Source organism: Bombina bombina, chromosome 8 (genome assembly GCF_027579735.1).
Source record: "Bombina bombina isolate aBomBom1 chromosome 8, aBomBom1.pri, whole genome shotgun sequence".
NCBI lineage: Eukaryota > Metazoa > Chordata > Amphibia > Anura > Bombinatoridae > Bombina > Bombina bombina.
In genome coordinates this window covers 322,723,267-323,011,624 of record NC_069506.1, presented here as the reverse complement: position 1 = coordinate 323,011,624, position 288,358 = coordinate 322,723,267, and the positions used below count along the sequence as shown (strand labels likewise).

The following is a 288,358-nucleotide window of genomic DNA, read 5'->3' as shown; positions in this document are numbered from 1 at the left end:
TCTCTCCCTAACAGTGTATTCCTCAGCTTGGGTATTGTTTTACCATAGGTTATGAATGTTTTCATGGACCTTCACTGCCATTAGAAGCAAAATAACATGTTATGCTTACCTGATAAATGAATTTCCTTCTTGGCAGTGAGGGTTCACGAACCCGCTCGGGTTTTGTGTAGTGGCGGCAGTATGGGCACCACTGTAGCTCTTGTGTCTCTCTACTGGGAGGGTATGGGAAGTGAGAGGGATATTTCAATCTTCAGTTTAGGTTATCTTTACCTCCTTCTGGTGGCCAGGTGAAGTATTTTCCCATAGGTTATGAATGGTTTTTGTAGTCCCTCACTGCGATTAGAAGTAAAGCACATTTGAAAATAGAAGTTTATTTAAAAGTGCCATTTATCAGGTAAGCATACATTTTATTTTGTTCTTTTAGTATCCCTTGTTGAAAAAGAATACACATATATCCTACACTAGTGGGAGCTAGCTGCTAATTGGTGCCTGCACACATTTGTCTCTTTTCATTGACTAACTAGATGTGTTCAGCTAGCTGACAATGTTCCTTCAGCAAAGGCTAACTAGAAGATGAAGCAAATGTGATAATATAAGTTGATTAAAACTGAATGTTCTATCTGAATCACAAAATAAAATTTGGGGTGTCCTGTCCCTTAAAAAAAAAAAGCCAGTCGACCACTGCTGCTAATGTTATCGTCTTATTAAATCTGTGGTATTTAATGTTGTATGAGGGGTCCATATTAAAAGGGGTTGTAATAAAAAATAAACTAGAGGGGCCCCTTGTGACATAATACAAATAAAAGCAATTTGTTGTCAGGTGATTGCTGTCATCACAGTGATCACCTGGCTATACTTTTTAATGGCAGTGAGAGTCCACGATATCCATTCATAACCTATGGTAAATACTTCACCTGGCCACCAGGAGGAGGCAAAGACACCCCAAACAGAGCATTAAATATCCCTGCCATTTCCCCTGCCTTCTTAGTAGTTATTTGCCTCGTTTCATAGAGGTAGGCAGAGAGAGGTGCTCTGCTAAATATACTAAAATGTAATTGTCCTCAATAGATTGTTTCCTGCAAGAGAGGACAGGGGAGTTGTAGAAAGCCATGTAATTCTCTTAGTAGAGTTTTGGTGTATTTTAGCTACTGGTGATCGCAGGGAAGTTCCTATGCCTTCCTCTCCTTCCAGGCAAACCGTGTTAGTTATGCTGATTTTCCTCTTTCTATTACAGAACTCATGCTGGATGACAATAGAAGCTGGGTAAGTCCTGATCATTAGTCCCTTTTCCTCAAATGGCTTGTTGCCTAATTTGGCACCATCTCCGCCTTTCAGGCGCTTGGCTTACAGTCTGGGCCACCCAGTCCTCACAAAGGAGTAGCAGAGTGAAAGAGTCGGCTGTACTAGGAGGGGTAAGATACCTCAAACTGAGCATTCTAAGGGGCCGTACGAGTGATATTGTCTGTGGGGATTTACAGGTCTCTTTTAATCTAGTACATAACTTTTTTTTTTTTTTCTCTCCACATAGCTCAATATGGATGAGTCCATGATAGTAACTAGTCAGGAGGAAATTTGGCCTTTCCCTTAATTTGATTCAAATAAATGCATGCTTTGGAGGTTGCATACTGTATGCAGGGCCTATGAATACCCAAAAACTCCCCTCGCCCACCGGGCGAGTAAATGACAAAACTTACCAGCCCGCAAGAAACTTTAGTCGCCCGTGCGTATCTGCATGTAGTGTGTATATATCTTATGTAAAAAGGCAATATAAATAGTGTTATTGTAATCCCACAAAGCATTGCAGACAGAGGTCCCAATTTTAATGCCCTGCAAGCTGCTTAATATTTGGGACTTAATAAAAAGGCTTTAACTTTAGAAAATATTTTTCTATCACTAGGTAGAAAAAAACAGGGATATTATCTTTGTAATACTGTATGTATGTCTTGATTTTTTTTCAGCATATGTGGGGGGTTATGATTGACTAAGTATATTTAATGCTGCCACCCTTCACCCTATAGTGCTGTGAGCGGTACTTCATTTATCTGGACAATAAACAGTGACATAACGAGCATTTTAAAAATACTTTCCCCCCCCCTTTCTGCCCAGCTGCCTGGAGATGGTATGTTCTCTACTAATTGAATTGGTAATGTCAGGAGCATTAATAGCATCCAGAAAAATTGTGCACTGCTCTATATTGTTATGGTAGGCAGCTTGATCGTGTACATTGTGCTGAAGTACTGCAGAGGACCCTGGAGTACGTCAGCATAATGTACGTGAGCAAGCTGCCTACCATAACTATATAGTCACTTAAACCCATACTTCATTCATACACAGAGAAGAAACACTCACCACTCCCACAAATTTAGGGGTGGGAAGTAGCAACTGACAAGGAAGAGACCAAGAGCCATGGAGATAAGGGGAGGTCTTTGAATGCATTTAACAGAAAGAACCTCCCCTTTCTACCCTCCTTTCCCGTGTGTGTGCATATGTGAAAGGCAATTTGACATTTTTTATTATTGCTTCTTATATCCAACTTAAAATGTTAGGTCGCCGCTCGGGCTGGTAACTTAAAAAATTTACTTGCCCGCAAGAAATTTAGGTCGCCATTGGCGACCGGACCGGTCTATTCATATGCCCTGTGTATGTCGTCCTGCTCAATTATGCAGTTCTTGCTTAACATCTGTTCTGTAGTCTCATTCTGGAGGTCCTGGTAATCAGACGTCCGGGGTTTCCCCAACATCTCAATCTACCCCTGGACGTTCTATGTATTTGCAGACCTCAGTATTACAGCAACATCGTGCGGTACCTATTCCTACACAGGCTGTGCTCTGCAACCCCATTTCTCAACAACAACCCGGGGTTGGGACGTTTCCCCATGATTTTGCAGCCCAGTTACGATCTGTGGTTTCTGCTGCCCAGAGCACTATGCCAGTTGCAGGGAAGAGGAAGGTTAAACACTGCTCATCTGAATCTAGGACCAGCAGTTCTGTTAGAGCTGCCACTGTCAGTCATATGCAACTTTCTGAAGTTGACGATTCCTCGACTAGTTCCGAAGAACTTTCATCCTCTGGAGAAAGTGAAAGGGATTCTGAGGATATTAATTTTAGATTTAAAATTGAACACCTAAGATATTTACTTAATTTTTTTTTTAAAACACACTACCTAAGTCTAAACCCTCAAAAGAAAAACAGGTACCCAAATTAGATATGTTATTTAAACCTAAAGTAAAGACCCCTGAAGAGTTGCCAGTATCTTCATTGGTGGCAGACATTGTATCCAAGGAGTGGGGAAAACCTGGTGTTACTTTCTCTCCTTCTCCAACATTTAAGAGGATGTTTCCTGATCCGGATAGCCACTTTGAAGTGTGTAATAATGTCCCTAAGGTAGATGGTGCCATTTCCATCTTGACTAAGCGCACTATTATCCCTCTGGAAGACAGTACATCCTATAAGGACCCTATGGATAGGAAGTTAGAAGGAGATCTGAGAGGTTTTCCTGCAAGATGGCTTGCTTTTCTAACCTGCTTTAAGTTTTTGCTGCTGTGGCTAGTACTGCCACATTTTAGTGTGACTCCTTATCTGAACTGATTTTGGTAGAATCTCCATTGGAGAATATTCATGACCACATTCAAGCCCTAAAGACGGCTAATTCCTTTATTTGCGAGGCCATTATCCAAATCATTTGTCTCAATGCCAAGAACTCTGGCTTCGCTGTGATAGCTAGGAGGGCTCTCTGGCTAAAATCTTGGTCAGCTGACATGGTTTTAAAGTCTAGGTTACTAATTTTGGCCTTTGAAGGAAGACCCTTATTTTGGCCCGGGCCCGGATTCCATCATTTTTATGGTCACTGGCAGAAAGGGTGCCTTTCTACCCCAGGGTAAGAAAGGAAGAACTAAGTGACGTCCTATGGGACGTTTTCGCTCCTTTTGTTCGAACAAGACACAGAGGCGTGCTTCTTCTATCAAGTTGGAAACAACCGCCGTATCTGAAAGTCAAACCCAGTGTGGAACAAGAACAAGCAGCCCAAGAAATTGACCAAGTCAACATGAAGGGGGGTTCCCGACCTGGGCTCAGGTCAAAAAGGGTGGCATATTTTCTCTGTTTCAGGAAGTTTGGGCTTACTCCATTCACAATCATTGGCTCCTGGAAATAATCTCTCAGGGATACAAAATAGGTTTCCGATCTCGCCCTCCAAGGGGCAGGTTCCTCCTATCAAGGACCTCAGGGAAACCAGAAAAAAACAGCCTTCTTACGCTGCATGGAAGATCTGGTATCTATGGGAGTTGTTGTCCCAGTGTCTCAGGCAGAGAGAGGAAGAGGGTTCTATTCAAACCTTTTCATCGTTCCCAAAAACGAGGGAACCTTTCGTCCCATCTTAGATCTGAAGTGCCTAAACAAGTTTGTAAGGATACCTTCATTCAAAATGGAAACTATTAGATCCATTCTTCCTCTTAGGAGGGTCAATTCATGACCACCATAGATATGAAGGATGCATATCTTCACATTTTGATTAACCAAGATCATCACCAGTATTCTCCGTTTTGCCTTCCTAGACAAGCATTACCAATTTATATCTCTCCCATATGCTTTAGCTACAGCTCCCAGGATCTTTACTGGGAGTCAGTTTACAGGGGATTGCAGTGGCGCCATACTTGGACGACATCTTGGTTCAGGCACAATCTTTAGCAACATTTTACACAGAGAAGTTACTATGGTATCTTCGGACACATAGAAAAAAATTTTCTCACCCCCAATACGAGAGTGAGCTTTCTAGGGATCATCATAGATTCTATCAGCATGTGTGTTTATCTCGCAGACCAATGCAGGAAGAAGCTTCAGACTGCCTGCCGTCTACTTCACTCCACTCTTTGGTCTTCGGTGGCTCAATGCATAAAAGTGGTAGGTCTTATGGTTGCAGGTTCGAACGCTATTCCTTTTGCTTGCTTTTATCTGAGACCTTTACAGCTATAGAAAAATGAGTTATAAAGTCTGTAACAAAAAAAAGAGTGCTTTACCCCTACAATTATATAGGAAAAATTCTCACTGAATAATACAGGAACGATTTTTTAACCATTCATACTTTATCTTTATTGGTTTAACTATTCAATCATAGACGTTTAAAAAGACAAACTCTCTAGATATTAATATTTAGCATAGGTGTGTGAATAATACATCTGAGAATCATGTATCTAGATGTGAACATTGTAATTGGTTTGTACATCAAGCAGTCAGATACAAACAATCGGCTAGATTATGAGTTTTTGTTGGTAATGGTGTGCAGGGCTAACAAGCATTTTTTTTCTCACCGCTCACTTAAGACAATGCTGGTATTAAAGGTTTTTTTAAACCCGGCGTTAGCCTCAGAAAAGTGAGCGGAGAGCAAAATTTAGCTCCACATATCACTGTAATACCAGCGCTGCTTACGGTAGCGGTGAGCTGGCTAAACGTGCTCGTGCACGATTTCCCCATAGGAATCAATGGGGGAGAGCCAGCTGAAAAAAAAAACTAACACCTGCAAAAAAGCATAGTTCAGCTTCTAACGCAGCTCCATTGATTCCTATTTCTTATACTTTTTATGTCTACAGCTAACACCCTAACATGAACCCCGAGTCTAAACACCCCTAATCTTATGCTTATTAACCCCTAATCCGCCGCCCCCGACATCGCCGACACCTGCATTATATTATTAACCCCTAATCTGCCGCTCCGGACACCGCCGCCACCTACATTATCCCTATGAACCCCTAAATCTGCTGCCCCCAACATCGCCGACACCTACTTTTTATTTATTAATCCCTACTCTGCCGCCCCCAATGTCACCGCCAGCTACCTACACTTATTAACCCCTAATCTGCTGCCACCAACGTCGCTGCCACTATAATAAAGTTATTAACCCCTAAATCTAAGTCTAACCCTATAGCCCCCCTAATTTAAATATAATTTAAATACATCTAAATAAAATTACTATTATTAACTAAATTATTCCTATTTAAAACGAAATACTTACCCTAAGCTAGCTACAATATAACTAATAGTTACATTGTAGTTAGCTTAGGGTTTATTTTTATTTTACAGGCAACTTTGTATTTATTTTAACTAGGTACAATAGTTATTAACAGTTTGTTACAATAAGTACAAATTTACCTGTAAAATAAACCCTAACCTAAGTTACAATTACACCTAACACTACACTATAATTAACTTAATTACCTAAACTAACTACAATTAATTACAATTAAATTAAACTAAAGTACGAAAAAAACCTCACTAAATTACAGAAAATAATAAAATAATTACAAGAATTTTAAAATAATTACACCTAATCTAATCCCCCTAATAAAATAAAAAAGCCCCCCAAAATAATAAAATTCCCTACCCTATACTAAATTACAAATAGCCCTTAAAAGGGCATTGCCCCAAAGTAATCAGCTCTTTTACCTGTAAAAAATAATACAATACCCCCCAAACATTAAAACCCATACACACACACCCAATCCCCCCTTGATAAAACCTAACACTAACCCCTTGAAGATCACCCTACCTTGAGACGTCTTAACCCAACCGGGCAGAAGTGGTCCTCCAGATGGCCAGAAGTCTTCATCCGATCCGGGCAGAAGAGGACCTCCAGACGGGCAGAAGTCTTCATCCAGGCGGCATCTTCTATCTTCATCCATCCGGAGCGGAGCGGGTCCATTTTCAAGCCATCCGATGTGGAGCATCCTCTTCCATCCGATGACTAACACTAAATGATGGTACCTTTAAGTGACGTCATCCAAGATGGTGTCCCTTAAATTCCGATTGGCCAATCGGAATTAAGGTAGAAAAAATCCTATTGGCTGATCCAATCAGCCAATAGGATTGAGCTTGCATTCTATTGGCTGATTGAAGATGGACCCGCTCCGGATGGATGAAGATAGAAGATGCCACCTGGCCCGGATCGGATGAAAACTCCTGGCCGCCTGGAGGACCACTTCTACCCAGTTGGGTGAAGATGTCTCAAGGTAGGGTGATCTTCAAGGGGTTAGTGTTAGGTTTTATTAAGGGGGGATTGGGTGGGTTTTAGAGTAGGGTTGGGTGTGTGGGTGGTGGGTTTTAATGTTGGGGGGTATTGTATTTTTTTTCCACAGGTAAAAGAGCTGATTACTTTGGGGCAATGCCCCGCAAAAAGCCCTTTTAAGGGCTATTTGTAATTTAGTGTAGGGTAGGAATTTTTTTATATTTTGGGGGGCTTTTTTATTTTATTAGGGGGATTAGATTAGGTGTAATTAGTTTAAAATTCTTGTAATTATTTTATTTTCTGTAATTTAGTTTTTTTTTGTACTTTAGTTTATTTAATTGTAATTAATTGTAGTTAGTTTAGGTAATTAAGTTAATTATAGTGTAGTGTTAGGTGTAATTGTAACTTAGGTTAGGGTTTATTTTACAGGTAAATTTGTACTTATTTTAACTAGGAAGTTATTAAATAGTTAATAACTATTTAATAACTATTGTACCTAGATAAAATAAATACAAAGTTGACTGTAAAATAAAAATAAACCCTGAGATAGCTACAATGTAACTATTAGTTATATTGTAGCTAGCTTAGGGTTTATTTTATAGGTAAGTATTTAGTTTTAAATAGGAATAATTTAGTTAATTGTAGTAATTTTATTTAGATTATTTTAAATTATATTTAAGTTAGGGGGGGTTAGGGTTAGACTTAGGTTTAAGGGTTAATACATTTAATATAGTGGCGGTGACGTTGGGGGGCGGCAGATTAGGGGTTAATAAATGTAGGTAGGTGTTGGCGATGTTAGGGACAGCAGATTAGGGGTTAATAAAATTTAACTAGTGTTTGTGATGCGGGAGTGCGGCGGTTTAGGGGTTAATATATTTATTACAGTGGCAGTGATGTCCGGTCGGCAGATTAGGGATTAAAAAATGTATTTGTGTCTGCGATGTGGGGGTGGGGGGGCTCGGTTTAGGGGTTAATAGGTAGTTTATGGGTGTTAGTGTACTTTTTATCATTTTAGTTAAGAGTTTTATGTTACGCAATTAACCCATTAAACTTTTAACTACTGACTTTAAAATGCGGTAGGAGTCTGGACAGGAGAGGGTGTACCGCTCACTTTTTCCAAGACTCGTAATACCGGCGTTAGGAAAATCCCATGGAAAAGATAGGATACGCAATTGACGTAAAGGGATTTGCGGTATGCTCGAGTCGCGGGAAAAAGTGAGCGGTATACCTGTACCTGCCAGACTCGTAATACCAGCGGGCATTAAAAAGCAGCATTGGTACCTCTCAACGCCGCTTTTTAACCCTAACGCAAGACTCGGAATCTAGCCGAATATCTTTTGTAGCTGGCTATTAATAAATTCAGAAATATCGTAGCAAGAGGACCTTTTAATATGTGGGATGTCAGATTGCGAGATGAAATCTTTCTAGCTAATACTCTATCTGTAATTATAAAGTCCTTGCATGCACAGTTAACTTTAGCACAGCTGTTCAGTGTAATAGATTCTGTCTGCTTAAGACCCTTCTATAGCGGGGGGCTAGATTAACGTTTAACTGACTTGTTTCACTATCATAGCATGTCTGATCTCAGAATATAACACACATTTACAAGCTATTGGCACAAATTATTGCAATCAACAATTATCATAGGGAGTAAGCGGTTAAAAAAACTAGAGTATGAATTCTGAAGTCAGACCCCTGACACGTGTTTCGCTCACGCTTCCTCAGAGGGGTTACACGCCGGCTGTTTGGTAAATATTTTTACTAGTTCATAGGTCCCACCTTGTGTGTGGGATTGGATGATCATGAGGAATTATATTGATTCTGATTGGTAGGATTGCATGTCAATCATGTTTAGGCATCCAATGGGAATACATTTTTCATTTAAAGGGACAGACTACAATAGAACTGTTATTGTATTAAATATAGATAATCCCTTTATTACCCATTCCCCAGTTTTGTAAAATCAACACTGTTATATTAATATACTTTTTACCTCTGTGATTACCTTGTATCTAGGAACCTTCTTCCAGCCCCCTGATCACATGACTGTGACTGTTTATTATCTATTGTCTTAAATTTAGCATTATTTTGTGCTAGATCTTAAATAACCCTCTGTGCCTGAACACAGTGTTATCTATATGGCCCACATGTACTTTCTGTCTCTTTGTGTTGAAAAGAGATTTAAAAAGCATGTGATAAGAGGCAGCCCTCAAAGGCTTAAAAATTAGCATATGAGTCTACCTATGTTTAGTTTAAACTAAGAATAACAAGACAAAAAAGCAAATTTGCTGATAAAAGTAAATTGGAAAGTTGATTAAAATTCCTATCTGAATAATGAAAGTTTAATTTATACTAGACTGTCCCTTTAAAGCCTTATGCTATACTCTGTTACATGTTGCAAACTTAAGCATGTTGGTTACGATAATATGTTACTTTATCAGGGAGTTCATTATTTTGCTTTGGTTCTGAACCTAAAATGGGCTAGCTCCTAAGCTTTAAATTCCTACTTTTTTAAATAAAGATAGGAAGAGAACAAAGAAAAATTGATAGTAGGAGTAAATTAGAAAGCTGTTCAAAATTGCCTGCTCTATCTGAATCATTAAATTTTAAAAAAATGGGTTTTGTATCCCTTTTATTATTATCAGGTATTTGTAGAGCGCCAACAGGTTCCGCAGCACTATGAACATGAGAGGTATATAAAAAATGATTACAGGGATCAAATGGGGAGAGAGGGTCCTGCCGAGAGTTGCACTGTTGTAGTCGGCTCTTAAGAAGGTGAACTACAAACAGCTGGGCTCATAGGCTTACATGCTATGGGGTTTTAGGGGATAGCAGTGGAGATAGGAAGGTTAGTGTAGGTTGTAAGCGTCCCTGAATAGTAGAGTCTTCAGAGAGCACTTGAAGCTTTTAAAACTAGGGGAGATTCTTGTGGAGTGAGGCAGAGAGTTCCATAAGATGGGAGCCAGTCTTGAGAAATCTTGTAGACGGGAATGTGAGGAGGTAACAAGAGAGGAGGAGAGTAGGAAATCATGAGCGAAGCGAAGGGCACGGGAGGGAGAGTATCTGGAGAGAAGGTCTGAGATGTAGGGGGAGCAGTGCAATTGAGGGCTTTGTGTGTCAGAGTGAGAATTTTGTGTTTAATCCTGGAGGCAAGAGGAAGCCAGTGAAGGGATTGGCAGAGAGGTGTGGCAGATGAAGAGCGACATGCAAGAAAGATGAGCCTGGCAGAGGCATTCATTGTGGATTGTAAAGAAGCTAGGCGGCAGCTAGGGAGACCAGAGAGGATAGAGTTGCAGTAGTTGAGGCGGGAAAGGATGAGAGAGTAAATTAAAATCTTTGTTGTGTCTTGTGTAAGGAAATGTCTAATTTTAGCAATGTTTTTAAGGTGGAAGTGGCAGGCTTTAGCCAAGGACTGAACGTGAGGAGTGAAAGAAAGATCTAAGTCAAGTGTGACCCCAAGACATCGGGCATGTGAGGTTGGGGTAATGATGGAGTTGTCAGTTATAAGAGACATGGGGGGTGGAGATTTTGGAAGAAGGGGGGAAAATAAGGAGCTCGGTTTTGGAGAGATTTTAGGTAGTGAGAGGATATCCAAGATGAGATATGAGAGAGACAGTTAGTGACACGGGTTAGCAAGGAAGGAGATAGTTCTAGTGCAGAGAGGTAGATTTGGGTATCGGCATACAAATGATAAAGAAACACGTGGGACTTTATTAAGGAGCCTAGTGAGGACGTGTAGATTGAGAAGAGAAGGGGACCAAGGACAGAGCCTTGCGGTACCCCAACAGAAAGAGGTAACAGGGCAGAGGATACCCCAGAGAAGGCTACACTAAAGGTACAGTTAGAAAGATAGGAAGAATATCAAGAGAGAGCTGTGTCACAGATGCCGAAGGATTGTAGGGTATGAAGCAAAAGAGGGTGGTTGACAGTATCAAAGGCTGCAGACAGATCAAAGAGGATAAGTAGAGAGAAGTGGCCTTTTGATTTTGCTGTAAGTAGGTTGTTGGTAACCTTAATAATTGCTGTCTCTGAGTGAAGGGGGCGAAATCCAAATTGCAATGGGTCAAGGAGGGAGTTTAATGTAAGGAAATGGGATAGACGAGCATATACTAGCTTTTCAAGAAGTTTTGAGGAAAGAGGTAGTGGGGAAATAGTGCGGTAGTTGGATGGGGAGGTTGGATCGAGAGGTTTTTTTGAGGATAGGTGTGACTAATGCATATTTAAGAGATGTGGGAACTATACCAGTGCTTAGGGAGAGGTTGAAGATGTGTGTGAGTACAGGTAGCCCTCAGTTTACGCCAGGGTTAGGTTCCAGGAGGAATGGTTGTAAATCAAAACCATTGTAAATTGAAACCCAGTTTATAATGTAAGTCAATGGGAAGTGAGGGAGTTAGGTTACAGGCCCCTCTCAAAATTGTCATAAGTAACACCTAATACATTATTTTTAAAGCTTTGAAATGAAGACTTTAAATGGTAAACAGCATTATAAACCAAATAAAATAAATTGTATCATCATCAAACTAAGTTTAATGAACAAAAACATTTGCTAAACCGCACCTAATAAAATTATCACACAGACTGTATCATCATCATCAATCTAAGTTTAATGAACAAAAACAAAATAATTACACAACAGACTGTACCATCATCAAACTAAGTTTAATGAACAAAAACGTTTTTTTACTTGCATTTTTCTGCAAACAGTTCTCTGCATTGAGTCTGCAGCTAAGGGACGTGGCTGCTAGATCTTGTTCCTTTAAAAATGTCTCCATTGCTCAGGACTGGTTATGCACTGATTAATTTCAGCCTGCCTGTGTTTAATCACACAACAGACTGTATCATCATCAAACTAAGTTTAATGAACAAAAACTTTTTTACTTGCCTTTTTCTGCAAACGGTTCTCTGCATTGAGTCTGCAGCTAAGGGAAGTGGCTGCTAGATCTTGTTCCTTTGAAAGCTGATCCATTGATCACATCTGGCTTGCTTGGCTTTGCATGTCTTTGCTGCAATACAAGCTGACAGCTCCCCCTACTGGCTATTTTAATGTATGCCATGCTTCTCAATGCTTTTCAATAGCAGTCACATGACTGGAAAAAAAAGGTTGTTATTCTGAAACGTCGCAAATTGAACCGGCGTAAACCATGGGGCCACCTGTATAGGGTTAAGGGTATAAGAGAGGGAGGGGAGTAGTTGTGAGGACAGGTAGTGAGGTGAGAGGATAGTATAAGGGCAGAAACTTCATCCTCTCTAACAGGGGCAAAAGAGCTAAATTTATGGCTATGTGGGTTTTGGATGATTGTGAGCTTTTGAGGGGGTGGGAGACCGGTAGTATGTTGAGAGCCGATTTCAATTCTGATGGAGTCGATTTTGTTGTTGAAGTAGCTGGCAAAATCTTGGGCTGAGAGAAAAGTTGTGGTGGGGGTGGGTGGAGAAGAGTATTGAATGTGGGGAACAGAGGTTTTGGGTTTGAAGAAAGAGTAGAGAAGTAATGTTGCTTATATAGATTAAGGGCAGAATAGTAGGAGTTCAAGATGAACTTATAGTGAAGAAAGTCAGCAGAACTCCAAGATTTCCTCCAGTGTCGCTCAGCAATACGGGAACATCTGCGTAGGTACTGTGTCAGAGGAGTATGCCAGGGCTGAGGATGAGTGTATGTTTTCCGAGCTATGGTTTGTGGGGCCAGGTTATCAAGGACTGATGTAATGGTGGAGTTATAGTGGCAGATTCATCAGGACAGGAAAAGGAGGGGATGGAAGAGAGGAGAGGTTCGAGAGAGCTAGCGAGCTGTTGCTGATCTAATGATTTGATTCTTCTGTGAAGTTTAGTGTGATGGGTAAAAGGAGGAAGAGTTGTAGGGAGGGTGGTCAGAAAGAGGAAAAGGTGACTTTGTGAAGTTTGAGATAGTGCATCGGTAATTGAAAATCAGATCAAGGGAGTGACCATCTTTGTGAGTGGGAGAGTCAGTCCATTATGACAGGCCGAGAGAGGAAGTGAGTTGCAGAATTTGTTTTGCAGAGGAGGCAGAGGGATTATCAACAGGGAGGTTGAAGTCACTGAGAATGAGGGGAGGGGTATCAGAGGAAAGGAAGTAAGGTAGCCAAGCGGCAAAGTGATCTAGAAAAAGAGTTGCAGAGCCAGGGGGTGCGGTATACAACTGCAACGCATATAGAGAGGGGAGAAAATAAGCGAATCCTGTGCGTTTCGAATGAAGAAAATGTGAGGGAAGAGAAGGGCTGTATTTGTTGAAAGGTGCAACGAGAGGAAAGTAAAATACCAACACCACCTCCTTGTCTATTGTCAGACCTAGGAGCATGGCTGAAGTGGAGATCCCCGTGTGACAGTGCAGCAGAGGAAGCAGTGTCTGAAGGAGAGAGCCAGATTTCTGTGAGAGCCAGAAGATTGAGAGAGTGGGAGATAAAGAGGTCATGGATAGAAGTGAGTTTGTTGCAAACAGAGCGAGAGTTCCATAGTGCACAAGTGAAGGGGGTGGTGGCTTTTGATGCAAGAGGAATAAGATTAAGGTTACCAGAGTTTTGTTTTTGAAGTCTATTGAAGGGCACACATGGGTGTGCAGGGCAGGGAAGTTGTGGGGGACCAGGATTAGGGGAGATGTCGCCAGCAGCTAGTATGAGCAAGAGCGAGAGTGACATGAGATGCGGATTTGCAGAAGTGAGACTGTTTTGGTGATGAGTTGCAAGGGGGAGAGAGAGTCTTTAGGAATGTGTGAAGTTCATGAATACAAAAGTAAGGTGAGGTTAAGAGAGATGGGCTAATGAGCAATGCAGGTGGTGAGGGGTAAGGAGTAATTGAGTAAAGTAGTTTATTGAACAGACAAAAGGTGGTAAAATGGGATATTAAGATATTGTGCATTTTTTACAAAATAGACCGTGTATAAAACTCAGTATAAAAACAGAACTTGCCGTATCCCTTGTCCAATCCTTGTTCACTCCTTGTATAATTCGTTGTGCCTCACTTATAAATGTTCACTTAAGAGATGGGAACAGATGATCTTACACTATTTCTATTTAACCTGCATTGCTAACCCCTGCATTGCTTTCCCCATAGCAGTGTTAAATTTATAGGCCAGAGCATTCAGCTGAATGCAATAAATTAGGTAATGACCTGATCAGAGACAGTCAAAGGCCAACTGGGAAAATTTGATTCAGGGCGAGATAAGTTAAAAATAACAAACAATAGAATTTGGGGGAGACTGTGGTTAAACCATTTGTGAAATGATAAATTTAGGAATTAAAACAAGTATTTGCAAGGTTTGAACATCACATAGATAAAGGCAGGATATCAGCAGGGTAAATACATAATTATACAGACAAATGGAAAAAGAGAGACTTGTAGTACATATGACACAAAAAACAAGGACATTGGCAGGATTTGAATGCAGGGATCAATTCACATACCTGAAAGCAGAAGAGAGTCGGTTAACTCAGCATTCCTTAGCAGATGTCAATAGGTAGTTAGTTAGTAAACAGCAGTGTGGTAAGTATTGAGCATTAGTCTTGTATAATTCGTTGTGCCTCACTTATAAAACATAATTTATGTAAGAACTTACCTGATAAATTCATTTCTTTCATATTAGCAAGAGTCCATGAGCTAGTGACGTATGGGATATACATTCCTACCAGGAGGGGCAAAGTTTCCCAAACCTTAAAATGCCTATAAATACACCCCTCACCACACCCACAATTCAGTTTAACGAATAGCCAAGAAGTGGGGTGATAAGAAAAAAGTGCGAAAGCATATAAAATAAGGAATTGGAATAATTGTGCTTTATACAAAAAAATCAAAACCACCACAAAAAAGGGCGGGCCTCATGGACTCTTGCTAATATGAAAGAAATGAATTTATCAGGTAAGTTCTTACATAAATTATGTTTTCTTTCATGTAATTAGCAAGAGTCCATGAGCTAGTGACGTATGGGATAATGATTACCCAAGATGTGGATCTTTCCACACAAGAGTCACTAGAGAGGGAGGGATAAAATAAAGACAGCCAATTCCTGCTGAAAATAATCCACACCCAGAATAAAATTTTCAATGAAAAAACATAAACAGAAGATTCAAACTGAAACCACTGCCTGAAGTTCGTTTCTACCAAAAACTGCTTCAGAAGAAGAAAACACATCAAAATGGTAGAATTTAGTAAAAGTATGCAAAGAGGACCAAGTTGCTGTTTTGCAAATCTGATCAACCGAAGCTTCATTCTTAAACGCCCAGGAAGTAGAAACTAACCTAGTAGAATGAGCTGTAATCCTTTGAGGCGGAGTGTTACCCGACTCAACATAGGCATGATGAAATAAAGATTTCAACCAAGATGCCAAAGAAATGGCAGAAGCTTTCTGGTCTTTTCTAGAACCGGAAAAGATGACAAATAGACTAGAAGTCTTTCGGAAAGACTTAATAGCTTCAACATAATATTACAAAGCTCTAACAGCATCCAAAGAATGCAATGATTTCTCCTTAGAATTCATAGGATTAGGACATAATGAAGGAACCACAATTTCTCTACTAATGTTGTTAGAATTCACAACCTTAGGTAAAAAATTCAAAAGAAGTTCGCAGCACCGCCTTATCCTGATGCAAAATCAGAAAAGGAGACTCACAAAAAAGAGTAGATAATTCAGAGACTCTTCTGGCAGAAGAGATGGCCAAAAGAAACAAAACTTTCCAAGAAAGTAATATAATGACCAAAGAATGCATGGGTTCAAAAGGAGGAGCTTGAAGAGCCCCCAGAACAAAATTCAAACTCCAAGGAGGAGAAATTGACTTAATGACAGGTTTTATACGAACCAAAGCTTGTACAAAACAATGAATATCAGGAAGAATAGCAATCTTTCTGTGAAAAAGAACAGAAAGAGCATAGATTTGTCTTTCAAGAAACTTGCGGACAAACCTTTATCTAAACCATCCTGAAGAAATATAAGTCTTCCAGACTCTATAATATATCTCTCTAGATACAGATTTACGAGCCTGTCACATAGTATCAATCACAGAGTCAGAGAAACCTCTTTGACCAAGAATCAAGCGTTCAAACTCCACACCTTAAAATTAAGGTTTTGAGATCCGGATGGAAAAAAGAACCTTGAGACAGAAAGACTGGTCTTAACGGAAGAGTCCACAGCTGGCAAGAGGCCATCCGGACAAGATCCGCATACCAAAACCTGTGAGGCCATGCTGGAGCTACCAGCAGGACAAACGAGCATTCCTTAGAATATTGGAGAATACCCTTGGAAGAAGAACTAGAGGCGGAAAGATATAGGCAGGATGACACTTGTAAGGAAGAGATAATGCATCCACTGCCTCCGCCCGAGGATCCCTGGATCCGGACAGATACCAGAAGTTTCTTGTTTAGATGAGAAGCCATCAGATCTATTTCTGGGAGTTCCCACATTTGAACAATCTGAGGAAATACCTCTGGGTGAAGACCATTCGCCCAGGTGCAACGTTTGGCGACTGAGATAATCCGCTTTCCAATTGTCCATACCTGGGATATGAACCGCAGAGATTAGACAGGAGCTGGATTCCGCCCAAACCAAAATTCGAGATACTTCTTTCATAGCCAGAGAAGGAATTGACCTTCTTTGGTACAATGAAGAGATAAAATAAAACCCCAGCCCCTGTTCCAGAACTGGAACTGGCATAATTACTCCAGCCAACTCTAGATCTGAAACACATTTCAGAAATGCTGAGCCTTGCTGTGTTAACTGGGACACGGGAAAGAAAAAATCTCTTAGCAGGAGGCCTTAACTGAAGCCAATGCTGTACCTTTCTGAAACAATGTTCTAAAACCAGAAATTGAGAACGGAATTGATCAAAATTTCTTTGAAGAAAACGTAATCTGCCCCATACCAGCTGAGCTGGAAGAAGGTCCGCACCTTCATGGGTACTGAGGAGCTGGCTATAGGTTTTCTATAAGGCTTGGATATATTCCAAACTGGAAATAGTTTCCAAACTGATACCACTCCTGAGGATGAAGGATCAGGCTTTTGTTCCTTATTGTGAGGAAAGGAAAAAATGATTATTAGACCCAAATTTACCTTAGATTTTTTATCCTTTGGTAAAAAAGTTCCCTTCCTTCCAGAAACAGTTGAAATAATAATTTATTACCCTGGAAAGAAAAAGAAAACAAAGTTGACTTAGAAGACATATCAGCATTCCAAGTTTAATCCATAAAGCTTTTCTAGCTAAAATAGCTAGAGACATATACCTGACAGCAACTCTAATGATATCAAAAGATGGTATCACCAATAAAATTATTAGCATGTTATAGAATAATAATAATGCTATAAAATTATGATCTGTTACTTGTTGCGCTAAAGCTTCTAACCAAAAAGTTGAAGCTGCAGCAACATCCGCTAAAAATATAGCAGGTCTAAGAAGATTACCTGAACATAAGTAAGCTTTTCTTAGAAAGGATTCAATTTTCCTATCTAAAGGATCCTTAAAATGAATTACTATCTACCGTAGGAATAGTAGCACATTTAGCAGGAGTAGAGACAGCCCCATAACCTTAGGGATTTTGTCCCAAAAAAACAGATGGCACAGGATATAATTGCTTAAATGTTTAGAAGGAGTAAAAGAATTACCCAAATTATTCCATTCCCTGGAAATTACTTCAGAAATAGCATCAGGGAGATTAAACACTTCTGGAATAACTACAGGAGATTTAAAAACCTTATTTAAACGTTTAGATTTAGTATCAAGAGGACCAGAATCCTCTATTTCTAATGCAATTAATACTTCTTTAAATAAAGAACGAATAAATTCCATCTTGAACAAATACAAAGATTTATCAGCATCAACCTCTGAGACAGAAACCTCTGAACCAGAAGAACCATTATCAGTATCAGAATGATGATGTTCATTTAAAAATTCATCTGAAAAAAGAGAAGTTTTAAAAGACTTTTATGTAAACTAGAAGGAGAAATAACAGACATAGCCTTCTTAATGGATTTAAAAAATAAAATCTCTTATGTTTATCAGGAACACTCTGAAAATTAGATGTTGACGGAACAGCAACAGGTAATGTAACAGTACTAAAGGAAATTTTATCTGCATTAATAAGTTTGACATGACATGCAATACAAACAACAGCTGGAGAAACAGATACCAAAAATTATAGCAGATACACTTAGCTTGGTAGCTCCAGCACTAGACAGCGATTTTCCTGTAGTATCTTCTGACTCAGATGCAACGTGAGACATCTTGCAATATGTAAGAGAAAAAACAACATATAAAGCAAAATTGATCAAATTCCTTAAATGACAGTTTCAGGAATGGGAAAAAATGCCAAAAAACAAGCTTCTAGCAACCAGAAGCAATGAAAAAATAAGACTTAAATAATGTGGAGACAAAAGCGACGCCCTTATTTTTTAGCGCCAAATAAGACGCCCACATTATTTGGCGCCTAAATGCTTTTGGCGCCAAAAATGACGCCACATCCGGAACGCCGACATTTTTGGCGCAAAATAACGTCAAAAAATGACGCAACTTCCGGCGACACGTATGACGCCGGAAACGGAAAAGAATTTTTGCGCCAAAAAAGTCCGCGCCAAGAATGACGCAATAAAATGAAGCATTTTCAGCCCCCGCGAGCCTAACAGCCCACAGGAAATAAAGAGTCAAATTTTTAAAGGTAAGAAAAAATGATTAATTCAAATGCATTATCCCAAATATGAAACTGACTGTCTGAAAAATAAGGAAAGTTGAACATTCTGAGTCAAGGCAAATAAATGTTTGAATACATATATTTAGAACTTTATAAACAAAGTGCCCAACCATAGCTTAGAGTGTCACAGAAAATAAGATTTACTTACCCCAGGACACTCATCTACATGTTTGTAGAAAGCCAAACCAGTACTGAAACGAGAATCAGCAGAGGTAATGGTATATATAAGAGTATATCGTCGATCTGAAAAGGGAGGTAAGAGATGAATCTCTACGACCGATAACAGAGAACCTATGAAATAGACCCCGTAGAAGGAGATCACTGCATTCAAATAGGCAATACTCTCCTCACATCCCTCTGACATTCACTGCACGCTGAGAGGAAAACCGGGCTCCAACTTGCTGCGGAGCGCATATCAACGTAGAATCTAGCACAAACTTACTTCACCACCTCCATCGGAGGCAAAGTTTGTAAAACTGAATTGTGGGTGTGGTGAGGGGTGTATTTATAGGCATTTTAAGGTTTGGGAAACTTTGCCCCTCCTGGTAGGAATGTATATCCCATACGTCACTAGCTCATGGACTCTTGCTAATTACATGAAAGAAATGTTCACTTAAGAGATGTGAACAGATGATCTTACAATATTGCTATCTAACCTACATAAGTACTACATTTTCTTATTGTACATACTTTCACTTGTGTGAACTTTGTATTATACCACAGAGATATTATTTGGTAATAGGACCACATGCAGGGTTTTCAATCCATTTATTACAGCTTGGTATTTATAACGAAAGTATTGAATACATCAGTAGCATGACAATAATGACAGATGTTTTAATGACAGGAGCAAGATTACGCAGATCACTGTGTATACCATTTCTTTTATTAGAGTGTCATAGGGGTATGGTGTCTAATAAAGTTAGTATTTCTCTAGAGTTAAGTGGGTTGTTTATACATTGTAAGGGTGCAGGAATAGATGGTTTCCTCTTCAAAACATCACTGGTATCTATTGCCCTAGAAATGTATAAACAACCCACTTAACTCTAGAGAAATACTAACTTTATTAGACACCATTCCCCTATGACACTCTAATTAAGAAATGGTATACACAGTGATCTGCGTAATCTTGCTCCTGTCATTAAAGCATCTGTCATTATTGTCATGCTACTGATGTATTCGATACTTTCATTATAAATACTAACATGTAGTAAACAGATAGAAAACCCTGCCTATGGTCCTATTACCAAATAAGATCTCTGTGGAATAATACAAAGTACACACAACAAGTGAATGTATGTACAATAAGAAAATGTAGAACTTATTCTTAAGCAGCAAAATAAAGAACTCCCTGACAAAGTAACATATATTATCGTAACCAACATGCATAAGTTTGCAAAGTAACATATATTATCGTAACCAACATGCATAAGTTTGCAACATGTAACAGAGTATAGCATAAGGCTTTGAATGAAAAATGTATTCTCATTGGATGACTAAACCTGATTGACATGCAGTCCTACCAATCAGAATCAAGATAATTCCTCATGATCATCCAATCACACACACACAAGGTGGGACTTATGAACCAGTAAATAGATTTACCAAATAGCCGGCGTGTAACCCCTCTGAGGAAGCGTGAGCGAAACACGTGTCAGGGGTCTGGCTTCAGAGTTCATACTCTTGTTTTTTTAACCGCTTACTCCCTATGATAATTGTTGATTGCAATAATTTGTGCCAATAACTTGTAAATGTGTGTTATATTCTGAGATCAGACTTTATGCTATGATAGTGAGTTAGTCTCTTTCATAGTCTCTATGAAAGTCCGTTAAACGTTAATCTAACCCCCGCTATAGAAGGGTCTTAAGCAGACAGAATCTCATACACTGAACAGCTGTGCTAAAGTTAACTCTGCAAGCAAGGACTTCATAATTACCGATAGAGTATTAGCTAGATAGCTTTAATCTCATAATTTGTCATCCCACATATTAACAGGTCCTCTTGTTACAGTGTTATTTCTAAATTTATTAATAGCCGGCTACAAAAGATATTGTTTGTATGTGACTGCTTGATATTATACAAACCAATTACAATGTTTCACATCTAGATACATGATTCTCAGAGGTATTATTAATATTTAGTTAAACCAATAAAGATAAAGTATTAATGATTAAAAAATTGTTTCTGTATTATTCAGTGAGAATCTTTCCTATATAATTGTAGGGGTAAAGCACTTTATTTTGTTACAGACTTTGTAACTCATTTTTCTGAGTCTCCTTAGTGTAATATTGCCCCCCTAACAGGTGCTTGTGAATTACAAAAATATTTGGCACCTATAGGTACTTACCATTAGTACTACTTTACCTACTATGTTGTTACATCTACAGTTATGTATGCTAAGACAATGGAATAGAAATAATGCGGACCTGTCTCAGGTAATATTTCTGGATCCAGAGACGAGAGTTTCTCGGCTGGTAGCGGTCTCTAGAACCCATTCGCCAGGACATGTGCTTCCAGCCTAGTTTGACAAGCTAGGTTGCCGTTAGGGGTTCTTTGAAAGCTTAGAGAGCCTGCCTCCCAGAGGAGGCAATGCTCCCAATCAACGTCTTCTGTCGTGGCCCCAACTGCATTCCGTCAGTGATATTTGATTTTAAATCGGACATCACTACAGTGGCATATGTCAACCATCAAGGCAGAATTTGCAGCTCTCTGGCTATGATGGAGGTTTCTTGTATTATTTAATGGGCAGAAACACTCCGGTGCCAAATATCAGCCATCCACATTCCAAGTGTGGAGAACTGGGAAACAGAGTTTCTGAGCAGGCAGACTCTTTATTCCGGGGGGAATGGTTTGTAAACCAGGAGGATTTTTGCGAGATCACCTGCAGGTGGGGATGCCTGTAGATAGATCTGATGGCTTCCTGTCTCAATACCAAACTACCAAGATACAGGTCGAGATTGAGAGACCCTCAGAGTTGGTGGACGCTTTAGCAGTTCCTTGGCATTTCAATCTTGCATATCTTTTTCCTCCAATTGTTCTACTCCCTTAAGTAATAGTTTGAATCAAACAGGAGAGAATTTCAGCGATCCTATTAGCACCTGCATAGCCACGCAGGACTTGGTATGCAGACCTTGGGAGAATGTCTGCTCCTCCATGGCAGCTACCTCAGAGGCTGGACCTTCTGGCTCAGGGTCCGTTCTATCAAAATCTAGATTCTCTGAGGCTGACTGCATGGAGATTGAACGTTTAGTTTTGTCTCAGAGAGGATTATCTGAGTCTGTGATTGATACTCCGGTTCTGACTCGTAAATCAGTTACCAGATGTATTTACCATAAGGTGTGGTGTGCTTATCTGTCTTGGTGTGCAGTTTTCCTTGGCACAAGGTGAAGACTCAGTGTATCCTTCAGTTTCTGCAGGATGGTTTGGAGAAGGGCTAGTTCTCTTAAAGTCAGATTTCTGCTCTGTTTTGATACAAAAAAAGGTTGGCGCTTTTTCCAGATGTTCAGTTGTTTGTTCAAGCTATTGCTAGCATTAGACCTGTTTTCAAACCTATTTCTCCTTCAAGGAGTCAATCTTGTTCTTAGAGTTCTTCAACAGGCACTGTTTAAGCTTATGCATTCTATTGATTTTAAAAGGGACATGAAACCCAATTTTATTTTTCATGATTTAGGTAGAACATACTATTTTAAGCAACTTTCCAGTTTACTTCTATTATCAAATTTGTTTCATTCTCTTGGTATCATTTGTTGAAGGAGCAACAATGCACTACTGATTTCTAACTGGGTGAGCCAATGAAAGTAGGTTTATACTGTATATGCAGCCACCAATCAGCATATAGAACTTAAGTTCTTTGCAACTCCTGAGCTTACCTAGATAAACCTTTTAGCACAGGATAACAAGAGAAGGAAGCAAATTAAATAATAGCTATAAATTGGAAAGTTGTTTAAAATTGTATTACCTGTCTAAATCATGAATGTCTAATTTTGACTTTACTGTCCCTTTTAAGTTACTAATTTGAAAAGTGTTGTTTCTGTTAGCTATTTCCTCTGCTCGTAGAGTATCAGAATTGTCTGCCCTCCAGTGTGGACCCGCCTTATCTAGTGTTCCATTCGGATAAGGCTGTTCTTCGGACAAAAATTGGGTTTTTACTGAAGGATGTCTCAACTCACAATATCAATCAGGAAATTATGTCTTTTTGTCCCATTGCTTCTTCCTCCAAGGAGAGTGTTTACATAAACTAGATGTTGTGAGAGCTTTAAAGTTTTATCTTCATGCAACCATGGAATTTAGTCAATCATCTTCCTTGTTTATCCTGTATTCTGGTAAGTGAAAGGGTCAGAAAGCCACAGCTGTTACACTAACCTTCTGGCTAAGAAGTTTGATTCGTACAGCTTTTTCTAGAAGTGGGCCAGCAGCCTTCATCCCGGATTACGGCACATACTACTTGTGCAGTGTCTTCTTCCTGGACCTTCAAGAATGAGGCTTCAGTTCAACAGATATGTTTTGGTCTTCATTTCATACTTTCACAAATTTTTACAGATTTTATGTTTTTGCCTAAGCTGAGGCATCCTTAAGGAGAAAGGTTCTTCAAGCGGTGGTGCCTAGTACTTAGCACTGCCTTCCCTAACTTTTTGTGGACTCCTTAGCTTGGGCATTAGTTTTCCATAGGTTATAAATAAATTTTGTGGACTTTTACTGACATAAGAAGGAAAATATAGTTTATGCTTACCTAATAAATTATTTTCCTTTTTGGCAGTGAGAGTCCAAGAAACCGGCCAGCAATTGTGTAGTGGCGGCAGTCTTGTGGCACTGCTTTATCCCCATCTCTCTACTTTTCCTTATCCTCGGCTTGAACTACTTAGAGGGTAGGGGAAGTCGGAGCAATATTTAATGCTCTGATTGGGGTGTCTTAGTCTCCTCCTGGTGGCCAGGTCAAGTATTTCCCTTAGGTTATGAATGGATTTCATGGTCTCCCATTGCCAAGAAGGAAAATAATTTATCAGGTAAGCATAAATTATATAATATATATTTAATGGAACCTGTCCACTATAAAATAAACCTTATGGTGACTCCTAATATTTTTGTTTTATTATATCTCCCTAAAGTTACAGTAAACCTTATGTTTTTACTTTTTTAAGCTTTTGTTTTTATTTATATGAGGATTGTTACTTTTTACCATGTGAAAGAGTAGGTGATTCTCTTTCAAATGAGGGGTCTTGGTAATATGTAGCTTGTAAAGGAGATGAGATTCAGGGGTTTGAATCACCTCCTTATCCAGTTCCCTTATCAGCTACAGTGGTACCAGCCCTTTGTGACATAATCATGCTTGCAACAGCACTGGGACTCCCATTCATTGCTTGAAAGTATCGCCCACTAGGCCCCCAATTATTTCCAGCCTGTAGGTGGGAGGATCACCAAATACAGCTTCTGATTGGCCATCCCCATTGCATGATGAGAAGCAGTTAAAGATTGTTGCTTAATTATCATTATGTACATTTGAAAATGAAACTGCAATTATATACAACACAAATAACAATGCATATGTACCAAAAATTAGAGAGACACAACTAAATATAAATTAAGAGATTTATGTATAGCCAAAAGTAGAACATAGCAAGGTAAAAATTAAGCAATCAAAAGTAAATCACACGTTAGATAAAATGTCTCCAACATTCCCAAGTTCAATATAATCTCATAAATACTTCCTAAGTAGTTTAGGAACAATGCAAGATTTTATCAAAACTGTAAAAAGGTTATTAGAGGGGTCCATGGTAATTTGCTCTACTTGAGTAATATGGTGAAAGTGGATTCTTACTTTGAATTTTCGTGTTTTTTTTGGGGTTAGTTGTTCCTTTATCCTCTGTTAGTGACAGTGTATGTGTATTAGGCCTGTAGCATCCTTGATCCCATGCATACTTGGGGAGATGCAAGTTAGTATGTTGCTGGCTTCATGCCTTGTATCTTATGTATTTGACTTACCAGCTAAGCAGATGTATTTGTCCCCTGCACATCAGTCATGGGGCAGCAAGATTAAGTGGCTTGCTGGGTGGGTGTTGATGACCTATGAATGAATTTAGTCCCAGGTATAGTTATGGAAGGGCAAAGTCATCACCTTTCTTTATACGCGGATGACATGCTAATATTTATACAGGATCCAGATAGACATTCACATAAAAATTTAAATTGATTATTGAGTTTGGCCAATTTTTTGGCTTCAAGATTAATGGTAGTAAATCGGAAGTGTTATGGTTTAATAAGAGTGAGGACTGTGACATTAGTGACTTTCCGTTCATAGAAACCTCTAATTATTTAACTTAACTATCATCTAAACATGATGATCCTCCCCAAACTGACATATATCATGAGATGCATCCCTATTACAGTCCCGGCGAGGACATTGAGAAATTTTCAAGCCTTATTCAATTCATATATCTGGAACAACAAGAAGCCCAGGGTGGCCCCTCCTGTTTGATACGGGCTATGACCCTGGGAAGAAGGGCAAACGGAGGAAACATATCAGACTGAATTCCCACAGGACCACTAACGCATCCACCAGCACCGCCTAAGGGTCCCCTGATCTGAACCCATATCTAGGCAGCTTGGAATTGAGGAGAGAAGCCATGAGGTCTATCTCTGGAACACCCCACCTGAAGGTTATCTTAGAGAATACCTCCGGATGAAGAGCCCACTCCCCTAGATGGAACGTCTGTCTGCGGAGATAATCCGCTTCCCAGTTGTCTACTCTCGGGATATAAATGGCCGAAATGTGGCAATTGTGGGACTCTGCCCACTTAAGGATGCGCAAGACCTCCTTGATAGCTAGAGAACTCCTTGTTCCTCCCTGATTGTTGATATAAGCCACAGATGTTATGTTGTCTGATTGAAATCTGATAAACCTGTCAGAACTCAGTTGAGGCCACGCTATCAGAGCATTGTAAATTGCTTTCAACTCTAGAATATTTATTTGGAGGACGTATTCCTGCGGTAACCAAGATCCCTGAGCTCTTAAGGGACAAACTGCACACCAGCCTAAGAGGCTGGAATTCGTAGTCACAATCTCCCAAGATAGTCTCAAGAAGCACATGCCTTGAACCAGATGATCCTGACAGAGCCACGCAGAGAGAGTCTCTCTTGTGTGGATTTCCAGGGTTATCCGTTGAGATAGATCTGAATGATCGCCATTCCATTGTCTGAGCATACATAGTTGGAGAGGTCTCAGATGGAAGCGAGAAAAAGGAATAAATGTCCATGGAGGCCACCATGAGACCAATTACTTCCATGCACTGCGCCACTGAGGGGTGTGCAGAAGATTGAAGGGAAAGACATGCAAAGAGAAGTTTGGATTGTCTGACATCTGTCAGGAAAATCGTCATGGAAATCGAATCTATGATTGTCCCCCCCAAAAAAAAACATACCCTTGTATTTGGAACCAGGGAACTATTTTCCAGAGTTATCTTCCACCTGTGAGAGTGAAGAAGGGACAACAGAGAGTCTGTGTAAGATCTTGCCAAATGAAAAGATGGAGCCTGAACCAAGATATCGTCTAGGTACGGAGCCAAAGCAATTATCTGAGATCTGGCTACTGCTAAAAGAGCCCCCAGCACCTTAGTAAAGATTCTGGTAGCTGTAGCTAGGCCAAAAGGAAGGGCTACAAATTGAAAGTGTTTGTCTAGAAAGGCAAACCGTAGAAACTGAAAATTTTCTCTGTGAATAGGAACATGGAGGTACGCATCCAGGTCTTAAGTGGTCATGAACTTACCCTCCTGGACCAAAGAAAGAATCGGATAGTCTCCATCTTGAAGGACGGAACCTTGAGAGATCTGTGGAGGTTCTTTAGATCCAGAATAGGGGGAAGGTTCCCTCTTTCTTGGGAACGATGAAAAGGTTGGAATAAAACCCTAGGCCCTGTTCTGTGGGAAGATCCTTTGCACAATTTCAGAATGCCTCTCTTTTTAGCGGGTTTGAAGATAGGATACAAGGAGAAATCTGCCTCATGGAGGACAAGACTAAATCCACCACCCAAGGATCTGGAACGTTGTGAATCCAGGCATCCTGAAAAAAAAGTAAAGTCTGCCCCTAGACGATCTGGTCCCGGATCGTGGGCCACACCTTCATGCTGACTTATTTGCAGACAGGCTTTTGGACTGTTTGTTCTTGTTCCAAGGCTGGTTAGGCTTCCAGGAACTCTTGGACTTGTCGAACTTGGAGAATTTCTGTCCCTTGAAATTGTGAAAGGAACGAAAATTAGTAGGATTGACGACCCTATGACCTAGCCTTCTTATTCTGAGGAAGAAAGGCCCCCTTACCTCCAAGTCACAGTGGAGATAATGGAATCAAGTCCAGGACCAAATAAAGACTTCCCCTTGAAAGGTAAAGAAAGAAGTCTATATTTTGAAACCATGTCCGCAGACCAAGACTTTAGCCACAAGGCTCTGCGAGACAGGACAGCCAGACCAGAGGATTTGCATATTAGCATTACAAATAAAGGAATTGGCTAACTTCAAGGCCTTAATCCTATCCTGAATCTTCTCCATATTCATCTCAGATAAGGAGTCACACCAATACGTGGCCGCTCCAGTGACCGCCACTATGCCCATGGCCAGCTGCCATAACAGAATAAGATAAAGGAAAATGTTTCTAAAGTTCCCTTCTAATTTTCTATCCATGGAGTCCCTTAAAGGAGGTACTATCCTCCAGAGGGATAGTAGTTCTCTTGGCCAGAAGCAGAGTCAAAGACTGGGAACATCTTTTTAAAATTAAGAGATGGGAAAAAAACGAATTCCCGGCTTCTCCCATTCTCTATAAATGATGTCAGAAAATCGAGCCAGAACTGGAAAAACTTCCACAGACTTAGGCTTGACATCATAAACTCTGTTCAGCTTAGTAATTGTAGGAGCCTCAGATGCTTTGAGCTCCAGGACATCCAAGGTAGCTAACACCTCCTTAAGTAATAAGCGTAGTTGTTCAAGCTTAAATCTAAAATTAACCTCCTATGATTCTACTGGACTGTCCGAAGCAGAGTCAGAATCAGAGAACTCACCTTCAGAGGCCTCTGAGGTATGTTCATCCACAGAGATTTGAGACAAACTGACTAAAGCAGCCTTGGTATTAGACGAGATTCCTGAATAAGAGGGAACATGTTTAGTCTTTCTCTTACTGACAATAGGTAAGGAGCTCAGTGCAGCAGAAAGAGATTATTGAAGCTGTGCTGCAAAGTCTCCTGGTAAAAAAATTGCCCCAGAAAGAGACTGAGTCGCAGGGCACCGCTGGTGCAACTACTAGGGATGGGGACTGAGGAGGAAAGTTGAGGCATGTCAAGGGCAACAGAGTCCTGAGAGGTAGAGGGCTTTGAGGGGTTAACTTTTTTGGAAACAGCAGATGTTTTATTTTTAGTCTGCAACATGGAAGCTAAGCATGTGGAACACATGGGCCTTTTCACAAAATAAAAACTTGTCTAAGTGTAAAGCAAAGCTTGAACCCTTGTCCAAAGTGTCCTCCATATTGGAGTAAAAATAGATTCCTCCAGAAAATATATATATATATATATTTTGTTAGCTTTCTGAGAAAAGGACTAATAAAAGACTGTGTTCATATTTTTAGATCCGGAGCTAGTATATGACCAACCGGATCATAAGCAGATGGACATAATAAAATTTGTCAGTTAAAACTGCAAGTTAACAGCACTTCTAAGACCGCAGCAGAGGCTGGGGCAACTTACCACCTCCAGAACACAGGTGATCACAAAGACATGCCGCTCGCTGCACTCCTACTTTCACAAAGTCAGTAGAAGTAAGCCGCGTGACCGCAATAGAGGAAAAACACACGGAAGGCAGAGAATCGGGCGAAAACCGGCAGTGCCTTCTCTCGGAGAAAAAATACACAACACCTCTAAGTAGTGTGCTGCTAACAGAACATATTGCGCCATTAAAATAAAGTTTCCATGAACATAACCCTTCCATGACAGCCTCAGTCCCTAAGTGTTGTAACAACTTAATAAAAAAAGAAGTATGTCAGCTTTTAAAGGGACACTGAACCAAAAAATTTTCTTTCGAGATTCAGATAGAGCATGTAATTTTAAGCAACTTTCTAATTTACTCCTATTATCACATTTTCTACATTGTCTTGGTATGTTTATTTCAAAAGGAAGAATGTAAGTTTAGATGCCGGCCCATTTTTGGTGAACAACCTGGGTTGTCCTTGCTGATTGGACAGCACCAATAAACAAGTGCTGTCCATGGGTCTGAACAAAAAAATGTCTGGCTCCTTAGCCGAGATTACTTTTTTTCAAATAAAGATAGCAAGAGAACGAAGAAAAATTGATAATAGAAGTAAAATAGAAAGTTGCTTAAAATTGCATGCTCTATCAGAATCATGAAAGAAAAATTTTGGGTTCAGTGTCCCTTTAAAGGTGCAGCAGTGCCCTGATTACAAACTGCCCTGAAAAGATAATTCCCAGCTAGGAATAAAAGTCTTTTAAGTCCCCAGGCTCTAGGGGAAAATAAGATATAGATCCTTAGCTCTCAAGGTATCGTAACCCTTCCAACCTGTAAAGGAAATAAACACTACCCTTAGAACTTCTGCTGTTGGGCAGACACAGCCTTCAGCTTCATCCAGACTTCTGACAGGGACCTGAAGTACAAGGAAAATAGTGTAAAAAAACACTGGTTGCCAGGTGGAGGGTTAGCATAAATTGCTAGAGAAAGTGTACAGGGAGTGCAGAATTATTAGGCAAGTTGTATTTTTGAGGATTAATTTTATTATTGAACAACAACCATGTTCTCAATGAACCCAAAAAAACTCATTAATATCAAAGCTGAATAGTTTTGGAAGTAGTTTTTAGTTTGTTTTTAGTTATAGCTATTTTAGGGGGATATCTGTGTGTGCAGGTGACAATTACTGTGCATAATTATTAGGCAACTTAACAAAAAACAAATATATACCCATTTCAATTATTTATTTTTACCAGTGAAACCAATATAACATCTCAACATTCACAAATATACATTTCTGACATTCAAAAACAAAACAAAAACAAATCAGTGACCAATATAGCCACCTTTCTTTGCAAGGACACTCAAAAGCCTGCCATCCATGGATTCGGTCAGTGTTTTGATCTGTTCACCATCAACATTGCGTGCAGCAGCAACCACAGCCTCCCAGACACTGTTCAGAGAGGTGTACTGTTTTCCCTCCTTGTAAATCTCACATTTGATGATGGACCACAGGTTCTCAATGGGGTTCAGATCAGGTGAACAAGGAGGCCATGTCATTAGATTTTCTTCTTTTATACCCTTTATTGCCAGCCACGCTGTGGAGTACTTGGACGCGTGTGATGGAGCATTGTCCTGCATGAAAATCATGTTTTTCTTGAAGGATGCAGACTTCTTCCTGTACCACTGCTTGAAGAAGGTGTCTTCCAGAAACTGGCAGTAGGACTGGGAGTTGAGCTTGACTCCATCCTCAACCCGAAAAGGCCCCACAAGCTCATCTTTGATGATACCAGCCCAAACCAGTACTCCACCTCCACCTTGCTGGCGTCTGAGTCGGACTGGAGCTCTCTGCCCTTTACCAATCCAGCCACGGGCCCATCAAGACTCACTCTCATTTCATCAGTCCATAAAACCTTAGAAAAATCAGTCTTGAGATATTTCTTGGCCCAGTCTTGACGTTTCAGCTTGTGTGTCTTGTTCAGTGGTGGTCGTCTTTCAGCCTTTCTTACCTTGGCCATGTCTCTGAGTATTGCACACCTTGTGGTTTTGGGCACTCCAGTGATGTTGCAGCTCTGAAATATGGCCAAACTGGTGGCAAGTGACATCTTGGCAGCTGCACGCTTGACTTTTCTCAGTTCATGGGCAGTTATTTTGCGCCTTGGTTTTTCCACACGCTTCTTGCGACCCTGTTGACTATTTTGAATGAAACACTTGATTGTTCGATGATCACGCTTCAGAAGCTTTGCAATTTTAAGAGTGCTGCATCCCTCTGCAAGATATCTCACTATTTTTGACTTTTCTGAGCCTGTCAAGTCCTTCTTTTGACCCATTTTGCCAAAGGAAAGGAAGTTGCCTAATAATTATGCACACCTGATATAGGGTGTTGATGTCATTAGACCACACCCCTTCTCATTACAGAGATGCACATCACCTAATATGCTTAATTGGTAGTAGGCTTTCGAGCCTATACAGCTTGGAGTAAGACAACATGCATAAAGAGGATGATGTGGTCAAAATACTCATTTGCCTAATAATTCTGCACTCCCTGTATAGAGAAGTTCCCTGCAATCTCCAGCAGCTGACAGCTACAAATACTCTTACTAAAGAGGATTACATGGACACAGCATAAACCAGAGTCCTACTTGAAGAGAAGCTGCCCATTAAAGGACTTAAATTATCTCTTCAGAGCACTATCTTCGCTTCCTCCTTGTTACAGAGGCAAAGAATAACTGGGGAGTATGGGAAGTGGGAGGGATACTTAAGCTTTGCAGGGGTGTCTTTGCCCCCTCTTGGAGGCCAGGAGTTGAATTTCCCAACAGTAATTTAATGGAATCATGGACTCTCCATGCCATTGGAAAGAAAATAAATATGGATGGTCATTAAAACTTTGCTAAAACACCAAATCTAATGGTGGCCTAAGACTTTTGCACAATACTGTATATACACACACACCACTTATAATAACAATTCTCATTCACTCTCTCTGAATTTCAGATTTTTTAGGAATTCTTTAAGAATAAGAAACTAACGGCTAGAGTATGAGTTTTGCGTTAGAGGCTATGCGGTGCTAACGAGCAGTTTTCTCTCACCGCTCACTTACCTGCAGCACTGGTATTACGTGTTTTAACAAACTTGTCTTTAAAATACAAGAAGTCAGCATTGAGCAAAATTTTGCTCATTACCGCACTCCAATACCAGCGCTGCTTAAGTCAGCAGTGAGCTGGTCGTACGTGCTCATGCACGATTTCCCCATAGGAATCAACGGGGAGAGCCAGCTGAGAAAAAGTCTAACACCTGCAAAAAAGCAGCGTAAAACTCAGTAACGCAGCCCCATTGATTCCTATGGGGAAACACATTTTATGTCTACACCTAACACCCTTACATGAACCCCGAGTCTAAACACCCCTAATCTTACACTTATTAACCCCTAATCTGCCGCCCCCGACATCGCCGCCACCTACATTATATTTATTAACCCTAATCTGCCGCCCCAATGTTGCCGCCACTATAATAAACGTATTAACCACTAAACCACTGCACTCCCGCCTCGCAAACATTAGTTAAATATTATTAACCCCTAATCTGCCGTCCCTAACATCTCCGCCACTATACTAAATGTATTAACCCCTAAACCTAAGTCTAACCCTAACACCCCTTAACAAATATAATTTAAATAAGTCTAAATAAAATTCCTATCAGTAACTACATTATTCCTATTTAAAACTAAATACTTACCTATAAAATAAACCCTAAGCTAGCTACAATATAACTAATAGTTACATTGTAGCTATCTCAGGGTTTATTTTTATTTTACAGGCAAGTTTGTATTTATTTTAACTAGGTAGAATAGTTTCTAAATAGTTATTAACTATTTAATAACTACCTAGATAAAATAAATACAAAAGTACCTGTAAAATAAAACCTAACCTAAGTTACATTACCTAAATTAAATTAGCTAAAGTACAAAAAAAAAATTACATCCAAGCCGGGCGAAGTGGTCCTCCAGACGGGCAGAAGTCTTCATCCAGACGGCATCTTCTATCTTCATCCATTCGACGCAGAGCGGGTCCATCTTCAAGACATCCGACGCGGAGCATCCTCTTCATCCGACGAATGATGGTTCCTTTAAGTGACGTCATCCAAGATGGCATCCCTTAGATTCCGATTGGCTGATTGAATTCTATCAGCCAATCGGAATCTAAGGGACTCCATCTTGGATGACGTCACTTAAAGGTACCTTCATTCATCTTTAGGCGTCGGATGAAGAGGATGCTCCGGGTCAGATGTCTTGAAGATGGATCCAGATAGAAGATGCCGCCTGGATGAAGACTTCTGCCCGGCTTGGATGAAGACTTCTCCCGGCTTCGTTGAGGACTTCGGCCCGGTTGGATGAAGACTTCTGACGCTTCCTTGAGGATGGATGTCGGATCTTCAGAGCTGTAAGTCGATCTTCAGCTGGTTAGTGTTAGGTTTTTTTTAAGGGTGTATTGGGTGGGTTTTATTTTTAGGTTAGGGACTTTGGTCCGCAAAATAGATAACTGCCCTTTTAAGGGCAATGCCCATCCAAATGCCCTTTTCAGAGCAATGGGGAGCTTAGGTTTTTTTAGTTAGTATTTTATTTGGGGGGTTTGTTGTGTGGGTGGTGGGTTTTACTGTTGGGGGGGTTGTTTGTATTTTTTTACAGGTAAAAGAGCCGATTACTTTGGGGCAATGCCCCGCAAAAAGGCCCTTTTAAGGGCTATTGGTAGTTTAGTTTAGGCTTTTTTATTTTTGGGGGGCTTTTTTTATTTTGATAGGGCTATCAGATTAGATGTAATTAGTTTAAATATCTTGTAATTTGTTTATTAATTTTCTGTAATTTAGTGGGGGGGGGGGGTTTGTACTTTAGCTAATATAATTTAATTTATTTAATTGTATTTAATTTAGTTAATTTATTTAAATTATAATGTAGTGTTAGGTGTTATTGTAACTTAGGTTAGGTTTTATTTTACAGGTACTTTTGTATTTATTTTATCTAGGTAGTTATTAAATAGTTAATAACTATTCTACCTAGTTAAAATAAATACAAACTTGCCTGTAAAATAAAAATAAACCCTAAGCTAGCTACAATGTAACTATTAGTTATATTGTAGCTAGCTTGGGGTTTATTTTATAGGTAAGTATTTAGTTTTAAATAGGAATAATTTAGCTAATTATAGTAATTTTATTAAGATTTATTTTAATTATATTTAAGTTAGGGGGTGTTAGGGTTAGACTTAGGTTTAGGGGTTAATACATTTAATATAGTGGCGGCGACGTTGGGGGAGGCAGATTAGAAGTTAATAAGTGTAGGTAGGTTGCGGCGACATTGGGGGCGGCAGATTAGGGGTTAATAAATATAATGTAGGTGTTGGCGATGTTGGGGGCAGCAGATTAGGGGTTCATAAATATAATGTAGGTGGCGGCAGATTAGGGGTTAAAAAATTATTTTAGTGTTTGTGATGCGGGAGGGCCTCGGTTTAGGGGTTAATAGGTAGTTTATGGGTATTAGTGTACTTTTTAGCACTTTAGTTATGAGTTTTATGTTACGGCGTTGTACCATAAAACTCTTAACTACTGACTTTAAAATGCATTACGGATCTTGACAGGGTAGGATGTACCGCTCACTTTTTGGCCTCCCAGGACAGACTCGTAATATCAGCGCTATGGAAGTCCTATAGAAAAAAGACTTTACGAAGTTTACGTAAGGCGTTTTGCGGTAAGGCCAAAGAAGTGTGCGGTGACCCTAAACCTTCAAGACTCTTAATACCAGCGGGCGTAAAAAAGCAGTGTTAGGATCTCTTAATGCTGCTTTTTTACCCTAACGCACAACTCGTAATCTAGCCGTAAGCAAGCCCAGATCACATTTTAACATCAGTCTAAAATGTAACTGATAATTAAGAACAAGTTTCCCAATAAAAATGTTTTTGTTGTTTAAAACTGGAATGTAATCTAGTTCTAATTATTTGTTAAAAAAGGGTGTAGATAATACATTGGACTTTAATGGAAGTATAATTGAGGTTGGGAAAAAACAAACAAAAAAAAAACAGATCAAAGATTAAATGATTTGAACACATTTTTAAACATTCAAAATCATTATCCAACAATTGTAATTATCCCAGAATGGCATCTTGACTGTAGCCCTCTGGGTAAATTCTATTCCAGTAAAAATGCTGATCAGTGAATTTATGTATAAAATTACCAATCAAATTTTATGGAAACATCTGTAGAAAAGGAAAATGGTGATACTTTCTTTAGCTGGAACAGAAGGTATCTTAATGAGTCATAAGTAAAAAATCTATTAATGCAAATTGGCTTTCTGTAGTGCTAAAAGGGATATGAAACGCAAAGAAATGATTTTATTATTCAGATAGAGCATTACATTTAAAAAAATAAATTCAAATTTAATTCTATTCTTAAATTTGCTTTGTTCCCATGATATTATTTACTGAAGAGATACCTAGGTAGGCACCTGCATCACTACATGGTAGGAGATAGTGCTGCCGTCTAGCACTTTTGTAAATGAAAAACATTCTTGCAAAACTTCAGCCATATAGTGCTTCAGAAATGGGGCGGCTCCGAAGCTTATGTCTCTGCTTTTCAACAAAACAACAAATAAAATTGAAAATAAAAATAAATTGGAGAGTTGTTTAAAATCACATGCTCTGTCTGAATCAGGAAAGAAAAAGGTTGCGTTTCGAATCCCTTTAAACTTGTGCTTTAGAATCAAATTCTCAGCAGACCTTTACAATGTACGATTTAACTGAGAAACACAATATTAAGTCCCAAAATAAAAAAACTGCGTAAGTGTAAAAACTATATGCGTCTCTGAAATAAGAGCTCCCCACTCGCCGAAATGTAGTGGCTGAGTCTTAGATTCATGTGTGATGGAAGAAACCAAAAAGTGCTAAATAAATTTACTGAGAGACAAGTATATTAGGTTTAACCACTAAAGGCCTACTTTAAATTTGTAAAAAAAAAATTACGTTTGAATCCTTTAGTTTATGTAATTTTAAGACTATCAACCCTAGACTATTTTGTGTTTAACCCCCGCAGAGAATTGCTGGTCCCGAGTAGAAAACGCAGCCGATCTAATCAGTAGCGCTAGTCACATGACTCAGATGTGGAACTAGCGCTGCTGATCAGGGTCACTTTCTGCTCGAGACCAACTGTGCTCTGCGAGTGCTGAGCGGTATTTCTACTGTTTTTAACATAGTAGTCGAGGGTCAGCTTAAAGCATGTACTTTTTAACTATAATGGTCCTATAAGTACCATAGGGACGTTTAGGCTCCTTTAACTGTATTCCCCTCATCTTTGCAAGGCTGAAAAGTGAAACAGAATTATTGTACTCTTAATGTTGAGTTTCCTGACATTGGGTTACAAGCCACCCAAAACACTTGTCTAATAGAGGTAGTTATATTGTGCAAAAAATAGACAACATATATTCCAAGCGCAGAAGAAGTAATATTTTTTATTTTTCCTTAGATAATTAAAAAACACAGTATTTATCCCTCAAAGAATGAAAAAATAAAATATTGATACAAAAATCTGATTCACATTATTCTATACGTATAGCTGTACAATTTATCTATGGAAATCTGAATTTGAAAGCATGTTTAATGTATGGTATGGATTCTAAACCATTCTGTAGAGTAGAAAAACATAATTTATGTAAGAACTTACCTGATAAATTCATTTCTTTCATATTAGCAAGAGTCCATGAGCTAGGGACGTATGGGATATACATTCCTACCAGGAGGGGCAAAGTTTCCCAAACCTCAAAATGCCTATAAATACACCCCTCGCCACACCCACAAATCAGTTTAACGTATAGCCAAGAAGTGGGGTGATAAGAAAAAAGTGCGAAGCATAAAAAATAAGGAATTGGAATAATTGTGCTTTATACAAAAAAATCATAACCACCACAAAAAAAGGGGTGGGCCTCATGGACTCTTGCTAATATGAAAGAAATGAATTTATCAGGTAAGTTCTTACATAAATTATGTTTTCTTTCATGTAATTAGCAAGAGTCCATGAGCTAGTGACGTATGGGATAATGACTACCCAAGATGTGGATCTTCCACGCAAGAGTCACTAGAGAGGGAGGGATAAAATAAAGACAGCCAATTCCGCTGAAAAAAATCCACACCCAAAACAAAGTTTAAATCTTATAATGAAAAAAACTGAAATTATAAGCAGAAGAATCAACTGAAACAGCTGCCTGAAGTACTTTTCTACCAAAATCTGCTTCAGAAGAAGAAAACACATCAAAATGGTAGCATTTAGTAAAAGTATGCAAAGAAGACCAAGTTGCTGTTTTGCAAATCTGATCAACTGAAGCTTCATTCCTAAACGCCCAGGAAGTAGAAACTGATCCAGTAGAATGAGCTGTAATCCTTTGAGGCGGAGTTTTACCTGACTCGACATAAGCATGATGAATCAAAGATTTTAACCAAGATGCCAAAGAAATGGCAGAAGCCTTCTGACCTTTCCTAGAACCGGAAAAGATAACAAATAGACTAGAAGTCTTTCGGAAATCCTTAGTAGCTTCAACATAATATTTCAAAGCTCTAACTACATCCAAAGAATGCAACGACTTTTCCTTAGAATTCTTAGGATTAGGACACAATGAAGGAACCACAATTTCTCTACTAATGTTGTTAGAATTCACAACCTTAGGTAAAAATTTAAAAGAAGTTCGCAACACCGCCTTATCCTGATGAAAAATCAGAAAAGGAGACTCACAAGAAAGAGCAGATAATTCAGAAACTCTTCTAGCAGAAGAGATGGCCAAAAGAAACAAAACTTTCCAAGAAAGTATTTTAATGTCCAGCGAATGCATAGGTTCAAACGGAGGAGCTTGAAGAGCCCCCAGAACCAAATTCAAACTCCACAGAGGAGAGATTGACTTAATGACAGGTTTTATACGAACCAAAGCTTGTACAAAACAATGAATATCAAGAAGACTAGCAATCTTTCTGTGAAAAAGAACAGAAAGAGCAGAGATTTGTCCTTTCAAGGAACTTGCAGACAAACCTTTATCCAAACCATCCTGAAGAAACTGTAAAATTATAGGAATTCTAAAAGAATGCCAAGAAAAATGATGAGAAAAACACCAAGAAATATATCTTCCTAGATACAGATTTACGAGCCTGTAACATAGTATTAATCACAGAGTCAGAGAAACCTCTATGACTGAGAATCAAGCGTTCAATCTCCATACCTTCAAATTTAAGGATTTGAGATCCTGATGGAAAAAAGGACCTTGCGATAGAAGGTCTGGTCTTAACGGAAGAGTCCGCGGTTGACAAGTGGCCATCCGGACCAGATCCGCATACCAAAACCTGTGAGGCCATGCTGGAGCCACCAGCAGAACAAATGAGCACTCCTTTAGAATCTTGGAAATCACTCTTGGAAGAAGAACTAGAGGCGGAAAGATATAGGCAGGATGATACTTCCAAGGAAGTGACAATGCATCCACTGCCTCCGCTTGAGGATCCCTGGATCTGGACAGATACCTGGGAAGCTTCTTGTTTAGATGAGAAGCCATCAGATCTATTTCTGGAAGTCCCCACATTTGAACAATCTGAAGAAATACCTCTGGGTGAAGAGACCATTCACCCGGATGTAACGTTTGGCGACTGAGATAATCCGCTTCCCAATTGTCTATACCTGGGATATGAACCGCAGAAATTAGACAGGAGCTGGATTCCGCCCATACCAGAATTCGAGATACTTCTTTCATAGCCAGAGGACTGTGAGTCCCTCCTTGATTATTGACATATGCCATGGTTGTGACATTGTCCGTCTGAAAACAAATAAACGACTCTCTCTTTAGAAGAGGCCATGACTGAAGAGCTCTGAAAATTGCACGGAGTTCCAAAATGTTGATTGGTAATCTCACCTCCTGAGATTCCCAAACCCCTTGTGCTGTCAGAGACCCCCAAACGGCTCCCCAACCTGTCAGACTTGCATCTGTTGAAATCACAGTCCAGGTCGGAAGAACAAAAGAAGCCCCCTGAACTAAACGATGGCGGTCTGTCTACCACGTCAGAGATTGTCGTACAGTCGGTTTTAAAGATATTAATTGAGATATCTTTGTATAATCCCTGCACCACTGGTTCAGCATACAGAGCTGAAGAGGTCGCATGTGAAAACGAGCAAAGGGGATCGCGTCCGATGCAGCAGTCATAAGACCTAGAATTTCCATGCATAAGGCTACCGAAGGGAATGATTGAGACTGAAGGTTTTGACAAGCTGAAACCAATTTTAGACGTCTCTTGTCTGTCAGAGACAGAGTCATGGACACTGAATCTATCTGGAAACCTAAAAAGGTTACCCTTGTCTGAGGAATCAATGAACTTTTTGGTAAATTGATCCTCCAACCATGTTCTCGAAGAAACAATACAAGTTGATTCGTATGAGATTCTGCTAAATGTGAAGACTGAGCAAGTACCAAGATATCGTCCAAATAAGGAAATACCACAATACCCTGTTCTCTGATTACAGAGAGAAGGGCACCGAGAACCTTTGTAAAAATCCTTGGAGCTGTTGCTAGGCCAAACGGCAGAGCCACAAACTGGTAATGCTTGTCTAGGAAAGAGAATCTCAGAAACTGATAGTGATCTGGATGAATCGGAATATGCAGATATGCATCCTGTAAATCTATTGTGGACATATAATGCCCTTGCTGAACAAAAGGCAGAATAGTCCTTATAGTTACCATCTTGAATGTTGGTATCCTTACATAATAATTCAATATTTTTAAATCCAGAACTGGTCTGAAGGAATTCTCCTTCTTTGGTACAATGAAAAGATTTGAGTAAAAACCCCAGCCCCTGTTCCAGAACTGGAACTGGCATAATTACTCCAGCCAACTCTAGATCTGAAACACATTTCAGAAATGCTTGAGCCTTCACTGGATTTACTGGGACACGGGAAAGAAAAAATCTTCTTGCAGGAGGCCTTATCTTGAAGCCTATTCTGTACCCTTGTGAAACAATGTTCTGAATCCAAAGATTGTGAATCGAATTGATCCAAATTTCTTTGAAAAATCGTAATCTGCCCCCTACCAGCTGAGCTGGAATGAGGACCGCACCTTCATGTTGACTTGGGAGCTGGCTTTGGCTTTCTAAAAGGCTTGGATTTATTCCAGACTGGAGATGGTTTCCAAACGTATACTGCTCCTGTAGGGGAAGGATCAGGCTTTTGTTCCTTATTGTAACGAAAGGAACGAAAACGATTAGTAGACCTAAATTTACCTTTAGATTTTTTATCCTGTGGTAAAAAAGTACCTTTCCCTCCAGTAACAGTTGAAATAATAGAATCCAACTGTGAACCAAATAATTTATTACCCTGGAAAGAAAGGGAAAGCAAAGTCGACTTAGAAGACATATCAGCATTCCAAGTTTTAAGCCATAAAGCTCTTCTAGCTAAAAATAGCTAGAGACATATACCTGACATCAACCCTGATGATATCAAAGATGGCATCACAAATAAAATTATTAGCATGTTGAAGAAGATTAACAATGCTATGAGAATTATGATCTGATACTTGTTGCGCTAAAGCTTCCAACCAAAAAGTTGAAGCTGCAGCAACATCCGCTAAAGATATAGCAGGTCTAAGAAGATTACCTGAACATAAGTAAGCTTTTCTTAGAAAGGATTAAAAAAAAAGGCAGTTAACGACTGAGGACGTACCCTGCACGTCCTCGGTGTGGAAAGCAGCTGGAAGCAATCCTGCTCACTTCCAGCTGCTTTCCGGTTATTGCAGTGATGCCTCGATATGGAGGCATCCTGCAATAACCGTTTTAAGCCATCCGGTGCAGAGAGAGCCACTCTGTGGCCCTCTCTGCACCGGAGATCAGTGGCTTACAGCGTTGGTGGGTGGGAGCCAGACCGGGAGGCGGGTGGCGGCCATCGATGGCCCTAGTGGTGTGGAGGGGGCGGGATCGTGGGCGGGGATGCCAGGGGGCGTGCACTGACGCACGCACGTGCACGGAGGGTGGGGGCGGGCGCGTGCACGAGGATGGAGCGGGTGGGAACCGCTACACACAGAAAAAATAGTGTAGGAAAATGGAAAAAAATAGTATAAAAAAATAAACAAATCTGATAAAAAAAGCAATCAGTTAGGTGGTGGGGGTTGGTCTGTGGGGAGGGGGAAGCTACACTACAGAAAAACCGGGCAAAAAATAAAAAAAACATAATTTATGCTTACCTGATAAATTCCTTTCTCCTGTAGTGTAGTCAGTCCACGGGTCATCATTACTTATGGGATATTAACTCCTCCCCAACAGGAAGTGCAAGAGGATCACCCAAGCAGAGCTGCTATATAGCTCCTCCCCTCTACGTCACACCCAGTCATTCGACCGAGAACCAAACGAGAAAGGAGAAACTATAGGGTGCAGTGGTGACTGGAGTATAATTTAAAAATTTAGACCTGCCTTAAAAAACAGGGCGGGCCGTGGACTGACTACACTACAGGAGAAAGGAATTTATCAGGTAAGCATAAATTATGTTTTCTCCTGTTAAGTGTAGTCAGTCCACGGGTCATCATTACTTATGGGATACCAATACCAAAGCTAAGTACACGGATGACGGGAGGGACAGGCAGGATCTCTATACGGAAGGAACCACTGCCTGAAGAACCTTTCTCCCAAAAACAGCCTCCGAAGAAGCAAAAGTGTCAAATTTGTAAAATTTGGAAAAAGTATGAAGAGAAGACCAAGTTGCAGCCTTGCAAATCTGTTCAACAGAGGCCTCGTTCTTAAAGGCCCAAGTGGAAGCCACAGCTCTAGTAGAATGAGCTGTAATCCTTTCAGGAGGTTGCTGTCCAGCAGTCTCATAGGCCAAGCGTATTATGCTACGAAGCCAAAAGGATAGAGAGGTAGCAGATGCTTTTTGACCTCTCCTCTGTCCAGAATAAACGACAAACAGGGAAGAAGTTTGGCGAAAATCTTTAGTTGCCTGTAAATAAAATTTCAGGGCACGGACTACATCTAGATTGTGCAGAAGTCGTTCCTTCTTTGAAGAAGGGTTAGGACACAATGATGGAACAACAATCTCTTGATTGATATTCTTGTTAGTGACTACCTTAGGTAAGAACCCAGGTTTAGTACGCAGAACTACCTTATCTGAATGAAAAATCAGATACGGAGAATCACAATGTAAGGCTGATAACTCAGAGACTCTACGAGCCGAGGAAATAGCCATTAAAAACAGAACTTTCCAAGATAACAGCTTGATATCAATGGAACGAAGGGGTTCAAACGGAACACCCTGTAAAACGTTAAGAACTAAGTTTAAGCTCCACGGTGGAGCTACAGTCTTAAACACAGGCTTAATTCTAGCCAAAGCCTGACAAAAAGCCTGAACGTCTGGAACTTCTGACAGACGTTTGTGTAGAAGGATGGACAGAGCTGAGATCTGTCCCTTTAAAGAACTTGCAGATAAACCCTTTTCTAAATCTTCTTGTTGAAAAGACAATATCCTAGGAATCCTAACCTTACTCCATGAGTAACCCTTGGATTCGCACCAGTGTAAGTATTTACGCCATATCTTATGGTAAATCTTCCTGGTAACAGGTTTCCTAGCCTGTATTAAGGTATCAATTACTGGCTCCGAAAATCCACGCTATGATAAAATTAAGCGTTCAATTTCCATGCAGTCAGCTTCAGAGAAATTAGATTTTGATGTTTGAAAGGACCCTGAATTAGAAGGTCCTGTCTCAGAGGCAGAGACCAAGGTGGACAGGATGACATGTCCACTAGATCTGCATACCAGGTCCTGCGTGGCCACGCAGGCGCTATTAGAATCACTGATGCTTTCTCCTGTTTGATCCTGGCAATCAAACGAGGAAGCATCGGGAAGGGTGGAAACACATAAGCCATCCTGAAGGTCCAAGGTGCTGTCAAGGCATCTATCAGGACCGCTCCCGGGTCCCTGGACCTGGACCCGTAACGAGGAAGCTTGGCGTTCCGGCGAGACGCCATGAGATCCATATCTGGTTTGCCCCAACGTCGAAGTATTTGGGCAAAGACCTCCGGATGAAGTTCCCACTCCCCCGGATGAAAAGTCTGGCGACTTAGGAAATCCGCCTCCCAGTTCTCCACTCCTGGGATGTGGATCGCTGACAGGTGGCAAGAGTGAGACTCTGCCCAGCGAATTATCTTTGATACTTCCATCATCGCTAAGGAACTTCTTGTCCCCCCCTGATGGTTGATGTAAGCCACAGTCGTGATATTGTCCGACTGAAACCTGATGAACCTCAGGGTTGCTAACTGAGGCCAAGCCAGAAGGGCATTGAGAACTGCTCTCAATTCCAGAATGTTTATTGGAAGGAGACTCTCCTCTCGAGTCCATGATCCCTGAGCTTTCAGGGAATTCCAGACAGCGCCCCAACCTAGTAGGCTGGCGTCTGTAGTTACAATTGTCCAGTCTGGCCTGCTGAAGGGCATCCCCCTGGACAGATGTGGCCGAGAAAGCCACCATAGAAGAGAATCTCTGGTCTCTTGATCCAGGGGACAAATCTGAGTAATCCCCATTCCACTGACTTAGCATGCACAATTGCAGCGGTCTGAGGTGCAGGCGTGCAAAAGGAACTATGTCCATTGCCGCTACCATTAAGCCGATTACCTCCATGCATTGAGCCACTGACGGGTGTTGAATGGAATGAAGGGCACGGCAAGCATTTAGAAGCTTTGTTAACCTGTCCTCTGTCAGGTAAATTTTCATTTCTACAGAATCTATAAGAGTCCCCAAGAAGGGAACTCTTGTGAGTGGTAAGAGAGAACTCTTCTCCTCGTTTACTTTCCACCCATGCGACCTTAGAAATGCCAGTACTAACTCTGTATGAGACTTGGCAGTTTGAAAGCTTGACGCTTGTATCAGAATGTCGTCTAGGTACGGAGCTACCGAAATTCCTTGCGGTCTTAGTACCGCCAGAAGAGAGCCCAGAACCTTTGTAAAGATTCTTGGAGCCGTAGCCAACCTGAAGGGAAGAGCTACAAACTGGTAATGCCTGTTTAGGAAGGCAAACCTTAGATACCGGTAATGCTCTCTGTGAATCGGTATGTGAAGGTAAGCATCCTTTAAATCCACTGTGGTCATGTACTGACCTCTCTGGATCATGGGTAAGATTGTCCGAATAGTTTCCATCTTGAATGACGGAACTCTTAGGAATTTTTTTAGGATCTTTAAATCCAATATTGGTCTGAAGGTTCCCTCTTTTTTGGGAACCACAAACAGATTTGAGTAAAACCCTTGTCCGTGTTCCGACCGCGGAACTGGGTGGATCACTCCCATTAGTAAAAGGTCTTGAACACAGCGTAGAAACGCCTCTTTCTTTATCTGGTTTGTTGACAACCTTGAAAGGTGAAATCTCCCTTGTGGAGGAGAAGCTTTGAAGTCCAGAAGATATCCCTGAGATATGATCTCCAACGCCCAGGGATCCTGGACATCTCTTGCCCAAGCCTGGGCGAAGAGAGAGAGTCTGCCCCCCACTAGATCCGTTTCCGGATCGGGGGCCCTCACTTCATGCTGTCTTAGGGGCAGCAGCAGGTTTTCTGGCCTGCTTGCCCTTGTTCCAGGTCTGGTTAGGTTTCCAGCCCTGTCTGTAGCGAGCAACAGCTCCTTCCTGTTTTGGAGCAGAGGAAGTTGAAGCTGCTCCTGCCTTGAAGTTACGAAAGGCACGAAAATTAGACTGTCTAGCCCTGGGTTTGGCTCTGTCTTGAGGCAGGGCATGGCCTTTACCTCCCGTAATATCAGCGATAATTTCTTTCAAACCGGGCCCGAATAAAGTCTGCCCCTTGAAAGGTATGTTAAGTAATTTCGATTTAGAAGTTACATCAGCTAACCAGGATTTTAGCCACAGCGCTCTGCGCGCCTGAATGGCGAATCCGGAATTCTTAGCCGTAAGTTTAGTTAAGTGTACTACGGCATCAGAAATAAATGAATTAGCTAGCTTAAGGGTTTTAAGCTTGTGTGTAATCTCATCTAATGGAGCTGAGTTAAGGGTCTCTTCCAGAGACTCAAACCAAAATGCTGCCGCAGCCGTGACAGGCGCAATGCATGCAAGGGGTTGTAATATAAAACCTTGTTGAACAAACATTTTCTTAAGGTAACCCTCTAACATTTTATCCATTGGATCTGAAAAGGCACAGCTATCCTCCACCGGGATAGTGGTACGCTTAGCTAAAGTAGAAACTGCTCCCTCCACCTTAGGGACCGTTTGCCATAAGTCCCGTGTGGTGGCGTCTATTGGAAACATTTTTCTGAATATAGGAGGGGGTGAGAAAGGCACACCGGGTCTATCCCACTCCTTAGTAATAATTTCAGTAAGTCTCTTAGGTATAGGAAAAACGTCAGTACTCGTCGGTACCGCAAAATATTTATCCAACCTACACATTTTCTCTGGGATTGCAACTGTGTTACAATCATTCAGAGCCGCTAACACCTCCCCTAGCAATACACGGAGGTTTTCCAGCTTAAACTTAAAATTTAAAATGTCTGAATCCAGTTTATTTGGATCAGATCCGTCACCCGCAGAATGAAGCTCTCCGTCCTCATGCTCTGCCAATTGTGACGCAGTATCAGACATGGCCCTAGCATTATCAGTATACTCTGTTCTCATCCCAGAGTGATCTCGTTTACCTCTAAGTTCTGGTAATTTAGACAAAACTTCAGTCATAACATTAGCCATGTCTTATAGAGTGATTTGTAATGGCCGCCCTGATGTACTTGGCGTTACAATATCACGCACCTCCTGAGCGGGAGATGCAGGTACTGACACGTGAGGCAAGTTAGTCGGCATAACTTCCCCCTCGTTGTCTGGTGAATGTTGCTTAACATGTACAGATTGACTTTTATTTAAAGTAGCATCAATGCAATTAGTACATAAATTTCTATTGGGCTCCACCTTGGCTTTTGAACATATTGCACAAAGAGATTCCTCTGTGTCAGACATGTTTAAACAAACTAGCAATTAGACTAGCAAGCTTGGAAATACTTTTCAACTAAATTTACAAGCAATATGTAAAAACGTTACTGTGCCTTTAAGAAGCACACAAAAACTGTCACAGTTGAATAACAATGAACCGGATTAGTTATAGAAACCAAATTTAGCAAAGGATTGCACTCATTAGCAATGGATGATTAACCCTTAATATCAGAAAAAACGTATAACAATTGAAAATATAAGCGTTTTTATCACAGTCAAGCACAGTCTCAAAGGTCTGCTGTGAGTGATTACCTCCCTCAAAACTAGTTTTGAAGACCCCTGAGCTCTGTGGAGACGTCCTAGATCATGCAGGGAGAAAAAGACAGACTGTGACTGAATTTCTGATGCGTAGTAAAAGCGCCAAAATAGGCCCCTCCCACTCACACTACAACAGTGAGGGAAGCTCAGTAAACTGTTTTAATTTAAAACAAACGACAGCCATGTGGAAAATAAAGCCCAAAACAATTTTCACCAAGTACCTCAGATAATTAAACGATTTAACATGCCAGTAAACGTTTAAAATCTAATATATGAAATGTCATTAAAAAGCCTGCTGCTAGTCGCTCACACTGCAAGTTAGGCTAAAAATTATATGCATACAGTATTTTCCCAGTGAAGTGCCATTCCCCAGAAATACTTAAGTGTAAACATATATACATATCAGCCTGATACCAGTTGCTACTACTGCATTTAAGGCTGTACTTACATTATATCGGTATTAGCAGTATTTTCTCAGTCAATTCCATTCCTTAGAAAATAATATACTGCAACATACCTCTTTGCAGGTGAACCTGCCCGCTGTCCCCTGATCTGAAGTTACCTTACTCCTCAGAATGTCCGAGAACAGCAAACGGATCTTAGTTACGTCCGCTAAGATCATATACAAAAACTCAGGTAGATTCTTCTTCAAATTCTGCCTGAGAAGGAAACAACACACTCCGGTGCCGTTTAAAATAACAAACTTTTGATTGAAGATATAAAAAACTAAGTTTAATCACCACAGTCCTCTCACACATCCTATCTATTAGTTGGGTGCAAGAGAATGACTGGGTGTGACGTAGAGGGGAGGAGCTATATAGCAGCTCTGCTTGGGTGATCCTCTTGCACTTCCTGTTGGGGAGGAGTTAATATCCCATAAGTAATGATGACCCGTGGACTGACTACACTTAACAGGAGAAATACATATTTTTTTGCAAACTGGGTACTGGCAGACAGCTGCCAGTACCCATGATGGCCCCAAATAAGGCAGAGGGGAGGGTTAGAGAACGGTTTTGGGGGAGATCAGGGAAGTTGGGGGCTAAGGGGGGGATCCTACACAGTAGCATATGTAAATATGCTAAAAAAATGTTTATTATTTTTAAAAACCCTTTTATTTTAGTACTGGCAGACTTTCTGCCAGTACTTAAGATGGCGGGGACAATTGTGGGGTGGGGGAGGGAAGGGAGCTGTTTGGGAGGGATCAGGGGGTCTGATGTGTCAGGTGGGAGGCTGATCTCTACACTAAAGCTAAAATTAACCCTGCAAGCTCCCTACAAACTACCTAATTAACCCCTTCACTGCTAGCCATAATACACGTGTGATGCGCAGCAGCACTTAGCGGCCTTCTAATTACCAAAAAGCAATGCCAAAGTCATACGTGTCTGCTATTTCTGAACAAAGGGGATCCCAGAGAAGCATTTACAACCATTTGTGCCATAATTGCACATGCTGTTTGTAAATAATTTCAGTGAGAAACCTAAAATTGTGAAAAATTTAGCGTTTTTTTTAATTTGATTGCATTTGGCGGTGAAATGGTGGCATGAAATATACCAAAATGGGCCTAGATCAATACTTGGGGTTGTCTACTACACTACACTGAAGCTAAAATTAAACCTAGAAGCTCCCTAATTAACCCCTTCACTGCTGGGCATATTACACGTGTGGTACGCAGTCGCATTTAGCAGCCTTCTAATTAGTGAAAAGCAAAACCAAAGCCATATCTGTCTGCTATTTATGAACAAAGGGGATCCCAGAGAAGCATTTACAACCATTTATGCTATAATTGCATAAGTTTTTTGTAAATAATTTCAGTGAGAAACCTAAAGTTTGTGAAAAAAATTGTGAAAAAGTGAACAATTTTTTTTATTTGATCGCATTTGGTGGTGAAATGGTGGCATGAAATATACCAAAATGGGCCTAGATCAATACTTTGGGATGTCTTCTAAAAAAAAATATATACATGTCAATGGATATTCAGGGATTCGTGAAAGATATCAGTGTCCCAATATAACTATCGCTAATTTTGAAAAAAAATGGTTTTGAAATAGGAAAGTGCTACTTGTATTTATGGCCCTATAATTTGCAAAAAAAGCAAAGAACGTGTAAACATTGGGTGTTTCTAAACTCAGGACAAAATTTAGAAACTATTTAGCATATTTTTTTTTTTGGTGGTTGTAGATGTATAACAGATTTTGGGGGTCAAAGTTAGAAAAAGTGTGTTTTTTTCCATTTTTTCCTCATATTTTATAATTTTTTTTATAGTAAATTATAAGATATGATGAAAATAATGGTATATTTTGAAAGTCCATTTAATGGCGAGAAAAACGGTATATAATATGTGTGGGTACAGTAAATGAGTAAGGGGAAAATTACAGCTAAACACAAACACCGCAGAAATGTAAAAATAGCCTTGGTCCCAAACGGACAGAAAATGGAAAAGTGCTGTGGTCATTAAGGGGTTAAAGGAAGTACTATCTGCCGTAGGAATAGTAGTACGTTTAGCAAGAGTAGAGACAGCCCCATCATCCTTAGGGATTTTGTCCCAAAACTCTAATCTGTCAGCTGGCACAGGATATAATTGCTTAAAACGTTTAGAAGGAGTGAATGAATTACCCAAATTATTCCATTCCCTGGAAATTACTTCAGAAATAGCATCAGGGACAGGAAAAACTTCTGTAATAACTACAGGAGATTTAAAAACCTTATTTAAACGTTTAGATTTAGTATCATGAGGACCAGATTCCTCTATCTCTAATGCAATTAAGACTTCTTTAAGTAAAGAACGAATAAATTCCATTTTGAATAAATATGAAGATTTATCAGCATCAACCTCTGAAACTGAATCCTCTGAACCAGAGGAATCATTATCGGAATCAGAATGATGATGTTCATTTAAAAATTCATCTGAAAAATGAGAAGTTTTAAAAGACCTTTTCCGTTTACTAGAAGGAGGAATAACAGACATAGCCTTCTTAATGGATTTAGAAACAAAATCTCTTATGTTAACAGGAACACTCTGAGTATTAGATGTTGATGGAACAACAACAGGTAATGTAACATTACTAAAGGAAATATTATCTGCATTAACAAGTTTGTCATGACATTCATTACAAACAACAGCTGGAGGAACAGATACCACAAGTTTACAGCAAATACACTTAACTTTGGTAGATGCAACATCAGGCAGCGATTTTCCAGAAGTATCTTCTGATTCAGGGTCCATCTGAGACATCTTGCAATATGTAATAGAAAAAACAACATATAAAGCAAAATTGATCAAATTCCTTAAATGACAGTTTCAGGAATGGGAAAAAATGCCAGTGAGCAACCTTCTAGCAACCAGAAGCAAATAAACAATAAGACTTAAATAACGTGGAGACAATAATGACGCCCATATTTTTTAGCGCCAAAAAAGACGCCCACATTATTTGGCGCCTAAATGCTTTTAGCGCCAAAAATGACGCCACATCCGGTAACGCCGACACTTTTGGCGCAAAAACGTCAAAAATTACGCAACTTCCGGTGACAAGAACGACGCCGGAAATAAATAATTTTTTGCGCCAAAAAAGTCTGCGCAAAAAATGACGCAATAAAATGAAGCATTTTCAGCCCCCGCGAGCCTAACAGCCCACAGGAAAAAAAGTCAAATTTTAAGGTAAGAAAAAAATTGATTATTCAAATGCATTATCCCATATAATGAAACTGACTGTCTGAAATAAGGAACGTTGAACATCCTGAATCAAGGCAAATAAATGTTTAAACACAAATATTTAGAACTTTATATAAAAGTGCCCAACCATAGCTTTAGAGTGTCACAGAAAATAAGACTTACTTACCCCAGGACACTCATCTACATGTAGTAGAAAGCCAAACCAGTACTGAAACGAGAATCAGTAGAGGTAATGGTAAATATAAGAGTATATCGTCGATCTGAAAAGGGAGGTAAGAGATGAATCTCTACGACCGATAACAGAGAACCTATGAAATAGACCCCGTAGAAGGAGATCATTGAATTCAAATAGGCAATACTCTCCTCACATCCCTCTGACATTCACTGCACGCTGAGAGGAAAACCGGGCTCCAACCTGCTGCGGAGCGCATATCAACGTAGAATCTAGCACAAACTTACTTCACCACCTCCATCGGAGGCAAAGTTTGTAAAACTGAATTGTGGGTGTGGTGAGGGGTGTATTTATAGGCATTTTGAGGTTTGGGAAACTTTGCCCCTCCTGGTAGGAATGTATATCCCATACGTCACTAGCTCATGGACTCTTGCTAATTACATGAAAGAAATGAAATATCAGTAGAACCACATTCTCCAACAGTGTGAAACCATTATAACGATATACTGGCACATATCCAAACACATTAGAATTCTAATCCATTTGAAAACCCTACAATGACCTACTTTTAAATGCATTTGTGGCAAACTACCACCACCTACACTTGCATGAGCACAATTTGACAGTGGTTTTCCTAAGCCATCTGAAGAAATCTTTTTCAGCAGTTATTTTACAAATTCAACAGCTTTGACCATTTGAAAACCCATTTGGCCAGTGCACAACAGAGCACTGTCACAATGTGGGCATTGGGAATAAGCTTCATCAAGAGTTCAAAAAAAAAAAAAAAACCTGATCAAATTTGCTTCATTCTCTTGGAATCTTTTTTTTTTTTTATCTAGGTACACACGGGAGCAACATTTTACTACTAGGAGCTAGCTGGTGATTGGTAGCTACGTACATATGCTTCATGTCATTGGCTTATCAGATATGTTCATTTAGGTCCCAGTAATGCATTGCTGTTCTGGAGTTGACTTTAACTATATTTCCCTTTAAACAGAAAGTTTAAAACATTGCACACATTTAAATTGTAAAGCATATAATAATCATGAAAATGTTTATTTATGAATGCAAAAAAAAAAAAAAAGTTAAATTTAAAATGACTCAACATGATATAAAAGTTGTTCATGATATTTGCTAGGGGATTTTTTTTTAAAAAAAACATTCAATTATACTAAATCAATAAGCCATCTTGTTTTAATCTGTCTGCCTATATTTTCCTTCCCTAAAGGTCTGTAAAAATCCATGCAAATGCTTGCGATAGCTCTATTTGTTTTTTGTGTTCGCACTCATTCAAATATCAACTTTTTTTAATGCACTGGAAAATGAGAATGATGAAAGGATAAAAAAAAAAAAAATCTTAAAAACAGGGGCATTTTAATTTATTAAAATTTACATAGACGCTTATTTTTTAAAATACGTACCATTGCATTACAGTTAACATAATGCTGATCCTCCACCTGCATCTGCTGCTTCATTAGCATATAAATGAGGATCCGGCTTCCTCCAATCATTGCGTGCCTCACGAGCTGGATGCCAAAGGGGGCACACAATGACTGGAGGAAGCCGAATTTGTTTTCGATCTGCTAAAGAAAGCAGCAGCTGCCGGCGAAGGATCAGCGTTATGTTTATCATAACACAAAGGTATGTTAAAAAATGAACGTGTTTGTAAACTATTTAGAATTAAAGTGCCTCTGTTTTTAAGACTACGTTTTGATCCTGGGCTTTAATTCATTAAAAAAATCATGAGCTGCCATATGGGAATTCTGTTGGATTAGAATAAAACCGTGTTTTTAGCTCATTGCTGGGCTATGCTCTCAATTAAATTTTCTTTGTAATATAGATCATATTTTTTTAGGTTTTTTTTTGACAGAGGAGGTCTTAGTACAGAGAAAATATTCATTAATATTTGTGTTACTTAATGTAAAAGTGTTTGAATCTGCACAGACCACTGTGATGACTTTAGTAACGCCTGTGATGCTCTTCTGACATTGCATATTGGTGCTAGGATAGCAGATACACATTTTTAAGATGATTCCCATAACAGCAAGTCTTTGACGGGAAAATCTGTAGTCCTGACCCAGACACATAGAATGCTTTAGCATCTGTGAGAAAAGAGAGGTAGCTATATTAAATTAATTATACTTCTCAGCTTGATTAAACAAACAATACCCCAATCAGAAGAGTAAAAGGGCTCAGTTATGACAGTGAACCCATCCATTGCAATTATGATTGGCTGTTCTAATCAAACAACTTTATTTATACATACACACACACAACAAGATTAAGTCAGCACTTTTCTGTGGTAATTATGGACAATGTTAGATCTTGGGAGGGTTTGGTGTAGGTGTGTGCCATGGCAGATTGCAAATAGCAGAGCATAATGTGTTGCAAATTAGCTTTTAAAGTGATTATATAGTAGAATATTCACAAATAAGCAGGATACCCATGTAAGGTAAATTTGGTGTTAAATCATGTAGGGGACCAGGCCATTATAGGTGGCCAATCACAATCTGAGGGCTGATCACAGTTCAATTAGAATCAGAATGAAACCAGGTCAATATTAGTGTTATTTCTAGTTTACCAGAGACCAAGTGATTTACAGTAAAAAGAACATGAAACACCTTGTAGACTTTTCTGTATCCTTGTAACAAATTACTTAGCATACCAGTCTAACATCTGAACACGTTGCTACAATTCTTTTTTAATGGTCAAACCAACACACACACCAGCAACACCACCAAACACAAACACAGCACCACCACCAAAACACAACCACCACCAAACACACAGCACCACCACCACCAAAACACACACAGCACCACCACCACCAAAACACACACAGCACCACCACCACCAAAACACACACAGCACCACCACCACCAAAACACACACAGCACCACCACCACCAAACACAAACACAGCACCACCACCACCAAACACAAACACAGCACCACCACCAAACACACACAACCACCACCAAACACACACAACCACCACCAAACACACACAACCACCACCAAACACAAACACAGCACCTCCACCAAACACACACAACCACCACCAAACACACACAACCACCACCAAACACACAGCACCACCACCAAACACAGCACCACCACCAAACACAGCACCACCACCAAACACAGCACCACCACCAAACACAGCACCACCACCAAACACAGCACCACCACCAAACACACACACAGCACCGCCACCACCAAACACACACACAGCACCGCCACCACCAAACACACACACAGCACCGCCACCACCAAACACACACACAGCACCGCCACCACCAAACACACACACAGCACCGCCACCACCAAACACACACACAGCACCGCCACCACCAAACAAACACACAGCACCGCCACCACCAAACACACACACAGCACCGCCACCACCAAACACACACACAGCACCGCCACCACCAAACACACACACAGCACCGCCACCACCAAACACACACACAGCACCGCCACCACCAAACACACACACAGCACCGCCACCACCAAACACACACACAGCGCCACCACCAAACACTGAGAGGAGGTGTGCCGCTGCAGAAAACTTCCGCCGGGTCAGAGTAAGAGGGGTAGAACAGACCAACTCTGTGAGATAGGGGTGTGTGGAGCCAACCAAAAGAGCGGTGGACTACCGCAAAGCCAAATGTAAGAAAAACGGATGGCTACTGAGCAACATGAAAGAAGGTATTTATTCCAATAAAAAATTGTAGAAAGACACAACAAAACAATGGAGGGGATCAGAAATCTTACATGTTTCGTGCACACACGCGCTTAATCATAGATGCTAAATACAAGTAAGGACAGCTGTTACATTTAAAGGGGCAACACACCAATGAAATGCTTAGTCTGTTAGGTGACGTAACTGATAGGTATCACACAGACAACAAATTAGATTCTAAAGTGTGCAACCTCAATAAGTATAACAGATCAGAATAAAAACATACTCAGTATACTTGAGGGAATGGCAATAATTGGCACATAATAAAGATAACACCATAATATAAACATACTTGTAAATATATGATGATGATAAAATATATATATATATATATATATATATATATATATATATATATATATATATATATATATATATATATATACACATATATACATAATTCAAAAACAAGATACAAAAGCGAAATACAATGAGATTTAGCAGCACTTCTTATGAAAATGAAGTGTCATAGAATACATTCCATAATTTATGCAGACATCAGTATAAATAAAATCATGTAGAATTATGTATGCATATCTGACAAATTAACAAAATGACACTTACAATTTAAAGAAAAAATTAAAAAATTGATTAGAAGAAAGAGTTATAATTAATAAGGAACAATATTTCATGAAATAGCAACAAAATAGAATAAATGGCATGATCACAAATTCAATGAGTAAATAGGCACGATCACAGATTTTCAAGGCATAATAATAAATACATGATAGAAATAGAACACACTAAATTCACAATTCATTCTTATGGTAACAGTATGACATAAGTGGATACATGTTGATACATGAATAGGTATTAAGAATCCAAAAATTGGTCCTACCTATAAAAATACAAAATATGTAAATATGTATAGGAAGATTTATATACACATATGTACCCATAATTGTAAACATAGGTGTGTGAAAATACACATTGAAAAAAAAACACATTCAAAAATACAAAAATAAAAAATACAGAAATATGTTATCATGATAGGATTGTCACATGAGAGGGAGTTTAAAAAAATGTGACTAGGAATATGTGTTGAAGTATATACCAATATGAAAATACATGTATAACTATACATACATTCAGTGGTATCTACCTAGTCAACATAATATCTCATATCCCATTCCAGATTCATACCCAAAGGTGGTCTAATTTTTAGATCCAAAATAATTCTTTCCTGTCTAGCACTTTGGATATGTCCCCTCCTCGATACAGGGTTCTTGCTAATTTTGATTTTAAGCCTAGGTACACTTGTAAAGTGAAAGAGATTGAAATGTTTTGCCACAGCTGAATCTTTATTGAAGTTTTTTATATCTCTAAGATGCTCTCTGGCACGATCCCTAAGGGTTCTGGTCGACTGTCCCACATATTGGGCTCCACAAAGTTGACAGTCCAATAAATACACTATATAATTGGTAAGACATGTGGCATAAAAATCCATCTCAAAAGATTCACCTGTGACTTTACTACAAACCCTTTTCATAAAATCCATAGTCTCACAAGTATTTAGCATCTATGATTAAGCGCGTGTGTAAGATTGCTGATCTCCTCCATTGTTTTGTTGTGTCTTTCTACAATTTTTTATTGGAATAAATACCTTTTTTTCATGTTGCTCAGTAGCCATCCGTTTTTCTTACACCACCACCAAACACACACACACAGCACCACCAAACACACACACAGCACCACCACCAAACACACACACACACAGCACCACCACCAAAAAAACACAGCACCACCACCAAAAAAAACATAATTTATGCTTACCTGATAAATTTATTTCTCTTGTAGTGTATTCAGTCCACGGGTCATCCATTACTTATGGGATATATATTCCCTTCCCAACAGGAAGTTGCAAGAGGATCACCAAAGCAGAGCTGCTATATAGCTCCTCCCCTCACATGTCATATCCAGTCATTCGACCGAAACAAGACAAGAAAGGAGACACCATAGGGTGCAGTGGTGACTGGAGTTTTAATTAAAATTTAGATCTGCCTTAAAAAGACAGGGCGGGCCGTGGACTGAATACACTACAAGAGAAATAAATTTATCAGGTAAGCATAAATTATGTTTTCTCTTGTTAAGTGTATTCAGTCCACGGGTCATCCATTACTTATGGGATACCAATACCAAAGCCAAAGTACACGGATGATGGGAGGGACAAGGCAGGAACTTAAACGCTTAAACGGAAGGAACCACTGCCTGTAGAACCTTTCTCCCAAAAACAGCCCCCGAAGAAGCAAAAGTGTCAAATTTGTAAAATTTTGAAAAAGTGTGAAGCGAAGACCAAGTTGCAGCCTTGCAAATCTGTTCAACAGAGGCCTCATTCTTAAAGGCCCAGGTGGAAGCCACAGCTCTAGTGGAATGAGCTGTAATTCTTTCAGGGGGCTGCTGTCCAGCAGTCTCATAGGCTAAACGTATTATGCTACGAAGCCAGAAGGAGAGAGAGGTTGCCGAAGCTTTTTGACCTCTCCTCTGACCAGAGTACACGACAAACAGGGAAGAAGTTTGACGAAAATATTTAGTTGCCTGTAAACAGAACTTCAGGGCACGGACTACGTCCAGATTATGCAAAAGTCGTTCCTTCTTTGAAGAAGGATTAGGACATAATGATGGAACAACAATCTCCTGATTGATATTCCTGTTAGAAACTACCTTAGGTAAAAACCCAGGTTTAGTACGCAGAACTACCTTGTCTGAATGGAAAATCAGATAAGGAGAATCACAATGTAAGGCCGATAACTCAGAGACTCTTCGAGCCGAGGAAATAGCCATCAAAAACAGAACTTTCCAAGATAAAAGCTTAATATCAATGGAATGAAGGGGTTCAAACGGAACCCCTTGAAGAACTTTAAGAACTAAGTTTAAACTCCACGGCGGAGCAACAGTCTTAAACACAGGCTTAATCCTAGCCAAAGCCTGACAAAAAGCCTGGACGTCTGGAACTTCTGCCAGACGTTTGTGTAAGAGAATAGACAGAGCAGAAATCTGTCCCTTTAACGAACTAGCAGATAAGCCCTTTTCTAAACCCTCTTGTAGAAAGGACAATATCCTAGGAATCCTAACCTTACTCCATGAGTAACCCTTGGATTCGCACCAATATAAATATTTACGCCATATCTTATGGTAAATTTTTCTGGTAACAGGCTTCCGTGCCTGTATTAAGGTATCAATAACTGACTCAGAGAAGCCACGCTTTGATAGGATCAAGCGTTCAATCTCCATGCAGTCAGCCTCAGAGAAATTAGATGTGGATGTTTGAAAGGACCTTGTATTAGAAGGTCCTTCCTCAGAGGTAGAGACCATGGTGGACAGGACGACATGTCCACTAGGTCTGCATACCAGGTCCTGCGTGGCCACGCAGGCGCTATCAGAATCACTGATGCTCTCTCCTGTTTGATCTTGGCAATCAGTCGAGGTAGCATCGGAAATGGTGGAAACACATAAGCCATGTTGAAGACCCAAGGGGTTGTCAGAGCATCTATCAGCGCCGCTCCCGGGTCCCTGGACCTGGATCCGTAACAAGGAAGCTTGGGGTTCTGGCGAGACGCCATGAGATCCAGATCTGGTTTGCCCCAACGATGAATCAGTTGAGCGAAGACCTCCGGATGAAGTTCCCACTCCCCTGGATGAAAAGTCTGGCGACTTAGAAAATCCGCCTCCCAGTTCTCCACGCCTGGGATGTAGATCGCTGACAGGTGGCAAGAGTGAGACTCTGCCCAGCGAATTATCTTTGAGACTTCCAACATCGCTAGGGAACTCCTGGTTCCCCCTTGATGGTTGATGTAAGCCACAGTCGTGATGTTGTCCGACTGAAATCTGATGAACCTCAGTGTTGCTAACTGAGGCCAAGCTAGAAGAGCATTGAATATTGCTCTCAACTCCAGAATATTTATTGGGAGGAGTTTCTCCTCTTGAGTCCATAATCCCTGAGCCTTCAGGGAGATCCAGACTGCGCCCCAACCTAGAAGGCTGGCATCTGTTGTTACAATTGTCCAATCTGGCCTGCGAAAGGTCATCCCCTTGGACAGATGGACCCGAGAAAGCCACCAGAGAAGAGAATCTCTGGTCTCTTGATCCAGATTTAGTAGAGGGGACAAATCTGAGTAATCCCCATTCCACTGACTTAGCATGCATAATTGCAGGGGTCTGAGATGCAGGCGCGCAAATGGTACTATGTCCATTGCCGCTACCATTAAGCCGATTACTTCCATGCACTGAGCTACTGACGGGCGTGGAATGGAATGAAGGACACGTCAAGTATTTAAGAGTTTTGATAACCTGGCCTCCGTCAGGTAAATTTTCATTTCTACAGAATCTATCAGAGTCCCTAGGAAGGAGACTCTTGTGAGTGGTGATAGAGAACTCTTTTCCACGTTCACCTTCGACCCATGCGACCTCAGAAATGCCAGAACTATCTCTGTATGAGACTTGGCAATTTGAAAACTTGACGCTTGTATCAGAATGTTGTCTAAGTACGGCGCCACCGCTATGCCTCGCGGTCTTAAAACCGCTAGGAGTGAGCCCAGAACCTTTGTAAAAATTCTCGGGGCCGTAGCTAACCCGAAGGGAAGAGCTACAAACTGGTAATGCCTGTTTAGAAAGGCAAATCTTAGGTACCGATAATGATCTTTGTGAATCGGTATATGAAGGTAGGCATCCTTTAAGTCTACTGTGGTCATGTATTGACCCTCTTGGATCATGGGTAGGATGGTTCGAATAGTTTCCATTTTGAATGATGGAACTCTTAGGAATCTGTTTAAGATTTTTAGGTCCAAGATTGGTCTGAAGGTTCCCTCTTTCTTGGGAACCACAAACAGATTTGAGTAAAACCCTTGCCCTTGTTCCGTCCGCGGAACTGGGTGGATAACCCCCATTACTAAGAGGTCTTGCACACAGCATAGAAATGCCTCTTTCTTTATTTGGTTTGCTGATAACCTTGAAAGATGAAATCTCCCTTGTGGAGGAGAAGCTTTGAAGTCCAGAAGATATCCCTGAGATATGATCTCCAACGCCCAGGGATCCTGGACATCTCTTGCCCAAGCCTGGGCGAAGAGAGATAGTCTGCCCCCCACTAGATCCGTTTCCGGATCGGGGGCCCTCTCTTCATGCTGTCTTAGGGGCAGAAGTAGGCTTTCTGGCCTGCTTGCCCTTGTTCCAGGGCTGGTTAGCTTTCCAGCCCTGTCTGTAACGAGCAACAGGTCCTTCCTGTTTTTGAGCGGAGGAAGTGGATGCTGCTCCTGCCTTGAAGTTACGAAAGGCACGAAAATTAGACTGTTTGGCCTTTGATTTGGCTCTGTCCTGAGGAAGAGTATGACCCTTACCTCCAGTAATGTCAGCAATAATTTCTTTCAAGCCGGGCCCGAATAAGGTCTGCCCTTTGAAAGGAATATTAAGCAATTTAGATTTAGAAGTCAGGTCAGCTGACCAGGATTTAAGCCATAGCGCTCTGCACGCCTGGATGGCGAATCCGGAGTTTTTAGCCGTTAGTTTGGTTAAATGTACAACGGCATCAGAAACAAATGCATTAGCTAGCTTAAGTGCTTTAAGCTTGGCCATAATCTCATCCAATGGAGCTGTGCGAATGGCCTCTTCCAGAGACTCAAACCAGAATGCCGCAGCAGCAGTGACAGGCACAATGCATGCAAGGGGCTGTAAGATAAAACCTTGTTGAACAAACATTTTCTTAAGGTAACCTTCTAATTTTTTATCCATTGGATCCGAAAAAGCACAACTATCCTCCACCGGGATAGTGGTACGTTTAGCTAAAGTAGAAACTGCTCCCTCAACCTTAGGAACCGTCTGCCATAAGTCTCGTGTGGTGGCGTCTATTGGAAACATTTTTCTAAATATCGGAGGAGGGGAAAAGGGCACACCGGGTCTATCCCACTCCTTGCTAATAATTTCTGTAAGCCTTTTAGGTATAGGAAAAACGTCAGTACACACCGGTACCGCAAAGTATCTATCCAACCTACATATTTTCTCTGGAATTGCAACCGTGTTACAATCATTCAGAGCCGCTAATACCTCCCCTAGCAATACACGGAGGTTCTCAAGCTTAAATTTTAAATTAGAAATCTCTGAATCCGGTCTCCCTGGATCAGATCCGTCACCCACAGAATGAAGCTCTCCGTCCTCATGTTCTGCAAATTGTGACGCAGTATCGGACATGGCTCTCACATCATCAGCGCGCTCTGTCCTTAACCCAGAGCTATCGCACTTGCCTCTTAATTCAGGCAATTTAGATAATACCTCTGTCATAACAGCAGCCATGTCTTGTAAAGTGATTTGTATGGGCCTCTCTGATGTACTTGGCGCCACAATATCACGCGCCTCCTGAGCGGGAGGCAAAGGTACTGACACGTGAGGAGAGTTAGTCGGCATAACTTCCCCCTCGTTGTCTGGTGATAATTTCTTTACAAATAAAATTTGACTTTTATTCAAAGTGACATCAATACATTTAGTACACATATTTCTGTGGGGCTCCACATTGGCCTTCAAACATAGTGAACAAACAGATTCATCTGTGTCAGACATGTTTAAACAGACTAACAATGAGACTAGCAAGCTTGGAAAATCCTTTCAAATAAGTTTACAAGCAATATAAAAAATGCTACTGCGCCTTTAAGAAGCACAAAAAATCATCACAGTTGAAATAAGAATGAACCAAATCAGTAATAGCAACCAAATTTTCACAGTAAATGTATTAAGTTAGCAAAGCATTGCACCCACTAGCAAATGGATGATTAACCCCTTAATACCCAAAAACGGATAATCAATTTAACAATTAACGTTTTTATCACAGTCAAACACACTGTCACAGGTCTGCTGTGACTGATTACCTCCCTCAAAATGAATTTTGAAGACCCCTGAGCCCTCTAGAGACGTCCTGGATCAAGGAAGAAGAAGCAGGAAGACTGTAACTGAATTTTTACTGCGCAAAAAAGCGCTAAAATAGGCCCCTCCCACTCATATTACAACAGTGGGAAACCTCAGTTAATCGTTTCTATGTAGAAATAAACGACAGCCATGTGGAAAATCATGCCCCAAAAGATTTATCACCAAAGTACCTCACAAAAAAACGAATAACATGCCAGTAAACGTTTTAAACACGCACTTTAAAAGTTAGGTAGTGTTATTAATAAGCCTGCTACCAGTCGCTTCTACTGCAGTTAAGGCTCATACATTACCTCAGTATTAACAGTATTTTCTTAGTCAATTCCATTCCTTAGAAAATTACTTATTGTACATACATTCATCAGCCTGATACCAGTCGCTACTGCATTTAAGGCTGTACTTACATTACATCCGTATCAGCAGTATTTTCTTAGTCAATTCCATGCCTTAGAAAAAACATAATTTATGTAAGAACTTACCTGATAAATTCATTTCTTTCATATTAACAAGAGTCCATGAGCTAGTGACGTATGGGATATACATTCCTACCAGGAGGGGCAAAGTTTCCCAAACCTTAAAATGCCTATAAATACACCCCTCACCACACCCACAAATCAGTTTAACGAATAGCCAAGAAGTGGGGTGATAAGAAAAAGTGCGAAGCATATAAAATAAGGAATTGGAATAATTGTGCTTTATACAAAAAAATCATAACCACCACAAAAAAGGGTGGGCCTCATGGACTCTTGTTAATATGAAAGAAATGAATTTATCAGGTAAGTTCTTACATAAATTATGTTTTCTTTCATGTAATTAACAAGAGTCCATGAGCTAGTGACGTATGGGATAATGACTACCCAAGATGTGGATCTTTCCACACAAGAGTCACTAGAGAGGGAGGGATAAAATAAAGACAGCCAATTCCTGCTGAAAATAATCCACACCCAAAATAAAGTTTAACAAAAAACATAAGCAGAAGATTCAAACTGAAACCGCTGCCTGAAGAACTTTTCTACCAAAAACTGCTTCAGAAGAAGAAAATACATCAAAATGGTAGAATTTAGTAAAAGTATGCAAAGAAGACCAAGTTGCTGCTTTGCAGATCTGGTCAACCGAAGCTTCATTCCTAAACGCCCAGGAAGTAGATACTGACCTAGTAGAATGAGCTGTAATTCTTTGAGGCGGAGTTTTACCCGACTCAACATAGGCAAGATGAATTAAAGATTTCAACCAGGATGCCAAAGAAATGGCAGAAGCTTTCTGGCCTTTCCTAGAACCGGAAAAGATAACAAATAGACTAGAAGTCTTACGGAAAGATTTCGTAGCTTCAACATAATATTTCAAAGCTCTAACAACATCCAAAGAATGCAATGATTTCTCCTTAGAATTCTTAGGATTAGGACATAATGAAGGAACCACAATTTCTCTACTAATGTTGTTGGAATTCACAACTTTAGGTAAAAATTGAAAAGAAGTTCGCAACACCGCCTTATCCTGATGAAAAATCAGAAAAGGAGACTCACACGAAAGAGCAGATAATTCAGAAACTCTTCTAGCAGAAGAGATGGCCAAAAGGAACAAAACTTTCCAAGAAAGTAATTTAATGTCCAATGAATGCATAGGTTCAAACGGAGGAGCTTGAAGAGCTCCCAGAACCAAATTCAAACTCCAAGGAGGAGAAATTGACTTAATGACAGGTTTTATACGAACCAAAGCTTGTACAAAACAATGAATATCAGGAAGAATAGCAATCTTTCTGTGAAAAAGAACAGAAAGAGCAGAGATTTGTCCTTTCAAAGAACTTGCGGACAAACCCTTATCCAAACCATCCTGAAGAAATTGTAAAATTCTCGGTATTCTAAAAGAATGCCAAGAAAAATTATGAGAAAGACACCAAGAAATATAAGTCTTCCAGACTCTATAATATATCTCTCGAGATACAGATTTACGAGCCTGTAACATAGTATTAATCACGGAGTCAGAGAAACCTCTATGACCAAGAATCAAGCGTTCAATCTCCATACCTTTAAATTTAAGGATTTCAGATCCGGATGGAAAAAAGGACCTTGTGACAGAAGGTCTGGTCTTAACGGAAGAGTCCATGGCTGGCAAGATGCCATCCGGACAAGATCCGCATACCAAAACCTGTGAGGCCATGCCGGAGCTATTAGCAGAACAAACGAGCATTCCCTCAGAATCTTGGAGATTACTCTTGGAAGAAGAACTAGAGGCGGAAAGATATAGGCAGGATGATACTTCCAAGGAAGTGATAATGCATCCACTGCCTCCGCCTGAGGATCCCGGGATCTGGACAGATACCTGGGAAGTTTCTTGTTTAGATGAGAGGCCATCAGATCTATCTCTGGGAGCCCCCACAATTGAACAATCTGAAGAAATACCTCTGGGTGAAGAGACCATTCGCCCGGATGCAACGTTTGGCGACTGAGATAATCCGCTTCCCAATTGTCTACACCTGGGATATGAACCGCAGAGATTAGACAGGAGCTGGATTCCGCCCAAACCAAAATTCGAGATACTTCTTTCATAGCCAGAGGACTGTGAGTCCCTCCTTGATGATTGATGTATGCCACAGTTGTGACATTGTCTGTCTGAAAACAAATGAACGATTCTCTCTTCAGAAGAGGCCAAAACTGAAGAGCTCTGAAAATTGCACGGAGTTCCAAAATATTGATCGGTAATCTCACCTCCTGAGATTCCCAAACTCCTTGTGCCGTCAGAGATCCCCACACAGCTCCCCAACCTGTGAGACTTGCATCTGTCGAAATTACAGTCCAGGTCGGAAGAACAAAAGAAGCCCCCTGAATTAAACGATGGTGATCTGTCCACCACGTTAGAGAGTGTCGAACAATCGGTTTTAAAGATATTAATTGAGATATCTTCGTGTAATCCCTGCACCATTGGTTCAGCATACAGAGCTGAAGAGGTCGCATGTGAAAACGAGCAAAGGGGATCGCGTCCGATGCAGCAGTCATAAGACCTAGAATTTCCATGCATAAGGCTACCGAAGGGAATGATTGTGACTGAAGGTTTCGACAAGCTGTAATCAATTTTAGACGTCTCTTGTCTGTTAAAGACAGAGTCATGGACACTGAATCTATCTGGAAACCCAGAAAGGTTACCCTTGTTTGAGGAATCAAAGAACTTTTTGGTAAATTGATCCTCCAACCATGATCTTGAAGAAACAACACAAGTCGATTCGTATGAGACTCTGCTAAATGTAAAGACGGAGCAAGTACCAAGATATCGTCCAAATAAGGAAATACCACAATACCCTGTTCTCTGATTACAGACAGAAGGGCACCGAGAATCTTTGTGAAAATTCTTGGAGCTGTAGCAAGGCCAAACGGTAGAGCCACAAATTGGTAATGCTTGTCTAGAAAAGAGAATCTCAGGAACTGATAATGATCTGGATGAATCGGAATATGCAGATATGCATCCTGTAAATCTATTGTGGACATATAATTCCCTTGCTGAACAAAAGGCAATATAGTCCTTACAGTTACCATCTTGAACGTTGGTATCCTTACATAACGATTCAATAATTTTAGATCCAGAACTGGTCTGAAGGAATTCTCCTTCTTTGGTACAATGAAGAGATTTGAATAAAACCCCATCCCCTGTCCCGGAACTGGAACTGACATAATTACTCCAGCCAACTCTAGATCTGAAACACAATTCAGAAATGCTTGAGCTTTCACTGGATTTACTGGGACATGGGAAAGAAAAAATCTCTTTGCAGGAGGTCTCATCTTGAAACCAATTCTGTACCCTTCTGAAACAATGTTCTGAATCCAAAGATTGTGAACAGATTTGATCCAAATTTCCTTGAAAAAACGTAACCTGCCCCCTACCAGCTGAACTGGAATGAGGGCCGTACCTTCATGTGAACTTAGAAGCAGGCTTTGCCTTTCTAGCAGGCTTGGATTTATTCCAGACTGGAGATGGTTTCCAAACTGAAACTGCTCCTGAGGACGAAGGATCAGGCTTTTGTTCTTTGTTGAAACGAAAGGAACGAAAACGATTGTTAGCCCTGTTTTTACCTTTAGACTTTTTATCCTGTGGTAAAAAAGTTCCTTTCCCACCAGTAACAGTTGAAATAATAGAATCCAACTGAGAACCAAATAATTTGTTTCCCTGGAAAGAAATGGAAAGTAGAGTTGATTTAGAAGCCATATCAGCATTCCAAGTCTTAAGCCATAAAGCTCTTCTGGCTAAGATAGCCAGAGACATAAATCTAACATCAACTCTAATAATATCAAAAATGGCATCACAGATGAAATTATTAGCATGCTGGAGAAGAATAATAATATCATGAGAATCACGATTTGTTACTTGTTGCGCTAGAGTTTCCAACCAAAAAGTTGAAGCTGCAGCAACATCAGCCAATGATATAGCAGGTCTAAGAAGATTACCTGAACATAGATAAGCTTTTCTTAGAAAAGATTCAATTTTTCTATCTAAAGGATCCTTAAACGAGGTACCATCTGACGTAGGAATGGTAGTACGTTTAGCAAGGGTAGAAATAGCCCCATCAACTTTAGGGATTTTGTCCCAAAATTCTAACCTGTCAGGCGGAACAGGATATAATTGCTTAAAACGTTTAGAAGGAGTAAATGAATTACCCAATTTATCCCATTCCTTAGCAATTACTGCAGAAATAGCATTAGGAACAGGAAAGACTTCTGGAATAACCGCAGGAGCTTTAAAAACCTTATCCAAACGTATAGAATTAGTATCAAGAGGACTAGAATCCTCTATTTCTAAAGCAATTAGTACTTCTTTAAGTAAAGAGCGAATAAATTCCATCTTAAATAAATATGAAGATTTATCAGCATCAATCTCTGAGACAGAATCCTCTGAACCAGAAGAGTCCAAAGAATCAGAATGATGGTGTTCATTTAAAAATTCATCTGTAGAGAGAGAAGATTTAAAAGACTTTTTACGTTTACTAGAAGGAGAAATAACAGACAAAGCCTTCTTTATGGATTCAGAAACAAAATCTCTTATGTTATCAGGAACATTCTGCACCTTAGATGTTGAGGGAACTGCAACAGGCAATGGTACATCACTAAAGGAAATATTATCTGCTTTAACAAGTTTGTCATGACAATTATTACAAACAACAGCTGGAGAAATAGCTACCAAAAGTTTACAGCAGATACACTTAGCTTTGGTAGATCCAGCAGGCAGTGGTTTTCCTGTAGTATCTTCTGGCTCAGATGCAACGTGAGACATCTTGCAATATGTAAGAGAAAAAACAACATATAAAGCAAAATAAATCAAATTCCTTATAAGACAGTTTCAGGAATGGGAAAAAAATGCCAAACATCAAGCTTCTAGCAACCAGAAGCAAATGAAAATGAGACTGAAATAATGTGGAGACAAAAGCGACGCCCATATTTTTTGGCGCCAAATAAGACGCCCACATTATTTGGCGCCTAAATGCTTTTGGCGCCAAAAATGACGCCACATCCGGAACGCCGACATTTTTGGCGCAAAATAACGTCAAAAAATGACGCAACTTCCGGCGACACGTATGACGCCGGAAACGGAAATGAATTTTTGCGCCAAAAAAATCCGCGCCAAAAATGACGCAATAAAATGAAGCATTTTCAGCCCCCGCGAGCCTAACAGCCCACAGGGAAAAAAGTCAAATTTTTGAGGTAAGACAAAATATGATAATTTAAAGCATAATCCCAAATATGAAACTGACTGTCTGGAAATAAGGAAAGTTGAACATTCTGAGTCAAGGCAAATAAATGTTTGAATACATATATTTAGAACTTTATGAATAAAGTGCCCAACCATAGCTTAGAGTGTCACAGAAAATAAGACTTACTTACCCCAGGACACTCATCTACATGATTGTAGAAAGCCAAACCAGTACTGAAACGAGAATCAGTAGAGGAAATGGTAAATATAAGAGTATATCGTCGATCTGAAAAGGGAGGTAAGAGATGAATCTCTACGACCGATAACAGAGAACCTTATGAAATAGACCCCGTAGAAGGAGATCACTGCATTCAATAGGCAATACTCTCCTCACATCCCTCTGACATTCACTGCACGCTGAGAGGAAAACCGGGCTCCAACTTGCTGCGGAGCGCATATCAACGTAGAATCTAGCACAAACTTACTTCACCACCTCCCTTGGAGGCAAAGTTTGTAAAACTGATTTGTGGGTGTGGTGAGGGGTGTATTTATAGGCATTTTAAGGTTTGGGAAACTTTGCCCCTCCTGGTAGGAATGTATATCCCATACGTCACTAGCTCATGGACTCTTGTTAATTACATGAAAGAAATAATTTACTGCACATACCTTGTTTGCAGGATTCCCCACACGCTATTCCCTTTCTGAAAGTTACCCCACTGCTCAGAATGTGCGAGAACAGCCAGTGGATCTTAGTTACTTCTGCTAAGATCATAGAAAACGCAGGCAGATTCTTCTTCCAAATACTGCCTGAGAACAAACAGCACGCTCCGGTGCCATTTAAAATAACACCCGTGGACTGAATACACTTAACAAGAGAAAACACAGCACCACCACCAAATTTGAAGGATCCAATCCAGACTACACACAAAATAGCTGAACTATAAAAATAAGATAATTAGAACATACAAATCTGTTAATTAAAAGGTACCATATGAGAGATTACCTCTGTCAGTCGTTAAGTTTGCACCTCACACAATGTTTTTCTCGAGAAGTGGTTCCCCAGTGCAGAATCGCTGGAAGGATAATGAGCTGAGGTCCAAAGTTGTGAAACGGGTATCAACAATAAGCTCGGCTATTGCACGCCCCACAGCCGGTGAATGTTGTAAACCATGTCCGCTGAACCCGCATGCAAAGAACATATTGTTGACAAGTGGGTGCATTCCCAACACGCCATTCTGGTCAAATGTGTTGTAGTCATAATAGCCAGCCCAACCTGTCTTTACCTAATTGTAGAAAAAATATATTCAATTTGGTGAGCACCACAAATATTTTGTAAGAATTAGTTTGCATATTGCATACAACAAAAGACACCAATAAATATATATATATATTCTATACTGTAGTATACAATTTTATTGTCTAATAAGGGAAACTCCTACAAACATAGCAGTGGACAGGGAAGAATTTTTTTTTCAAAAACTGCAATACATTTAAAAAAAAATGTCCTCTTTTAGATGGAACAATGAAAAACATGCAATGTTGATTTAATTAGCATTTCGGTGTTTGTTCAATATTTCTACACACACACACATATATATATATTGGTGGGGTTCTAGGGCATAGCCAAGAGTAGATTTTTGGGGGGAGGCTCCATTAAATTCTAGCAACACCCCTAAAGCTACACCACTAGGTCATGGGAATACATTGGGACCATTTACAACAATCCTACTTGAGGGAATGTGTCATCTCAAAAACTGTGTGCTTTCAATTCTCACTCAAACAGAAATCTATTAGATGGCTTACTTTAAGGCACTCAAAAGTTGGCACACGATGAGCTAAAAGGGGCCAAACTTTCTGATGAAAGAAGTCATAATCCACTTCCAGGTTTTCAACATCGGGTTCTTCATCCTTCATAAGAAACAAAGTAGACACAAGATAAATAGGGGGGCAGCCTAGAGTGAACACAGCTATTTTTTGTTTTCAAGAGATTGTGTTTTTATTTATTCATGATTTGTGAGTGACCATTGTGTAGCTATTGTGCTGTCTCCATATATTAACCCTTTAAGGACACAGCTTTCAGTTTGCTCAATTGTTTTATGACGGAAAAATTCCGTCATATGTCCTTAAGAGGTTAAAGGGACACTAGTCAAGTAAGAAACTTTTGTGATTCAGATAGAGCATACAATAAACAAAGCAGAATAACTTTCCAATTTACTTCCATTAAATTCCAATTAATTAGGAACAGTCTTTTATATGCACACTTTGAGGCACCAGTTCCTATTGAGGATGTGCTCAGTGTATACATGTGATCCGCTCATGGCTGTCACATGATACATGGGGGAGGGAAATAGAAGAGAATTTTAAAATTTGTCAAAAAAAATATTGTCTTTTTATTGTGTATTTGTTGATCATACAATTCTACTCTATTTAAAGGCTCTTTTTACTTTAAGCTTTTTCTATACAATTAACAAAACATTTTTTGATTACTGGCTGTACTATTCCATATGATCTGAATGTTCCTATGTGCAAAACATGACAATACCAAGTGTTATAAAAACAAAATGTATGCTTACCTGATAAATTTATTTATTTCTTGACACGATAAGTCCACAGATTATCATTAATTACTGTTGGGAATATCACTCCTGCCCAGCAGGAGGGGGCAAGCACAACAGCAGAGCTGTTAATATCTCCTCCCTTCCCTCCCATCCCCCGTCAATCGACCAAAGTAAAGAAGAGAAAGGAAGAAAAAAAGGTGCAGAGGTGTCTGAAGTTTATAATATACTAACAATCTGTCTAAATAACAGGGCAGGCCGTGGACTCATCGTGTCAAGAAATAAATAAATTTATCAGGTAAGTATAAATTTTGTTTTCTTTATTATGACACCATGAGTCCACGGATCATCATTAATTACTGTTGGGAATCAATACCCAAGCTAGAGTACACAGATAAGGGAGCGCCAAGACAGGAAACCTAAACGGAAGGCACCACTGCTTGAAAAAACCTCTCTCCCAAAAAGACCTCAGCCGAGGCAAAAGAGTCAAATTTATAGAAGTTTGAAAAAGAGAGAAGACAGGACCAGGTTGCAAACTTACAAATCTGTTCCATAAAAGGCTTCATTGTGAATGCCCATAAGGTAAAGAAGTAGCCGTAGCCTACTGTCTTTAACATTAAACAGTAGACTGACGAAAATCCTTATTCGTCTGTACAAAGAATCATAATGCACGTACCACGTCCTGCAAAGAAGGTTTAGGACACCAGGAGGGAACCACGATCTCTTGATTAAAGTTCAGTTCCGAAACTACTTTAGGGAGAAACCCTAATTTAGTATGTAAAAACCCACCTTATCTGATGAAAAATAAGGTAAGGAGGCTCATACTGAAAAGCTGAGAGCTCTGACTCCACGAGCAGAGGAAATAGCAACAAGAAACAAAACTTTCCAAGATAACAACTTGAAATCTAAGGAATGCAACAACTCAAACTGAGCTTCTTGAAGGACCTTAAGAACTAAACTAAGACTCCAAGGAGAAGTAACTGAGTTGAACACAGGCCTGATCCTGACCAAGGCCTGACTTAACGATTGAACGTCTGGGAATCCACCAGATGTTTATTTAGACAAAGGAGCTATGTGACCCTTTAGGGTAACTTACCGATAATCCCTTCTCCAAACCTTCTTGGAGAAAGGACATAAGTCTAGGAATCTGAACTCTCCTCGAAGAGTAGCCTTTGGATTCACACCAATATAAATATTTACGCCATATCTTATGGTAAATATTCCTAGTCACAGGATTACAAGCCTGAATCATGGTCTCACTCCAGGTCTGCCTGCTGAAGAAGTCCGCCTCCCAGATGTCCACTTCTGGAATGTGGATCGCCGACAGACAGCAATTGTGGGTCTCAGCCCACTGAATGATCTTGGCTACCTCTGTCACGGACAAAGTTCCTCCCTGACGTTGACGTAAGCCAGTGAGGTTATATTGCCCGACTGGAATATGATGAACCAGGCCGAAGATAACTGAGGCCAGGCCAGAAGGGGATTGAAGATTGTTCTCAACTCCAGATTGTTTATGGTTAGAACAGACTCCAACTGAGTCCATTGCTCCCCAGCCCAAAAGGCTGGAATCTGTTGTCAAAATCACCCAGGAAGAACTGCAAAAGCAGGTGCCCTGGGTGAGAAGATCCTGAGACAACCACCAAAGTAGAAAATCCCTTGTCTCCTGCTCCAGCTGTAACCACGGAGACAAATCCGCATACTCTCCATTCCACTACCTGAGTATGCTTTAACTGCCGAGTTCTGAGGTGGACACGGCGAACGGGATGATGTCCAATGCCGCTACCATCAGCCCAATTACCTCCATGCACAGGGCCAATGATGGCCGAAGAAAAGACTGAAGTGCTTGGCAAGAATTGAAAATCTTTGATTTCCTGACTACTGTCAGACTTCATTGATGAGGAAATTACTATAGTTCTCCAAGAAAACTATTCCAAATATTCCTTCCATGCGTGAGACTGCAGGAAAGATATCCCCATTTCCGTGAGTGATCTTGCTTATTGAAAGGAATGCGCCTGAACCTGAAAATCGTCCAGATAAGGTGCACTGCAATGCCCCGCAATCTGAGCACCACCAGCAGGGATCCTAGAACCCTTGAGAAAATTCTGGGAGCTGTGGCAAGGCCGAATGGAAGAACCATGAACTGGAAGTGTTTGTCTAGAAAAGCACACCTTAGAACTTGAGATGGTCCTTGTGGATGGGAACATGCAAATAGTATGTGTCCTTTAAATCCACCGTGGTCATAAACTGACCCTCTTGGACCAAAGGAAGAATGAAACAAATAGATTCCATCTTGAAGGACGGCACTCTGAGAAATTTGTCTAGACTCTTGAGATCTAAAATTGGTCTGAAGGTTCCCTCCTTCTTGGGAACCACAAACAGATTGGAATAGAATCCCAGACTTCGTTCCTGCATTGGAACAGGAACTATCACTTCCAGGTCAGAGAGGTTCCATACACAGTGTAAGAACACCTCTCTCTTTCTGCAGATAACATTGAAAGCAGAAACCTGCCCCTGGGAGAAAAAGTCTTGAACTCTAGTTTGTATCGCTGGGATACACTGTCCTCCCGGATCGGGGGCAGGTCCTTCATGCTGTCTTTGATTCACCAGCAGGCTTCTTGGATTGCATTCCCGTATTCCAAGACTGACTGCGTCTCCAGGAAGGCTTAGATTGCTCCTGCTTGGAAAAAGGAGTGGAAGGATTTCCCTTGAAATTTCGAAAGGAACGAAAATACTCTGACGTCCTTTTTGTTTATTTCTCCTATCCTGAGGGAGGGAATGTCCCTTACCTCCCGTAATATCAGAAAATATCTCTGTTAAACCAGGTCCAAACAAGGTCTTCCCCTTGTAAGGAATCGCCAAAAGTTTAGACTTAGATGAGGTATCCGCAGACCAATATTTTACCCATAACGCTCTGCGGGCCAATGTGGCAAAGCCTGAAATCTTAGCTCCCAGCTTAATAACCTGAAGGGAAGCATCTGTAATAAAGGAGTTGGCTAACTTAAGTGCCTTTATCCTATCCTGGATTTCTTCAAGAGGAGTGTCTGTCCGAATAGAATCAGACAACGCATCAAACCAGTACGCCTCCGCACTGGTGACAGTAGCAATACAAAACCGCAGGTTGTTGAAAACCCTGACGTACATACATTCCCTGGGTACCATTGCCAAGACTCCTTGATAGAGAGTCTGCTATAGGAAACATCTTTTTTTTTTTTTTTTAAATTAAGAAATGGAGAAAAGGGGATACCCAGTCTCTCCCATTCCTTCACAATCATCTCTGTAGCCCTATCTGGTACAGGAATTACTTCTACCAAGGAGGGCACGTCAAAATCTTTGTATAGTTTACTGGACTTATTAGGATTGACTACTCTGGTAATGTCGGAGTCGTCCAGGGTAGCAAAAAGCTCCTTAAGTAACAAACAGAGGTGTTCAAGCTTAAACCTGAAAGAAACAACTTCGGTATGAGTCTGGGATTTTCCACTGAAGTATCTTCCTCTTCAGGCAAGAAACATTTGGAATAGCTACTACTGTAATAGCAACGTTATTGACTGATTAAATACATTTCCTCAAGCGCTTTCCCTGCAGCATGGGAAAGGCAGACAATGCATCAGATACCGCCGATGACATTAGAGAAGCGATGTCTTGCAAAGTAATTCCAGGTGGAGTTTGAGAGGAAGCACCGGGCACTGCATGTGTGGGCTATAAAATTTTGCACACTTGAGGAGAAATTTGCGGCAAATATTGAGCATTGTCAATAGCCTCCTGAACAGCATCCGCCTTAGCAGTTGGCTCAGAAAAAAAAATAAAAAAAAAATCCCTATAATTAAAGTTCTCTCACAACATAGGGAACAGAAAAAGGGATTGGTGGTTCCACATTTGTATCAAAAACATAAGGTGACACTTAGCAGGGCCTCTTGGTTCATTCTGACTCACATATGGATGATTAATCAAATAAAAGACTTACATTTATTAATAAAAAGTAAGTAAAAAAACACAGAAAAAACGTTACTGTCTCTTTAAATTCTAAAACGTAACTTTTTATTTATGAGTGCAGAAATGGCTAAATAGGTACACAAATAATGCAGAACCCCTCTATACCTCAGCATAACTTTGCTGAGGTGCCTGCCAACTCTTCTGACACCGGTTAAATTCTCAGTAAAAAATCCGGACTCAGCTGTAGCGCTGTCCGGTTCTATGTACAAACACTCTGATTTAAAACCCTCCATCCCTTCCGAAATTGGAAGTGCTAGGAAAGTGGTGCGCAACTCAAATTGGCGCCACACATAGCTCCGCCCATCGAGGGTGTTTCAACTGAAATCTCCAGGTCGCCATTTTACTGAAGTTAAACCACCGGGAGAATGATTAACAGACTGACCAGCTTCAGCTTTCTAGGCAGCTGCTTAGCCCGTATGCTATAAGTTATCAGTGAAACCACCTCACTCAAATGTCGCTTCTTGAAGTACCGCCCATCGTGGGCGTGCCAATAAGTAATCTCCCGGTCGGCTATTAATAGTTCTGAAACCGCCGGGAGACGTGACTCACATGTAAAATTCAGCCCCAGTGCCAGCGTCCAAGCTGCCCATAATGCCCCCTAAGTCTTTAGGAGAATCTATACCTCTTTTATAAAAGAGCCTAATTTCAATGAGGTCTGTTCCATATAAAAAAACAGAATTTATGCTTACCTGATAAATTACTTTCTCCAATGGTGTGTCCGGTCCACGGCGTCATCCTTACTTGTGGGAATATCTCTTCCCCAACAGGAAATGGCAAAGAGTCCCAGCAAAGCTGTCCATATAGTCCCTCCTAGGCTCCGCCCACCCCAGTCATTCGACCGACGGACAGGAGGAAAAAAACAGGAGAAACTATAGGGTGCCGTGGTGACTGTAGTTATAGAAAATAATTCATCAAACCTGATTAAAAAACCAGGGCGGGCCGTGGACCGGACATACCGTTGGAGAAAGTAATTTATCAGGTAAGCATAAATTCTGTTTTCTCCAACATTGGTGTGTCCGGTCCACGGCGTCATCCTTACTTGTGGGAACCAATACCAAAGCTTTAGGACACGGATGAAGGGAGGGAGCAAATCAGGTTACCTAAACAGAAGGCACCACGGCTTGCAAAACCTTTCTCCCAAAAATAGCCTCCGAAGAAGCAAAAGTATCAAATTTGTAAAATTTGGCAAATGTGTGCAGTGAAGACCAAGTCGCTGCCTTACATATCTGATCAACAGAAGCCTCGTTCTTGAAGGCCCATGTGGAAGCCACAGCCCTAGTGGAGTGAGCTGTGATTCTTTCTGGAGGTTGCCGTCCGGCAGTCTCGTAAGCCAATCGGATGATGCTTTTAAGCCAAAAAGAAAGAGAGGTAGAAGTCTCTTTTTGACCTCTCCTTTTACCAGAATAGACGACAAACAGAGAAGAAGTTTGTCTGAACTCTTTTGTAGCTTCTAAATAGAATTTTAGAGCACGGACTACGTCTAAATTGTGTAACAAACGTTCCTTCTTTGAAACTGGATTCGGACACAAAGAAGGAACAACTATCTCCTGGTTAATATTTTTGTTAGAGATAACCTTTGGAAGAAAACCAGGCTTAGTACGCAAAACAACCTTATCTGCATGGAACACCAGATAGGGCGGAGAACACTGCAGAGCAGATAACTCAGAAACTCTTCTAGCAGAAGAAATAGCAACCAAAAACAAAACTTTCCAAGATAACAACTTAATATCTATGGAATGTAGAGGTTCAAACGGAACCCCTTGAAGAACTGAAAGAACTAGATTTAGACTCCAGGGAGGAGTCAAAGGTCTGTAAACAGGCTTGATCCTAACCAGAGCCTGAACAAATGCTTGAACATCTGGCACAGCTGCCAGTCGTTTGTGTAATAAGACAGATAAAGCAGAAATCTGTCCCTTTAGAGAACTCGCTGATAATCCTTTATCCAAACCCTCTTGTAGAAAGAAAAGGATCTTAGGGATTTTGATCTTATTCCATAAGAATCCCTTGGATTCACACCAGCAGATATATCTTTTCCATATTTTATGGTAAATTTTTCTAGTTACCGGTTTTCTGGCTTGAACTAGAGTATCTATCACAGAATCTGAAAACCCACGCTTTGATAGAATCAAGCGTTCAATTTCCAAGCCTTCAGCTGGAGGGAGACCAGATTTGGATGTTCGAATGGACCCTGTACAAGAAGATCCTGTCTCAAAGGTAGCTTCCATGGTGGCACCGATGACATATTCACCAGGTCTGCATACCAAGTCCTGCGTGGCCACGCAGGAGCTATCAAGATCACCGAGGCCCTCTCCTGCTTGATCCTGGCTACCAGCCTGGGAATGAGAGGAAACGGTGGAAACACATAGGCTAGGTTGAAGGTCCAAGGCGCTACTAGTGCATCCACTAGAGTCGCCTTGGGATCCCTGGATCTGGACCCGTAGCAAGGAACCTTGAAGTTCTGACGAGACGCCATCAGATCCATATCTGGAATGCCCCATAATTGAGTCAACTGGGCAAAGATCTCCGGGTGGAGTTCCCACTCCCCCGGATGGAATGTCTGACGACTCAGATAATCTGCCTCCCAGTTTTCCACACCTGGGATGTGGATCGCAGATAGGTGGCAGGAGTGATCCTCTGCCCATTTTAATATTTTGGTCACTTCTTTCATCGCCAGGGAACTCCTTGTTCCCCCCCTGATGATTGATATAAGCAACCGTCGTCATGTTGTCTGATTGGAATCTTATGAATCTGGCCATTGCTAGTTGAGACCAAGCCCTGAGAGCATTGAATATCGCTCTCAGTTCCAGAATGTTTATCGGGAGAAGAGACTCTTCCCGAGACCATAGTCCCTGAGCTTTCAGGGATTTCCAGACCGCGCCCCAGCTCACTAGACTGGCGTCGGTCGTGACAATGACCCACTCTGGTCTGCGGAAGTTCATTCCCTGGGACAGGTGGTCCAGGGTTAGCCACCAACGGAGTGAGTCTCTGGTCTTCTGATCTACTTGAATCACTGGAGACAAGTCTGTATAGTCCCCATTCCACTGTTTCAGCATGCACAGTTGTAATGGTCTTAGATGAATTCGCGCAAAAGGAACTATGTCCATTGCTGCAACCATCAATCCTACTACTTCCATGCACTGAGCTACGGAAGGACGAGGAATAGAATGAAGAACTTGACAAGCGTTTAGAAGTTTTGACTTTCTGACTTCTGTCAGGAAAATCCTTATTTCTAAGGAATCTATTATTGTTCCCAAGAAGGGAACTCTTGTCGACGGAGACAGGGAACTTTTTTCTATGTTCACCTTCCATCCGTGAGATCTGAGAAAGGCCAGAACGATGTCTGTGTGAGCCTTTGCCTTTGAAAGAGACGACGCTTGTATTAGAATGTCGTCCAAGTACGGTACTACTGCAATGCCCCTTGGTCTTAGAACCGCTAGAAGGGATCCGAGTACCTTTGTGAAAATCCTTGGAGCAGTCGCTAACCCGAATGGGAGGGCCACAAACTGGTAATGTTTGTCCAGAAAGGCGAACCTTAGGAACTGATGATGTTCTTTGTGGATAGGAATATGTAGATACGCATCCTTTAGATCCACAGTAGTCATAAATTGACCTTCCTGGATTGTGGGTAGAATCGTTCGAATGGTTTCCATCTTGAACGATGGTACTCTGAGAAATTAGTTTAAGATCTTTAAATCCAGAATTGGTCTGAAAGTTCCCTCTTTTTTGGGAACTACAAACAGATTTGAGTAAAATCCCATTCCTTGTTCCGCCGTTGGAACTGGGTGTATCACTCCCATCTTTAACAGGTCTTCTACACAATGTAAGAATGCCTGTCTCTTTATTTGGTTTGAGGATAAGTGAGACATGTGGAACCTTCCCCTTGGGGGTAGTTCCTTGAATTCCAGAAGATAACCCTGAGAAACTATTTCTAGTGTCCATGGATCCTAAACATCTCTTGCCCAAGCCTGAGCAAAGAGAGAGAGTCTGCCCCCTACTAGATCCGGTCCCGGATCGGGGGCTACTCCTTCATGCTTTTTTTGTTAGCAGCAGCAGGCTTCTTGGCCTGCTTACCCTAGTTCCAGCCACCGGTTTCCAGGCTGGTTTGGTTTGAGAGGCATTACCCTCTTGTTTAGAGGATGCAGAGTTAGAGGCCGGTCCGTTCCTGAAATTGCGAAAGGAACGAAAATTAGACTTATTCTTGGCTTTGAAAGGCCTATCTTGTGGGAGGGCATGGCCCTTTCCCCCAGTGATGTCTGAAATAATCTCTTTCAATTCTGGCCCAAAGAGAGTCTTACCCTTGAAGGGGATATTAAGCAATTTTGTCTTGGAAGATACATCCGCTGACCAAGACTTTAGCCAAAGCGCTCTGCGCGCCACAATTGCAAACCCTGAATTTTTCGCCGCTAATCTAGCTAGTTGCAAAGTGGCATCTAAAATAAAAGAATTAGCCAACTTGAGTGCGTGAACTCTGTCCATAACCTCCTCATACGGAGTCTCTCTACTGAGCGACTTTTCTAGTTCCTCGAACCAGAACCACGCTGCTGTAGTGACAGGAACAATGCACGAAATGGGTTGCAGGAGGTAACCTTGCTGTACAAAAATCTTTTTAAGCAAACCCTCCAATTTTTTATCCATAGGATCTTTGAAAGCACAATTATCCTCGATAGGAATAGTAGTGCGCTTGTTTAAAGTAGAAACTGCCCCCTCGACCTTAGGGACTGTCTGCCATAAGTCCTTTCTGGGGTCGACCATAGGAAATAATTTCTTAAATATAGGAGGGGGGACAAAAAGGTATGCCGGGCTTCTCCCACTCCTTATTCACTATATCCGCCACCCGCTTGGGTATAGGAAAAGCGTCAGGGTGCACCGGAACCTCTAGGAACTTGTCCATCTTGCATAATTTTTCTGGAATGACCAGGTTGTCACAATCATCCAGAGTAGATAACACCTCCTTAAGCAGTGCGCGGAGATGCTCTAATTTAAATTTAAATGTCACAACATCAGGTTCTGCTTGTTGAGAAATTTTACCTGAATCTGAAATTTCCCCATCCGACAAAACCTCCCTCATGACCCCTTCAGATTGGTGTGAGGGTATGACAGAGCAATTATCATCAGCGCCCTCCTGCTCTACAGTGTTTAAAACAGAGCAATCACGCTTTCTCTGATATGCAGGCATTTTGGATAAAATATTTGCTATGGAGTTATCCATTACTGCCGTTAATTGTTGCATAGTAATAAGCATTGGCGCGCTAGAGGTACTAGGGGCCTCCTGCGTGGGCAAAACTGGCGTAGACACAGAAGGAGATGATGTAGAACTATGTCTACTTCCTTCATCTGATGAATCATCTTGGGCAACTTTACTATCTGTGGCAATACTGTCCTTACTTTGTTTGGACGCTATGGCACAATTATCACACAATTTTGAAGGGGGACACACATTGATCTTCAAACATATAGAACATAGCTTATCTGAAGGTGCAGACATGTTAAACAGGCTTAAACTTGTCAAAAAAGTACAAAAACCGTTTTAAAACAAAACCGTTACTGTCTCTTTAAATTTTAAACAGTGCACACTTTATTACTGAATATGTGAAAAAGTATGAAGGAATTGTTCAAAATTTACCAAGTTTTCACCACAGTGTCTTAAAGCATTCAAAGTATTGCACACCAAATTACAGAGCTTTAACCCTTAAAATAAAGAAACCGGAGCCGGTTACAGTTTTAACCCCTCTACAGTCCCAGCTACAGCCTTTGCTGCAACTTTACCAAACCCAGGGGGGAATACGATACCAGATGAAGCCTTCTAGGAACTTTTCCAACTACTTTCAGATCCTCACACATGCATCTGCATGTCTTGCTCTCAAAAGTAACTGCGCATTAATGGCGCGAAAATGAGGCTCAGCCTACAACTGGGAAGGCCCTTCCTGACTGGAAAGGTGTCTAACACAGTGCCTGACGTTAAAAAACATTCCCCAAGCTTATAAGTGTGAATTACAAGCATAAACATGTATAAAATGCCCAAATAAAGCAATCGATTTTGCCCATAAAAATGTCTACCAGTTTTATAGCCCATATTAAGCCCTTTATTCTGTTTGAGACTAAGAAAATGGCTTACCGGTCCCCATGAGGGGAAATTACAGCCTTCCAGCATTACACAGTCTTGTTAGAAATATGTCTAGTCATACCTTAAGCAGAAAAGTCTGCTAACTGTTTCCCCCAACTGAAGTTACTTCATCTCAACAGTCCTATGTGGAAACAGCAAACGATTTTAGTTACTGTCTGCTAAAATCATCTTCCTCTCACAAACAGAACTCTTCATCTTTTTCTGTTTCAGAGTAAATAGTACATACCAGCACTATTTTAAAATAACAAACTCTTGATAGTAGAATTAAAAAACTACAACTAAACACCACATACTCTTAACTATCTCCGTGGAGATGTTGCCTGTGCAACGGCAAAGAGAATGACTGGGGTGGGCGGAGCCTAGGAGGGACTATATAGACAGCTTTGCTGGGACTCTTTGCCATTTCCTGTTGGGGAAGAGATATTCCCACAAGTAAGGATGACGCCGTGGACCGGACACACCAATGTTGGAGAAATAAAGTGCCCAACCTTTTTCTGAGTTGTCTTTCTACCCCCAGAAATAAAGCCAGCACTTACCTCATCTTCTGCCTGACAGCAAGGCAGTTCCCAGGTTTGAGAGGTCCTCTCCCTCACATGGACCTGTGAAATAAACGAAAGTCCTGAGTAATATCCCTCAGCTTTTCAGAGTTAGGGCAACATCAGTATATGGGAGGCGCAGTGAGAATTATGTCTCACAAGTTCCGATTGCTCTAAAGCCACGACTGCTCTACTGAAGAGACTGATATGGACTACGGCTACACCCCAGAACAAAGCAGCACAATCTTGTACTACTTTAAAAATAATAAACTCTTGATTGAAGAATCTTTCTAACACCTAAATTTACCACCTCCTTGCTCTTAACGTATGCAAAGAGAATGACTGGGGTGGGAGGGAAGGGAGGACATATTTAACAGCTCTGCTGTGGTGCTCTTTGCCACCTCCTGTTGAAAAGGAGTGATATTCCCAACAGTAATTAATGATGAACTAAGTAATTAATGATGAAATAAGCTTAATTGTAAAAAAATAATAAATAAATGATGATGTAATATATATGTGGACCTGTATTGTTTCTTTTTTATTTGTTTAGAATTTTGTAAAAGCTTTTAACATTTTAGTTGAACAATGTGTTATTTGGCCGCAAAATAACTTTTTTAAAAAAAGGCATGTACCAGTCATCATCTCATTATGTTCTGGGATCCCAAAATAAAATAAAGATAGGAGTTTTTTAAATTAAAAAAACATATGCAGTGATCACAAAATTCATGAAGCAGTTAATGTACTTAAAAATGTTTTAAATCTAGTGGAATTTACTAAAAGGAATTCATGCATTTAAAGTGATTGTAAACAGATCTGGAATGTTAGTGATATTATAGATAGAGTTTAATTCATCAGTTGTAATAAGGATGCGCTGTAACTTACTTTTTAGTGTAGCGCTGAAAATCAAATTCCCCCGCTCCTGCAGTCCACTTCAAAAAGATCTTTTTTTTCGTGAGCTAACAATTTCAACTGTTCTCCAATTGACACTCTAGCCATATGGCACTCACACATTTTTTTTTTGTAGCTAGAGCACCGATTGGAGAACAGTTCAAATTGATAGTTCACCAAAAAAAAAAAAATTAGTTTTCAAGTGCACAGCTGGAGCGCAGGGTATTTAAACTTACTTTTTAGTGTAGCGCCGAAATTTAAAGCGCAACTTTATTACAACTGATGAATTAAACGCAATCTAAAACAATACTAACATTCCAAATCTGTTTATACAAAGGGGAGCGTTTACCATCACTTAAAACCAGCGTGTTATACACTACATAATACTTACAATTTCAGAAAAATGCTCTATTTATCTTGATATAACTGAAGGTTTATATCCTATAATGGTATCCTGAATAGCATACCTAGGTAGGCCCAGGAGCTGCTGATTGGTGGCTGCCCGTAAATGTCTCATATTATTGGCTCATCCAATGTGTTAACTAGCTCCCAGTAGTGCATTAAAGGGACATGAAACCCAAATGTATTATTTCATGATTCAGATAGAGCATGCAATTTTAAACAACTTTGCAATTTAATTTTATTATCCAATTTGCTTAATTCTCTCGACATCCTTTGTTGAAAGAAAAGCATATCTAGATAGGCTCAGAAGTTGCTGATTCGTGGCTGCACATAGATGCCTCGTGTGATGGCTCACCCATGTGCATTGCTATTTCTTCAACAAAGGATATCTGAATGAAAGAAAAAATGTGGGTTTCATGTCCCTTTCTTTCAGATAGAGCATGCAGTTTTAACCCCTTAATGACCACAGCACTTTTCCATTTTCTGTCCGTTTGGGACCAAGGCTATTTTTACATTTTTGCTGTGTTTGTGTTTAGCTGTAATTTTCCTCTTACTCATTTACTGTACCCACACATATTATATACAGTTTTTCTCGCCATTAAATAGACTTTCTAAAGATACCATTATTTTCATCATATCTTATAATTTACTATAAAAAAATTATAAAATATGAGGAAAAAATGAAAAAAAAAAAACACACCTTTTCTAACTTTGACCCCCAAAATCTGTTACACATCTACAACCACCAAAAAACACCCATGCTAAATAGTTTCTAAATTTTGTCCTGAGTTTATAAATACCCAATGTTAACATGTTCTTTGCTTTTTTTGCAAGTTATAGGGCCATAAATACAAGTAGCACTTTGCTATTTCCAAACCACTTTTTTTTTTCAAAATTAGCGCTAGTTACGTTGGGACACTGATATCTTTCAGGAATCCCTGAATATCCATTGACATGTGTATATTTTTTTTTAGAAGACATCCCAAAGTATTGATCTAGGCCCATTTTAGTATATTTCATGCCACCATTTCACCGCCAAATGCGATCAAATAAAAAAAATTGTTCACTTTCTCACAAATTTTTTCACAAACTTTAGGTTTCTCACTGAAATTATTTACAAACAACTTATGCAATTATGAAATAAATGGTTGTAAATGCTTCTCTTGGATCCCCTTTGTTCATAAATAGCAGAGATATATGGCTTTGGCTTTGCTTTTTGGTAATTAGAAGACTGCTAAATGCCACTGCGCATCACACGTGTATTATGCCCAGCAGTGAAGGGGTTAATTAGGGAGCATGTAGGGAGCTTTTAGGGTTAATTTTAGCTTTAGTGTAGTGTAGTAGAGAACCCCAAGTATTGATCTAGGCCCATTTTGGTATATTTCATGCCACCATTTCACCGGCAAATGCGATCAAATAAAAAAAAACTTTTTTTTCACAATTTTAGGTTTCTCACTGAAATTATTTACAAACAGCTTGTGCAATTATGGCACAAATGGTTGTAAATGCTTCTCTGGGATCCCCTTTGTTCATAAATAGCAGACATATATGACTTTGGCATTGCTTTTTGGTAATTAGAAGGCCGCTAAATGCTGCTGCGCATCACACATGTATTATGGCTAGCAGTGAAGGGGTTAATTAGGTAGTTTGCAGGGAGCTTGCAGGGTTAATTTTAGCTTTAGAGTAGAGATCAGCCTCCCACCTGACACATCACACCTCCTGATCCCTCCCAAACAGCTTCCTTCCCTCCCCCACCCCACAATTGTCCCCGCCATCTTAAGTACTGGCAGAAAGTCTGCCAGTACTAAAATAAAAGGGTTTTTTTTTTTGTTTTTTTTTGGGGGGGGGGGGGGCATATTTACATATGCTGCTTTGTAGAATCTCCCCATAGCCCCCAACCTCCCTGATCCCCCCCCCCCTCTGCCTTACTGGGGGCCATCTTGGGTACTGGCAGCTGTCTGCCAGTACCCAGTTTGGAGAAAAAAAATGGTTTTATTTTTTTTTTTTCCACCCGTTTTTTTCTGTAGTGTAGCTTCCCTCCCTCCACAGAGCACCCAACATTCACTGATGACCTTTTTTTCCCTTTTTTTTAAATTTTTACTTACATTGTTTTCTGTAGTGTAGCGGTTCCCTCCCGCTCCCTCCCCGTGCACGCGCCCGCCCCCGCCTCCCCGTGCACGCGTCTGTGCGCATGTCCGGGCATCCCCGCCCACGATCCCGCCCCCCTCCACATCATCTGGGCCATCGATGGCCGCCACCCGCCTCCCACACATAGATATCCGGTGCAGAGAGGGCCACAGAGTGGCCCTCTCTGCATTGGATGACTACTAAGGGTTATTACAGGATGCCTCGATATCGAGGCATCACTGCAATAACCGGAAAGCAGCTGGAAGCGATCAGGATCGCTTCCAGCTGCTTTCCACACCGAGGACGTGCAGGGTACGTCCTTGGTCGTTAAGGGTATTTTTTTTTAGAGGACGTACCCTGCACGTCCTCGGTCGTTAAGGGGTTAAGCAACGTTTTAATTTACTCCTATTATCAATTTTTCTTCATTCTCTTGCTATCTTTATGTGAAAAAGAAAGCATCTAAGACAATGAGCCAGCCAATTTTTGGTTCAGACCCTGGACAGCACTTGTTTATTGGTGAGTGAATTTAACCACCAATCAGCAAGAACAACCCAGGTTGTTTATAAAAAATGGGCCGGCATCTAAACTTACATTCTTGCTTTTCAAATAAAGATACCAAGAGAATAAAGAAAATTTGATAATAGGAGTAAATTAGAAAGTTGCTTAAAATTGCTAAAAAAAATTGGGTTCAGGTCCATTTAATGCTTTTTAAACAAAGAATACCAAGATAATTAAGCAAATTAGATAATAGAAGTAAATTGGAAATCTGTTTAAAATCTAAATAAAAAAAGAAACATTTTGGGTTTCATGTCCCTTTAACTCTCCCTCTCTGTGCTCTAAATCTTTGTATTTATGTCCTGGTATCTTCGCCCTGTGTCCGAACCTCAGAAGGGGACAGTCCACCAATGTAGTTGCCTCCCAGACCGTCTCTTCTAAAGTAGGCCCCTGAGCTGTCAATCAGCAGTGGGCAGTCCAGGCCAGGACCATCAGGACAGTGAAACACATAGATGTACCTAGAGTTGGAGGACATAAAAACATTACTTCAGAACAAAAACACATGTGCTTGACAAGTCTATACTGCACAACAAAACCTCAAATACGCGGTTCAGTAGTTGTTCAAGAGTAAAAAGACAGCAGCACTCCAGAATATTTCAAATCTTTAGAGGTTTATTGTGCATCAAAACACAAAGACAGCAATGCATACAACACTTAATTTCCTTTATTTAAATCTCTGTAGGACACGCCTACTTCCTTCACTTAATCCCCTCATTACCTTTAATACATTATTCCTATTCATAAATACAAAAAATACAAACTATAAGATGTTACAAAAACAGAATTTATGTTTACCTGATAAATTTCTTTCTCCAACGGTGTGTCCGGTCCACGGCGTCATCCTTACTTGTGGGATATTCTCTTCCCCAACAGGAAATGGCAAAGAGCCCAGCAAAGCTGGTCACATGATCCCTCCTAGGCTCCGCCTACCCCAGTCATTCGACCGACGTTAAGGAGGAATATTAGCATAGGAGAAACCATATGGTACCGTGGTGACTGTAGTTAAAGAAAATAAATTATCAGACCTGATTAAAAAAACCAGGGCGGGCCGTGGACCGGACACACCGTTGGAGAAAGAAATTTATCAGGTAAACATAAATTCTGTTTTCTCCAACATAGGTGTGTCCGGTCCACGGCGTCATCCTTACTTGTGGGAACCAATACCAAAGCTTTAGGACACGGATGAAGGGAGGGAGCAAATCAGGTCACCTAAATGGAAGGCACCACGGCTTGCAAAACCTTTCTCCCAAAAATAGCCTCAGAAGAAGCAAAAGTATCAAACTTGTAAAATTTGGTAAAAGTGTGCAGTGAAGACCAAGTCGCTGCCCTACATATCTGATCAACAGAAGCCTCGTTCTTGAAGGCCCATGTGGAAGCCACAGCCCTAGTGGAATGAGCTGTGATTCTTTCAGGAGGCTGCCGTCCGGCAGTCTCGTAAGCCAATCTGATGATGCTTTTAATCCAAAAAGAGAGAGAGGTAGAAGTTGCTTTTTGACCTCTCCTTTTACCTGAATAAACAACAAACAAGGAAGATGTTTGTCTAAAATCCTTTGTAGCATCTAAATAGAATTTTAGAGCGCGAACAACATCCAAATTGTGCAACAAACGTTCCTTCTTTGAAACTGGTTTCGGACACAGAGAAGGCACGATAATCTCCTGGTTAATGTTTTTGTTAGAAACAACTTTCGGAAGAAAACCAGGTTTAGTACGTAAAACCACCTTATCTGCATGGAACACCAGATAAGGAGGGGAACACTGCAGAGCAGATAATTCTGAAACTCTTCTAGCAGAAGAAATTGCAACTAAAAACAAAACTTTCCAAGATAATAACTTAATATCAACGGAATGTAAGGGTTCAAACGGAACCCCCTGAAGAACTGAAAGAACTAAATTGAGACTCCAAGGAGGAGTCAAGGGCTTGTAAACAGGCTTAATTCTAACCAAAGCCTGAACAAAGGCTTGAACATCTGGCACAGCTGCCAGCTTTTTGTGAAGTAACACCGACAAGGCAGAAATCTGTCCCTTCAGGGAACTTGCCGATAATCCTTTTTCCAATCCTTCTTGAAGGAAGGATAGAATCCTAGGAATCTTAACCTTGTCCCAAGGGAATCCTTTAGATTCACACCAACAGATATATTTTTTCCAAATTTTGTGGTAAATCTTTCTAGTTACAGGCTTTCTGGCCTGAACAAGAGTATCGATAACAGAATCTGAGAAACCTCGCTTCGATAAAATCAAGCGTTCAATCTCCAGGCAGTCAGCTGGAGTGAAACCAGATTCGGATGTTCGAACGGACCCTGAACAAGAAGGTCTCGTCTCAAAGGTAGCTTCCAAGGTGGAGCCGATGACATATTCACCAGATCTGCATACCAAGTCCTGCGTGGCCACGCAGGAGCTATCAAGATCACCGACGCCCTCTCCTGATTGATCCTGGCTACCAGCCTGGGAATGAGAGGAAACGGCGGAAACACATAAGCTAGTTTGAAGGTCCAAGGTGCTACTAGTGCATCCACTAGAGCCGCCTTGGGATCCCTGGATCTGGACCCGTAACAGGGAACTTTGAAGTTCTGACGAGAGGCCATTAGATCCATGTCTGGAATGCCCCACAGCTGAGTGACTAGGGCAAAGATTTCCGGATGGAGTTCCCACTCCCCCGGATGCAATGTCTGACGACTCAGAAAATCCGCTTCCCAATTTTCCACTCCCGGGATGTGGATAGCAGACAGGTGGCAGGAGTGAGACTCCGCCCATAGAATAATCTTGGTCACTTCCTCCATCGCTAGGGAACTCCTTGTTCCCCCCTGATGGTTGATGTACGCAACAGTCGTCATGTTGTCTGATTGAAACCGTATGAACTTGGTCCTTACTAGCTGAGGCCAAGCCTTGAGAGCATTGAATATCGCTCTCAGTTCCAGAATATTTATCGGTAGAAGAGATTCTTCCCGAGACCAAAGACCCTGAGCTTTCAGGGATCCCCAGACCGCGCCCCAGCCCGTCAGACTGGCGTCGGTCGTGACAATGACCCACTCTGGTCTGCGGAATGTCATCCCTTGTGACAGGTTGTCCAGGGACAGCCACCAACGGAGTGAGTCTCTGGTCCTCTGATTTACTTGTATCTTTGGAGACAAGTCTGTATAGTCCCCATTCCACTGACTGAGCATGCACAGTTGTAATGGTCTTAGATGGATGCGCGCAAAAGGAACTATGTCCATTGCCGCTACCATCAACCCGATCACTTCCATGCACTGAGCTACGGAAGGAAGAGGAACGGAATGAAGAATCCGACAAGAGTCCAGAAGCTTTGTTATTCTGGCCTCTGTTAGAAAAATCCTCATTTCTGAGGAATCTATAATTGTTCCCAAGAAGGGAACCCTTGTTGACGGGGATAGAGAACTCTTTTCCACGTTCACTTTCCAGCCGTGAGATCTGAGAAAGGCCAGGACGATGTCCGTGTGAGCCTTTGCTCGAGGGAGGGACGACGCTTGAATCAGAATGTCGTCCAGGTAGGGTACTACTGCAATGCCCCTTGGTCTTAGCACCGCTAGAAGGGACCCTAGTACCTTTGTGAAAATCCTTGGAGCAGTGGCTAATCCGAAAGGAAGCGCCACGAACTGGTAATGTTTGTCCAGGAATGCAAACCTTAGGAACCGATGATGTTCCTTGTGGATAGGAATATGTAGATACGCATCCTTTAAATCCACCGTGGTCATGAATTGACCTTCCTGGATGGAAGGAAGGATAGATCGAATGGTTTCCATCTTGAACGATGGGACCTTGAGAAATTTGTTTAAGATCTTGAGATCTAGGATTGGTCTGAACGTTCCCTCTTTTTTGGGAACTATGAACAGATTGGAGTAGAACCCCATCCCTTGTTCTCTCAATGGAACAGGATGAATCACTCCCATTTTTAACAGGTCTTCTACACAATGTAAGAACGCCTGTCTTTTTATGTGGTCTGAAGACAACTGAGACCTGTGGAACCTCCCCCTTGGGGGAAGTCCCTTGAATTCCAGAAGATAACCCTGGGAGACTATTTCTAGCGCCCAAGGATCCAGAACATCTCTTGCCCAAGCCTGAGCGAAGAGAGAGAGTCTGCCCCCCACCAGATCCGGTCCCGGATCGGGGGCCAATATTTCATGCTGTCTTGGTAGCAGTGGCAGGTTTCTTGGCCTGCTTTCCCTTGTTCCAGCCTTGCATTGGTCTCCAAGCTGGCTTGGCCTGAGAAGTATTACCCTCTTGCTTAGAGGACGTAGCACCTTGGGCTGGTCCGTTTTTACGAAAGGGACGAAAATTAGGTCTATTTTTTGCCTTGAAAGGCCGATCCTGAGGAAGGGCATGGCCCTTACCCCCAGTGATATCAGAGATAATCTCTTTCAAGTCAGGACCAAACAGCGTTTTCCCCTTGAAAGGAATGTTTAGTAGCTTGTTCTTGGAAGACGCATCAGCCGACCAAGATTTCAACCAAAGCGCTCTGCGCGCCACAATAGCAAACCCAGAATTCTTAGCCGCTAACTTAGCCAATTGCAAAGAGGCGTCTAGAGTGAAAGAATTAGCCAATTTGAGAGCATTGACTCTGTCCATAATCTCCTCATAAGGAGGAGAGTCACTATCGAGCACCTTAATCAGTTCATCAAACCAGAAATATGCGGCTGTAGTGACAGGGACAATGCATGAAATGGGTTGTAGAAGGTAACCCTGCTGAACAAACATCTTTTTAAGCAAACCTTCTAATTTTTTATCCATAGGATCTTTGAAAGCACAACTATCCTCTATGGGAATAGTGGTGCGTTTGTTTAAAGTAGAAACCGCTCCCTCGACCTTGGGGACTGACTGCCATAAGTCCTTTCTGGGGTCGACCATAGGAAACAATTTTTTAAATATGGGGGGAGGGACGAAAGGAATACCGGGCCTTTCCCATTCTTTATTAACAATTTCCGCCACCCGCTTGGGTATAGGAAAAGCTTCTGGGAGCCCCGGCACCTCTAGGAACTTGTCCATTTTACATAGTTTCTCTGGGATGACCAAATTTTCACAATCATCCAGAGTGGATAATACCTCCTTAAGCAAAATGCGGAGATGTTCCAATTTAAATTTAAATGTAATCACATCAGATTCAGCCTGCTGAGAAATGTTCCCTAAATCAGTAATTTCTCCCTCAGACAAAACCTCCCTGGCCCCCTCAGATTGGGTTAGGGGCCCTTCAGAGATATTAATATCAGCGTCGTCATGCTCTTCAGTAACTAAAACAGAGCATCCACGCTTACGCTGACAAGGGTTCATTTTGGCTAAAATGTTTTTGACAGAATTATCCATTACAGCCGTTAATTGTTGCATAGTAAGGAGTATTGGCGCGCTAGATGTACTAGGGGCCTCCTGAGTGGGCAAGACTCGTGTAGACGAAGGAGGGAATGATGCAGTACCATGCTTACTCCCCTCACTTGAGGAATCATCTTGGGCATCATTGTCATTATCACATAAATCACATTTATTTAAATGAATAGGAATTCTGGCTTCCCCACATTCAGAACACAGTCTATCTGGTAGTTCAGACATGTTAAACAGGCATAAACTTGATAAGAAAGTACAAAAAAACGTTTTGAAATAAAACCGTTACTGTCACTTTAAATTTTAAACTGAACACACTTTATTACTGCAATTGCGAAAAAACATGAAGGAATTGTTCAAAATTCACCAAACTTTCACCACAGTGTCTTAAAGCCTTGAAAATATTGCACACCAATTTTGGAAGCTTTAACCCTTAAAATAACGGAACCGGAGCCGTTTTAAGCTTTAACCCCTTTACAGTCCCTGGTATCTGCTTTGCTGAGACCCAACCAAACCCAAAGGGGAATACGATACCAAATGACGCCTTCAGAAGTCTTTTATAAGTATCAGAGCTCCTCTCACATGCGACTGCATGCCATGCCTCTCAAAAACAAGTGCGCAACACCGGCGCGAAAATGAGACTCTGCCTATGCTTTGGGAAAGCCCCTAAAGAATAAGGTGTCTAAAACAGTGCCTGCCGATATTATTATATCAAAATACCCAGAATAAATGATTCCTCAAGGCTAAATAAGTGTTAATATCAATCGATTTAGCCCAAAAAAGGTCTACAGTCTAAATAAGCCCTTGTGAAGCCCTTATTTACAATCGTAATAAACATGGCTTACCGGATCCCATAGGGAAAATGACAGCTTCCAGCATTACATCGTCTTGTTAGAATGTGTCATACCTCAAGCAGCAAAGGACTGCAAACTGTTCCCCCAACTGAAGTTAATTGCTCTCAACAGTCCTGTGTGGAACAGCCATGGATTTTAGTTACGGTTGCTAAAATCATTTTCCTCATACAAACAGAATTCTTCATCTCTTTTCTGTTTCTGAGTAAATAGTACGTACCAGCACTATTTGAAAATAACAAACTCTTGATTGAATAATGAAAAACTACAGTTAAACACTAAAAAACTCTAAGCCATCTCCGTGGAGATGTTGCCTGTACAACGGCAAAGAGAATGACTGGGGTAGGCGGAGCCTAGGAGGGATCATGTGACCAGCTTTGCTGGGCTCTTTGCCATTTCCTGTTGGGGAAGAGAATATCCCACAAGTAAGGATGACGCCGTGGACCGGACACACCTATGTTGGAGAAATAGAGTAATGCAAGAACTGGAGTATATACATAGATTATAGAAAAACACTGAAAAATCATAATACTTATTCATTCCTCCTGGACTTAAAGCCTCTCTTTGTTTAAGGTACGGCTCACTATCGCCCCCTGTCTGAAATGGAGCCCTATTTTCCATAATCTGAAATCTAACCTGGTTTACATTGTGGCCAGCTTCCACAAAATGATTGGCAATGGGTGATTTCAAATGTTTCCTCCTAATGTAAAATTTTTGTTCAGTCAATCTGTCTCGAACACAGAGGGTGGACTCTCCCACATATATTTGGCCACATGGACATTTAGCAGAAAAATTATACTCTCTGTGTTACAAGTAAAAACCCCTTTTATATTATATTTATTTCCTGTCTGGGGTGTACGAACACAGATCCTTTTATCATACTATTACAATGGGAGTACCCTAAATAAGTATAACAACCAAAACTTTTTTTCTGAAATATATTGCTGAGAGGATTAGGATTTGCCAGTGTTTCTATAATATATGGATATACACCATTTCTACCATTAGTCTATTTTGTAACAGTTTATAGTTTGTATTTTTGTATTGATGAATAGTAATAATGTATTAAAAGGTAATGAGGGAGTAGGGGTGTCCTATATGGATTTAAATAGAGGAATTCAAGTGTTGTATGCATTGCATGATTAAGGGAAATTAGCCCAAAAGTTGCTGTCTGTGTTTGATGGACAAAGATTTGAAATATTCTAGAGTGCTGCTGTCTTTTTATTCTTGGATTGCCTTGGAGTTTTGTGTAGGATCACAGAACAGCTTTGCACCAATTCTTGTACACTACTGGTGCTGGATACCATTACTTTGTGGCCGTTCAGTGATTGTCGCATGCATGATGCAGTTTATTACTGTTTAACGGATATCACTTTTGCTTCTCCAATAAACAAAGACATGGAACAACAAATGTTTATTTAATGATTCAGAAAGAGCATACAATTTTAAACAAATGTCCAAGAGAATGTAATTAGATAATAGCACATTCAAAAAGTTATTTAAAATTGCATGCATTATCTGAATCATAAAAAATCTGACTTAACATTAAACCTTTTTTAAAAGGATATTAAAATTTCTGGACACAAGAAGTGCTGGGTAGTAAAGCTCGGCATTTTCATAATGTGCACCACCTACTTGGACGTTATGTATTGTGCGCTTCGGGTTAGCACACACATATAAAAGAGCAGAAGAGTTACAGAGCAATGCAGCCACTGCAAAAAAAATGTAAAGCTACGGCTCTGTATCATCTCACTAAACCAATGTGTACAATACTGCTGTCTAAAAGCCAACAATGCCGCTAATCTGTGAATGCGCACACAGAGTAAAGGGATAGAAAGGTCAAAATTGAAAGGTGCATGGATATATTTCAATTTTAAATAGAAGCATTTTTGCAAAAATGCATCTAGTAAAAGTTAAAGGGACACTGAACCCAATTTTTTTCTTTCGTGATTGAGATAGCGCATGAAATTTTAAGCAACTTTCTAATTTACTCCTATTATCACATTAGATGCCTGCCCATTTTTGGTCAACCTGGGTTGTCCTTGCCGATTGGTGGATACATTCATCCACCAATAAAAAAGTGCTGTCCAGAGTCTAAACCAAAAAAAAAAAAAAAAAAAAAAGATTAGATGCCTTCTTTTTCAAATAAAGATAGCAAGAGAACAAAGAAAAATTGATAATATGAGTAAATTAGAAAGTTGCTTAAAATTACATGCTCTATCTGAATCATGAAACAAAAAAATGTGGGTTCAGTGTCCCTTTAAAACTGTTTTTCAGTGATATATATACACATATGCTGCAAGGGCCAGTGCACCAGTATTCACTCATCACACCTTCTCAGAGGCCTGATGATAAAAGATTCTCCTTCTTGGAGGATAATTGTAGTGCAGACTTCACAGGGGCTGAACTCACTGAATACTATAAGAAACAGGGTGGAACCCTCCAGCGCTGTGAGATCTCTCACAAGATTCTAGACATTTTCTGCATTTTTGTATGCGAAGGAGAGACAAGCCCAGCACTGCACGATATTAGAGTTTTGTTACATTTTGTGTTTTGTTTTTTTTATATTACTTTACACTTCAGATTGGGTATTTTTCAGTATTATTGCATTTAAGCCTTGCACTTTATATTTTAATACATTTAGATCCAGCAGTTATTTTACAAATTCGGATTATGTTTTGAAAGTCTCTGTGTTACTTTAACAAATTAGGATCATACTTTGTATATTTCTGTGTATCTTTTACAAATTGCATTCCACTTTGTATTCTCTATTGTAAAATAAAACAGTTTCAGAAAGAGGTAGGGACAGGAAATTCTCAGGGTTTGTCTGAAGCTCCCTCACAATTCTTGTGAAATGCTGTAAGCATTTTACACAAGCTGGTCTCACTGAATTATCTTGCCAGCTTTATTCAGGTGAAGTTTGCTCAACATTCACAATACACTTATTTAACTGACACTAAAGTAATATATATTAAACTATAGGAAAAAAACAAGTTCAATTGTAGTGAAAACATTTCCGTTTAATTTGTATTTGATGCAAACTTTATATAAGCCCCAGGTATTCTCCAGTTAACTTCTCTTTCCAATATGAAATTTTGTAACACAGAGAGTCTCATTACTTTCTAAGGAAGGCATCTCATCTCTCTGGGACTTCAAGGTTCCACCCCCTTTTTCATGTAGAATTCAGTGAGTTTAACACCTGTGAAGTCTACACTATAATCTTTGCGTATCAGACCCATAGAAATTAATGAAGCTTTGTGGGGAACTGAAGCTGTCAGTTTTTCAGTTTTATTTTAAATAGAAGCTATAGAAAGTGTAATGTAATTTTTAAAAGAGCCTAATTTGTTAAAGTTTTACAGAAACTGTTAAAGTATAATCAGAATTTGTAAAATCACAATCATTATTATTATTATTATGGGTTATTTGTAGAGCGCCAACAGATTCCGCAGCACTATTAACAAAATAAAATCCTAAATATACAAAATAGAAAGTGCAAAATTTAAAATTTAAATGTAATAAAATATCTGAACTGTAATAAAATATTAAAATACAAAGCACAAAGTGTAAATGCAGCAGGACTCTGCCATGCAGTTCTATATTGCACTGGCCCTGTCTCTCTTCACATACAGAAATGTAGAAGTAGAGCGAAATCTGCCATTTTAGAATTCCACTAGGGATCTTACAGTGCTGAAGGATAATTTTTTATAATCTCATCTGAGTGGAGAGCTTTAATATCATCAGGCCCAGAGAGTCAGCAGTGGCTTGTGTGACACAAATTAAAACCAAACTGCTTATTTTTGCAGTTGCCAAATATACAAACTTTGATACATCATTACTAGGCACATATAACAATATTTTTTTTAAACTGTGAATGTGGATTTATAAATTAGATTTTAGGTGTGCGACTGGAGACTGTATGAAGAGGACCTCTGTGTTGAAGCTCGCAAGATGAGGACCACTGCCGCCTGGATAAAAAAAAAGATGGAGCGACGCCCTCATCATCATCGGCGAGTACCTTTATGGAGTTTGTGTTAGGTTGTTTTTTTTTTAAATAGATTTTGGGCAGCAAAAGAGCTGAATGCCTATCCAAATGCCCTTTTAAGTGCAATTGGTAATTTTTTTTTTTTAATAGTTTGTGAAGTGGGGTGATGTCGGTTTAAGGGTTAATAATTACGTTTAGAGTTTGAAATGTGGGGGGGGGGTGGAGGTTTAGGGGTTAATAGTTCTATTTAGTATTTACGATGTGGAGGGATGGCGGTTAGGAGGATGGCATTTTAGGGGTTAATAGTTTATTTATGAGTGTAACTGTGTGCTGTGGTTTGTGCAACTTTTTTGTTTCGGAAAACCGTTAACCACTGCTCTGAGATTGCGGTAAGGATTTTCAACTTGTAATATCAGCACATTGAAAATTACTTGTGAAAAGGTGATTACACTAGCGCAAAACCATTTGCGCATCACTTGTAATCTAGCCCAAAGGCTTTTACTGTAAATAAACATGGTATGGGAATTTGATTTTCAGATTATTGTGCCTCTAAACAAGTAAATGTTATGTAAATAAAGCTGTTTTTTTCTGTACAACATCCACTTGTATATCACAGTAAAAGCAGTACCTCTTCCTGGGCTCTATGGGAAGTTTCACTCCTTCAAGAGAATCTGGATGCCCTATGCCGATTTTGGCCATCTCAGCTACTTTACCAGACCAAGCACCAGCAGCATTAATCACCAGCGCACACTCCACGTACTGCGTCTCCAGACTTTTTGGCACTTGTACCTAGAATTAGATAGGCTGGGTCAGTGATTTCGAACATGCAAAAACATTCTATTTAACTAGTGACCCTGTCGGCCTGCAATCACCACTTGAGATGTTGAACCACACGGCAAAATTTAACATTGCACAAGAGGTTTCTTGTGCAACCTCACCAAAACTGTCGGGTGATTGATCTCGCCACCTCTGAAAAAGAAGAAGCAGTTCTGCTACTAAAAAGGGACATTAAAGACTAAATAAATGCTAGATGGAATAAAGCAAAGAAAAGATAAGTCTGATAATAACATGTAGATTTTTTTTAAAGTTTCATTAGTTGTTTAAACAGTGACAAGTATAAAGTCTTAGTGTCTAGAAAACAGTGGGAGCTGCCATGTTGTAACTCAGGTTACCTTCCCTGCTGTGGCCAATTAGGGACAGTTATAAATAGGTCACTAGAGTGTGCAGACAATGGATGTTAGAAAGTGAAGTGCACAACACGGTTATATTCCCAACAGGAACTGAAATGTTCACAATTTCAGAATGGAATTACAAGAAAAGGGGATAAAATAAATCATGAAAATATATTACAGAGTTTTCTTTTAAACTTATATGATTTATCATTTTATATTACCATCTCATCGTGTTTAATGTCCCTTTAAATATGTGGCAGCAGGCTCACTTATGTGAATCTGCTCCACATAGCCCACAACTCTGTGAATGAAGCTTTATAAATCTACCCCATAGTGTCCCTCTCTAGGTACACGGTTCTCCTGCAGAACACAGCCTGCTATATCAGCCGGCATAAGCTACCACATTTGCCGACAATACAGCTAGAAAACATAATTTATGCTTACCTGATAAATTCCTTTCTCCTGTAGTGTAGTCAGTCCACGGGTCATCCATTACTTATGGGATTATATCTCCTCCCTAACAGGAAGTGCAAGAGGATCACCCAAGCAGAGCTGCTATATAGCTCCTCCCCTCTACGTCATACCCAGTCATTCGACCGAAACCAAACGAGAAAGGAGAAACTATAGGGTGCAGTGGTGACTGGAGTTTAAGATAAAAATTTTTAGACCTGCCGTAAACAACAGGGCGGGCCGTGGACTGACTACACTACAGGAGAAAGGAATTTATCAGGTAAGCATAAATTATGTTTTCTCCTGTTAAGTGTAGTCAGTCCACGGGTCATCCATTACTTATGGGATACCAATACCAAAGCTAAAAGTACACGGATGACGGGAGGGAAAGGCAGGATCTTTATACGGAAGGAACCACTGCCTGTAGAACCTGTCTCCCAAAAACAGCCTCCGAAGAAGCAAAAGTGTCAAATTTGTAAAATTTTGAAAAAGTATGAAGTGAAGACCAAGTTGCAGCCTTGCAAATCTGTTCAACAGAGGCCTCATTCTTAAAGGCCCAAGTGGAAGCCACAGCTCTAGTAGAATGAGCTGTAATCCTTTCAGGAGGCTGCTGTCCAGCAGTCTCATATGCTAAACGTATTATGCTACGAAGCCAAAAAGAGAGAGGTAGCCGAAGCTTTTTGACCTCTCCTTTGTCCAGAATAAACGACAAACAGGGAAGAAGTTTGACGAAAATCCTTAGTTGCCTGCAAATAAAATTTCAGGGCACGGACGACGTCTAGATTGTGCAGAAGTCGTTCCTTCTTTGAAGAAGGGTTAGGGCACAATGATGGAACAACAATCTCTTGATTGATATTCCTGTTAGTGACTACCTTAGGTAAGAACCCAGGTTTAGTACGCAGAACTACCTTGTCTGAATGAAAAATCAGATAAGGAGAATCACAATGTAAAGCAGATAACTCAGAGACTCTTCGAGCCGAGGAAATAGCCATTAAAAACAGAACTTTCCAAGATAACAGCTTGATATCAATGGAATGAAGGGGTTCAAACGGAACACCTTGCAGAACGTTAAGAACTAAGTTTAAGCTCCACGGCGGAGCAACAGTCTTAAACACAGGCTTAATCCTAGCCAAAGCCTGACAAAAAGCCTGAACGTCTGGAACTTCTGACAGACGTTTGTGTAAAAGGATAGACAGAGCTGAGATCTATCCCTTTAACGAACTAGCAGATAAACCCTTTTCTAAACCTTCTTGTAGAAAAGACAATATCCTAGGAATCCTAACCTTACTCCATGAGTAACTCTTGGATTCGCACCAATGTAAGTATTTACGCCATATTTTATGGTAAATTTTCCTGGTAACAGGTTTCCTAGCCTGTATTAAGGTATCAATCACTGACTCCGAGAATCCCCGCTTTGATAGAATCAAGCGTTCAATCTCCATGCAGTCAGCCTCAGAGAAATTAGATTTGGATGTTTGAAAGGACCCTGAATCAGAAGGTCCTGTCTCAGAGGCAGAGACCAAGGTGGACAGGACGACATGTCCACTAGATCTGCATACCAGGTCCTGCGTGGCCACGCAGGCGCTATTAGAATTATCGATGCTCTCTCCTGTTTGATCCTGGCAATCAATCGAGGAAGCATCGGGAAGGGTGGAAACACATAAGCCATGTTGAAAACCCAAGGTGCTGTCAGAGCATCTATCAGTACCGCTCCCGGGTCCCTGGACCTGGATCCGTAACAAGGAAGCTTGGCGTTCTGGCGAGACGCCATGAGATCCAGATCTGGTTTGCCCCAATGCTGAAGCAGTTGGGCAAACACCTCCGGATGAAGTTCCCACTCCCCCGGATGAAAAGTCTGGCGACTTAGGAAATCCGCCTCCCAGTTCTCCACGCCTGGGATGTGGATCACTGACAGGTGGCAAGAGTGAGACTCTGCCCAGCGAATTATCTTTGAGACTTCCATCATCGCTAGGGAACTCCTTGTCCCTCCCTGATGGTTGATGTAAGCCACAGTCGTGATGTTGTCCGACTGAAACCTGATGAACCTCAGAGTTGCTAACTGAGGCCAAGCCAGAAGGGCATTGAAAATTGCTCTTAATTCCAGAATGTTTATTGGAAGGAGTCTCTCCTCCTGAGTCCATGATCCCTGAGCCTTCAGGGAATTCCAGACAGCGCCCCAACCTAGCAGGCTGGCGTCTGTTGTTACAATCGTCCAATCTGGCCTGCTGAAGGGCATCCCCCTGGACAGATGTGGCCCAGAAAGCCACCATAGAAGAGAATCTCTTGTCTCTTGATCCAGATTTAGCATAGGGGACAAATCTGAGTAATCCCCATTCCACTGACTTAGCATGCACAATTGCAGTGGTCTGAGATGCAGGCGTGCAAAAGGTACTATGTCCATTGCCGCTACCATTAAGCCGATTACCTCCATGCATTGAGCCACTGACGGGTGTTGAATGGAATGAAGGACACGGCAAGCATTTAGAAGTTTTGATAACCTGTCCTCTGTCAGGTAAATTTTCATTTCTACAGAATCTATAAGAGTCCCCAAGAAGGGAACTCTTGTGAGTGGCAATAGAGAACTCTTTTCTACGTTCACCTTCCACCCATGCGACCTTAGAAATGCCAGAACTAACTCTGTATGAGACTTGGCAGTTTGGAAACTTGACGCTTGTATCAGAATGTCGTCTAGGTACGGAGCTACCGCTATTCCTCGCGGTCTTAGTACCGCCAGAAGAGAGCCCAGAACCTTTGTAAAGATTCTTGGAGCTGTAGCTAACCCGAAGGGAAGAGCTACAAACTGGTAATGCCTGTTTAGGAAGGCAAACCTTAGATACCGGTAATGATCCTTGTGAATTGGTATGTGAAGGTAGGCATCCTTTAAATCCACTGTGGTCATGTACTGACCCTTTTGGATCATAGGTAAGATGGTCCGAATAGTTTCCATTTTGAACGATGGAACTCTTAGGAATTTGTTTAGGATCTTTAAGTCCAAGATTGGTCTGAAGGTTCCCTCTTTTTTGGGAACCACAAACAGATTTGAGTAAAACCCTTGTCCGTGTTCCGACCGCGGAACTGGGTGGATCACTCCCATTAGTAAAAGGTCTTGTACACAGCGTAGAAACGCTTCTTTCTTTATCTGGTTTGCTGACAACCTTGAAAGATGAAATCTCCCTTTTGGAGGAGAAGCTTTGAAGTCCAGAAGATATCCCTGAGATATGATCTCTAACGCCCAGGGATCCTGGACATCTCTTGCCCAAGCCTGGGCGAAGAGAGAAAGTCTGCCCCCCACTAGATCCGTTTCCGGATCGGGGGCCCTCACTTCATGCTGTCTTAGGGGCAGCAGCAGGCTTTCTGGCCTGCTTGCCCTTGTTCCAGGACTGGTTAGGTTTCCAGCCCTGTCTGTAGCGAGCAACAGTTCCTTCCTGTCTTGGAGCGGAGGAAGTTGATGCTGCTCCTGCCTTGAAGTTACGAAAGGCACGAAAATTAGACTGTTTAGCCCTTGGTTTGGCCCTGTCTTGAGGCAGGGCATGGCCCTTACCTCCAGTAATGTCAGCGATAATTTCTTTCAAACCGGGCCCGAATAATGTCTGCCCTTTGAAAGGTATGTTAAGCAATTTAGATTTAGAAGTCACATCGGCTGACCAGGATTTAAGCCACAGCGCTCTACGAGCTTGAATGGCGAATCCGGAGTTCTTAGCCGTAAGCTTAGTTAAGTGTACTACGGCATCAGAAATAAATGAATTAGCTAGCTTAAGGACTTTAAGCTTGTCTATAATCTCATCCAATGGAGCTGAGCTAAGGGTCTCTTCCAGAGACTCAAACCAGAATGCTGCCGCAGCCGTGACAGGCGCAATGCATGCAAGGGGTTGTAATATAAAACCTTGTTGAACAAATATTTTCTTAAGGTAACCCTCTAACTTTTTATCCATTGGATCTGAAAAAGCACAGCTATCCTCCACCGGGATAGTGGTGCGCTTAGCCAGAGTAGAAACTGCTCCCTCCACCTTAGGGACCGTCTGCCATAAGTCTCGTGTGGTGGCGTCTATAGGAAACATTTTCCTAAATATGGGAGGAGGGGAAAAGGGCACACCGGGCCTATCCCACTCCTTGCTAATAATCTCTGTAAGCCTCTTAGGTATAGGAAAAACGTCAGTACACACCGGTACCGCATAGTATCTATCCAGCCTACATATTTTCTCTGGAATTGCAATCGTGTTACAATCATTCAGAGCCGCTAATACCTCCCCTAGTAATACACGGAGGTTCTCAAGCTTAAATTTAAAATTTGAAATGTCTGAGTCCAGTTTACTTGGATCAGATCCGTCACCCACAGAATGAAGCTCTCCGTCCTCATGTTCTGCAAATTGTGACGCAGTATCAGACATGGCTCTATTATTATCAGCGCACTCTGTTCTTACCCCAGAGTGATCGCGTTTACCCCTAAATTCTGGCAATTTAGATAGTACTTCAGTCATAACATTAGCCATGTCTTGCAAAGTGATTTGTAAGGGCCGCCCTGATGTACTTGGCGCCACAATATCACGCACCTCCTGAGCGGGAGGCGAAGGTACTGACACGTGAGGAGAGTTAGTCGGCATAACTTCCCCCTCGTTGTCTGGTGAAATTTTCTTTACATGTACAGATTGGTTTTTATTTAAAGTAGCATCAATGCAATTAGTACACAAATTTCTATTGGGCTCCACATTGGCCTTTAAACATATTGAACAAAGAGATTCATCTGTGTCAGACATGTTTAAACAAACTAGCAATGAGACTAGCAAGCTTGGAAAATACTTTTCAAATAAATTTACAAGCAATATAAAAAACGTTACTGTGCCTTTAAGAAGCACAAAAAAACTGTCACAGTTGAAATAACAATGAACCAAATTAGTTATAGCAACCAAATTTTCACAGTAAATGCATTAAGTTAGCAAAGGATTGCACCCACCAGCAAATGGATGATTAACCCCTTAGTACCCAAAAACGGATAACAATTTAATATAAACGTTTTTATCACAGTCAAAACACACTCTCACAGGTCTGCTGTGAGTGATTACCTCCCTCAAAACTAGTTTTGGAGACCCCTGGGCTCTGTAGAGACGTCCTGGATCATGGAGGAAGAAATAGGAAGACTGTGACTGAATTTTTACTGCGCAATAAAGCGCTAAAATAGGCCCCTCCCACTCATAATACAACAGTGGGGAAGCTCAGTAAACTGATTTTATTCAGAAACAAACGACAGCCATGTGGTAAAAATCATGCCCATAAAGTTTTATCACCAAGTACCTCAGAAAAAAACGATTAACATGCCAGTAAACGTTTTAAAAATAAAATTATGAAATGTTATTAATAAGCCTGCTGCTAGTCGCTTTCACTGCAGTGGAGGCTCAAATATAACTTAAATGTATACAGTATTTTCTTAGTGAAGTTCCATTCCCCAGAAATACCTCAGTGTAAACATACATACATATCAGCCTGATACCAGTCGCTACTACTGAATTTAAGGCTGCACTTACATTACATCGGTATTAGCAGTATTTTCTCAGTCAATTCCATTCCTTAGAAAATAATTTACTGCACATACCTCCTTGCAGGTGAACCCTGCCCGCTGTCCCCTGTTCTGAAGTTACCTCACTCCTCAGAATGGCCGAGAACAGCAAGTGGATCTTAGTTACGACCGCTAAGATCATACACAAACTCAGGTAGATTCTTCTTCTAATGCTGCCTGAGAAAAAACAACACAATCCGGTGCTGTTTAAAATAACAAACTTTTGATTGAAGAAATAAAAACTAAGTTTAACAACCACAGTCCTCTCACACGTCCCATCTATTAGTTAGGTGCAAGAGAATGACTGGGTATGACGTAGAGGGGAGGAGCTATATAGCAGCTCTGCTTGGGTGATCCTCTTGCACTTCCTGTTAGGGAGGAGATATAATCCCATAAGTAATGGATGACCCGTGGACTGACTACACTTAACAGGAGAAACCCCTGTCAACTAAAGCTTTCCTTGTTATTCGTTTACAGCACTCTAAGACTTACAATAACCTGCCTGATTCTCCTGAAGGTCACCGGGTCCCCATCATCTGTCACCATGTCTCGCGTCTTTTCAGTGAATCCTGACAATTACAGAGAAATATTGTGTTATTGGAAATAAAAGTAAATGTGTATGATCAAAAAATGGTTCTCAATGAATTGTCACATTATAATTAGAGATATCAGAGATTATCAGTTCTACTAATTCAAATATATAATATTCATTTTTTATATAATTACAGCTAAAATCCTAATAATAAAATCTCATTCATTTCAGGGGTAAATTCCTGCAAAATGTGTTTGAGGTTAAAAATGTAATCAAAAGTAGCTCTATATCTACTCAGCGTGGCTGCAATCCTTTTCTTGTTGATGAAAGCGTGTGCACGTGCCAGAACTAGGGCTAAACCTGCTCAGCTGTAAATAATGTGTGCTTCTTAGTGTGCAGATCTTTAAATCATTTATAATTCTCCACACCGTCCTTAAAGGGATAGTGAAGTCAAAATGAAACTTTCATGATTCAGAGAATACAATTTTAAAGCTAAAGTCTACTCCAGAATTGTTATTGTTTAAAAAGATAGATAATTCCTTATTTTAGTTCTTTGGACAGACTTGCATTTTAGCCAGTCAGTTCTGACTCATAAATAACTCCACGGGAGTGAGCCCAATGTTATCTATATGGCACACGTGAACTAGCACCGTCTAGCTGTGAAAACTGTCTAATGCACTGAGATAAGAGGCAGTCTTCAAGGGCTTAGAAATTAGCATGAGCCTACCTAGGTTTAGCTTTCCACAAAGAATACCAAGAGAACAAAGCAACTTGGCTGATAAAAGTAAATTGGAAAGTTGTTTAAAATTTCGGCCCTATCTGCATCATGAAAGTCTAATTTTGACTAGACTGTCCCTATAAATAATTTTCCAATTCACTTCTATTATCTAAATATGAACAATATTTTATATGAACACTTTCTGAGGCACCAGATCCTACTGAGCATGTATGCATTTTATGATTGGCTGATGGATGTCACGTGATGCAGGGGGAAGAAAAATGTAACTAACGGACATTTGTCAGAAAAAAAAAATCTACTTTTCATTTGAAATTCAAACTAAGTGATTTTGCATTGTCTTTTAATTATACATTTATTGATTATGCTATTCTACTGCGTTTAGTGGTCCTTTAAAGGGACAGGAAACCCCAAAACTTTATTTCAGGATTTGGATAGAACATACAATTTTAAACAACTTTCCAATTTACTTCTATTATCATATTTACTTCATTTTCTTGTTATCCTTTGCTGAAGGAACAGCACTGCACTAATTACTGGCAGCTAGCTGAACTCATCTAGTTAGCCAATCATAAGAGACATATGTGTACAGGCACCAATTAGCTAGTGTAGGATGTGTGCCTATTATTTTTCAACAAGAGATACCAAGAGAACGAAGCACATTTGAAATAAAAATCAAAATGACCTTCTCTATATATGAATCATGCAGGTTTAATTTTTACTTTCCTATCCCTTTAAGGGAACATGGAAACACAATAAAACATTCCTGATATATACAGAGTGGACAATGTTGATAAAACTTTCCAATTTACTTCTGATACCGGTTTCTTTTAGTGTCCTTTATCTAAACTTAGCTCCTTCCACACAACATACCTAGGTAGGTTTAGGAGCGTGCACGTATCTTGTGCATTATATGCTGTTATATAGGCGCTCAGATATCAAGAGAAAGAGAGGTAAATTGGAACATTTCTTTTAAATAGAACTCCCTATCTAAAACAAGAAAGTTTATTTTTTAGTTTTATAGCCTTTAAAGCCCATAACCTACACCTTACACCTACTAGGGCTGTGCAATGAATTGCATGATGCATCTAATAAGGATATAACCTACACCTTACACCTACTAGGGCTGTGCAATGAATTGCATGATGCATCTAATAAGGATATAACCTACACCTTACACCTACTAGGGCTGTGCAATGAATTGCATGATGCATCTAATAAGGATATAACCTACACCTTACACCTACTAGGGCTGTGCAATGAATTGCATGATGCATCTAATAAGGATATAACCTACACCTTACACCTACTAGGGCTGTGCAATGAATTGCATGATGCATCTAATAAGGATATAACCTACACCTTACACCTACTAGGGCTGTGCAATGAATTGCATGATGCATCTAATAAGGATATAACCTACACCTTACACCTACTAGGGCTGTGCAATGAATTGCATGATGCATCTAATAAGGATATGAGGCTATGCAATATCTGAATACCATGAGGCTGCAATTTTTTTTATCAAAAAAATAATTGTTTTTTTTCCTTAACATATAACGTCAGTCACAAAAATGTTCCAGTCGAGACCAGCTGCACCACTGATTACTTCTCCAGGGGGCGGACCACGAATCATTTTGCGGCGCTATACAAATAAATGATGATGATAATATATATTGTTTAATGAGTTTACCTTTTGTCTATGCACAGTAAACACCACAACAGACAGGGATAAGCAGTGAACATGCTTTAACTCATTGAGTTGCTGCAATGACTGACAGCTGATTTGGCACTGACAAGAAATGCTGAACAGGGAATCAGTGTTCAGACACCCAGATGTGATAGCAGCGTTAGACCCCATGCTCACCTGTCACCTCTCCGTGGCAAACATACACCCCCATAGAAAGAGCTTTGCGTCGGAAAGCATTAAGTAGAGACCAGGGGTCCAGCCAACCTTCATTTTCTAGACCTAAGAAAAACACCAGATTTAGCACCTGTCCTACATACAAATAATCATACATGAACAAGTGACAAGGAGATGCATCAATACACAGAGGATGATCTATGCAATCAGTGCACTGGTTGAGCCACATCCAATCTGTGCACGTTGTAAAAAAATAGAAAAAAAGGGCACAATGATCAAAAACTTACCAGAGAGCAATTACACAAAAATCTTTGGGGTCTTTTTTTTGAGTATTATTTTAAAGGTCTCTCCTCCAAATTCAGATCCTGCATAGTAAAGGGCGCTTAAGCTTAAATCTGCCTTTCTAAAATTCACCAAGCTTCAGCTTATCGGCCCCAAGACTGGTAACGAGCAGCATTTAAAGGGATATTAAACCCAATGTATTTATTTCATGATTCAGATAGAGCATGCCATATTTGGTTTAGAAACCCTGGGTAGCGCTTGCTGATTGGTGGCTATATTTAGCCGCCAATCAACAAGTGCTCTCCAGGTGCTAAACCAAAAATGGGCCGGCTCCTGAGATTACATTCCTGCTTTTTCACATAAAGATAACAAGAGAACGAAGAATTACCTGCTCTAACTAAAATTTGGGTTTAACCTTTTAGTGCCGTTATGACGTTCTATTCCGTCCGATGTAGACAACTTAACCCTGTCATCAAAGGGTTAATATCCCTTTAATGATAAATGATGACTTTTTTTTTTTAACTTTTTAAAGGTAGATGTAATAGTGCTCACCATAAGATGCCAGCGCCACGCCGTCTGTATTAACCCATGGGAACTTCTTCTTCAGTTGTTCTGGTGACATAAGAGATACTTGGGCACCTATTTCTCTGAAGAAAAAATAAACAAATAAACCCTGTAACCTGATGGGCAAGTAGAGAGAGCAAAATGTCTGTCACTGGCGAAAATATAATAAACCTAGGGGACATTTCCTATTTTATTATAGTTTGTGATATAGATTATTGCATCTTCCTTGGGAGAGAAAACAGCTCTATTAACTTTTTTTTCTATAGCAGCCATGTTTTGATGTGGCAGATACTTCAGGACAGTCCCCTCAGAGGCATATTACATAACATATAAGTATAATTACAACCATATAGGGTCTACGGTCAAGCAAAGAGACTAATGGCCTGATTAGCAAAACTTCACCACACCACTCGCAGGGGCTGCCGTCACAGAATTCTATTTAGAAAAAAAGGGGGGGGGGGGGGGAAGATAATGTAGTAAAAATAAAAAAAAGTCACCAATGCTAAAACAAATTGCTAAATAAACGTTTTTTTTGAAGTTCCATAAAAATGCATATATTTATAAAAAACTTAACATTTCATCACAGCCGATTATAAAAACATACTGCGGTCTTGAAGTGACCCTAGATGCAGCCAGTGTGGATGATGCACCAGGGGGACTACATAACTTGAGTCAGGGCACCAGATACCCCACCAGCCTTGGAACTAGGACATGTTATGGTACCTACCTCTGAATTTTGTAATTTTGCTCTAGTGTGGTTGCACCATCCTGGCTTGCCAAGAACAGATACCCTGAAGGGTTATACTGAATGTCTATAGGATCTTCATTAGCAACACCCAAGTGTTCCTGTAAAGAGAGTAGGAGAGTAAACTGCTTACATGATAGGGAAGTAACTAGAACCTACAGAGCACCAGAGCAGATTCCTACTGATAGCTGTATAAAGTCTCCTATGAAGTACATTTTTGTTATTCAAAAAGATAACATACAAATAAAACAGAAATGAATTGAAATACAGAGTTCAGATGAATTTATTTTACAATAATACAGTTATTAGCAAGTTTACCAGACGGTAGCCTCCAGTTATCTAAACCTCACCAGATTAGACAAAGCTTTTCATGCTAACCCTCTCAGGGGCTGCCCTGGTGGAATTATCATAAAAATTCCCCCGTGAGTGCAATTTATCTCTGTGTCATTTACATACAAAAATAAGATTATTGTTACAATGTTTGATACACCTTAACAATACGCTTGTCTTCTGTGTATTTTTGTGGTAATGATTAAATGATTCACTTTGTATGATACTTAAATTAATTGTGCACTTTGTAATGTAGGCATCTCCTTCCCATATGAAAATGCAGCATACGCCCCTTAGAGAGAACTTTGTTCTCAGGATAAAAAGCGGCTTTATAGAATACCTGTAGTGCAATAGAAGGAGTGGTGCGCATGTTTATAAAATCTCACTATTTATTTATTTATTAATAAAATATTTTACCAGGAAGGATACATTGAGATTTCTCTCGTTTTCAAGTATGTCCTGGGATCACAAAACATTGCATTGATACAATAGGGTGCAATAAAATACAAAAACAATAATAATACACAATAGATGCAAAATGTTACATAGAACAGGTAAGAAATATATAATTAACCATGACAGGTGCATTCTGTTTTGAGATATGTATAGAGGGATCTCTTAAAGAATATTAGGCATGGGGAAGGTTTGAAAGTGTGCGGGAGGTCGCTCCATAACTGTGGTGCTCTGTAGGAAAAGGAGGATCGAGCTGCTTTCTTTTTGTATTGAGGCAAGCTAAATAATGTGCTGGTACTGGATCGGAGGTTATGGGAGGTGAGAACAGCAGCATTCTGCTCCGGTAGGGTGGGAGCTTCCCAGAAAAGCTCTTAAACACAAGGCTGGAAAGATGTAGGGTGCGTCTGGATTCCAGCGACAGACAGGTTAGTTCTTTTAGCATGTCACAATGGTGGGTCTTGTAGTTACATTGTAGCACAATGCGGCAGAATGAGTTATACAGTGTATTAAGTTTATTAAGGTGAGTTTGCGGCGCAGGTGCGTATACTACGTCCCCGTAATCCATGATAGGCATCAGCATTTGCTGTACAATCTTCTCCTTTACTGTAGGGCTGAGGCAGGATTTGTTTCTGTACAGGGCACCTAATTTTGGATAAAGTTTAGATGCAAGTTTTTCTATGTGGAGGCCAAAAGATAGATTAGGGTCTAAGAACATACCCAAGTATTTGAAAGAGTGGACTGCGGTCAGCGTGCAATTGGATTTTGTTTTGATGCGTAGATGTGAATTTTGTAATTTGTGTAATTTAGGTCCAGTTCCAAAGATCATTGTGACAGTTTTGTCAGTGTTTAGGAAGAGTTTGTTTTTTGAGATCCACTTTTCTACCTCTGTGAACTGGTCTTGGAGCACTGCCTCAAGCTGCGGCAGATCAGATTTGTTTGCATAGATTACTGTGTCGTCTGCGTACATGAGTACAGTTGAGGATTTGCAGACATAAGGCAAATCATTTATAAATAATGTGAATAGTAGAGGGCCGAGAATGGAACCTTGGGGAACACCACACGTGACTGGGAGAGGGAGGGAGTCACTGTTAGAAACAGAGACATATTGTGATCGATCCGATACATATGATCTAAACCTGGTTAACGGACGATCAGCAATACCAGAGTTTTTTAGTTTGAGCAGTAGTATGTCGTGGTCCACTGTGTCAAAAGCCTTAGCAAAATCAAGGAAAATTGCTCCAGTTAGGTCTCCTTGTTCCATGCCAGTTTGGATGTCGTTGCAAACTTTTAGGAGGGCAGTTGTAGTAGAGTGATTTGATCGAAAACCTGATTGATCAGGGGTCATCCAAGAGAGCTTTATATAATCGTCCCCTTAGTATTTACCTCATATTAAAGGGCCACTAAACCCAAAATCTTTCTTTCATGATTCAGATAGAGAATAGAAAATTAAACAACATTACAATTTACTTCCATTATTTATTTTGCTTCATTTTTTAACTATCCTTAGTTGAAGAAAAAGCAATGCACATGGTGAGCCAATCACACAAGGCTTCTTTGTGCAGCAACCAATCAGCAGCTAGTGAGCATATCTAGATATGCTTTTCATCAAAGAATATCAAGAGAATAAAACAAATTAGATAATATAAGTAAATTGGAAAGATGTTTAAAATTGCATTCTCTTTCTAAATCATAAAAGAAAAAATGTGGGTGGCATGTCCCTTTAAGCATTAATTAAAAGAGATGCAGTACCCACATCCACAAGGAATCAATGTCCACATCCAAGGATAAATCAATAAAATAGGCCTAAACAAGACTATAGAAAGCCACTACCCTAGTTTTGATATATAATCCTCCAATAGAAAACACACAGAATAATCATCATTGATGTGTTGGATCTGTACGTAGTGGAATTTCTCTAATTGAAGGGTAAAATAAACTCTCTCCATAGAACACCCTAGGTAAAGAGGTTTTTCCCAGTATCTAGGGTTCAAATTTTGCATAACTTGTCATAATTGTTAACAGATTTAAGCACAGTAAACATTTTATTTTAGGAAACCTATTAAAAAGAAACAGCCATGGGTTCATAGGTAATTGTAATGATAGTATTTTCTCCATCTCTACTTTACTAGTGGACCAGTATTCATGGGTGACGGGACATGCCCGTCAGACGTGTATATATGTGCCCCTTTCTGTACATCCTCTCCAGCGGGTGGTTGGGATTCTTACCGATAGTAGCCCCAATAGAGATAGTGTAAGATACCACCTGCTCAGAAGTTTCAGATGCATTTCCATTGTGGAGATAGAAGTAGCTTAACCCATCTGTTTAAATACCTGCATCCACGTCTTCTTGGTTATTGATTGTTGTTATATCTCTTCCCCCCCTAGCCACATTTGAGGGGAGCGCATCCAAGTGGTGAATGATAAGCATTTTATAAGTAATGGAGAACATTCCCTTTAGGGGTGAAGGATTACAAATGTTCAAATACAGTGAGAGGGCGGTAAATGTCTGACTTGCGAGTATGGTTGGATAGGAAATGGGACAATTGAAGGTTTCTAGAACCAAGAGATTCAGCGATTTCAGCTTGTGCTTTCAATTTACCATTGTTTAAAACTGAATGACAAGGGATCAATCGGTGCAAAGTGTTCTCTGCTAAAACCTCTAAAGAAGATTGTAATGGAAAGGTTGGCTTGTCAAGGAGGAGAGTTAAAGGAGATATTTTGGTGGAGATGGATTTAAACTTCTTTAAACATTTATCCCATACTTGAAAGGTCTCAGCTGTAATATAAGAAGATAGCAACTGGATATGTCTCTGAGTGGGGGATAACCAACACATTTCCCCTAATTGTCTACAGCTTGCTATATCCTGCTTGATTTAAACCCATTCTTTATTGATAACATTTTTACACCAGTCAGATACTTTATTTAGGAAAGACGCTGCCCAGTAATATAATAAGTTTGGGGCTCCCATCCCCCCCCCCACCCAGTCCTTGGGACAATATATAATGTGTTGCTAGCTATTTGAGAGCGTTTATGCTGCTATATAAAAAGGCATTTACATTTTTTTGGAATTTGAATGCCATCGTATCCAGCAAAGGAATTGGCAGGGTTTAAAAAAAAATCTAACAAGCGCAGACATTTTACCATTTTCACTGCGTTTATTCTACCGATCCTAAACAAAAGGTTTATTCTCCCATGTACACATTGATGTTCCTGCCTTCCCCTTCAAAGTGTCATAGTTTAAAGTCTTCAATTCAGCACTATTAGGCATCATATAGACAATTAATAGCCTCTTGTTGAATATGAAAATGGAATCCCCTTTCTATAAAAGGGTAAACTTTGTGTTATATATCTCAAACACTAAAAGTTCCTACTTGGTAACATTAAAGGTATCGTCTAGTCAAAATAAAAACTTTCATGATTTAGAGCATGTAATTTTAAGCAACTTTGTAATTTACTCATATTATCAAATTTTCTTCATTCTCTTGGTATCTTTATTTGAAAAGCAAGAATGTAAGCTTAGGAGCCACCCCATTTTTAGTTTAGCACCTGGGTAGCGCTTGCTTATTGGTGGCTAAATGTAGACACCAATCAGCAAGAGTTACCCAGGGTTCTGACCCAAAAATGGGTCGGCTCCTTAGCTTACATTCTTGCTTTCTTAAATAAAGATACCACGAGAACCAAGAAAAATTGATAGTAGGAATAAATTAGAAAGTTGCTTTAAATTGCTGCTTTAAATCATGAAAGTTAAAATTTTGACTAGACAATACCTTTAATACAAAAATTTGAGTAAGTTCCATAGACTTGAAGCACGTGCATCAGGGAGGGTATAGATAGTTTAGGGTTAGTTAAGAGTTAAAAAAAAAACCATCAGCAGCATATAGGGCCACTTTGTATTCCCCATTGCTTATGGGGATGACTATTATCAATCTCATTAAAAAAGCGCTTGTAGTTGAGGTGTTAAAATCCTATAATATTTGGTAGAAAACCCATCTGGGCCCAGACTTTTCTCATGTTTGAGGGTTTGAATTGCTCCTAGGACTTCCTAAGGGGTGACTGGGGAGTTAAAATCATTGACTTGTTCCAGTGCCAGCTTCAGTAGAAGACACCTCTTTATGCAAGATAATAAATTAGCCTTTTGAGCAGATGATAGATTCGGGTTGTCTAGGTTACATAGGTTGGTATTAGTGTTGAACATTGCAAGGATATCGGAAGTGTTTTTAATTGATGTATGACCTGGCGATTGTAATTTGTAGATGAATGGTAAGACCTCACCTTGAGTTTGGAGTGCAGTTCTGGGGACCAATTGCTAAAAAAGATATTGCAGAACTAGAAAAAGTTCAGAGAAGGGCCACAAAGCTAATAAGGGGATTGGAGAAATTAACCTATGAGGAGAGGCTAGCCAAACTGGGTCTGTTTTCCTTAGAAAAAAGGCGCTTGAGAGGTGACATGATTACTTTATATAAATATATTCAAGGCCCAACTACAGAGATGGCAGAAGCTCTGTTTATTCCAAGAAAATTGTTTCTGACAAGAGGTCATAATTTAAGGTTGGAGGAAAGGAGATTTAATCTCCTGCAACGGAAACGTTTTTTCACTGTAAGAGCAATAAAATTGTGGAACTCATTACCAAAGGAGGTAGTGAATGCCAATACCATAGATACATTTAAAAATAGTCTGGATACATTTCTGTATATAAACAAAATTCATGGATATGATTGCTAGTATTAAATGGGTCACATTTTAATGGGGTTATTTAAGCTTAACTGGAGCTTTTTGTAAGTATTTTAGATTTGTATAGGTTGAACTCGATGGACTTCAGTCTTTTTTCAACCTTATCTACTATGTATGTTACTATGATTTACGTTTGTTCCTCTTTAAGGCTCTGGCTAATAACTTTCCTGCCCTTTTTCTCTAGTAATAAAACATGCTCTTTGTCTTACGAGACAATGGGGCCGATTTATAAAAGTGCGAGCTGACAGCATACTCTGTCCCCATTTATCATTGCACAAGCAGTTCTTGTGAACTGCTTGTGCAATACCGCCCCCCTGCAGATTCGGGTGTCAATTAGCCCATCAAGGGCTTTTCTAGTTTGTGTTAGCTCTTCCAGTACCCTACTATCTAGTGAAGCCTATTTGTGTAAGAAGTCTAAGTAGGAGAATCTGCATGTTAAGTCTTCATAAGTTTTGCGATGTTTTTTTTTTGTAAATGTGCTTTTAATGTAATAAGTTCTCCTCTCACGAAGCCCTTGTGTGCTTCTCAAATTGCAAACTGATTGTCCGTAGAGGGGGTATTTAATTGAAAATATTCTGTAACTGTATCATGTAATTATTTTACCATGGCAGCATTGTCCAATATGGATAATTTTAGCTTCCATGCATAAGGACCAGGGGTCATCAGGCCATGATGTCTGCATTTGACAGCTGGTCAGACCAAGAGGTTGGAGATATAAAGCTAAGAAGAACGTTTGAAAGCCCTTTCCTTATGAAGTACATTTCTGTCACTAGTGTAGGGAGTATCAGAAGGGATATGACGCACATAGCTGCTGTCTATACTATTTCGCTGTTCTTGTCTGCTGATGGGAAAATAAAAAAATGCTTAAAATACTTTAAGAATCTCCTCAGGTAAATTCCTTTAAAAGCTGCAACCAATCTCGAATTACAGTGCAAGACTATGACGTGCAGAAGCTGCGGATTTCTGAACGACTTCAGTTATCTAGGCTTGTAAAATCTGCCACGTCACAGAGTTTGTTGAGCAAAATTCTAAGATATCTATAACGGTATTCAGTTTTCATTTTACAGTAGCTGTCTTTCCACCAAAAATAAAAATATGTTTGCTATATTTACAATATGCTATTTTCAGTGTATGTGAATGTGGGGGATCCTACACTTCATATAAAATATATAGAAAAATAAATAAAATAAAAAAACACCTTTTAGTACTGGCAGACTTTCTGACAGTACTTAAGATGGTGGTGACAATTGTAAGGTGGGGGAGGGAAGAGACCTGTTTGAGGGGGGGTCAGGGAGAAATCAGGGGGTGGGATGTGTCAGGTGGGAGGCTGATCTCTACACTAAAGCTAAAATTAATCCTACAAGCTCCCTAATTAACCCCTGAACTGCTGGGCATAATACAAGTGTGGTTTGCAGCGGCATTAAGCTGCCTTCTAATTACCAAAAAACAATGCCAAAGCCATATAAGTCTGATATTTCTGAACAAAGGGGATCTCAGAGAAGCATTTACAACCATTTGTGCCATAATTGCACAAGCTGTTTGTAAATAATTTCAGTGAGAAACCTAAAGTTTGTGAAAAAGTTTGTAAAAAAAAAAAAAGGGGTTGTCTACTAAAAATATATATATAGTTATTCAGGAATTCCAGACAGATATCAGCGTTCCAATGTAACTAGCGCTAAGTTTGAAAAAATAAATGGTTTGGAAATAGCAAAGTGCTACTTGTACTTTCTGCCCTATAACTTGCAAAAAAAGCAAAGAAGATGTAAACATTGGTTATTTCTAAACTCAGGACAAAATTTAGAAACTATTTAGCATGGTTGTTTTTTGGTGATTGTAAATGTGTAACAGAATTTGGGGGTCAAAGTTTGAAAAAGTGTGTTTTTCCATTTTTTCCTCATATTTTATAAAAAAATTTATAGTAAATTATATTTAAAGATATTATGAAAATAATGGTATCTTTAGAAAGTCCATTTAATGGCGAGAAAAACGGTATATAATTTGTGTGGGTACAGTAAATGAGTAAGAGGAAAATTACAGCTAAACACAAACACAGCAAAAATGTAAAAATAGCCCAGGTCCCAAATGGTCAGAAAGTGCTCTGGTCACTAAGGGGTTGAAGGGACACTAAACCCCCCAAAAAATTCTTATATGATCCAGATAGAGCAGCAGTTTTAAGCAACTTTCTAATTTACTCCTATTATCATTTTGTCTTTGTTTTCTTGCTATCTTTATTTAAAAAGCAGGAATGTAATTTAAGAGTCGGACCATTTTTGGTTCAGACCTGGGTTATGCTTGCTTATTGGTTTGCTAAATATAGCAGTCAATAAGCAAGCGCTATCCAGGGTGCTAAATGGGCCGGCTACTAAGTTTTAAATTCCTGCTCTATCTGAATCATGAAAGAAAAAATGTGGGTTTAGTATCCCTTTAATATTAAAATGTATTTCCAACATGAAATTATTGAGAGCCAGCCTGAGACAGGAGGTCTGTATTTATTTTGGGGGGTTTTTTAGGTTAGGAAAGAAAGAAAAGAGAAAAAAGAATTAAAACCCAACAGACAAGAGGGCCAACAGATTCCGCAGCGCTAATAGCGTTATTTGAATACACTATTATATTATTTTGTACCACGTGTATAAAGACATTTAAGAGACCATATACAAAAATAAACATTTTGTTTAGTTGTAAAGCTAGACTTACATTTATAGTGCGCAAGAACTGAGCTGAATATAGTGACATCAGGATATTTTCTGGCAAGGAGAATTGCTGACGGATCCCTCCCGCTGATAGAACTGTTGAGGCGCGACAGTACTGAGGGGAACAGTTAGAATTAGATTGGAAGAAATACTTTTTTTTAAACTGTTTAAATCAACATTAACAAGCGACTCATCTTTTAGGAACATAAAATTAATATATTAAAAATAATATGAAAGTCAAATATAAAATGTTGTGGTTGTGAAAGAGCATGCAATTGTATGTATTCTCTTGGTATCATTTGTTAAAAAGCATACCTAGGTAGGCTCAAGATCACCAATGCACTACTGGGAGCTAGTTGGTACTGCTGGGTACACAAATATGCCTCTTGTCATTGGCTCGCCAGATGTGTTCAGCTAGGTCCCAGTACTGCACTGCTGTTCTAGAGCCGCATTTAACTATGTATTTAACCCATTTGTGGGCTTTAAGTACATAGTTATAAACAAACAATACTGCAATAATAAAATGATGTAACACAATAGAGCATTCCCTTTCTACACGTTTATGTCCCTATATATGTATGTTTCATTCTGTACAAAAGGCACTAAAAACGTGTATATAAGTTTAAAAATGACTTGTTTAGCTTTTACAGTATTTGCTTTTTACATCCCTAAAGTCCAGCCCAATTGTACGCTCTATATGAATAACAAAGTATTAACTCTGTGTCCCTTTAATCTTTGCATGAAACATTATAAGCTATAAAATGTATAAATTTGTACTAAATATTAAAAAAATATGCCATAATAGTAAAGATAATAGGGAAAACCCTGAATATCAGAATATATTACTAGTTTTTTCATTTATTTCACATACTAGAATAATTTTTACACTATTATTTATTTATACTGTTTTTTTCAATTACAATAACAAATGATTTACTGAGAAAAAAATACAAATGCAAGTTTTGCCTTAAAGGGACAGACTACTTGAAAATTGTAATTACTTAAAAAGATTGATAATCCCTTTATTATCCATTTCCCAGTTTTGCTTAACCGACACTGTTTTAATATACTTTTTACCTCTATGATTACCTGTATCTAAGCCTCAGCAGACTGCCTCTTATCTCAGTTCTTTTTTGGGGGTTTTTTCAGCTTTTTTTCAGTTTTGCATTTTAGCCAATTAGTGCTGGTTCTTCTGAACCTATTATGATTCCACAGGAGTGAGCACAATGTTATATATATGGCACACATGAACTAACACTGTCTAGCTTTAGTGCAAGATTGTAAAAAGCTAAAAACAAACATAAGATAAGGGGCGGCCTGCAGGAGCTTAGAAACAATCAATCAGAGGTTATAAAATATATATACAGGTCTATGAATACGGCACACAGCCGAAACGCGTAAGACCTGTCTGCTTATTCCTGTATGTTGGATTTTAATTATTGAAAATAAAGATTTCGTTTTATGGCATCTTGGGACTCTTACCGGATCATTTTCTTCTTGTTTTCTATAAAATATATAACAATGTTGATTATTCAAAGCTGGGAAATGGGTAGAAAAGACATTATCTATCATTTTAAAGAGTAAAAAAATAATAATTAAAGGGCCATAATACCCAAATGTTTAAACACTTGAAAGTGATGCAGCATAGCTGTAAAAAGCTGACTAGAAAATATCTCCTGAACATCTCTATGTAAAAAAGAAAGATATTTTACCTCAAAAGTTCCTCAGTAGCCACCTCCCACTGTAAAGGATTTCTAAGCAGCATTTTAGTGTGTCTGTCATGGGACATCTTAGGGGATGAGCATCGTGAACTCTCATATTATTTCACCAATCAGGTAAAGGAAGTTTACTATGAAATCTCATGAGAGATAAGTCAAATCTCATGAGATCACAGTAAGAGTTCATGACCTCAGCACTGGCTGCTGTTCATTTCTTCATTATTTTTTTTATTTTGACCTGCAGCTGGGAGCAGCTGAGTATAACTTTTTACACAGAACTTACTCTGCTGAGCTGAGGAGATTGTGAGATAAAATATCTTCCTTTTTTACATAGAGATGCTCAGGTGATATTTTCCTGTCAGTTTTTAACAGTTATACTGCATCAGTTTCAAGTGATTTAGCATATGAGTATTATGTCCCTTTAAGTAGACGTTCCCTTTAAATGGGTTTGTACGACTCTTCCTTTACTTTTTAGTTTTCAACGTGCTGCAGATCAAAAGCTGATTTTGGCAATTTGCAGTATTTGAAGAAAATAGTTTATAGAGTTAGTTTTTGGCTGCTTTAGGGAGTGTTTGACAAACCCATTTTTTTATACAAAATGTCGCTTTAATAAACGTCCCTCTCTTCCTGGTTATAATTCAGCTGTTAGCCATGAACTAGTAGATACGCACTAGTCGTGTAATTATTTGCTTGGTAGAACACGTGGAATTGTCTAAAGTTCAAAATTCTGGGGAAGAATAAAATTTAGAAAATTCTAAACTTTAACCAACTCCTTGATAATCTACAAACCTAGATTAATATTATATAGACATTTACAAGAGTGATTTTTACTGTAAAAGGAGGGAGATGAAACTCAATAAAGGAAAAGAAAGAGGTAAATTTAACAGAACAAGTTTGAAGTTTTTTTTTTTTTAAATAAAACATTTATGCTCCCAATGAACCATGAAGGTTTGAATGCTTATTCCAGCCTCTTTTATACCATCAGTTTCTCAATGTAAAGGTACATGAAAGTCAAAATGTCATGATTCAGATAGAATATGGAAATTTAAAGGGATTTGAAATAGTGCTCCTTTAGTAAAGACATTTGTTAAATTAAAAAGAAACCGTTTTCTTGCAAAATGAGCACTTAGAAATGCTCACTATAGCAACTGCCCTCGGGGAAATAAGAGAGCGGACATGTTGGCAATTTAGCTCTTCTGAGCATGGGAAAATCTGACTCCCGGTTTATCTAGTATCCACTTAAAGGGCCACTGTAAGTAAATATTTTCTATGCCTGTTACTAACTAACTACCCCAATACGCTTTTTATCAATAGTATTTCATTAACATATCTCTACCGTATATCAGAAATCTTGTCTGCAAATTGAATTGTTTTCCAAACCCACTCCGTGGGTATCCTTTGCTCTGTACCAATCCGTTTACAATACCTAGGTTTCAAAATTGCTCTTTAAACACAAAGTTATTGGTTTAAGTATTTTGAACACTCAGTGCTGAAAATAGTGGGCAGGATAACGTGACATCATTGGCGAATAAAAGATATAACTTTTAGAACGTTATGAAACTTCGTTTTGGAGAAAATATAGGTCAGTAGGTTTTAATTAATGTTTATTAACTTTAATATGTTAGTTGTTTAGCTTAAAAATTATAACAGAAAGTAATCCTTTAATAGTAGACCAGTTGATGTTACTCTAGAAGATTTATGACATCATGCTAGATAAGCTTCCTGTGGAGACCACAGCCTCCTTGTAGGGCTATGACAGGAAGTCAATGACACTGCACAAATGAAGTTTAAAAAAAGAAATTAAAGATTAAATCCATTTAAAATTAGGAATAATACATATTTAAATGCCTTATATTAAAAGGAAGACTCAAGTAAAAATGTAACTTTCATGATTCAGATAGAACATGCTATTTTAAACATCTTTCAAATTTACTTCCATTAACAAAAAGTGCACAGTCTTTTTCTATTTACACTTTTTGAGACACCAGCTCCTACTGAGCATGTGCAAGAATTCACAGAATATACGTATATGCATTTGTGATTGGCTAATGGCTGTCACATGATACAGTAGGAGGGGAAACAGACATAACTGAAATTTGTCCGAAAACAAAATCTACTATTTATTTGACGTTCAGACTAAAAACTTTTGCATTGTCTTTTAATTATGCATTTGTTGACTATCTACTGTATTTACTGCTTAGTAGTGGCGTGTCAGAGGCTGCTTTCGTTACTCAGCTCTTTTCAGAGACGTATATCCTCTTGTGCAAGCGACACAAACAAAGATCTGGATTTGCACAGAACTTAGCGTTTCACTTGAACAAGAGGATATTCGGCTCTGAAAAGAGCTGAATACGAAAAGCAACCTCTGACGCACCGCTACTGTTTAGTGCTATTTTATTACAACAATGAAACAGAATGTGTCATATCCCATTAAGAAAGGCTTCAAATTACTATCAAATTTACTTCATTCTCTTGGTACGGTTTGGTGAAAAGTATACTTAGGTAGGTTCAGTAGTTGCAATGCACTACTGGGAGCAAGCTGGTTCTTGGTGGCTTATTACCTATGCCTTTTGTCATTGGCTCACCAGATGTCTCCAGCTAGCTCCCAGTAATGCATTGCTGCTCTGGAGTTGCATAAGTTAAACACGTAGTTATATAAATGCAAAAAGGTAATAATAAAATACTCAAACACATTAGCTAATTTCCTTTTTGCAGTTTTAGGACTCTTTAAAAAGAAAAAAAAATGTAACAACCAACCGTTGGATCTCTCTCTACCACAACCACTCTCAGTGCGTCCCTCCTAGACTTCTGCTTTAGCCAGTAAGCAACAGACCAGCCCAAGACTCCTCCTCCCACTATTACAACATCAGCCCTCTCAGGAGGAAGATGTCCCGTCGGTGGTAACGGACTCCAATTACTAGTGGGCAGCGCTTCCTTGAGTTTATTATGGAAGTTTACCAACGATCTATCCAAATCTGAAAAAAAGAACATTGGGAAGAGCAAAATCAGGAACGAATTTGAGCCTAAGCGTATCAGCTCTATCACTCAGTGTTTCTTGAATATCAGAAGATTATATTTTTATAAAACTAATTTTATCAGATTAGCAATGCAACTTCCTGCTATGGAGATTATTAAAAGCACATGGAAATGAAAACTAAAGTTTTATGATTCAAGTAGAGCTTACAATTAAAAAAAAATCCAACTAAATTCTATTGTCAATTTTACTATATCTCTTGGTATCCTTTGTTGAAACCTTTTCTCCTTCCCATGAGAGCATACTGAGGTATACTTGATATTTCTTGTTAAAATTTCAAGAGCATACTGAGGCAGGTTCACGTCTTGAGCACTATATGTACAACATTGATTCAAACACTGCAAACACACACTACTAAGTCTATCTAGATATGCTTTCATGGAAAGAAGCTACGTTTCAACAAAGGACACAGAAAGAACTAAATTCAATGACAAAAATACAATTGGAAAGTAGTTTAATTTAATTGTATACACTATCGGAATAATTAAGCATTCATTTTTAACTTTCATATCCCTTTAATCCAAAAATATCCATTTGAATTTTGTTTATTTTTTTATTCAAGTAGCTCTTCATCATATTATTACACTACCAAATATAATTCGTTTTTTTATTTTAATTTTCAAGGCCAATAAGAGGCTTTACTGTCTCTGTTATACAGTATGTATGTAATGTGCACTCACACAGACACATCACACTAGCGGCATACACGCCTGGGTATTCAACAGATATTTGCGCTATTTAAAGGGACAGTAAAGTTTAGATAGAGCATAAATTAAAAGAAAAAAAAAATCCAATTTATTTCTATTACCAAATTTACACATTGTCTTTGTATCATTTGTGGAAACGTAATCCTAAATTGCTCAGAGATAGGGGTATACAATGACAAGGGTTTGTGATAAGATACAGAAACATAACAGACTATACAGATCTAGTACAAGAGGAAGAGGTCCCTGCTCCGGAGAGCTTACAGTCTATAGGTTGGGGTGTAGAGACATTAGGTTAGGGTTAATTTGTCCCGTGGATTGTAGTTGCAGCAGTGAGTCAAGGAAGTTCAAGAATTATTTTGGTTAGGATGAAAAACAGAGGAGAGATCGTAAGCCTCTCTGAATAGCTGTAGCTGGGGCGTCTGAAGCTATACAAAGGTTGGAGACAGTCTTGCGGAGCGGGGCAGGCGCAGCACGGGAGAAGTCAGAGGCGGGAGAGAGACATAGGTCAGAGGTTGATTGAAGAGGATGAGTTGGGAATATTTGAATATGAGAGAGGAAATATAGTTGAGAGTGAGTCTGCTGAGTGCCTTGTAAGTTAGGGTTAATACTTTAAATTGTATTCTGGAGTGTATGGGGAGCCAGTGTAGAGACTCACAGAGTGCAGCAGCTGATGTAGATCGGTAGATGAGTCTAGTTGAAGCAGTCATAATAGATTGGAGGGGGAGAGGAGTTATTTAGGAAGACCATATAGAAGTAGATAGCAGTAGACACTGTGTGACAGAATGAGGGAATTAATTAGTATTTTTGAAGTTAAAGGAAAATGAAACCCAATTTTTTTCTTTCATAGTGTGCAATTTTAAACAACTTTCTAATTTACTTCTATTATCTAATTTGCTTCATTCTCTTGTTATTATTTCCTGAAAAGCTGCTGATTGGTGGCTGCACATAGATGCCTCATGCGATTGGCTCACTCATGTGCATTGCTATATCTTCAACAAAGGATATCTAAAGAATGAAGCACATTAGATAATAGAAGTAATTTGAAATGTTGTTTCAAATTGTATTCACCATCTAAATCATGAAAGAAACATTTTGGGTTTAGTGTCCCTTTAAGAGTTTGTGGGCGGGGAGGAGTTACGAGCCATTTATAGATGGGTTGTGGCTTTGTCAGACCCTTAAAACTGAGATACTGAGGGGCTGCAGGTGGGAAGCAGGCCATACACTTTCCAACCTATAATAATCCTGCAGGTTACAGGATGGAAGTAAGCCCATAGGAGTGTGTATGCATCTTTATCTCTTTACAGCAGCACTGTTTACAACAATGTTTGTAGCAGTGTTATACATTCTTGCAAACATTGAGAGCTAAAAGCAAGTGCACACTCCTGAGCTCTGATGAGACTACCTAGGTTTACTCTTCAACCAAGGATACAAAAAGAACAAAGCAACCTGATTTTCGTAAATTGGCAAACCCTGCATGCTCTATCTCGGTGTTTCTCAACCTTTTTAGTAGCAAGTGCCCCTTTGGGTTTTTATTTGATTTCTATGTACCCCAACTGTTGCACAAATATTATTGATCATATATAAACAAAAATGAAAATCATGTGCATCACTTAATTTCACAAGCTTGTATCAGATATGTCAATTAAAGGGACATAATACTCATATGCTAAATCACTTGAAACTGATGCAGTATAACTGTAAAAAGCTGACAGGAAAATATCACCTGAGCATCTCTATGTAAAAAAGGAAGATATTTTATCTCACAATCTCCTCAGCTCAGCAGAGTAAGTTCTGTGTAAAAAGTTATACTCAGCTGCTCCCAGCTGCAGGTAAAAAAAAAAAAAAAAATAATGAAGAAATGAACAGCAGCCAATCAGCATCAGCAGTGCTGAGGTCATGAACTCTTACTGTGTTCTCATGAGATTTGACTTAACTCTCATGAGATTTCATAGTAAGCTTCCTTTACCTGATTGGTGAAATAATATGAGAGTTCACGAGGCTCATCCCCTAAGCTGTCCCAGGACAGACACACTAAAATGCTGCTTAGAAATCCTTTACAATGGGATGTGGCTACTGAGGAACTTTTGAGGTAAAATATCTTTCTTTTTTACATAGAGATGTTCAGGAAATATTTTCTAGTCAGCTTTTTACAGCTATGCTGCATCACTTTCAAGTGTTTAAACATTTGGGTATTATGGCCCTTTAAGTAAATAAATATGAATCAGAAATTTGTTTTATGTTTTCAGGAATGTAATATTTGCCAATATTACCACAGGGAATAATAAACACATAAAACACAGATATATAGGCCATTGATATTAATAATTATATGCAATCAATGTGCTTCTTACATATTAAGAGGTAAATAAACTTTTTCTGCTTGATGATGGAAGTAACATTTATAGCACCATCTTTCTATTTTTAATAACCATTTCATGCAAAGTTTATCGGTTTTGTTTTACTGCTGCATAATATGATGCCCTTTACCTTTTTCACAGTGGCACATTTATCTGGCACTTGGTCACAGTAATACACTTTCTTTCATATAGGTGGCGAGAGTCCACAATTTGTTACTGATGGGATATACATTCCTACCAGGAGAAGACAAAGTTTCCCAAACCTCAAAGCCTATAAATACCCCACCCACCTCACTCATATCTCAGTTTAAACGTTGCCTCCTTTGGAGGTGGTTAAAGCATGATGTGCTTCAGTGTATAGTGAAGTCCGTTTTCCCTCAGAGTACAGTGTTTGTCAGAGGGAAGTGAGGACAGTTTGCCTAAGGTTACCATGTTTTTAAAAAAGAAAGAAAGGGGGCGCCCTGAGTGTAAGAGAGAAGATGTGACCAAATAATTCTATACTTATGTATCTACATGTTATAGATTGATATTAAAAAATACTAAAGTGATAAATCAAGGTGATATGCTGTAGAAACCAGTGTCAATGTGGTTTAAAAGTGATAAATCATACAATGTGCAATGTTATACAGTGTTAATCAATAACAATGTGATACAGAGTAAAAATAATAAACAATCAAAACAAACACAGTGATAATAAAGTGAAAGTCTATTGGGATGGGAGGCAGCTATCTGTGATGATCCAGGCCAGGATCCAGGAGCGGCAATCTATGAAGAGAAAAGACAGAAGCGCCACATGGCCCAATATTGTTTGATCCAGAATAAATAGATCTTAAGGTGATGAGTAAACTCATGTTTAGTAGAGCACCTCAGTTAGTGCTAGATATACGGTCTGGGATCTATTTGGTCACCCAGAAGACCAACTTCCTGCACAGGAGCTGATGTAAAGTGTAAAGCACCTCTCGTGGTGCTATAGAGGCATGAAGGGGTCAGTTCAGTCACCCAACAGACTTGTAGCCAGACATCCAAATGGATCCAGAGGTGCAAAAGGATCCCACAATTGATCCAGAAAAGGAATTATTCCTCAGGAAAAGGATAAAAGATATATATCCCAAAGAAAGATGCAGCAAGTGTTCAAAATATTAAAAAGTGACTTTAATAAAATTGTAAAAATAACAGGCAACGCGTTTCTCAGCCAATGGCTGTTTCATCAGGCTTCATGAAGCCTGATGAAACAGCCATTGGCTGAGAAACGCGTTGCCTGTTATTTTTACAATTTTATTAAAGTCACTTTTTAATATTTTGAACACTTGCTGCATCTTTCTTTGGGATATATATCTTTTATCCTTTTCCTGAGGAATAATTCCTTTTCTGGATCAATTGTGGGATCCTTTTGCACCTCTGGATCCATTTGGATGTCTGGCTACAAGTCTGTTGGGTGACTGAACTGACCCCTTCATGCCTCTATAGCACCACGAGAGGTGCTTTACACTTTACATCAGCTCCTGTGCAGGAAGTTGGTCTTCTGGGTGACCAAATAGATCCCAGACCGTATATCTAGCACTAACTGAGGTGCTCTACTAAACGTGAGTTTACTCATCACCTTAAGATCTATTTATTCTGGATCAAACAATATTGGGCCATGTGGCGCTTCTGTCTTTTCTCTTCATAGATTACCATGTTTTTACCTCTTTTTAAACCTTATATGGGCTATCTGTAAACCGGTCGCAGGGATTCATCTCCTGCCTCCCTTTACAACCCAACATACTTTTATATTTCTACCTCTGCTAATATGTCTACCACATTTATGGTAAGTATTGTTTTTTTTAAAGACACTCCTAGCTAATTTGGGCACTTTTTGTTTAAAGTTATAAGCTATATATTTATGTTGTATATTGCAGCCCAGGGAAAGTAGTTTGTTTTTTCTCTCTCTGCTTATTTTATATTAGCGATGCAGCTTTTCAACTAAGATTTATGGGGATTGGTATTAAGCGCAAGCACAAAGCTGCTGTGCACCGTTTTTCTTTGCCTTAAGTTAAGTTATACATTGCTTACTTTTAGCCGGTTATTGTTTTTTTGCTTGAGCGCGCCGCCATGTAGCATCTTTTAAACCTGCCCCTTATGACGTTATTATGTGCAACGTTTTTTCGTGCGCTTTTTGCTGCTGATTTTCGCACACTTTTTTTGTCTTTTTTTGCTCTTTGCATCTCTTAGATACATCATTTTGATATATAGGGGCATAATGTATCTACATATATTATATACTTAAACCTCTATAAATAGTGTTTTTATTAACTTATTTATCTTGGCAAAGACTTTTTTCCATTCCTCAAAGTTCTTTTTACGCAATAAGAGTTTTTTATAATATTATAAAAAATGTTTTACTTTTTTCCACATTTCTTTCTATGCCATAACAGAACTTCCTATTTCTGTCCCTGAAATCACCATAGGAGTCTGTTGAAAACTTTTCTACCAAAGCTGAGTGTGTCTTTTGCAAAACTTCCGACGTGCCATCTTCAGCACATTTATGTGACTCATGTATATTATTTTTATCACGTCCTAATGTCTCTATAGTTTCAAATGATCCCTTTGTTTCATTTCACAGATGGATGTAGATAGCGTACCCTCAGCAATGAAGACATTTATTGCTGATTCAATTGAGAAGGCCGACTGAAAACCACCTTCAAATAAGTGTAAGAGATCAGCCCCTGTTTTACCCTAATCTAGTAAAGTTAGTACTGATCACACTAATACTGACGTATCTTCTCATAATGATGATTCCTCTGATACTGAGGCTCCCTCATCTAATACTGAACTAGATAAATCTTTTTTGTTTAAAATTGAGCATATTCGATCTCTTTTAAAAGAAGTTTTAGTCACTTTAGGAATTGAAGAAGCTAAACCTTCTGAGGATATTCCTTGTAACAGGTTAAATTCTTTTTTTAAGTCTTCAATTAATCTTCCTGAGACATTTCCAGTTCCTAATACTGTTTCTACTATTATCTCTAAAGAATGGTCTAAACCCGGTACTTCTTTTAACCCTTCAAGGTTTAAAAAATTGTATCCTTTACCTGTTGCTAATTTGGAGTTATGGGAAACTATCCCTAAAGTAGATGGGGCTATTTCTTCTCTAGCTAAACATACAATGATTCCTTTAGAAAATAGTACTTCCTTTAAAGATCCTTTAGATAGGAAACTTGAATCTTTTTTGAGAAGGGCTTATTTAAATACTGGTTATGTCCTTAGGCCAGCTATATCTATTGCTGATGTAGCCACCACCTCTACTTTCTGGCTCTCCAATCTTGCTCAGCAATTTTCATCAGACCCTGAATGTTGTAATATTACTATTACAAGAGGCAAATATTTTTATTTGTGATGCAGTATTTGACATTATTAAGATCAATGTTAAAACTATGTCTTTAGCTATTCTTTCTAGAAGAGCTTTATGGCTTAAATATTAGCATGCTAACACGGTCTCTAAAATTAGGATTATCTCTTTCTTTTCAGGGTAAGAATCTATTTGGTTCACAATTAGATTCAATTATTTCTTACATTACTGGAGGTATGTCAGTTTTTCTGCCTCAAGACTATATATCTAAAGGGAAATTCAAGGCTTCAAATAGTTTTCATTCTTTTCTAAACAAAGATCAGAAGCCTTCCCCCTCTCCAAAAGCCCCTGGCTCTAACTGGAGACCTTCTTCCAATTGGAATACATTTAAACAATTCAAGAAGATGTTGCTCCCAACCCAGTTCTTCTGGTAGGGGGCAAATTAAAACTTTTTCAGAGAAATTTGGTCAGAATCTGTCCAAAATCCCTGGATTCAGAATATAATCTCTCAGGGATATCGAATTGGTTTCAAAATCAAACCTCCAAGTGGACGGTTTAATCAAACTCATGTTCCAAAACATCAGTTAAAAGCTCAGGTTTTTCTAACGTGTCTCACATCTAAAACGTATGGGAGTGATAGCCCCAGTTCCTCTACAGGAACAAGGAAAGGGTTTTTACTCAAATCTATTCATTGTACCAAAGGAGAATTCCTTCAGACCAATATAGGATCTGGAAACACTAAACAGATTTGTGAGAATTCCAACCTTCCAGATGGAAACTATAAGGACTATTCTGCCTTTTGTTCAGCAAGGTCACTATATGTCCACAATAGACTTACAGGATGCTTATCTTTACATCCCTATTCACCCTGATCATTTTCAATTTCTGAGATTCTCTTTTCTAGAAAAGCATTTTCAGTTTGTTGCTCTTCTGTTTGGCCTAGCAACAGCACCAAGAATATTTTTAAAGGTTTCCTTATTTGGACGATATTTTGGTTCTAGCACAATCTTTTCATTTAGCAGAATCTCACACAGAGCATCTATTGTTATTTCTTCAAATTCATGGTTGGAGGATCAATTTTCTAAAGAGTTTCTCGATTCCTCAGACAAAGGTCACTTATTTGGGTTTTTAAATAGACTCAGTGTCCATGACTCTTTCCCTGACAGAAAAGAGACAAATATTAGTTTCAGCTTGTCTCTGTCATACCCTTCAGTTGGCTATGTGCATGGAGGTTTTAGGCCTAATGATTGCAGCATCAGAGGCGACCCCTTTGCTCGTTTTCATATGAGCCTCTTCAACTTTGCATGCTGCACCAATGATGCAAGGATTATACTCGAATATCACAACTGATATTCTTGGAACCACAACATTTGTTCTTCTCTGACATGGTGTCAGGGTTTTTTCCCTGCATTGTTTGCCATGTGCTGCTGGCAGCCATTTTACTCACCTCTCTTGCTGACTCTGGTGCATACTGTGTGATGCTGCTCATTTCCTGCACTTCCTTTTATGGCCAGACTGGTGTACATCATCCGTGTGAGACAAGATGCAGTCTCAGAATTGTGATGTCATCACTTATTATTTAAAGGGCCTCTGTTCAGTATGCTTTGCCCTTGCATTGTCTCAGACCTGTTTGTGAGAGCTCCTGTGTATTACCTGGCCATCTGACGTCCCTCCTGGTTCCTGATCCCTGGCTTGTTCCTGACTCTGCTGTTCTCCTTGTTCTCGATTTCGGCTCATCTGACTACTTGCTTTGGCTCCTGACTCTGCTCGTCTGACTATTCGCTTTGGCACCTGACTCGGCTCGTCTGACTACCAGCTCTGGTTTTGATTCATGGCTTGTTATTTGACTTGTGGACTTTTTATTATTTGTTTGCCGTTAATAAAGGTGTGATTATTTTTGCACTTCTTGTCTTAGTCTGACCAATTTCTTCATGGGTCTTCCTTTGTTCGTCCTACCTGGTCTGTGATCACAACCGATGCAAATCTTACAGGTTGGGGAGCAGTATGGGGGTCCATGACTGCACAGGGAGTCTGGAATGTTCAGGAAACAACGATCCCGATCAATCTTAGAACTCCGTGCTCATCTTCCAGATATTCACCGTTTTGTTCAGGCTTTGTCTAGAATAAAGCCTGTTATTTCTCCTTCATGGAGTCTTAATCTAGTGTTGCAGATTGTACAGGCTCATCCTTTTGAGCCTATGAATTATTTAGAGAATAAACTACTTTCTTGGAAAGTTTTGTTTCTTTTAGCTATCTCTTCTTCTAGAAGAGTTCCTGAATTATCCGCCCTCTCTTGTGAGTCTCCTTATCTGAATTTCCATCAAGATAAAGCAGTTTTGCGGACTACTTTCAATTTTTTGCCAAAGGTTTTTAACTATAACAACATTAACGGGGAGATTGTTGTTTCCTCTTTATGTTTTAATCCTAAGAATGATGCTGAAAAATCTTTACACTCTTTGGATGTTGTCAGAGCTTTGAAATATTATGTTGATGCCACTAAAGATTTCAGAAAGACTTCAAGTTTGTTATTTTTTTTGGTTCAAGAAAGGGTCAGAAAGCTTCTGCTATTTCCTTAGGTTCTTGGTTAAAACTTCTGATTCATAAAGCTTATTTGGAAGCGGGTCAGTCTCCACCACCAGAGAATTACAGCTCATTCTACTGAATCAATTGCAACATCTTGGGCTTTCAAGAATGAAGCTTAAGTTGATCAAATCTGCAAGATGGCCACTTGGTCTTCTTTGCATACTTTTACCAAATTTTTATCATTTTTATGTTTTTGCCTCTTCAGAAGCAGCTTTTGGTAGAAAGGTTCTTCACTCTTTAGTTCTATTGCCTATATTTTTTTTTTTTTTTTTTTTTAGTTATTAAAAGACTTCTCAGCCAAAAAAGCTGTTTATATTTGATCCCTCCCTTTATTTTGTTACTCGTGAACTTCCTTCCACATCTTAAGTATTATATCCCATCAGTAACAATTTGTGGACTCTCGCCACCTATATGAAAGAAAACAATTTATGTAAGAACTTACCTGATAAATTAATTTCTTTCATGGTGGCGAGAGTCCACGAGGTCCTCTCCCTATTGTGGATTGTTTTTTATAAGAGCACATCTTTTTTTTCCTGTTCCTTTTTTTATGGCTTTTATTACTCCTTTTTTTACACCTCACTTCTTGGCTTTTCGATAAACTGAAATATGAGTGAGGTGGGTGGGGTATTTATAGGCTTTGAGGTTTGAGAAACTTTGCCTCCTCCTGGTAGGAATGTATATCCCATCAGTAACAAATCGTGGACTCTCGCCACCATGAAACAAATTAAATTTATCAAGTAAGTTCTTACATAAATTATGTTTTCTCTGTTCATATCGGTGAAGCTCAACTTCAGCCCTCATATGTCACTAACAAGCCAGAATCGAAGGTTTTACCAATTTTATGTGAATCAGTAACTGAGCAGGCAAGGAAATACTCACACTCTGCCCCTGTTAGTAGTGCTCAGGGGTAGTTATGAGAAACATGTCATGTTTACAATAGCTACATCAGGAAAAAAATAATAATGGTCAGTCCTTGGAGTACCCCTTAGCAATGACCCACGTTCCCCCAGGGGTCACATACCACAGGATGAGAAACTAGGCTATATCCGAATCATAAAAATGCAATTATAACTTTATACTTCCATCTCCCATCAAATAGATTTATTACTTTTCTTCACCTGCGTTCATTTTTGCTAAGAGTTATGATGTATTTTGTGCCCTATTCAAATGTATTGTTGTCAATAATATAAATATTAAAACAATGTTTTACATGGTAGATTTAATTATTAACGTTTTTAGATGAACTTGTGGATGTCAGCACCAATACTGCTCTGAACTTGAATAAGCTCTAGATATGTTAATCAGTTACCTTGTTTTAGAATTGAACTATATAGAAGTTATTTGTAGATTTTTTTTCTGTACAATTTGAAAATTGGGAGTGGTGTATCAGAAATGTATATATATTGTAATTAGTGTGAGATTCAACGATTTTCAATGAATTATTTAGTTTAATTATTAGAGGCAATTAGATTGATATATTATAACAGGCAATGATAGTCATAAGAGTTTTTACAAAAGTGTGAGTGATAAATATAAGAAAGACAATATTCAACGACAAATAAAAATATCATAAAATACGTCTGATATTCTGCAATATAACGATGGTAGGTCACCAGTTTATGAAACACAGTTAAATAAACTTTTAAATGCTAAATTTCACATTTGATATTTATATACACAAAGATAGGTTATAGATGAAACAAGTGAACCACTCTGCTACTAGCAAATAAGAAAATCAGATCTTAAAGGGATACTAAACCCACCATTTTTTTTTTTAATGATTCAGATAGAGAATGCAGTTTTAAAGGGACACTGTACCCAAAATTTTTCTTTTGTGATTCAGATTGAGCATGAAATTTTAAGCAACTTTCTAATTTACTCCTATTATCAAATTTTCTTCATTCTCTTGGTATCTTTATTTGAAATGCAAGAATGTAAGTTTAGATGCCGGCCCATTTTTGGTGAACAACCTGGGTTGTCCTTGCTGATTGGTGGATAAATTCATCCACCAATAAAAAAGTGCTGTCCAGAGTACTGAAACCAAAAAAAAGCTTAGATGCCTACTTTTTCAAATAATGATAGCAAGAGAACGAAGAAAAATTGATAATAGAAGTAAATTAGAAAGTTGCTTAAAATTGCATTCTCTATCTGAATTACAAAAGAAAAAATGTGGGTACAGTGTCCCTTTAAGCAACTTCTAATTTACTCCTATTATCAATGTTTCTTCATTCTCATGCTATCTTTATTTAAAAAAGCAGGAATGTTATGCTTAGGAGCCGGCCCATTTTTGGTTCAGAACCTGGGTTACGCTTGCTTATTGGTGGCTAAATAAAGTCACCAATAAGCAAGTGCTATCCAGGGTGCTGAACCTAAAATGGGCTGGCTTCTAAGCTTTACAGTCCTACTTTTAAATAAAAAGATAGCAAGGGAAAAAATAAAAATGTATAATAGGAGTAAATTAGAAAGTTGCTTTAAATTGCATACTCTATCTGAACCAGGAAGAAAAATATGGGTTTAGTATCCCTTTAACAAATAATAATTTTTCACTGCTTCACAGAAAAGAAGGCTTTTTTAAGTTCTACTATTTCATGTGGATGCCAATTTATTTTGGGTGATATCCCTTTAATGTGAATTATCATAATTACACCTAAATTGCTAATATGTTAAATAAGTTTTTACAGAAATGTTCAATAAAACTTTAAGGAACATGAAACCCAAAATGTTTCTTTCATGATTAAAAAAAAAGCGTACAATTTAAACAAATTTTTAATTTACATATATAATCAGATTTATTTTATTATTTTGGCATCCTTTGTTGAAGGAGCACCAATGCAGTACTGGGAACTAGCTGAACACATTGGGTGAGCCAATAACAGGAGGCATATATACCAGTCTCCAGCTAGCTCCCAAGAGTGCATTGCTGCCCCTGAGACAAAGTAGGGATTTCTTTCAACAAAGGATACCAAGATTATGAAACAAAAGATAAAATAAGTTAATAGAAAAGTTGTCTAAAATTGCATGCTTCTTCTGAATCATGACATGACTGCCCCTTCAATAATTAAGAGCACATAACAGATTATCAGTGGGGAAAAAGTACTCGCTCAGCTATTTTACCGGATTGATTTGTTCTTCATGTTGATACAGATATAAATCCTCAAATCTGGAATTCTCAAATCCAGAATTATTATGAAAACCCAGAGTTTTTCATGAATATTTACAATTAAAATTATTAAAAATTGCCATTTTTAACCAGTTAAGTTATAATCTTCTCTGCGTCTTTGCTTGTTAATGCCTTCTTGTAAATGTCCAACACGAGATCATAGAATGGCAGACCATGGAAAGTCATAGACTGGAGAGGAGTATTCTCAGCTGTTGGTGTATTTTACAATTTGTTTGCAGATACTAAATCATTTTAGCATTATTTAGTGTTTCTAAAATCAGAGCACATGGTATATTTATATGAGAATGATGGTGCTTTTTAAATAAATAATAACTATATTTGTAAAGCACTGCATTTATTTTATCCTACAAGAGAAAGGTGTCAAGAATAATTAAAATATTTTCAGTGTAGTTAAAAAAAATCCTTAGATAATGCAATAATAATAATAATAATAATAATAAGATAATGCAATAATATATTAGTAGGGGAACACACAAATACACACACATATACATTATTTGTGTTTTGCACATTGCATCAGTTTCTATACTAAGGGGTCAGTTAAAGGGCTTTTGCACGTGATGTTTTCACTCACCTTTGAAGAAATCATTATCTTTGAGTGCACAAGCACTGCCGCTGAATAGTCTGTGTGCCCATCTGTGAGTCCCCTGTAAAGTCTGTGCCCTGGTGAAAAGGAACAGGGAACGGTTTAGTGTTCTGCACTGATACATGGCACTGACTGACTGCCCTCCCTACTACTGCTCCAGCATGCACCGTATAGAGGACTTTCATGTGTGACGCCATAATTATGCGACACGCCACTATTTACTCCCACAGGCTACGGAATATAAGTGAAGATAACTTCAAAGTTTCGCAACACAGGCGGCAACGCTTCATTAAAAGATATTAAAACTAGAGGACTTTCATAAATACGTCATAGCTAGGCGACTACAGCCAACTCTGCTTACATAAACCCGAACTCATGGAAAGTACTAAATGTCACATAATTCTTCTATACGTCAAAAATACGAGACAGCTTTGGTCATCAACACGAGAGCACAGAATATAAACTAGTGGTACTTTACAACAGATGCAATCATTTGAGAAGCGTTAGCGTGCACTGCTAGTAGTGCGACTGTGGGAGTGTAAATCAATCCAATATCTAGATGTCTATTTAGTCGTTACAGTGAAGGAGGGTTGTTCAGCGGGTGAAGACTAGGGTTTAGAAGGCGACCAGTAATGGGTGTAGCAACTCGGCACAGTTACAGCAGAGAGTAACAACATGTCAACACTCAGGCAGCAGGTAAAGCAACATGACAGAGCTGAGGACAGAGAATAACAACATGTCAAACACACAGGCAGCAGGTGTAACAACATGTCAAACACACAGGCAGCAGGTGTAACAACATGTCAAACACACAGGCAGCAGGTGTAACAACATGTCAAACACACAAGCAGCAGGTGTAACAACATGACAAACACACAGGCAGCAGGTGTAACAACATGACAAACACACAGGCAGCAGATGTAACATGACAAACACACAGGCAGCAGGTAAAGCAACATGTCAAACACACAGGCAGCAGGTAAAGCAACATGTCAAACACACAGGCAGCAGGTGTAACAACATGTCAAACACACAGGCAGCAGGTAAAGCAACATGTCAAACACACAGGCAGCAGGTGTAACAACATGACAAACACACAGGCAGCAGGTGTAACAACATGACAAACACACAGGCAGCAGGTGTAACAACATGACAAACACACAGGCAGCAGATGTAACAACATGTCAAACACACAGGCAGCAGGTAAAGCAACATGTCAAACACACAGGCAGCAGGTGTAACAACATGTCAAACACACAGGCAGCAGGTAAAGCAACATGTCAAACACACAGGCAGCAGGTGTAACAACATGACAAACACACAAGCAGCAGGTGTAACAACATGACAAACACACAGGCAGCAGGTGTAACAACATGACAAACACACAGGCAGCAGGTAAAGCAACATGTCAAACACACAGGCAGCAGGTGTAACAACATGTCAAACACACAGGCAGCTGGTGTAACAACATGTCAAACACACAGGCAGCAGGTGTAACAACATGACAAACACACAAGCAGCAGGTGTAACAACATGACAAACACACAGGCAGCAGGTGTAACAACATGACAAACACTCAGGCAGCAGGTGTAACAACATGACAAACACACAGGCAGCAGGTGTAACAACATGACAAACACTCAGGCAGCAGGTGTAACAACATGACAAACACACAGGCAGCAGATGTAACAACATGACAAACACACAGGCAGCAGATGTAACAACATGACAAACACACAGGCAGCAGGTGTAACAACATGACAAACACACAGGCAGCAGGTGTAACAACATGACAGACACACAGGCAGCAGGTGTAACAACATGACAGACACACAGGCAGCAGGTGTAACAACATGACAGACACACAGGCAGCAGGTGTAACAACATGACAGACACACAGGCAGCAGGTGTAACAACATGACAGACACACAGGCAGCAGGTGTAACAACATGACAGACACACAGGCAGCAGGTGTAACAACATGACAGACACACAGGCAGCTGGTGTAACAACATGACAGACACACAGGCAGCTGGTGTAACAACATGACAAACACACAGGCAGCAGATGTAACAACATGACAAACACACAGGCAGCAGGTGTAACAACATGACAAACACACAGGCAGCAGGTGTAACAACATGACAAACACACAGGCAGCAGGTGTAACAACATGACAAACACACAGGCAGCAGGTGTAACAACATGACAAACACACAGGCAGCAGGTGTAACAACATGACAGACACACAGGCAGCAGGTGTAACAACATGACAGACACACAGGCAGCAGGTGTAACAACATGACAGACACTCAGGCAGCAGGTGTAACAACATGACAGACACACAGGCAGCAGGTGTAACAACATGACAGACACACAGGCAGCAGGTGTAACAACATGACAAACACACAGGCAGCAGGTGTAACAACATGACAGACACACAGGCAGCTGGTGTAACAACATGACAGACACACAGGCAGCTGGTGTAACAACATGACAGACACACAGGCAGCAGATGTAACAACATGACAAACACACAGGCAGCAGATGTAACAACATGACAAACACACAGGCAGCAGGTGTAACAACATGACAAACACACAGGCAGCAGGTGTAACAACATGACAAACACACAGGCAGCTGGTGTAACAACATGACAAACACACAGGCAGCAGATGTAACAACATGACAAACACACAGGCAGCTGGTGTAACAACATGACAAACACACAGGCAGCAGATGTAACAACATGACAAACACACAGGCAGCAGGTGTAACAACATGACAAACACACAGGCAGCAGGTGTAACAACATGACAAACACACAGGCAGCAGATGTAACAACATGACAAACACTCAGGCAGCAGATGTAACAACATGACAAACACACAGGCAGCTGGTGTAACAACATGACAAACACACAGGCAGCAGATGTAACAACATGACAAACACACAGGCAGCAGGTGTAACAACATGACAAACACACAGGCAGCTGGTGTAACAACATGACAAACACACAGGCAGCAGGTGTAACAACATGACAAACACACAGGCAGCAGGTGTAACAACATGACAAACACACAGGCAGCAGATGTAACATGACAAACACTCAGGCAGCAGATGTAACAACATGACAAACACACAGGCAGCAGGTGTAACAACATGACAAACACACAGGCAGCTGGTGTAACAACATGACAAACACACAAGCAGCAGGTGTAACAACATGACAAACACACAGGCAGCAGGTGTAACAACATGACAGACACACAGGCAGCAGGTGTAACAACATGACAGACACACAGGCAGCAGGTGTAACAACATGACAAACACACAGGCAGCAGGTGTAACAACATGACAAACACACAGGCAGCTGGTGTAACAACATGACAAACACACAGGCAGCAGGTGTAACAACATGACAAACACTCAGGCAGCAGGTGTAACAACATGACAAACACACAGGCAGCAGGTGTAACAACATGACAAACACACAGGCAGCAGGTGTAACAACATGACAAACACACAGGCAGCAGGTGTAACAACATGACAAACACACAGGCAGCAGGTGTAACAACATGACAAACACACAGGCAGCTGGTGTAACAACATGACAAACACACAGGCAGCAGGTGTAACAACATGACAAACACACAGGCAGCAGGTGTAACAACATGACAAACACACAGGCAGCAGGTGTAACAACATGACAAACACTCAGGCAGCAGGTGTAACAACATGACAAACACACAGGCAGCAGGTGTAACAACATGACAAACACTCAGGCAGCTGGTGTAACAACATGACAAACACTCAGGCAGCTGGTGTAACAACATGACAAACACACAGGCAGCAGGTGTAACAACATGACAAACACTCAGGCAGCAGGTGTAACAACATGACAAACACACAGGCAGCAGGTGTAACAACATGACAAACACACAGGCAGCAGGTGTAACAACATGACAAACACACAGGCAGCAGGTGTAACAACATGACAAACACTCAGGCAGCAGGTGTAACAACATGACAAACACACAGGCAGCAGGTGTAACAACATGACAAACACACAGGCAGCAGGTGTAACAACATGACAAACACACAGGCAGCAGGTGTAACAACATGACAAACACACAGGCAGCAGGTGTAACAACATGACAAACACACAGGCAGCAGGTGTAACAACATGACAAACACACAGGCAGCAGGTGTAACAACATGACAAACACACAGGCAGCAGGTGTAACAACATGACAAACACACAGGCAGCAGGTGTAACAACATGACAAACACACAGGCAGCAGGTGTAACAACATGACAAACACGCAGGCAGCAGGTGTAACAACATGACAAACACACAGGCAGCAGGTGTAACAACATGACAAACACACAGGCAGCAGGTGTAACAACATGACAAACACACAGGCAGCAGGTGTAACAACATGACAAACACTCAGGCAGCAGGTGTAACAACATGACAAACACTCATGCAGCAGGTTGTAACAACATGACAAACACACAGGCAGCAGGTGTAACAACATGACAAACACACAGGCAGCAGGTGTAACAACATGACAAACACTCAGGCAGCAGGTGTAACAACATGACAAACACACAGGCAGCAGGTGTAACAACATGACAAACACACAGGCAGCAGGTGTAACAACATGACAAACACTCAGGCAGCAGGTGTAACAACATGACAAACACACAGGCAGCAGGTGTAACAACATGACAAACACACAGGCAGCAGGTGTAACAACATGACAAACACACAGGCAGCAGGTGTAACAACATGACAAACACACAGGCAGCAGGTGTAACAACATGACAAACACACAGGCAGCAGGTGTAACAACATGACAAACACTCAGGCAGCAGGTGTAACAACATGACAAACACTCAGGCAGCAGGTGTAACAACATGACAAACACACAGGCAGCAGGTGTAACAACATGACAAACACACAGGCAGCAGGTGTAACAACATGACAAACACACAGGCAGCAGGTGTAACAACATGACAAACACACAGGCAGCAGGTGTAACAACATGACAAACACACAGGCAGCAGGTGTAACAACATGACAAACACACAGGCAGCAGGTGTAACAACATGACAAACACACAGGCAGCAGGTGTAACAACATGACAAACACACAGGCAGCAGGTGTAACAACATGACAAACACACAGGCAGCAGGTGTAACAACATGACAAACACACAGGCAGCAGGTGTAACAACATGACAGACACACAGGCAGCAGGTGTAACAACATGACAAACACACAGGCAGCAGGTGTAACAACATGACAAACACACAGGCAGCAGGTGTAACAACATGACAAACACACAGGCAGCAGGTGTAACAACATGACAAACACTCAGGCAGCAGGTGTAACAACATGACAAACACTCAGGCAGCAGGTGTAACAACATGACAAACACACAGGCAGCAGGTGTAACAACATGACAAACACACAGGCAGCAGGTGTAACAACATGACAAACACACAGGCAGCAGGTGTAACAACATGACAAACACTCAGGCAGCAGGTGTAACAACATGACACAGCTGGGAACGAGATATACAACATAACACCTAGGCAGAAGGTGTAGTAACATGGCAAAATTCGCACAGTGAGAGCAGCAAGATGGTGGTTTCCGCTCTGCGACCGGAAATGAAGTCATTTGAGTTCGGTAGCTCTGACGTGTCGCTCGGGGCTACCCCCAGTAGTTAGTGCGCAGCCGGAGCGGCAACATGTTGGACTTCTTCACTATCTTTAGTAAGGGCGGTATTGTGCTCTGGTGCTTCCAGGGGGTGCGCGGCTCCTTCACCGGCCCTGTCAATGCACTTATTCGCTCCGTCATCCTGCAGGTGAGAGGGCAGGCCTTCCCGGCTTCAGAGAGAAGTGCTAGTCTGTCAGACTGTAAGCTAAAGGGTTAGCCAGGCATTAGAGTAGCCATATGCTTACCTCAGACGTGCTTCAGATCGGTTACTGTAGGGGCCACACCACTTCTGTAGGAAGTCTGTTCCATACATCTACTACCATCTGTGTAAATAAAGAAGTGCTCCCTAAAGCCATTTGTAAACGCTGACACCAAGTGACGGTCCCGGTATAAATAAATGTCTGTGATGTAATAACTTCATATAGTCTTGTCTGGCTTTGCAGAAGCTGCTTTATATTAATGAGATTGCAATTAAGGGGACAATATCAATAAAGTGTCATTGAGCTGCTGTAAACAGTTACGGGTATCATTCATATTGGTTCATTGATGCTGGCGATGGGACCTAGTGACATCAGACATCATCTTGTTACTTTTAACTCTGGTGGCATGGAAGCTACCATATTTCTTCTCAATGTGAGTGGACAAAAAAATAATAAAAACACAAAGTCAATAACGTGCTAAGAAGACATGAAAGACAAAATGAAATGTTAATGGAACAGATGGAACATGCAATTTTAAGACCATTATCTTAATATCCGTTTTTGCTCTTTTGGTATCCCTTGTGGAGAGCATACCTAGATAGGTTCAGAGCACAAGGCAATACTGGGAGCTAGCTGGTGCCTCTTGTCATTGACTCACCAGATGTGTTCAGCTAGGTCTCAGTAGTGCAGTTGTTAAACACATAGGCCTAGTTTTCGTTGTTGTTGTAATCTGGTGGTAACCTAAACCATATGGAGACACTCGTCACCACCAGTTTACAACAGCAATGGAAACTAGACCAAAGCTAGGTGTTTTTTTTTTATTATTCCAACATTATGTCCCTTTAATGCACTTATTTATTTGATCATGCAGGATAATAACTGGGGTAAACAAAATGGATGAAAGCTAGTGATGAGTTTCCACTTGTATAATAAATTATCAGGGGTTTCATGGACTTGCACATATTGGATAAGAATAATGTCCAATTCATATTTTATAATATTTATTTATTGGGCTTGAACCCCTCAGCTGTTAGAGGGCTGCAGCTGTGTATAAACTTGCAGCTCCCTCTAGAAGCCGTACTACCAGACGATAGCTGTCATATTAATGCCAGCATGCAGACTGAATTTCTTCACCGCTTACAAATCTAGAGGAGAGGATGGGGAACAGTGTAACAGATTTTAGCTATTGTTACAATTAATTATCAGGACATTCTAGTGGGAACAATAAACTGGTATATTTTGTCAGAACACATATATATATAATTACACAGAAGAAAAAAAGAATTGACAGTCTCCCGTGGAGAGGGAGAGTCACACAGAACTACCCACCCCTACACAGGGCAATCCAGTATACCCTTATCTGGCACAAACCTAGAGGAAATTAATTAGTGAAATCAGGACAAAACTAGCGATATGCAACACTGTCTAATTTTATTCCTACTAATAACACTAAGCCACAAGCAATAAAAGTCACATCAAGTCCACAGGACTACATTAGAAACTAGAAAGGTACCCTTAATTTATCAGGGAGCTTCCTGTTTGTTATGCTCCAGAGTTAAGTGATTCCTTCAATTTTCCTCTGTATCCCAATACCACTTTTTACTTATGCATACGTAAATATGGCCCTTTAAAGATCTTCAATGTGCGCCCCCACGGCTGCAACTCTGGTAGCCAGAATCTGGATGGGTTAATGATGCAAAATAAAGGTTAGTCCAGCAAGAAATGCCTCTGTCAGCGTGGTTAGTAAAGCAAAGCAGCTCAGTCCTTAAAGTGATGGTAAACTCTCCCCTTTTAAAAATCAGATCTTGAATGTAAGCGCTATTTTAGATGGGGGTTTATTCATCATGTGCAATGAAGATGCGCTATAACTTAGTTATTAATATAGATATGAAATTCAAATACCCCACGTTACACCACCCACTTCAAAAGTCAATTTTCCTGTCAGCTAAATGATTGAATTACTCTCCAATCAATGCTCTAGCTACAACAAAAGTGCCAGATGGGGAGAGCGCTGATTGGACAACAATTCAATTTGTTAGCTCACAGAAAATTTGACTTTTGAAGTGGGCGGAGGAGCATGCAGTATTTGAATTTCATATCTATATTAATAACTAAGTTATACTGCATCTTCATTACAGCTAATGAATTAAACTTCATCTAAAATAGCGCTTACATACCAGATCTGATTTTATAAAGGGGAGAGTTTACCATCACTTTAAGCATAACCCTCCAGTAAAAGTCCATAACTGCAATACATATTACCACCCTATTATTTCTCATTAGAATTTGCTTTAAATTGGAAATTTTACCTTTGTTTTTGATGAAGAGAATAATGCTAATGGTTCAGATAAAGGGAGAGGAAGTCTATCAAAACATCTAATTTAATATGTTGGAAAATCCTGTGTGGTATTTCCACTTGTTTTTTTTTATATATATATAATATATATATATTCAAGCTGGACTGGTGGTATTGCTTCAAAGTTGTTTATTATGCTTTGCTCTATTCATTGGCCCAATACAGAATGGCCTGACGCGTTTCGTACATGCGCTTCATCAGTGTATTTATACGAGTGTGTATGTAGGGAGACCTGCTGCATCATATGGCCACTTGACCCCATGTCTGCCATGTTACTGACAGTCAGCATTGCTCATGGAATCAAGTGACATTAACTCCATCATGTCATTGGGAAAGAAGCTTTGCAGAATGTATTAGATGGACGGTGTTGGCCAAAGTTGTATTTGTATTTCACTGCTGCAAGGCCTAGAATCAATTCAGCCATACTAGGCTAAGCTTTAGGTTACAGCTGGCAGGGGTAAATGACAGCCACCCATGGGTGTCTTCTAGGGCCTAATTTAACCCCTTAAGGACACGGCCATTTTTCAATTTCTTTCCCTGAAGGACCAGGGCTTTTTTTAAATTTCTGCAGTGTTTGTGTTTAGCTGTAATTTTCCTCTTACTCATTTACTGTACCCACACATATTATATACCGTTTTTCTCGCCATTAAATGGACTTTCTAAAGATACCATTATTTTTATCATATCTTATCATTTACTTTAAAAAAATGATAAAATATGAGGAAAAAATGGAAAAAAACACACTTTTTCTAACTTTGACCACCACAATCTGTTACACATCTACAACCACCAAAAAACACCCATGCTAAATAGATTCTAAATTTTGTCCTGAGTTTAGAAATACCCAATGTTTACATGTTCTTTGCTTTTTTTGCAAGTTATAGGGCCATAAATACAAGTAGCACTTTGCTATTTCCAAACCACTTTTTTTTCAAAATTAGCGCTAGTTACATTGGAACACTGATATCTTTCAGGAATACCTGAATATCCCTTTACATGTATATATTTTTTTTTAGAAGACATCCCAAAGTATTGATGTAGGTCCATTTTGGTATATTTCATGCCACCATTTCACCACCAAATGCAATCAAATAAAAAAAATTGTTCACTTTTTCCCAAATATTTTCACAAACTTTAGGTTCCTCACTGAAATTATTTACAAACAACTTGTGCAATTATGGCATAAATGGTTGTAAATGCTTCTCTGGGATCCCCTTTGTTCAGAAATAGCAGACATATATGACTTTGGCGTTGCTTTTTGGTAATTAGAAGGCCGCTAAATGCCACTGCGCATCACACGTGTATTATGCCCAGCAGTGAAGGGGTTAATTAGGGAGCATGTAGGGAGCGTCTAGGGTTAATTTTAGCTTTAGTGTAGTGTAGTAGACAACCCCAAGTATTGATCTAGGCCCATCTTGGTATATTTCATGCTACCATTTCACCGCTAAATGCGATTAAATAAAAAAAAAACGTAAAATTTTTCACAATTTTTGGTTTCTCACTGAAATTATTTACAAACAGCATGTGCAATTATGGCATAAATGATTGTAAATACTTCTCTGGGATCCCCTTTGTTCAGAAATAGCAGACATATATGGCTTTGGCGTTGCTTTTTGGTAATTATAAGACCGCTAAATGCCGCTGCGCACCACACGTGTATTATGCCCAGCAGTGCAGGGGTTAATTAGGTCATTTGTAGGGAGCGTGCAGGGTTAATTTTAGCTTTAGCGTAGAGATCAGCCTCCCACCTGACACATCCCACCCCCTGATCCCTCCCAAACAGCTCCCTTCCCTCCCCCACCCCACAATTGCCCCCGCCATCTTAAGTACTGGCAGAAAGTCTGCCAGTACTAAAATAAAAGGTGTATTTAAAAAAAAAAAAAAAAATTGTATAGCATATTTACATATGCAGCTGTGTAGGATCCCCCCTTAGCCCCCAACCTCCCTGATCCCCCCCAAACAGCTCTCTACCCTCCACCTCTAACTTACTGGGAGCCATCTTGGGTACTGGCAGCTGTCTGCCAGTACCCAGTTTGCAAATAAAAATGTATTTTTTTGTATTTTTTTTATTTATTTTCCTTTTTTCTGTAGTGTAGTGTAGCTTCCCCCCCCCACCAATCCCCCACCCGCTCCCAGATCCCTTAGATTAACTTTTATTAGGGATTTTATCCCCCCTTACTGCCACTTCTGTACAATGTCTTTTTCCGTAGTGAAGCGGTTCCCACCCGCTCCCTCCCCGTGCACGCGCCCGCCCGCCGCCCCCCGTGCACGCGCGCGCTCCGGTGCGCACTCCCGACAACCCCGCCCGCGATCCCGCCCTCCTCTCTCTTCAGCCTTTCATCGATGGCCGCCCACCCGCCTCCCACGTCAGCTCCCACCCACCAACGATTGCGGCCATCGATGCCGGTGCAGAGAGGGCCACAGAGTGGCTCTCTCTGCATCGGATGGGGGAAAAATGTTATTGCAGGATGCCTCGATATCGAGGCATCACTGCAATAACTGTAAAGCGGCTGGAAGCGATCAGGATCGCTTCCAGCCGCTTTAATCCCCAAAGTCGTACAGGGTACGTCGCTGGTCTTTAAAGACCAGGTTGTGTGCGACGTACCCTGTCGTTAAGGGGTTAAGGAATCAGTGGCTCCCTGGCACCTGGTTTTGTTGAGCTCTGCTCTATCTGAATCATAAAAGAGAAAAAAAGGGGATTTCAAGTTCCTTTTAGTAGAGTTGGCTCTGGTAGATTTCAGTTTGCATCATGTGTATACAGCCCATATAACAGCAGCCCTGCTAGATCTCAGCTTCTAAGCGATTACAGCAGATTTCTGAACTGGTTCAAAGAACTTGCAAGGAATGATTGGCTGTAGTACACAGATGAAATAGTAAAATCCGAGAGAACACTTGTATAATTCTAAATAAGAGGTCTCACATACGTCTATATGCACATTCTCATCTAGTAGTAGGCTTTACCGTTATTTGTGTTGCTTATTTAGGACATCACATTTTGATTTTTTTTTAATATAAATTTTATTACTTCTATAAAAAGTAACAATAGTCTATTATAATAAATAGCTGGTAGGGTAACCCGTACGCATTTAAATATGTAGAGAGAGAGATTTTCTTTGTTTGTTATTAAATAATACATTTCCTGTTGTTTTTAGCCATGATCATTAATACAGCAGTATCATAATGTACTTTGTGTGAGTTACAAATGTAAAATACAACTTAAACAGTCTTAACTGATAAAAAAATACATTGTGCTTAAATGCTTCTCTTTCATATACCTGCTATACACCCAAATTTCAGAAATGTGGAAAATATTAATCTTGAACAGGTGCGCATTTATCTGCAATATTTGTACTTGTATTGATTAGTTTGTTTTTAAAAAGAAAACGCACACTGCTCAAGGTATATCATTACATAGATTGATTGGATATTAAACGGTAAATAACAATTTTCAGAGCTAAATTAAAGAAAAAGGGGCATAATAAATACCAAAAGTATTTTGCACAGTTAAACATTTTTATTACAATCTCATACTGATTAATATTACTTTAAATTGTTACTTGGTACATTCCAGAAAGCAACGCCTCCTAAATGTTTACTCCTTGTTCCTATTTTTTTTTTTTTATAGACCTTCTGTATATGCCTGTATGCAAAATCCTTCACTTACTCCAAACATTGTGAGTGATTCCTTACTTCCCATTAAAAAAAAAGTTAACCCTTTACTGGTGTCATCTGTCCAAGCTGCATTTAGCTATTCTCACACACACAAAAGTGGCGCGGATTCACAGATTGGTGACGTTACCATCTTTTAACTGCTCTGTTTGCACTTTGAATTAATGTGCATGATACAGAGTACGGCCATTTTTGCAGTGGCTCCATTGCTCTATATTATTCATGTAGCCTTTTATATGTGTGATGTGACTGTCTTTAAATACTGCAGAAATAAGAAGGGCTTGCTCTGCTGTGAAAAAGCCATTCACCGCTTCTGTCACAGGATGCAAGAATAAGTGAACTCCAAGATGGGCAGCATCCAGTATAAAAATGCAGAGCTTCAGAAGCCGACACCTGTAAATGGGTAAATTAGGAGAACCACTCTGAAGAGAGCTGGGAGGCGCAGGAAGAAAAAAAAATAGCATGATTAGTAATAACAATTCTTTTCAAGTTGTCTCCATCACATTCATTTATCTACATAATCAGTTAAAATGCATTAATATCAAGAATACTGAAATGTTAAAACAAAATGTACATACTATTTAGCGTAGGATAGTTTATAGGTGGATGCTTATTGTGTTTGCAGTCAGCAGTATCAGGGTTATGTGCCATAGTCTGTGCACATTTGCATCTATACAAACTGTGCTGCGCTTCATATTCCCTTAATTTATTGATTTTTGTTAATCTGGATTCTCTCTTCCTTTTTTTTTTTTTTTTTTTTTTAGGAGAAAGGGGGGAATAATTACTTTGCACATGACTCCCTCAGCCTGAAATATAAGCTGGACAACCAGTTTGAGCTGGTTTTTGTGGTAAGCTTGCACTTTAATTAATTAAATTTTAATACCATTCCCCAATGTTTGCTTTGGGAAAATACTGAACCAAATGTTTGCTTTATTTAATTTCTGTAGGTTCTAATTGAGTAATTACAAATATATTTTTTTCCAGGATTCAGTGTTAAATTTAAATGTCCTGAATCCATTTATTTTCTTACATAGACATATGGTAAGACATTTTTACATTGACTCTGCGTCTATAAAATGAAAACAAGTTAAAAACAATGTACACAATTCTGTTATCAATAGACAAATTCTTATATTGAACAATAAAATTATATATTTTGTGAATAAGAAGCAGGATTTGTAATACTTTTGTGCATTTGTATTCTATCACAATAGTTATGTGTTTATTTGCAGTAGTGCTGCTGTTGCATGTTCCAGGCCATGCTATGTCAGTGATCTTATAGTCCATTCTTTGTTCTACAGGTTGGATACCAAAAGATTTTAACTCTGACGTATGTGGATAAACTGATAGACGATGTTCACAGAGAGTTTCGAGATAAATATCGCAATCAAATACAACAGAATGGAGTTCTGGGGCTACTCAATGGGTCCTTTGATTTCCATAATGACTTCTCGGACCTTCTTAGGTAAAAAAAAACGCTCATAAAGCACAATATTTGTAACATTAAACAGTTAGTATCAGAGTTAGAAATGGTTGAAAAATGCCTATTAAAAAGGCCCTTTTTACAAAGCAAACAAATAGTGAACGAATAGTCTCATGTACTGTACACCGTATTACAGCGCTGTACTATCAGTGCAGGGGGCAAAAACTTTTATCTGGATTTGCACAGATTCACAAGAACTCCATCTCTGAAAAGAGTGGATTGTGGCGAGCGGCCTCCTACTTCAGCACTTGGTAGCTAATAAAACTGTATGTGTGTGTGACACAGACATATTGTTGTGTTTAGGTAACCTCTTATATCATTACTAGACATTACCTCCATGCATTGCTACATATCTCTGCTTATTCATGGTCTGGAATCCAACTGAACATAAGTATCAGTGAGTAGCAAGTCAGAGGAGGAAGTTGCAGGGTAATAATCTTTTTGCAGAGATCTATTTATAGTGTGTTTTATAAAGTCAGACAGCCCATTATGTGTCATACAGGCCTGGCCAGTCTCAGCCATCTGGGGCTAGTATAATACTAGAATTTAATGGTTGGGTAATTTAGTGGTTCAGATATTTTGATATCTTTTCTCACCTTAATCACATTTTCCTTATGGGGGCTGGACAGAAACAAGCTTTTCATGTGGGTATAAGTCTCTTCCCCTTCCTGCTGCATACCATATTGTATTAATCTGTAGTCAATGGGTCCTTAAAGTGAATGGCAACTATAGCGTTTTGGAAATGCGGGGTTGACTGTTGAAACAAATAAAGGGCCCTTTCATTCATGAGGTATAAGATACTTTATGTAGAAAGCTCCTTGACTTGTTTCACTCGATCACTGTTCTTAGCTGCTACAGCAGCCCACGGAAGAAAAATATTTTGCTAAGAGGTGATGTTTTCACCCCTTAGCAAATAGGCATGCGGTAAATCCGACTCCCATGGGCGCCAAACCGGATTTACCGCATGACTATTGGCTAAGAAGTGAAAACGTCATCTCTTAGCGAAAAAATGTTTTGCCCTGTGGGCTAACGTAGTAGCTAAGAACGGCGAACGGTTGAAACTATTAAAGGCACTTTCTGTATGCAGTATCTTATACCTCATGAATGAAAGGGCCCTTTATTTGTTTGTTTCAACAGTCAACCCTAGCGTTTCAAAAACACTATGGTTGACTTTCACTTTACGCCATCAGGTTCAGAACTCTTTTTGAATTCCCACCTTAGTCACTTTGGCTAACAGTTAAAGGGACACTGTACCCAAATATTTTCTTTTGTGATTCAGATAGAGCATGCAATTTTAAGCAACTTTCTAATGTACTCCTATTATCAAATTTTCTTCATTCTCTTGGTATGTTTATTTGAAAAGCAAGAATTTAAGTTTAGATGTCGGCCCATTTTTGGTGAACAACCTGGGTTGTCCTTGCTGATTGGGCAGCACCAATAAACAAATGCTGTCCATGGTTCTGAACCACAAATTTGCTGGCTCCTCAGCTTAGATGCCTTCTTTTTCAAATAAAGATATCAAGAGAACGAAGAAAAATTGATAACAGAAGTAAATTAGAAAGTAGCTTAAAATTGCATGCTCTATCTCAATCACAAAAGAAAAAATTTGGGTACAGTGTCCCTTTAAGTATATAATGCTCATAATGAGGCAGCCTATTTGTCATGTTCTATCTTTGTGTTTTAGAATATGCAATACATTCTGTCTAGTCCAGTAAGTAGCCTGCAGCAATGTAACTTAATGTTTTAAGTGTTTTTCGTCTCTGAAGTTGAGTGCGCCCTAATTGCTCATGGCTTTGGCACCCAATGTAGCCATAAGTGTGCGTCTGTGTTTTTTTTTACCATGTATGTGCGTCTGTGTTTTTTTTTACCATGTATGTGCGTCTGTGTTTTTATTACCATGTATGTGCGTCTGTGTTTTTTTTTACCATGTATGTGCGTCTGTGTTTTTATTACCATGTATGTGCGTCTGTGTTTTTTTTACCATGTATGTGCGTCTGTGTTTTTTTTTACCATGTATGTGCGTCTGTGTTTTTATTACCATGTATGTGCGTCTGTGTTTTTTTTACCATGTATGTGCGTCTGTGTTTTTTTTTACCATGTATGTGCGTCTGTGTTTTTATTACCATGTATGTGCGTCTGTGTTTTTATTACCATGTATGTGCGTCTGTGTGTTTTTTTTACCATGTATGTGCGTCTGTGTGTTTTTTTTACCATGTATGTGCGTCTGTGCTTTTATTACCATGTATGTGCGTCTGTGGTTTTTTTACCATGTATGTGCGTCTGTGCTTTTATTACCATGTATGTGCGTCTGTGCTTTTATTACCATTTATGTGCGTCTGTGCTTTTATTACCATGTATGTGCGTCTGTGCTTTTATTACCATGTATGTGCGTCTGTGCTTTTATTACCATGTATGTGCGTCTGTGCTTTTATTACCATGTATGTGCGTCTGTTTTTTTTTTACCATGTATGTGCGTCTGTGTCTTTTTTACCATGTATGTGCGTCTGTGGTTTTTTTACCATGTATGTGCGTCTGTGGTTTTTTTACCATGTATGTGCGTCTGTGGTTTTTTTACCAGGTATGTGCGTCTGTGGTTTTTTTACCAGGTATGTGCGTCTGTGGTTTTTTTACCAGGTATGTGCGTCTGTGGTTTTTTTACCAGGTATGTGCGTCTGTGGTTTTATTACCATGTATGTGCGTCTGTGGTTTTTTTACCATGTATGTGCGTCTGTGGTTTTATTACCATGTATGTGCGTCTGTGTTTTTTTTACCATGTATGTGCGTCTGTGTTTTTTTTACCATGTATGTGCGTCTGTTTTTTTTACCATGTATGTGCGTCTGTGTGTTTTATTACCATGTATGTGCGTCTGTGTTTTTTTTACCATGTATGTGCGTCTGTGTGTTTTATTACCATGTATGTGCGTCTGTGTGTTTTTTTATTACCATGTATGTGCGTCTGTGTGTTTTTTTATTACCATGTATGTGCGTCTGTGTGTTTTTTATTACCATGTATGTGCGTCTGTTTTTTTTTACCATGTATGTGCGTCTGTGTTTTTTTTTACCATGTATGTGCGTCTGTGTTTTTTAACACTTCTGCTGTTTTGCTTGGCGATGGTTTCCCTGTAGTGTAGTCAAAAATGTTATAGTAGCCTAGGCAGCATTTGTTTGAATAAATATTTAAAATTGGCATTATATTTCCTTATATTGGGTTTATATTTGTTTTGTTATGCTCTTATTTTTGCAACAAATTCATAATTGTTTAATATGGCAAATAATTATACACCTTGGATACTGTTTATCTATATTGGGCAGATAAAAACATAGAAGCAAACTAACAGCCTTCTGGTAATTCCACTGGATTTTATGCTGTCAAAGACTATAATATTCAGATGGATTGTTCAATGCATGGCCTAAGCTTATCATGTCTTAAAGGTACTGGTATTGCTGGGGCTTAAAGGGATAGTAAACAACAAACATGGTTTAAAAAGTTTGATAATCCATTTTATTACCCATTCCCCAGTTTTGCATAACCAACACTGTTACTTTTTACCCCTGTAATTACCTTGTATCTAAGCTTCTGCTGAATGCCTCCTTATCTCAGATCTTTTGACAGACTGACATTTCAGGAAATTAGTGCTGACTCTCTTAAATAACTCCACACGCATGAGCACAATGTTATTTGTATGAAACACATGAACTAACACCCTCTAGCTGTGGAACGGTCAAATGCATTCAGATAAGAGGCAGCCTTCAAGGGCTTATAAATTAGCATATGAGCCTCCTTGGCTTAGCTTTCAACTAAGAATACCAATAGAACAAAGCAAATTTAAAGACAAAAGTAAATTAGGAAGTTGTTTAAAATGACATGTCCTGTCATGAAAGTTAAATTTGGACTTTACTATCTCTTTAAAGCCCACTCTACAAGAGCTGTTTCCACTCTTTGAGGCAACTGAAATAAGGGCCATTTTCACTTCTTGGGCAACTAAAACAGATGTTTTTGCTTTGTTTGTTTTTAGTCTCTTAAAACCTGTGTAAAGCGGCAGTTTGGAGTTCTTACACAAATTTGTAAATACTACACATTGTGTGTTTGTTCCTCTGCGGAGGCTAAATTTGTATGGACGTTTCTCCATCCTGTGTTGGCTTCTGAATAAAGCATACCTTGTTTTCAGCATGTTTACTGACTTACCTGTTATCTTGTTCTGAACACCCTTGTCTTGTACTTCTTGGTGTATCTTCATTGGTGGGGGCTACTAAGGTGAGCCAAGATAACTAGAAATTAAATCATACCAAACGTTTTTTTCCATGTCCCTCAGTAGAGCTCACCAAGATTTCCTCCATTTTGTTACTGCTTTTTAACTATTATGGCATTAGCTGTAATGTGATGAGTCTTATACTCAACTAAAAAAAGATTTGCTTTGGACTTTGCCCAGGCTCATTTTTAAGGTGTTGGTCCTTCTTGTTTAACCCTTCTTAAAGATGTGAACAAAGATAAGGAAATATTGGTAAGTATGGTTTTAATTTATCTTTTTAATTCACCTGACTTCAGAAACGCCTATATTTAAAACCTGATCTGTTTTTAGACCCTTGTAAACTTGGTTGGCTAAATTACCTTTCAGAGATGTTGTATGCTGCTATTGCAGTGTTTGTTCTGTTAATGCTCCATTGTTCTAAGCTTTTATTTGCGTGTCCCCACAGGGTGGCGGAGGAGAGCAGTAGAGCTCGCCCTCCCCCAGCCATGAAAACATTTGAACAGTCCCAGAAGTCCCAGAAGACCGTTAAGTCCATGATAGAGAAGCCAGCGGACAAGGGGAAGGAAAATAACAAGAAAAACAAGGCCTCAAAGAAAGAAGGTAAGATTAGAACAGTATGGAACAAACACAATCTTACTTACTAGGGGTGTGCATTCAGATGCTTCGGTAGTATCCAAATGCGTAAGTAGGCGGCCGTTCGCTGTATTTGGCTCTCTTCGGAGCCACATTTCTTCTTCTGGAAGTACAACACACTAAGATCTGGATTTGCACAGATTTTAGTGTTTTATAAATGCAGGTCCGAAACAAGCTGAATGTGGAGAGCTTTCCGCCTTCTACCGCATTAAGATGCTACCGAACCATCTGAATGCGCACACCTGTACATAAATAGTAGATTCTGGGAGATACATTGCTTGTGTAGGAAACACCTCGTGTTTTGTCATATTGGTTTTATCTCTTAGCTATAATCCCTTGGTTTACAGAGCAGGCCACGTCTCCATGCATAGCAATATTCTCTACTCATTTCTGGTGCCCAAGCTGGGATGAGGCCCCAATTTCAACAGCACCCCTTTCCAAAGAACAAGAAGCTCCTAATAGTATAATTCATCAGCATAACTGATTAATTCAGAAGAATTGGATTTGCTTCTCTGTCACCTTTTTCCCATGGTTTGTCCGCATTAGATGATCTTCACTTGTGCAGCCTTTCTGTACAAATATGAAGTCGGGTTTTTCTGTACCGCAGCACTGTAGTATCTTCTTGGAGACCAAGACAACATATTGGTTTTATCAAATTCCTACACTTTCCTAGAGGTGTGCGCCCAGTCTCATTTGAGACTCTAAGACCCCTTTACTTACACCCTGTATCCAAGGGAGTCATGATTTAAGAACTTTAAAAGAATATGAAACCCAAAAACTTTCTTTTGTGACTCAGACAGAACAGACCATTTAAAAAGAAGTTTCCAATTTACTTCTATTATCAAATATGTTTTGTTCCCATTATATTCTGTGTTGAAGAGATACCTAGGTAGCATCTGGAGAACTACATGGCAGGAAATAGTGCTGCCCTCTAGTGCTCTTGTAAATGGATAACATTCTTCATAAACTGCTGCCATATAGTGCTCCAAAAATGGGCCAGCTCCTAAGTATACGTCACTGCTTTTCAACAAAAGAGAACAAGGAAAAAACAGAAAAAATAAGTAAATTAGAAAGTTGTTTAAAATTGCATGTTCTATATGAATCATGGGGGGGGGGGAGGGGTTGGGTTTCATATCCTTTTAAAAAATTAATTACATTCTTCTCTGCCGCTTATATCAGGGTAGGCGAACAAGAAAACAGAAAATACATCGTTTTGAAATCTATATTGCACTTCCAGGATTGCATTATTTCTAGAATAGCAACTCCTTTTTACACCATATCATTGTCATCCATCCCAAAAATAGATTCTGTGTTATAAAGCTTTGCACTAAAGCTAAAGAGTAGGCTACGTCGTCTTCCTGTCATGTAGTGCCCCAGACGTGCCTGCTACCAAGATATCTCTTCAACAAAGAATAACATGAGAATGATGCAAATTTGATAATAGTAGCACATTGAAAACTTTTTTTAAATTGTATAACTATCTAATAAATTTTTTTTTTTTTTTAAATTGCATTCAAAACGCTATAAGGGCTCAAAGATATGAGGTCTCAGGTGTTATGAAAAAAAAGTTTAGTGTGTGCATATGTATTTACAGACATATATACACATATAAAAATACAGAGAAAACGCAATCGGGTTTGCATGTGAGTAAGGGTGTTAGTTTTTTTTTTTTACTTTTTGCACTCCGTTGAAGTTTATAGGGAATACGTTAACTCGGTTGTGATATTCGAAGTTTGGCTTTTTGCAAGCGTTGGGTTAGTGCTCGTGCGATAACTTTTTACTTTCAACTTGTAATAACACGCGTTAACAAGTTACAAAGAGAGGAGTTCAAGCGCTTAGGATGACCTACTTCTGTCGCTCAAATATTTAAGGGTGTTCTAGCTCACCCTGAAATAAATTACAATATCCAAAATATTCAAGCGTCTAAGAAGAGGTATAAAACAAACTTACTTTATTAAAACCCTGTACATACAGATAAATACCCAATATTAAAACGCTATATGGTGATAACTTGCGTTATCTAATGACTTGAAAACTTGCAAATTTAATAAAACGCTGTATAATATGGTAAATTTTCTACATATAAATCAATATGCTTATACTTGCCCAAACGGGTCAGTTTAAAAAACAAGGTGCACCTAGACTATAAAAAATTTATAGGATCTAAATTATATAAGGAATATAAAAATACACATCCAAATGAATGTCTTAACTGGTGTCCATAAGTCCAAACGATATAGTCCCAAATCCAATTTTCTAGTTGATGTCCAATAAATTCAATTATGTGTAGTTAGTCCCCGTGTATTTTTTGCAGATGAAAAAGTGAAAAATACAAAATATAAAAATACAAAAATGCCGAAAGGGCAAAAAATGTGCAAAAATAAGATCAAATGAAGTGTAAAAAATATGATCAAATGAAGTATCAAAAATAGAATATTCACAAAGGTTTAAACCAATGACCTAGTGTCCAATCAAAAATTGTAAAATATGTAAAAAAAAAACGTAAATACGTAAACTATCCACAGATGCAGAGTGTAACCAGTCTTCTAGTATGTGTCCTCTATAGTAGATCCATCAATGCCCATAGGTAATCTGAACAAATATAACAATAGTGCAATATCGCTAATACAATGTGCAAATATTAATGGCTTCTTTATTGGTGACCTTATATACCTTAACTAATTCCTCATAAATCCCGTTTGTACTGATTGTTTGGCGCCAAAATCCCATTCCATGAAGGGTGATACTGGGTGTCGATAACGTAGGCTCCTTGGGGTGGATTTCTCCCAAAGCTAGACCTGAGGCGATTCTATCCTACACTATCACAAAAGAGTTCTTTACACAATGGGATAAGACCCTGCTGGAATTCCACCACGTTTCCACGAATCCCTCACCACTGACCACATACACACAAAATCCAGACTTTCCCTTCACGATCACACAGAGACCCCAACTGAGTGGGACGCGACTGGACATGACAATATTTCACAGACTTCTCACAAACCACAAACTTAAGAGTTGGGAGGAACTAGATGACTCGGGCCTAGATATATCCTGGTATTTTTATATGCAACTCCGCCATTTCCTGGGGACATACAAACAGGCAAAACTCTTAACTAGGCAATTGACGATGCTAGAGAAACTTAGCTTACTCCCTGATAACCCGGGACACTTGATCACCATAATGTACCGAACATTAATGTCACCTGAGAGGTCCCCCCTACCAACTTTTGCAGGTCAATGGGGCAAAGAGCTGTCCTCGAGCCCCACGGACAATGAATGGAAAAAAATCTTTATCACTCACACAAAGGCCTCAGTGTCTGCTAAAACAATCGAGTCCAACTACAAGTACCTGTCGCGGTGGTACCTCACCCCCGCTAGGCTACAAAAGATCTACAGACAAACTGATGGGAAATGCTGGAGAGGTTGTGGGGAACAGGGGACCCTTTCGCACATATGGTGGAGCTGCCCATTAGTTGAGGCTTTTTGGAGGAATATTCTAGATAAGATAGAAAATACTTTACAGATCAAACTAAACAGGAGCCCCAACACTTTATTATTCCATAACCTCCCCAAAATTGCTGAAAAACCCAAGAGGCAACTCTTATATATACTGCTCAATAGCGCTAAGGCCCTAATTCCAAAAAATTGGAAAACCACAAACGTCCCCTCTATTTCAGATTGGTCGACATGGGTTAGCAGGAATCTACAGCTGGAACGTTATAGGTACTGGAGAGAGGATAGAATAGAAATACATGAATACATGCTGGAACTTTGGAAGTCCATGAACACCTAAACATACAGGCACAGAATATGTGGTCTATTAGTGAAATCTACCACTTACCACCTACCCTCCTACTGCTCCCCTTCCTTCCCCTACTATCCACCCCCCCCCCTTTTTTTTTTTTTTTTTTTTTTTTTTTCTCTCTCTTTTCTCTTTCTCTCTCTTCTTCTTCCAATTCCCCTTCCCTCCATCTCTCTTTTAAACTGACTTATACATCTATTTTTTCACATCTTTAGGTGTGCACTATAACACCAACAACTTGAAGAAAACTAATTTTTGTTCTTATTGACACTGTTTTGTAAAAGACTTGGAATTTATTTTGGCAAACATACAATAATATGTTAATTTTTGCTGCTGTACGAACAGTAGCGGGCTCACATTGTAACCAGAGCCAAGTCTGTCATATTCATATTTTTTGTGTTAATAAAGATTTATAAAACTAAAAAAAAATAAAAAAAAAAAAATAAAAAAAATAATCCCATTCCATGATGTAACATCCTGTGCTGCACTAATCAATTCCCCCTTTTTTTTTTTTTTTAATCTTACTATCAACCTGTTCACTGACGTGTTATCTTATGTAGCTCTATTATCTACCCCTGTATTGGGTGCTATCGTTATTATCTTTGTGACCGGACGTATCGTCAGATCGCTGTCATGTCTGTTTCCATGTCAACCTTTTGTTGTTTAGTGGCATTTTGTCCTGTGCACCACTATTTTCTTCCCTTGTACTATGTCCCGTCTTCAATTGTCTCCATAGCCGGAAGTAGCATTAGATAACGTCATTTCCGGTTTTGTGTCAACAGTATTGCTTCCTTACGCTTCACGTCTAATCAATATGTTTTTGGTTATATGTGAAATGTCGTGTATTCAGCCTGTGTTATTTGTGTTTGTATACACAAATAAGACAGGCTGAATACGCGACACTTCACAAATAACCAAAATTCATGAAGACGGGACATAGTACAGGGGAAGACAATAGTGGTGCACAGGACAAAATGCCACTAAACAACAAAAGGTTGACATGGAAACAGACATGACAGCGATCTGATGGTACGTCCGGTCACAAAGATAATAACAATAGCTGCCAATACTGGGGTAGATAATAGCGCTACATAAGATAACACGTCAGTGAACAGGTTGATAGTAAGATATAAAAAAAAAAAGGGGGAATTGATTAGTGCAGCACAGGATGTTACATCATGGAATGGGATTTTGGCGCCAAACAATCAGTACAAACGGGATTTATGAGGAATTAGTTAAGGTATATAAGGTCACCAATAAAGAAGCCATTTAGTCTTGAGAAAGGCCCCATCTAAGGGCCAAAACACGTTGACACATAGGTAAGCCTTATTTTAATATTTGCACATTGTATTAGCGATATTGCACTATTGCTATATTTGTTCACAGATTACCTATGGGCATTGATGGATCTACTATAGAGGACACATACTAGAAGACTGGTTACACTCTGCATCTGTGGATAGTTTACATATTAAGCCTTTTTGACTGTTTTATAGCAGACTGCTTCTTGAATTCTTTTACAATTTTTTTACATTGTTTACAATTTTTGATTGGACACTAGGTCATTGGTTTAAACCTTTTATGAATATTCTGATATTTTTGACACTTCATTTGATCTTATTTTTGCACTTTCGGCATTTTTATATTTTGTATTTTTCACTTTATTTTACTTTTCATCTTTTTTTAATTTTTCAACACACATTTTTTCTTTTTTGCATTCATATTTTGCTATTTTTCACTTTTTCATCTGCAAAAAATACACAGGGACTAACTACACATAATTGGATTTATTGGACATCAACTAGAAAATTGGATTTGGGACTATATCGTTTGGACTTATGGACACCCGTTAAGACATTCATTTGGATGTGTGTTTTTGTATTCCTTATATAATTTAGATCCTATACATTTTTCTCCAACATTGGTGTGTCCGGTCCATGGCGTCATCCTGACTTGTGGGATATTCTCTTCCCCAACAGGAAATGGCAAAGAGTCCCAGCAAAGCTGGTCACATGATCCCTCCTAGGCTCCGCCCACCTCAGTCATTCTCTTTGCCGTTGCACAGGCAACATCTCCACGGAGATGGTTAAGAGTTTTTTGGTGTTTAAATGTAGTTTTTATTCTTCTATCAAGTGTTTGTTATTTTAAAATAGTGCTGGTATGTACTATTTACTCTGAAACAGAAAAGGATGAAGATTTCTGTTTGTAAGAGGAAGATGATTTTAGCAGACAGTAACTAAAATCGATTGCTGTTTCCACATAGGACTGTTGAGATGAAGTAACTTCAGTTGGGGGAAACAGTTAGCAGACTTTTCTGCTTAAGGTATGACTAGCCATATTTCTAACAAGACTGTGTAATGCTGGAAGGCTGTCATTTCCCCTCATGGGGACCGGTAAGCCATTTTCTTAGTCAAAAACAAACAGAATAAAGGGCTTATTATGGGCTAAAAAACTGGTAGACATTTGATTGCTTTATTTGTGCATATTATTCAAATTTAGGCTAACAATTGACATTTATAATCTTGGGGAACGTTTATAAAACGGCAGGCACTGTATTGGACACCTTTTTCAGTCAGGGGGCCTTTCTAGTCATAGACTGAGCCTCATTTTCGCGCCATTAATGTGCAGTTGTTTTTTGAGAGCAGGGCATGCAGATGCATGTGTGAGGATCTAAGAATCTCTGAAAAAGCTTTTAGAAGACGTCATTTGGTATCGTATTCCCCTCAGGGCTTGGTTGGGTCTTAGCAAAGAATCTGGGACTGTATAGGGGTTAAATTGAAAAACGGCTCCGGTTTATTTTAAGGGTTAAAGCTCTGAAATTTGGTGTGCAATACTTTTAAGGCTTTAAGACACTGTGGTGAAAATTTGGTAATTTTTGAACAATTCCTTCATACTTTTTCACATATTCAGTAATAAAGTGTTTTCTGTTTGAAATTTAAAGTGACAGTAACGGTTTTATTTTAAAACGTTTTTTGTGCATTGTTGACAAGTTTAAGCCTGTTTAATATGTCTGTACCTTCAGATAAGCTATGTTCTATATGTATGAAAACCAATGTGTCTCCCCATTTAAATTTATGTGATAATTGTGCCATAGCGTCCAAACAAAGTAAGGACAGTACTGCCACAAATAATGATATTGCCCAAGATGATTCCTCAAATGAGGGGAGTAAACATGATACTACATCATCTCCTACTGTGTCTACACCAGTTTTGCCCATGCAGGAGGCCCCTAGTACATCTAGTGCGCCAATACTTATTACCATGCAACAATTAACGGCTGTAATGGATAACTCCATAGCAAATCTTTTATCCAAAATGCCTACTTATCAGAGAAAGCGCGATTGCTCTGTTTTAAACACTGAAGAGCAAGAGGACGCTGATGATAATTGTTCTGTCATACCCTCACACCAATCTGAAGGGGCCATGAGGGAGGTTTTGTCTGAGGGAGAAATTTCAGATTCAGGAAAAATTTCTCATCAAGCGGAACCTGATGTTGTGACATTTAAATTTAAATTAGAACATCTCCGCGCACTGCTTAAGGAGGTGTTATCTACTCTGGATGATTGTGACAATTTGGTCATTCCAGAGAAATTATGCAAGATGGACAGGTTCCTAGAGGTTCCGGTGCCCCCCGACGCTTTCCCTATACCCAAGCGGGTGGCGGACATAGTAAATAAAGAGTGGGAAAAGCCCGGCATACCTTTTGTTCCTCCCCCTATATTTAAGAAATTATTTCCTATGGTCGACCCCAGAAAGGACTTATGGCAGACAGTCCCCAAGGTCGAGGGGGCAGTTTCTACTCTAAACAAACGCACTACTATTCCTATCGAAGATAGTTGTGCTTTCAAAGATCCTATGGATAAAAAATTGGAACGTTTGCTTAAAAAGATTTTTGTACAGCAAGGCTACCTTCTACAACCAATTTCATGCATTGTTCCTGTCACTACGGCAGCGTGGTTCTGGTTTGAGGAACTAGAAAAGTCGCTCAGTAGAGAAACTCCATATGAGGAGGTTATGGACAGAGTTCACGCATTTAAATTAGCTAACTCTTTTATTTTAGATGCCGCTTTGCAATTAGCAAAATTAGCGGCGAAAAATTCAGGGTTTGCTATTGTGGCGCGCAGAGCGCTTTGGCTAAAGTCTTGGTCAGCGGATGTGTCATCCAAGACAAAATTACTTAACATTCCTTTCAAAGGTAAAACTTTATTTGGACCTGATTTGAAAGAGATTATTTCAGACATCACTGGGGGAAAGGGCCACGCCCTTCCACAGGATAGGTCTTTTAAGGCTAAAAATAAGCCTAATTTTCATCCCTTTCGCAGAAATGGACCAGCCTCTAATTCTGCATCCTCTAAGCAAGAAGGTAATGCCTCACAACCCAAACCAGCCTGGAAACCAATGCAAGGCTGGAACAAGGGTAAGCAGGCCAAGAAGCCTGCCACTGCTAACAAGACAGCATGAAGGAGTAGCCCCCGATCCGGGACCGGATCTGGTGGGGGGCAGACTCTCTCTCTTTGCTCAGGCTTGGGCAAGAGATGTTCAGGATCCTTGGGCGCTAGAAATAGTTTCTCAAGGTTATCTCCTGGAATTCAAGGAACTACCCCCAAGGGGAAGGTTCCACAAGTCTCACTTATCCTCAAACCAAATAAAGAGACAGGCATTCTTACATTGTGTAGAAGACCTGTTAAAGATGGGAGTGATACACCCAGTTCCAATAAAGGAACAAGGAATGGGATTTTATTCCAATCTGTTCGTAGTTCCCAAAAAAGAGGGAACGTTCAGACCAATTTTGGATTTGAAGATCCTAAACAAATTTCTCAGGGTACCATCGTTCAAAATGGAAACTATTCGAACGATTCTACCCACCATCCAGGAAAGTCAATTTATGACTACCGTGGATCTAAAGGATGCGTACCTACATATCCCTATCCACAAGGAACATCATCAGTTCCTAAGGTTCGCTTTTCTGGACAAACATTACCAGTTTGTGGCTCTTCCATTCGGATTAGCCACTGCTCCAAGGATTTTCACAAAGGTGCTAGGGTCCCTTCTAGCGGTTCTAAGACCAAGGGGCATTGCAGTAGTACCTTACTTGGACGACATTCTAATACAAGCGTCGTCCCTGTCAAAGGCAAAGGCTCATACGGACATCGTTCTAGCCTTTCTCACATCTCACGGATGGAAGGTGAACAAAGAAAAGAGTTCTCTGTCCCCGTCAACAAGAGTTCCCTTCTTGGGAACAATAATAGATTCCTTAGAAATGAGGATTTTTCTGACAGAGGTCAGAAAATCAAAACTTCTAAGCTCTTGTCAAGTGCTTCATTCTGTTCCTCGTCCTTCCATAGCGCAGTGCATGGAATTAATAGGATTGATGGTTGCAACAATGGACATAGTTCCTTTTGCACGAATTCATCTAAGACCATTACAACTGTGCATGCTCAAACAGTGGAATGGGGATTATACAGACTTGTCTCCAATGATTCAAGTAGATCAAAAGACCAGAGATTCACTCCGTTGGTGGCTGACCCTGGACCATCTGTCCCAGGGAATGAGCTTCCGCAGGCCAGAGTGGGTCATTGTCACGACCGACGCCAGTCTAGTGGGCTGGGGAGCGGTCTGGGAATCCCTGAAAGCTCAGGGTCTATGGTCTCGGGAAGAGTCTCTTCTCCCGATAAACATTCTGGAACTGAGAGCGATATTCAATGCTCTCAGAGCTTGGCCTCAACTAGCAAAGGCCAAATTCATAAGGTTCCAATCAGACAACATGACGACTGTTGCTTATATCAATCATCAAGGGGGAACAAAGAGTTCCCTGGCGATGAAAGAAGTGACCAAAATAATTCAATGGGCGGAGGATCACTCCTGCCACTTGTCTGCGATCCACATCCCAGGAGTGGAAAATTGGGAAGCGGATTTTCTGAGTCGTCAGACATTTCATCCGGGGGAGTGGGAACTCCATCCGGAAATCTTTGCCCAAATAACTCAATTATGGGGCATTCCAGACATGGATCTGATGGCGTCTCGTCAGAACTTCAAGGTTCCTTGCTACGGGTCCAGATCCAGGGATCCCAAGGCGACTCTAGTAGATGCACTAGTAGCACCTTGGACTTTCAACCTAGCTTACGTATTCCCACCGTTTCCTCTCATTCCCAGGCTGGTAGCCAGGATCAATCAGGAGAGGGCCTCGGTGATCTTGATAGCTCCTGCGTGGCCACGCAGGACTTGGTATGCAGACCTGGTGAATATGTCATCGGCTCCACCATGGAAGCTACCTTTGAGACAGGACCTTCTTGTTCAAGGTCCATTCGAACACCCAAATCTGGTCTCCCTCCAACTGACGGCTTGGAGATTGAACGCTTGATTCTATCAAAGCGTGGGTTTTCAGATTCGGTGATAGATACTCTGGTTCAGGCCAGAAAACCTGTAACTAGAAAAATTTACCATAAAATATGGAAAAAATAATATCTGTTGGTGTGAATCCAAAGGATTCCCATGGAATAAGATAAAAATTCCTAAGATTCTCTCCTTTCTTCAAGAAGGTTTGGAGAAAGGATTATCTGCAAGTTCTCTAAAGGGACAGATCTCTGCTTTATCTGTCTTACTACACAAAAGACTGGCAGCTGTTCCAGATGTTCAAGCATTTGTTCAGGCTCTGGTTAGGATCAAGCCTGTTTACAGACCTTTGACTCCTCCCTGGAGTCTAAATCTAGTTCTTTCAGTTCTTCAAGGGGTTCCGTTTGAACCCTTACATTCCATAGATATTAAGTTACTATCTTGGAAAGTTTTGTTTTTGGTTGCAATTTCTTCTACTAGAAGAGTTTCAGAGTTATCTGCTCTGCAGTGTTCTCCTCCTTATCTGGTGTTCCATGCAGATAAGGTGGTTTTGCATACTAAGCCTGGTTTTCTTCCTAAAGTTGTTGTTTCTAACAAAAATATTAACCAGGAGATAGTTGTACCTTCTTTGTGTCCAAATCCAGTTTCAAAGAAGGAACGTTTGTTACACAATTTGGACGTTGTCCGTGCTCTAAAGTTCTATTTAGAGGCTACTAAAGATTTCAGACAAACATCTTCCTTGTTTGTTGTTTATTCTGGTAAAAAGAGAGGTCAAAAAGCGACTTCTACCTCTCTTTCCTTTTGGCTTAAAAGCATCATCCGATTGGCTTATGAGACTGCCGGACGGCAGCCTCCTGAAAGAATCACAGCTCACTCCACTAGGGCTGTGGCTTCCACATGGGCCTTCAAGAACGATGCTTCTGTTGACCAGATATGTAAGGCAGCGACTTGGTCTTCACTGCACACTTTTGCCAAATTTTACAAATTTGATACTTTTGCTTCTTCGGAGGCTATTTTTAGGAGAAAGGTTTTGCAAGCTGTGGTTCCTTCCGTTTAGGTGACCTGATTTGCTCCCTCACTTCATCCGTGTCCTAAAGCTTTGGTATTGGTTCCCACAAGTAAGGATGACGCCGTGGACCGGACACACCAATGTTGGAGAAAACAGAATTTATGCTTACCTGATAAATTACTTTCTCCAACGGTGTGTCCGGTCCACGGCCCGCCCTGGTTTTTTAATCAGGTCTGATGAATTATTTTCTCTAACTACAGTCACCACGGTATCATATGGTTTCTCCTATATATATTTCCTCCTGTCCGTCGGTCGAATGACTGGGGTGGGCGGACCCTAGGAGGGATCATGTGACCAGCTTTGCTGGGACTCTTTGCCATTTCCTGTTGGGGAAGAGAATATCCCACAAGTAAGGATGACGCCGTGGACCGGACACACCGTTGGAGAAAGTAATTTATCAGGTAAGCATAAATTCTGTTTTTTATAGCCTAGGTGCACCTAGTTTTTTAAACTGACCCGTTTGGGCAAGTATAAGCATATTGATTTATATGTAGAAAATTTACCATATTATACAGCGTTTTATTAAATTTGGAAGTTTTCAAGCCATTAGATAACACGAGTTATCACCATATAGAGTTTTAATATTGGGTATTTATCTGTATGTACAGGGTTTTAATAAAGTAAGTTTGTTTTATACCTCTTCTTAGGCGCTTGAATAGTTTGGATATTGTAATAACATGCGTTACTCGACGTGCGCAAAAATAGCGTGAGCGATAAATAACACTCAACTCATAATCTAGCCCTAAATATGTTTGTTTTTTTGCAATGAGGCAGATTATTGACTGTGTCTTGCTGTATTTGCTGATTTAAAGTTCACTGAACTCGTGAGTGAGACATTGATATTTGCATATGTTTGATGTAGGATTGTGCATTGTTAGAAGACTGGCACATTCTTTTTATTATGTAGGCGCACACGAAATAATGTTGCAAAAATAGATGCAGGTCTATTAATCTTCTGTGGGGGGGTATCACATGCACATTTGGTTTGCTCTGATTTGTAAACCTGTTGCACTGCTGATTGCATTAAAGGGTCATTAAACCCCAAACATGTCTTTGATCCAGACAGACCATTCAATTTTAAAAAATGTTTCCAAGTTACTTGTGTTATCAAATTTGCTTAATTCTCATGTTCTTCTTTGTTGAAGAGACATAAAGATAGGTAGTGTGCACATGTCTGGGGCACTACATGACACTAAATAGTGCTGCCATCTACTGCTTTTGCTAATTACAACATTGATGCAAAACTGCTGCAATACAGTACTGCAGACACGTGCACACTCCTAAACTTGCCTTCCTGCTTTTCAGCAAAGGATAAAAGAAACAAAGAAAATTTGGAAAGTTGTTTACAACTGTATGTTCTGTCTGAGTCAGGAAAGAAAATGTTTGGGTTTTATGTCCCTTTAAATAATTATATACAGTTGTAATCTTTTTATGTTTAGAAGTACAGTAGCTGCTTGGTGGTGTATTTATTTTATTTTTATATACAGTACAAGATGTTGCTGCCCCGAACAAAGCTGCTCCAGTGACAAAACCGAGCACCCCCGCTGCTGCTGCTGGGGATAAAGAAGAACTCACTTCTGAGGAGATCATGCAACGTAAGAGAGAAGAGTTCTTCCAGAAGAGAATGAAAGGATCCAACAAGCCCAAGTAAGTCATGGGAAGTGCAAACTATTTTCTACAAGAGGTCATGTATTTGTGTCTGGCACAGCATGTTCCTTGACATTTAGTGATATGTCACAAATTACACAACAGGACGCAAGTGACCTGCACGTTAAAATAGATGCTTCAAAATATTGTAGAATCTTAAATGACCAAAGTAGGTAAAATAGTCTGGATAAGAAAGAACCACAGCTGACTAGGCAACTTATATATGTACAGTTAATATTCGTAAAAAACTGCAAAATACCTATATACGAAATGAATAGTTTAAAGGGACATAAAACTCATATGATAAATCACTTGAAACTGATGTTGCATAACTGAAAAAAGCTGACAAGAAAATATCACCTTAGCATCTCTATGTAAAAAAGGAAGATATTTTAGAAAGTAAGTGGTCAGTAAACAATTATACTTCAGCTACTGTCCAGCTGCAGGTTTAAAAACAAAAATATATAAATAGCCAATCGGCATCAGCAGTGCTGAGGTCATGCTTTTGCTTTACTGTGATCTCATGAGATTTTACATAAATCTTGTAAAATTTCATAGTAAACTTCCTTAAACTGAATAGGAAAATAACTTGACTATGCCTGCTCCCTTTCAAGTCCTGGGACTTGAATCCTGATTGGCTCCTGGAAAATCCCTTTACAATGGGATGTGGCTACTGAGCCCCAAGGCAGAACATACAGTGATGCGAGATGTCATCGCAGAAAATGCAGCATGTCTGCAGAAAGAACAGGACACATGCAGGAACTGTTAGCGCTTTAATTTTGTAGTGCTGCTTCACATTAGACAGTTCTCTTCAAACAGAGCTGTTCTCTGGCTGCACTGTGTCAATTTTCCTTAACACAGTGCATCCAGGGCAAAGTGCTGTTTGAAGTGAGCAGTCAAATATGCAGTAGCGCTGCAAAGCGCATTGCTTGTTGACTGTCTTGCAGAGATTTCCCAGTCTGTTTATTCTAAATGTAAGAGGACTGCATCTTTTTATTACTACATTTCTATGTTAGACCAAGAGAAAAGGAAACATATTTATTAAAGAGACATTTTAAAATGTTCTTTTTTTGTATGCAGCTAATTTGCAATGCAATTTTCACCTACTGCACTGTATATAAATTAAAAATTGCTTTATTCTTCAGTTAACCAACACTTTGCAATTGAACTGGTGCCTTAGTGTAACAATCTAATTTAAAATTGAATTTTGTTAAAAAATTACCTGCAGAAAAATTTTCACTAAAAAAATCTCATCGCAGAAAGTAAAGAAAAGTTCTGCCTCTGGGCTACTGAGGACATTTTGAGGTAAAATCTCTTCCTTTTTTACATAAGATATGTTCAGGTGATATTTTCTAGTCAGCTTTTTACATCTATGCTGCATCACTTTCAGGTGTTTCAACATTTGGGTATCATGTCTCTAAGTGCATTTAAAATGTAATTAAAGGGACACTGAACCCAAATATTTTTCTCTTGTGATTCAGATAGATCATGCAAATGTAAGCAACTTTCTAATTTACTCCTATTATCAATTTTTCTTAGTTCTCTTTCTTTATTTGAAAAAGAAGGCATATAAGCTATTTCTTCTATAAGGTACGACGAGTCCACGGATTCATCCTTTACTTGTGGGATATTCTCCTCCTGCTAACAGGAAGTGGCAAAGAGCACCACAGCAGAGCTGTCTATATAGCTCCTCCCTTAGCTCCACCCCCCCAGTCATTCTCTTTGCCTACTCTAAGTACTAGGAAGGGTAAAGTGAAAGAGGTGATAAAATATTAGTTTTTCATTTCTTCAAGCAAGAGTTTTTTGTTTTAAATGGTACCGGTGTGTACTATTTACTCTCAGGCAGCAGATGGATAAAGACTTCTGCCTGAAGGATGATGATCTTAGCATTTGTCACTAAGATCCAGTACAGTTCCCATAGAGGCTGAGGGGTGCAGGAAACTTCAGTGTGAGGAACGTTTTTCATGCTATATAGCAGTGAGGTATGTTCAGTCATTTTTTTATGGAGAGACTGTGTATTTCAGAAAGGCTGACAGTATCCCCATGAGGGTAAGGGTAAGCAGTAATCCTAAGAGCTATAGAAGGGCATTACTAAGCTTGCAATAAGGGGCTAATTAAAAAATGGTTGACACTGAGTTTTTGAATGTTTGTGGGCAAACGTTTTGTAACTGGGAGTGCTTATAACATTTTTTGGGCAACTTTATTGAGGGTACACTTGGCTTATTTTTTGGTCTCAGAACCCACATGGCTAGTTTAAAACCGCTCTGGTGCGGTTCTTTGAGGCTGTAGAGACATCGAGTGAGATGGGCGGGGCCTATTTTCGCGCCTCAGATACGCAGTTGTTTTCACTCAGCAAGCTCCAAATCCTGAGGGCCCTTGTGGATGTTTTTGGCCAAATCGAAGCTAGATCTCAAGATCCTAAACAAATTCCTCAGAGTCCCATCTTTCAAGATGGAGACCATTCGGACTATTTTACCAATGATCCATGAGGGTCAATATATGACCACCGTGGACTTAAAGGATACGTATCTACACATCCCTATCCACAAAGATCATCACCAGTTCCTCAGGTTCGCCTTTCTGGACAAGCATTACCAGTTTGTGGCTCTTCCCTTCGGGTTGGCCACAGCTCCCAGAATTTTCACAAAGGTGCTAGGGTCCCTTCTGGCTGTTCTAAGGCCGCAGGGCATAGCAGTGGCGCCTTATCTGGACTATATCTTAATTCAGGCGTCGACTTACCAACTAGCCAAGTCTCACACGGACATCGTGTTGGCTTTTCTAAGATCTCACGGGTGGAAGGTGAACATAAAAAAGAGTTCACTTATCCCTCTCACAAGAGTTCCATTCCTGGGAACTCTGATAGATTCGGTGGACATGTAAATTTTTCTGACGGAGGTCAGGAAATCAAAGATTTTAACCACCTGCTGAGCTCTTCATTCCATTCCTCGGCCGTCAGTGACTCAGTGTATGTAGGTAATCGGACTAATGGTAGCGGCAATGGACATAGTTCTGTTTGCTCGCTTGCATCTCAGAACACTGCAACTATGCATGCTCAATCAGTGGAATGGGGATTATGCAGATTTATCTCCTCAGATAAATCTGGATCAAGAGATCAGAGCCTCTCTTCTTTGGTGGTTGTCTCAGGATTATCAGTCCCAGGGAATGTGTTTCCGCAGGCCAGCGTGGGTCATAGTGACGACGGATGCCAGCCTGTTAGGCTGGGGTGAAGTCTGGAATTCCCTGAAAGCACAGGGTTTGTGGACTCAGGAGGAGGCTCTCCTCCCGATAAATATTCTAGAACTGAGAGCGATATTCAACGCGCTTCAGGCGTGGCCTCAGCTGGCTTCGCCCAGATTCATAAGATTCCAGTCGGACAATATCACGGCTGTAGCATATATCAATCATCAGGGGGGAACAAAGAGTTCTCTAGCGATGATAGAGGTTACCAAAATAATTAGATGGACAGAGACTCACTCTTGCCATCTATCAGCAATCTATATCCCAGGAGTGGGGAAATGGGAAGCAGATTTTCTATTTATTTTTTTTTTTTTATATTTGACCAAAAGCAAAATAGCAGCCTTACAATTTGGCTTACCTTTCACCACGCAGGGTATACCGAAACAAAAATTTAGCCCGACAATTTGGGCTTGCATTTCACCACACAGGGTGTTTACACTAATTATGGAATATCAGAGTGCTAATACACATACATTAAGTTTTAACTTAAAAATCCACAACCTATATTCAAATGTTTCTTCAACTTTCAAATTAGACTCTACCTCAGCAATCATTCAATTACCCTGTTGAGACTATGTCACTATAGGAAAAACCCTTCCTGTAGAAACTTGGAAATTACAGTGGTAGCTGAATAATCTTAAAGGGCCACTAAACCCAAAATCTTTCTTTCATGATTCAGATAGAACACACAAATTTAAACAACATTACAATTTACTTCTATTATTTATTTTGCTTCCTTTTTGAGATATCCTTGTTTGAAGAAAAAGCAATGCACATGGGTGAGCCAATCACATGAGACTTCTATGTGCAGCAACCAATCAGCAGCTACTGAGCATATCTAGATATGCTTTTCAGCTAAGAATATCAAGAGAATAAAACAAATTAGATGATAGAAGTAAATTAGAAAGATGTTTAAAAATGCATTCTCTTTCTAAATCATGAAAGAAAAAATGTGGGTATCATGGCCTTTTAAGTCATTTCTCAAATTGTATATCTTGCTTTTGGGGCTTTTACCTATTATAATAAGACCCCATCTGAAGACAATACTTGAAACACAATCAACAAAACAAACAAACAATAAAAAAGAAGAAACAACAGAAAAAAAAAGAGAAAAAAAAAAAAACAACTCCTCTCCCCCACTTCCCTCCTCCCTATTTGTTCGAAGTGCTATTTGTACATAGTCAAGTTGCCACAGGTAATATTTATTTAGCCCAGTAAAGTTATCTTAGCCCGTACCCCACTCTTGGGGTATCTTGTTTTTTAACAAAAGTAACATGAATTCGGGGGAATTTTGTAAGGGTAGTATAAGTTGCTTTTGTACTATCAATGGCTTTTCCCTGATTATATTTAACCATTTTGAAAAGAAAGCCTTAAAGGGACAGTTTACTCAAAAAATGTCTCCCCTTTAATTTGTTCCCAATGATCCACTTTACCTACTGGAGTGTATTAAATTGTTTACAAGTAGCTCCTTTACCCTTGTATTGGCATTTGAAATTGTTGATTTAGCATGTGGTATCCCCACCTATTCTGAAAGTTTGTGGCCGCGCGTTCCAGCTATAGATAAGCTTTGTAAACACAGCCAGCAGAAGAAATGACACTCCCAGTCAGTTATAGCAGAGATAAGGTAATACAATGTTGATTTTCCATTGTTCTCTCAAAGTTCTGGTGATTGTTTTAAGGACAGATATAAGATAAAGAAGCAGGTATATGTGCACAATGTGATAAAGTAATGAGATCTGATTATACCTACAAGCTCAACCCATTTTATTAGGCTGTGGCTTCAAAACACAAAATCAGAGCTTTAATATACACAAATAAGCCTTAAAAAGCTAATTTTCATACATTTTTTACTCTGCAGTTGGTAAAAAAAGCAATTGTAAACACATTAAGGGAAAAACTATTTTACAGTATACTGTCCCTTTAAGTCTCTTTTCTGAGTAGGGTCTAATATTAAATAGCTCAATCGTCATCTGCGTATCCATTGTATTAATAAATTCTTTCAAACTTCTGATGCTTTCCATTTTTTAAATATTATGTTACGAGCGGCCAAAATAGCCAGATTTATAAGAAGTTTATCTGGTTTATTATCGCCTTCATCATGTAACAGGAAAACATTGACTGTAGTCAAAGATATTTTGATACTTAAAAATTTATTAAGCCAGTAATTAATTTTGCCCCAAAATTGCAATACTTTTGGGCAAGCCCAAAGACAGTGGATAATATCAGCAGTCTCAGCTTTACATTTAAAACATTTACAGCGTAGAGTTTTATCAGCCCATTTATTAATTTTGTCAGGGGTTAAATAGTAGTTATTTAATAATTTATATTGAGACTCTTTCCAACTATGCACTGACGTAGCCATATCCAAATTAATAAAACTTTTTTTTACCTCTTGTGATTGCACCTGCGGGAAATACCTATTCATGTAGGTTGTAATTTTTTCCACTTGCATCATCCCAGATACGTTACATAGCATATTGTACCATATAGAAATTGATCTCTTCCCAGCTTTATATAATTTTAATCCAGAATCTATTTCTGACCACTCCCACTCAGATCCGAAACGTTGGCGTAGTTGATTAAAATAGCTCCTACTCTGTAAATAGGCATAACATTTTTAGGATTCAATTGAAACTCAATTGCCATATCTCGAAAAGACTTTATATATAATGTTTCAGCTTGCCTGAATTGGGACCAATTCTTTAAACCTTTCTCCCTCCAAGTTTTATATACCGGGTCTGACAGGCCAGGCAAAAAGTCGGGCATACCCACAATAGGACAGTAACTAGAAATATGGTATTGACAGTTTAAGAGGGTACAATATTTCTGCCAGGCTATAATAACATTCGTAAATGTTAGTAAATTGGAGATATTGTTAGGGATTAATTTTTTGTCTTTGTGCAATAATGACTTAAGATTATAAGGCGTGATTACTTCTGATTCCAGATTATAGTAGGTGACGTAATCCCCCTCTACCAGCCAGTCTACTGCAAATTTAACTAGGGTCACCAAATTATATGTTTTAAGGCAAGGAAGTGCCAGACCCCCTTCTTTTCTACGCTGAATCAGTTTATTTAATGCCAAACGAGATTTACCATTATTCCATAGAAATTGGGATATTGATTTATTGAACCTATGTAAGTCTGATCTTAGTATAAATAGAGGCAAGTTTTGAAGCAAAAATAAAAATTTGGGAAATATAATTGTTTTAATTACCATTATCTTTGCTGAAAGTGACAATTTATACATACTCCATTTTGCTAAATCTTGAGGTAGTTTATCCAATACGTTTTCATAGTTTATTTTGTACCATTCATTCGGATTTTTACATATATTTATACCTAGGTATTTTAACTATTGCACTTCATGAAATCCGTGCTTGGTATAGCTCTTATTATTTTTCTGTAACCAGAGAATCTCCGATTTCTGCAGATTCATTCTATACCCAGAAAATTTACTATAGGTTCCTATTATATTAAGACATTTTGGAATGCTTTCAGTCGTGTTATATAGATACAATAGTAAATCGTCTGCATATAATGAAATTTTAATATTCTGCTTGCCAAGTCGGATGCCTGTTAACTCTTGCCTTAAAAGAATTGCCAAAGGTTCGAGAGAAATATTAAACAGAAGTGGCGACAATGGGCATCCCTGTCTTGTCCCTTTATGTAATGTTATATATTGCGAGAGTTCTGCATTTACTAGTAGTTGTGATCTAGGGTTATTATAGATTGCTTTGGTTAAATTAAAGAAATTACCTTGTAGGCCGAATTTATCAAGTGCCGTGAATAGATGGTCCCATGTAATAGCATCAAATGCTTTTTCCGCATCTAATGCAAGGAGGGCCAGGTCACCTTTAATGTGTTTCTTATGTCCCAAGAATTTGTTATAGTAAAAGTCTATTGTTGTCAGTATGCGGCGTATATTTCTGACCACATTCCTGCCTGGCATAAAGCCTGACTGGTCGTGGTGTATGACCTCACCTAGCACCCTTTTCAGTCTGTCTGCCACTATTACCATTAAAATTTTATAGTCTACATTTAACAAAGATATTGGTCTATAAGACCCTAATTCTTCACGATTTTTACCTTTCTTATGAATCAACGTAACAATTGAACTAGTGAAATATTTTGATTGATTGCTATTATTGACATAATACTCATTAAAAAGTTTACCTAACATATCAACAATATCTACTCTGATGCTTTTATAAAATTCGGCTGGAAGCCCATCAGGGCCCGGAGCTTTATTGTTTTTCAATTTTTTTATGGCTTTATCTATTTCCCTTTCAGATATTCTTTGATTAATCTCCTTGAGAGCCTCTGATGAAACTCTGGGCACTGTAATGCTTTGCCAGAATTTGTTTTTAGCATCTATATCTATATCTTCAGCAGAATACAGTTTTTGGTAGTATCTAAAAAATGCTTGTCTAACCTCAGATGCCTTTGAGTGTAAACTAGCTCCTTCCCTTATATTTGAAATCATGTTTTTATTATTTCTTGTTTTAATCAACTTTGCCAGATACCCTGCACACATACCCTTCGGGCCTTGGAAGGTCGCCCTTGCTTTTAAATCTTCCCTTGTCCATTTCTGTTTTAAAAATATTTCTCTTTCCTCTCTCGACTGCTTATATTTGCCCCATGTGTTGGGTTGAGGGTTAGACAAGTAAGTGTTATATGCATTTTTAAGTTGTTTTGCTAACTGTACCTCTCGTGCCAGGAACTTCTTTTTTAATTTGGACATATAGGCCACAATCTCCCCTCGGAGTACCGCTTTGCCTGTTTCCCAGAGAATCTCTGATTTATCGGCATAACTAGAATTATTGGCTAGAAAGATTCTCCAGGCATTAGTTAACCAATTGCAGAATTTAATGTTATTACACATATACTTTGGGAAGAAGAAATTATTAAAATTTCCTGCTTTTCTAGCTTTTATTTTTAACCCTATAATCGCGTGGTCTGAGAGGAGGATCTCGTTAATCGAGGTATCCATATCACGTTTAAGGAGTGATCTGTCCACTAAAAATAAGTCAATTCGTGAAAAGTTTTTAAAAGCTCTGGATTCACAAGAAAAACTACGTTCATCTGGGTGCTGTATCCTCCAAATATCCTCAACCTCTAAGTTCTTCAGTAAGCTTCCAAAATTTTTTGCCTCTTGTCTATATTGTTGCTTATTTGCTTGTTTAAATCTATCAACAGCTGGATTTAGAGTCATATTAAAGTCGCCCATAATTATTAAGTTTTGCCCTCGCAAAGGAAATAATTTTTTCTCTATCTTACTCCAAAAGATTTTATCACTCTTATTGGGACCATAGATGTTACAGAAGGACCAGACACAGTTGTCCATTCGAAGCTGTACTATAATATATCGGCCCTCCGGGTCAAGTTCGCTTTTAATTATCTCATATTCCAAATCTCTGTGGAACAAGATGGCTACTCCACGACTACGCTTGTCACAGGGTGTAGCAATAATTTCTTTTATCCAGTTAACCTTAAGTTTTGCAATTTCTGCCGTTTTTAAATGAAGTTCTTGTAGAAAAATAATATCTGCTTTCTGTCTTTTCACTAATTTAAGAACATTTTTCCTTTTAATTGGGGAGGTGACCCCTCCCACATTCCAAGAAACTAAGTTATACATATCTTAGCCCACTCATTATTGTTATTCTTGTATGTTTATATTGCAGACAGGAGTGTGGCAACATGGGAGAGGGTGAGCAGGGAGAGGAGAAGAGAGAAAGAGAAAAAGAAAACAAACAAACAAAAAAAAAAAAAAAAAGAGAGAGAGAAAAAACAAACACCCAACACTTAAGGGGGTCCAGTGGACTGATTCCAATGGAATTCCCCAAAACATATTTAAAAACAACACATAAATATAACCAGCAATAATGCAACTTTAAAGCAGTTACCTTCTGTATAAATCTCTGAACGCTATGATCTGGATATTTAATTACACTATGGAGTTTTATTTTACTTTTATTCACTAATAACCTATTACTTATCTTCTGATCTTGTCACTTTTAGTGTTGCGGATTAGAACCTGTAAATTATGCTCTGCAAAAAATGCTTTAGCTTCTGAGCAATTGTTTATAACCACATTATTACCCTCTGTGTCTTCTATTATTATTTTAGCTGATTATCTTAGACTGGCTTTATAGTTGTTCTGAATTAAAGCTGTACAGAATGGCGCCATACTCTTTCTTTTATCTGCTGTTTCCGCAGAATAATCTTGGAAAAGGTATATTTGGGTATTTCCTATCATAAGTGGGTTGTGGTTTCTATATGCCCGCATTATGTCTACTTTTTCCTGAAAGTTTAGAAATTTTACCATGACCATTCTTGGTCTCGTATATCCGTCTTGGTATTTTATGCTGGAACCTGTTCTATGAGCTCTTTCTACCTGAAATTTTCCATTTTGTACAGTTAATCCAAGTAATTTAGGTAATGTTATAGCAGCGAATATAGATAGATCTTTATATTCACTAATTTCAGGAAGGCCAACTATTCGAATGTTACTTCGTCGGGATCTATCCTCTAAATCTTGAATTTTATTTTGTAGAATTTTAATTGTTTCATCTGTTTTTTTAGTCGCTGTCTCTTGTAAATTGGTAACGTCCTCCAGATCTGACACCCGTCTCTCTACCTCAGAGATTCGCGCGGCAAAGTGTCTAACTTCTGTCGTCAGAGTCGTAATCTCATTTTTTAAGGTTTCAAACTGTGGCATTATCATATCTGCCAGTTTGTCTAACATTATTTGTGAGTCAGTCATAGAACCATCTTCATTTGTATCTAGTTTTTCAAAATTTTCCTGTATTGGTTTAATTTTTTTTATCTCTTTTTACTGGCATGGCTGGTGATCTTACTTTTACATTTGTAATATATTTTTCCATACCCTGTTAATGACTAGAAGCTTATTGTGTGAACAGTTCCTGTTCTTAATAAAATAGTGGTTTTTAAAGAAAGTGATTCTAGTGGGGAGAGAGATCGCTCCCCCCTATGAGCGTGGACCGTGAGTACTAGTGTCCTAAAAAAGACAATCAAAAGTGTGATTTAATGCAGCTTCAGAAGAGCTGTCTATATGTGTGTGTGTGTGTGTGTGTGTGTGTGTGTGTGTGTGTATATATATATATATATATATATATATATATATATATATATATATATATATATATATATATATATATATATATATATATATATATATATATATATATATATATATATATATAATTTTTTTTTTTTAGAAAAAGAGAAAGAAGAGAAAAAAAGACAAACCAAATATATCAGCACTAAAGTGATTTACATACGTGAAAGTACCTGTGTACGTGAGGATATCAAATCATTAACTAAAGGGTATTTTATCCTGCAATAGCTGATCACGCTATTCCCTATTTGAGGTAGCTATATACAGTTTTGCCACAGGCCTTGAAAATAAGGTTGATCCGACAGACTTTGACCAGATTATAGCATGAACTGAGTGCAGGTAGGCAATGGGCTATAATATGCTTTTTATCCCCTTATTTGAGGACGGGTGAGACTTTATCTTAGGGGTTTGTTAATTATCTGAAGCCAGAATATTTATTTATTACACCCACACGCCTTAAACATATATTCCAACTACAGTTAAGATCCTTTTGCAACTTTTTGTATCAGAGTTTAGCCTAGAATGAGAGAGACAGTTTAGGAGGCTTGTTATTACATCCTGCATACCAAACCATAGTGTAACAAGATTAGAATATTGCAGCCAATCCCAAGAAAGGGAAACTTTGAATCATCAGCATAAAAAAAAGAAAAAAAAAGACAGAGCAAAACATCATAGAAACTTTTAAATGTATCACTCTTTCTTGAAAGCAAAGTTAGCTTCGTTTATCGTCCATACAAAGTTATAGTAGAGTCCTTTTTTTTTTTTTTTTTTCGCTTAAGTGTCAGTCCAGAAATTTACACTTAGATCCCCTTTTCATAGCATCAATGCAGTTTGATCAAAGAGGGATACTGATATATAGTACCTAGTGTGTCCTGGGGCTATGCCGCAGTTTTGTGTTAACAGATTCGACCTTATAGAGTGTGGTGCACGGGGGTTAAGCTGGAAATACTTGCGGTTTTAGAGATGTTTCTCTTTGCTTGGACTCAATCCTCTTGTATGCCTGTATCGCTGCTTGGGCTCCCACAGAACACTACGCCACACAGGACACCTCCCCCGTGGCGTAGATACCTGCTGCCGCCGTCTGCCTCTGGATACAGGAAAAAGGCTTAGGGCTGAAAGTTCCTTTTTTTCCTTGCTTCCGCTCCACTGCTTGCACCGTGTTACTCACTCACAAACTCTGCAGTCCTTTCCATAGGTTTCTGTCTAACGGGCTGTGCCTCAGGACACCAGGCATCTGTAAAAGCTGGTATCAGCGCCACCTGATAGTAATAGCGCTGGGGGCTTCCTCTTTGCAGCCGGATACTGTACTCCAAATCCCCGGGCAGCTTTGCAGCAAAAACCGCCAACAGGATCAGTTGCTGCTTGTGTAGCGTTGGTCACGCTCTGTCCATGCAGAGCCTGCGCACCGGATGTTGGCGTGTGCGTCTCACAGGAAGCCCACCGGGAAGCAGATTTTCTAAGTCGTCAGACTTTTTATCCGGGGGAGTGGGAACTCCATCCGGAGGTGTTTGCACAATGGGGCACACCAGAATTGGATCTGATGGCGTCTTGTCAGAACGCCAAACTTCCTTGTTACGGGTCCAGGTCAAGGGATCCTCAGGCAATACTGATAGATGCTCTAGCAGTACCCTGATCGTTCAACCTGGCTTATGTGTTTCCACCATTTCCTCTCCTTCCTCGTTTGATTGCCAGAATCAAACAGGAGAGAGCTTCAGTGATTTTGATAGCACCTGCGTGGCCACGCAGGACTTGGTATGCAGACCTGGTGGACGTCATCCCTTCCACCATGGACTCTGCCACTGAGACAGGACCTTCTGATTAAAGGTCCGTTCCAGCATCCAAATCTAGTTTCTCTGCGGCTGACTGCTTGGAGATTGAACGCTTGATTTTATCCAAGCGGGGTTTCTCTGAGTCGGTCATAGATACCTTGATTCAGACTCGAAAGCCTGTCACTAGGAAAATTTATCATAAGATATGGCGTAAATATCTTTATTGGACCGAATCCAAAGGCTACTCATGGAGTAAGATCAGGATTCCTAGGATTTTGTCCTTTCTCCAAGAAGGATTGGAGAAGGGGCTATCAGCTAGTTCCTTAAAGGGACAGATATCTGCTTTATCAATTCTACTGCACAAGTGTCTGGCAGATGTTCCAGACGTTCAGTCAATCTGTCAGGCTTTAGTTAGAATCAAGCCTGTGTTTAAACCTGTTGCTCCGCCATGGAGTTTGAATTTAGTTCTTAAAGTTCTTCAAGGGGTTCCATTTGGACCTATGCATTCCATAGATATTAAGCTTCTATCTTGGAAAGTTCTGTTTTTAGTTGCTATCTCTTCGGCTTGAAGAGTTTCTGAACTATCTGCATTACAATGCGACTCGCCTTATCTTGTTTTCCATGCCGATAAGGTGGTTTTGCGTACCAAACCTGGATTCCTTCCTAAGGTTGTTACTAATAGGAAAATCAATCAGGAAATTGTTGTTCCTTCTCTGTGTCCTAATCCTTCCTCTAAGAAGGAGCGTCTGTTGCACAACTTGGACGTGGTTCGTGCTTTGAAGTTTTACTTGCAAGCAACCAAAGATTTCCGTCAAACATCTTCTTTGTTTGTTGTCTATTCTGGAAAACGTAGAGGTCAAAAAGCTACGGCTACCTCTTTCTTTTTGGCTGAAAAGCATCATCCGTTTGGCATACGAGACTGCTGGACAGCAGCCTCCTGAAAGGATTACAGCTCACTCTACTAGAGCGGTGGCTTCCACATGGGCTTTTAAAAATGATGCTTCTGTTGAATAGATTTGTAAGGCTGCGACTTGGTCTTCGCTTCATACCTTTTCCAAATTTTACAAATTTGATACTTTTGCTTCTTTGGAGGCTATTTTTGGGAGAAAAGTTCTTCAAGCAGTGGTGCCTTCTGTTTAACCATCTGTCTTGTCCCTCCCGTTCATCCGTGTCCTGTAGCTTTGGTATTGTATCCCACAAGTAAAGGATGAATCCGTGGACTTGTCGTACCTTATAGAAGAAAAGTAAATTTATGCTTACCTGATAAATTAATTTCTTCTATGGTACGACGAGTCCACGGCCCGCCCTGTCATTTTAAGACAGATTTTATTTTTTTATTTTAAACTTCAGTCACCTCTGCACCTTTTTAGTTTCTCCTTTTTCTTTCTGCACCTTCGGTTGAATGACTGGGGGTTGGAGCTAAGGGAGGAGCTATATAGACAGCTCTGCTGTGGTGCTCTTTGCCACTTCCTGTTAGCAGGAGTATAATATCCCACAAGTAAAGGATGAATCCGTGGACTTGTCGTAAAAATAGAAGAAATTAATTTATCAGGTAAGCATACATTTACTATTTTTTGGTTCAGGACCATGGAAAGCACTTGTTTATTGGTGGGTGAATTTATTCACCAATCGGCAAGAACAACAAAGTGTGTTCACCAAAAATGCGCCGGCATCTAAATTTACATTCTTGCATTTCAAATAAAGATACTAAGAGAATGAAGATAATTTGATAATAGGAGTAAATTAGAAAGTTGCTTAAAATTGCATGCTCTATCTGAATCACAAAAGAAAAAAAAATTGGTTCAGTGTCCCTTTAATGATTAGCTGCCTTAAAGGGACATTAAACAGTTTGAGATGGTAACATAAAATTATAAATCATACATACTCTAGTGACGTATTTATAACCGTCCCTAATTGGCCACAGCAGAGAAGGTTACCCAAGTTACAACATGGCAGGTCCCATTATTTTATAGACACTAAAACTTTACACTTATTTTGTCACTATTTAGATAAAATATTCTTTATTAAACCACAAACCTCCTCCATATACATCTGATACATTACATGTGACATACAATGAGAAAGACAAAAGAAACAGCATAAGATTCATAAAAAAGAATATAAGGAGCTTTCAGCAGCAGAGTAGCTAGTACCTTACTCATAGTTGTATTCTAAGGATCTTGTAGTACTCTCCTAGGGACCATTCCTTGAGCAGGTTTGCCATTGAAGCTTTCTAACTTTGGCCTTAATCATTTATTCATAAAATATCAACAGTCAATCTAATCTACTACCTTTGCTGCAGTCTATCTCAAAGCATATGGAGGTTTCTCTCATTTTCATATTTTTTCCTCAATTACTTCTTTTATATGTCCTTGGCTATTGCAGTTCATATTGGAAGTATATAATCTTGGGGGGTAATATTCTTATAATTTCAGTAATATCATTTATCTAAATAGAACAAATAAACACAATTCAACAACTCCTGTATTACAACAAATCAAACTAATGGAGTCACGGGTGCCCCCCAACCTAGTACCTATTTATATGGCTATTAGTAGCTCTCTCATCAATTTTCCTTTTGTTGGGTAGTCTCCTATGTCAAATCAGCACCAGTCTGCCTCCAAGAAATTCTCGCCTTTCTCCTCTACCCTGTCCCCTCACCTTCCCTGATTATCCAGTAAAACCAGATCTTCTGGAATGTAGGCCCTGTGTCTTGAATAAATGCTGCTGTCTCGTACATCGAATAAACCATCTGTATTCTGTTGAGGACCTCTGCCCATGTTGGCGCCTCGTTTTTCCAATATTTAGCTATAGCTATTCTTGTGGTGGTACATAGGATTCGAATGAAAGTGTTTATATGTGGGTTTAGTCTCGGAAGTGTCTCATGCAACAGCGCCTGAGCTGGTGTAAGAGAGATCCTTTCGCTTAACAGGGTGCTGAGCATTAAAGACAATTTCTTCCAAATGTTTTGGACTCTAGGGCAATCCCACCACATGTGAAGATATGATCCCCTAACTTTACATCCCCTATAACAGTATCTAGAGTTTCCTAATGTCATATGAGATGTTTTCATTGGTGTTAAGTACCATCTAAAGGTTGTCTTCAGTACATTCTCTCTGAGGTCTGCACTAATGAGGCCCTTACTAGCGTAATGAAATATATCATTCCAGTCGTCAATCGTATGCTCTCTTACAATATCTTCCTCCCAATTTAGTAGCAATGTAGATTTAGTTGTGTATTTAGTTTCCTGTAGTGATATGTATAATCTAGATATTGCTTTCTTGGGTCTGTTGATTGCTAAACATAAATTTTCGAGAGTCGTTCTTTGACTGTGTATTGTGGCCCTACCGATATATGTTTGTATAGCTGATGTGATCTGCAAGTAGAGGAACCAGTGTATCTGAATAGGTTCTAGCTTCTGTCTAAGCTGTGTGAAGGTCAGTAATTTACCTTGTGAATATATATCTGCCACCCTGTATAAGCCTTTATTTTCCCATTTTTTGATATGGTATATAAACTCTTCATTTATCAAGTATTTTAGTGGTATTATCAGGGTTTGTCTGGGCATCAGTTTCCCTATCCGCTGTATCTTGGTCCATTGTTGTTTGGCCAATTTTGTGGATTTATTATGATAGATCTCTGGGTCCTTATTCTTTATGTTACCCCAGAGGATATCCTCGGGTCCCTCCATTGCCCCCATAGCAGCCTCCAAGGCAGGCCAGAGAACATCTTTTTGTCTTCTCCCAAGTATTGAGTTTTGCGCTAGTCTAGCTGCTGTATAATAATCATGCAAATTAGGAGCTCCCACCCCCCCCCAGTTGTCTGTCTTGTCAGGATTTGGTGTGGGATCCTCGGGTGTTTATTATCCCTCAGAAATCTGTGTATGTCTTTTTGGAGATTCTCTAAGTCTGAACTGATAACTTTAATTGGGAGGACCCTGAACAGATAGAGGATTCTGGGTAGGATCGTCATCTTGACAGCAGACAGCCTTCCATACCAGGAGAATCCCATTTTCCTCCACCTTCCTATGTCTGACCTAATTGCTTTGTAAAGGGGAAAATAATTTGTGGCATACAATTTAGAAGAGTGAGTAGTCAGCTTTATCCCCAGGTATTTGAGCCCGTCTAATACCCATTTGAAGTCAAAATTTGATTCAATTGCCTTCATGGTATGTTTGGGTAACGATAGGGGGAGTGCTTCGCACTTGTCTGCGTTAATTTTATACCCCGATATCTGGGAGAATAATTGTATGGCGTGATATACGTGTGGCAACGAGATGAGTGGTTTCGTAATGGTGAGCAACACATCGTCTGCGAATAAGGTAATTTTATGATGTATCTTCCCTACTTCCAGTCCCCAGATATCAGGACAATTGCGTATATATGCAGCTAAGGGTTCTATGCATAGCGCAAAGATTAAGGGTGATAAAGGGCATCCCTGTCGTGTACCATTAAGTATATGTATAGTCTCAGACTGGTGTCCGATTGCTCTGACCTGAGCCGTGGGTGTCGAGTATAATCCCTCAATAGCTTTCATAAACCGTCCCTCAAAACCCATTAGTGACAGCACTCTCAACATATATTTCCAGTCGACTCGGTCGAATGCCTTCTCCGCATCCAAAGATAGGATCAGAGAAGGCATCCCCCTGTCCCGAAGAAAGTCAATAACCGACACCATTCTACGTATATTGTCGGGGGCCTCCCTGTCCTTGATAAATCCAACTTGATCAGGGTGTATGATTGAGGGCAGGATGTGTTTCAGTCTATTAGCTAGTATTTTAGTAACTATCTTAAGGTCCTGGTTGATAAGGGAAATCGGTCTATAATTAGCGCAAAAATGGGGGTCCTTTCCCTGTTTTGGGATCACCACTATCCTAGCCTGAAGCAGTTCTATAGGTATTTCTCCCCCTTCCATAATGTGGTTGGCAAATACCACCAAGTGAGGCAGTAGTATATCTCTAAAAGCTTTATAATATTCCCCTGGGAATCCATCTGGACCTGGGGCTTTGCTAGGTTTAAGATCTTTAATGGCAGCTCGTACCTCCTCAGGTGTAATTTTAGCGTTCAGGGCCTCCCTATCTTCCTCAGAAATTGGTTTCAGGTCTGCTTTATGTAAAAAAGAATCAAATACTTTTTCCGTCAAAGGGCAGTGTTGCACTTTAGTCCCATCATACAAGTCGCTATAAAAGTGAGCAAATGTGTCAACAATTTCCTGTGGGTGGGATGTCATGCGTCCCTTCGAGTTTTGTATGTTCGGTATTGATAAGGCCTGATAATTGTCTCTGATTTTTTTCGCTAGATATCTATCAGGTTTATTTGAGAAGATAAAGTAGTTTGTTTTCAGTCTGTGTGCCGCTTTGACGGATTGTTCATTTAGTATGGTTTGTAGCTTATTTTTAGTGTTCTGCAATTGCGTCAATGTGGCTTGGGATTTAGTTATTCTATGTGCCCTCTCTAATGAAGTAATCTCCGAGTATAATTGTTTCAGGAGTAGGGTGTGCTGTCTCCTGGCTGCTGTCTTTTCTTTAATTAATATACCTCTAATCACTGCTTTATGTGCCGCCCATGGTATGATAGGGTTACTCGTGGTATCTACATTAATCTGCCAATATTCCTCTAGATCCTTAAGAATTTTATCTTTTACGAGCGGATTTTTAATACAAGACGGATCATAAGTCCATGATTTTGTTCTCTTTGGGTCCAGTAGGTCCCCTAGACATAGTTTAGTAATTGAATGGTCTGACCATACACACGGAAGAATTTCTATATGTTGTAATATCGGTTGCAGTATCTGACTCGTATACACATAATCTATCTTCGAGTAACTGTTGTGTGCCGATGAGTAGAATGTGGTGTCTCTAGCATCCCCATTAAGTACTTGCCAAGTGTCCTGCAGCGTATGCTGCTCGAGCATCCCCCCTATGTTCTTAGCTACCCCTTTCTGTCTATTCTTCTTTTTAGATTGCAGGTTAGCTGTGTGTTTCATCAGTGATTGTATATCTATGTTAAAGTCTCCTGCTAAGACTATACGTGTCCTAGACCAGTCAGTTAGTAGATGAGATATATTTTGAAAATATTTGTCTTGTTGTTCATTTGGGGCGTACACATTGCAGAAGACTATGTCTGTTCCCCCCACTTGACCTGACACCAGGAGGTATCTGCCATCTCTGTCTGCTATAGTTTCTTTGTGTGTGAAAGGTATAGAGGAATGAATAAGAATAGAGACTCCCCTTTTTTTAGAATCTATCGTAGAGTGGAACTGTTGTGGAAAGTCTCTAGCCCAGTATTTGGGAATGGTGGAGTGTAGGAAATGTGTTTCCTGGAGGAAAATTACAGTAGCTTTCAGTCGTCTATAAGTAGTCAGTGCAGTCCTTCTTTTTATGTCGGTGTTAAGACCTCTCGCATTATGCGAGAGCAGTGTTATTCTAGCTAATGACATTCTTAAGCATATAATTGTACACTACTCTTTTCTTACCAGTAGTTGAGTATTCTAGGGGTACCTTGTTCTCCCTCTGATGAGACCTCTCCCAACCTCTTAGCGATTCACCTATAATTGATGAGCTCTGCGTACGTGTGGGGCATCCCGTGACTCCAAAGAACAAAAACATAAACATTAATATAACCAAAAACATATTATAATATAACATTGTGCTGGTCATCTTCTGCCAACACCACCACAGTGTGTATTTTGTACATGGTCACAACAAAAACCACAATATGAAACATCTTATAAGCGTTAATGAACATACAACAGTCTCTTAGGCCTAGTGTCCTCTCAACCCCTCTCTTTGTCATGGGGTTAATGATCGTTGCCTATGCCTTATAAATTTACAGCAGGAAAGTAAAAATCTTTCAAGTGGGTGCTGTCCTCACTATATCTAATTTTCAAGTCTTAGTTTTCTTTTTAGTAACTTTTTTCCATCTCGGTCTCTGAGGTTTTGCCTGAGAGTGAGAGAGTTCCAGAGAGCTTGTTGTTGCTTCCCCTTCTGTAATTTCTGGTGGGTCCAGCTCCAAAAATTTGCAAATATCAGGTATTTCCGCTGTGGTCTTGATCGTGGCAGTTCTGCCATTTCTCACTACATGTAAAGCAAAGGGGAAACCCCATCTGTATGGAATGTGGTGTTTCCTGAGGAGGAGGGTGAGTGGTCGGAGGGTGTATCTTCTTTGTAGGGTCTTGATGCATAGATCTTGAAAAAACTGAATAACATTGCCTTGGAATTTAAACGTGGGGTTGTGTCTTGCAGCTGACAATATTTTTTCTCTATCAGGGTATCTCAGGAGCTTAAGTATAACATCTCTCGGGGGTTGATCTGGTTTGGGCTTAGCCCTAAGGGCCCTATGGGCTCTTTCTATTTGAACTTCAGAGTCAACTGATGCTCCCAGTATTGCCCTAAATAGTTGCTGGAGATAGTCGTGCAGGTCTTCTGTTCCAATTGTCTCAGGGACCCCTTTGAGGCGGATATTGGATCTTCTGCTCCTATTTTCGATGTCCTCAATTTTCTCTTCCAGCTCCATTATCATTTGTTGTTGGCTTGTTAATGTTTGGGATGCTTCAGCTACTTCTTCACTCATTTCATCAGTTGCTGTTTCCAATGAGTCCACCCGAGTGCCCAGTTCAGAGATTTCAGTTTTGATATCAGTAAGACTGTTGGTGATCGTCTCTTGAAAGTTATCCATCTTTTCCCAGAGTTTATCGAAATTGGTCGCAATATCCTGTTTGGATACCAGGGCATTTAGATCTGCCTTGGTCACAGGAGTCATGTCTTCAGGTTCTCCCTCATTTTCAGATTCAGGATCCTCCTCCACTTCATTTAAAAGAAGATCTTTAACTTTATGGACTCTGGGCGTTTTGAAAAATGTCTCCATAGATGTGCTCTTCATCCCTTTATCTGTCTTGTTCCCTTTCCTGGTTGACATACTGAATATCTCTCTCGGTCTCGTCCCTACCTGGGTCAGGCAGACAGTCTAGATAATCTTACAGAGTCAGAAGATATCAAGAGCCAAGGTCCTTTGACTCAATTTGATGTACTAAAGGTTTTGATTCTGGGACTGCTCTCCAAAGCCCTCCCCCTCTGCATAAGTAGGGGCGTTATTCCATATATTAATAATGCTGCCTCACTTTCTTCATCCTATGTGCTCAGGCAGTGTACTTATGTAATGCTATAAGGGAAGAATAGTGTAAGGTGAGAGGAGCACTGTTTCATATATATTTGTGGTAATTTATCTTGAGCAGTGTGAGATTGTTGGACCACTTCAAAAACACATCTTTACATCTTTAACTCATTACATCTCCCAGTGGCCTTTTTCTATGTAGATGGGTCACAATGCATTCCACCATCCCGCAGATTGGTAGTTAAGTAATTTCACCAGCCTCTATACCCCAGGGCAGTTGTCCCCACTGGACGAAGACGGGCAGGGGTAATGGGGTATGACCTACTGACACAGCGTTCAGCAGGAAATGAAGGGGATAGAGGCCAGCAATGCACAATTGTATTCAGTGGTGTTCGGTATCATGTGCTAACAGATTTTATAATGGTAATGCTTCACCTCTCTGTCTTTATATTTACTGCAATTCTTATTGCCGGCAGCAGTTCTGTACAATTATGTCTCTTTACTTCAGATCCACCTCACTAAGCTCCTCTAACAGCCCTGTTATGGATACTGTTTGTGTTCCTTCAGTTCCCTTAGCTGGCAAAGCTATGATTAGATTTAGAATGTATAGTGACTAAAGTAACAGCGTCCAGCTGGGTCACAAAAGAGTCTCTTTGAGTGTAAGCACCTAGGGTGATTTATTGTAGAACACTGTGAGGCCCATCTAAAGTATTTTGTCTGTAACGCCCCATGGGCTACAAGCAGCAGGGGAAACTTAATCAGCACTTTTAGATTGGTTTAGAAATGGAGTAGCGCTATATCCAGATACGTGTAAGCTGTTGTGGTTAGTTGAACAAAATTAGAGCCAAAAGGTGCCTTACAGCTGACAGGGACCAAATAAAAGAAAATACACCAGGCTGGTTGTAGAATTGGGTTTTAGTTAAAGTTTGTGAGATTTATTTTCTTAACTTGATGATAGATGTGGAGCTTGCATAGTATGATTGCTTTGCACTAATAATGTCACCCAGCTCTGTTAATAGATAGTTGGTGCGTGATTTCAGCCAGACAGTCTTGTTATTATGAAGAATGTCCCACGTGGGAACAGCGCAGCACAAGTTTATGAGACTGACAGAAGAGGCACAAAAAGCATCCAAGATATAGGTTATTGATATTGTGCTAGCTTAAATCAGTAAATGTCCACGTTGAAAGATCACTGTCATCATTAAACCAGGGTCTGTATGAAAAATGTGAATGTCTGTGCTTGTATAGATTGTACGTTGCCGTGTGTGACTAGGAGTGAGAAACCAAGATGGCGCTTTCGCGCCACTGCCCAGGGAGCAAGAAACAGTTCTATCGCTTCAGGTTTGTAGCACTGTGCCCCTAGCTTAATCCTACTATGGGTGTGTGGAGGACTAGGTGCAGTGTGTTGGACCTTAGCCAGTGTCCGACTGGTGCTTACTTACAGCCACCTCTTAATTTGCGATCCTGGAGGACATGTAGTATTGCTGCCACGGAAGCAGCCCTTCTCCTTGAAGTGTGAAGCGCAACTGAGCTCCGGAGCGGATCCCCGACCCTCCGGAGCTAGATGTGGTATGTAGACGGAGCTCTGTAGTTATCAGACCCTGGCGGATCTTAAGCAACAGGCCCCCGTGTGCTTTCTCACTTGCGCTCTCAGTGCCTGTAGATGCTGCAGGTTCGGCTTCGCTCCAGCCTTAGTCAAAAGCAGTGCAGTGTAGTTAGAATTTTTGGTCAGCACAGACCAAGCAGTTAGAGAAGTTCAATCAAGCTCCTTAATAGGCAAAAATTTCCTCTTAATTATTTGCAAAATGACTTTATATTTAGTATAGCTCAGGAGCTCAGCGAAGCAGCGTCTGTTCTGTGTGATAGTTGGCTCCGCCCCCCATTTTGTCACTATTTAAACGGCTAATGAAACTATAAAAATACATCTACATGTTATTCTCAAACTCATCTTTTCTTTGAATGCATCATTCTAATCTAGCATTTAGTGTTTAATGAGGCCAATCAGAGCTAGCTGTTAAAGAGTCTGCTGCTCTAAGCATTCACCATCTAGTATGTAGCTGGTGTAGGTAATTTGCAGCATACTGAAGGAAACCTAGGTTAAATCATTTGCTTTTGGCCTCTAGGAAGCATGAGAACATAATGCTAGCAATAATGTAAGCAAGCAAAATAAACATTGTGTAGTTTGTTTGTTTTTTGTAATCTGGCTTTTAATTATAAATAATATATAATCAGTACTTGTTACTGGTCCACTCACTGTTAATGTAGGAAAAAGTCTAATTCCTTTCTAGCGAAACCAGGGGAAATTTCAAGTTCTATATTTAAAACGGCTAAAATTTATAATGAAACTAGTAAGAATTGTCTGCTTTATATTACAGTATTCTTTGTGTGTGTGTGTTTGTTTTTTTTACCTAAACTCTGCCATGTGAGCTGTTGTCTATGAACACATTATTTTGTAGCAAATCTCCAAAACCAGAGGCTCAAAAAGAGAAGGGAAAACAGCCTCGTGTTTGGGTGGCAGGAGCCTCCAACACCAAAGAATTGGATTACAGTAAAGCAACTACTAATGGCAGCCCAGAAGAACCTGCCGTGCCTGACGAGGACCTTGCAGCTCTGGTAAAGTGACATGCTTGTGCTGGCAGCTTATAAACCTCATTCTGCTGCCCTAGTAACAGTGATATTAAAAAGAGCAGAATGGCATTGCACCAGGTATTTTATCAGAATTAAAGGGACAGTAAACTTAAAAAATGTTATGTAATTCTGCACTATGTGCAGAATTATAACAACATTATCTTAGCAGAAGCTTTCAAAAATTAAAAGCTTTGAGAGATTTTTCTTCATAAATGGTAAGAGTCCACAGCTGCATTCATTACTTTTGGGAATTAAGAACCTGGCCACCAGGAGGAGGCAAAGCCACCCCAGCCAAAGGCTTAAATACTCCTCCCACTTCCCTCATCCCCCAGTCATTCTTTGTCTTTTGTCCCAGGAGGTTGGCAGAGAAGTATCAGACGTTTGTTTTCGTCTCTTATGGAGGGTAGTACTCTTCGACATGGGACGGGAGTTTTAAGTAATCCTGTCAGTCTCTCAGTGAGGGCTTGAATGAAAGTTAGAGTCCGGAGATGTAGGAAGAGTATTTCTGTTAAATTTTAACAGCTCCACAAGCAATCGGCATTGTCTAACTTAGCTTTGCTGCCTGCTTTCTTCTCTCAAGTCCATGGCGGAGGTGAGGCTACTATCCATCACTCTTGAAGGGCCGTGTTTTTGCACGTCGTAGATTCCGGTAAGATCGTTTCATTTTACTTCTTCATGATTGTACTGTAACTCATTTCTTCATACGAACTCGCATAAAAGAGAAATACAGGGTCTCAGTGGGACTCATTTAGTATCTTGGAATCAAGCGTTAATATCTCCTGAGGGGGATTATTGAATAGGGAGGGTTTTAATCATGTTTACGTGATTCAATCTGCTTATGTGTAGTGTTAACTGGGCTCGTGGCTTTTTGGAACATAATGGCCTTTCAACGCGACCTTACGGTCGGGCGCGCTTTTTTTGGACTGTACGGTTCACCTTGTGACAGGGCGTGTTTACGTTCTGGTTTCCCATTTCCGCATTCCTGACTGTGTGGCGACAGAGAATTCTAAGTTTGCTGGTGTCTGGCTCATAGGAGGTGTTGTTTTATATTTAGTCCTTTTTTTTGGTATGTTTTATCCAGTTATGGAGGATACTGATGTTGAGATTGTTCAACTTTCTGATTCAGAATTTTCGTCCTGTGACGAATGCGAATTGGCCCCATTGACTCGGGTCAGTCAGTTATGTTCTTTAGGCCGTTCTAGAGCGCCTTGTTCCTCGAGCTCGGGGATTCAAGGGACTGCTGAGCCATCCGCCTCAGGGGGCCCTGTCCTCCGGGAGGCGAGTTCCCTACCCCCAAGTTATGTTTTTTTCCTCCTCGGAGGTTGTGGCATGTTTTCGCTTTTACATGCTTTTGCCCCTTGCGTGCCTACAAAGTCCAGATGTTTCTTTGCGATTGTGTTCATGCCTGATTGCCCCTGGTCTCTCGGCCACAGGAGGCTATGTGCAGTTCCCTGCGGGTGTAACTTTTCCTGAGTGTTGTGCCTTTCGCTACCGGCTGGTTCGCCTTCGTGTTCTACTCACACATTTTTTGAGCTGTTTGGGGACCCTATCCTTCTCTGTTATGGGACTCGTCAGTCTCCTCCGTCGAATGGCTCACCTTGTTAGACATGGGGGGATGAAGTAATCTCCTTTAAGTCTTGTTATCGAGATTCTTCCCAGTTTTGTTGGAAGAACAGGGTTTCCATTAGGCTGGCCTACGGATCTTTCTGTTCTTCTTGGGCGTAACCCTCGGGTTACCTGTTATTTTATTTTATTCGGTTAGGATGAATTTTGTTTTTCATACTATGTTTCCTGCGGGATCGATACTCGCTGTTTGCTTCTACGGAAGTTGTTCGGGACACGTTAGTCCCATGTTTGTCTGTTTTTTCTTCCTCCCCTCTCTGAGGGCAGATTTAGCCAGCTTGGCAGTTATGACCCTGGTTGCAGGCTGGTCCTGCTTGGGTTCAGATCTGTCTCGCGGCTTATTCAGACACGTGGCACCTAATATACGTTGCTGGTCAGGTTGGAGTGCTAGTAACATTCTTTGTTTCTTGTTGTTTGTTTTTCAAGTTTCAGCTAAGCATTCTCAAGAGGACTTGCGGGTCCGTGCGGCTCTCGGGATTGTTTCAGTCCTAAATGGCTGTCTCTCTGGTGACTGGGTCAGTGAATTTTGCTGCATCACTCTCTCTGTTGCTTCCAATACCCTTGGAACCTAGAGTATTCCTTAACATGTGGTGGGAATATTAGAGGGTTTTAGCACCTCTTTTCCATCGGTCGGGGCAGTGTTTCTTTAGGAAATTGTCCTTTTTGGACTTGTTCCTTTAGTGGTTCTCTTCTTCATTAAGACCTCTTGGATTGTCCGTTTCTCCTTGTGGATGGGTCACCTTCAGGGGACTTGGATTCCCTTTGGGAGTTGGTTGTTCCTTTTTCGGAACATTAGACAGTGAGGTCTTTTGGGGCTCCGTTTAGATCTCAAAGGGGGAAGAGGCTCAAGTCTTCAGCTGTCTTTTTTTTCAGTGCTGTTGCACGATTTTTGGGAGATGTTTCTTCTCCTTGATGATGCCCGGTTGTTCCTTGTGGGTTGGGCGTCGTCTCCCCTTGTTCTCGGGATCCATTCGGGTCTCTGTGGACTTGTCCTTCCTTTTGATGGGGGTTTTTTCCGTTATGGATTTTGCTGTACCTTATGGGTATCCCTTGGCTTACTCTTGTTCTCTCCCTTTTGGGGATTTTAGTACTGTACTAGTAAGGAGACCGACTGCTGGGCAAGGCTTCTCCTGGAGGAGTGTTGGCTCAGTGAGTCTGCTTGCGGTCTCTAGTTAGACTTTCGGACTATCTGCGGGTCAGTGTCCTTGGGGCCTTTTCCTTCTAGTTCTTTTGCCCGACACTGATGAAGCGGGGTTTGGTTGGGTTGTGGTTGTTTCAGGCCTGGTGCCCTCAGAATGGGCCGCCTATTGTACCCTCCCATTTTTGCATTCAGTGTCCTCTATAGCTTGGGTATTGTTTTCCCAAAAGTAATGAATGCAGCTGTGGACACATTCCATTTCTGAAGAAAAACTTAAATTATGCTTACCTGATCATTTTCTTCTGATGGAAAGAGTCCACAGCTCCCCATCCGTATTTTTTCTGTGGAGCGTCTCTCATTATTTATTCTTCTGGCACCTTTTCAACCTGGTATTTCTTCTACTGTTCCTTGTTCCTCGGCAGAATGACTGGGGGATGAGGGAAGTGGGAGGAGTATTTAAGCCTTTGGCTGGGGTGTCTTTGCCTCCTCCTGGTGGCCAGGTTCTTAATTCCCAAAAGTAACGAATGCAGCTGTGGACTCTTACCATCTGAAGAAAAGAAAATGATCAGGTAAGCATAATTTGTTTTTGCTATCAAAGTTGAACTTACCTGGTCTCCTCTCCAGACTCTTCTAATCGGGTCTTGACTTTCAAAGGCCCTTTGCGGCTGCGGTGTCTAAACACAGCGCGCCCAATCACACCATTGAACTGAATGTAGCTCGCTCCCGCTACCAGCCAATAATTAGACGGCGCGCCCGCAAAGCACTTCTAAAAACCAAGACCTGATCAGAAGGGTCTGGAGAGGAGACCAGGTAAGTTCAACTTTGATAGCAAAAATCTCTCAAAGCTTTTGATTTTGAAAGCTGCCACTAAGATAAAGTGTTATAATTCTGCACTATGTGCAGAATTGCATAACATTATTTTTTAAGTTTACTGCCACTTTAAGTTAACCCTTGACTGCCAGAGAGAACTTCTGTAAATGCCAGGAGCATGAAGCCGATTACTACTGTAACTCTTGATGTTTGACATTTTGTAGGTCCTATTAGAGCAAACTGCCTGTAACAGTATGAGCTGCGAGGGGTTTGTATAATGTTGTCTTTTCAAGCTGAACATCACTTGTTGAGTTGTTTCTACTGTTTCTTTCAGATGCACACCCTTCCCACCCTGACGTAGTATTCAGTTTTTGTTTTCTTTCTTGCTAGATGCTCATCCATCTCTCTGCTTATTTATGGCTAAACTTTCATCTATACCAGTGTTTCTCAACCGCAGTCCTCAAGTACCCCCAACAGTCCATATTTTCATTATAGCAGAATCAGTGCACAGGTGAAGTAATCAGCTGATCAGTAACCATGGTTACTAACCCATTAGCTGATTATTTCACCTGTGCACTGGTTCAGCTATAATGAAAACCTGTGGTGGGTACTTGAGGGCCGGGGTTAAGAAACAATACAATAGTATGTTGTAAAATGTTCATTTAAAAAAAGTGAAAGTTGAAGACCCTAGACCTAGGCAAAATGTTGGGATTCGGCTTTTCTTTGCTAAATGAATACGGAATTATTCAACACACAAAGATGGATTTGGGCAGATGTTTTGTGTTGCTCTTTAACACTGATATATCTGGTGCTAAAATTACCTGAATGGTGCTTCCTGCGGCCATATTCAGCCTAGCAAACAGATGCCAAATCCTCACATTTTGCCTATATTGAAAAGACACACATTGATCAAAATTTAACACAATATCTTTCTTCTCTTGCAGAGGTCCCGTAGCGGATGGATGCAGGGAAACCCTCCTGATGTAGAGTGTGAGAGCAGTAGTGAGGAGGAGGAAGAGGAGGAGGAGGAGGAATTGCCTGCGGTGAAAACTAAAGCTGCACCTGTCCCAGTGAAGTCAAGGTACAGCCCCTATACGTACTTTAATTTTATTTAAATGCATGTGTGTCTGTAATATACTATGTATGTATGTGTGTCTGTAATATACTGTGTATGTATGTGTGTCTGTAATATACTTTAAATGCATGTGTGTCTGTAATATACTGTGTATGTATGTGTGTCTGTAATATACTGTGTATGTATGTGTGTCTGTAATGTACTTTAAATGCATGTGTGTCTGTAATATACTGTGTATGTATGTGTGTCTGTAATATACTGTGTATGTATGTGTGTCTGTAATATACTGTGTATGTATGTGTGTCTGTAATATACTGTGTATGTATGTGTGTAATATACTGTGTATGTATGTGTGTCTGTAATATACTGTGTATGTATGTGTGTCTGTAATATACTGTGTATGTATGTGTGTCTGTAATATACTGTGTATGTATGTGTGTCTGTAATATACTGTGTAATATACTGTGTATGTATGTGTGTCTGTAATATACTGTGTATGTATGTGTGTAATATACTGTGTATGTATGTGTGTCTGTAATATACTGTGTATGTATGTGTGTCTGTAATATACTGTGTATGTATGTGTGTAATATACTGTGTATGTATGTGTGTCTGTAATATACTGTGTATGTATGTGTGTCTGTAATATACTGTGTAATATACTGTGTATGTATGTGTGTCTGTAATATACTGTGTATGTATGTGTGTCTGTAATATACTGTGTATGTATGTGTGTCTGTAATATACTGTGTATGTATGTGTGTCTGTAATATACTGTGTATGTATGTGTGTCTGTCATATACTGTGTATGTGTGTCTGTAATATACTTTAAATGCATGTGTGTCTGTAATATACTTTAAATGCATGTGTGTCTGTAATATACTGTGTATGTATGTGTGTCTGTAATATACTGTGTATGTATGTGTGTCTGTAATATACTGTGTATGTATGTGTGTCTGTAATATACTGTGTATGTATGTCTGTAATATACTGTGTATGTATGTCTGTAATATACTGTGTATGTATGTGTGTCTGTAATATACTGTGTATGTATGTGTGTCTGTAATATACAGTGTATGTATGTGTGTCTGTAATATACTGTGTATGTATGTGTGTCTGTAATATACTTTAAATGCATGTGTGTCTGTAATATACTGTATATGTATGTGTGTCTGTAATATAATGTATATGTATGTGTGTCTGTAATATACTGTATATGTATGTGTGTCTGTAATATACTGTGTTTGTATGTGTGTAATATACTGTGTATGTATGTGTGTCTGTAATATACTGTGTATGTATGTGTGTCTGTAATATACTGTGTATGTATGTGTGTCTGTAATATACTGTGTATGTATGTGTGTCTGTAATATACTGTGTATGTATGTGTGTAATATACTGTGTATGTATGTATGTGTGTCATATACTGTGTATGTATGTATGTGTGTAATATACTGTGTATGTATGTATGTGTGTAATATACTGTGTATGTATGTGTGTCTGTAATATACTGTGTATGTATGTGTGTCTGTAATATACTGTGTATGTGTGTCTGTAATATACTGTGTATGTATGTGTGTAATATACTGTGTATGTATGTATGTGTGTAATATACTGTGTATGTATGTGTGTCTGTAATATACTGTGTATGTATGTGTGTCTGTAATATACTATGTATGTATGTGTGTCTGTAATATACTGTGTGTATGTGTGTGTGTGTATGTATGTGTGTAATATACTGTGTATGTATGTGTGTAATATACTGTGTATGTATGTGTGTCTGTAATATACTGTGTATGTATGTGTGTCTGTAATATACTGTGTATGTATGTGTCTGTAATATACTGTGTATGTATGTGTGTATGTATGTGTGTCTGTAATATACTGTGTCTGTAATATACTGTGTATGTAATATACTGTGTCTGTAATATACTGTGTATGTATGTGTGTAATATACTGTGTATGTATGTGTGTCTGTAATATACTGTGTATGTATGTGTGTCTGTAATATACTGTGTATGTATGTGTGTCTGTAATATACTGTGTATGTATGTGTGTCTGTAATATACTGTGTATGTATGTGTGTCTGTAATATACTGTGTATGTATGTGTGTCTGTAATATACTGTGTATGTATGTGTGTCTGTAATATACTGTGTATGTATGTGTGTCTGTAATATACTGTGTATGTATGTGTGTCTGTAATATACTGTGTATGTATGTGTGTAATATACTGTGTATGTATGTGTGTCTGTAATATACTCTGTATGTATGTGTGTCTGTAATATACTGTGTATGTATGTGTGTCTGTAATATACTGTGTATGTATGTGTGTCTGTAATATACTGTGTATGTATGTGTGTCTGTAATATACTGTGTATGTATGTGTGTCTGTAATATACTGTGTATGTATGTGTGTCTGTAATATACTGTGTATGTATGTGTGTCTGTAATATACTGTGTATGTATGTGTGTCTGTAATATACTGTGTATGTATGTGTGTAATATACTGTGTATGTATGTGTGTCTGTAATATACTGTGTATGTATGTGTGTCTGTAATATACTGTGTATGTATGTGTGTAATATACTGTGTATGTATGTGTGTCTGTAATATACTGTGTATGTATGTGTGTCTGTAATATACTGTGTATGTATGTGTGTAATATACTGTGTATGTATGTGTGTCTGTAATATACTGTGTATGTATGTGTGTCTGTAATATACTGTGTATGTATGTGTGTCTGTAATATACTGTGTATGTATGTGTGTAATATACTGTGTATGTATGTGTGTCTGTAATATACTGTGTATGTATGTGTGTAATATACTCTGTATGTATGTGTGTCTGTAATATACTGTGTATGTATGTGTGTCTGTAATATACTGTGTATGTATGTGTGTCTGTAATATACTGTGTATGTATGTGTGTCTGTAATATACTGTGTATGTCTGTAATATACTCTGTATGTATGTGTGTCTGTAATATACTGTGTATGTATGTGTGTCTGTAATATACTGTGTATGTATGTGTGTCTGTAATATACTGTGTATGTATGTGCAGGGCTGCCACTAGAAATTTTGGGGCCCCTGACTTAACCATTGATCAGGGCCCCCCCCCCCCCCCCTTGACACGTGCAATTTTTGACCAAGTGACTAAAACGTATATGCACTTTATTCTTAAGTGTCTATTTAAACTTGGAAATGTTGTAAAGGTAGTAACATACACACACACAGACACTCATATACTGAAACACACACACACACTCACACAGAAGGATTCACATATAGACACTCTAGCAGACATGCAAAGAAACACACTCAGACACCCAAACAGACACTGACATTGACCTGACAAGTAATGAGGTAAACTACAGTTTTGTAAAAAAAGAGATTTAGAAAGCAAAATATGAAGTTCTGATTATCTTTTTGTAAAGGAAGATGTCAACTAAATGATGACAACAGCATGCAGTGGCTGAATGGAAGGGCCCTGAACTGCCTAAACAATAATTTAAAGGTTAAATGGTGGATTAGGTGACTTCCGGAAAGGTCTTGTTAGTCTCAAAGTCTGTAGAAAGATGTGAATAATCAGTAGTAAGGTCAAAATGTCCTAAAAAGGAACAGACAATGGACACACACACACACACACAAACTCAAACACAAACTTGCACATACACCCAAGGAAACACCGACAGAGACAGCCTCAGAAAACACACAGACATACACACACACACACTGAGACACCCACAGAAAACACACAAAGACATACACACACACACAGAGACAACCACATAAAACACAGAAAGACATATACATTTACACCCCCTTACTGAGACATCCACAGAAAACACACAAAGACATACACACACCCTCACAGAGACACCCACAGAAAACACACACCCTCACAGAGACATCCACAGAAAACACAGACATACACACCCACCCTCATAGAGGCATAAAGAGAAAATACACAAAGACAAACATACACACACCCTCACAAAGACACCCATAGAAAAAGAACAAAGACATATGCACACACCCTCACAGACATCCACAGAAAATGCACAGACATACACACCCACCCTCACAGAGAGACCCACAGAATACAAATACATACACACTCATAGAGACACAAACCAAAGCACAAAGACATAAACACAGACACCCACATAAACACTCAGGAGGAAACATTTATGCACCTTGCATCCCCTAAATCAACAGTGTGTGACATGCATGATAAAGAAATTGCAGAAATTAAGAGATCACTTTTTAAAGAATCATATTTGTAAATGTGCAAACAAAAATAATTCTGTGAATTCAAAATTGTACATTAATGATCTGGGTAGATGGCTAGATAAAGAAAAGTACTTTTAAAAGGTTGACAGTTAGTTTTTTCCCTATTTTCCCCAACCAAGAGCACAACTTCAAATATAGTGTACAAATGTTCCCATCTGTCAGCTGTACTTATGGATTTTGGAAATGCTGTACTCTATATGGTCTTGGTGGAACCATAAGCTGTGGTTCTCATACCATTAGATCTTGTTAAATGCAGGATTTAGGCTTGTTGGTATGTATTTCAAAATTAAGCCAGCTGTGGAGTTAACCTGTCTCATTTCAAATAAAAAAAAATGCATATCTGCTAAAAGGGCACCTACCGTTTGTGTATTGAGGAGGAAACATTTCTGCGTGGTTTTAAAAATAGAATTTCTACAGCATTGTCAAATAATCATAAATACACTGTTGCTAAAAAAATTGTTTTTATGGACCCCTGGCCCCACCATACAATTACTACCACACTGAAGTTACAATCCGAAATTGCACAAAGAAACAAAAAAACATCTGCTAAATAAGTCCTACCTCCTCTGCAAATGAAAGTGATCTGCCGTCTGACTCAGGCACACACTGTACAAACAAAGTGCCAAGTCTGTCTCACACTGTGCATAGTGGTTTAGTGCACACTCAGAAATCCTCTCAAATGCTAATACTTTACTCCTTGTAATAACATTTCCCATGCTCAATTAGCACTCTGCTGTAGTACCCACTGGTGGCTGACAAATTTAAAAAAAAAAAAAAAAAAAAAAAAATTTTTTTTTTTTTTTTTTAGTTCTTGCCTCATGGGGCCCCCCTGGCCCATTGGGCCCCTGACAGGAGTCACCCCTGTCACCCCCTGATGGCGGCCCTGTGTATGTGTGTCTGTAATATACTGTGTATGTATGTGTGTCTGTAATATACTGTGTATGTATGTGTGTCTGTAATATACTGTGTATGTATGTGTGTAATATACTGTGTATGTATGTGTGTAATATACTGTGTATGTATGTGTGTAATATACTGTGTATGTATGTGTGTAATATACTGTGTATGTATGTGTGTAATATACTGTGTATGTATGTGTGTAATATACTGTGTATGTATGTGTGTAATATACTGTGTATGTATGTGTGTCTGTAATATACTGTGTATGTATGTGTGTCTGTCATATACTGTGTATGTATGTGTGTCTGTCATATACTGTGTATGTATGTGTGTCTGTCATATACTGTGTATGTATGTGTGTCTGTCATATACTGTGTATGTATGTGTGTCTGTCATATACTGTGTATGTATGTGTGTCTGTCATATACTGTGTATGTATGTGTGTCTGTCATATACTGTGTATGTATGTGTGTCTGTAATATAATGTGTATGTATGTGTGTCTGTAATATAATGTATATGTATGTGTGTCTGTAATATACTGTGTATGTATGTGTGTCTGTCATATACTGTGTATGTATGTGTGTCTGTCATATACTGTGTATGTATGTGTGTCTGTCATATACTGTGTATGTATGTGTGTCTGTCATATACTGTGTATGTATGTGTGTCTGTCATATACTGTGTATGTATGTGTGTCTGTCATATACTGTGTATGTATGTGTGTCTGTCATATACTGTGTATGTATGTGTGTCTGTCATATACTGTACAGTGAGTGCAGAATTATTAGGCAAATGAGTATTTTGACCACATCATCCTCTTTATGCATGTTGTCTTACTCCAAGCTGTATAGGCTCGAAAGCCTACTACCAATTAAGCATATTAGGTGATGTGCGTCTCTGTAATGAGAAGGGGTGTGGTCTAATGACATCAACACCCTATATCAGGTGTGCATAATTATTAGGCAACTTCCTTTCCTTTGGCAAAATGGGTCAAAAGAAGGACTTGACAGGCTCAGAAAAGTCAAAAATAGTGAGATATCTTGCAGAGGGATGCAGCACTCTTAAAATTGCAAAGCTTCTGAAGCGTGATCATCGAACAATCAAGCGTTTCATTCAAAATATTCAACAGGGTCGCAAGAAGCGTGTGGAAAAACCAAGGCGCAAAATAACTGCCCATGAACTGAGAAAAGTCAAGCGTGCAGCTGCCAAGATGCCACTTGCCACCAGTTTGGCCATATTTCAGAGCTGCAACATCACTGGAGTGCCCAAAAGCACAAGGTGTGCAATATTCAGAGACATGGCCAAGGTAAGAAAGGCTGAAAGACGACCACCACTGAACAAGACACACAAGCTGAAACGTCCAGACTGGGCCAAGAAATATCTCAAGACTGATTTTTCTAAGGTTTTATGGACTGATGAAATGAGTGAGTCTTGATGGGCCAGATGGATGGGCCCGTGGCTGGATTGGTAAAGGGCAGAGAGCTCCAGTCCGACTCAGACGCCAGCAAGGTGGAGGTGGAGTACTGGTTTGGGCTGGTATCATCAAAGATGAGCTTGTGGGGCCTTTTCGGGAGGATGGAGTCAAGCTCAACTCCCAGTCCTACTGCCAGTTTCTGGAAGACACCTTCTTCAAGCAGTGGTACAGGAAGAAGTCTGCATCCTTCAAGAAAAACATGATTTTCATGCAGGACAATGCGTCCAAGTACTCCACAGCGTGGCTGGCAAGAAAGGGTATAAAAGAAGAAAATCTAATGACATGGCCTCCTTGTTCACCTGATCTGAACCCCATTGAGAACCTGTGGTCCATCATCAAATGTGAGATTTACAAGGAGGGAAAACAGTACACCTCTCTGAACAGTGTCTGGGAGGCTGTGGTTGCTGCTGCACGCAATGTTGATGGTGAACTGATCAAAACACTGACAGAATCCATGGATGGCAGGCTTTTGAGTGTCTTTGCAAAGAAAGGTGGCTATATTGGTCACTAATTTGTTTTTGTTTTGTTTTTGAATGTCAGAAATGTATATTAGTGAATGTTGAGATGTTATATTGGTTTCACTGGTAAAAATAAATAATTGAAATGGATGTGTGTCTGTAATATACTGTGTATGTATGTGTGTCTGTAATATACTGTGTATGTATGTGTGTCTGCAATATACTGTGTATGGATGTGTGTCTGCAATATACTGTGTATGGATGTGTGTCTGCAATATACTGTGTATGGATGTGTGTCTGCAATATACTGTGTATGGATGTGTGTCTGCAATATACTGTGTATGGATGTGTGTCTGCAATATACTGTGTATGGATGTGTGTCTGCAATATACTGTGTATGGATGTGTGTCTGTAATATACTGTGTATGGATGTGTGTCTGTAATATACTGTGTATGGATGTGTGTCTGTAATATACTGTGTATGGATGTGTGTCTGTAATATACTGTGTATGGATGTGTGTCTGTAATATACTGTGTATGGATGTGTGTCTGTAATATACTGTGTATGGATGTGTGTCTGTAATATACTGTGTATGGATGTGTGTCTGTAATATACTGTGTATGGATGTGTGTCTGTAATATACTGTGTATGGATGTGTGTCTTTATTTAAATGCATGTGTGTCTGTAATGTACTGTGTATGGATGTGTGTCTATTTAAATGCATGTGTGTCTGTAATGTACTGTGTATGTATTTGTGTTTTTTATTGCATGTGTGTCTGTAATGTACTGTGTATGTATTTGTGTTTTTTATTGCATGTGTGTCTGTAATGTACTGTGTATGTATTTGTGTTTTTTATTGCATGTGTGTCTGTAATGTACTGTGTATGTATTTGTGTTTTTTATTGCATGTGTGTCTGTAATATACTGTATATGTATTTGTGTTTTTATTGCATGTGTGTCTGTAATATATTGTATATGTATTTGTGTTTTATTGCATGTGTGTCTGTAATATACTGTATATGTTTTTGTGTTTTTATTTAAATACATGTGTATTTGTAATATACTGTGTATGTATTTGTGTTTTTATTGCGTGTGTGTTTGTAATATAATGTGTATGTGTTTGTGATTTTATTGCATGTGTGTCTGTAATATACTGTGTATGTATTTGTGTTTTTATTGCATGTGTGTCTGTAATATACTGTATATGTATTTGTGTTTTTATTTAAATGCATGTGTGTCTGTAATATACTGTATATGTATTTGTGTTTTTATTTAAATGCATATAGGTCTGTAATATACTGTATATGTATTTGTTTTATTGCATGTGTGTCTGTAACATACTGTATATGTATTTGTGGTTTTATTGCATGTGTGTCTGTAATATACTGTATATGTATTTGTTTTATTGCATGTGTGTCTGTAATATACTGTATATGTATTTGTGTTTTTATGTAAATGCAAATGTCTGTAATATACTGTATATGTATTTGTTTTTATTTAAATGCATATATGTCTGTAATATACTGTATATGTATTTGTGTTTTATTGCATGTGTGTCTGTAAAATACTGTATATGTATTTGTGTTTTATTGCATGTGTATCTGTAATATACTGTATATGTATTTGTGTTTTTATTTAAATGCATGTGTGTCTGTAATATACTGTATATGTATTTGTGTTTTCTTTTTAAAGACACGATGAGTCCACGGATTTCATCCTTGTGGGATTACGCCTCCTGGTCAGCATGAGGAGGCAAAGAGCACCACAGCAGAGCTGTTATATAGCTCCTCCCTTCCCTCCCACTCCAGTCATTCTCTTTGCCTACGTTAGTGATAGAAAGAGGTAAAGTGAGGTGTTAGATTGGATTCTTCAGTCAAGATTTTATTATTTTTAAAGTAGTGCCAGAGAGTGCTGCTTTGTTCTAGGATGTAGCCGTAGTCCATATCAGTCTCTACAGTAGAGCTATTGGTGGCTTTAGAGCAGTGGGAACTGGTGGGACATAATTCTCACTGCGCCTCCCATACTGTGATGCTGCCCTTCTTATGATGGCCTAAGCAAGAACTAACTCAGGCCCTATCTTTTTCCACAGGGCTATAGGAGGGAAAGGACCTCTTAAACCTGTTGGAGCTGTCCTGCTGTCGGACAGCATCAAGGTAAGTGCAGTCTTTGTTATTCTCGGGCATATTTCACAATAGACTCAGAGAGGACTCTGCACTTAATCGTTTATATATATATATATATATATATATATATATATTTATTGGGAACATGGGCTCCTTATGTATAGAGGGCTCCCCTGCAATGACAGCATTTGTACAGGTACTTGGCTAAGGTTGGGGCTATTGGTTATTTTTATTACACTTAACCGAGAAGCTGTGTAATGATTTTGATGCCCACGAAGGGCGGGGCTAATTTTTTCGTGCGCTTCAGTTGAGTCTAGAGAAGCCGCGCAGTGTATGTGATTGTCTGTTCCGGAGTTCCGACATCTAAGATCAGGTCATCGGGTGTTACGCTAGAACCGCATGGTTGAGTAAGCAAGCGGTTGATAGCGTTCTGAGACCCGACCTTAAACTTGCTGGAAAGAGCGGTCTAGAGACCGGGTGGCAGGTAGGCGCCTCAGCAGATCTGTTGAGGCGAAGAGTGGTCAGTTTTTTTCTTGCGGGACAAATGAGTTGTTAAAAAATGTTTAAATGTGAAGCGTTTTTTACCCAGCTTAGTAAAATAATAGTTTTTTACTATTTAAAGGCACAGTATCCTGTTATTCTTCAGGATTTATCAAAGGGCCAGTCTCTGGTATTAGATTCGTTTTTGCGCACACTTGTTTTTCAATACAGTAAGAGAGTGGTAAGTTAAAAATTTAAAGGGCCAGTATAATTTAAAGGGCCAGTTCATATTTTTTATTTAATTCAGTCTTTGCACTGTTTTTTCTATATCATGGATTTAGAAGATATCCAGAATATTACTTGTGCCATGTGTTTGAATGCCAATGTGGAACCTCCTGTTCCTTTTTGTCCCTCATGTGTTGAGAGGGCTCTAAGCTATAGAGAAAAAAAAATTATTTTACAAGACACGATGAGTCCACGGATTTCATCCTTACTTGTGGGATATCGCCTCCTGGTCAGCAGGAGGAGGCAAAGAGCTCCACAGCACAGCTGTATAAATAGCTCATCCCTTCCCTCCCAACCCAGTCATTCTCTTTGCCTGTGTTAGTGATAGGAAGAGGCAAAGTGAGGCGTTAGTTTAGATTCTTCAATCAAGTGTTTATTATTTTTAAAGTAGTGCCCCTGAGTACTGCTTTGTGCTGGGGTGTAACCTAGACCAGATCAATCTCTTCAGTAAAAAAGAGAAGCATCTGGAGGCTTTAAGGCAATAGGAACTAGTGGGATTTTATTCTCACTGCTCCTGCTATACATATTTGCTGCCCTAAATACAGATAGCCTAAGCACATTTAACTCAGGCTTATCTTATTCCACAGGGCTATGGGAGGGAGAGGACCTCTGAAAACAAGATGGATTGCCATGCTATCGCACAGCTTTTGAGGTAAATGCTAACTTTTTATTCTGGGTCATAGATCTCAGAAGTGGAGCACTGTACTTAATGGTAAGAACTGTATTCTAAAGGAGAGACCTTTCCAACAGTATTTCCTTAGCAGGGGCTACATGACGATGTGCAGCAGGCTGGTATTAGATACAGACAGCTGCATCTTTTTTATTATACTTATTGCACTGTTATTTACATTGGGCTGTGTTGTGGAGATGACAGACACAATAGAAAAATTGCTACCATGTTTTTCTGACGGCTCCGTTGGCCTTTTAACTCAGTTTAAGACTATTAGTCAGTTTTTATTAGCATCAGGGAGTGTTAGTTTGATGCGCACTTGATGGGCTAAGGAGCTCGCTTTTTCCTTGGGGGATCACTCGAGCTGTGGGTACCCAAGTTTTGTTTACAGCTGTCGGTTCCCGGTGACGTAGTTGTTAAATCAATGATACTTATAGAAAGACCGGGAACTGCAGGTTAATACGCCCACGATGGGCGGAGCCTTGTGGCAATTTTCTATTATGATGCGCACTTTGTTCTCTGCGGCTATTGTCAGTATAAACATAGGGGACACGTCACTGCAAAGGGACACTGTGTGCTATGAGTTGGGCTCTAGGCATAAGCATGAGCCAGCAGCTTGTTCTTTTACTCCCGGTCATTTAGAACAATGGCGACCAGGAGGGGAAGTTGACTAAAGATGTTAGTAACCCCCAAGAGGGGCGGAGTTATCTGTGCATAGTGGCGATACCTTCCTCCATTAGATACCGGAGGGTAGAACGTTGCAGTGGCTAAGAATGAGTCTATATCACGCTCTAGATATACTGTGCGACATATGTTTTAGCAAGAGTCAGTATCGCACATTGTATATAAACTCTCCTGGTTTTGTTTGTTACTAAGGTCATGTTGATATAAACATGACGCTCTACGTGGACATTTTATTATTTAGAATGTCAGTGGTTGATCTGTTGCTTGAGTGCTGCAGTATTTCCTTTTTACAAACAAGAATATAAAGCAATCAAAGATTTCCCCCTATGGGCAGGTTCCTTCCTTCTAGATTATCTGCAGATCAGATGCAAGGAGAGGCGTTCTACGTTGCGTAGAGTGATCGATCCTGTTTCAGCACTGGAACAGGGTCAGGGTTTTTTACTCATATCTGTTTGTGGTTCCCGAAAAAGATGGAACCTTCAGACCAATCTTGGACCTCGAGAGTCTACACAAATAGAGTTTCGTGCTCACGATGGAAACTACACGTTCCATTCTACCGCTGATTTAAGACGGTCAGTTCATGACCACAGTGGATCTAAAGGATGCATTCCTACATGTTCCCATTCACAGGGACCATTCCAAGTTTCTAAGGTTTACATTTTAGCAAACACTTCAGTTCATGGCCTTACCTTTAGGTCTTGCCACTGCTCTGAGAATATTTACAAAGGTGCTGGGATCTCATTGGGCGGTTCCATCTCAGACCTTTACAACTAAGTATGCTCAGATGATGGAACGGGGATTATGCAGACCTGTCTCCTCTGATAACTCTAGATCAGGAGACAAGGGATTCTCTTCAGTGGTTGTCTCTGAATCATCTATCGCAGGGAACCTGCTTTCGCAGGCCGGCTTGAGAAATTGGGACAACAGATGCCAGCCTTCTGGGGTGGGGAGCTGTCTGGAACTCCTTGAGGGCTCAGGGACTTTGGTCTCAGTCAGAGTCAGTTCTCTCTATAAACATTCTAGAACTGAGAGCGACTCATTGCACTTCTGGCATTACTTCGGTTAGCCGCGGCCAACCTTGTCGAGTTCCAGTTGGACAATATGACTTCTGTGGTTGACATCGATCCTCGAGGGGGAACAGGAAGTTCCCTAGCGATGACAGAAGTATCCAAAATGATTAAATGGGCGGAGACCCATTATTGTTGCCTGTCAGCGATCCACATCCCGGGAGTAGACAATTGGGAGGCGGATTTCTTGAGCAGACAGACGTTCCATCCGGGGGAGTGGACACTCCATCCGGAGTTGTTTTCCAGCCTGATCCTCAAGTGGGGATAGCCGGATTTGGATCTTTGGGCATTTCGAAGGAATGCCAAACTTCTGAGATACGGGTCGAGATCCAGGGACCCCTAGGCGGTCTTGATAGAGGATCTGGCGGTTCCTTGGAACTTCATCCTAGCATACTTGTTTTCCTCTGTTTCCATTTCTTCCTCGGGTTATTGCCCGACTCAAACAGGAGAGGGCGTCGGTGTTACTCATAGCACCGGCATGGCCTCAAAGAATTTGGTATGTCGGCCTGTTATAGATGGCATCTCTACCACCTTGGAGACTGCCGTTGAGGATGGATATTCTCATTCAGGGTCTCTTCCTTCTTCCAAAATCTAGCTTTCTGAAGCTGTCTGCATGGAGCTTGCACACTTCATTATATCCAAGCGTGGGTTCTCTGATCTGGTCATGAAGACCTTGATGCATGCTCGTAAGCCTATACCTAGAAAAATCTACCATAAGGTTTGGCGTAGATACTTTTATTGGTGTGAATCCTAGGGCTACTCTTGAATTAGATTCTCCAGGAAGCTCTGGAGAGGGGTTTTTATCTGCTAGTTCCCTAGAGGGTCAAATTTCGGCTCTATCCATTTTTGTTTCACAAATGTCTAGCAGGTGTTCCGGATGTACAATCTTTTGTCAGGCCTTGGTAAGAATCAGGCTTGTGTTCAATCCAGTTACTCCTCCATGGAGTCTTATTCTAGTTTTCAGAGTTCTTCAAGGGGCTTCGTTTAAGCCTATGCATTCCTTGGTTATCAGGTTGCTATCTTGGAACGTTCATTTTCTGGGTGCTGTTTCTTCTGCGCGAAGAGTCTCGGAGCTCTCGGCGCTACGGTGCAAATCTCTGTACCTTATTTTTCCACTCAGATAAGGTAGTTCTTAGAACAAACTTAGGTTTTCTTCCTATAGTCGTTTCTGAACATTAGCCAAGAAGTTGTTGTTCCTTCCTTTTGTTCTGATCCTTCTTTTGCGAAGGAGAGACTTCTTCACAATTTAGATGTGGTTCGGGCCCTGAAGTTTCTCTTCAGGCGGCTAAGGGCTTTCGTCAGTCCTCTTCCTTATTTTGTAGTTTTTTCTGACAGTCGTAAGGGTCAGAAAGCTACGGCTTCTTCTCTTTCTTTGTGGAGGAAGAGTTTCATACGTCTGGGCAGCACCCTCCTGAGAGGGTTTCGATTCATTCCACTAGGGCTGTGGCTTCTTCATGAATGATGCTTCTGTTGAACAGATTTGAGAGGCTGCAACTTGGTCCTCTCTTCCCACTTTTTCGAGTTTTACAACTTTTATACTTTTGCCTCTGAGGCGGCTTTTGGGGAAGTTTTTTAAAGCAGTGGTGCCTTCCGTTTAGTTTCCCCTGTCTTGTCCCTACCCTTTCATCCGTGTACTATAGCTTTGGTATTGTATCCCACAAGTAAGGATGAAATCCGTGGACTCATCGTATCTTGTAAAAGAAAAGGAAATTTATGCTTACCTGATAAATTTGTTTCTTTTACGATACGATAAGTCCACGGCCCGCCCTGTTCTATGTGACAGGTTATTTAATTTTTTTTAAACTTAAGACACCTCTGCTCCTTGGCTTTTCCTTTCTTTTCCTAACTTTGGTCGAATGACTGGGTTGGGAGGGAAGGGATGAGCTATTTATACAGCTCTGCTGTGGAGCTCTTTGCCGCCTCTCGCTGACCAGGAGGCGATATCCCACAAGTAAGGAGGAAATCTGTTGACTCATCGTATCGTAAAAGAAACAAATTTATCAGGTAAGCATACATTTCCTTTTCATGATAAAAAAATTGTCCAAGGCGGATGCTTCTCAGGAGTCTAACGATGAGATTCAGAGTATGCCGCAGCTTTCTCCCCAAGCGTCCCAACCCTTAACCCCGCTCAAGCAGTGCCCTGTACATCTTCTCAAGTTTCTGCTGCAGTTACCTTAATGGACATAGCTGCAGTTATGTCATTTACACTGTCTGATGTGTTACCTACCTTTCCTATACTTCAAGGCAAGTGTAAAAGGAAGGACATCTACTTGGTCAATGAAGTTTCTGATGCTATGGTGGCAATCTCGGACGTACCCTCCCAGGGCTCTGAGTTGGAGGGTATGGAGGTTCTATCGGAAGATGAAATTTCTGACTCGGTGAGTTCCTTACCTTTGACTGATTCTGAAGTTGTTTCTTTCAGGTTTAAACTAGAACACCTCCGTCTGTTACTCAGGGAGGTTTTAGTGACTTTGGACGACTGTGACTCCACAGTAGTGGTCGTTCCTGAGAAATCGAGTAAGTTGGACAAATACTTCGAAGTTCCTTTTTACTCAGATGTTTTTCCAGTTCCCAAGCGAACTTCGGAGATTATTTCTAAGGAATGGGAGAGACCAGGTATTCACTTCTCTCCTCCCATTTTAAAGAAGATGTTTCCTATAGCTGACACTGTCAGGGAAACTTGGAAGACGGTTCCTAAGGTGGAGGGGGCTATTTCCACCTTGGCCAAACGAACTACTATTCCTATTGAGGATAGTTGTGCTTTCAAAGACCCTATGGACAAGAAGTTGGAGGGTCTACTTAAAAACATGGTTTGCTATCGCAACCGGCTGCGTGCATCGCTACGGTCACTAGTGTGGCAGCTTATTGGTTTGATGTTCTTGCGGAGTCTCTTAAGACTGAGATTTCTTTAGAAGAAATCCAGGATCGGATTAAAGCTCTGAAATTAGCCAATTCTTTTATTACAGATGCTTCTCTACAAATTACTAAATTGGCTGCTAAGAGTTCAGGTTTTTCTATCCTAGCCCGCAGAGCCTTATGGTTGAAGCCTTGGTCTGCGGACGTATCATCCAAGTCTAAGCTTCTGGCTATTCCTTACAAGGGAAAGACCCTGTTTGGACCTGGCTTGAAGGAAATTATCTCTGACATCACGGGAGGCAAGGGTCATCTCCTCCCTCAGGATAAAAGAACTAAGCAGAAAGGTCGACAGTCATTTTCATTCCTTTCGAAATTTCAAGGGAAATTCCTTCTCTTCTTCCTCTAAACAGGAAGGAAACTATTTGCAATCCAAGTCTACTTAGAGACCCAACCAATCTTGGAACAAGGGTAAACAATCCAAGAAACCTGCTGCTGATTCCAAGTCAGCATGAAGGGTTTGCCCCCGATCCGGGACCGGATCTGGTAGGGGGAAGACTTTCCTTCTTCATTCAGGCTTGGGTGCGAAATGTTCAGGATCCCTGGGCTATAGAAATAGTGTCTCAGGTATACAAACTGGAGTTCATAAATTCTTCCCCCCGAGGAAGATTTCTTCTTTCAAGATTATCTGCAGACCAGATAAAAAGAGGCGTTCTTACATTGTGTAAGAGACCTCTCTTCCATGGGAGTAATTTGTCCCGTTCCGATACAGGAACAGGGGCAAGGTTTTTATTCAAATCTGTTTGTAGTTCCCAAAAAGGAGGGAACCTTCAGACCTATCTTAGACCTCAAGAGTCTAAACAAGTTTCTCAGAGTTCCATCCTTCAAGATGGAAACTATTCGTACCATTCTTCCATTGATCCAGGAGGGTCAATTTATGACAGTGGATCTAAAGGATGCATATCTTCATGTTCCTATCCACAGAGGTCATCACAAGTTCCTGAGGTTTGCCTTTCTGGACAAACACTTTCAGTTCATGGCTCTTCTTTTCGGTCTGGCCACGGCACCCAGAATTTTCACAAAGGTTCTGGGGGGTCTGCTGGCGGTTCTAAGACCGCAGAGCATTGCGGTGGCGCCTTATCTGGATGATATTCTAATCCAGGCGTCATCTTGTCCGCAAACAAGGTCCCATACCGACATTGTGCTATACTTCCTGAGAACTCACGGGTGGAAGGTAAATCAGGAAAAAGAGTTCTTTAATCCCGAAGACAAGGGTGCCCTTCTTGGGAACTCTAATCGAGTCTATATCCATGAGAATTTTTCTGACAGAGATCAGAAAATCAAAGATTCTGGATACATGTCGAGCCCTTCAGTCCACTCCTCAACCGTCAGTGGCTCAGTGCATGGAGGCAATCGGATTGATGGTGGCGGCAATGGACATTATACCGTTTGCTCGGTTTTACATCAGGCCTCTGCAGTTAAGCATGCTCAGGCAGTGGAATGGAGATTATATGGATTTGTCTCCTCGAATAACCCTAGAACAGGAGACGAGGGACACTATTCAATGGTGGTTGTCTCTGGATCATCTATCCCAGGGGACGTGCTTTCGCAGACCTTCATGGGTGATTGTGACAACGGACGCCAGCCTTTTAGGATGGGGAGCAGTCTGGGGCTCTTTAAAGGCTCAGGGAGTATGGACTCAGGCAGAGTTTTTCCTTCCCATCAACATCCTAGAGCTGAGGGCGATCTTCAGTGCTCTTCGGGCCTGGCCCCAGTTGGCTTTGGCCCAATTCATCAGATTCCAGTCGGACAACATAACGACAGTGGCTTACATCAATCATCAGGGAGGAACAAGGAGTTCCTTAGCGATGGCCGAAGTAGCCAAGATAATCCAGTGGCCGGAGGCCCATTCTTGCCATCTGTCAGCGATCCACATTCCAGGGGTGGACAACTGGGAGGCGGATTTTCTGAGCAGGCAGACCTTTCAACCGGGAGAGTGGGAACTCCATCCGGAAATATTCTCCAACCTGATTCTCAAATGGGGTCGGCTGGAGTTGGATCTCATGGCATCTCGTCAGAATGCCAAGCTTCTGAGATACAGGTCCAGGGACCCCCAGGCCGAACTGATAGATGCCTTGGGAGTTCCTTGGTCCTTCAGGCTAGCATACAGTGGGGCAAAAAAGTATTTAGTCAGCCACCAATTGTGCAATTTCTCCCACTTAAGAGGAAAGGCCTGTAATTTTCATCATAGGTATACCTCAACTATGAGAGACAAAATGTGGAAACAAATCCAGACAATCACATTGTCTGAAATTGGAGAATTAGGAACAAAAAAACAAGAGAGATAATTATTATTCCTTCTCTTTGGGAACTTGTTTTCTCCTAGGTACCTTGTCAGAATTCTTACAGAATAAATGGGTAGTCTACAAGAGCAGTGCTTAAAGGGCAACTAAACCCAAAATCTTTCTTTCATGATTCAGATGGAGAATAGAAATTTAAACAACATTACAATTTACTTCCATAATTTATTTTGCTTCATTTTTTAAATATCCTTATTTGAAGAAAAAGCAATGCACATGGTGAGCCAATCAGTGTGTGGCCTATGTCAGAAAAATGATATGCTTCTTTACACTGTCATATGATTATCTCAAGTTTTCAGGAATTGAATTGAGTTATAAAATATAACTTTTATTTATATTGGTTAAAAAAAGACAGCTTATATATTTTTTATATTTTGCTGTCCTCACTTTAATTAAAAACACATCTCCTTTACATTGATGTACATACTTCTTCTATTCTTAAGTTGGTTACTACTATGAGAACTGTCAGTTTTTATGTATAAAGTCTTGGTTAATACTAATTGTATTTTTCAAAAAATGAATAGCCATATGTGTCGCTTGTCTGAAAAGTACAATGTATTTAGCTAAATATATTGTCTAACAGGTTTAATATCCCTGTATGTTACTTATAGTTCTGGTATATTTACTCCAAGTTTTTAAAGTGACACTCAAGTAGTGATATGGCTAATGTGGTTACAGAGGTAGCTGGTAGTTTTAATATACTCAAATTGAAGTGTGTGTACAGTATAATGTTTGTACACATTCTCTATTTCAATAATTCTTGCTTATATGAGCATGCTTATGAGTTCAAGCTGGATTAAAAGCTATTATATTGATAAGCTCATAAGTTTACGCTGTATCACAAACTTATGTTGCTGTTATTGACGGGTTGAGTATAAAAATTGTGCATCAATCTTAAACTTTCGATGTACTTCAAATCTAAATTATAATGCAATACCACTTATATTCACTGATGCTGCATTAAACCGAAGATAGGCTTGTTAGGTTAAAGCCTTATATATACAAACGTTAAGTGGGAGTTATTTTCGCAGCAAAAGTGATACTATTAGGTAGCTGGTTCCACTTATGTGAATATAGGTTGCAATATGCTGCTACTTTATAGCTTCAATAAATAAGGAAAACAAGTATTCCACTTATAACCCCTTTGTTAGGTATATTGGTATTCCCTCAGCTTTAAACCTGTGTAGGTTGTTTACTTGTACTTTATAAGTTGGTATAATTTTAAGAAAGTTAAATACAGATGCTCCGCCGTTTTGTTAGACCAGCAACTGTTATTACTTTAAGGATTGCTTAGAGCTTATTCTATTATGAGCGATTTCCAGCTTGTTATCTCTGTTACTTATGACAGAATTATATTGCTCTATTGTTGAAAACTTAGGTTGTTTGTAATTACTCAAAACCTTTTTTACTGTAAGCGGTTTCAAAATTAATATCAATTATCTATGGCAGTTTATTAAATTGTTATTGCTTCATTCACGAATCAACTGTAATAATTTTACTGCTTTTACCATTCCCACCTTTGCAAGATTAAAACTTGTTGGCACTAGCGTGCCTTTAACTTTTTCTTAGCCACATTGCTTAGGTTATCTCTATTGTACTCAATAGTCACTGAATATTGTTTGCCTATATATACCACCAACTACTAATTATACAACATAACTTATATTTTTATGACATAAAGGAGAGCAGGTTAAAAATTGGAAACCCCTGACGCATCGTTTCACATACGCTTCCTCAAAGGGGGTTACGCAAGCAGCAAAAATGCTTGTTTCTCTTCCAAGATGTATCGAGTCCACGGATTCATCCATACTTGTGAGATATTCTCCTTCCTAACAGGAAGTGGCAAAGAGAGCACCCACAGCAGAGCTGTCTATATAGCTCCTCCCTTAGCTCCGCCCCCAGTCATTCTCTTTGCTTGCTTAACTACTATGAAGGGTAAAGTGAGTGTGGTGACAAAAATGTTAGTTTTTATTTTCTCAAGCAAAAGTTTGTTATTTTAAATGGTACCGGTGTGTACTATTTACTCTCTGGCAGAAAAGGGATGAAGATTTCTGCAAGGAGGATGATGATCTTAGCACTTTGTAACTAAGATCCACTGCTGTTCTCACAAAGGCTGAAGAGTACAGGAAAACTTCAGTTGGGGGAACGGTTTGCAGACTAAACTGCATTGAGGTATGTTCAGTCTATTTTTTTCTAGACAGTGTTATTTCTAGAAAAGGCTGGCAATATCCCCATGAGGGAAGGGTAAGCTGTATTCAGAAACAAAAAGGAATCCCAGCTTGCATAAAAGGGCTCATTAGTTACTGGTGACACTGATGGGAAAAAACGTTTTGGTTTTATTTCAAATATAACGTTTTTTGAGGGACTTTAAGGGGTCATTGTGGCTTGTTTAAGGGTTATTAACCCACATGGCTAGTTTAAGAAACATTCTGTTGTGTTTCTTTTAGGCCCCATAACATCGAGTGAGGTGGGAGGGGCCTATTTTCGTGTTTGAGGGCTGTAAAGAAGTTCTTTTCCCCACAAATTGTTCCTAAAGGGCAGTGCTGAACGTTTTTTTACCGGTTTTGACGTTGTGTCAATCCGGTTTTTACATTAAGGGGTTAATTATTTATTTGCATAGTTGTGCAAAGTTACTAAGGCTTTATGATGCTACTGTAAAAAAATTGTTTTGTTTACTGCTTTTTTACACTGTTTTGCAGAGTTTGTGCAGCTTTTATTTCTCTTAAAGGCACAGTACCGTTTTTTTCTAAGTGTTATTTACTTTGATTAAAGTGTTTTCCAAGCTTGCTTGTTACATTACTAGCCTGTTTAACATGTCTGACACCAAGGAAAATCCTTTTTCGATGTGTTTAGAAGCCATTGTGGAACCCCCTCTTAGAATTTGTCCCACTTGCACTGATATGTCTATAAATTATAAAGAGCATATTTTAGCACTTAAAAATATTGCAATAGAGAATTCTCAGACAGAAGGAAATGAGGGTTTAACATCTAGCTCTCCCCAAGTGTCACAACCAGTAACGCCCGCACAAGTGACGCCAAGTACCTCTAGTGCGTCAAATTCATTTACTTTACAAGACATGGCCACAGTTATGAATTAAACCCTCACAGAGGTTTTCTCTAAACTGCCTGGTTTACAAGGAAAGCGTGACAGCTCTGGGTTAAGAACAAATACTGAGCCGTCTGACGCTTTAGTAGCCGTATCCGATATACCCTCACAATGTTCTGAAGTAGGGGTAAGGGATTTGTTATCTGAGGGAGAAATTTCTGATCCAGGAAAGACGCTCCCTCGGACAGATTCTGATATGACGGCCTTTAAATTTAAGCTTGAACACCTCCGCTTATTGCTCAGGGAGGTATTAGCGACTCTAGATGATTGTGACCCTATAGTGGTCCCAGAGAAATTGTGTAAAATGGACAAATACTTAGAGGTTCCTGTTTACACTGATGTTTTTCCAGTCCCTAAGAGGATTGTGAATATTGTTACTAAGGAGTGGGATAGACCAGGTATTCCGTTCGCTCCCCCTCCTGTTTTTAAGAAAATGTTTCCCATATCTGACACCATGCGGGACTTGTGGCAGACAGTTCCTAAGGTGGAGGGAGCTATTTCTACTCTGGCTAAGCGTACAACTATACCTATTGAAGACAGTTGTGCTTTCAAAGATCCTATGGATAAAAAATTAGAGGGTCTCCTGAAGAAAATTTTTGTTCATCAAGGTTTTCTTCTCCAACCTATTGCGTGCATTGTTCCTGTAACTACTGCAGCTGCTTTCTGGTTCGAGGCTCTAGAAGAGGCTCTTCAGACGGAGACTCCATTAGAGGATATTATGGACAGAATTAAGGCTAATTCTTTTATTACAGATTCCGCTTTCCAACTGGCTAAGTTAGCGGCAAAGAATTCAGGTTTTGCCATTTTAGCACGCAGGGCGTTATGGCTTAAGTCCTGGTCTGTTTTTGATGTGTCATCAAAATCGAAACTTTTAAACATCCCTTTCAAAGGAAAGACCCTATTCGGGGCTGAACTGAAAGATTATTTCAGACATCGCTGGATTGAAAGGCCACGCCCTCCCTCAGGATAAAACAAATAAAATGAGGACCAAACAAAATAATTTACATTCCTTTCGGAACTTTAAGGGTGGTCCCGCTTCAGCTTCCCCTGCTGCAAAGCAAGAGGGGAATTTTGCCCAATCCAAGTCAGTCTGGAGACCTAACCAGGCTTGGAACAAAGGTAAACAGGCCAAGAAGCCTGCTGCTGCCTCCAAGACAGCATGAAGGGGTAGCCCCCGATCCGGGACTGGATCTAGTAGGGGGCAGACTCTCTTCGCTCAAGCTTGGGCAAGAGATGTTCACGATTCCTGGGCTTTAGAAATTGTGTCCCAGGGATATCTTCTGGACTTCAAAGACTCCCCCCCCCCCCCCCAAGGGGGAGATTTCATTTTTCTCAATTGTCTGCAAACCAGACAAATAGAGAGGCGTTCTTACGCTGTGTAGAAGACCTACATACCATGGGAGTGATCCACCCAGTTCCAAAATCGGAACAAGGGCTAGGTTTTTACTCAAACCTGTTTGTGGTTCCCAAAAAAGAGGGAACTTTCAGACCAATCTTGGATCTCAAAATTCTAAACAAGTTCCTCAGAGTACCTTCACTCAAGATGGAGACTATTCGGACTATTCTACCTCTGATCCAGGAGGGTCAATATATGACTACCGTGGATTTAAAGGATGCTTATCTACACATCCCTATTCACAGAGATCATCATCAATTCCTCAGATTCGCCTTTCTGGACAGGCATTACCAGTTCGTGGCCCTTCCCTTCGGGTTGGCCACAGCTCCCAGAATTTTCACAAAGGTGCTAGGGTCCCTTTTGGCGGTTCTAAGACCGCGGGGCATAGCAGTGGCGCCTTATCTAGACATCTTGATTCAGGCGTCGACTTTCCAGCTATAGCCAAGTCTCACGGACATCGTGTTGGCTTTTCTGAGATCTCACGGGTGGAAGGTGAACATAAAAAAGTGTTCTCTCTTCCCTCTCACAAGAGTTTCCTTCCTAGGGACTCTGATAGACTCGGTAGAAATGAAAATATTTCTGATGGAGGTCAGAAAATCAAAACTCTCTTAACCACTTGCCGAGCTCTTCATTCCATTCCTCAGCCATCAGTGGCTCAGTGTATGGAGGTAATTGGACTCATGGTAGCGGCAATGGACATAGTTCCTTTTGCCCGCCTACACCTCAGACCACTGCAACTATGCATGCTCAAACAGTGGAATGGGGATTATACAGATTTCTCTTGTAAGGTGTATCCAGTCCACGGGTTCATCCATTACTTGTGGGATATTCTCCTTCCCAACAGGAAGTTGCAAGAGGACACCCACAGCAGAGCTGTCTATGTAGCTCCTCCCCTAACCCCCACCTCCAGTCATTCTCTTTCAACTCTCGACAAGATAGGAAGTATCAAGAGATATGTGGTGACTTAGTGTAGTGTTACCTTCAATCAAGAATTTGTTATTTTTAAACGGTACCGGCGTTGTACTGTTTTACTCTCAGGCAGAAATTAGAAGAAGAATTCTGCCAGGAAGTTGATGATCTTAGCGGTTTGTAACTAAGGTCCATTGCTGTTCTCACACATAACTGAAGAGTATAGGAAAACTTCAGTTGGGGGAACGGTCTGCAGATTACCTGCTTTGAGGTATGTTCAGTATTTTTATTTCTAGAGAGATGAATAAGTTCTAGAAAATGCTGACAGAGTCTTGTGTATTTGAGGTAAGCTAGATGCAGTGATTTAACAACGACTGGGATCATGCTTACAAAACAGGGTAATACTCATGTTAATACTCATATTACTTAGTGACAAAACGTTTGCATGTTTCATAAATTGAACGTTTTTTCTCTGAGGGAGATAAGTCTTTATTTGGGGCCTAGTTTTCCACCTGGCTAGTCAGATACTCCTAGGAGTATTTTCTTAAGGCCCCTCTGACATCCAGTACATGGTGGGAGGGGCCTATTTTCATGCTTTAGATGCGCAGTTTCCTTCAGACTGAGACATCCAGCTTCCCTAGAGGAGTCCTCTGGCATCTGAGGACCATTATAAAGGGTTTATTTCTTCCCTAAATCGTATTTGAGGGCAGGTAGGAGCCTCAGCAGAGCTGTGGCAAGGTGCTCAACTGTCTTTTACCGGTAGTTAACGTTTTTTGAATCCGGTTTGGGGCTTAATCATCCATTTGCAAGTGGGTGCAATGTTGCTTTAGTCCCTTACACACACTGTAAAAAGTTTGAAGTCTTTACTATATTTTTACACTGTTTTGCAGTTTAAGTGCTAGTTTTTTTTCTCTAAAGGCAGTGTAACGTTTTTGTTTAATTGCTGTTTCACCTTTATTAAAGTGTTTTCCAAGCTTGCTTGTCTCATTACTAGTCTGTTAAACATGTCTGACATAGAGGAAACTCCTTGTTCAATATGTTTGGTAGCCATTGTGGAACCCCCTCTTAGAATGTGTACCAAATGTACTGAAATTTCTATAAACTATAAAGACCATATTATGGCGCTTAAAGATTTATCTCCAGAGGATTCTCTGACTGAAAAAAGGGAGATTATGCCGTCTAGCTCTCCCCATGTGTCAGAACCTATAACTCCCGCTCAAGTGACGCCAAGTACATCTAGCGCGTCTAATTCTTTTACCTTACAGGACATGGCGGCAGTTATGAATGCTACCCTCTCAGAGGTGTTGTCCAAACTGCCAGGGTTACAAGGAAAGCGAGACAGCTCTGGGGCTAGAACTAATACAGAGCTTTCTGACGCTTTAATACCTGTTATCGATATACCCTCACAATACTCAGAAGCCGAAGCAGGAGAGCTTCTATCTGTGGGTGACATTTCAGATTCAGGGAAGGCGTTGCTTCAGTCTGATTCTGAAATGACAGCGTTTAAATTTAAGCTCGAACACCTCCGCTTATTGCTTAGGGAGGTTTTAGCGACTCTGGACGACTGTGAACCCATTGTAGTTCCAGAGAAATTGTGTAAAATGGACAAATACTTTGCAGTGCCTGTTTACACTGATGTTTTTCCAGTCCCTAAGAGGTTTTCGGAAATTATTACTAAGGAATTGGATAGACCAGGTGTGCCGTTCTCTCCCCCTCCTGCTTTTAAGAAGTTTCCCATAGATGCCGCCATACTGGACTCGTGGCAGACGGTCCCTAAGGTGGAGGGAGCAGTCTCTACCCTAGCTATGCGTACAACTATCCCCGTCGAGGACAGTTGTGCTTTCCTAGATCCTATGGATAAAAAATTGGAGGGTCTCCTTAAGAAAAATTTTATACATCAAGGTTTTATCCTCCAGCCTCTTGCATGCATTGCCCCAGTTACTGCTGCAGCGGCTTTTTGGTTCGAGTTTCTTGAGGAGGCTCTACAGGTGGAGACCCCGTTAGATGATATTTTAGACAGGATTAAAGCTCTTAAATTAGCTAATTCCTTTATTTCTGACGCCGCTTTTCATTTAACCAAGCTAACGGCTAAGAAATCAGGTTTTGCCATTCTGGCGCGTAGGGCGCTATGGCTTAAGTCCTGGTCAGCAGATGTTACTTCAAAGTCTAAGCTTCTTAACATCCCCTTCAAGGGACAGACCCTATTCGGGCCTGGTCTGCAGGAGATCATTTCTGATATTACTGGAGGAAAAGGTCACGCCCTTCCTCAGGATAGGTCCAATAAGTTAAGGACCAAACAGAATAATTTTTGTTCCTTTCGAAACTTCAAGAGTGGCGCAGCTTCAGCTTCCTCTAATACAAAACAAGAGGGAAATTTCGCCCAGTCCAAACCAGTCTGGAGACCTAACAAGATTTGGAACAAGGGGAAGCAGACCAAAAAACCTGCTGCTGCCTCTAAGACAGCATGAAGGAGTAGCCCCCGATCTGGGACCGGATCTAGTAGGGGGCAGACTTTCTCTCTTTGCTCAGGCTTGGGCAAGAGACGTCCAGGATCCCTGGGCACTAGAGATTGTTTCCCAGGGATATCTTCTGGAATTCAAAGGTTCATCTCCAAAGGGGAGATTTCACCTCTCACAACTATCTGCAAACCGGATAAAGAGAGAGGCATTCTTATGTTGTGTTCAAGACCTACTGGTTATGGGAGTGATCCACCCAGTTCCAAGAGAGGAACAGGGGCAGGGTTTCTATTCAAACCTGTTTATAGTTCCCAAAAAAGAGAGAACGTTCAGACCAATCTTGGATCTCAAGATCCTAAACAAATTTCAAGATGGAGACAATCCGAACCATCCTCCCTATGATCCAGGAGGGTCAATATATGACTACCGTGGACTTTAAGGATGCTTATCTCCACATTCCGATTCACAGAGATCATCATCAGTTCCTCAGGTTCGCCTTCCTAGACAGGCATTACCAGTTTGTGGCTCTTCCCTTCGGATTAGCCACGGCCCCAAGAATCTTTACAAAGGTTCTAGGGTCTCTACTGGCGGTTCTAAGGCCACGGGGCATAGCTGTGGCTCCTTACCTAGACGACATCCTGATCCAGGCGTCGACTTTTCAAATCGCCAAGTCCCATACGGACATTGTTCTGGCCTTTCTGAGGTCTCACGGGTGGAAGGTGAACAGAGAAAAGAGTTCACTCTCTCCTCACAAGAGTTTCCTTCCTAGGAACTCTGATAGATTCGGTAGAAATGAAAATTTTTCTGACAGAGGTCAGGATATCAAAGCTTCTAACTTCTTGCCGTGCTCTTCATTCCACTTCTCGGCCGTCAGTGGCTCAGTGTATGGAAATGATCGGCCTAATGGTAGCGGCAATGGACATAGTTCCGTTTGCCCGCCTACATCTCAGACCACTGCAACTTTGCATGCTCAATCAGTGGGATGGGGACTACACAGATTTGTCTCCTCTGTTAAATCTGGATCAAGAGACCAGGGATTCTCTTCTCTGGTGGTTATCTTGGGTCCATCTGTCTAGGGGAATGAGTTTCCGCAGGCCAGAGTGGACTATAGTGACGACATGCCAGCCTTCTGGGCTGGGGCGCAGTCTGGTGTTCCCTGAAGGCTCAGGGTTCGTGGACTCAGGAGGAGGCCCTCCTTCCGATAAACATTCTGGAGCTAAGAGCGATATTCAATGCTCTTCAGGCTTGGCCTCAACTAGCTGCGGTCAGATTCATCAGATTTCAGTCGGACGATATCACGACTGTAGCCTATATCAACCATCAGGGGGGAACAAGGAGTCCCCTGGCAATGATGGAGGTTTCCAAGATAATTCTATGGGCAGAGGTTCACTCTTGCCATCTCTCAGCTATCCATATCACAGGAGTAGAGAACTGGCAGGCGGATTTTCTAAGTCGGCAGACTTTTCATCCGGGGGAGGGGGAGCTCCATCCGGAGGTATTTGCACAGCTGATTCAACTATGGGGCAAACCAGAACTGGATCTGATGGCGTCTCGACAGAACGCCAAGATTCCTCGTTACGGGTCCAGGTCAAGGGATCCCCAGGCAACGCTGATAGATGCTCTAGCAGTGCCCTGGTCCTTCAGCCTGGCTTATGTGTTTCCACCATTTCCTCTCCTCCCTCGTCTGATTGCCAAGATCAAGCAGGAGAGAGCTTCAGTGATTTTGATAGAACCTGCGTGGCCACGCAGGACTTGGTATGCAGACCTAGTACCTAGTGGACATGTCATCTGTTCCACTGTGGACTCTGCCGCTGAGGCAGGACCTTCTACTCCAAGGTCCATTCAATCATCCAAATCTAGTTTCTCTGCGTCTGACTGCTTGGAGATTGAACGCTTGATTTTATCAAAACGTGGTTTCTCCGAGTCGGTCATTGATACCTTGATTCAGGCTCAAAAGCCTGTCACCAGGAAAATCTATCATAAGATATGGTGTAAATATCTTCATTGGTGTGAATCCAAGGGTTACTCGTGGAGTAAGGTTAGGATTCCTTGGATACTATCTTTTCTCCAAGAAGGATTGGAAAAGGGATTATCGGCTAGTTCCTTAAAGGGACAGATTTCTGCTCTGTCTATTCTTTTGCACAAGCGTCTGGCTGATGTTCCAGACGTTCAGGCGGTTTGTCAGGCTTTGGTTAGAATCAGGCCTGTGTTTAAACCTGTTACTCCACCATGGAGTTTAAATTTAGTTCTTAAAGTTCTTCAAGGGGTTCCGTTTGAACCCTTGCATTCCATAGATATCAAGCTTTTATCTTGGAAAGTTCTGTTTTTAGTAGCTATCTCTTCGGCTCAAAGAGTTTCAGAGTTATCTGCCTTACAGTGTGATTCCCCTTATCTGATCTTCCATGCAGATAAGGTAGTTTTGCGTACCAAACCTGGTTTTCTTCCTAAGGTAGTATCTAATAGGAATATCAATCAAGAAATTGTTGTTCCGTCACTGTGTCCTAATCCTTCTTCAAAGAAGGAACGTCTGTTACACAATCTTGACGGGGTTCGTGCCTTAAAGTTTTATTTTCAAGCTACTAAGGATTTTCGTCAAACATCTGCATTGTTTGTTGTCTACTCTGGAAAGAGGAGAGGCCAAAAGGCTTCGGCAACTTCTCTTTCTTTTTGGCTGAGAAGCATAATCCGTTTAGCTTATGAGACTGCTGGCCAGCAGCCTCCTGAAAGAATTACAGCTCATTCTACTAGAGCGGTAGCTTCCACATGGGCTTTTAAACATGAGGCCTCTGTTGAACAGATTTGTAAGGCGGCGACTTGGTCTTCGCTTCATACTTTTTCTAAATTCTACAAATTTGATACTTTTGCTTCCTCAGAGGCTATTTTTGGGAGAAAGGTCTCACAGGCAGTGGTGCCTTCCGTTTAAGTGCCTGCCTTGTCCCTCCCTTCATCCCTGTCCTAAAGCTTTGGTATTGGTATCCCACAAGTAATGGATGAACCCATGGACTGGATACACCACAAGAGAAAGAAATTTATCAGGTAAGCATACATTTTGTTTTATCTCCCCAACTGCATTTGGAACAGGAGACCAGAGATTCTCTTCTCTGGTGGTTGTCTCAGGACCACCTGTCTCAGGGAATGTGTTAACGCAGGCCAGAGTGGTTCATAGTAACGACAGATGCCAGCCTGCTAGGCTGGGGTGCTGTCTGGAACTCCCTGAAAGCTCAGGGCTTATGGTCTCGTTAGGAAACTTTACTCCCGATAAACATTCTAGAACTGAGAGCGATATACAATGCGCTTCAGGCGTGGCCTCGGCTAGCTGCGGCCAAATTCATCAGATTTCAGTCGGACAACATCACGACTGTAGCTTTTAGCAATCATCAAGGAGGAACACGGAGTTCTCTAGCGATGATGGAGGTAACCAAAATAATCCGATGGGCGGAGGATCACTCTTGCCATCTCTCAGCAATCCATATCCCAGGGGTAGAGAACTGGGATGCGGATTTCCTAAGTCGTCCGACTTTTCATCCGGGGGAGTGGGAGCCCCATCCGGAGGTATTTGCCCAGCTGACTCGGCTATGGGGCACACCAGAATTAGATCTGATGGCGTCCCGTCAGAATGCCAAACTTCCTCGTTACGGGTCCAGGTCCCGGGATCCCCAGGCGGTACTGATAGATGCTCTAGCAGTGCTCTGGTCCTTCAATCTGGCCTATATATTTCCACCATTTCCTCTCCTCCCACGTCTGGTTGCCAGAATTAAGCAGGAGAGAGCTTCGGTGATTCTGATAGCATCTGCGTGGCCACGCAGGACTTGGTATGCAGACCTAGTGGACATGTCATCTGTTCCACCGTGGACTCTGCCAATGAGGCAGGACCTTCTAATCCAAGGTCCATTCACGCATCCAAATCTAATTTCTCTGCGTCTGACTGCTTGGAGATTGAATGCCTGATTCTATCAAAGCGTGGTTTCTCTGAGTCGGTCATTGATACCCTGATTCAAGCTAGAAAGCCTGTCACCAGGAAGATCTATCATAAGATTTGGCGCAAATATTTTTATAGGTGTGAATCCAAGGGTTACTCATGGAGTAAGATTAGGATTCCTAGAATATTGTCCTTAATCCAAAAAGGATTGGAGAAGGGATTATCAACTAGTTCCTTTAAAAGGACAAATATCTGCTTTGTCTATTCTTTTACACAAACGTCTGGCAGATGTCCCAGACTTTCAAGCATTTAGTCAAGCCTTGGTCAGGATTAAGCCTGTATTTAAACCTTTTACTCCGCCATGGAGCCTAAACTTAGTTCTTAAAGTTCTTCATGGGGTTCCGTTTGAACCTATGCATTCCATAGATATTAAGCTTCTATCTTGGAAAGTTTTGTTTTTAGTAGCTATCTCTTCGGCTCGAAGAGTTTCTGAGTTATCTGCTTTACAGTGTGACTCACCTTACCTGGTTTTCCATGCAGATAAGGTGGTTTTGCATACCAAACCTGGGTTTCTTCCTAAGGTTGTTTCTAATAGGAATATCAGGAGATTGTTGTTCCTTCTCTGTGTCCTAATCCTTCATCAAAGAAGGAACGTCTGTTGCACAATCTTGATGTGGTTCGTGCTTTAAAGTTCTACTTGCAAGCAACTAAAGATTTCCGTCAAACATCTTCATTGTTTGTTGTTTATTCTGGTAAACGGAGAGGCCAAAAGGCTACGGCTACCTCTCTTTCCTTTTGGCTGAAAAGCATCATCCGTTTGGCTTATGAGACTGCTGACCAGCAGCCTGCTGAAAGAATTACTGCTAATTCTACTAGAGCAGTGGCTTCCACATGGGCTTTTAAAAATGAGGCTTCTGTTGAACAGATTTGTAAGGCGGCGACTTGGTCTTCGCTTCCTACTTTTTCCAAATTTTACAGATTCGATACTTTTGCTTCTTCAGAGGCTATTTTTGGGAGAAAGGTTCTACAAGCAGTGGTGCCTTCCGTTTAGGGTATCTGTCTTGTCCCTCCCTTCATCCGTGTCCTAAAGCTTTGGTATTGGTATCCCACAAGTATGGATGAATCCGTGGACTCGATACATCTTACAAGAGAAAACAGAATTTATGCTTACCTGATAAATTTCTTTCTCTTGTGATGTATCGAGTCCACGGCCCGCCCTGTCTAAGACAGGTAGTAAATTTAAAAAACTTCAGTCACCTCTGCACCCTATAGTTTCTCCTTTTCCTTTCTAGCCTTCAGTCGAATTACTGGGGGGCGGAGCTAAGGGAGGAGCTATATAGACAGCTCTGCTGTGGGTGCTCTCTTTGCCACTTCCTGTTAGGAAGGAGAATATCCCACAAGTATGGATGAATCCGTGGACTTGATACATCACAAGAGAGAAATTTATCAGATAAGCATAAATTCTGTTTTTTATTGGTTTGATGTTCATGCCTACATTTTTCAAATAGGATTTAGGCATATTTTCCATTGGTTGGTCCAGATGTCAATCAGATACAGTTGAAATTGTCTTTTTCCATTGATAAACTTGTGTATCAATCAAAACAGCAGTATTGCAAATGCTCAGTACAGATCTTTTTCACTGTTACGAGCGCAACAATGTTGCTACACGTACCATATTTAGGAAATCCAGACTATTCTCTTAATTATGTAACGATTAGATATTTACTATTATTCTTATATTTTATTTGTCATTGCTGATATTATTAGTTATTGTAATATAATCCATGTGTGACAGAGTTATACCAGTTTATACCTGTAACATAAGAATGGAGAAAGATAAAATATTGAAACCGTAATAGAGGATGGATGATGAAAGATGAAAATTTAAGTGAAATAATGAAAAGATGAGAGGGAATAAAAAATAAAAAGTAAAAAATAGAAAAATTAAGAAAATAAAATATTAACACGTGACTTTAGTGCAAATCCAAACTTGCAAAAGTAATCTTTGTGAAATATGAATGATAATAGATTACTAAGTGTGTAGAGAAAAGTGTCATTTCTACTGATCTTAGAATTTGTGATATAATAAGTGCTGGTGCCTATTAACCTGCCAAAATGCAGGGTTAAAAAAATCGATTGAGGTTAAGATTAGGAATGGGTCTAGTGTGAACAATTATGTTCCAAATTAAAACATAATACCTGAGTATAGTACAGTAAAAAATATTATTTTTTGTATTAAATATTAAGTGACAAATGTTGAAAGTGGCTTCTTCAGCTTTGAAAATTGTGCTAGTAGGCAAAAAATTAGTGAAGTACTGATGAATTTTTGTAAATTTAATTTCACATGTACTGTGTGTCGTTCATCTGTTCGATTACAGAATTGTCAGATTATATGTAAAAATAAGAGTGAGGAATAGCTCATATAAATAACATTAGTTACCTTTATTTGTAATTATGGATTGTCTACATGATTTTAATATCAAGACATTAAAATGGTGTCAGTCAGATGCTAATATTATGTATGTTCTTAGATTTTGGTATATGTCTTGTTTTTAGTTGTCTTATAATTATTATTATAATATTCATGATTCATTTCAAGGATCTGTATAATATTACTTATCTTATATTACTTTATAAATTGTTATAATGTCCGTTTATAATATAATGATTAAATGTAACCATTTTTTATTACCTCTAGTGAAAGAAAAAGGTGTGAGTGATATGAAATAAGAGCAGTTTGGGCTGTGATATAGTGCCCATGGTATTTTTGGTAATGAACTTGTATAAGATTTATATGATTTTATGCTTATCAATGATTTGATCACTGTTGATATACTTATATAGTTTCAATATAATATTTGTATTAATTAACTGTATTGAGTGTTTATCAGTTGTTTATTTTTTCTTGTAAGTTTTTTAATTCATCCATTATTTAAATTAATTATTTTTATTTTTTATAGATATACATTAAAGTTGTTGTAGTCATTTAGCCCGTATGGTTTTACGCTTTGCAGGAGATGTATCCATCTACACTCCATTTTTAGAAGAGTTTGTTCTATATTTCCTCCTCTTATTCCTAGCTTTGCTTGTTGTAATACTGCAAATCTCAGCAATTGATCATTGCTGTTATGTCTAAGGGAAAAATGTTTGCCACATTTGTTATGGTTTTTCCCTTTTCTAGATCTTTCTTTATATTGCGGATGTTGCTGCTATGCTCCATAATTCTTGTTCTTATTTGTCTTGTAGTCATACCTACATAGAACATTTTACATGGGCATTGGAGAACATAAACTACTCCTATTGTTGTGCAGGAATAGTGGGCTGAGAGTAGATGTTTTTTACCATATTTGCCTTGGATTTCTTTAATTTTCCATACTTTAGAGCATGTATTGCATGTTCCACATTGAAACATGCCCTTAGATTGACTTTCTCTATTTGGTCTGTGAACATAGTGACTCTGGACTAAAGTATCTTTTAGATTTTTGGGTCTTTTGTACCCAATAGATACTCATCGCCTATTTGGCTAGCTAGCAGCGGGTCATTAAGTAAGATATGCCAATTCTCATCTATTATTTTCATCACTTGCTTCATTTGTGGGTTGTATGTTGTAATTAGACGTGGTTTGTTATCTGCTTTTTTCTGATGTGGTCTTAGAAGGATGTTACGATCCATTTTAGTTACTTGTGTGTTGGCTCTTTTAATTGAGCGTTTACTGTAGCCTCTATCTTCTAATCTGCTACTAAGTTTTTTTTTTTTTTTGCTTCTTGTTTGTATATTGTAATATCAGAGCAATTTCTTCTCAGTCGTGTGAATTCACCTTTCGGAATTGCTTTTTAGGGTACTGGGAGCATGTGCACTTGTTTGATGTAAGAGATTATTCGTAGCTGTGACTTTTCTGTACAACGTTGTGCTAACTTCTCCAAGTTGGTTTATTTGTATCCCTAGGTCTAGAAAATTGAACTTGTGATAGCTGTATTCATAAGTTAGTTTCAGATTTAAATTGTTGTCATTCAGGATATCCATAAATTTGTTAAGTGTGTCAATCGGACCCTCCCAGGTAAAGAGGATGTCATCTATATAGCGAATCCATAGTGGGATGTATTGCATGTATATGTCGTTGGTATCAGAGAAGATAGTATTATTCTCCCACCATCCCAAAAATAGATTCGCATATGTGGGTGCACACGCCGTACCCAGCAATAAGTAAAAGTTAAAGGCACGCTAGTGCCTACAAGTTTTAATCTTGCAAATGTGGGAATGGTAAAAGCAGTAAAATTATTACAATTGATTCGTGAATGAAGCAATAACAATTTAATTAAAACTGCCATAGATAATTGATATTCATTTTGAAACCGCTTACAGTAAAAAACGTTTTGAGTAATTACAAACAACCTAAGTTTTCAACAATACAGCGATATAATTCTGTCATAAGTAACAGAGATAACAAGCTGGAAATCGCTCATAATAGAATAAGCTCTAAGCAATCCTTAAAGTAATAACAGTTGCTGGTCTAACAAAACGGCGGAGCATCTGTATTTAACTTTCTTAAAATTATACCAACTTATAAAGTACAAGTAAACAACCTACACAGGTTTAAAGCTGGGGGAATACCAATATACCTAACAAAGGGGTTATAAGTGGAATACTTGTTTTCCTTATTTATTGAAGCTACAAAGTAGCAGTATATTGCAACCTATATTCACATAAGTGGAACCAGCTACCTAATAGTATCACTTTTGCTGCAAAAATAACTCCCACTTAACGTTTGTATATATAAGGCTTTAACCTAACAAGCCTATCTTCGGTTTAATGCAGCATCAGTGAATATAAGTGGCATTGCATTATAATTTAGATTTGAAGTACATCGAAAGTTTAAAATTGATGCACAATTTTTATACTCAACCCGTCAATAACAGCAACATAAGTTTGTGATACAGCGTAAACTTATGAGCTTATCAATATAATAGCTTTTAATCCAGCTTGAACTCATAAGCATGCTCATATAAGCAAGAATTATTGAAATAGAGAACTTTAAAAACGTGTACAAACATTATACTGTACACACACTTCAATTTGAGTATATTAAAACTACCAGCTACCTCTGTAACCACATTAGCCATATCACTACTTGATTGTCACTTTAAAAACTTGGAGTAAATATACCAGAACTATAAGTAACATACAGGGATATTAAACCTGTTAGACAATATATTTAGCTAAATACATTGTACTTTTCAGACAAGCCACATATATGGCTATTCATTTTTTGAAAAATACAATTAGTATTAACCAAGACTTTATACATAAAAACTGACAGTTCTCATAGTAGTAACCAACTTAAGAATAGAAGAAGTATGTACATCAATGTAAAGGAGATGTGTTTTTAATTAAAGCGAGGACAGCAAAATATCAAAAAATATATAAGCTGTCTTTTTTTTAACCAATATAAATAAAAGTTATATTTTATAACTCAATTCAATTCCTGAAAACTTGAGATAATCATATGACAGTGTAAAGAAGCATATCCTTTTTCTGACATAGGCCACGCACTTGTCACTTATGTCATTCTAGTGTTAATCACATTGTCTGATTTGGAAAGAATTTATTTGCATATTATGGTGGAAAATAAGTATTTGGTCAATATCAAAAGTTCATCTCAATACTTTTATATATCCTTTGTTGGTAATGACAGAGGTCAAACGTTTTCTGTAAGTCTTCACAAGGTTGTCACACACTGTTGCTGGTATTTTGGCCCATTCCTGCATGCAGATCTCCTCTAGAGCAGTGATGTTTTGGGGCTGTCGCTGGGCAACACAGACTTTTTTAACTCCCTCCAAAGGTTTTCTATGGGGTTGAGATTTGGAGACTGGCTAGGCCACTCCAGGACCTTGAAATGCTTCTTACGAAGCCACTCCTTTGTTGCCCGGGCGGTGTGTTTGGGATCATTATCATGCTGAAAGACCCAGCCACGTTTGATCTTCAATGCCCTTGCTGATGGAAGGAGGTTTGCACTCAAAATCTCACGATACATGGCCCCATTCATTCTTTCATGTACACAGATCAGTCGTCCTGTTCCATTTGCAGAGAAACAGCCCAAAGTATGATGTTGCCACCCCCATGCTTCACAGTAGGTATGGTGTTCTTTGGTTGCAACTCAGCATTCTCTCTCCTCCAAACACGACGAGTTGTGTTTCTACCAAACAGTTCTACTTTGGTTTCATCTGACCATATGACATTCTCCCAATCCGCTTCTGGATCATCCAAATGCTCTCTAGCATACTTCAGACGGGCCTGGACATGTACTGGCTTAAGCAGGGGGACATGTCTGGCACTGCAGGATCTGTGTCCCTGGCGGCGTAGTGTTTTACTGATGGTAGCCTTTGTTACGTTGGTCCCAGCTCTCTGCAGGTCATTCACTAGGTCCCCCCGTGTGGTTCTGGGATGTTTGCTCACCGTTCTTGTGATCATTTTGACCCCACGGGGTGAGATCTTGTGTGGAGCCCCAGATCGTTGGAGATTATCAGTGGTCTTGTATGTCTTCCATTTTCTAATTATTGCTCCCACAGTTGATTTCTTCACACCAAGCTGCTTGCCTATTGCAGATTGTCTTCCCAGCCTGGTACAGGTCTACAATTTTGTTTCTGGTGTCCTTCGACAGCTCTTTGGTCTTCACCATAGTGGAGTTTGGAGTGTGACTGTTTGAGGTTGTGGACAGGTGTCTTTTATACTGATAACAAGTTCAAACAGTTGCCATTAATGCAGGTAATAAGTGGAGAACAGAGGAGCCTCTTAAAGAAGAAGATACAGGTTTGTGAGAGCCAGAAATCTTGCTTGTTTGTAGGTAACCAAATACTTATTTTCCACCATAATATGCAAATAAATTCTTTCCAAATCAGACAATGTGATTGTCTGGATTTGTTTCCACATTTTGTCCCTCATAGTTGAGGTATTCCTATGATGAAAATTACAGGCCTCTCATCTTAAGTGGGAGAACTTTCACAATTGGTGGCTGACTAAATACTTTTTTGCCCCACTGTATCTATTCCCTTCGTTTGCTCTTCTTCCCCGGGTTATTGCTCGAATTCAACAGGAGAAGGCATCAGTGATCCTAATCGCTCCTGCGTGGCCTTGCAGGATTTGGTATGCCGATCTGGTGGACATGTCATCCCTGCCACCTTGGAATCTTCCATTGAGGAAGGACCTTCTCATTCAGGGACCCTTCCTTCACCAGAATCTCGTTTCTCTGAAGCCGACTGCTTGGAGATTGAACGCTTAATCCTATCCAAGTGAGGTTTTTCTGATTCGGTCATAGATACCTTAATTCAGGCGCGTATACCTGTAACTAGGAAGATTTACCATAAGATATTTTGTAAATATCTTTATTGGTGTGAATCCAAGGGCTACTCATGGAGTAGAGTTAGGATTCCCAGGATTTTGTCTTTTCTCCAAGAAGGATTGGAGAAGGGTTTATCAGCGAGTTCCCTAAAGGGTCAGATCTCTGCCTGATCTATTTTGTTACATAAGCGTCTGGCAGATGTCCCAGATGTTCAATCCTTTTGTCAGGCTTTGATTAGAATCAGGCCTGTGTTTAAACCAATTGCTCCTCCATAGAGTTTGAATTTAGTTCTTAAAGTTCTTCAAGGGGTTCCGTTTGAACCTATGCATTCCATAGATATTAAGTTGTTATCTTGGAAAGTTTTATTTCTTGTTGCCATTTCTTCTGCTTGAAGAGTGTCTGAGCTTTCGGCATTACAATATAATTCACCTTACCTTATTTTTCATTCGGATAACGTGGTGTTACGTACTAAACTTGGTTTTCTTCCTAAGGTTGTTTCAGACAAGAACATTAATCAGGAGATTGTTGTTCCTTTCTTGTGTCCTAATCCTTCTTCTCAGAAGGAACGTCTTCTGCACAATTTGGACGTAGTCCATGCTTTCAAATTTTACTTACAAGTGACTAAGGACTTTCGTCAATCGTCTTCTCCATTTGTCATTTTTTCTGGAAAACGTAAGAGTCAGAAATCTACAGCTATCTCTCTTTCTTTTTGACTGAAGAGTATCATCCGTTTTGCTTATGAGACTGCTGGACAGCAGCCTCCTGAAAGAGTTACGGCTCAGTCCACCAGGGCTGTTGCTTCCTCATGGGCATTCAAAAATTATGCTTCTGTTGAACAGATTTGCAAGGCTGCAACTTGGTCTTCTCTTCACACTTTTTCTAAATTTTACAAATTTGATACCTTTGCTTCGGCTGAGGCGGTTTTTGGGAGAAAGGTTCTTCAAGTAGTGGTGCCTTCCGTTTAGGTTCCCTGTCTTGTCCCTCCCTTATCATCCGTGTACTCTAGCTTTGGTATTGTATCACACAAGGATGAAATCCGTGGACTCATTGTGTCTTTAAAAAGAAAAGAAAATTTATGCTTACCTGATAAATTTCTTTCTTTTTAGACACGATGTCTGTAATATACTGTATATGTATTTGTGTTTTTATTGCATGTGTGTCTGTATTATACTGTGTATGTATTTGTGTTTTTATTGCACGTGTGTCTGTAATATACTGTGAATGTATGTGTGTCTGTAATATACTGTGAATGTATGTGTGTCTGTAATATACTGTGAATGTATGTGTGTCTGTAATATACTGTGAATGTATGTGTGTCTGTAATATACTGTGTATGTATGTGTGTCTGTAATATACTGTGTATGTATGTGTGTCTGTAATATACTGTGTATGTATGTGTGTCTGTAATATACTGTGTATGTATGTGTGTCTGTAATATACTGTGTATGTATGTGTGTCTGTAATATACTGTGTATGTATGTGTGTCTGTAATATACTGTGTATGTATGTGTGTCTGTAATATACTGTGTATGTATGTGTGTCTGTAATATACTGTGTATGTATGTGTGTAATATACTCTGTATGTATGTGTGTCTGTAATATACTCTGTATGTATGTGTGTCTGTAATATACTGTGTATGTATGTGTGTCTGTAATATACTGTGTATGTATGTGTGTCTGTAATATACTGTGTATGTATGTGTGTCTGTAATATACTCTGTATGTATGTGTGTCTGTAATATACTCTGTATGTATGTGTGTCTGTAATATACTGTGTATGTATGTGTGTCTGTAATATACTGTGTATGTATGTGTGTCTGTAATATACTGTGTATGTATGTGTGTAATATACTCTGTATGTATGTGTGTCTGTAATATACTCTGTATGTATGTGTGTCTGTAATATACTCTGTATGTATGTGTGTCATATACTGTGTATGTATGTATGTGTGTCATATACTGTGTATGTATGTATGTGTGTCATATACTGTGTATGTATGTGTGTCTGTCATATACTGTGTATGTATGTGTGTCTGTCATATACTGTGTATGTATTTGTGCTTTAGATTGGAGTCAGTTTGATTAGTCTGACATAACATTACATCCGGTTCTCTTTATCAGCACTAAGAAGAGCGGCTTTGGGGGCATGTTTGGAATGCTAAAGGGCCTGGTGGGCGCCAAAAGCTTAACACTGGATGACATGGAGCCCATCCTAGAGAAGATGAAAGATCATCTAATCGGTGAGTCGCTGGTTCTGCTTCTCAGAATATAAAACTCCTTATAAACTATGTAGCCAAAAGTACAGTTTTACTGTAACCACTGTAAAATGTAACATGGCTCTCCGGTCACCCCGTTTAGATTTCTCCAGTACTCGCCTGCAGCGGATATCTGTACTCTTACACCGTAACTAACACCAGTCCCCTTGGCATGCTGTATGCGGATGTATGCTGGAAGCACCTCTGTGTAGTTCCTCTTTTTTAAGAGAGGGGGAAATGAGCATATTTACATAATTAAATGCAAAGTATATGGGATCCTACCTTTTTTTTAGATTAAAAAATAATAATTCTGTAGTATTTTCATTTAATTCACTTTAGGAAAACTCATTATCTGCCCTTTTTCTTCTACAGCAAAGAATGTAGCAGCCGACATTGCTGTTCAGCTTTGTGATTCAGTGGCCAAGAAACTTGAAGGAAAAGTAATGGGAACCTTCAGCAGTAAGTTTGACGCATCAATTATCCTGTTTTCAAGAATTAGATTGAACATTGTTTATTGCTTTGTTTTTGGTCTCTGTGACCTTTTTGTTAAGTCCAGACTGTAATTTCATTAAAGGGACTGTAAACTTTTTATTAAAATAAAACTATCATCAAATAGCTCTGTTTAAATTTGTTAAAATTGATTTTACTTTAATACTATTCAGTTAAAGCTTTTTATTTTGATGATTCCAGGAAGTGCATGTCTGTGTTTAACTTTTCCTCAAGGACTGATTGGTCACTGGCTGATAAATAGAGCATTCACTGATTTGTTGTTGGGCATTCCCCCACAAGCATAACAATTAAAAACATTTTTTTCTCAAATCTGTTTTCCAAAACATTCTTCTAGATGCAACAAACAAAAAAGGACATAAGTTACTGCATTGTCTTTTTATTGTGCATTTTTTTGATTATCCTTTAAATATTAAGCTGCATAGTAAATTCTTTGCAATATGCTTATTTATTTCTCCCCCTTTCCTGTAATTTGTCTTTGAAAACTTTGTTTCCAATTACCATGACATTTTGAAGTGTATATTCAAGACATCAGATGGCTGTCTGCTACATTCCACACAGTAATTGCTTGATCAGTGCAGGAGGTCATTTTATATCTGTCCTTAACTGGCCACAACAGAGGAGATAAGAAAAATAATACTACAGAGGCTTTTCAATGGGTATGTCTTTGGACAACAGAACAGTGCACTTTGCTTTAAACACCTTTATTTTGTATCCAGGCTTTGCATTGCAGTGTTTAACTGTCAGTTTGTATTCTGCATATATCAAATATGAGTTTGTTCCTTTAATAATGACTTCCCACTTATGCTGTAATGTTTTGTATACATCCATGTGATTCCTGAATTGAATAACTTTTAGTTTGTGCATCAATAAAATTTATTTTTAACCTCTTCCGTCCCATAGAGTAAAAATATACCACAAAGAAATGCATTTTTTACTGCATTTTACAGTATATTTCAGCAGATTTATTTTGTAATTTATTTTACATGTACCCTATATTGAAATTGCAGTCTTGATCCTTTAGTGCAGAATATTTTAGTTACTGTATTCAGATCACCTTTTAAACATATAAGTACTAAAAAATATTAAAGAGCTTATTGTGATATAGAAGGGTTTGAAAATGTTGTAGTTGACATCTTTTTCCATCATTTGACTTTAAGCTGTGACTTCGGCGGTAAAGCAGGCTTTGCAAGAGTCCCTGGTACAAATCCTGCAGCCCAAGCGTCGCGTGGACGTCTTACGTGATGTGATGGAGGCACAACGCCTACATCGGCCTTACGTGATCACTTTCTGTGGTGTCAATGGTGTAGGGAAGTCTACTAACCTCGCAAAGGTAAGTGCTGTAATGCATTTAGAATGAATAACCCCCGTTAGCAGCCACTTGGGTAGACTATAAGGCCTACAATTGTTGGCTTTTAAGGACATGCATTCAATCGGACCAGTAGATTTTATGTAAGCCACACAGCACAATCTTAAAAGACCTTTAAAAACAGTAGAATATGTATAAGCAACAAATGCATAATAAAAAAGCAGTATAATGGCACTTTCTCTGAAATTTTAAATAAGCAGTAGATTTTATTTTTTCTGACAAATTTCAAAATGTATTTCGCTTTGCCTGCCCCTGTTTCATGTGACAGTCATCAGCCAATCACAGACTCGTATACGTATACACTGAACTATTGCAAAGCTCAGTAGTAGCTGGTGCCTCAGAAAGTGTGCATATAAAGACACTGCGCAGTTTAATAATGGAAGTAAATTGGAAAGTCTCACACATTTGTCTCTTGTCATTGACTCACCAGGTGTTTTTAGCTACATACTAATAATGTATTCCTGCTCTGGAGCTGACTTAACAAAGTGCTTAATCTTTTTGCGGGGTTAAACACAAATATATTCAAGCAATAGTGCAAAAATAATAACATGCTCTAACATAGTATTTTCTTTTTGCACTTTTATATCCTTTCATTTCTTGGAACAGATAAGAGTAAGAATAACCCTAAAGATAAGAAATAAAAAAAATAAAAAAATAGCAAGGTCAAAGGAGATCTCTACTTTAGTAAATGTAATACTTTTTAGAAAAATATAATTGGAAAACGTTCAAATATCCAAATAGTTTAATATTGTATAAAGAGTAGGGCCGCCGTTTACTTTCAGAGGAGCTTCATTCCTTCTTGGGTTGTTCTCATACATGCGCTGAGATGTGTGTGGTGGGACGTAACGCAATTCTTCCAGAAAAGTTCCCAGTTCTGTAAGGGACAAAAATTGTTTGACTTCATATCATGATCTGCTTTTCCAAATGTCTTCTAAATGTTAAGTAATGTCAGATGGGGAGGTCATGGAAGGTTTTTGACCTCATCCTGGTTGCCATGAAGCCATTGCTGGGTTTGTTTAGCAGTGTGTATGGAGGAGTTATCATCCTAAAACTTGTGAGCAGTTGGTCCTGTAAACTCACCTCTTGTTCCACATCCATTATGTGGTCAAGCATACAGCCATAATTGGACCTAATCACTCCCAATGACTTGGCTAACCATACTGTTACAAAACCCCACCTTTGTTATCAGTTGGCCACAGTCATTGTGGGTTGAAGACATCCGTTGGCTTTTTATAAACATAAACCCATTAAAATGCAGGAGATAGTGAGATAACACCTCAGACCATATTAGTTTTTTATTGCTTAGAAGTCTAGATTTGGTGACCCTTACATAAGATTGAGTCTTTGTATCTTGGCTTTTTATAAAATAGTCTCAAAATGTCAGTCCTGCCATAAATTCTTTCTTTATGGAGCTTATTCCATTCCGGAGGTAATTATTCAGTTCTTTGCTAATTTTTGAATCTGTAGTTTTATAGCATTTACTTTATGAAGACAACTCTCCACATTGCACGCTATAGTACCAAGTTGTTAAAGGGACACTGAACCCAAATTTTTCTTTTGTGATTCAGATAGCATGCAATTTCTTTTTAAAGACACGATGAGTCAACGGATTCTCATCCTTACTTGTGGGATTACACCTCCTGGTCAGCAGGAGGAGGCAAAGAGCACCACAGCAGAGCTGCTATATATAGCTCCTCCCTTCCCTCCCACTCCAGTCATTCTCTTTGCCTACGTTAGTGCTAGGAAGAGGTAAAGTGAGGTGTTAGAATAGATTCTTCAATCAAGAGTTTATTACTTTTAAAGTAGTGCCAGAGTGTGCTGCTTTGTTCTAGGGTGTAGCCGTAGTCCATATCAGTCTCTTCAGTTGAGCTTTTGGTGGCTTTAGAGCAATAGGAACTGGTGGGACATAATTCTCACTGCGCCTCTTATACATTTATGCTGCCCTAATCCAGATAGCCTAAGCACATTTAACTCAGGCTTATCTTATTCCACAGGGCTATGGGAGGGAGAGGACCTCTTAAACCTGCTGGACTGTACTGCTGTCGGACAGCATTTAAGGTAAGTGCTAACTTTGTTCATTCTGGGGAGCAGTCTCAGAGTAAAGTGGGCACTTAAACTTAATCTTAAAACTTTATTTGAAGTGTGCATAAGACTCATTATGGGCTTCTTATGTGGGGACATTAATCCCTCTTGTATGGAGGGTTCAGTTTGGACAGCTATGAGTACAGGCACTGGGACTGGGAGAAAGCTTGTAGTCTCTTACAAGATTTTTTTTTGTGAAAGGCAGTCTTAAAAGGATGTTTTGGCTCTTTTTTATTGTAAATGGTGTTACGGTTCATCATCTATTTTTGCTTCGTGGTTGGTTAATGTGTTTGGGGAAGTTACGCCCACGATGGGCGGGGCCACATTTTTGCATGCTGCCGTAAGCTTACTGTGCAGTTTTAAGCCGACAGAAGTGGATGTTGCTCATGTAGCTCTACTACCGCATGTCTTTCTGAAAGTTCAGGCAAGCGGTTGTAGCGTTTGTGGGCTCCTGAGTGCCCGGATCGTTTTTTGGTTTTTTTTAATTCTAAAAGAGATATCAAATGTTCCGGTAAGGGAGCAAGTCTGGTGGCAGGTAGGCACCTCAGCATAGTTGCTGAGGTGTATAGGTGTCAAATTTTAGTTTTATTTAACTGTTGGTGAACATTTTTCTGCTTTACAGTAAAAAAGTTGCAGTTTTAAAATTTAAAGACACAGTATCGTTTTGTTTTTTTGCCCTTTCTTCTGTCATCAATTTTTTTTGTTAATAATTTGATTAGCTTTGGCCATATGTTTCTTATATAATTTAATTTCTTAAAGAGACTAACGTTTTTGTTTTAAAAAAAATAAAAAAAAAAAATTTACTTTTGTATTTTAGTATGGACATAGGAGCAGTGCAAAATGTTATTTGCTCCATGTGTTTGGATGCTAATGTGGAACCACCAATCCCTTTCTGTCCCTCATGTATTGAGAGGGCTTTAAGCTATAAGGAAAAGATTTTTCAAAGGCGGATGCTTCTCAGGAATCTAATGATGAGATTCAGAGTATGCCGCAGCTTTCTCCCCAAGCGTCCCAAGATTTAACGCCTGCACAAGCAGTGCCCTGTACTTCTGCTCTAGCGCCCGCTGGAGTTACCTTAAAGGATATAGCTGCACTTATGTCTTCTACAATTTCTGATGCGTTGTCTGCCTTTCCTATGTTACATGGCAAACGTAAGAGGAAGGACAACCAGGTTGTCAGTGAGGTTTCTGATGCAATGGTGGCAATCTCGTATGTACCCTCCCAGGGAACAGAGTTAGAGGGTATGGAGGTTCTATCAGAAGGCGAAATTTCAGATTCAGAAAGTTCATTACCTTTGACTGATTCGGAGGTTGTATCTTTCAGGTTTAAACTAGAACACCTCCGCCTGTTACTCAGGGAGGTTTTGGTAACTTTAGACGACTGTGACTCTACAGTAGTAGTTGCTCCTGCGAAGTCTAGTAATTTGGACAGATATTTTGTTCCTTCATACTCGGACGTTTTTCCAGTACCTAAACGGACTTCGGAAATTATTTTCAAGGAATGGGAGAGACCAGGTATTTCTTTTTCCCCATCTCCTATTTTCAAGATGTTTTCTGTAGCGGACACTATCAGGGAAACTTGGCAGACAGTTCCTAAGGTGGAAGGAGCTATTTCCACCCTAGCCAAGCGAACAACTATTCCCATTGAGGATAGTTGTGCTTTTAAAGATCCCATGGACAAGAAGTTGGAGGGTCTACTTAAAAAGATTTATGTTCACCAGGGTCTGCTATTGCAGCCGGCTGCGTGCATTGCTACGGTCACTAGTGCAGCAGCTTATTGGTTTGATGCTCTTTCAGAGTCTCTCAGAAATGAGACCACTTTAGAGGAGATCCAGGATAGGATTAAAGCTCTAAAGTTTGCTAATGCCTTTATTACAGATGCTTCTCTGCAAATTACTAAATTGGCAGCTAAAAGTTCGGGGTTTTCTATCCTAGCCCGCAGAGCTTTATGGTTAAAGCCCTGGTCTGCGGATGTGTCATCCAAGTCTAAACTTCTGGCAATTCCTTACAAGGGGAAGACCTTGTTTGGACTGGGTCTGAAGGAAATTATCTCTGATATCACAGGAGGCAAGGGTCATCTCCTTCCTCAAGATAAGAGAAGTAAACAGGACGACAAAGTAATTTTCGTTTCTTTCGAAATTTCAAAGGAAATTCTTTCCCTTCCTCCTCTAAACAGGAAGGGAACTATTCGCAATCTAAGTCTACTTGGAGACCCAACCAGTCTTGGAAAAAGGGTAAACAATCCAAGAAGCCTGCTGTTGAATCCAAAACAGCATGAAGGGCAGGCCCCCAATCTGGGACCGGATTTGGTAGGGGGCAGGCTGTCGTTCTTCGTTCAGGCTTGGGTTCGGGATGTTCAGGATCCCTGGGCAGTAGAAATAGTGTCTCAGGGATACAAACTGGAATTCAAAACTTTCCTCCCAGAGGAAGATTTCTTCTTTCAAGATTATCTGCAAACCATATAAAGAAAGAGACATTCTTACATTGTGTAAGAGACCTCTTCTCCCTGAGAGTAATTGTTCCCGTTCCAGTTCAGGAACAGGGACAGGGTTTTTATTCAAATCTGTTTGTGGTTCCCAAAAAAGAGGGAACCTTCAGACCTATATTAGACCTCAAGAGTCTAAACAAGTTTCTCAGAGTTCCATCATTCAAAATGGAAACCATTCGTACCATTCTTCCATTAATCCAGGAGGGTTAATTTATGACGACAGTGGATTTAAAGGATGCATATCTACATGTTCCTATCCACAGAGATCATCACAAGTTCCTGAGGTTTGCCTTTCTGGACAAACATTTTCAGTTTGTGGCTCTTCCCTTCGGATTGGCCACTGCACCCAGAATTTTCACAAAGGTTCTGGGGTCTCTGCTGGCGGTTCTAAGACCGTGGGGTATTGCGGTGGCGCCCTATCTGGACGATATTCTAATCCAGGCGCCATCTTGTCAACGAGCAATATCTCATACCAACGTTGTGCTATCCTTCCTGAGGTCTCACGGATGGAAGGTAAATTTGGACAAGAGTTCCTTATTCCCGAAGACAAGGGTAACTTTTTTGGGAACCCTAACAGATTCTATATCTATGAGGATTTTTCTGACAGAGGTCAGGAAATCAAAGATTTTAGGAGCTTGCTGAGCACTTCAGTCCAATCCTTGGCCGTCAGTGGCTCAGTGCATGGAAGTAATCAGACTGATGGTGGCGGCAATGGACATCATCCCGTTTGCTCAGTTTCACCTCAGGCCCTTGCAGTTAAACATACTCAGACAGTGGAATGGAGATTACGCAGACTTGTCTCCTTGAATAACCCTAGAACAGGAGACGAGGGACTCTATTCGATGGTGGTTGTCTCTGGATCATCTATCCCAGGGAACCTGCTTTCGCACACCTTCCTGGGTGATTGTGACAACAGACACCAGCTTTTTAGGATGGGAAGCTGCCTGGGGTTCCCTAAAGGCTCAGGGAATGTGGACTCAGGCAGAGTCTGTTCTTCCTATCAACATCCTGGAAGTGAGAGCGATCTTCAATGTTCTCCTGGCCTGGCCTCAGTTGGCTGCGGCCCAATTCATCAGATTCCAGTCGGACAACATATCGACAGTGGCTTGGAGACTTCCATTGAGGAAGGACCTTCTCACTCAATGGCCCATTCTTCACCCAAATCTAGCTTCTCTGAAGCTGACTGGTTGGAGATTGAACAGTTAATCCTGTCCAAGCTAGGTTTTTCTGATTCGGTCATAGAGACTATGATTCAGGCTTGTAAGCCTGTAACTAGAAAAATTTACCATAAGATATGGCATAAATATCTTTATTGGTGTGAATCCAAGGGCTACTCATGGAGTAGAGTTAGGATTCCCAGAATTCTGTCTTTTCTCCAAGAGGGTTTGGAGAAGGGTTTGTCGACAAGTTCCCTAAAGGGACAAATTTCTGCCTTATCTATTTTGTTACACAAACGTCTGGCTGATTTTCCAGATGTACAATCTTTTTGTCAGGACTTGGTTAGAATCAGGCCCTTGTTCAGACCAGTTACTCCTCCAAGGAGTCTGAATTTAGTTCTCAAAGTTCTTCAAGGGGCTCTGTTTGAGCCTATGCATTCCTTAGATATTAAGTTGTTATCTTGGAAAGTTTTATTTCTTTTTTCTATTTCTTCAGCTCGTAGAGTGTCTGAGCTCTCGGCATTACAATACTCTTCTCCTTACCTTATCTTCCATTCAGATAAGGTAGTTTTGCGGACTGAACTAGGTTTCCTTCCTAAGGTTGTTTCAGATAGGAACATTATTCAGTAGATTGTTGTGCCTTCCTTGTGTCCTAATCCTCCTTCTCAAAAGGAACGTCTTTTGCACAATTTGGACGTGGTCCGTGCTTTGAAATTTTATTTACAAGCGACTAAGGACTTTCGTCAGTTGTCTTCTTTGTTTGTCATTTTCTCTGGAAAATGTAAGGGTCAGAAAGCTACGGCTACCTCTCTTTCTTTTTGGCTGAAGAGTATCAACAGTCTCGCATATGAGACTGCTGGACAGCAGCCTCCTGAAAGAGTTACGGCTCATTCCACTAGGGTTTGTTGCTTCCTCATGGGCATTCAAAAATGAAGCTTCTGTAGAACAGATTTGCAAGGCTGCAACTTGGTCCTCTCTTCACACTTTTTCTAAATTTTACAAATTTGATACTTTTGCCTCTGCTGAAGCTGCTTTTGGGAGAAAGGTTCTTCAAGCAGTGGTGCCTTCCGTTTAGGTTTCCTGTCTTGTGTCTCCCTTTTCATCCGTGTACTCTAGCTTTGTTATTGTATCCCACAAGTAAGGATGAGAATCCGTGGACTCATCATGTCTTTAATAAGAAAAGAAAATTTATGCTTACCTGATAAATTTGTTTCTTTTTAGACACGATGAGCCCACGGCCCGCCCTGTTCTCTGAGACAGGTTATTAATTTTTTGTAAACTTCAGACACCTCTGCACCTTGGCTTTTCCTTTCTCTTCCTAACTTCAGTCGAATAACTGGAGTGGGAGGGAAGGGAGGAGCTATATATAGCAGCTCTGCTGTGGTGCTCTTTGCCTCCTCCTGTTGACCAGGAGGTGTAATCCCACAAGTAAGGATGAGAATCCGTGGACTCATCGTGTCTAAAAAGAAACAAATTTATCAGGTAAGCATAAATTTTCTTTTTAAGCAACTTTCTAATTTACTCCTATTATAAATTCTCTTCGTTCTCTTGCTATCTTTATTTGAAAAAGAAGGAATCTAAGCTGAATTTATCCACCAAAAGAACAACCCAGGTTGTTCACCAAAATGGGCCGGCATCTAAACTTACATTCTTGCATTTTAAATAAAGATGCCAAGAGAATGAAGAAAATTTGATAATAGGAGTAAATTAGAAAGTTGCTTATAATCTCATTCTCTATCTGAATCACAAGAGAAAACATTTGGGTTCAGTATCCCTTTAACTATTTTACAGTTTTGTAACAAATGTGTTGACAGTTTGGCCATCACCTGATTTGCCTCTTTGGATCTTTATTGGTTGTCTCATGTTGATTTGAGAATTCATGTATTAAAGTGCTAAATTTCAGACATTTATAGCAGACATCCTAATATATGTGACTGGTTTAGTTACCTATTACTCCCTATTAAACTGCCTATTCATATGGTGTTTGATATTAATATACAACTACTCATATGAGGGTTTTTAGTACATCTGATTTGATTGTTCTTTGCTACAAAAATATTTTGTATGTCATTATTTGAGGTCATTGTGATTGTTTGTTTTTAATCCCCCGCAGATTTCCTTCTGGCTGATTGAGAATGGTTTTAGTGTGCTTATAGCTGCTTGTGACACATTCCGTGCTGGAGCAGTAGAGCAGCTGCGTACTCATACGCGCCGTCTCAACTCTCTGCACCCTCCTGAGGAGCACAAGGGATGCACCATGGTCCAGCTTTATGAGAAGGGCTATGGCAAGGACGCAGCTGGTATTGCAATGGAAGCTATATCTTACGGTATGTTTACTGCTCTACATGTGCTGTTTATAACAGTGGTGGCAAGGAGAGCCCTTAGCCCTTTTTATTGTGGCCCTAATTATTTTCTCAAAAAAACATTAATTTTGCTTAAAAATAGTCTAAATTCACCTGCATTGCCCCTCCACTTCCGCTTCCTGTTTAACACTTTTTACTCTTTGCTAATATAAGGGTTAGAAGTACAGTGTGAAGCTTTTTTGTGATTCTGTAAACACATCTCTTATTCTAAGTCATGATTGTTAACCTGCAGCCCGGAACCAGGCGTTTGATGTGGTTTTGGTGGACACAGCTGGCCGCATGCAGGACAACGCTCCCCTGATGACCGCACTGGCAAAACTAATCGCTGTGAATGTGCCTGACCTGGTGCTGTTTGTTGGGGAGGCCTTGGTTGGCAACGAGGCTGTAGATCAGCTGGTTAGTCCTTGTGTTTTATGGTGACTCATACATTTTACACATAAATGCAGGGAATGCAGAAATACACACAAACACAAGGAGAGAGCCATACGTGCACACAAATACAAAATATAGGAAATATATATATATATATATATATATATATATATATATATATATATATATATATATATATATATATATATATATATATATATATATAAACAGTCTGTTTGCTTCTGATTGCTGTGCTTAATTCTGTCTTTAGGTAAAATTTAACAAAGCTCTGGCTGATCACTCTTTGGCAGAGAAACCACGTCTTATTGATGGCATCGTCCTAACCAAATTTGACACCATTGACGACAAGGTAAAAACCAACAGCTTGCATTAGAACTTATTACATAGAATACTGGGAGCCCCTCACCATTTTATGTTCTTTATTTTTGCCAGACATTAATGAGAGTTTACAGTATGTTTGAAAGAAATGAAGAAGGGGATATTCTATAAAATGTATGGTTTTAGGAATGGGGCTGCAGTGCTGTGCTTTGTCTAAGTATATAATTTGAGTTCTTATTGTACTTTCGCTAGCCTATGAACAATAGTAATTCTATCTCCTGTTTTATATATTTATTTTTTTCAAAAATAAATACACTATTGGATAATATTTGTAACTGAGTATTTCTTTCATGTAATTAGCAAGAGTCCATGAGCTAGTGACGTATGGGATATACATTCCTACCAGGAGGGGCAAAGTTTCCCAAACCTTAAAATGCCTATAAATACACCCCTCACCACACCCACAATTCAGTTTTACAAACTTTGCCTCCTATGGAGGTGGTGAAGTAAGTTTGTGCTAGATTCTACGTTGATATGCGCTCCGCAGCAGGTTGGAGCCCGGTTTTCCTCTCAGCGTGCAGTGAATGTCAGAGGGATGTGAGGAGAGTATTGCCTGTTTGAATGCAGTGATCTCCTTCTACGGGGTCTATTTCATAGGTTCTCTGTTATCGGTCGTAGAGATTCATCTCTTACCTCCCTTTTCAGATCGACGATATACTCTTATTTATATACCATTACCTCTGCTGATTCTCGTTTCAGTACTGGTTTGGCTTTCTACAAACATGTAGATGAGTGTCCTGGGGTAAGTAAGTCTTATTTTCTGTGACACTCTAAGCTATGGTTGGGCACTTTGTTTATAAAGTTCTAAATATATGTATTCAAACATTTATTTGCCTTGACTCAGGATGTTCAACATTCCTTATTTTCAGACAGTCAGTTTCATATTTGGGATAATGCACTTGAATCAATTATTTTTCTTACCTTAAAAATTTGACTTTTTTTTTTTCCCTGTGGGCTGTTAGGCTCGCGGGGGCTGAAAATGCTTCATTTTATTGCGTCATTCTTGGCGCAGACTTTTTTGGCGCAAAAAATCTTTTCTGTTTCCGGCGTCATACGTGTCGCCAGAAGTTGCGTCATTTTTTACGTTCTTTTGCGCCAAAGATGTCGGCGTTCCGGATGTGGCGTCATTTTTGGCGCCAAAAAAGCATTTAGGCGCCAAATAATGTGGGCGTCTTATTTGGCGCTAAAAAATATGGGCGTCGCTTTTGTCTCCACATTATTTAAGTCTCATTTTTCTTTGCTTCTGGTTGCTAGAAGCTTGTTCATTGGCATTTTTTCCCATTCCTGAAACTGTCATTTAAGGAATTTGATCAATTTTGCTTTATATGTTGTTTTTTCTCTTACATATTGCAAGATGTCTCACGTTGCATCTGAGTCAGAAGATACTTCAGGAAAATCGCTGTCTGGTGCTGGAACTACCAAAGCTAAGTGTATCTGCTGTAAACTTTTGGTAGCTATTCCTTCAGCTGTTGTTTGTATTAATTGTCATGACAAACTTGTTAATGCAGATAATATTTCCTTTAGTAATGTACCATTACCTGTTGCAGTTCCATCAACATCTAATGTTCAGAATGTTCCTGATAACATAAGAGATTTTGTTTCTGAATCCATCAAGAAGGCTATGTCTGTTATTCTTCCTTCTAGTAAACATAAAAAATCTTTTAAAACTTCTCTTTATACAGATGAATTTTTAAATGAACATCATCATTCTGATTCTGATGACTCTTCTGGTTCAGAGGATTCTGTTTCAGAGATTGATGCTGATAAATCTTCATATTTATTTAAAATGGAATTTATTCGTTCTTTACTTAAAGAAGTACTAATTGCTTTAGAAATTGAGGATTCTGGTCCTCTTGATACTAATTCTAAACGTTTAGATAAGGTCTTTAAATCTCCTGTGGTTATTCCAGAAGTTTTTCCTGTTCCTAGTGCTATTTCTGAAGTAATTTCCAGAGAATGGGATAAATTGGGTAATTCATTTACTCCTTCTAAACGTTTTAAGCAATTATATCCTGTGCCGTCTGACAGATTAGAATTTTGGGACAAAATCCCTAGAGTTGATGGGGCTATTTCTACCCTTGCTAAACGTACTACTATTCCTACGTCAGATGGTACTTCGTTTAAGGATCCTTTAGATAAGAAAATTGAATCCTTTCTAAGAAAAGCTTATCTGTGTTCAGGTAATCTTCTTAGACCTGCTATATCATTGGCTGATGTTGCTGCAGCTTCAACTTTTTGGTTGGAAACTTTAGCGTAACAAGTAACAGATCATGATTCTCATAATATTATTATTCTTCTTCAACATGCTAATAATTTTATCTGTGATGCCATTTTTGATATTATCAGAGTTGATGTCAGGTTTATGTCTCTAGCTATTTTAGCTAGAAGAGCTTTATGGCTTAAAACTTGGAATGCTGATATGGCTTCTAAATCAACTCTACTTTCTCCAACATAGGTGTGTCCGGTCCACGGCGTCATCCTTACTTGTGGGATATTCTCTTCCCCAACAGGAAATGGCAAAGAGCCCAGCAAAGCTGGTCACATGATCCCTCCTAGGCTTCGCCTACCCCAGTCATTCTCTTTGCCGTTGCACAGGCAACATCTCCACGGAGATGGCTAAGAGTTTTTTTGGTGTTTAAATGTAGTTTTATTCTTCAATCAAGAGTTTGTTATTTTAAAATAGTGCTGGTATGTACTATTTACTCTGAAACAGAAAAGAGATGAAGATTTCTGTTTGTAAGAGGAAAATGATTTTAGCAACCGTTACTAAAATCGATGGCTGTTTCCACACAGGACTGTTGAGATGAATTAACTTCAGTTGGGGGAAACAGTGGGCAGACTTTTGCTGCTTGAGGTATGACACATTTCTAACAAGACTTGGTAATGCTGGAAGCTGTCATTTTCCCTATGGGAACCGGTAAGCCATTTTCTTAGTTTAGTATAAGAATAAAGGGCTTCACAAGGGCTTTAAAGACTGGTAGACATTTTTCTGGGCTAAAACGATTACTTTATAAGTATATTTAATGGATGTTAACTATAAATAGTTCTTTTAATCTTGGGGATGTATTAAAAAAACGGCAGGCACTGTATTGGACACCTTTTTCACTGGGGGCCTTTTCTAGTCATAGGCAGAGCCTCATTTTCGCGCCACTAATGCGCAGTTGTTTTTGGAAAGCAAGGCATGCAGATGCATGTGTGAGGAGCTAAGAACCACTGAAAAAGCTTATTGAAGGCGTCATTTGGTATCGTATTCCCCTCTGGGCTTGGTTGGGTCTCAGCAAAGCAGATACCAGGGACTGTATAGGGGTTAAATGTAAAAACGGCTCCGGTTCCGTTATTTTAAGAGTTAAAGCTTTCAAATTTGGTGTGCAATACTTTTAAGGCTTTAAGACACTGTGGTGAAATTTTGGTGAATTTTGAACAATTCCTTCATACTTTTTCACATTTTCAGTAATAAAGTGTGTTCAGTTTAAAATTTAAAGTGACAGTAACGGTTTTATTTTAAAACGTTTTTTGTGCTTTGTTATCAAGTTTATGCCTGTTAACATGTCTGAACCATCAGATAGACGATGTTCTGTATGTTTGGAAGCCAAGGTTCCTCCCCATTTAAATATATGTGATGAATGTGACATAGTGTCCAGACAAAGTAGGGACAATGATGCCACTGATAATGATGTTGCCCAAAATGATTCCTCAAGCGAGGGGAGTAAGCATGGTACTGCATCATCCCCTTCTGTGTCTACACCAGTCTTGCCCACACAAGAGGCCCCTAGTACATCTAGTGCGCCAATCCTTCTTACTATGCAACAATTAACGGCTGTAATGGATAATTCTATTAAAAACATTTTGTCCAAAATGCCTACTTATCAGAGAAAGCGCGATTGCTCTGTTTTAGATACTGAAGAGCATGAGGACGCTGATGATAATGGTTCTGACATACCCTCACGCCAATCTGAAGGGGCCAGGAGGGAGGTTTTGTCTGAGGGAGAAATTTCAGATTCAGGAAAAATTTCTCAACAAGTTGAACCTGATGTTATTATTTTTAAATTTAAATTGGAACATCTCCGCGCTCTGCTTAAGGAGGTGTTATCTACTCTGGATGATTGTGACAATTTGGTCATTCCAGAGAAATTATGTAAGATGGACAAGTTCCTAGAGGTCCCGGTGCCCCCCGATGCTTTTCCTATACCCAAGCGGGTGGCGGACATTGTAAATAAGGAATGGGAAAGGCCCGGCATACCTTTTGTTCCTCCCCCTATATTTAAAAAAATATTTCCTATGGTCGACCCCAGAAAGGACTTATGGCAGACAGTCCCCAAGGTCGAGGGGGCGGTTTCTACTCTAAACAAACGCACTACTATCCCTATAGAAGATAGTTGTGCTTTCAAAGATCCTATGGATAAAAAATTAGAGGGTTTGCTTAAAAAGATGTTTGTTCAGCAAGGTTACCTTCTACAACCAATTTCATGCATTGTTCCTGTCACTACAGCAGCGTGTTTCTGGTTCGAAGAACTAGAAAAGTCGCTCAATAAAGACGTATGAGGAGGTTATGGACAGAGTTCAAGCACTTAAATTGGCTAACTCTTTTATCTTAGACGCCACTTTGCAATTAGCTAGATTAGCGGCGAAAAATTCAGGTTTTGCTATTGTGGCGCGCAGAGCGCTTTGGCTAAAGTCTTGGTCAGCGGATGTGTCCTCCAAGAACAAATTGCTTAACATCCCTTTCAAAGGTAAAACGCTGTTTGGCCCTGACTTGAAAGAGATTATTTCAGACATCACTGGGGGAAAGGGCCACGCCCTTCCTCAGGATAGGTCTTTTAAGGCTAAAAATAAGCCAAATTTTCGTCCCTTTCGCAGAAACGGACCAGCCTCAAATTCTACACCCTCTAAGCAAGAGGGTAATAGTTCTCAAACCAAACCAGCCTGGAGACCGATGCAAGGCTGGAACAAGGGTAAGCAGGCCAAGAAACCTGCCACTGCTACTAAAACAGCATGAAGTGTTGGCCCCCGATCCGGGACCGGATCTGGTGGGGGGCAGACTCTCTCTCTTTGCTCAGGCTTGGGCAAGAGATGTTCAGGATCCTTGGGCGCTAGAAATAGTTTCTCAAGGTTATCTCCTGGAATTCAAGGAACTACCCCCAAGGGGGAGGTTCCACAGGTCTCAATTGTCTTCAAACCAAATAAAAAGACAGGCATTCTTACATTGTGTAGAAGACCTGTTAAGAATGGGAGTGATTCATCCTGTTCCATTAGGAGAACAAGGGATGGGGTTTTACTCCAATCTGTTCATAGTTCCCAAAAAAGAAGGAACATTCAGACCAATTTTAGATCTCAAGATTCTAAACAAATTTCTCAGGGTTCCATCGTTCAAGATGGAAACCATTCGAACAATTCTTCCTACCATCCAGGAAGGTGAATTCATGACCACGGTGGATTTAAAGGATGCGTATCTACATATTCCTATCCACAAGGAACATCATCGGTTCCTAAGGTTCGCCTTTCTGGACAAGCATTACCAGTTTGTGGCACTTCCATTCGGATTAGCCACTGCTCCAAGGATTTTCACAAAGGTACTAGGGTCCCTTCTAGCGGTGCTAAGACCAAGGGGCATTGCAGTAGTACCTTACTTGGACGACATACTGATTCAAGCGTCGTCTCTGTCAAAAGCAAAGGCTCATACGGACATTGTCCTAGCCTTTCTCAGATCTCACGGGTGGAAAGTGAACATAGAAAAAAGTTCTCTGTCCCCGTCAACAAGTGTTCCCTTCTTGGGAACAATAATAGACTCCTTAGAAATGAGGATTTTTCTGACAGAGGCCAGAAAATCAAAACTTCTAAGCTCTTGTCAAGTACTTCATTCTGTTCTTCTTCCTTCCATAGCGCAGTGCATGGAAGTAATAGGTTTGATGGTTGCGGCAATGGACATAGTTCCTTTTGCACGAATTCATCTAAGACCATTACAACTGTGCATGCTCAGACAGTGGAATGGGGATTATACAGACTTGTCTCAGACGATCCAAGTAGATCAAAGAACCAGAGATTCACTCCGTTGGTGGCTGAACCTGGACAACCTGTCACAGGGAATGAGCTTCCGCAGACCAGAGTGGGTCATTGTCACGACCGACGCCAGTCTGGTGGGCTGGGGCGCGGTCTGGGAACCCCTGAAAGCTCAGGGGCTATGGTCCCGGGAAGAATCTCTTCTCCCGATAAACATTCTGGAACTGCGAGCGATATTCAATGCTCTCAAAGCTTGGCCTCAACTAGCAAAGGCCAAATTCATAAGGTTTCAATCAGACAACATGACGACTGTTGCATATATCAACCATCAAGGGGGAACAAGGAGTTACCTGGCGATGGAGGAAGTAACCAAAATAATTCAATGGGCGGAGAATCACTCCTACCACTTGTCTGCAATCCACATCCCAGGAGTGGAAAATTGGGAAGCGGATTTTCTGAGTCGTCAGACTTTCCATCCGGGGGAGTGGGAACTCCATCCGGAAATCTTTGCCCAAATAACTCAATTATGGGGCATTCCAGACATGGACCTGATGGCGTCTCGTCAGAACTTCAAGGTTCCTTGCTACGGGTCCAGATCCAGGGATCCCAGGGCGACTCTAGTAGATGCACTGATAGCGCCTTGGACCTTCAACCTAGCTTATGTATTCCCACTGTTCCCTCTCATTCCCAGGCTGGTAGCCAGGATCAATCAGGAGAGGGCTTCGGTGATCTTGATAGCTCCTGCGTGGCCACGCAGAACTTGGTATGCAGACCTGGTGAATATGTCATCGGCTCCACCATGGAAGCTACCTTTGAGACAGGACCTTCTTGTTCAAGGTCCATTCGAACATCCGAATCTGGCTTCACTCCAACTGACTGCTTGGAGATTGAACGCTTGATTTTATCAAAGCGTGGGTTTTCAGATTCTGTCATTGATACTCTTGTTCAGGCTAGAAAGCCTGTAACTAGGAAAATTTACCATAAAATATGGAAAAAGTATATTTCTTCTGTTATGTGTGATCAGTCCACGGGTCATCATTACTTCTGGGATATAACTCCTCCCCAACAGGAAATGCAAGAGGATTCACCCAGCAGAGCTGCATATAGCTCCTCCCCTCTACGTCAGTCCCAGTCATTCTCTTGCACCCAACGACTAGATAGGATGTGTGAGAGGACTATGGTGATTATACTTAGTTTTTATGACTTCAATCAAAAGTTTGTTATTTTATAATAGCACCGGAGCGTGTTATTACTTCTCTGGCAGACTTTGAGGAAGAATCTACCAGAGTTTTTACTATGATTTTAACCGGAGTAGTTAAGATCATATTGCTGTTCTCGGCCATCTGAGGGAGGTAAAAGCTTCAGATCAGGGGACAGGGGCAGATGAATCTGCATTGAGGTATGTAGCAGTTTTTATTTTCTGAATGGAATTGATGAGAAAATCCTGCTATACCGTTATAATGACATGTATGTATACACTTCAGTATTCTGGGAATGGTACTTCACCGGAACTACTCTGTTAAAGGTCACTAATCTTTTTAATAAGTATTATATCATGTTAAACGTTTTTGCTGGAATGTAGAATCGTTTACATTACTGAGGTACTGAGTAAATAAATGTTTGGGCTTTATTTTCCACTTGGCAGTAGTTTGCTTTGAATTGTGACAGTTTCGTTTCTCTTCACTGCTGTGTGTGAGAGGGAGGGGCCGTTTTTGGCGCTCTTTGCTACGCATCAACAATTTCCAGTCAGCTATTATTATTTTTCCTGCATGATCCGGTTCATCTCTGACAGATCTCAGGGGTCTTCAAACTTCTTGAAGGGAGGTACATTCTCTCAGCAGAGCTGTGAGAATCTTTTATATTGACTGTGGATAAAGACGTTACTCAATAATTTTTATGTCAAATTTAGTTATGTTATCTTACTAATGGGAACAAAACCTTTGCTAAAAGTTGTGTTGTTTTAAAGTTGATGCTATAACTGTTTTCTCAGTTCATTATCTCAACTGTCATTTAATCGTTTAAGTACCTCTTTGAGGCACAGTACGTTTTTGCTAAAAAAGATTATAACCAGGTTGCAAGTTATTGCTAGTGTGTTAAACATGTCTGACTCAGAGGAAGATATCTGTGTCATTTGTTCCAATGCCAAGGTGGAGCCCAATAGAAATTTATGTACTAACTGTATTGATGCTACTTTAAATAAAAGTCAATCTGTACAATGTGAACAAATTGCACCAATCTGCGAGGGGAGAGTTATGCCGACTAACTCGCCTCACGCGGCAGTACCTGCATCTCCCGCCCGGGAGGTGCGTGATATTATGGCGCCTAGTACATCTGGGCGGCCATTACAGATAACATTACAAGATATGGCTACTGTTATGACTGAAGTTTTGTCTAAATTACCAGAACTAAGAGGCAAGCGTGATCACTCTGGGGTGAGAACAGAGTGCGCTGACAATACTAGGGCCATGTCTGATACTGCGTCACAGCTTGCAGAGCATGAGGACGGAGAGCTTCATTCTGTGGGTGACGGTTCTGATCCAAACAGATTGGATTCAGATATTTCAAATTTTAAATTTAAATTGGAGAACCTCCGTGTATTACTAGGGGAGGTCTTAGCAGCTCTCAATGATTGTAACACCGTTGCAATACCAGAGAAACTATGTAGGTTGGATAAATACTTTGCGGTACCGGCGAGTACTGACGTTTTTCCTATACCTAAGAGATTAACTGAAATTGTTACTAAGGAGTGGGATAGACCCGGTGTGCCGTTCTCACCCCCTCCAATATTTAGAAAGATGTTTCCAATAGACGCCACCACTCGGGACTTATGGCAGACGGTCCCTAAGGTGGAGGGAGCAGTTTCTACTCTAGCTAAGCGTACCACTATCCCGGTGGAGGATAGCTGTGCTTTTTCAGATCCAATGGATAAAAAATTAGAGGGTTACCTTAAGAAAATGTTTGTTCAACAAGGTTTTATTTTGCAACCCCTTGCATGTATCGCGCCGATTACGGCTGCGGCAGCATTTTGGATTGAGTCTCTGGAAGAGAACCTTAGTTCATCTACGCTAGACGACATTATGGACAGGCTTAGAGTCCTTAAACTAGCTAATTCATTCATTTCGGAGGCCGTAGTACATTTAACCAAACTTACGGCTAAGAACTCAGGATTCGCCATACAGGCACGTAGGGCACTGTGGCTAAAATCCTGGTCAGCTGATGTTACTTCTAAGTCCAAATTACTTAATATACCTTTCAAGGGGCAGTCCTTATTTGGGCCCGGTTTGAAAGAAATTATCGCTGACATTACAGGAGGTAAGGGCCACGCCCTACCTCAAGACAAAGCCAAAGCTAAGGCTAGACAGTCTAATTTTCGTCCCTTTCGGAATTTCAAAACAGGAGCAGCATCAACCTCCACTGCACCAAAACAGGAAGGAGCTGTTGCTCGTTACAGGCAAGGCTGGAAGCCCAACCAGTCCTGGAACAAGGGCAAACAGGCCAGGAAACCTGCTGCTGCCCCAAAGACAGCATGAACCGAGAGCCCCCGATCCGGGACCGGATCTAGTGGGGGGCAGACTTTCTCTCTTCGCCCAGGCCTGGGCAAGAGATGTTCAGGATCCCTGGGCGCTAGAGATCATATCTCAGGGATACCTTCTAGACTTCAAATTATCTCCCCCAAGAGGGAGATTTCATCTGTCAAGATTGTCAACAAACCAGATAAAGAAAGAAGCGTTTCTACGCTGTGTACAAGATCTGTTATTAATGGGAGTGATCCATCCGGTTCCGCGGTCGGAACAAGGACAAGGGTTCTACTCAAACCTGTTTGTGGTTCCCAAAAAAGAGGGAACTTTCAGACCAATCTTAGATTTAAAGATTCTAAACAAATTCCTAAGAGTTCCATCGTTCAAAATGGAAACTATTCGGACAATCTTGCCCATGATCCAAAAGGGTCAGTACATGACCACAGTGGATTTAAAAGATGCTTACCTTCACATACCGATCCACAAAGATCATCACCGGTATCTACGGTTTGCCTACCTAGACAGGCACTACCAGTTTGTAGCTCTTCCATTCGGATTGGCTACGGCCCCAAGAATCTTCACAAAGATTCTAGGTGCCCTCCTGGCGGTACTAAGACCGCGAGGGATTTCGGTAGCTCCGTACCTAGACGACATTCTAATACAAGCTTCAAGCTTTCAAACTGCCAAGTCTCATACAGAGTTAGTTCTGGCATTTCTAAGGTCGCATGGATGGAAAGTGAACGAAAAGAAGAGTTCTCTTTTTCCTCTCACAAGAGTTCCATTCTTGGGGACTCTTATAGATTCTGTAGAAATGAAGATTTACCTGACAGAGGACAGGTTAACAAAGCTTCAAGATGCATGCCGTGTCCTTCATTCCATTCAACACCCGTCAGTAGCTCAATGCATGGAGGTGATCGGCTTAATGGTAGCGGCAATGGACATAGTACCTTTTGCACGCCTACACCTCAGACCGCTGCAATTATGCATGCTAAGTCAGTGGAATGGGGATTACTCAGATTTGTCCCCTACTCTGAATCTGAATCAAGAGACCAGAAATTCTCTTCTATGGTGGCTTCATCGGCCACACCTGTCCAGGGGGATGCCATTCAGCAGGCCAGACTGGACAATTGTAACAACAGACGCCAGCCTACTAGGTTGGGGCGCTGTCTGGAATTCTCTGAAGGCTCAGGGATTATGGAATCAGGAGGAGAGTCTCCTTCCAATAAACATTCTGGAATTGAGAGCAGTTCTCAATGCCCTTCTGGCTTGGCCCCAATTAACAACTCGGGGGTTCATCAGGTTTCAGTCGGACAATATCACGACTGTAGCTTACATCAACCATCAGGGAGGGACAAGAAGCTCCCTAGCAATGATGGAAGTATCAAAGATAATTCGATGGGCAGAGTCTCACTCTTGCCACCTGTCAGCAATCCACATCCCGGGAGTGGAGAACTGGGAGGCGGATTTCTTGAGTCGCCAGACTTTTCATCCGGGGGAGTGGGAACTTCATCCGGAGGTCTTTGCCCAAATACTTCGACGTTGGGGCAAACCACAGATAAATCTCATGGCGTCTCGCCAGAACGCCAAGCTTCCTCACTACGGGTCCAGATCCAGGGATCCGGGAGCGGTTCTGATAGATGCTTTGACAGCACCTTGGAACTTCGGGATGGCTTATGTGTTTCCACCCTTCCCGCTGCTTCCTCGATTGATTGCCAAAATCAAACAGGAGAGAGCATCAGTGATTCTAATAGCACCTGCATGGCCACGCAGGACTTGGTATGCAGATCTAGTGGACATGTCATCCTGTCCGCCTTGGTCTCTACCTCTAAGACAGGACCTTCTGATACAGGGTCCGTTCAAACATCAAAATCTAACTTCTCTGAAGCTGACTGCTTGGAAATTGAACGCTTGATTTTATCAAAACGTGGTTTTTCTGAGTCGGTTATTGATACCCTGATACAGGCTAGGAAGCCTGTTACCAGAAAGATTTACCATAAAATATGGCGTAAATACCTATACTGGTGTGAATCCAAACGTTACTCCTGGAGTAAGGTTAGGATCTCTAGGATCTTGTCCTTTCTACAAGAAGGCTTAGAAAAGGGTTTATCGGCTAGTTCATTAAAGGGACAGATTTCAGCTCTGTCCATCTTGTTACACAGGCGTCTGTCAGAAAATCCAGACGTCCAGGCCTTTTGTCAGGCTTTAGCTAGGATCAAGCCTGTGTTTAAAGCTGTTGCTCCACCATGGAGTTTAAACTTAGTTCTTAACGTTTTACAGGGTGTTCCGTTTGAACCCCTTCATTCCATTGATATAAAATTGTTATCTTGGAAAGTTCTGTTTTTAATGGCTATTTCCTCGGCTCGAAGAGTCTCTGAGTTATCAGCATTACATTGTGATTCTCCTTATCTGATTTTTCACTCAGACAAGGTAGTTCTGCGTACTAAACCTGGGTTCTTACCTAAGGTAGTTACTAACAGGAATATCAATCAAGAGATTGTTGTTCCATCCTTGTGTCCAAATCCTTCTTCAAAGAAGGAACGTCTTCTACACAATCTGGATGTAGTTCGTGCCCTCAAGTTCTACTTGCAGGCAACTAAAGATTTTCGTCAAACTTCTTCCCTGTTTGTCGTTTATTCTGGACAGAGGAGAGGTCAAAAAGCTTCTGCTACCTCTCTCTCTTTTTGGCTTCGTAGCATAATACGTTTAGCCTATGAGACTGCTGGACAGCAGCCTCCTGAAAGAATTACAGCCCACTCCACTAGAGCTGTGGCTTCCACTTGGGCCTTTAAGAATGAGGCCTCTGTTGAACAGATTTGCAAGGCTGCAACTTGGTCTTCGCTTCATACTTTTTCCAAATTTTACAAATTTGATACTTTTGCTTCTTCGGAGGCTATTTTTGGGAGAAAGGTTCTTCAGGCAGTGGTTCCTTCTGTATAATGAGCCTGCCTATCCCTCCCGTCATCCGTGTACTTTTGCTTTGGTATTGGTATCCCAGAAGTAATGATGACCCGTGGACTGATCACACATAACAGAAGAAAACATAATTTATGCTTACCTGATAAATTCCTTTCTTCTGTTGTGTGATCAGTCCACGGCCCGCCCTGTTTTTAAGGCAGGTAAATATTTTTTAAATTATACTCCAGTCACCACTTCACCCTTGGTTACTCCTTTCTCGTTGATTCTTGGTCGAATGACTGGGACTGACGTAGAGGGGAGGAGCTATATGCAGCTCTGCTGGGTGAATCCTCTTGCATTTCCTGTTGGGGAGGAGTTATATCCCAGAAGTAATGATGACCCGTGGACTGATCACACAACAGAAGAAAGGAATTTATCAGGTAAGCATAAATTATGTTTTGTTGGTGTGAATCTAAAGGATTCCCATGGAACAAGATAAAAATTCCGAAGATTCTATCCTTTCTACAGGAGGGTTTGGAGAAAGGATTATCTGCAAGTTCTTTGAAGGGACAGATTTCTGCTTTATCTGTTTTACTTCACAAAAAACTGGCAGCTGTGCCAGATGTTCAAGCTTTTGTTCAGGCTCTGGTTAGAATCAAGCCTGTTTACAAACCTTTGACTCCTCCTTGGAGTCTCAATTTAGTTCTTTCAGTTCTTCAAGGGGTTCCGTTTGAACCCTTACATTCCGTAGATATTAAGTTACTATCTTGGAAAGTTTTGTTTTTGGTTGCAATTTCTTCTGCTAGAAGAGTTTCAGAGTTATCTGCTCTGCAGTGTTCTCCTCCTTATCTGGTGTTCCATGCAGATAAGGTGGTTTTGCGTACTAAACCTTATTTTCTTCCGAAAGTTGTTTCTAACAAAAACATTAACCAGGAGATAGTTGTGCCTTCTTTGTGTCCGAAACCAGTTTCAAAGAAGGAACGTTTGTTACACAATTTGGATGTAGTTCGTGCTCTAAAATTCTATTTAGAGGCTACAAAGGATTTCAGACAAACATCTTCTTTGTTTGTTGTTTATTCTGGTAAAAGGAGAGGTCAAAAAGCAACTTCTACCTCTCTCTCTTTTTGGCTTAAAAGCATCATCCGATTGGCTTATGAGACTGCCGGACGGCAGCCTCCTGAAAGAATCACAGCTCACTCCACTAGGGCTGTGGCTTCCACATGGGCCTTCAAGAACGAGGCTTCTGTTGATCAGATATGTAAGGAAGCGACTTGGTCTTCACTGCACACTTTTACCAAATTTTACAAATTTGATACTTTTGCTTCTTCTGAGGCTATTTTTGGGAGAAAGGTTTTGCAAGCCGTGGTGCCTTCCATCTAGGTGACCTGATTTGCTCCCTCCCATCATCCGTGTCCTAAAGCTTTGGTATTGGTTCCCACAAGTAAGGATGACGCCGTGGACCGGACACACCTATGTTGGAGAAAACAGAATTTATGCTTACCTGATAAATTACTTTCTCCAACGGTGTGTCCGGTCCACGGCCCGCCCTGGTTTTTTAATCAGGTCTGATGAATTATTTTCTCTAACTACAGTCACCACGGTATCATATGATTTCTCCTATGCATATTCCTCCTTTACGTCGGTCGAATGACTGGGGTAGGCGGAGCCTAGGAGGGATCATGTGACCAGCTTTGCTGGGCTCTTTGCCATTTCCTGTTGGGGAAGAGAATATCCCACAAGTAAGGATGACGCCGTGGACCGGACACACCGTTGGAGAAAGTAATTTATCAGGTAAGCATAAATTCTGTTTTCCATTTCTTTCCAGGGTAACAAATTATTTGGTTCTCAGTTGGATTCTATTATCTCAACTGTTACTGGTGGGAAAGGAACTTTTTTACCACAGGATAAAAAATCTAAGGGTAAAAACAGGGCTAATAATCGTTTTCGTTCCTTTCGTTTCAACAAAGAACAAAAGCCTGATCCTTCATCCTCAGGAGCAGTTTCAGTTTGGAAACCATCTCCAGTCTGGAATAAATCCAAGCCTTCTAGAAAGCAAAGCCAGCTTCTAAGTCCACATGAAGGTGTGGCCCTCATTCCAGCTCAGCTGGTAGGGGGCAGGTACGTTTTTTCAAGGAAATTTGGATCAATTCTGTTCACAATCTTTGGATTCAGAACATTGTTTCAGAAGGGTACAGAATTGGTTTCAAGATGAGACCTCCTGCAAAGAGATTTTTTCTTTCCCGTGTCCCAGTAAATCCAGTGAAAGCTCAAGCATTTCTGAATTGTGTTTCAGATCTAGAGTTGGCTGGAGTAAGTATGCCAGTTCCAGTTCTGGAACAGGGGATGGGGTTTTATTCAAATCTCTTCATTGTACCAAAGAAGGAGAATTCCTTCAGACCAGTTTTGGATCTAAAAATATTGAATCGTTATGTAAGGATACCAACGTTCAAAATGGTAACTGTAAGGACTATCTTGCCTTTTGTTCAGCAAGGGCATTATATGTCCACAATAGATTTACAGGATGCATATCTGCATATTCCGATTCATCCAGATCATTATCAGTTCCTGAGATTCTCTTTTCTGGACAAGCATTACCAGTTTGTGGCTCTGCCGTTTGGCCTAGCTACAGCTCCAAGAATTTTTACAAAGGTTCTCGGTGCCCTTCTGTCTGTAATCAGAGAACAGGGTATTGTGGTATTTCCTTATTTGGACGATATCTTGGTACTTGCTCAGTCTTTACATTTAGCAGAATCTCATACGAATCGACTTGTGTTGTTTCTTCAAGATCATGGTTGGACGATCAATTCACTAAAAAGTTCATTGATTCCTCAGACAAGGGTAACCTTTCTGGGTTTCCAGATAGATTCAGTGTCCATGACTCTGTCTTTGACAGACAAGAGACGTCTAAAATTGATTTCAGCTTGTCGAAACCTTCAGTCACAATCATTCCCTTCGGTAGCCTTATGCATGGAAATTCTAGGTCTTATGATTGCTGCATCGGACGCGATCCCCTTTGCTCGTTTTCACATGCGACCTCTTCAGCTCTGTATGCTGAATCAATGGTGCAGGGATTACACAAAGATATCTCAATTAATATCTTTAAAACCGATTGTTCGACACTCTCTAACGTGGTGGACGCAGCATAGTTCGCACGCTTTTACTTGTGGAGCAGAAGAGCAGCCTGTCGGGCTTGGGAGCAGTTTGGGGTTCTTTAAAGGCTCTCATAGTCTTCGGACTCTAGGATATTTATTGGGAGAAAAGACTCAGAGTTGAGAGCAATCTTCAATGCCCTAACAGCTTGGCCTCAATTGTGTTTGGTCCGGTTTATCAGGTTCCAGTCGGACATCACCACCTCAGTGGCGTATATTAACCACCAGGGAGGAACTCTGAGTTCCTTAGCTATGAAGGAGGTAACTTGCATTCTCCAGTGGGCGGAGTCTCATGATTGTCTCCCCTCTGCCATCCACAAAACTGGGAAGCAGATTTTCTCAGCAACCAGACCTTTTATTCACAATGATAACCCTCAGGTGGGGGGTTCCAGAGTTGGATCTGATGGCGTCTCGTCTAAACGCCAAGCTTCCAAGCTACGGGTCAAGATCAAAAGATCCACAAGCAGCTTTGATCAATGCTCTGGCGTTTCCTTGGGACTTTGGTCTTGCGTACCTATTCCTCTCCTTCCTCGAGTTATTGCTCGTATAAAACAGGAGAGGGCGTCGGTGATTCTAATAGCCCCTGTCTGGCCTCGCAAATTCTGGTTTGCGGATCTTGTGAAGATGTCATCTCTTCCCCCTTGGAGGTTGCCTTTTGAGGAAGGACCTTCTACTTCAGGGTCCCTTCCTCTACCCAAATCTAGATTCTCTGAAGCGGACTGCTTGGAGATTGAACGCCTAGTCTTGGCTAGGCATGGTTTTTCTGAGAAGGTCATTGATACCATGCTTAACACCTGTAAACATGTTACTCCCAAGATTTACCATAATGTATGGCGTAAATACCTTTAATTGGTGAAAAATCAAAGGGTTTCTCTTGGAGTCGTGTGAGGGTTCCCCGCATTTTATCATTTCTTCAGGCTGGCCTGGAGAAAGGTTTCAGAGTCAGTAATCTGAAGGATCAGATTTCTGCACTGTCTATTCTTTTGCACAAACGTCTGGCAGATCTGCCAGATGTTCAATCTTTTGTTCAGGCCTTGGTCAGAATCAGGCCTGTGTTTAAACATGTTGCTCCTCCTTGGAGCCTTAACCTTGTTCTTAAAGTTTTGCAGCAGGCTCTGTTTGAGACTATGCATTCGGTTGATATTAAGTTATCTTGGAAAGTTTTGTTTCTCCTTGCTATTTCTTCTGCTCGCAGAGTTTCCAAGCTTTCGACTCTGCAGTGCGATTCCCCTTACCTTATTTTTCATGCGGATAAGGTGGTGCTTCATACTAAGTTGGGATTGCTTCCCAAAGTAGTATTTGATCGCAACATCAATCAAGAAGTTGTTGTTCTTTCGCTTTGTCCTAATCCTCCTTCTCAGAAGGAATGTCTGTTGCATAACCTCAAAGTTGTGCGTGCTCTAAAATTTTATCTACAAGCAACTAAAGATTTTCTGCAATCTACTGCCCTGTTCATTGTTTTCTCTGGTAAGCGTAAGGGTCAGAAGGCCACTTCTGCTACTCTTTCTCTCTGGTTGAGAAGTGTTATCCGGTTCTCTTATGAGACAGTTGGACAACAGCCTACTGAGAGAATTACGACTCATTCCACTAGGGCTGTCTCTTCTTCCTTCAAAAATGAAGCTTCTGTGGAGCAAATCTGCAAGGCGGCCACTTGGTCCTCGTTGCATACCTTTTTCCAAATTCTACAAATTTGATACTTTTGCCTCGGCTGAGGCTTTTTTTGGGAGGAATGTTCTTCAAGCGGTGGTGCCTTCTGTTTTGGTCCGTCTGTCTTGTTCTCCCGCCCTTCCATTCTGTGTCCTCTAGCTTCGGTATTGGTTCCCACTAGTAATTAGAATGGATGTGTGGACTCTCTATGCCATTGGAAAGAAAATGTATGCTTACCTGATAAATTATTTTCTTTACTGGCATGGAGAGTCCACGACCCGCCCTTAATTTGAGTTTTGATTTTTTTTGTATAAACATCAGGCACCTCTATACCCTTGTGTCATCTTCTCTTTCCATATTCGTTCGGCTGAATGACTTGGTGCTTATGGGAAGTAGGAGTGATACTTAACAGCTCTGCTGGGGTGTTTTTTGCCTCCTCCTGGTGGCCAAGAGTTGAATTCCCACTAGTAATTAGAATGGATTTGTGGACTCTCCATGCCAGGAAAGAAAATAATTTATCAGGTAAGCATTATTTATTTTTATGCTGTAAGAGTTTACTGCTACATTATTTATCTGTGAGATATAAATAATACTTAATGAGGTTCCTATTTAAATATCAACATTATAAGTAAGTCATTATGCCATAGTTATTCGTGAAGACCAGCAAAGTATTGTGGCTTTAAACATAGCTTCCTAGAAAATCATTCCAGTTCATCTTTAGCCTCTCGAAAATGCAGTTTTAAAAACTGAATCCTGTTGATGTGCTAGAAATCATTATTTCTATGTTCCAGTGTGCTCTGGGCTGAATAAAAATATTATCTAAAATCTGAAGGCAATCCGCTTCCTTTAAATACAGAGTTATATCTAATTGCTGTAATTATTGCAATTAAGTTGTACGATAGTATCCTCTGGAGCATGCACTATACAAGTTATAGCTGTAATGTAATAGCCTTTTGTGTTTTGTTTTTTATTGTAAAATTTTCTGCGCAGATGCCTAACTCTACCTTTCTTTCCAGGTCGGAGCTGCCATCTCCATGACTTATATAACTGGCCAGCCCATAGTGTTTGTGGGTACAGGACAGACCTACAGTGACCTGCGCAGCCTCAATGCCAAAGCCGTGGTGGCTGCTCTAATGAAAGCTTAAATCCTAACATTTGCTTTGCCGTTATTTTGAGAAAATGCTGGAGATGTTGCCAGTAAATCTTTCTAGCATATGAAGGAGCGTGATGCAGTTTGTGTTCTCATCCATTCTGATATTGTTTGTTCCAACTGGCATTTTACGGCTCAGCTAATGAAAATCAGACATTTAGGATTTGCTGAGCAGCTTTGCTCATAGGTCTGCTCCCCCCCCCCCCCCCCCCCCAAAAAAAAAAAAATTAAAATAAAATAGTTTTGCTACTCCCCTTTAGAAACCATCTTATGTTTATGCTCATGAGAACTTTTCCCATCCCCAAAAAGATATGGCCCAGAAGTTCACTAAATAAGAAAGCCTTCCCATAAAACAGTCAAGATCATGTATTTTGCTCTGTTCTAGCATTTCAGTCTTGGATATCTACTCACATTAAATAGAGCTAATTGCTACTTATGGCACCATCAGTATTTTATAGATTTCTCCTGTGAAGATTAATTTATTTATAACTGTTGAGATATTTTCACAGGGTCTTTACAAACAAGCTGTGTCATGATAATAAAGCAGAACACACTCAAAATCCCTAAAACATAGGGGAAGAAAACCTTCTGCCCAAATTAGTGATATTGTTCTAAAAAATATATAGTGCAGGTAGTATATTTGTAGCCCATGGTCAAAACTGCATGCCAACAAAAAATGTGCCACCTTGGCAAGTGTACCAAGGTTTGCCACCACTGTCCTAGGATATTCCAGAAAAAGCAGTGGCCAGACTTATTCATGTTGGCATAGGCAAAACAATCACTTTTTTATTTTATTAATTTTTAAATGCTGAGCGGTTTATTTAAGTATCTCGGTTGTGATTTCCCATCGTTTTTGTAACGAAGGGGATGATTTTAGTCCATGTCTTCTCTGTAATGATGGGTACTACTAGGAGTGTTCATAAATGAAACATTTTGCTGCTAAAAGAAGATTCCCAACATCAATCAGCTTATTTGCCACAGAAAGGAAAATTTAGACTAAACCCAAAGAAGTGTTGCTGTTTTCAGGGATGGTTTGTATCCTCGGTGACTGAGGCAGATCCTGACCCAGATGTACTGCTAGTCTGCCTGTGTATGAATGAGCTGCATCTATTTGTGAGATCTTCCCTCTCTAATACCTTAAGCTCATATCTACTGCTCAGTCCTCTTCTCTGCAGCAGTCGGGTAATTACTGTGGGAAAGACCTGATTTCATCTATCCATAATGTCTGCAGTTACCCCAGTGTAAATGGAAAGTGGCATGTCAGAGGTTAATATTGTTTTGCTCCTTTGTTTCTTGTCTAGTGGCAACATGCTATGCTCTCATGTGCAATATATGGATCAAAATTCTATTAAAGAAAACAAAACATAATTTATAAGAGAATAAGTTTCTTAAATAAAAATGTTTTAAAAAAAAATCTGTATCAGTTTTTTCTATAAATTTAATACTGAAAGCAAAGTCTCCATACCTTGTAATTGCATTTTTCTGCAGTCTTCCAATAGATTAACATATCAGCAGAGTTTGAACTATATTAGAGGAGATCAACACCTAAAAAAATCTAGAAATAAAAAATCATTGCACTCAAACAGGCAGCGTACAATGTTTTTCTATCCTTTGTGTATTAAATTGCTTACAAATATCCTTTATCTTTATGTTGTCATTTAAAATAGCCAATTATACCTGTTTTATCCACCTATACTGTACCAGTATTTTGAGGGGAATATGGTCTTTGCTAAAGAGCTTGAACTTCTTATTTCTAAACCTTCTTGAGGAAAAATGATTCAGGAGATACCCCTGCCCTCTCAAAATCAGGGTTCTACTCTCCCCTGTTTTTGGGCAAGAAAAAAAAAAAAACAACTCTTATTACCTGATTCTCAAGACATTCAAGATGGAGTCTTCTGTCATCAGTGATCATCCTGAGAGCTTTTCTGCTTTCATATTCCCTTTGTGGATTCCCACATGCTATATCTGAGATTTGCAGCGCTGGGTTAGCACTTCTATTTCACTTTTCTTAGTAAAAAAAAACCCCCAGGTGTAATCAATAGAATGGCAGCTGAATCAGAGACTGTTTTGTATGATTACCAGCAAATAGGGGATGCCACCGAAGGATCTGCTTTCCATTGTCAATCATCAGCTTTCTGCTGTTTTTCAGTCAGTATCCAACAACACCTCAAGCACTCGGGCTTGATACTCTATCTCGGAGATGGGCAGCTTTCCTTACACCACTCCAGCGTCTGTCTCCAGTATCACAATGTACTGACCTGTATTCCACACGTCACGGTTATGTGATTCACAACAGCCCATTTGTGGAAAACTTTGTATTGAGCAAAGTGATTACAGAGCATTCTGTCACCAAAGTTCTTTAACAATTTGAAAGTTACAGCCAAGGAGGAAAACAACCAAGAAGCCGGAGTGGTGTAAGGAAAGACATAGCTGAGGAGGTCAAAACCCCCAAGAACTTCACCAAGTGGGGTAAGAGTTGATTTTCCATCCTAGCTTGGTTAAGTCCTATTGAGCCTATCACAATAAGGAGAATATTTATCCAAAACTCTTTAAGAGATTTCAACACTGGAACTTTGCTTGATTTGAAATGTCTTTAAAGGTTTTATAAGAGAGTATATAAAGATTTGTTGCAATAATTGTTTTGACTTGTTTGATTCATCCTTGATTTGATAGTTTAAAGGTACAGTGGATATAAAAAGTCTACACACCACTGTTAACCCCTTAATGACCACAATGTACCCTGTATGCCACTGGTCGTTAAGGGTTTTTTCAGGAAATAAAAGCACAAGTCTAGCAAGAACATGCTATTAATGCACTCCCTCCAGCAGGCTTTGTGGAATAGAGCAGTCTCAACGCTGGTGGCAAGACCGTGCTATAAAACAATCAAGTCCCAAAAAAAGGCCAGTGACATACAGGGTACGTCGCTGGTCCTTAAGGGGTTACAATGACAGGTTTCTGTGATGTAAAAAAATGAGACAAAGATAAATCATTACAGAACTTTTTCCACCTTTAATGTGATCTAAACTGTAAACTGTACAACTTGATTGAAAAACTAACTGAAACTTCTAGGTGGAGGGAAGTAAAAATAAAAAAATAAAATAATATGGTTGCATAAGTGTGCACACTGGGGATGTAGCTGTGTTTAGAATCATGTTAAATAGGAGTCAGTACACACCTGCCATCATTTAAAATGCCTCTGATTAACCCAAAATAAAGTTCAGCTGTTCTAGTAGGTCTTTCCTGACATTTTCTTAGTCGCAACCTACAGCAAAAGCCATGGTTCGCAGAGAGCTTCCAAAGCATCAGAGGGATCTCATTGTTAAAAGGTATCAGTCAGGAGAACGATACAAAAGAATTTCCAAGGCATTAGATATACCATGGAACACAGTGAAGACAGTCATCAAGTGGAGAAAATATGGCGCAACAGTGACATTACCAAGAACTGGACGTCCCACCAAAATTGATGAAAAGACGAGAAGAAAACTGATCTGGGAGGCTACCAAGAGGCCTACAGCACCATTAAAGGAGCTGCAGGAATATCTGGCAAGTACTGGCTGTGTGGTGTATGTGACAACAATCGCCCGTATTCTTCATATGTCTGGGCTATGGGGTAGAGTGGCAAGACGGAAGCCTTTTTTCAAGCCCAGCTAAATTTTGCAAAAACGCATCTGAAGTCTCCCAAAAACATGTTGCAAAAGTTGTTCTGGTTTGATGAAACAAGATTAAACTTTTTGGCCATAATTCCAAAAGATATGTTTGGCGCAAAAACAACACTGTATATAACCAAAAGAACACCATACCCACAGTAAAGCATTTTGGTGGCAGCATCATGCTTTGGGTTTGTTTTTCTTCAGTTGGAACTGGGGCCTTAGTCAAGGTAGAGGGAATAATGAACAGTTCCAAATACCAGACAATATTGACACAAAACCTTCAGGCTTCTGCTAGAAAGCTGAACATGAAGAGGAACTTCATCTTTCAGCATGACAACGCCCCAAAGCATACATCCAAATCAACAAAGGAATGGCTTCACCAGAAGAAGATTAAAGTTTTGGAATGGCCCAGTCAGAGCCCTGACTTGAATCCAATTCAAAATCTGTGGGGTGACCTTAAGTGGGCTGTGCACAAGAGATGCCCTCACAATCTGACAGATTTGGAGTGTTTTTGCAAAGAAGAGTGGGCAAATCTTGCCAAGTCAAAATGTGCCATGCTGATAGACTCATACCCAAAAAGATTGAGTGCTGTAATAAACTCAAAGGGTGCTTCAACAAAGTATTCGTTTATGGGTGTGCACACTTATGCAACCATATTATTTTAGTTTTTTATTTTTACTTCCCTCCACCTAAAAGATTTTAGTTTGTTTTGCAATTGAGTTGTACAGTTTATAGGACACATTAAAGGTGGAAAAAGTTTTGAAATAATTTATCTTTGTCTCATTTTTTTACATCACAGAAACATGACATTTTAACAAGGGTGTGTAGACTTTTTATATCCACTGTACATGAAACCCCAAAATTGTCTTTGTCAAGTAGAGCACATGATTTTAACCAGCTTTCTAATGTACTACTTTCTTCTATAAGGTAAGACGAGTCCACGGATTCATCCTTGTGGGATATTATCCTCCTGCTAACAGGAAGTGGCAAAGAGCACCACAGCAGAGCTGTCTATATAGCTCCTCCCTTAGCTCCACCCCCAGTCATTCTCTTTGCCCACTCTAAGTACTAGGAAGGGTAAAGGGAAAGAGGTGATAAAAATACAGCAGGGCTGTGGCAAGATGCTGGGGGTGTTTTTTCCGGATTTAGGCCTTATTTCAATCCTGTTTGCACAATAAAGGGTTAAATGTTAAATTTTCTTGTGGAGCAAACTTAACTACACATATTGAGTCTGCATTTTAAAGCAGTTTTGCAGAACGTGTATGCTTTTTTTCTCTTAAAGGCGCAGTACCATTTTTTAAGATTATTTTTTTTTTCACTAAATAAAGTGTTTTCATGCTTGTTTGTAGTCATTACTAGCCTGTTCAATATGTCTGACATTGAGGAAAGTCATTGTTCAATATGTTTAGAAGCCATTGTGGAACCCCCACATGCACTGAAAGGTCAATAAATTGCAAAGAACATATTTTAGCTACTAAAAGTATGTCGCAGGATGATTCTCAGTCAGAAGGGAATCAGGTTATGCCATCTAATTCTCCCCAAGTGTCACAACCATTAACGCCCGCACAAGCAACGCCAAGTACTTCTAGTGTGTCTAATTCTTTCACCCTGCAAGATATGGCCGCAGTTATGAATACTACCCTCACAGAGGTTTTATCTAAGCTGCCTGGGTTGCAGGGGAAGCGCAGTAGGTCTGGTGTGAGAACAAATGCTGAGCCCTCTGACGCTTTATTAGCCATATCCGATGTACCCTCACAATGTTCTGAGTTGGGGGTGAGGGATTTGCTGTCTGAGGGAGAGATTTCTGATTCAGGAAAGATGTTCCCTCAGACAGACTCAGATATGATGGCTTTTAAATTAAAACTAGAACACCTCCGTTTGTTGCTCAGGGAGGTTTTAGCGACTCTGGATGATTATGACCCTATTGTAGTTCTAGAGAAATTGTGTAAAATGGACTGATTTCTAGAGGTTCCTGCATACACTGATGTTTTTCCGGTCCCTAAGAGGATTTCGGACATTGTTACTAAGGAGTGGGATAGACCAGGTATTCCGTTCGCTCCCCCTCCTACTTTTAAGAAAATGTTTCCCATATGAGACACCATGCGGGACTCGTGGCAGACGGTCCCTAAGGTGGAGGGAGCTATTTCTACCCTGGCTAAGCGTACAACTATACCTATTGTGGACAGTTGTGCTTTCAAAGATCCTATGGATAAAAAATTAGAGGGTCTCCTAAAGAAAATATTTGTTCATCAGGGTTTTCTTCTCCAACCTATAGCGTGCATTGTTCCTGTAACTACTGCAGCTGCTTTTTGGTTCAAGGCTCTGGAGGAGGCTCTTCAGGTTCAGACCACATTAGATGATATTCTGGATAGAATTAGAGCTCTCAAGCTAGCTAATTCTTTCATTACAGATGCCGCTTTTCAACTGGATAAATTAGCGGCAAAGAATTCAGGTTTTGCCATTTTAGCGCGTAGAGTGTTATGGCTTAAGTCCTGGTCTGCTGATGTGTCATCAAAATCTAAGCTTTTAAGCCATTCCTTTCAAGGGTAAGACCCTATTCGGGCCTGAACTGAAAGAGATCATTTCAGACATCACTGGAGGGAAAGGCCATGCCCTTCCTCAGGATAAGACAAATAAGATGAGGACCAAACAAAATAATTTTCGTTCCTTTCGAAACTTCAAAGGTGGTCCTTCTACCCCTGCTGCAAAGCAAGAGGGGAATTTTGCTCAATCCAAGTCAGTCTGGAGACCTAACCAGTCTTGGAACAAAGGTAAACAGGCCAAGAAGCCCGCTGCTGCCACCAAGACAGCATGAAGGGGTAGCCCCCATCCGGGACCAGATCTAGTAGGGGGCAGACTTTCTCTCTTTGCTCAGGCTTGGGCAAGAGACGTTCAGGACTCCTGGGCTTTAGAAATCGTAACCCAAGGTTACCTTCTAGATTTCAAAGATTCTCCTCCAAGGGGGAGATTCCATCTTTCTCAATTGTCTGTAAACCAGAGAAAAAGAGAGGCGTTCTTACGCTGTGTAGAAGACCTATATACTATGGTTGTGATCTGCCAAGTTCCGAAAACAGAACAGGGGCAGGGGTTCTACTCCAATCTGTTTGTGGTTCCCAAAAAAGAGGGAACCTTCAGACCAATTTTAGATCCCAAGATCCTAAACAAATTCCTCAGAGTCCCATCCTTCAAGATGGAGACCATTCGGAATATTTTACCAATGATCCAGGAGGGTCAATATATGACCACCGTGGACTTAAAGGATGCGTATCTACACATCCCTAACCACAAAGATCATCACCAGTTCCTCAGTTTCGCCTTTCTGGACAAGCATTACCAGTTTGTGGCTCTTCCCTTCGGGTTGGCAACAGCTCCCAGAATTTTCACAAAGGTGCTAGGGTCCCTTCTGGCGGTTCTAAGGCCGCGGGGAATAGCAGTGGCACCTTATCTAGACGATATCTTAATTCAGGCGTCGACTTACCAACTAGCCAAGTCTCACACGGTCATCATGTTGGCTTTTCTAAGATCTCACGGGTGGAAGGTTAACGTAAAAAAAGAGTTCACTTATCCCTCTCACAAGAGTTCCATTCCTGGGAACTCTGATAGATTCGGTGGACATGAAAAATTTTCTGACGGAGGTCAGGAAATCAAAGATTTTAACCACCTGCCGAGCTCTTCATTCCATTCCTCGGTCGTCAGTGGCTCAGTTTCTGGAGGTAATCTGTCTAATGGTAGCGGCAATGGACATAGTTCCGTTTGCTCGCTTGCATCTCAGACCACTGCAACTATGCATGCTCAATCAGTGGAATGGGGGTTATGCAGATTTATCTCCTCAGATAAATCTGGATCAAGAGACCAGAGACACTCTTCTTTGGTGGTTGTCACAGGATCATCTGTCCCAGGGAATGTGTTTCCGCAGGCCAGCATGGGCCATAGTGACGACGGACGCCAGCCTATTGGGCTGGGGTGCAGTCTGCAATTCCCTGAAAGCACAGGGTTTGTGGACTCAGGAGGAGGCTCTCCTCCCGATAAATATTCTAGAACTGAGAGCGATATTCAACGCGCTTCAGGCGTGGCCTCAGCTGGCTTCGGCCAGATTCATAAGATTCCAGTCAGACAATATCACGACTGTAGCATATATCAATCATCAGGGGGAACAAAGAGTTCTCTAGCGATGGAGGTTACCAAAATAATTCGATGGGCAGAGACTCACTCTTGCCATCTATCAGCAATCTATATCCCAGGAGTGGAGAACTGGGAAGTGGATTTTCTAAGTCGTCAGACTTTTCATCCAGAGGTGTTTGCACAATTGATTCAGCAATGGGGCACACCAGAATTGGATCTGATGGCGTCTCGTCAGAACGCCAAACTTCCTTGTTACGGGTCCAGGTCAAGGGATCCTTAAGCAGTACTGATAGATGCTCTAACAGTACCCTGGTCGTTTAACCTGGCTTATGTGTTTCCACCATTTCCTCTCCTTCCTCGTTTGCCAGAATCAAACAGGAGAGAGCCTTGGTGTTTTTGATATTACCTGCGTGGCCATGCAGACCTGGTGGACATGTCATCTCTTCCACCATGGACTCTGCCACTGAGACAGGACCTTCTAGTTCAAGGTCCGGTCCAGCATCCAAATCTAGTTTCTCTGCGGCTGACTGCTTGGAGATTGAACGCTTGATTTTATCCAAGCGGGGTTTCTCTGAGTCGGTCATAGATACCTTGATTCAGGCTAGAAAGCCTGTCACTAGGAAATTTTATCATGAGATATGGCGTAAATATCTTTATTGGTGCGAATCCAAAGGCTACTCATGGAGTAAGATCAGGATCCTAGGGGCTATCAGCGAGTTCCTTAAAGGGACAGATATCTGCTTTATCAATTCTACTGCACAAACGTCTGGCAGATGTTCCAGACGTTCAGTCGTTCTGTCAGGCTTTAGTTAGAATCAAGCCTGTGTTTAAACCTGTTGCTCCGCCATGGAGTTTGAATTTAGTACTTAAAGTTCTTCAAGGGGTTCCGTTTGAACCTATGCATTCCATAGATATTAAGCTTCTATCTTTGAAAGTTCTGTTTTTAGTTGCTATCTCTTCGGCTTGAAGAGTTTCTGAACTATCTGCATTGCAATGCGACTCGCCTTATCTTGTTTTCCATGCTGATAAGGTAGTTTTGAGTACCAAACCTGGATTCCTTCCTAAGGTTGTTACTAATAGGAATATCAATCAGGAAATTGTTGTTCCTTCTCTGTGTCCTAATCCTTCCTCTAAGAAGGAGCGTCTGTTGCACAACTTGGACGTGGTTCGTGCTTTGAAGTTTTACTTGCAAGCAACCAAAGATTTCCGTCAAACATCTTCTTTGTTTGTTGTCTATTCTGGAAAACATAGAGGTCAAAAAGCTATGGCTACCTCTCTTTTTGGCTGAAAAGCATCATCCGTTTGGCATACGAGACTGCTGGACAGCAGCCTCCTGAAAGGATTACAGCTCACTCTACTAGAGCGATGGCTTCCACATGGGCTTTTAAAAATTATGCTTCTGTTGAACAGATTTGTAAGGCTGCGACTTGGTCTTCGCTTCATACCTTTTCCAAATTTTACAAATTTGATACTTTTGCTTCTTCGGAGGCTATTTTTGGGAGAAAAGTTCTTCAAGCAGTGGTGCCTTCTGTTTAACCATCTGTCTTGTCCCTCCCGTTCATCCGTGTCCTGTAGCTTTGGTATTGTATCCCACAAGTAAAGGATGAATCCGTGGACTTGTCGTACCTTATAGAAGAAAAGTAAATTTATGCTTACCTGATAAATTAATTTCTTCTATGGTACGACGAGTCCACGGCCCGCCCTGTCATTTTAAGACAGATTATATTTTTTGATTTTAAACTTCAGTCACCTCTGTACCTTCTAGTTTCTCCTTTTTCTTCCTGTACCTTGGGTCGAATGACTGGGGGGAGGAGCTATATAGACAGCTCTGCTGTGGTGCTCTTTGCCACTTCCTGTTAGCAGGAGGATAATATCCCACAAGTAAAGGATGAATCCGTGGACTTGTAGCAAAGAAGAAATTAATTTATCAGGTAAGCATAAATTTACTTTTTATCAAATTTGCTTCATTCTCCTGGTATCCTTGTGTATCCGGGTTGCAGTAGCACTACACAGATAATGTGGGGATGCCCTATATAGTTTTTCTTCCTAAGATATGGTGAGTCCACGGGTTCATCTTAATTACTGTTAGGAATATCACTCCTGGTCAGCAGGAGGAGGCAAAGAGCACCACAGTAAAACTGTTAAGTATCACTTCCTTACCCACAACCCCCAGTCATTCTCTTTGCCTTTCGTGCATGGAGGAGATGAAGTTTAGGTGTCTAATGATAAAACTGATTCCTGGGAAGATTGATTACTTTAAGCAAGTTTTAGGGTATAGCCGTATCCAGTAGTCTTTGCAGTCGAGCTGTGGTGGCTTTTAAGCAGTTGGGAACTTGCAAAGAGGTGCTTGTTGCAGTTTTTCTCAACATTGCTGCCCTAGTATGGGATACCAAAGTTGGTTACTTTATCTGCCTTTGTTCTAGATCTCTGTGTGGAGATTTGTCCTTCCATACCTAGGGACTGTCTTCATGCCGTACAGCAGAGCAGGTAAGTGCTTTTCTTCCAGGTGGGAGATATGTGCACTTAGGTAAAGGATTAAATTACCTTGCTAGGTTTAGTCAGAGTGATAGCACTCAGTTTCTAATTCTCAACAGTGAGATAATTTTATTTCTATATAATTGATAGTCTGTGGTGCCTGTGAGCAATCATGTCTGACATGTAACAGGACTCCGTTAAGTTGAACCCATGTTTGTTGTGTTTAGATGCACAAATTGCAGCCCTATGCAACTTTGTTCCTCCTGTGTTAAACTGACATTACGGGGAAAGGATTTTTTTTTAATGTGGAGCCCAATGTCTCTCAGTACGATGCTGTACAGATATTACCAGGGCCATCTCCTATTTTGTCCCAAGCCTCTATGGCATCTTACACTGTGTCCTGTGGTTGCTCTCTAACTCCCAGTGGAGTGTTTTTAATAGGCAGAAATTGCTGCACAGGTATCCTCTGCGGTTTCTGCAGCCCTTGCCGAATTTCCCAGAATTCAGGGAAAACGTAAGAGGAAATTTAGGAATTCAGATAAGGTATCTGTTCCAGGTACTGATTCTCAGGTTCCCCATAGATCTGAGGATGAGTCTCATTCTGAAGGCGAGGTCTCAGATTCGGACAGTATAATTCCTTTTTCTGAGAATGAAGGAGTTTCCTTCAGATTCAAGCTTGAACACCTTCGATTACTATTAAAGGAGGGTTTTAGCTACCTTGGACGACTCCAAGACTCCTGTCGTAGTCACTCCTAAGAAGTCTAGTAAACAGTTTATTTTTATGTTCCTTCCTCTTCGAAGGTTTTTCCTGTGCCAGACCGTGCTAAGGAGATCATAATTCAGGAATGGGAGAAGCCTGGAGTGGCTTTTACTCCGTCTCCTGTTTTTAAGAAGATGTTTTCGGTGGAGACTTCTATCAAGGATCCTTGGTATATACGGTTCCCAAGGTTGAAGGGGCCATTTCTACTCTGGCTAAGAGAACCACTATTCCTATTGAGGACAGTTGCTCTTTCAAGGATCCAACGGACAAAAAGATTGATGCTTACTTAAAGATTTATGTACATTTTGGCCTCCAATGGCAACCAGTAGTATGTATTGCTACGGTGACAAGTGCAGCATCCTATTGGTTTGATGCCTTGTCTGATTCTCTTCAGGAAGAGACTCCTTTAGACGAGATTCGGCATAGGATTAAGGCTCTTAAGTTAGCCAACTCCTATATAGCAGATGCTGTGCTACAGGTCCTTAGGCTGGGAGCTAAGGCTTCTAGTTTCGGAGTCTTAGCCAGAAGGGCATTATGGCTGAAGTCTTGGTAAGCCGATGTTTCTTTTAAGGTCTAGCTTCTGGCGCTTCCTTACAAGGGGAAGACCTAATTTGGACCTGGGTTGGCTGAAATCATTTCTAATATTACAGGTGGAAAGGGGTCTTTTCTGGCTCAGGATAAGAAGGCCAGACCAAAGGGACGTCAGAGTAATTTTTGTTCATTTTGAAACTTTAGAGGAAAACCATCCTCTTCCTCATCAAAACGGGACAATACCAAGCCTTCCTGGAAACCAAATCAGTCTTAGAGCAAGGGAAAACAGTCTAAAAAGCCAGCGGCCGACTCTAAGTCAGCATGAAGGGGTTGCCCCCGATCCAGGCCTGGATCAGGTAGGGGGCAGGCCATCTCAGTTCTCTCAGATCTGAATAAGAGATGTTCCAGACCCCTAGGCTGTGGACATTGTTCCCCAGGGTTACAAGCTGGACTTCAAACATTGTCCTCCCAGAGGCAGGTTCCACTTGTCAAGATAATCTGCAGACCGAACAAAGAGAGGTATTCTTGAAATGCGTTCAGAATCTCTCTTCTCTGGAAGCGATTGTCCCTATTCCAGAACTGGAACAGGGTCTAGGATTTTACTTAAAATCCTTCAAGATGGAGACCATTCGTACCATTCTTCCTTTGATTCAAGAGGGTCAGTTCATGACGACCATAGATCTAAAGGATGTATACTTGCATGTTCCCATTCACAGAGATCATCACAAGTTCCTGAGGCTTGCCTTTCTAGACCAACACTTCCAATTTGTGGCTCTGCCTTTTGGCCTTGCCACAGCTCCCAGGATATTCTCAAAGGTTCTGTGGGTCCTCTTGGCTGTAATCCGGTCCAGGGGAATTGCGGTGGCTCCCTATCTAGTCGACATATTAGTTCAAGCGCCATCTTTTCCTCAAGCAGCATCTCACACGGAGATGTTGCTGTCTTTTCTTTGCTCTCACGGATGGAAAGTGAATTTGGAGAAAAGCTCCCTGGTTCCAGCTACAAGGGTAGTTTTCCTAGGGACAATTATAGATTCCGTTCCGATGAAGATTTTTCTGACAGAGGTCAGAATAGCAAAGTCCTTCAGTGGCACAATGTATGGAAGTAATTGGCCTGATGGTGGCTTCCATGGACATCGTCCCATTTGCTCGATTTCATCTGAGAGCCCTGCAGTTGTGCATGCTCAGACAATGGAATGGAGATTATGTGGATCTGTCTCCAAAGAGAGTTCTAGATCAGGAGACAAAAGACTCTCTCCCGTGGTAGATCTCTCAGGAGCACCTGTCTCAAGGCACTTGCTTTCGGAAACCTTCCTGGGGGATTGACCACGGATGCCAGCCTGTTGTTAAAGGCACAAGGACTTTGGTCTCGGGAGGAGTCCACTCTTCCTATCAACATTCTGGAGTTGAGGGTGATTTACAACGCTCTGATGACTTGGCCTTAACTGTCTTTGGCCCAATTCATCAGATTCCAGTCAGACAACATAACCTCAGTGGCTTACATCAACCACCAGGGGGGAAATTGGAGTTCTCTAGCCATGAAGGAGGTGGCTCGGATCATTCGGTGGGCGGAAGCTCACAGTTGCTGTCTCTCTGCCATTCACATTCCAGGAGTGGACAACTGGGAAGCAGATTTCCTGAGCAGGCAGACTTTTCATCCAGGGGAGTGAGAACTCCATCCGGAGGTGTTCTCCAGGTTAACTTCCAAATGGGGGGTACCAGAGTTGGATCTGATGGCGTCTTGTCAAAAAGCCAAGCTTCCAAATTACGGCTCCAGGTTGAGGGATCCTCAGGCCTTCCTAATAGATGCGTTTGCAGTTCCTTGGAACTTCAGGATTGCTTACCTATTCCCTCCGTTTGCTCTACTTCCACAAGTAGTTGCTCGTATCAAACAGGAGAGAGCATCAGTGATTCTAATTGCTCCTGCTTGGCCTCGAAGGATCTGGTATGCGGATCTAGTGGAGATTACCCTTGAGGAAGGACCTTCTACTTCAGGGTCCCTTCCTTCATCAAAATCTCGTTTCTATGAAGCTGACTGCTTGGAGATTGAATGCTTGATTCTGTCTAAGCGTGGGCTCTCTGAGTCGGTCATTGAGACCATGATTCAGGCCTGTAAGCCTGTTACTCAAAAGATTTACCATTAGATACGGCGGAAATATCTTTATTGGTGTGAATCCAAGGGCTACTCTTGGAGTAGGGTTAGGATTCCAAGAATTTTGTCTTTTCTCCAGGAGGGGCTTGAGAAAGGGTTATCCGATACTCTAAAGGGTAAAACTTCGGACTCATCTGTTTTGTTACATAAACGTTTGGCAAACATCCCAGATGTACAAGCATTGAATCAGGCCTGTGTTTAAACCTGTTGCTCCTCCTTGGAGCCTTAATCTTGTTCTTAAAGTTTTGCAGCAGGCTCCGTTTGAGCCAATGCATTCCATATACATTAAGTTGTTATCTTGGAAGGCTTTATTTCTTTTGGCTATTTCTTCTGCAGTTTGATTCCCCTTATCTTATTTTTCATTTGAATAAGGTGGTTCTTCGTATTAAGCTAGGTTTCCTTCTTAAGGTTGTTTATACTAGAAATATTAATCAGGAGATCGTTGTTCCATCTCTGTGTCCGAAGCCTTCTTCGGTTAAAGAATGTCTGTTGCACAATTCGGATGTGGTTCGTGCCCTAAAATTCTATTTTGAGGTGACTAAGGACTTTCGCAAGTCTTCTGCTTTTTTTGTTTGTTTTTCTGGGAAATGTAGAGGTCAGAAAGCTACTGCTTCTACTCTTTCTTTTTGGTTGCGAAGTGTGATTCGCCTGGCATATGAGTCTGCTGGGAAAAAACCTCCAGAGAGAATTACAGCTCATTCCACCAGGGCTGTAGCCTCTTCTTGGGCTTTTAAAAATGAAGCTTCCATGGAGCAAATTTGCAAGACAGCAACTTGGTCTTCTTTACATAATTTTCCAAAATTTTACAGATTTGATACTTTTGCCTCGGCTGAGGCGGCTTTTGGGAGAAAGGTTCTTCAGGCGGCCGTGCCTTCCGTTTAGGCATGCTTGTTCTTACCTCGCCCTCCCTATTTATCTGTGTCCTCTAGCTTGGGTATTGGTTCCCAACAGTAATTAAGATGAACCCGTGGACTCACCATATCTTAGGAAGAAAACAAAATTTATGCTTACCTGATAAATTTATTTTTTCAAGATATGGTGAGTCGACGGACCCACCCTTTTTGTCTTTTTTTTTTTTTTACTAAACCTGACACCTCCGCATCTTGTGTTACTCTCCTTTCTCCATTTACTTTCGGTCGAATGACTTGGGGGTTGTGGGTAAGAAAGTGATACTTAACAGTTTCACTGTGTTGCTTTTTGCCTCCTCCTGCTGGCCAGGAGTGATATTCCCAACAGAAATTAAGATGAACCTGTGGAATAAATGTATCAGGTAAGCATAAATTTTGTTCTTATAGTGTACATTCGGGCTAGAGTGCTCGTGCATATACAAAATTTACAGAGTTAAAGGGACATTCCGGTCAAAATTGAAATGGATATAGAGGAATTACATCTTCAAATAGAACCATATTTACAATATACATGTATTGGCAAACATGCTGCTAGTAAAACTTATCACTGTTTTAGTGTTAGCATTTTTCTCTGCACGTGCCTGTGAAGTAAAGCTAGATATTCTCAGTGCACCAGCATACAACTATACCTATTGTGGACAGTTGTGCTTTCAAAGATCCTATGGATAAAAAATTAGAGGGTCTCCTAAAGAAAATATTTGTTCATCAGGGTTTTCTTCTCCAACCTATAGCGTGCATTGTTCCTGTAACTACTGCAGCTGCTTTTTGGTTCAAGGCTCTGGAGGAGGCTCTTCAGGTTCAGACCACATTAGATGATATTCTGGATAGAATTAGAGCTCTCAAGCTAGCTAATTCTTTCATTACAGATGCCGCTTTTCAACTGGATAAATTAGCGGCAAAGAATTCAGGTTTTGCCATTTTAGCGCGTAGAGTGTTATGGCTTAAGTCCTGGTCTGCTGATGTGTCATCAAAATCTAAGCTTTTAAGCCATTCCTTTCAAGGGTAAGACCCTATTCGGGCCTGAACTGAAAGAGATCATTTCAGACATCACTGGAGGGAAAGGCCATGCCCTTCCTCAGGATAAGACAAATAAGATGAGGACCAAACAAAATAATTTTCGTTCCTTTCGAAACTTCAAAGGTGGTCCTTCTACCCCTGCTGCAAAGCAAGAGGGGAATTTTGCTCAATCCAAGTCAGTCTGGAGACCTAACCAGTCTTGGAACAAAGGTAAACAGGCCAAGAAGCCCGCTGCTGCCACCAAGACAGCATGAAGGGGTAGCCCCCATCCGGGACCAGATCTAGTAGGGGGCAGACTTTCTCTCTTTGCTCAGGCTTGGGCAAGAGACGTTCAGGACTCCTGGGCTTTAGAAATCGTAACCCAAGGGTACCTTCTAGATTTCAAAGATTCTCCTCCAAGGGGGAGATTCCATCTTTCTCAATTGTCTGTAAACCAGAGAAAAAGAGAGGCGTTCTTACGCTGTGTAGAAGACCTATATACTATGGTTGTGATCTGCCAAGTTCCGAAAACAGAACAGGGGCAGGGGTTCTACTCCAATCTGTTTGTGGTTCCCAAAAAAGAGGGAACCTTCAGACCAATTTTAGATCTCAAGATCCTAAACAAATTCCTCAGAGTCCCATCCTTCAAGATGGAGACCATTCAGACTATTTTACCAATGATCCAGGAGGGTCAATATATGACCACCGTGGACTTAAAGGATGCGTATCTACACATCCCTATCCACAAAGATCATCACCAGTTCCTCAGTTTCGCCTTTCTGGACAAGCATTACCAGTTTGTGGCTCTTCCCTTCGGGTTGGCCACAGCTCCCAGAATTTTCACAAAGGTGCTAGGGTCCCTTCTGGCGGTTCTAAGGCCGCGGGGCATAGCAGTGGCGCCTTATCTGGACGATATCTTAATTCAGGCGTCGACTTACCAACTAGCCAAATCTCACACGGACATCATGTTGGCTTTTCTAAGATCTCACGGGTGGAAGGTGAACGTAAAAAAAGAGTTCACTTATCACTCTCACAAGAGTTCCATTCCTGGGAACTCTGATAGATTCGGTGGACATGAAAAATTTTCTGACGGAGGTCAGGAAATCAAAGATTTTAACCACCTGCCGAGCTCTTCATTCCATTCCTCGGTCGTCAGTGGCTCAGTTTCTGGAGGTAATCTGTCTAATGGTAGCGGCAATGGACATAGTTCCGTTTGCTCGCTTGCATCTCAGACCACTGCAACTATGCATGCTCAATCAGTGGAATGGGGGTTATGCAGATTTATCTCCTCAGATAAATCTGGATCAAGAGACCAGAGACACTCTTCTTTGGTGGTTGTCACAGGATCATCTGTCCCAGGGAATGTGTTTCCGCAGGCCAGCATGGGCCATAGTGACGACGGACGCCAGCCTATTGGGCTGGGGTGCAGTCTGCAATTCCCTGAAAGCACAGGGTTTGTGGACTCAGGAGGAGGCTCTCCTCCCGATAAATATTCTAGAACTGAGAGCGATATTCAACGCGCTTCAGGCGTGGCCTCAGCTGGCTTCGGCCAGATTCATAAGATTCCAGTCAGACAATATCACGACTGTAGCATATATCAATCATCAGGGGGAACAAAGAGTTCTCTAGCGATGGAGGTTACCAAAATAATTCGATGGGCAGAGACTCACTCTTGCCATCTATCAGCAATCTATATCCCAGGAGTGGAGAACTGGGAAGTGGATTTTCTAAGTCGTCAGACTTTTCATCCAGAGGTGTTTGCACAATTGATTCAGCAATGGGGCACACCAGAATTGGATCTGATGGCGTCTCGTCAGAACGCCAAACTTCCTTGTTACGGGTCCAGGTCAAGGGATCCTTAAGCAGTACTGATAGATGCTCTAACAGTACCCTGGTCGTTTAACCTGGCTTATGTGTTTCCACCATTTCCTCTCCTTCCTCGTTTGCCAGAATCAAACAGGAGAGAGCCTTGGTGTTTTTGATATTACCTGCGTGGCCATGCAGACCTGGTGGACATGTCATCTCTTCCACCATGGACTCTGCCACTGAGACAGGACCTTCTAGTTCAAGGTCCGGTCCAGCATCCAAATCTAGTTTCTCTGCGGCTGACTGCTTGGAGATTGAACGCTTGATTTTATCCAAGCGGGGTTTCTCTGAGTCGGTCATAGATACCTTGATTCAGGCTAGAAAGCCTGTCACTAGGAAATTTTATCATGAGATATGGCGTAAATATCTTTATTGGTGCGAATCCAAAGGCTACTCATGGAGTAAGATCAGGATCCTAGGGGCTATCAGCGAGTTCCTTAAAGGGACAGATATCTGCTTTATCAATTCTACTGCACAAACGTCTGGCAGATGTTCCAGACGTTCAGTCGTTCTGTCAGGCTTTAGTTAGAATCAAGCCTGTGTTTAAACCTGTTGCTCCGCCATGGAGTTTGAATTTAGTACTTAAAGTTCTTCAAGGGGTTCCGTTTGAACCTATGCATTCCATAGATATTAAGCTTCTATCTTTGAAAGTTCTGTTTTTAGTTGCTATCTCTTCGGCTTGAAGAGTTTCTGAACTATCTGCATTGCAATGCGACTCGCCTTATCTTGTTTTCCATGCTGATAAGGTAGTTTTGAGTACCAAACCTGGATTCCTTCCTAAGGTTGTTACTAATAGGAATATCAATCAGGAAATTGTTGTTCCTTCTCTGTGTCCTAATCCTTCCTCTAAGAAGGAGCGTCTGTTGCACAACTTGGACGTGGTTCGTGCTTTGAAGTTTTACTTGCAAGCAACCAAAGATTTCCGTCAAACATCTTCTTTGTTTGTTGTCTATTCTGGAAAACATAGAGGTCAAAAAGCTATGGCTACCTCTCTTTTTGGCTGAAAAGCATCATCCGTTTGGCATACGAGACTGCTGGACAGCAGCCTCCTGAAAGGATTACAGCTCACTCTACTAGAGCGATGGCTTCCACATGGGCTTTTAAAAATTATGCTTCTGTTGAACAGATTTGTAAGGCTGCGACTTGGTCTTCGCTTCATACCTTTTCCAAATTTTACAAATTTGATACTTTTGCTTCTTCGGAGGCTATTTTTGGGAGAAAAGTTCTTCAAGCAGTGGTGCCTTCTGTTTAACCATCTGTCTTGTCCCTCCCGTTCATCCGTGTCCTGTAGCTTTGGTATTGTATCCCACAAGTAAAGGATGAATCCGTGGACTTGTCGTACCTTATAGAAGAAAAGTAAATTTATGCTTACCTGATAAATTAATTTCTTCTATGGTACGACGAGTCCACGGCCCGCCCTGTCATTTTAAGACAGATTATATTTTTTGATTTTAAACTTCAGTCACCTCTGTACCTTCTAGTTTCTCCTTTTTCTTCCTGTACCTTGGGTCGAATGACTGGGGGGAGGAGCTATATAGACAGCTCTGCTGTGGTGCTCTTTGCCACTTCCTGTTAGCAGGAGGATAATATCCCACAAGTAAAGGATGAATCCGTGGACTTGTAGCAAAGAAGAAATTAATTTATCAGGTAAGCATAAATTTACTTTTTATCAAATTTGCTTCATTCTCCTGGTATCCTTGTGTATCCGGGTTGCAGTAGCACTACACAGATAATGTGGGGATGCCCTATATAGTTTTTCTTCCTAAGATATGGTGAGTCCACGGGTTCATCTTAATTACTGTTAGGAATATCACTCCTGGTCAGCAGGAGGAGGCAAAGAGCACCACAGTAAAACTGTTAAGTATCACTTCCTTACCCACAACCCCCAGTCATTCTCTTTGCCTTTCGTGCATGGAGGAGATGAAGTTTAGGTGTCTAATGATAAAACTGATTTCTGGGAAGATTGATTACTTTAAGCAAGTTTTAGGGTATAGCCGTACCCAGTAGTCTTTGCAGTCGAGCTGTGGTGGCTTTTAAGCAGTTGGGAACTTGCAAAGAGGTGCTTGTTGCAGTTTTTCTCAACATTGCTGCCCTAGTATGGGATACCAAAGTTGGTTACTTTATCTGCCTTTGTTCTAGATCTCTGTGTGGAGATTTGTCCTTCCATACCTAGGGACTGTCTTCATGCCGTACAGCAGAGCAGGTAAGTGCTTTTCTTCCAGGTGGGAGATATGTGCACTTAGGTAAAGGATTAAATTACCTTGCTAGGTTTAGTCAGAGTGATAGCACTCAGTTTCTAATTCTCAACAGTGAGATAATTTTATTTCTATATAATTGATAGTCTGTGGTGCCTGTGAGCAATCATGTCTGACATGTAACAGGACTCCGTTAAGTTGAACCCATGTTTGTTGTGTTTAGATGCACAAATTGCAGCCCTATGCAACTTTGTTCCTCCTGTGTTAAACTGACATTACGGGGAAAGGATTTTTTTTTAATGTGGAGCCCAATGTCTCTCAGTACGATGCTGTACAGATATTACCAGGGCCATCTCCTATTTTGTCCCAAGCCTCTATGGCATCTTACACTGTGTCCTGTGGTTGCTCTCTAACTCCCAGTGGAGTGTTTTTAATAGGCAGAAATTGCTGCACAGGTATCCTCTGCGGTTTCTGCAGCCCTTGCCGAATTTCCCAGAATTCAGGGAAAACGTAAGAGGAAATTTAGGAATTCAGATAAGGTATCTGTTCCAGGTACTGATTCTCAGGTTCCCCATAGATCTGAGGATGAGTCTCATTCTGAAGGCGAGGTCTCAGATTCGGACAGTATAATTCCTTTTTCTGAGAATGAAGGAGTTTCCTTCAGATTCAAGCTTGAACACCTTCGATTACTATTAAAGGAGGGTTTTAGCTACCTTGGACGACTCCAAGACTCCTGTCGTAGTCACTCCTAAGAAGTCTAGTAAACAGTTTATTTTTATGTTCCTTCCTCTTCGAAGGTTTTTCCTGTGCCAGACCGTGCTAAGGAGATCATAATTCAGGAATGGGAGAAGCCTGGAGTGGCTTTTACTCCGTCTCCTGTTTTTAAGAAGATGTTTTCGGTGGAGACTTCTATCAAGGATCCTTGGTATATACGGTTCCCAAGGTTGAAGGGGCCATTTCTACTCTGGCTAAGAGAACCACTATTCCTATTGAGGACAGTTGCTCTTTCAAGGATCCAACGGACAAAAAGATTGATGCTTACTTAAAGATTTATGTACATTTTGGCCTCCAATGGCAACCAGTAGTATGTATTGCTACGGTGACAAGTGCAGCATCCTATTGGTTTGATGCCTTGTCTGATTCTCTTCAGGAAGAGACTCCTTTAGACGAGATTCGGCATAGGATTAAGGCTCTTAAGTTAGCCAACTCCTATATAGCAGATGCTGTGCTACAGGTCCTTAGGCTGGGAGCTAAGGCTTCTAGTTTCGGAGTCTTAGCCAGAAGGGCATTATGGCTGAAGTCTTGGTAAGCCGATGTTTCTTTTAAGGTCTAGCTTCTGGCGCTTCCTTACAAGGGGAAGACCTAATTTGGACCTGGGTTGGCTGAAATCATTTCTAATATTACAGGTGGAAAGGGGTCTTTTCTGGCTCAGGATAAGAAGGCCAGACCAAAGGGACGTCAGAGTAATTTTTGTTCATTTTGAAACTTTAGAGGAAAACCATCCTCTTCCTCATCAAAACGGGACAATACCAAGCCTTCCTGGAAACCAAATCAGTCTTAGAGCAAGGGAAAACAGTCTAAAAAGCCAGCGGCCGACTCTAAGTCAGCATGAAGGGGTTGCCCCCGATCCAGGCCTGGATCAGGTAGGGGGCAGGCCATCTCAGTTCTCTCAGATCTGAATAAGAGATGTTCCAGACCCCTAGGCTGTGGACATTGTTTCCCAGGGTTACAAGCTGGACTTCAAACATTGTCCTCCCAGAGGCAGGTTCCACTTGTCAAGATAATCTGCAGACCGAACAAAGAGAGGTATTCTTGAAATGCGTTCAGAATCTCTCTTCTCTGGAAGCGATTGTCCCTATTCCAGAACTGGAACAGGGTCTAGGATTTTACTTAAAATCCTTCAAGATGGAGACCATTCGTACCATTCTTCCTTTGATTCAAGAGGGTCAGTTCATGACGACCATAGATCTAAAGGATGTATACTTGCATGTTCCCATTCACAGAGATCATCACAAGTTCCTGAGGCTTGCCTTTCTAGACCAACACTTCCAATTTGTGGCTCTGCCTTTTGGCCTTGCCACAGCTCCCAGGATATTCTCAAAGGTTCTGTGGGTCCTCTTGGCTGTAATCCGGTCCAGGGGAATTGCGGTGGCTCCCTATCTAGTCGACATATTAGTTCAAGCGCCATCTTTTCCTCAAGCAGCATCTCACACGGAGATGTTGCTGTCTTTTCTTTGCTCTCACGGATGGAAAGTGAATTTGGAGAAAAGCTCCCTGGTTCCAGCTACAAGGGTAGTTTTCCTAGGGACAATTATAGATTCCGTTCCAATGAAGATTTTTCTGACAGAGGTCAGAATAGCAAAGTCCTTCAGTGGCACAATGTATGGAAGTAATTGGCCTGATGGTGGCTTCCATGGACATCGTCCCATTTGCTCGATTTCATCTGAGAGCCCTGCAGTTGTGCATGCTCAGACAATGGAATGGAGATTATGTGGATCTGTCTCCAAAGAGAGTTCTAGATCAGGAGACAAAAGACTCTCTCCCGTGGTAGATCTCTCAGGAGCACCTGTCTCAAGGCACTTGCTTTCGGAAACCTTCCTGGGGGATTGACCACGGATGCCAGCCTGTTGTTAAAGGCACAAGGACTTTGGTCTCGGGAGGAGTCCACTCTTCCTATCAACATTCTGGAGTTGAGGGTGATTTACAACGCTCTGATGACTTGGCCTTAACTGTCTTTGGCCCAATTCATCAGATTCCAGTCAGACAACATAACCTCAGTGGCTTACATCAACCACCAGGGGGGAAATTGGAGTTCTCTAGCCATGAAGGAGGTGGCTCGGATCATTCGGTGGGCGGAAGCTCACAGTTGCTGTCTCTCTGCCATTCACATTCCAGGAGTGGACAACTGGGAAGCAGATTTCCTGAGCAGGCAGACTTTTCATCCAGGGGAGTGAGAACTCCATCCGGAGGTGTTCTCCAGGTTAACTTCCAAATGGGGGGTACCAGAGTTGGATCTGATGGCGTCTTGTCAAAAAGCCAAGCTTCCAAATTACGGCTCCAGGTTGAGGGATCCTCAGGCCTTCCTAATAGATGCGTTTGCAGTTCCTTGGAACTTCAGGATTGCTTACCTATTCCCTCCGTTTGCTCTACTTCCACAAGTAGTTGCTCGTATCAAACAGGAGAGAGCATCAGTGATTCTAATTGCTCCTGCTTGGCCTCGAAGGATCTGGTATGCGGATCTAGTGGAGATTACCCTTGAGGAAGGACCTTCTACTTCAGGGTCCCTTCCTTCATCAAAATCTCGTTTCTATGAAGCTGACTGCTTGGAGATTGAATGCTTGATTCTGTCTAAGCGTGGGCTCTCTGAGTCGGTCATTGAGACCATGATTCAGGCCTGTAAGCCTGTTACTCAAAAGATTTACCATTAGATACGGCGGAAATATCTTTATTGGTGTGAATCCAAGGGCTACTCTTGGAGTAGGGTTAGGATTCCAAGAATTTTGTCTTTTCTCCAGGAGGGGCTTGAGAAAGGGTTATCCGATACTCTAAAGGGTAAAACTTCGGACTCATCTGTTTTGTTACATAAACGTTTGGCAAACATCCCAGATGTACAAGCATTGAATCAGGCCTGTGTTTAAACCTGTTGCTCCTCCTTGGAGCCTTAATCTTGTTCTTAAAGTTTTGCAGCAGGCTCCGTTTGAGCCAATGCATTCCATATACATTAAGTTGTTATCTTGGAAGGCTTTATTTCTTTTGGCTATTTCTTCTGCAGTTTGATTCCCCTTATCTTATTTTTCATTTGAATAAGGTGGTTCTTCGTATTAAGCTAGGTTTCCTTCTTAAGGTTGTTTATACTAGAAATATTAATCAGGAGATCGTTGTTCCATCTCTGTGTCCGAAGCCTTCTTCGGTTAAAGAATGTCTGTTGCACAATTCGGATGTGGTTCGTGCCCTAAAATTCTATTTTGAGGTGACTAAGGACTTTCGCAAGTCTTCTGCTTTTTTTGTTTGTTTTTCTGGGAAATGTAGAGGTCAGAAAGCTACTGCTTCTACTCTTTCTTTTTGGTTGCGAAGTGTGATTCGCCTGGCATATGAGTCTGCTGGGAAAAAACCTCCAGAGAGAATTACAGCTCATTCCACCAGGGCTGTAGCCTCTTCTTGGGCTTTTAAAAATGAAGCTTCCATGGAGCAAATTTGCAAGACAGCAACTTGGTCTTCTTTACATAATTTTCCAAAATTTTACAGATTTGATACTTTTGCCTCGGCTGAGGCGGCTTTTGGGAGAAAGGTTCTTCAGGCGGCCGTGCCTTCCGTTTAGGCATGCTTGTTCTTACCTCGCCCTCCCTATTTATCTGTGTCCTCTAGCTTGGGTATTGGTTCCCAACAGTAATTAAGATGAACCCGTGGACTCACCATATCTTAGGAAGAAAACAAAATTTATGCTTACCTGATAAATTTATTTTTTCAAGATATGGTGAGTCGACGGACCCACCCTTTTTGTCTTTTTTTTTTTTTTACTAAACCTGACACCTCCGCATCTTGTGTTACTCTCCTTTCTCCATTTACTTTCGGTCGAATGACTTGGGGGTTGTGGGTAAGAAAGTGATACTTAACAGTTTCACTGTGTTGCTTTTTGCCTCCTCCTGCTGGCCAGGAGTGATATTCCCAACAGAAATTAAGATGAACCTGTGGAATAAATGTATCAGGTAAGCATAAATTTTGTTCTTATAGTGTACATTCGGGCTAGAGTGCTCGTGCATATACAAAATTTACAGAGTTAAAGGGACATTCCGGTCAAAATTGAAATGGATATAGAGGAATTACATCTTCAAATAGAACCATATTTACAATATACATGTATTGGCAAACATGCTGCTAGTAAAACTTATCACTGTTTTAGTGTTAGCATTTTTCTCTGCACGTGCCTGTGAAGTAAAGCTAGATATTCTCAGTGCACCAGCATACAACTATACCTATTGTGGACAGTTGTGCTTTCAAAGATCCTATGGATAAAAAATTAGAGGGTCTCCTAAAGAAAATATTTGTTCATCAGGGTTTTCTTCTCCAACCTATAGCGTGCATTGTTCCTGTAACTACTGCAGCTGCTTTTTGGTTCAAGGCTCTGGAGGAGGCTCTTCAGGTTCAGACCACATTAGATGATATTCTGGATAGAATTAGAGCTCTCAAGCTAGCTAATTCTTTCATTACAGATGCCGCTTTTCAACTGGATAAATTAGCGGCAAAGAATTCAGGTTTTGCCATTTTAGCGCGTAGAGTGTTATGGCTTAAGTCCTGGTCTGCTGATGTGTCATCAAAATCTAAGCTTTTAAGCCATTCCTTTCAAGGGTAAGACCCTATTCGGGCCTGAACTGAAAGAGATCATTTCAGACATCACTGGAGGGAAAGGCCATGCCCTTCCTCAGGATAAGACAAATAAGATGAGGACCAAACAAAATAATTTTCGTTCCTTTCGAAACTTCAAAGGTGGTCCTTCTACCCCTGCTGCAAAGCAAGAGGGGAATTTTGCTCAATCCAAGTCAGTCTGGAGACCTAACCAGTCTTGGAACAAAGGTAAACAGGCCAAGAAGCCCGCTGCTGCCACCAAGACAGCATGAAGGGGTAGCCCCCATCCGGGACCAGATCTAGTAGGGGGCAGACTTTCTCTCTTTGCTCAGGCTTGGGCAAGAGACGTTCAGGACTCCTGGGCTTTAGAAATCGTAACCCAAGGGTACCTTCTAGATTTCAAAGATTCTCCTCCAAGGGGGAGATTCCATCTTTCTCAATTGTCTGTAAACCAGAGAAAAAGAGAGGCGTTCTTACGCTGTGTAGAAGACCTATATACTATGGTTGTGATCTGCCAAGTTCCGAAAACAGAACAGGGGCAGGGGTTCTACTCCAATCTGTTTGTGGTTCCCAAAAAAGAGGGAACCTTCAGACCAATTTTAGATCTCAAGATCCTAAACAAATTCCTCAGAGTCCCATCCTTCAAGATGGAGACCATTCAGACTATTTTACCAATGATCCAGGAGGGTCAATATATGACCACCGTGGACTTAAAGGATGCGTATCTACACATCCCTATCCACAAAGATCATCACCAGTTCCTCAGTTTCGCCTTTCTGGACAAGCATTACCAGTTTGTGGCTCTTCCCTTCGGGTTGGCCACAGCTCCCAGAATTTTCACAAAGGTGCTAGGGTCCCTTCTGGCGGTTCTAAGGCCGCGGGGCATAGCAGTGGCGCCTTATCTGGACGATATCTTAATTCAGGCGTCGACTTACCAACTAGCCAAATCTCACACGGACATCATGTTGGCTTTTCTAAGATCTCACGGGTGGAAGGTGAACGTAAAAAAAGAGTTCACTTATCACTCTCACAAGAGTTCCATTCCTGGGAACTCTGATAGATTCGGTGGACATGAAAAATTTTCTGACGGAGGTCAGGAAATCAAAGATTTTAACCACCTGCCGAGCTCTTCATTCCATTCCTCGGTCGTCAGTGGCTCAGTTTCTGGAGGTAATCTGTCTAATGGTAGCGGCAATGGACATAGTTCCGTTTGCTCGCTTGCATCTCAGACCACTGCAACTATGCATGCTCAATCAGTGGAATGGGGGTTATGCAGATTTATCTCCTCAGATAAATCTGGATCAAGAGACCAGAGACACTCTTCTTTGGTGGTTGTCACAGGATCATCTGTCCCAGGGAATGTGTTTCCGCAGGCCAGCATGGGCCATAGTGACGACGGACGCCAGCCTATTGGGCTGGGGTGCAGTCTGCAATTCCCTGAAAGCACAGGGTTTGTGGACTCAGGAGGAGGCTCTCCTCCCGATAAATATTCTAGAACTGAGAGCGATATTCAACGCGCTTCAGGCGTGGCCTCAGCTGGCTTCGGCCAGATTCATAAGATTCCAGTCAGACAATATCACGACTGTAGCATATATCAATCATCAGGGGGAACAAAGAGTTCTCTAGCGATGGAGGTTACCAAAATAATTCGATGGGCAGAGACTCACTCTTGCCATCTATCAGCAATCTATATCCCAGGAGTGGAGAACTGGGAAGTGGATTTTCTAAGTCGTCAGACTTTTCATCCAGAGGTGTTTGCACAATTGATTCAGCAATGGGGCACACCAGAATTGGATCTGATGGCGTCTCGTCAGAACGCCAAACTTCCTTGTTACGGGTCCAGGTCAAGGGATCCTTAAGCAGTACTGATAGATGCTCTAACAGTACCCTGGTCGTTTAACCTGGCTTATGTGTTTCCACCATTTCCTCTCCTTCCTCGTTTGCCAGAATCAAACAGGAGAGAGCCTTGGTGTTTTTGATATTACCTGCGTGGCCATGCAGACCTGGTGGACATGTCATCTCTTCCACCATGGACTCTGCCACTGAGACAGGACCTTCTAGTTCAAGGTCCGGTCCAGCATCCAAATCTAGTTTCTCTGCGGCTGACTGCTTGGAGATTGAACGCTTGATTTTATCCAAGTGGGGTTTCTCTGAGTCGGTCATAGATACCTTGATTCAGGCTAGAAAGCCTGTCACTAGGAAATTTTATCATGAGATATGGCGTAAATATCTTTATTGGTGCGAATCCAAAGGCTACTCATGGAGTAAGATCAGGATCCTAGGGGCTATCAGCGAGTTCCTTAAAGGGACAGATATCTGCTTTATCAATTCTACTGCACAAACGTCTGGCAGATGTTCCAGACGTTCAGTCGTTCTGTCAGGCTTTAGTTAGAATCAAGCCTGTGTTTAAACCTGTTGCTCCGCCATGGAGTTTGAATTTAGTACTTAAAGTTCTTCAAGGGGTTCCGTTTGAACCTATGCATTCCATAGATATTAAGCTTCTATCTTTGAAAGTTCTGTTTTTAGTTGCTATCTCTTCGGCTTGAAGAGTTTCTGAACTATCTGCATTGCAATGCGACTCGCCTTATCTTGTTTTCCATGCTGATAAGGTAGTTTTGAGTACCAAACCTGGATTCCTTCCTAAGGTTGTTACTAATAGGAATATCAATCAGGAAATTGTTGTTCCTTCTCTGTGTCCTAATCCTTCCTCTAAGAAGGAGCGTCTGTTGCACAACTTGGACGTGGTTCGTGCTTTGAAGTTTTACTTGCAAGCAACCAAAGATTTCCGTCAAACATCTTCTTTGTTTGTTGTCTATTCTGGAAAACATAGAGGTCAAAAAGCTATGGCTACCTCTCTTTTTGGCTGAAAAGCATCATCCGTTTGGCATACGAGACTGCTGGACAGCAGCCTCCTGAAAGGATTACAGCTCACTCTACTAGAGCGATGGCTTCCACATGGGCTTTTAAAAATTATGCTTCTGTTGAACAGATTTGTAAGGCTGCGACTTGGTCTTCGCTTCATACCTTTTCCAAATTTTACAAATTTGATACTTTTGCTTCTTCGGAGGCTATTTTTGGGAGAAAAGTTCTTCAAGCAGTGGTGCCTTCTGTTTAACCATCTGTCTTGTCCCTCCCGTTCATCCGTGTCCTGTAGCTTTGGTATTGTATCCCACAAGTAAAGGATGAATCCGTGGACTTGTCGTACCTTATAGAAGAAAAGTAAATTTATGCTTACCTGATAAATTAATTTCTTCTATGGTACGACGAGTCCACGGCCCGCCCTGTCATTTTAAGACAGATTATATTTTTTGATTTTAAACTTCAGTCACCTCTGTACCTTCTAGTTTCTCCTTTTTCTTCCTGTACCTTGGGTCGAATGACTGGGGGGAGGAGCTATATAGACAGCTCTGCTGTGGTGCTCTTTGCCACTTCCTGTTAGCAGGAGGATAATATCCCACAAGTAAAGGATGAATCCGTGGACTTGTAGCAAAGAAGAAATTAATTTATCAGGTAAGCATAAATTTACTTTTTATCAAATTTGCTTCATTCTCCTGGTATCCTTGTGTATCCGGGTTGCAGTAGCACTACACAGATAATGTGGGGATGCCCTATATAGTTTTTCTTCCTAAGATATGGTGAGTCCACGGGTTCATCTTAATTACTGTTAGGAATATCACTCCTGGTCAGCAGGAGGAGGCAAAGAGCACCACAGTAAAACTGTTAAGTATCACTTCCTTACCCACAACCCCCAGTCATTCTCTTTGCCTTTCGTGCATGGAGGAGATGAAGTTTAGGTGTCTAATGATAAAACTGATTTCTGGGAAGATTGATTACTTTAAGCAAGTTTTAGGGTATAGCCGTACCCAGTAGTCTTTGCAGTCGAGCTGTGGTGGCTTTTAAGCAGTTGGGAACTTGCAAAGAGGTGCTTGTTGCAGTTTTTCTCAACATTGCTGCCCTAGTATGGGATACCAAAGTTGGTTACTTTATCTGCCTTTGTTCTAGATCTCTGTGTGGAGATTTGTCCTTCCATACCTAGGGACTGTCTTCATGCCGTACAGCAGAGCAGGTAAGTGCTTTTCTTCCAGGTGGGAGATATGTGCACTTAGGTAAAGGATTAAATTACCTTGCTAGGTTTAGTCAGAGTGATAGCACTCAGTTTCTAATTCTCAACAGTGAGATAATTTTATTTCTATATAATTGATAGTCTGTGGTGCCTGTGAGCAATCATGTCTGACATGTAACAGGACTCCGTTAAGTTGAACCCATGTTTGTTGTGTTTAGATGCACAAATTGCAGCCCTATGCAACTTTGTTCCTCCTGTGTTAAACTGACATTACGGGGAAAGGATTTTTTTTTAATGTGGAGCCCAATGTCTCTCAGTACGATGCTGTACAGATATTACCAGGGCCATCTCCTATTTTGTCCCAAGCCTCTATGGCATCTTACACTGTGTCCTGTGGTTGCTCTCTAACTCCCAGTGGAGTGTTTTTAATAGGCAGAAATTGCTGCACAGGTATCCTCTGCGGTTTCTGCAGCCCTTGCCGAATTTCCCAGAATTCAGGGAAAACGTAAGAGGAAATTTAGGAATTCAGATAAGGTATCTGTTCCAGGTACTGATTCTCAGGTTCCCCATAGATCTGAGGATGAGTCTCATTCTGAAGGCGAGGTCTCAGATTCGGACAGTATAATTCCTTTTTCTGAGAATGAAGGAGTTTCCTTCAGATTCAAGCTTGAACACCTTCGATTACTATTAAAGGAGGGTTTTAGCTACCTTGGACGACTCCAAGACTCCTGTCGTAGTCACTCCTAAGAAGTCTAGTAAACAGTTTATTTTTATGTTCCTTCCTCTTCGAAGGTTTTTCCTGTGCCAGACCGTGCTAAGGAGATCATAATTCAGGAATGGGAGAAGCCTGGAGTGGCTTTTACTCCGTCTCCTGTTTTTAAGAAGATGTTTTCGGTGGAGACTTCTATCAAGGATCCTTGGTATATACGGTTCCCAAGGTTGAAGGGGCCATTTCTACTCTGGCTAAGAGAACCACTATTCCTATTGAGGACAGTTGCTCTTTCAAGGATCCAACGGACAAAAAGATTGATGCTTACTTAAAGATTTATGTACATTTTGGCCTCCAATGGCAACCAGTAGTATGTATTGCTACGGTGACAAGTGCAGCATCCTATTGGTTTGATGCCTTGTCTGATTCTCTTCAGGAAGAGACTCCTTTAGACGAGATTCGGCATAGGATTAAGGCTCTTAAGTTAGCCAACTCCTATATAGCAGATGCTGTGCTACAGGTCCTTAGGCTGGGAGCTAAGGCTTCTAGTTTCGGAGTCTTAGCCAGAAGGGCATTATGGCTGAAGTCTTGGTAAGCCGATGTTTCTTTTAAGGTCTAGCTTCTGGCGCTTCCTTACAAGGGGAAGACCTAATTTGGACCTGGGTTGGCTGAAATCATTTCTAATATTACAGGTGGAAAGGGGTCTTTTCTGGCTCAGGATAAGAAGGCCAGACCAAAGGGACGTCAGAGTAATTTTTGTTCATTTTGAAACTTTAGAGGAAAACCATCCTCTTCCTCATCAAAACGGGACAATACCAAGCCTTCCTGGAAACCAAATCAGTCTTAGAGCAAGGGAAAACAGTCTAAAAAGCCAGCGGCCGACTCTAAGTCAGCATGAAGGGGTTGCCCCCGATCCAGGCCTGGATCAGGTAGGGGGCAGGCCATCTCAGTTCTCTCAGATCTGAATAAGAGATGTTCCAGACCCCTAGGCTGTGGACATTGTTTCCCAGGGTTACA

The 288,358-nt window shown here is 40.3% G+C and overlaps 2 protein-coding genes across 2 annotated transcripts; one reads left to right on the top strand and one right to left on the bottom strand.

The window, feature by feature from the left end:
• Nucleotides 1–50,539: 50,539 nt before the first annotated feature.
• Nucleotides 50,540–131,100, bottom strand: FOXRED1 (FAD dependent oxidoreductase domain containing 1). Its single transcript, XM_053691540.1, has 12 exons — nucleotides 130,741–131,100; nucleotides 117,737–117,954; nucleotides 113,266–113,376; nucleotides 105,039–105,157; nucleotides 104,300–104,394; nucleotides 103,469–103,570; nucleotides 100,826–100,902; nucleotides 93,789–93,949; nucleotides 83,331–83,460; nucleotides 67,629–67,733; nucleotides 66,829–67,108; nucleotides 50,540–51,604 (listed from the first exon to the last, which is right to left on the bottom strand). Exons 1-11 carry the CDS (start codon nucleotides 130,874–130,876, stop codon nucleotides 66,854–66,856), a joined length of 1,509 nt encoding a protein of 502 aa, XP_053547515.1. The 5' UTR covers nucleotides 130,877–131,100; the 3' UTR covers nucleotides 50,540–51,604; nucleotides 66,829–66,853.
• Nucleotides 131,101–136,445: 5,345 nt separating this feature from the next.
• SRPRA (SRP receptor subunit alpha) lies at nucleotides 136,446–257,778 on the top strand. The gene is made up of 14 exons (XM_053691539.1): nucleotides 136,446–136,627; nucleotides 143,469–143,552; nucleotides 144,006–144,169; nucleotides 148,883–149,037; nucleotides 161,765–161,924; nucleotides 184,638–184,794; nucleotides 189,325–189,461; nucleotides 228,349–228,467; nucleotides 228,855–228,941; nucleotides 230,150–230,322; nucleotides 238,198–238,411; nucleotides 238,680–238,843; nucleotides 239,091–239,189; nucleotides 257,441–257,778. Exons 1-14 carry the CDS (start codon nucleotides 136,511–136,513, stop codon nucleotides 257,567–257,569), a joined length of 1,959 nt encoding a protein of 652 aa, XP_053547514.1. The 5' UTR covers nucleotides 136,446–136,510; the 3' UTR covers nucleotides 257,570–257,778.
• Nucleotides 257,779–288,358: the final 30,580 nt, after the last annotated feature.

Coding starts and splice junctions, on each gene's coding strand:
- FOXRED1 (XM_053691540.1), bottom strand. CDS start 130,876: ATGTATCAGTGCAGAACACTAAACCGTTCCCTGTTCCTTTTCACCAGG. Junction 117,955..130,740: donor AGATAATGATTTCTTCAAAG/GTGAGTGAAAAC, acceptor TCTTTTTTTCAG/ATTTGGATAGATCGTTGGTA. Junction 93,950..100,825: donor GGAGAATCAGGCAGGTTATT/GTAAGTCTTAGA, acceptor ATCTAATTCTAG/GTACAAGTGCCAAAAAGTCT.
- SRPRA (XM_053691539.1), top strand. CDS start 136,511: ATGTTGGACTTCTTCACTATCTTTAGTAAGGGCGGTATTGTGCTCTGG. Junction 144,170..148,882: donor GACTTCTCGGACCTTCTTAG/GTAAAAAAAAAC, acceptor GTGTCCCCACAG/GGTGGCGGAGGAGAGCAGTA. Junction 184,795..189,324: donor ACGAGGACCTTGCAGCTCTG/GTAAAGTGACAT, acceptor CTTCTCTTGCAG/AGGTCCCGTAGCGGATGGAT.